The sequence below is a fragment of the Salvelinus fontinalis genome, chromosome 10 (assembly GCF_029448725.1).
Source record: "Salvelinus fontinalis isolate EN_2023a chromosome 10, ASM2944872v1, whole genome shotgun sequence".
Taxonomy (NCBI): domain Eukaryota; kingdom Metazoa; phylum Chordata; class Actinopteri; order Salmoniformes; family Salmonidae; genus Salvelinus; species Salvelinus fontinalis.
Genome location: NC_074674.1, coordinates 7289228 through 7530382, shown reverse-complemented (window position 1 = coordinate 7530382; position 241155 = coordinate 7289228). Strand labels below are relative to the sequence as shown.

General features: G+C 43.9%; 5 protein-coding genes, 2 long non-coding RNA genes and 1 pseudogene across 12 annotated transcripts; 3 read left to right on the top strand and 5 right to left on the bottom strand.

Annotated features, from left to right (window-relative positions):
* Window positions 1-23905: 23905 nt before the first annotated feature.
* On the bottom strand, window positions 23906-34731 carry sumf2 (sulfatase modifying factor 2). The gene is made up of 9 exons (XM_055935594.1): window positions 34487-34731; window positions 34245-34392; window positions 31134-31248; window positions 30945-30989; window positions 30711-30861; window positions 30417-30472; window positions 26966-27050; window positions 24455-24596; window positions 23906-24231 (listed from the first exon to the last, which is right to left on the bottom strand). The coding sequence occupies exons 1-9, from the start codon at window positions 34539-34541 to the stop codon at window positions 24153-24155; spliced, it is 876 nt and encodes a 291-aa protein (XP_055791569.1). The 5' UTR covers window positions 34542-34731; the 3' UTR covers window positions 23906-24152.
* Window positions 34732-34757: 26 nt separating this feature from the next.
* Window positions 34758-39419, top strand: LOC129863543 (uncharacterized). The gene is made up of 5 exons (XR_008760975.1): window positions 34758-35202; window positions 35336-35433; window positions 35741-37707; window positions 37873-38062; window positions 38289-39419. It is a non-coding gene; the product is annotated as an uncharacterized LOC129863543 (long non-coding RNA).
* LOC129863541 (CLOCK-interacting pacemaker-like) lies at window positions 39402-50450 on the bottom strand. Of its 3 annotated transcripts, XM_055935591.1 has the most exons (5): window positions 50222-50449; window positions 50044-50117; window positions 45415-45632; window positions 42692-42852; window positions 39402-42501 (listed from the first exon to the last, which is right to left on the bottom strand). In XM_055935591.1, exons 3-5 carry the CDS (start codon window positions 45623-45625, stop codon window positions 41269-41271), a joined length of 1605 nt encoding a protein of 534 aa, XP_055791566.1. In that variant the 5' UTR covers window positions 45626-45632; window positions 50044-50117; window positions 50222-50449; the 3' UTR covers window positions 39402-41268. The 3 variants fall into 3 exon arrangements, with proteins under 3 accessions (XP_055791566.1, XP_055791567.1, XP_055791565.1); XM_055935592.1 differs by lacking the exon at window positions 50044-50117 and having other exon boundaries at window positions 50222-50450; XM_055935590.1 differs by having other exon boundaries at window positions 50044-50449.
* Window positions 50451-58720: 8270 nt separating this feature from the next.
* Window positions 58721-75699, bottom strand: LOC129863537 (RAC-beta serine/threonine-protein kinase-like). 2 transcript variants are annotated; one of them, XR_008760972.1, is made up of 15 exons: window positions 75416-75699; window positions 70229-70396; window positions 69882-70010; window positions 69512-69623; window positions 69163-69310; window positions 68721-68852; window positions 68172-68237; window positions 67375-67443; window positions 66156-66278; window positions 65599-65727; window positions 64834-65048; window positions 62676-62763; window positions 62036-62138; window positions 60883-61939; window positions 58721-60819 (listed from the first exon to the last, which is right to left on the bottom strand). XR_008760972.1 is itself a non-coding variant. In XM_055935588.1 (14 exons), the coding sequence occupies exons 2-14, from the start codon at window positions 70272-70274 to the stop codon at window positions 61860-61862; spliced, it is 1440 nt and encodes a 479-aa protein (XP_055791563.1). In that variant the 5' UTR covers window positions 70275-70396; window positions 75416-75699; the 3' UTR covers window positions 58721-61859. The 2 variants fall into 2 exon arrangements, 1 of the variants encoding a protein (XP_055791563.1); XM_055935588.1 differs by having other exon boundaries at window positions 58721-61939.
* On the top strand, window positions 74206-89649 carry LOC129863540 (uncharacterized). Of its 2 annotated transcripts, XR_008760974.1 has the most exons (3): window positions 74220-74587; window positions 84709-84874; window positions 88600-89649. It is a non-coding gene; the product is annotated as an uncharacterized LOC129863540 (long non-coding RNA). The 2 variants fall into 2 exon arrangements; XR_008760973.1 differs by having other exon boundaries at window positions 74206-74587; window positions 84709-89649.
* On the bottom strand, window positions 89054-204687 carry LOC129863538 (collagen alpha-1(XXIII) chain-like). The gene is made up of 29 exons (XM_055935589.1): window positions 204161-204687; window positions 201830-201899; window positions 135959-136003; window positions 116344-116351; window positions 115279-115305; window positions 113612-113638; window positions 113392-113418; window positions 111430-111456; window positions 111186-111212; window positions 107046-107117; window positions 106242-106358; window positions 103248-103283; window positions 102964-102990; window positions 102663-102716; window positions 102081-102146; window positions 101830-101874; window positions 99790-99834; window positions 99596-99685; window positions 99423-99476; window positions 99246-99302; window positions 98053-98079; window positions 97764-97832; window positions 96976-97038; window positions 96710-96736; window positions 95888-95941; window positions 92842-92928; window positions 92485-92550; window positions 91666-91704; window positions 89054-90339 (listed from the first exon to the last, which is right to left on the bottom strand). The coding sequence occupies exons 1-29, from the start codon at window positions 204437-204439 to the stop codon at window positions 90337-90339; spliced, it is 1635 nt and encodes a 544-aa protein (XP_055791564.1). The 5' UTR covers window positions 204440-204687; the 3' UTR covers window positions 89054-90336.
* A 3282-nt stretch (window positions 204688-207969) lies between these two features.
* Window positions 207970-212051, bottom strand: LOC129863167 (dual specificity protein kinase CLK1-like; annotated as a pseudogene).
* Window positions 212052-219337: 7286 nt separating this feature from the next.
* LOC129863536 (rho GTPase-activating protein 24-like) lies at window positions 219338-238360 on the top strand. 2 transcript variants are annotated; one of them, XM_055935587.1, is made up of 8 exons: window positions 219338-219442; window positions 223884-224000; window positions 229184-229391; window positions 229603-229735; window positions 229913-229986; window positions 233808-233929; window positions 234399-235470; window positions 236214-238360. In XM_055935587.1, exons 1-8 carry the CDS (start codon window positions 219391-219393, stop codon window positions 236434-236436), a joined length of 2001 nt encoding a protein of 666 aa, XP_055791562.1. In that variant the 5' UTR covers window positions 219338-219390; the 3' UTR covers window positions 236437-238360. The 2 variants fall into 2 exon arrangements, with proteins under 2 accessions (XP_055791562.1, XP_055791561.1); XM_055935586.1 differs by lacking the exons at window positions 219338-219442; window positions 223884-224000 and adding an exon at window positions 228475-228938.
* Window positions 238361-241155: the final 2795 nt, after the last annotated feature.

The window sequence follows — 241155 nt, the reverse complement described above, 5'->3', positions numbered from 1 at the left end:
CGGTGAAAAACCTAGCGCCTCCTGGCAAACACATAGATGTTTGTCTTCCAATGGATGGCTGTTGTCCAATAAATGGTTGCCATCCAATTGATCCTGTAAGGAGCTACTTGCAATTTCAACTAAAGGCCCAGCACTCCACTGAGGAAACATTGGATCCTCTTGTGCTTCATAGTCCATGGGATGATGGTTGAACGCTTTCCATTCCAAAGGATGGCTGTTGTCGTCCAATGGATGGCTGTTGTCCAATGAATGGTTGCCGTCCAATTGACCTGGAGAGAAGCCACTCGCACTTTCAGCTGAAGACCCTGCACTCCACTGAGGAAACACTGGATCCTCTTGCGCTTCATAGTCCATGGGATGATTGTTGAAGGCTTTCCCTGAGACATGTTTCAAGGTACGTCGTCTTAAGATATCTGAGAAGAAGTGTGAGATCCCTTGAATAATACTCATATTTATACAGGTAAATCAGAAAATGTGGAGGATTCTGGGTAGGAAATTATGTAATAGTGGGACGTACCAAATACAGGGGAGGGCAAAATGAGTCATTATATGTCAGGGGGCGGGACTAAATGCAGAGTCATCAATCAAAAAGTTTGACATAAGCCGTAGGATACTTCTCTCTCACTGACTGTACTTTTGAGATTATCAAATCAAATCAAAGTTTATTTGTCACGTGCGCCAAATACAACGGCTGTAGACCTTACAGTGAAATCCTTACTTACAGGCTATTACCGACAGTGCAATTTCTAAATTTAAAAAAGTTATTAGGTGAACAAAAGCTAAGTAAAGAAATATAACAACAGTAAAAAAGACCATGAAAAATAACAGTTGCGAGGCTATATGCAGTAGTGAGGCTATAACAGTAGCGAGACTATATACAGGCACCGGTTAGTCGGGCTGATTGAGGTTGTATGTACATGTAGGTATGGTTAAAGTGACTATGCATATATGATAAACAGAGATTAGCAGTAGCGTAAAAGAGGGGTTGGCGGGTGGTGTGTGACGGGAAACAATGCCGATAGTCCGGTTAGCCAATGTGCGGGGGCATCGGTTGGTCAGGCTAATTGAGGTAGTATGTACGTGAATGTATAGTTTGTCCTGCTTCACGTTTACTCTCACACCTGTCTACTGTAGCTATTCTGTCCTAACTGACCTACTGCTATGCACTGCTTCCTCTGCTACCTGAATGTATACTCTCAGCTGGCAAAAGCTGTATCAAAAAGGGACAAACAAAAGCTCTGCTGGTGACACTATGTGTAACTTTTCCCTCCCATCACATAACTAGGGTATGACAAAAGCTGTATAAAAAAGAGACGAACAAGAGCTTTTTGATACATCATTCTTTTATTGATTAATGAAAATTAGACAAACAACAATTACATCTCGGCAAGTAGGGTGTCATATCCCTGGAAAGCTTCCCAGGCTGCAGCCCGGTGAAAAACCTAGCGCCTCCTGGCAAACACATAGATGTTTGTCTTCCAATGGATGGCTGTTGTCCAATAAATGGTTGCCATCCAATTGATCCTGTAAGGAGCTACTTGCAATTTCAACTGAAGGCCCAGCACTCCACTGAGGAAACATTGGATCCTCTTGTGCTTCATAGTCCATGGGATGATGGTTGAACGCTTTCCATTCCAAAGGATGGCTGTTGTCGTCCAATGGATGGCTGTTGTCCAATGAATGGTTGCCGTCCAATTGACCTGGAGAGAAGCCACTCGCACTTTCAGCTGAAGACCCTGCACTCCACTGAGGAAACACTGGATCCTCTTGCGCTTCATAGTCCATGGGATGATTGTTGAAGGCTTTCCCTGAGACATGTTTCAAGGTACGTCGTCTTAAGATATCTGAGAAGAAGTGTGAGATCCCTTGAATAATACTCATATTTATACAGGTAAATCAGAAAATGTGGAGGATTCTGGGTAGGAAATTATGTAATAGTGGGACGTACCAAATACAGGGGAGGGCAAAATGAGTCATTATATGTCAGGGGGCGGGACTAAATGCAGAGTCATCAATCAAAAAGTTTGACATAAGCCGTAGGATACTTCTCTCTCACTGACTGTACTTTTGAGATTATCAAATCAAATCAAAGTTTATTTGTCACGTGCGCCAAATACAACGGCTGTAGACCTTACAGTGAAATCCTTACTTACAGGCTATTACCGACAGTGCAATTTCTAAATTTAAAAAAGTTATTAGGTGAACAAAAGCTAAGTAAAGAAATATAACAACAGTAAAAAAGACCATGAAAAATAACAGTTGCGAGGCTATATGCAGTAGTGAGGCTATAACAGTAGCGAGACTATATACAGGCACCGGTTAGTCGGGCTGATTGAGGTTGTATGTACATGTAGGTATGGTTAAAGTGACTATGCATATATGATAAACAGAGATTAGCAGTAGCGTAAAAGAGGGGTTGGCGGGTGGTGTGTGACGGGAAACAATGCCGATAGTCCGGTTAGCCAATGTGCGGGGGCATCGGTTGGTCAGGCTAATTGAGGTAGTATGTACGTGAATGTATAGTTTGTCCTGCTTCACGTTTACTCTCACACCTGTCTACTGTAGCTATTCTGTCCTAACTGACCTACTGCTATGCACGGCTTCCTCTGCTACCTGAATGTATACTCTCAGCTGGCAAAAGCTGTATTAAAAAGAGACAAACAAAAGCTCTGCTGGTGACACTATGTGTAACTTTTCCCTCCCATCACATAACTAGGGTATGACAAAAGCTGTATAAAAAAGAAACAAACAAGAGCTTTTTGATACATCATTCTTTTATTGATTAATGAAAATTAGACAAACAACAATTACATCTCGGCAAGTAGGGTGTCATATCCCTGGAAAGCTTCCCAGGCTGCAGCCCGGTGAAAAACCTAGCGCCTCCTGGCAAACACATAGATGTTTGTCTTCCAATGGATGGCTGTTGTCCAATAAATGGTTGCCATCCAATTGATCCTGTAAGGAGCTACTTGCAATTTCAACGGAAGGCCCAGCACTCCACTGAGGAAACATTGGATCCTCTTGTGCTTCATAGTCCATGGGATGATGGTTGAACGCTTTCCATTCCAAAGGATGGCTGTTGTCGTCCAATGGATGGCTGTTGTCCAATGAATGGTTGCCGTCCAATTGACCTGGAGAGAAGCCACTCGCACTTTCAGCTGAAGACCCTGCACTCCACTGAGGAAACACTGGATCCTCTTGCGCTTCATAGTCCATGGGATGATTGTTGAAGGCTTTCCCTGAGACATGTTTCAAGGTATGTCGTCTTAAGATATCTGAGAAGAAGTGTGAGATCCCTTGAATAATACTCATATTTATACAGGTAAATCAGAAAATGTGGAGGATTCTGGGTAGGAAATTATGTAATAGTGGGACGTACCAAATACAGGGGAGGGCAAAATGAGTCATTATATGTCAGGGGGCGGGACTAAATGCAGAGTCATCAATCAAAAAGTTTGACATAAGCCGTAGGATACTTCTCTCTCACTGACTGTACTTTTGAGATTATCAAATCAAATCAAAGTTTATTTGTCACGTGCGCCAAATACAACGGCTGTAGACCTTACAGTGAAATCCTTACTTACAGGCTATTACCGACAGTGCAATTTCTAAATTTAAAAAAGTTATTAGGTGAACAAAAGCTAAGTAAAGAAATATAACAACAGTAAAAAAGACCATGAAAAATAACAGTTGCGAGGCTATATGCAGTAGTGAGGCTATAACAGTAGCGAGACTATATACAGGCACCGGTTAGTCGGGCTGATTGAGGTTGTATGTACATGTAGGTATGGTTAAAGTGACTATGCATATATGATAAACAGAGATTAGCAGTAGCGTAAAAGAGGGGTTGGCGGGTGGTGTGTGACGGGAAACAATGCCGATAGTCCGGTTAGCCAATGTGCGGGGGCATCGGTTGGTCAGGCTAATTGAGGTAGTATGTACGTGAATGTATAGTTTGTCCTGCTTCACGTTTACTCTCACACCTGTCTACTGTAGCTATTCTGTCCTAACTGACCTACTGCTATGCACGGCTTCCTCTGCTACCTGAATGTATACTCTCAGCTGGCAAAAGCTGTATTAAAAAGAGACAAACAAAAGCTCTGCTGGTGACACTATGTGTAACTTTTCCCTCCCATCACATAACTAGGGTATGACAAAAGCTGTATAAAAAAGAAACAAACAAGAGCTTTTTGATACATCATTCTTTTATTGATTAATGAAAATTAGACAAACAACAATTACATCTCGGCAAGTAGGGTGTCATATCCCTGGAAAGCTTCCCAGGCTGCAGCCCGGTGAAAAACCTAGCGCCTCCTGGCAAACACATAGATGTTTGTCTTCCAATGGATGGCTGTTGTCCAATAAATGGTTGCCATCCAATTGATCCTGTAAGGAGCTACTTGCAATTTCAACGGAAGGCCCAGCACTCCACTGAGGAAACATTGGATCCTCTTGTGCTTCATAGTCCATGGGATGATGGTTGAACGCTTTCCATTCCAAAGGATGGCTGTTGTCGTCCAATGGATGGCTGTTGTCCAATGAATGGTTGCCGTCCAATTGACCTGGAGAGAAGCCACTCGCACTTTCAGCTGAAGACCCTGCACTCCACTGAGGAAACACTGGATCCTCTTGCGCTTCATAGTCCATGGGATGATTGTTGAAGGCTTTCCCTGAGACATGTTTCAAGGTATGTCGTCTTAAGATATCTGAGAAGAAGTGTGAGATCCCTTGAATAATACTCATATTTATACAGGTAAATCAGAAAATGTGGAGGATTCTGGGTAGGAAATTATGTAATAGTGGGACGTACCAAATACAGGGGAGGGCAAAATGAGTCATTATATGTCAGGGGGCGGGACTAAATGCAGAGTCATCAATCAAAAAGTTTGACATAAGCCGTAGGATACTTCTCTCTCACTGACTGTACTTTTGAGATTATCAAATCAAATCAAAGTTTATTTGTCACGTGCGCCAAATACAACGGCTGTAGACCTTACAGTGAAATCCTTACCTACAGGCCTTTACCGACAGTGCAATTTCTAAATTTAAAAAAGTTATTAGGTGAACAAAAGCTAAGTAAAGAAATATAACAACAGTAAAAAAGACCATGAAAAATAACAGTTGCGAGGCTATATGCAGTAGTGAGGCTATAACAGTAGCGAGGCTATATACAGGCACCGGTTAGTCGGGTTGATTGAGGTTGTATGTACATGTAGGTATGGTTAAAGTGACTATGCATATATGATAAACAGAGATTTGCAGTAGCGTAAAAGAGGGGTTGGCGGGTGGTGTGTGACGGGAAACAATGCCGATAGTCCGGTTAGCCAATGTGCGGGGGCATCGGTTGGTCAGGCTAATTGAGGTAGTATGTACGTGAATGTATAGTTTGTCCTGCTTCACGTTTACTCTCACACCTGTCTACTGTAGCTATTCTGTCCTAACTGACCTACTGCTATGCACTGCTTCCTCTGCTACCTGAATGTATACTCTCAGCTGGCAAAAGCTGTATCAAAAAGGGACAAACAAAAGCTCTGCTGGTGACACTATGTGTAACTTTTCCCTCCCATCACATAACTAGGGTATGACAAAAGCTGTATAAAAAAGAGACGAACAAGAGCTTTTTGATACATCATTCTTTTATTGATTAATGAAAATTAGACAAACAACAATTACATCTCGGCAAGTAGGGTGTCATATCCCTGGAAAGCTTCCCAGGCTGCAGCCCGGTGAAAAACCTAGCGCCTCCTGGCAAACACATAGATGTTTGTCTTCCAATGGATGGCTGTTGTCCAATAAATGGTTGCCATCCAATTGATCCTGTAAGGAGCTACTTGCAATTTCAACTGAAAGCCCAGCACTCCACTGAGGAAACATTGGATCCTCTTGTGCTTCATAGTCCATGGGATGATGGTTGAACGCTTTCCATTCCAAAGGATGGCTGTTGTCGTCCAATGGATGGCTGTTGTCCAATGAATGGTTGCCGTCCAATTGACCTGGAGAGAAGCCACTCGCACTTTCAGCTGAAGACCCTGCACTCCACTGAGGAAACACTGGATCCTCTTGCGCTTCATAGTCCATGGGATGATTGTTGAAGGCTTTCCCTGAGACATGTTTCAAGGTACGTCGTCTTAAGATATCTGAGAAGAAGTGTGAGATCCCTTGAATAATACTCATATTTATACAGGTAAATCAGAAAATGTGGAGGATTCTGGGTAGGAAATTATGTAATAGTGGGACGTACCAAATACAGGGGAGGGCAAAATGAGTCATTATATGTCAGGGGGCGGGACTAAATGCAGAGTCATCAATCAAAAAGTTTGACATAAGCCGTAGGATACTTCTCTCTCACTGACTGTACTTTTGAGATTATCAAATCAAATCAAAGTTTATTTGTCACGTGCGCCAAATACAACGGCTGTAGACCTTACAGTGAAATCCTTACTTACAGGCTATTACCGACAGTGCAATTTCTAAATTTAAAAAAGTTATTAGGTGAACAAAAGCTAAGTAAAGAAATATAACAACAGTAAAAAAGACCATGAAAAATAACAGTTGCGAGGCTATATGCAGTAGTGAGGCTATAACAGTAGCGAGACTATATACAGGCACCGGTTAGTCGGGCTGATTGAGGTTGTATGTACATGTAGGTATGGTTAAAGTGACTATGCATATATGATAAACAGAGATTAGCAGTAGCGTAAAAGAGGGGTTGGCGGGTGGTGTGTGACGGGAAACAATGCCGATAGTCCGGTTAGCCAATGTGCGGGGGCATCGGTTGGTCAGGCTAATTGAGGTAGTATGTACGTGAATGTATAGTTTGTCCTGCTTCACGTTTACTCTCACACCTGTCTACTGTAGCTATTCTGTCCTAACTGACCTACTGCTATGCACGGCTTCCTCTGCTACCTGAATGTATACTCTCAGCTGGCAAAAGCTGTATTAAAAAGAGACAAACAAAAGCTCTGCTGGTGACACTATGTGTAACTTTTCCCTCCCATCACATAACTAGGGTATGACAAAAGCTGTATAAAAAAGAAACAAACAAGAGCTTTTTGATACATCATTCTTTTATTGATTAATGAAAATTAGACAAACAACAATTACATCTCGGCAAGTAGGGTGTCATATCCCTGGAAAGCTTCCCAGGCTGCAGCCCGGTGAAAAACCTAGCGCCTCCTGGCAAACACATAGATGTTTGTCTTCCAATGGATGGCTGTTGTCCAATAAATGGTTGCCATCCAATTGATCCTGTAAGGAGCTACTTGCAATTTCAACGGAAGGCCCAGCACTCCACTGAGGAAACATTGGATCCTCTTGTGCTTCATAGTCCATGGGATGATGGTTGAACGCTTTCCATTCCAAAGGATGGCTGTTGTCGTCCAATGGATGGCTGTTGTCCAATGAATGGTTGCCGTCCAATTGACCTGGAGAGAAGCCACTCGCACTTTCAGCTGAAGACCCTGCACTCCACTGAGGAAACACTGGATCCTCTTGCGCTTCATAGTCCATGGGATGATTGTTGAAGGCTTTCCCTGAGACATGTTTCAAGGTATGTCGTCTTAAGATATCTGAGAAGAAGTGTGAGATCCCTTGAATAATACTCATATTTATACAGGTAAATCAGAAAATGTGGAGGATTCTGGGTAGGAAATTATGTAATAGTGGGACGTACCAAATACAGGGGAGGGCAAAATGAGTCATTATATGTCAGGGGGCGGGACTAAATGCAGAGTCATCAATCAAAAAGTTTGACATAAGCCGTAGGATACTTCTCTCTCACTGACTGTACTTTTGAGATTATCAAATCAAATCAAAGTTTATTTGTCACGTGCGCCAAATACAACGGCTGTAGACCTTACAGTGAAATCCTTACTTACAGGCTATTACCGACAGTGCAATTTCTAAATTTAAAAAAGTTATTAGGTGAACAAAAGCTAAGTAAAGAAATATAACAACAGTAAAAAAGACCATGAAAAATAACAGTTGCGAGGCTATATGCAGTAGTGAGGCTATAACAGTAGCGAGACTATATACAGGCACCGGTTAGTCGGGCTGATTGAGGTTGTATGTACATGTAGGTATGGTTAAAGTGACTATGCATATATGATAAACAGAGATTAGCAGTAGCGTAAAAGAGGGGTTGGCGGGTGGTGTGTGACGGGAAACAATGCCGATAGTCCGGTTAGCCAATGTGCGGGGGCATCGGTTGGTCAGGCTAATTGAGGTAGTATGTACGTGAATGTATAGTTTGTCCTGCTTCACGTTTACTCTCACACCTGTCTACTGTAGCTATTCTGTCCTAACTGACCTACTGCTATGCACGGCTTCCTCTGCTACCTGAATGTATACTCTCAGCTGGCAAAAGCTGTATTAAAAAGAGACAAACAAAAGCTCTGCTGGTGACACTATGTGTAACTTTTCCCTCCCATCACATAACTAGGGTATGACAAAAGCTGTATAAAAAAGAAACAAACAAGAGCTTTTTGATACATCATTCTTTTATTGATTAATGAAAATTAGACAAACAACAATTACATCTCGGCAAGTAGGGTGTCATATCCCTGGAAAGCTTCCCAGGCTGCAGCCCGGTGAAAAACCTAGCGCCTCCTGGCAAACACATAGATGTTTGTCTTCCAATGGATGGCTGTTGTCCAATAAATGGTTGCCATCCAATTGATCCTGTAAGGAGCTACTTGCAATTTCAACGGAAGGCCCAGCACTCCACTGAGGAAACATTGGATCCTCTTGTGCTTCATAGTCCATGGGATGATGGTTGAACGCTTTCCATTCCAAAGGATGGCTGTTGTCGTCCAATGGATGGCTGTTGTCCAATGAATGGTTGCCGTCCAATTGACCTGGAGAGAAGCCACTCGCACTTTCAGCTGAAGACCCTGCACTCCACTGAGGAAACACTGGATCCTCTTGCGCTTCATAGTCCATGGGATGATTGTTGAAGGCTTTCCCTGAGACATGTTTCAAGGTATGTCGTCTTAAGATATCTGAGAAGAAGTGTGAGATCCCTTGAATAATACTCATATTTATACAGGTAAATCAGAAAATGTGGAGGATTCTGGGTAGGAAATTATGTAATAGTGGGACGTACCAAATACAGGGGAGGGCAAAATGAGTCATTATATGTCAGGGGGCGGGACTAAATGCAGAGTCATCAATCAAAAAGTTTGACATAAGCCGTAGGATACTTCTCTCTCACTGACTGTACTTTTGAGATTATCAAATCAAATCAAAGTTTATTTGTCACGTGCGCCAAATACAACGGCTGTAGACCTTACAGTGAAATCCTTACCTACAGGCCTTTACCGACAGTGCAATTTCTAAATTTAAAAAAGTTATTAGGTGAACAAAAGCTAAGTAAAGAAATATAACAACAGTAAAAAAGACCATGAAAAATAACAGTTGCGAGGCTATATGCAGTAGTGAGGCTATAACAGTAGCGAGGCTATATACAGGCACCGGTTAGTCGGGTTGATTGAGGTTGTATGTACATGTAGGTATGGTTAAAGTGACTATGCATATATGATAAACAGAGATTTGCAGTAGCGTAAAAGAGGGGTTGGCGGGTGGTGTGTGACGGGAAACAATGCCGATAGTCCGGTTAGCCAATGTGCGGGGGCATCGGTTGGTCAGGCTAATTGAGGTAGTATGTACGTGAATGTATAGTTTGTCCTGCTTCACGTTTACTCTCACACCTGTCTACTGTAGCTATTCTGTCCTAACTGACCTACTGCTATGCACTGCTTCCTCTGCTACCTGAATGTATACTCTCAGCTGGCAAAAGCTGTATCAAAAAGGGACAAACAAAAGCTCTGCTGGTGACACTATGTGTAACTTTTCCCTCCCATCACATAACTAGGGTATGACAAAAGCTGTATAAAAAAGAGACGAACAAGAGCTTTTTGATACATCATTCTTTTATTGATTAATGAAAATTAGACAAACAACAATTACATCTCGGCAAGTAGGGTGTCATATCCCTGGAAAGCTTCCCAGGCTGCAGCCCGGTGAAAAACCTAGCGCCTCCTGGCAAACACATAGATGTTTGTCTTCCAATGGATGGCTGTTGTCCAATAAATGGTTGCCATCCAATTGATCCTGTAAGGAGCTACTTGCAATTTCAACTGAAAGCCCAGCACTCCACTGAGGAAACATTGGATCCTCTTGTGCTTCATAGTCCATGGGATGATGGTTGAACGCTTTCCATTCCAAAGGATGGCTGTTGTCGTCCAATGGATGGCTGTTGTCCAATGAATGGTTGCCGTCCAATTGACCTGGAGAGAAGCCACTCGCACTTTCAGCTGAAGACCCTGCACTCCACTGAGGAAACACTGGATCCTCTTGCGCTTCATAGTCCATGGGATGATTGTTGAAGGCTTTCCCTGAGACATGTTTCAAGGTACGTCGTCTTAAGATATCTGAGAAGAAGTGTGAGATCCCTTGAATAATACTCATATTTATACAGGTAAATCAGAAAATGTGGAGGATTCTGGGTAGGAAATTATGTAATAGTGGGACGTACCAAATACAGGGGAGGGCAAAATGAGTCATTATATGTCAGGGGGCGGGACTAAATGCAGAGTCATCAATCAAAAAGTTTGACATAAGCCGTAGGATACTTCTCTCTCACTGACTGTACTTTTGAGATTATCAAATCAAATCAAAGTTTATTTGTCACGTGCGCCAAATACAACGGCTGTAGACCTTACAGTGAAATCCTTACTTACAGGCTATTACCGACAGTGCAATTTCTAAATTTAAAAAAGTTATTAGGTGAACAAAAGCTAAGTAAAGAAATATAACAACAGTAAAAAAGACCATGAAAAATAACAGTTGCGAGGCTATATGCAGTAGTGAGGCTATAACAGTAGCGAGACTATATACAGGCACCGGTTAGTCGGGCTGATTGAGGTTGTATGTACATGTAGGTATGGTTAAAGTGACTATGCATATATGATAAACAGAGATTAGCAGTAGCGTAAAAGAGGGGTTGGCGGGTGGTGTGTGACGGGAAACAATGCCGATAGTCCGGTTAGCCAATGTGCGGGGGCATCGGTTGGTCAGGCTAATTGAGGTAGTATGTACGTGAATGTATAGTTTGTCCTGCTTCACGTTTACTCTCACACCTGTCTACTGTAGCTATTCTGTCCTAACTGACCTACTGCTATGCACGGCTTCCTCTGCTACCTGAATGTATACTCTCAGCTGGCAAAAGCTGTATTAAAAAGAGACAAACAAAAGCTCTGCTGGTGACACTATGTGTAACTTTTCCCTCCCATCACATAACTAGGGTATGACAAAAGCTGTATAAAAAAGAAACAAACAAGAGCTTTTTGATACATCATTCTTTTATTGATTAATGAAAATTAGACAAACAACAATTACATCTCGGCAAGTAGGGTGTCATATCCCTGGAAAGCTTCCCAGGCTGCAGCCCGGTGAAAAACCTAGCGCCTCCTGGCAAACACATAGATGTTTGTCTTCCAATGGATGGCTGTTGTCCAATAAATGGTTGCCATCCAATTGATCCTGTAAGGAGCTACTTGCAATTTCAACGGAAGGCCCAGCACTCCACTGAGGAAACATTGGATCCTCTTGTGCTTCATAGTCCATGGGATGATGGTTGAACGCTTTCCATTCCAAAGGATGGCTGTTGTCGTCCAATGGATGGCTGTTGTCCAATGAATGGTTGCCGTCCAATTGACCTGGAGAGAAGCCACTCGCACTTTCAGCTGAAGACCCTGCACTCCACTGAGGAAACACTGGATCCTCTTGCGCTTCATAGTCCATGGGATGATTGTTGAAGGCTTTCCCTGAGACATGTTTCAAGGTATGTCGTCTTAAGATATCTGAGAAGAAGTGTGAGATCCCTTGAATAATACTCATATTTATACAGGTAAATCAGAAAATGTGGAGGATTCTGGGTAGGAAATTATGTAATAGTGGGACGTACCAAATACAGGGGAGGGCAAAATGAGTCATTATATGTCAGGGGGCGGGACTAAATGCAGAGTCATCAATCAAAAAGTTTGACATAAGCCGTAGGATACTTCTCTCTCACTGACTGTACTTTTGAGATTATCAAATCAAATCAAAGTTTATTTGTCACGTGCGCCAAATACAACGGCTGTAGACCTTACAGTGAAATCCTTACCTACAGGCCTTTACCGACAGTGCAATTTCTAAATTTAAAAAAGTTATTAGGTGAACAAAAGCTAAGTAAAGAAATATAACAACAGTAAAAAAGACCATGAAAAATAACAGTTGCGAGGCTATATGCAGTAGTGAGGCTATAACAGTAGCGAGGCTATATACAGGCACCGGTTAGTCGGGTTGATTGAGGTTGTATGTACATGTAGGTATGGTTAAAGTGACTATGCATATATGATAAACAGAGATTTGCAGTAGCGTAAAAGAGGGGTTGGCGGGTGGTGTGTGACGGGAAACAATGCCGATAGTCCGGTTAGCCAATGTGCGGGGGCATCGGTTGGTCAGGCTAATTGAGGTAGTATGTACGTGAATGTATAGTTTGTCCTGCTTCACGTTTACTCTCACACCTGTCTACTGTAGCTATTCTGTCCTAACTGACCTACTGCTATGCACTGCTTCCTCTGCTACCTGAATGTATACTCTCAGCTGGCAAAAGCTGTATCAAAAAGGGACAAACAAAAGCTCTGCTGGTGACACTATGTGTAACTTTTCCCTCCCATCACATAACTAGGGTATGACAAAAGCTGTATAAAAAAGAGACGAACAAGAGCTTTTTGATACATCATTCTTTTATTGATTAATGAAAATTAGACAAACAACAATTACATCTCGGCAAGTAGGGTGTCATATCCCTGGAAAGCTTCCCAGGCTGCAGCCCGGTGAAAAACCTAGCGCCTCCTGGCAAACACATAGATGTTTGTCTTCCAATGGATGGCTGTTGTCCAATAAATGGTTGCCATCCAATTGATCCTGTAAGGAGCTACTTGCAATTTCAACGGAAGGCCCAGCACTCCACTGAGGAAACATTGGATCCTCTTGTGCTTCATAGTCCATGGGATGATGGTTGAACGCTTTCCATTCCAAAGGATGGCTGTTGTCGTCCAATGGATGGCTGTTGTCCAATGAATGGTTGCCGTCCAATTGACCTGGAGAGAAGCCACTCGCACTTTCAGCTGAAGACCCTGCACTCCACTGAGGAAACACTGGATCCTCTTGCGCTTCATAGTCCATGGGATGATTGTTGAAGGCTTTCCCTGAGACATGTTTCAAGGTATGTCGTCTTAAGATATCTGAGAAGAAGTGTGAGATCCCTTGAATAATACTCATATTTATACAGGTAAATCAGAAAATGTGGAGGATTCTGGGTAGGAAATGATGTAATAGTGGGACGTACCAAATACAGGGGAGGGCAAAATGAGGCATTATATGTCAGGGGGCGGGACTAAATGCAGAGTCATCAATCAAAAAGTTTGACATAAGCCGTAGGATACTTCTCTCTCACTGACTGTACTTTTGAGATTATCAAATCAAATCAAAGTTTATTTGTCACGTGCGCCAAATACAACGGCTGTAGACCTTACAGTGAAATCCTTACTTACAGGCTATTACCGACAGTGCAATTTCTAAATTTAAAAAAGTTATTAGGTGAACAAAAGCTAAGTAAAGAAATATAACAACAGTAAAAAAGACCATGAAAAATAACAGTTGCGAGGCTATATGCAGTAGTGAGGCTATAACAGTAGCGAGGCTATATACAGGCACCGGTTAGTCGGGTTGATTGAGGTTGTATGTACATGTAGGTATGGTTAAAGTGACTATGCATATATGATAAACAGAGATTTGCAGTAGCGTAAAAGAGGGGTTGGCGGGTGGTGTGTGACGGGAAACAATGCCGATAGTCCGGTTAGCCAATGTGCGGGGGCATCGCTTGGTCAGGCTAATTGAGGTAGTATGTACGTGAATGTATAGTTTGTCCTGCTTCACGTTTACTCTCACACCTGTCTACTGTAGCTATTCTGTCCTAACTGACCTACTGCTATGCACTGCTTCCTCTGCTACCTGAATGTATACTCTCAGCTGGCAAAAGCTGTATCAAAAAGAGACAAACAAAAGCTCTGCTGGTGTCACTATGTGTAACTTTTCCCTCCCATCACATAACTAGGGTATGACAAAAGCTGTATAAAAAAGAGACGAACAAGAGCTTTTTGATACATCATTCTTTTATTGATTAATGAAAATTAGACAAACAACAATTACATCTCGGCAAGTAGGGTGTCATATCCCTGGAAAGCTTCCCAGGCTGCAGCCCGGTGAAAAACCTAGCGCCTCCTGGCAAACACATAGATGTTTGTCTTCCAATGGATGGCTGTTGTCCAATAAATGGTTGCCATCCAATTGATCCTGTAAGGAGCTACTTGCAATTTCAACTGAAGGCCCAGCACTCCACTGAGGAAACATTGGATCCTCTTGTGCTTCATAGTCCATGGGATGATGGTTGAACGCTTTCCATTCCAAAGGATGGCTGTTGTCGTCCAATGAATGGCTGTTGTCCAATGAATGGTTGCCGTCCAATTGACCTGGAGAGAAGCCACTCGCACTTTCAGCTGAAGACCCTGCACTCCACTGAGGAAACACTGGATCCTCTTGCGCTTCATAGTCCATGGGATGATTGTTGAAGGCTTTCCCTGAGACATGTTTCAAGGTATGTCGTCTTAAGATATCTGAGAAGAAGTGTGAGATCCCTTGAATAATACTCATATTTATACAGGTAAATCAGAAAATGTGGAGGATTCTGGGTAGGAAATTATGTAATAGTGGGACGTACCAAATACAGGGGAGGGCAAAATGAGTCATTATATGTCAGGGGGCGGGACTAAATGCAGAGTCATCAATCAAAAAGTTTGACATAAGCCGTAGGATACTTCTCTCTCACTGACTGTACTTTTGAGATTATCAAATCAAATCAAAGTTTATTTGTCACGTGCGCCAAATACAACGGCTGTAGACCTTACAGTGAAATCCTTACCTACAGGCCTTTACCGACAGTGCAATTTCTAAATTTAAAAAAGTTATTAGGTGAACAAAAGCTAAGTAAAGAAATATAACAACAGTAAAAAAGACCATGAAAAATAACAGTTGCGAGGCTATATGCAGTAGTGAGGCTATAACAGTAGCGAGGCTATATACAGGCACCGGTTAGTCGGGTTGATTGAGGTTGTATGTACATGTAGGTATGGTTAAAGTGACTATGCATATATGATAAACAGAGATTTGCAGTAGCGTAAAAGAGGGGTTGGCGGGTGGTGTGTGACGGGAAACAATGCCGATAGTCCGGTTAGCCAATGTGCGGGGGCATCGGTTGGTCAGGCTAATTGAGGTAGTATGTACGTGAATGTATAGTTTGTCCTGCTTCACGTTTACTCTCACACCTGTCTACTGTAGCTATTCTGTCCTAACTGACCTACTGCTATGCACTGCTTCCTCTGCTACCTGAATGTATACTCTCAGCTGGCAAAAGCTGTATCAAAAAGGGACAAACAAAAGCTCTGCTGGTGACACTATGTGTAACTTTTCCCTCCCATCACATAACTAGGGTATGACAAAAGCTGTATAAAAAAGAGACGAACAAGAGCTTTTTGATACATCATTCTTTTATTGATTAATGAAAATTAGACAAACAACAATTACATCTCGGCAAGTAGGGTGTCATATCCCTGGAAAGCTTCCCAGGCTGCAGCCCGGTGAAAAACCTAGCGCCTCCTGGCAAACACATAGATGTTTGTCTTCCAATGGATGGCTGTTGTCCAATAAATGGTTGCCATCCAATTTATCCTGTAAGGAGCTACTTGCAATTTCAACGGAAGGCCCAGCACTCCACTGAGGAAACATTGGATCCTCTTGTGCTTCATAGTCCATGGGATGATGGTTGAACGCTTTCCATTCCAAAGGATGGCTGTTGTCGTCCAATGGATGGCTGTTGTCCAATGAATGGTTGCCGTCCAATTGACCTGGAGAGAAGCCACTCGCACTTTCAGCTGAAGACCCTGCGCTCCACTGAGGAAACACTGGATCCTCTTGCGCTTCATAGTCCATGGGATGATTGTTGAAGGCTTTCCCTGAGACATGTTTCAAGGTACGTCGTCTTAAGATATCTGAGAAGAAGTGTGAGATCCCTTGAATAATACTCATATTTATACAGGTAAATCAGAAAATGTGGAGGATTCTGGGTAGGAAATTATGTAATAGTGGGACGTACCAAATACAGGGGAGGGCAAAATGAGTCATTATATGTCAGGGGGCGGGACTAAATGCAGAGTCATCAATCAAAAAGTTTGACATAAGCCGTAGGATACTTCTCTCTCACTGACTGTACTTTTGAGATTATCAAATCAAATCAAAGTTTATTTGTCACGTGCGCCAAATACAACGGCTGTAGACCTTACAGTGAAATCCTTACTTACAGGCTATTACCGACAGTGCAATTTCTAAATTTAAAAAAGTTATTAGGTGAACAAAAGCTAAGTAAAGAAATATAACAACAGTAAAAAAGACCATGAAAAATAACAGTTGCGAGGCTATATGCAGTAGTGAGGCTATAACAGTAGCGAGGCTATATACAGGCACCGGTTAGTCGGGCTGATTGAGGTTGTATGTACATGTAGGTATGGTTAAAGTGACTATGCATATATGATAAACAGAGATTAGCAGTAGCGTAAAAGAGGGGTTGTGCGGGGGTGGTGTGTGACGGGAAACAATGCCGATAGTCCGGTTAGCCAATGTGCGGGGGCATCGCTTGGTCAGGCTAATTGAGGTAGTATGTACGTGAATGTATAGTTTGTCCTGCTTCACGTTTACTCTCACACCTGTCTACTGTAGCTATTCTGTCCTAACTGACCTACTGCTATGCACTGCTTCCTCTGCTACCTGAATGTATACTCTCAGCTGGCAAAAGCTGTATCAAAAAGAGACAAACAAAAGCTCTGCTGGTGACACTATGTGTAACTTTTCCCTCCCATCACATAACTAGGGTATGACAAAAGCTGTATAAAAAAGAGACAAACAAGAGCTTTTTGATACATCATTCTTTTATTGATTAATGAAAATTAGACAAACAACAATTACATCTCGGTAAGTAAGATGTCGTCTCCCTTGAAGGCTTCCCAGGCTGCAGCCCATGTACTCCAGTGAGTTTATCAAGCACTTTCAGTTCCAAGAGTCATGTGTAACAGATGGCAGCTTGTGACAACTAGCTTCAGAGTGCAGATTTATGTTGGCGAAATGGTATTGAATCCAACATGCAGATGGCAGATGCTTCACAATCAAAATATCTTCAGCGTCTTTGTCATTGGGAAATCCACATCCTGAGACATCCACATCGTCTGGCTTCAACACTGGCTGCAAGAGGATCTGTTGGCCCCCAAACCCCTGTTGATTATGGAACATTGAAAAACCTAGCAAGCGTACGGACAATGTTAAATGTGATATAGCGAAGCACCTGAGTGAGTTGGGTGGGAAATTACACAGATACTTTCCCGGAGTGGACACAAACAACTGGATTCGTTATCCCTTTCATGCCCTGCATCCAGTCCTCTTACCTATATCTGAACAAGAGATTCTCATCGAAATTGCAACAAGCGGTTCTGTGAAAACTGAATTTCAGATATCTGGATTGGGCTGCGCTCAGAATATGGGTTGCGCTGTTAAGACACTGATTACCTTTGCAACCACGTACCTATGTGAGAGTGGATTCTCGGCCCTCACTAGCATGAAAACCAAATACAGGCACAGACTGTGTGTGGAAAATGATTTAAGACTGAGACTCTCCAATACAACCCAACATTGCAGAGTTATGTGCATCCTTTCAAGCACACCCTTCTCATTAACCTGTGGTGAGTTATTCACAATTTTCGATGAACAAATAAGGTTTTATATGTAAGACGGTTAAAAAAATAGCAAAATTATTGATTATTATATTATTATTTGTGCCCAAGTGCTATAAGAGCTCTTTGTCACTTCCCACGAGCCGGGTTGTGACAAACTCCCACTCATTCTTATGTTTAATAAATGTATCGTATAGTATCAAAAATCCAAGATGGCGTAGCAGTGCAGATGTGGTTTGTTGTCCTCTCGTTTACTCTTTGTATTTTTGTCTTTTTTGTAGATATTCCAAATAATTTTTCAATCTCTTTTTCCATTTTTAAATTAAATATACCTTCCGGTAACACGCCTCACTCAATGTGACACGGATCCGCAATTTTTTTAGACCCTATAGCCAAAACTTTCATCAGAAGGTAGCCAGTTAATTAGCTAAGTTACTAGCCATTTAATCATTGTTAGCCACTGTTAGCGGCCTTTACCCTCTGCTCAGGTCAGGCACCAGCCATTTTTTAGCCTCGATAATACCTGCCAGCATCGGACTGCTTTACTTCACTACAACGGCAGATTCCTGCCGACCATTGATCATCACAGCTAGCTATCTTCAACTGAGTGACCCAGCCCCGAAGCTAGCCCTGAGCCAGGCGCATCTCCCGGCTAGCAAACAAAATTTCCACAACCACAATACCTCTTTCGCCATCTGGCCCGGTCCCCTCGTCGACACGGCGCCCCGCCGTACCACCACGACTGGTCCGCAGACGTAATTCCATCAGCTGTGCCTTCAACCGGCCTTTGCCATAGGACGGAGCAGACACTTTTACTTACCCCGGACTGCTAACTTTAAACGCCGTGTCTCCCGCGTGCTAGCGTAGTAACAACTACCTAGCTGCTTCCCTGTTTCATCTATTCCTGTACACTGGACCCTATGATCACTTGGCTACATAGCTGATGCCTGCTGGACTGTTCATTTATCACGGTACTCCACTTTGTTCACCTTTGTTTATCTGTCGGCCCCGAACTCAGGCCCTGTGTGTAGTTAACCGACCCTCTCTGCCCATTCATCTCCATTTTTCCTGTTGTTGTTGACTTAGCTGATTAGCTGTTGTTGTCTTACCCGTTGTTGACTTAGCTAGCTCTCCCAATCAACACAGCTTTCTGACTCGCTTTATGTCTCTCTCAAATGTCAATATGCCTTGTATACTGTTGTTTAGGATAATTATCATTGTTTAAGTTTACTGCGGAGCCCCTAGTCCCACTGTACATCCCTTAGATACAGTGGGGCAAAAAAGTATTTAGTCAGCCACCAATTGTGCAAGTTCTCCCACTTAAAAAGATGAGAGAGGCCAGTAATTTTCATCGTAGGTACACTTCAACTATGACAGACAAAATGAGGGGAAAAAATCCAGAAAATCACATTGTAGGATTTTTTATGAATGTTTTTGCAAATTATGGTGGAAAATAAGTATTTGGTCAATAACAAAAGTTTATCTCAATACTTTGTTATATACCCTTTGTTGGCAATGACAGAGGTCAAACGTTTTCTGTAAGTCTTCACAAGGTTTTCACACACTGTTGCTGGTATTTTGGCCCATTCCTCCATGCAGATCTCCTCTAGAGCAGTGATGTTTTGGGGCTGTTGCTGGGCAACACGGACTTTCAACTCCCTCCAAAGATTTTCTATGGGGTTGAGATCTGGAGACTGGCTAGGCCACTCCAGGACCTTGAAATGCTTTTTACGAAGCCACTCCTTCGTTGCCCGGGCGGTGTGTTTGGGATCATTGTCATGCTGAAAGACCCAGCCACGTTCCATCTTCAATGGCCTTGCTGATGGTAGGCTTTGTTACTTTGGTCCCAGCTCTCTGCAGGTCATTTACTAGGTCCCCCCGTGTGGTTCTGGGATTTTTGCTCACCGTTCTTGTGATCATTTTGACCCCACGGGGTGAGATCTTGCGTGGAGCCCCAGATCGAGGGAGATTATCAGTGGTCTTGTATGTCTTCCATTTCCTAATAATTGCTCCCACAGTTGATTTCTTCAAACTAAGCTGCTTACCTATTGCAGATTCAGTCTTTCCAGCCTGGTGCAGGTCTACAATTTTGTTTCTGGTGTCCTTTGACAGCTCTTTGGTCTTGGCCATAGTGGAGTTTGGAGTGTGACTGTTTGAGGTTGTGGACAGGTGTCTTTTATACTGATAACAAGTTCAAACAGGTGCCATTAATACAGGTAACGAGTGGAGGACAGAGGAGCCTCTTAAAGAAGAAGTTACAGATCTGCGAGAGCCAGAAATCTTACTTGTTTGTAGGTGACCAAATACTTATTTTTCCACCACAATTTGCAAATAAATTCATTAAACATCCTACAATGTGATTTTCTGGATTTTTTTCCCTCATTTTGTCTGTCATAGTTGAAGTGTACCTATGATGAAAATTACAGGCCTCTCTCATCTTTTTAAGTGGGAGAACTTGCACAATTGGTGGCTGACTAAATACTTTTTTTGCCCCACTGTACCTCCTTTGTCCCACCTCCCACACATGCGGTGACCTCACCCAGTATAACTAGCATGTCCAGAGATGCAACCTCTCTTATCATCACTCAGTGCCTGGGCTTACCTCCGCTGTACCCGCATCCCACCATACCCCTGTCTGCACATTATGCCCTTAATCTATTCTACCATGCCCAGAAATCTGCTCCTTTTATTCTCTTTCCCCAACGCACCAGACGACCAGTTTTGCTAGCCTTTAGCCATACCCTCATCCTACTCCTCCTCTGTTCCTCGGGTGATGTGGAGGCTAACCCAGGGCCTGCGTGTCCCCAGGCACTCTCATTTGTTGACTTCTGTAATCAAAAAAGCCTTGGTTTCATGCATGTTAACATCAGAAGCCTCCTCCCTAAATTTGTTTTACTCACTGCTTTAGCAAACTCCGCCATCCCCGATGTCCTTGCCGTGTCTGAATCCTGGCTTAGGAAGGCCACCAAAAATTCTGAGATTTCCATACCCAACTACAACATTTTCCGTCAAGATTGAACTGCCAAAGGGGGAGGAGTTGCAATCTACTGCAGAGATAAACTGCAAAGTTCTGTCATACTTTCCAGGTCTATGCCCAAACAGTTCGAGCTTCTAATTTAAAAAATGTATCTCTCCAGAAATAAGCCTCTCACTGTTGCCGCCTGTTATAGCCCCCCCCCCCCCCCCCCCCTCAGCCCCCAGCTGTGCCCTGGACACCATATGTGAATTGATTGCCCCCCATCTATCTTCAGAGCTGGTTCTGTTAGGTGACCTAAACTGGGATATGCTTAACACCCCAGCAGTCCTACAATCTAAGCTTGATGCCCTCAATCTCACACAAATTATCAAGGAACCCACCAGGTACAACCCTAAATCCGTAAACATGGACACCCTTATAGATCCTGACCAACTTGCCCTCCAAATACACCTCTGCTGTTTTCAATCAGGATCTCAGCGATCACTGTCTCATTGCCTGCATCCGCTATGGGTCCGCGGTCAAACAACCACCCCTCATCACTGTCAAACACTCCCTAAAACACTTCTGTGAGCAGGCCTTTCTAATCGACCTGGCCCAGGTATCCTGGAAGGATATTGACCTCATCCCGTCAGTCGAGGATGCCTGGTCGTTCTTTAAAAGTAATTTCCTCACCATCTTAAATAAGCATGCCCCTTTCAAAAAATGTAGAACAAACCTTGGTTCACTCCAGACCTGCTGTTCTCTGCTGCCAGTGACTGGAACGAATTGCAAAAATCACTGAAGCTGGAGACTTACATTTCCCTCACTAACTTTAAACATCAGCTATCTGAGCAGCTAACCGATCGCTGCAGCTGTACATAGTCCATCTGTAAATAGCCCACCCAATCTACCTACCCTCATCCCCACATTGTTTTTATTTACTTTGCTGCTCTTTTGCACACCAGTATCACTACTTACACACCATCATCTGCTCATCTATCACTCCAGTGTTAATCTGCTAAACTGTAATTACTTTGCTACTATGGCCTATTTATTGCCTTACCTCCTCATGCCATTTGCACACACTGTATATAGATTTTCTTTTTTTTCCTATTGTGTTATTGACTGTACGCTTGTTTATTCCATGTAACTCTGTGTTGTTGTTTCTGTCGCACTGCTTTTCTTTATCTTGGCCAGGTAGCAGTTGTAAATGAGAACTTGTTCTCAACTAGCCTACCTGGTTAAATAAAGGTTAAATAAAAAAAATAAAAAAAATAGTGTGTGTGGCAGACTTACAATGATGGCAAAAAAACACATTTGAGAGTGCGCTGACCCTGGTGCTAGAGGGGGTACACAGCTGGAGGTTGAATGTTTGAAGGGGTACGAGACAATAAAAAGTTTGGGAACCACTGATGTAGACTAACCTACCCGCACAGCCTATCCACACTGTATCTGTGAGCTGTTGGTTAGTGTGCACATGCCAAGACTGGAGGACGCACAATTTCTATTTAACAGAACAGTTTGTGACAAAACTATTGGTAGAGTTGAAAATGCAATGGAAACACATTGAAAATGACATTTTTATCTCAGTACATGAAAACATAAGTGAAGAAGTAAATTTTGTGTGCACTACGTCAGTTTGGTGGAAACACCACTGGTGGGAAAATGTGCATATTTTCTTCATACGGATTTGAGAATATTCACATGAAAATCTGTTGCCAATCGGATTGGAAACCTAGCTACTGCGTAGTGTAGGTAAGTAGTGTAGGTAGGTAAGGGATGAAGTGAAAACCTATAGGATAGCTCTCCACGAGGTTGGTTGGGCATGAAATGACAGCAAGCTTTACAATACTGAGCCATGCTAACAGACAAGTGGGGTGGCAGGTAGCCTAGTAGTTAGAGCGTCGGGCCAGTAACAGTAAAGGTTGCTAGATTGAATCCCCGAGCTGACAAGGTAAAAATCTTCATCATCATTCTGCCCCTGAACAAGGCAGTTAACCCACTGTTCCTTGGCCGTCATTGTAAATATGAATTTGTTCTTAACTGACTTGCCTACTTATCACAGTTATACTTCAACTATATCTTTATTCACTTATTAATAAGGAAAGCATGTCACACCACACGCATAAGTGGATGATGTGAGTGCTCTGCAATAACGATGGCTGGTCGACGAACCACCCTTAGATGATTCGTTGAGAGCCCCGACACAAAGGATACAAAGATCTTTTATAGCGAAGATACACCCCCTTAGTCTACATGACAAACAACAGATGTGTGGATTGGGTCAAAAGGTTAGGATTTGTATGAAATAAATGAATAATTCACAGAAGACAGTATCTGCTATAAAGACTGTTCTCATTGTGTGGAAACCAGGGTCTGGCCCCCAAAACAAGGTTCCCCTCATCATTATCCATTCCCGAGACATCTCCACCCTGGTACCTCCCGGCACACAAACACCAACTCATGCTATGGAATGCGGTCTTTTAGGTTATCACCAAAGGCATGGTAAATCTACTGTCAGCATTAAATCTCCCAGAGGCCCAACTCAGAAGACCACGCACAGATGAGTGTTCTAAGAACCCTATGATCGCAAATGGTTAAAAGTAGTCCTTGTGCAGAGTTGTATAGTTTGTTTCAAACATTTTAAAATGAATAATCTTACTGTCGGCATCACTCTGTTACCATGGAATTGCCCTACAGCTCGGATCAGTCCTACATTCTGTGTTATCATTAACAGTGAGCTCCAAAAGTATTGGGACAGTGACACATTTTTGTTTTTTGGCTCTGTACTCCAGCACCTTAGATTTGAAATGACACATTGACTATGGAGGTTAAAGTGCAGACTGTCAGCTTTCATTTGAGGGTATTTTCATCCATATCGGGTGAACCGTTTAGAAATTATAGCATTTTTTACAAATAGTCCCCGCATTGTAGGGGACCAAAAGTATTGGGACAAATTCACTTATATGTATTTAAGTTGTCAAAAGTTTAGTATTTGGTTCCATATTCTTAGTGCACAATGACAAAGTGTGAAAAATGGTTGTAAGTAAGTACATTTTACAACATCTTGATGTAAAATCTTGTTTATTGCTCATTGTATTACAGTAGTTTGTAGAAAAAGACACATAGGTTAAGCAGATTGATTTGAGCCCAGGTCTCCACAGGAGAAAAATGTTCCTGCACATTATCAACATCATCACTATTGTCTGAGTCTTAACTTAACTAAATGCTATGGTCACTGCATAGTACCTATAACTGGTTTCTATCTTGCTCTCCCTTGTGGCATAACTTTTATCGTCTTCATTTATTGGTCCCTACAGCTCCGTTTTGTCCTTCCTGGCAGCACACCTGAAGCCCAGGTTATCAGAAGCCGAGTCCGGAGTGTTCCCCATCCTGTAGAAACACAGAAACAAAACACATTCCCATTTCAACACCCACACTTTCCAAGTAAAGTAACAGCAACTGATCCTCAAACCCTCATTCATATACATTGAAAGCCGAAAGGTTACTGGATCGATGGATCGAAGACGTCCCAACCAGATTTCAACCAGTAAAATACGTCTTTATCACGTCGTATGCCTACTGGGTAAGCTTTGCATCCTAAACGTTCACTTGCCTGGTCGTGATTCGAGCCTTGTGATTGGCTGATCCATCTTCCGTGTCGATCCAGGAACCACCACGCAGCACGAACATTGGTCGTCCTCCAGGGAAGGGTGTAGATGTCCACTCCCATGCATTTCCCATCATGTCATATAGTCCTGAGGGAGGGGACAGAGAGACAAACTGATGACCAATTCTAAATGGACCCCTGGCCCATTGTCCTATGTCAGTGGAGTCACTCCTACGTGACTTTTGTCCTTCAACCGGCAGTCCAGGCAGAATCATTGCGCTGTCCTTTACCTATACACTACTCTTATACACTACCCCATGCATTACTCCTGGCCACTACTCCCTATACACTACTCCTGGCCACTACCCCTATACACTACTCCTGGCCACTACTCCCTATACACTACTCCTGGCCACTACTCCCTATACACTACTCCCTATACACTACCCCTGGCCACTACTCCTATACACTACTCCCTATACACTACCCCTGGCCACTACTCCCTATACACTACCCCTGGCCACTACTCCCTATACACTACTCCTGTTCACTACTCCCTATACACTACCCCTGGCCACTACTCCCTATACACTACTCCTGTTCACTACTCCCTATACACTACCCTGGCCACTACTCCCTATACACTACCCCTGGCCACTACTCCCTATACACTACTCCGGTTCACTACTCCCTATACACTACCCCTGGCCACTACTCCCTATACACTACCCCTGGCCACTACTCCCTATACACTACTCCGGTTCACTACTCCCTATACAGTACTCCCTATACACTACCCCTTGCCACTACTCCTGGCCACTACTCTCTATACACTACCCCTGGCCACTACTCCCTATACACTACTCCTGGCCACTACCCCATACACTACTCCTGGCCACTACTCTCTATACACTACCCCTGGCCACTACTCTCTATACACTACTCCTGGCCACTACCCCATACACTACTCCTGGCCACTACTCTCTATACACTACCCCTGGCCACTACTCCCTATACACTACTCCTGGCCACTACCCCATTCACTACTCCTGGCCACTACTCCCTATACACTACCCCTGGCCACTACCCCATACACTACTCCTGGCCACTACTCTTTATACACTACTCCTGGCCACTACTCTCTATACACTACACCTGGCCACTACTCCTGGCCACTACTCTCTATACACTACTCTCTATACACTACTCCTGGCCACTACTCTCTATACACTACTCTCTATACACTACCCCTGGCCACTACTCCTGGCCACTACTCTCTATACACTACTCTCTATACACTACTCCTGGCCACTACTCTCTATACACTACTCCTGGCCACTACTCTCTATACACTACTCTCTATACACTACTCTCTATACACTACTCTCTATACACTACTCTCTATACACTACTCTCTATACACTACCCCTGGCCACTACTCCTGGCCACTACTCTCTATACACTACTCTCTATACACTACTCTCTATACACTACTCCTGGCCACTACTCTCTATACACTACCCCTGGCCACTACTCTCTATACACTACCCCTGGCCACTACTCCTGGCCACTACTCTCTATACACTACTCTCTATACACTACTCCTGGCCACTACTCTCTATACACTACTCCCTATACACTACTCTCTATACACTACTCCTGGCCACTACTCCCTATACACTACCCCTGGCCACTACTCCCTATACACTACCCCTGGCCACTACTCCCTATACACTACCCCTTGCCACTACTCCCTATACACTACTCCCTATACACTACCCCTGGCCACTACTCCCTATACACTACCCCTTGCCACTACTCCCTATACACTACCCCTGGCCACTACTCCCTATACACTACCCCTGGCCACTACTCCCTATACACTACCCCTGGCCACTACTCCCTATACACTACCCCTGGCCACTACTCCCTATACACTACCCCTGGCCACTACTCCCTATACACTACCCCTGGCCACTACTCCCTATACACTACCCCTGGCCACTACTCCCTATACACTACCCCTGGCCACTACTCCCTATACACTACCCCTGGCCACTACTCCCTATACACTACTCCTGGCCACTACTCCCTATACACTACCCCTGGCCACTACTCCCTATACACTACTCCTGGCCACTACTCCCTATACACTACCCCTGGCCACTACTCCCTATACACTACTCCAGGCCACTACTCCCTATACACTGCTCTCTATACACTACTCTCTATACACTACTCTCTATACACTACTCTCTATACACTACTCTCTATACACTACTCCTGGCCACTACTCCTGGCCACTACTCTCTATACACTACTCCCTATACACTACCCCTGGCCACTACTCCCTATACACTACTCCTGGCCACTACTCCCTATACAGTACTCTCTACACACTACTCCTGGCCACTACTCTCTATACACTACTCCTGGCCACTACTCTGTAGTGATGTAGTGATGCTCTGATTCTCCCGTTGCTAAGCTGGGTGGAAGGCTGTATAAAGGGAAATTTACCAAAACTGTTCTGAGGAGGGAAAGCAGTGACAGGGGCGATACCATGGTAACCGTCCTCTGCTGTGTCTCCATCAGGGAACAGGCCCTGAAACACAACAGGATAACAATGTAATGTCTCATTTATAACAGGTCGTAATCAATATAACGTCACAATAGTGTTCGATTTGGCTGCTGAGGGGCAAGGAGACGCCCTTGCTCCTCTAAAACCATTGACAACTACGTGCCGTTTTCAAGGGATTGTTAAATAAATGTTATAGTCTAACTATTTAGGTGGGAATTGTGAAGCAAAAGTCCCAACTTTAAATCTTCATCATACTTCTTCTTCTTATTATTATTCTGCACGCTACTCCTCTTACACCGTTTAAGATAGTAATGCCATTCAAACTTAAAAATGTGAAGACTGGAATAGTGTGGTTGCATACAACTTTTTGATATTATTTATACTTTTTAAACTACCTTTTTTTGTCATTATTTTTGTCCATCATCATTCACTTTAATTTTACTTTTGGAAAATAGCTCCTCATTGTGACATCATCACTTCCAACTTCCATTCACTGTAAATGCAACAAATCAGCAACTTTGACCACTTTGCTAAACACAAGTTACAGGGTATGACATCTTCCTCTACCTCTCTACTATTCAAATCTGAAATAATAACTGAATTATCTGGTTCCGATCAAACGTTACAGCTGTATAAGTGACCGCATCAACAAAATTTTCTGTAACTTTTTATAAACAACTGACATTTTGACCACTTTCTGAACAAGTTAGACAAAAAGTTAGAGGTTATGACATCTTTGTCTACTTTTCTGTTATTCAAATCTGGAACAGAAATATCTTGTGCAGATCTAACGACATAGCTGTTTTAGTAACCGCATCAACAACTTTGTCTTAATTTTCTCAAACAACTGCCATTTTGACCACTTTCCCAACACTTTAGACAAAAACTTAGGAGGGTATGACACCTTGGTCTACTTCTCTGCTCTTCAAATCTGAAATAAGAACATAAATATCTACTACCAATCTAGAGTTACAGCTGTTTTAGTAACCACATCAACTATTAACTGCTATGGAACTTTTCAGAACTTTCAATTTATAACAATGGGGGAGCACATTCTAAGCATGACACAATTACTTTTGACACCAATCCGCTACCTTGACCACTTTTCTCAACAACTCGTCCTAGACAACAACTTAAAAGGGTAACTTCAACAATGCCTCCTTGTCGTCTATACTCTATCACATGTTCCATATACTGTGGTATTCTAGTAGGAGACTGTAGAAAAGTGTAGTAGGCTAGTCTGAGTGTAGTTATTTGTGATGAAATATGTGATCTAACTGCCCCACAATCCAATATAATAAGGTTGATAGTGTAGTCTATCAAAGTAATCAGACCAATTATTTTACTACATTTTACTAGTTGGCTTAAGTAAAAGATTTGAAACTTCTTCCACTACTACAGAAATACTTGTAATGAGTTAAAGCAAGTCCCACCATTTTTTTTTCATTAACATTTTCATGGGCATAGTCAGAACTACACATTTCCGATTATTCCATATTTATCTCTATCAGAGTTCTACAGCAAACAGTAAACATCAATTGATCGTGTATTTTCAGATACGTGAGGGTTGTGAGATCCATTTGGCATGCTAGCTAAGCAAACAACATGGGTCATTTAGCTTGCTTCGTCAAAGATTAGGCTTTTGGAAGGAGCTTGACATGGGCAAGTCCTCATCCTGGTAAAGTTGTTAGTCGGACTGCTGTCACCACCACTATAGACGGCAAGCAAATCAAACAATATTTGGTTATATTTCACATGACTGGGAATACAGGTATGCATCTGTTGGTCACAGATAAAAAAATAAAATAAAAAGGTAGGGGCATGGAGCAGAAAACCAATCAGTATCTGAAGTGACCACCATTTACCTCATGCAGCGTGACACATCTCCTTCACATAGAGTTGATCAGTCCCTTGATTGTGGCCTGTGGAATGTTGTCCCTTTCAATGGCTGTGCGAAGTTCCTGGATATTGGCGCGAACTGGAACAAACTGTCGATCCAGAGCATCCCAAACATGCTCAATGGGTGACACGTCTGGTGAATATGCAGGCCATGGAAGAACTGGGACATTTTCAGCTTCCAGGAATGTGTACAGATCGTTGCGAAACATGAGATTGCTGAAACATGAGGTGATGGCGGTGGATGAATGGCACGACAATGGGCCTCAAGATCCATCACGGTCTATGCATTCAAATTGCCATCGATAAAAAGCAATTGTGTTCGCTGTCCTTAGCGTATGCCTGGCCATATCATATCCCCACCTGTCACAATGGGGCACTCTGTTTACAACGTTGACATTAGCAAACCGCTCGCCCACACAACGCCATACACGTGGTCTGCAGTTGTGAGGCCGGTTGGACGTACTGCCAAATTCTCTAAAACGACATTGAGTCAGGTGGCTTATGGTAGAGAAATGAACATGCAATTCTCTGGAAATAGCACTGGTGGACATTCCTGCTGTCAGCATTCCAATTGTACACTCCCTCAAAACTTGAGACATCTGTGGCTTTGTTGTCCCCAGCACAAGGTACACCTGTGTAATGATCGTGCAGTTTAATCAGCTTCTTGATATGCCACACTTGTCAGGTGGATGGATTATCTTGGCAAAGGAGAAATGCTCACTAACAGGGATGTAAACAAATCTGTGCACAAAGTTTGAGAGAAATCATATTTTTGTGCGCATGGAACATTTCTGGGATCTTTTATTTCAGCTCTGCTTGATAGGCAGAGCCCACAAATAATGGGAAATTAACCTAAACCACTCATACTTTTCAGGTATAGTTCCCTTTTTATATCACTCAAATATCCAATTAATGGTGGCCATGAAAGATATCGTGAGGCTACCCTCACGTATCTGAAATTACATGATGAATTTATTTTTACTGATGAAAAGCATCTAGTTACTTGATGTAGGCTATAACTCTAATGATAGATCTAAATGTGAGCAATTGTTTTGCATGGAATACCCTGACATTTGTAGTTCTGACTCTGCGCTTCAAGAGTTGATGATATTACAACCAAATAATTAACATTTATTTAACAATGAAAACGGCACACAGTTGTCAATGGTTTTTGCAGAGCTGCGAGTCTCCTTGTCCCCCAGCAGACAAATTGAACACTCACCTTATTGTGATATTTTATTGATAACGACCTATACTGCTATGTGATATAACCTTACTGATGATTTAAGTCAACAGTACAAGGGATACTAATTGTAAACACTTTATAAATCATGAATAAAATATTTCTGAGCAAATCCTGACATGGAAACTTGTGTAGGATGTAGGTTATGTAAGTTTTAACTTTTGCTTTAGAACACAAGAACCAAAATATATGAGAAGAACGTTAGAATGTTCATTTCAGGATGGTGAATGTGATGTCATTTGTCTGACCTGCCACAGGTTGGAGCGGTTGGCCTGGAATTTGTTTCCCCAGGGATACGTTCTACCTGGAGGGAAGAAGGAGTTCTGTTATCAACATGGAATGGAGGAGGGCTGTTATACATGAATGGCTATTAATTTGAAGCTTAATAAAAAACACTTAACAAGATTTAGAATTCTAATTCCATGGGTTCTTATTATATGGTGAGATATGTCTTATTCTTTGTGGAGATCCACCCCAGCCGGCATTGTAATAAAGACAATCCCACTACAATTTTTTATTTTATGTTAGCGAGCCCCACTCACCCTGTAGACCCCCACGCGCAGCCCACTCCCACTCCTCCTCGCTGGGCAGCCTTCTCCCCCTCCAGCTGCAGAAGGCCTGGGCATCGTTCCAGCTCACCTGGACCACTGGGGAGTCCAGACGCTCCCGGATTCCAGAACCAGGACCTGCAGGCTGAACAAACACATAAGGAGGAGTCAGGTAGTCCAGATATAGGTACAGGGGGGATGGGAAAAACTAAAAAATGACTTCATTACCTGCCTCCAAAACACCCGCTCGACTGGCATCCACCAAGGTGCTGACTTCAGGGGTGAAAGGAAATCATTATCACAGTTCGGAAGGAACCCCCCCCCCCCCCCTATCACCTATCAGTGTGAGAGATGTACCTATCACCTATCAGTGTGAGAGATGTTTGATATGAAATGCAGAAGTGACTTTCAACACACCTCTATTTTCTGTGTCACTTTGCTCTTCAGCTCTTCAGACACAAAGTCCTGGAACACAAAACTCCAGCCGAAGGTCTCCGCTTCAGTCTTGTATTTCTTTGCCCTGACAAACTCCCTGGGATGAAGACAATAAACCACTTCAATATTCTCAGTTTCCAGTGTCAACTAGTGTACCCACATACAAACCGACCAAGCATAGACTGATGCCAACGTCTTTTGGCCGTCTTGGTGCGGACATGCCCCAATTTCAACGTCCACGGACATAGATTTTTTGTCCGGACCAGACCAAATCTGAACCATTCATAGACGTCTATGTTTGGTTCAGATTTGGTCTGGTCCGGCCTCGATTTGGCCCAAACATAGACGTACATTATTTTTCACAAGTTTGGACAGCATAGTACTGTAGAACACAGAAGAGTGTAGTACAATACAGTACAGTCAAGAAAAGTAAAGTACAGCACAGTAAAGAAAAGTAAAGTTTACTCTGTTCTCTACTGAACTAAACCGTACTGTACTTTACTAAATTAAACTGTACCGTAGTGTACTCTGTGCTCTACTATGCCATACTTTACTGTGCTGTTCAAACTTGTGCAACACATCAAATCAAAGTTTGTCACATGCGCCGAATACAACAGGTGTAGGTAGACCTTACCGTGAAATACTACTTACAAGCCCTTAACCAACAATGCAGTTCAAGACATAGAGTTAAGAAAATATTTACTAAATAAACTAAAGTAATTTTTTACAATAAAAAGTAACACAATAAAATAAATGAGCCTATATACAGGGGGTACATGTATCAAGTCAATGTGCGGTGGTACAGATTAGGTAATTTGTACATGTAGATAGGTGTAAAGTGACTATGCATAGATAATAAACAGCGAGTAGCAGCAGTGTAAAAACAAAGAGGGGGGTGTCAATGTAAATAGTCCGGGTGGCCATTTGATTAATTGTTCAGCAGTCTTATGGCTTGGGGGTAGAAGCTGTTAAGGAGCCTTTTGGTCCTAGACTTGGCGCTCCAGTACCGCTTGCCGTGCGGTAGCAGAGAGAACAGTCTATGACATGGGTGACTGGAGTCTTTGACAATTTTTTGGGCCTTGGGCCTTCCTCTGACAAAGCCTAGTATAAAGGTACGTGGAGCGGAACAAGTGAACCCAAGAGCAGACTCAGACGAGAAGACTGGGATGAGGTAACCAAGGTATTTATTGAAACACGGGGGGAAGATTGTGCACAGGCCAGGGGAAGCTCGGGTAGGTTCCCGGAAACCAGGTGCGGAGGCTGAGGTCTAGAGGTGTTTGAACAGGGTAATCAGGTCCAAAGGGGAATCCAAGGGAGCGTAGAGTGGGGAATCCAGGACAGAGTAGCAGTAATGACAAGAAGTCGGACTGGAGACAGGGACCAGAGTCAGAGCGGGTAGAACTGTAGCGGAGAGGAAAACAGCGTCAGGGAAGGGAAAACAGGCACAACAGGACAACAGGAACAAACGGCTAGAAACATGGACTGACTGAGCAGAGATTACGATCTGGCAGTGTGGAAGTGGCAGGACTGAGTATTTGTAGAGGTCTTGATTATGGAACAGGTTGCAGCTGGTGGGGATCTGCTCTGACTCCAGCACACCTGTCTCTGCCCACACAATCACAAACACAGGGAGAGAGCACTGGGGGAGTGGCGGCAGGTCAAGGAGACACAGGATGAGCACTAGAGGGCGTGGCAAGAGCAGATTGTCACACTGGATAGTAGGAAGCTTGGCCCCAGTGAAGTACTGGGCCGTACGCACTACACTCTGTAGAGCCTTACGGTTGGAGGCCGAGCAGTTGCCATAACAGGCGGTGGTGCAACCGGTCAGCATGCTCTCAATGGTGCAGCTGTTGAACTTTTTGTGGTTCTGGGGAACCATACCAAATCTTTTTAGTCTCCTGAGGGAGAAAAGGTTTTGTCATGCCCTCTTTACGACTGTCTTGCTGTGTTTGACCATGATAGTTTGAGGGTGATGTGGACACCAAGGAACTTGAAACTCTCAAACCGCTCAACTACAGCCCTGTCAATGTGAATGGGAGCGTGTTCGGCCCACCTTTTCCTGTAGTCCACAATCAGCTCCTTTGTTCTGCTCACGTTGAGGGAGACGTTGTTGTCCTGACACAACACTGCCAGGTCTCTGACCTCCTCCCTATAGGCTGTCTCATTGTTGTCGGTGATCAGACCTACCACTGTTGTGTCGTCAGCAAACTTGATGATGGTGTTGGAATCGTGCTTGGCCATGCAGTGGGTGAACAGAGAGAACAGGAGGGGACTAAACACGCACCCCTAAGGGGCCCACGTGTTGAGGATCAGCGTGGCAGATTTGTTGTAGCCTACCCTTACCTCCTGGGGGCGGCCCATCAGGAAGTACAGTGAGATTGCGTCATCTGTGGATGTATGCGAATTGGAGTGGGTCTAGGGTTTCCGGGATGATGGTGTTGATGTTAGCCATGACCAGCCTTTCAAAGCACTTCATGGCTACCGACGTGAGTGCTACAGGGCGATAATAATTTAGGCAGGTTACTTGGGCTCAGGGACAATGGTGGTCTGCTTGAAACAATTAGGTATTACAGACTCAGTCAGGGAGAGGTTGAAAATGTCAGTGAAGACACTTGCCAGATGGTCTGTGTATGCTCTTAGTACACTGGTAATCCGTCGGGCCCCGCGGCCTTGTGAAGGTTTAAATTTACATTCTAGCAGACGCTCCTATCCAGAGCATTCAACAGCAACATACAGTATCACAGTCCTAACAAGAAAATAAAAAACATTACTGAGAATATTATTGTAGTTGAAGTAGTCTGTCGGTTTATTCTGTAGGTTGGACTACTTTGAACATCATCACTGCCCGTTTTAAAGCTTTTTTTAAAAGACTAATATAAGTCCATGTGACAGATGGGAGCAATAATATATATAAAAAAGACAGACCCGAAAATAAACCTGATTTCAATGTCCGGAAAAAACGTATTTTCACATTTTTTTCAATAATTAAAATGAACCCAACTTCAACGTCTGGAAAATAAGTATGTTATACATCCTTTCGACGTAATGTTGCTTATTGGGAAGAATCATCATCGCTGTATCAAAGTAAGTTACCTGAAGTCAGAATTAGTGACAGGATATTTATCGATACTGAATGGATCGACTGTCACTTCTTTCGTGGGTGATTCTCCATCCTTGCCGTCGGCTGAGTTCGTCCCCATCGTCATCTTTCCTCCTGGAATTTGCACCATTCCTTCATCGTCTGTAGAGTCAAAGATGTACAGTTGTGAAGCTGTATCTGTTGTATTATTTAATTGTGCCGAAAAAGTTGATTGGCATCGGTGAATGTTCCTTACCTGCGATGCAAGACAGAGCGAAGAGCCACAAAATAAGTACTATTCTGAGGTTCATGGTTCTAAATTGATAAGGCGATCGTGTTTTCAGAAACTACTGGAACGTCCAGGTCCAGGGTAAGTCCGTTCATGTACTTTGAGCACCATAGATCAACGCTCTCTAAGTAGCCATTATTTTATGTATATATACTTCTTCAGCTTTACACTGAACCCTGAAACAATTACAGTCGGACTATTTTCACTAACGGACAGGAAACTGTGGTCCGACTGAAAAAACAGTTCCCCTTGGAAACAACTTTGTTGAAACGTTGACTCACTTGTGCATCATTTCCATATATAGTTTGTTAGCGTTAAATTAATCAGGAATTTTGTGTAAATCTGACTTGCCTTTCTCGTCCCGCTCGGATAACTTTAGTCAACGTTTGGTATGGGTGTAATTTGGACAAATTCAGATAGATCCTTCTCGACTTTGTTCCGTGTATGTTTTGCAACATAATTGGCGTAATCTGTTGCAGTGTCTGATCTCAGGCTAACATCCTCCTGTCCTCGGCTGGATTTCCCAAAAGCATCATAGTACTAAAATAATCTTAATTCCATTGAAATTAAATGAACGAAAGATGATTGCAGTGCTACGATGCTTTTGGGATAACAAGCTCTGGTCTGGGCATCATTTCTGCCACCTGCAGGAGGAGGTTGAAGCTGCACGATCAAGTTAAACTGTAAGTGACAATAAGCTAAGTCTACACGTTTTATGATCGAAATTAATACTTGAAGGTTGACAGTTGGACTTTTGTAAACCTAACTTTAACTTTATTAATTTCAGGAAATTCTTTCTCTCTGTCACCCATGCAGTGCTCTTCTCCTCACCTGCCCCAACAACTGTACCAACAGCCAACATGCCCCGTTTCCTACTGTCGAAGCCAAGAGAAGACCATCATGACGACAGAAGAGTAAGTATATCTGAAGTTGGCATCATCATACACGAGATCAGGCCTACATGTTTGTTATTTATTTCCATTAGATGTCAGGCCTTTGATTATCTATGATTTCATAATACCAAAGACAAGAATGCAATGGAAAGTTATGGAATCATCGCTAGAGTGGAATATCCATGGGGTAACGATGGTATCAGTCTGATGTATTAGGCAACGCTAGTCTTTTCCCAGTGGGCTGTTACATTTCCCCAGCCTCTATCCTGTCTCCTCCAAACGATGTGTCTCCGTATCATGTCGTCATTTATTTCTGTTTTTATCGTAGGGTTCACCTACAGGTACTGCTGTCTCCCTTGGCCTCCCAGGTGTCCCATCCAGAGAACATGGAAGATTATTTATTTATTTAACGAAAGGACGTACTCCGCTCTGCCACCAAGGCATTCAGCTGGAAACGATTCAACCTCAGAGGTTCAATGTGAGGGGTCAGTCGACCAACATGGTCAAACACAGGAGTTCCTTCAGCTGTTGATGGCAGCCATCCGAGACTGTTGTTTGTTCCAGGGGCCAGACTACTGCAAAAGCCTAATATTGGACTAGTATTGTAAGATCGCACTGTTTATATGTTCAAATATGTTCAAATATGACACTTTCTATCTAGTCCTAGAACTCTGTCCTGTTGTATCACTTTCAGTGTAGTCCTAGCAGAGTGAACTATAAGGTCCTATATGCTATATTACTACATAGATAGGTGGCCTCTTATGCGCTGTCCATAGTAACCCCCCCCCCCAAAAAAAAACAAATGAATTAATATGGTGGTATTAACTTGTACCATGTTTTAGTTTTAGCGTGGGATAATGTACAGGCTGGTAGAGAACATGATCAGTGTCTGAGTGGTGAGATATGGCCCCACTCCCTGTCCAGGAGAACATTTGACATGATCTGTGGTCTTCCGTCTGCTCCTGTGGCCCTGGATGAGATTACACATCAGGAAATACGAGCCAGGCTGGAGAAGGCACGTGACATGTTCACGTGTTCTTTGCCGTATATATTGGTTTGTGTATGTAGCCTGAGCCCTGGGCTTGTACTCACATAGCTTCTCAGACTAGGAGTGTTGATCTTGGACCAGGTCCTTCCTGTACATACAGGCAACTGCAAAAATAAAGGAAACGCCAATAATAAGTGTCTTAATAGGGCGTTGGGGGCACCACGAGCCAGAACAGCTTCAGTGCACCGTGGCATAGATTCTACAAGTGTCTGGAACTCTGTTGGAGGGATACAACACCCTTCTTCCATGAGAAATTCCATAATTTGGTGTTTTGTTGATTGTGGTGGAAAATGCTGTCTCAGGCTCCGCTCCAGAATCTTCCATAAGTGTTCAATTGGGTTGAGATCTGGTGACTGAGACGGACACATCATATGGCTTACATTGTTTTCATGCTCATCAAACCATTCAGTGATCACTCGTGCCCTATGGATGGGGCATTGTCATCCTATGGGGGCAAAGCCATTGTAGCAAAAATAATGGCCTGCCCAGCATTGTTATACATGACACTAAGCATGATGGGATGTTAATTACTTAATTAACTCTGGAAGCACCTGCTCTCAATCTACTTTTTATCCCTCTTTTACTCAAGTGAGAGTATTTAAACTTTTTGTATTGTTTGTTGGTTTGGCAATGCCACTGCCTGAGAAATATGCTGAGAAGGATTATCACCACAGCAAGCAAGGTACTTGGAGTCAAACAGACAGGCCTTGATGAGATCTTTAAGGTCAGGGCCCTCCACAAGGCTCACAAAATAATTTTGGACCCAAGCCACCCCCTGTACCCGGACTTTGAACTACTCCCCTCTGGGCACAGGTATAGGGCACCCCTCAGCAGGAAAAACAGAACTAGACAATCATATGTGCCAGGTGTGATATCTCTCCTAAATAGCTCGGGCTAATGTTCCTATCGACTGACAATAAAGTCAGTAAGTAAGTAAGTGTTTCCTTTTTTTGTCAGTGACCTGTATACTCTTATTCATTATGATCTAAAATGGGAAACTGATCCTAGATAAGCACTCCTCTGAAATGCTTTGTGAGTACAGGCCTGGGGTTTTGATGTGCATTGTGATATCTCCTCATGTCATTCAACCCACAACCCTGGAGGCTGCTAGTGAGGTCATGGAGGAAGAGTCTTCAATCCTGCGTCCGCTGGGGGTCCTCGGCCCTGTCCAGACATGGGAGGAAAGGGAAGACATTGTGCGGTTTGCTGCGAGGGGCTATTTGGATGTTTGGTTGTCATGTGGACCAGTAAGTATGTTTTGTACAATAACTGCTGAGTTGGGCCTAGTCACTTTTGGCACAGCAGTGAGATAAAACCAGTTACAGTAATTACTTTTATGAGCTCAGTCTCTTGTGCACGTCCCTCACTCTGTTGCGTGTTGTCCTTTTTGTTGTGTTTAAACCAAATGAAAGGAGGACTGGCTACTCTGGACTTGCTAGAGGCATCCTGCTGTATTCAAGCAGATGTTACTAGCCAGACCTCTCTCTGCAGTAGACCTCCTCACGCTCTTCCACGTGAACTTCTCAGCCCCCGGTAGTGATGAGAGAATAGCTGAGGACATAACGTATGGCTACTGGAGGGACTGGCTTATTGGGGTGGAGTGTAAGGAAAATGTCATCAATCTTCAATGCAAATGATTCATCATGTTTCAGGGATGTTTTTTAGTCCAGGACCAGGCTTAATCTGGGTCCTGGAAGCAGGCCTGATAGAGGAGAACAAGGAGAGAATGTTTTTATATATGAATAGTGATTAATTATGTTTAGGAGAAGCACATCAGCCTCTCAAGATTCATCCTAGGTCATATTGTCTGTGTTTGTGTCCTCTTCAGGGATGTGAGTCTCTCACCGTCAAGAAGCTTCTGGTCTTCGTGTCTGGCCGGGGGGGGGGGGGGGGCACACTGGGCTTCCCCACACAGCCCACCATGGAGTTCCTGCACACTCGGGGGGGGGGGAGAGACAGGTGTTCTCCACGCTGTACCTTGCACTCTCGTCCTCCGTCTCCCAGTCCACTCCTCATATCAGCAGTTCAAGGAGTCCATGATCTCAGACATACTCCAGACTTAGGAGTCCATGACCTCAGACATACTCCAGACATAGGAGTCCATGACCTCAGACATACTCCAGACTTAGGAGTCCATGACCTCAGACATACTCCAGACTTAGGAGTCCATGACCTCAGACATACTCCAGACATAGGAGTCCATGACCTCAAACATACTCCAGGCGAAGGAGTCCATGACCTCAGAAAGTACTCCAGAGGAGTCCATGACCCCAGAAAGTACTCCAGATGTAGAGGAGTCCATGACCTCAGGCGTACTCCCAGACACTCATGTTGGCTTGAGAAGCCTCACTAGAGAAACCAGGTAGACTAAGACAGTGAGCAGGTCAATGCCTCAGACGTCTAAGAACAAGACGGCTGTTTGGTCCTTGCAACATGTGTCCCTCCAGTTAAAGATCAGGTGTCAGTCTGACTGTTTCTTCATTGTCTTCATTAACTCTGCATTATCTCTGGGCAGTTCCAGGTTCACTATCTACGGTATGTGAAGTTTATCCAGGGTGGTCCTCCTGAGAAACAAACTACAGACACAAAACAAGATGCTGTCACCTTCACCCTGACTCGGGGTTCCGTTCTGGAACACTTTGTTGTTGACACATCTGATGTGCTAAAGTTCTGTAGATAATAGCCCCTGTGCCAGAGGGCCAAAGAGGGATCCACATGTTCCAGCTTATTGATTACTGCTTTGGTGACTAACTTTTATTCCTGGCTGTGATTAGTACATTTGTTATAGTGCCTGTCTTTTATTCCTGGCTGTGTTTGTGTCGGTCAGAAGTACTCAGTGGCTTTTCCATGTCACTTACGTAATTCTGATTATGTAAATAGTTAAGCAACGATGTGAATATCACCATATTACCCACATTAAACCACAACACAGACCTCCAAATAAATGAACTTGAAGTCATTTGTATTTATTGAATGAATTGGAGCTCTTTATTACATCATCTTAATGCCTATGTGTTCAGGCGCCTGAAGCAGGAGGGAACAACACTTGGTTTGACACAACTGTATACATTTTATATAATCTTCAAATTCACTTCTAATTCTATCTACAATAACTGAAGTCCTATAGTTTTTGTGTTTTCATAGAACCAGTCAAATTTCACAACTGTACAAGCTGCAATTGCTACGTACATTTGACTTTCCAATGAATGATGCTATTGATTCTTGACTAATATAATATTCCATGACCGACTGACCAGGTGAATTCAAATGAAAGTGCAACTCAATATTAGGAAGTCGTTCTTAATGTTTTGTACACAGTGTAAATGCCTCATGAACTTCAACTCTAGTATCCCATCTGAACTGAAAATAACCTTTTTATAATCTGTTGTTTGTAAACCATATAATTGTAAAAGAAAAAAACACTTATAGCCTCAAAACATGGTTAAAACTATAATGTTAATCTCAATGATGTTCAGTCCTTGCATCCATAGCTATGTCTATTCATTTGAGAGTGGTTACATTTCTTTAGCCCCGTCCCTCAGCTTTTTACCAAACGAGCGACGGGGCAAAAACTTTGTTGTTTGAAATGCAGATTTCCCCTTTAATCCACCATAAAGCTGCAGACAAACATATATTACATGTCCGTGCCCATACCCACAATACCATAATCCAATCATACTGCATTTTAGGTGACACACTTACAAATAGGATCGAAGGAGCATACCAAATTATACAGAAATAGCCAGTGATATCCCAGTGCCATGCACATCAAAATAGTCTGACTACTGTATAGCCTAACTACCTTTCAATCAGGATATTATGACCAATGTGCTTCTAGTACAGTGTCTGTCTCCATGATATCTGACTCTAGTCATGTTGCACCAGAGAATCTCTTCCCATCCCATGTCCTTGGTATCAATGAAGCGTGCAAAATATGCACATCCAAAACTTTCTACAACAAGTGCTGGCTGATAATATGACTGAACAAAGAGAGAACATGACCCACAATATATAAAGCACTTCAGAGCTGCAATATACTAGGCTACATGCATGCCATTCTTTATTCTGAGAATGGCTTTAACCCTCAAAATGTCCAGAGAGCACAGTAGCACTGACCATGGCACGAGGGGGTTCATGGGAGACTACCCCTACGGTCGGTGGAGGTCAAAGTCCCCTTTCACACTGTCAGCGACACTGAAGAGGTGAAGGAGCATCTGAAAGCCTGAGCAAAAGGTTCATGGGATGGTCTGTGTTCATTTTCCCATTATGTTGAAAAGCTTGTCCGCCACGAGTATCCTAGTGTGCTGTTATCGTTTTACCAAGGGTTTTAAGCAAACTACAACCGAGGGAACCTTTCTATGTTTAAGAAGGGCCCGAGCAGAATAATTATATTCCATACATTTAATGATAGATGTGCTGGAACTTGATGTACAGAATTGGATAATCCATTCATGGACCCTCATGTTTGTTTACAACGTCCCCTAAGAAGCATATTTGTATTTTCTCATTATTGAAATACCCTGGCTAATTAGATCAATAAAATAAACAATATTGTGATAATTATTTAAGTGTGCTAGTAGAGTCAACAGTAAAAAAACAACAAAAAAAGAGTTCATCAGATGTAATACAGTTTAGACCGGGTATTAACAGTTTTGCACAGTTCGGTGCATTCCCCTCTCTCCTTAGCTTCTCCTCCTACATGCTCCTTTGTCAAAACGTCCCCCATGAAAGCCCCTCCCCATAAGAGTTAGAGTAAATAGGCCCGGTGGGTGGAGCTATCCGGGGGCATGGTGAGGTCACACAGGTGCTTAGCGCTGCCCCCATGTCTCTGGCCCCGCCCTTGGGAATGGGGAGATGGGAGAGATGGAGAGCAGGCTGGCGAGAACATCGGGACAGTCCTCTGGGTCAGGAGACAGGGCGAAAATTGGCGACGGAGGGGAAGTGACATCGTCATGGTTACTCAGGGGCGCCGCCGCCACCGGGTTCTGAGACGGGCTATGCTTGTCGTTATTATTACTGTCCCTGCTGTCTTTCTCAGCCTCGTCTCCTTTCTCAGGATGGTTGTTGCTGTTGGCATTGAAGTAGGTCCAGTCGAGGCTCGGGTAGCGTCTCGACTGGGACATGGCTTGGAACAGCTTGTCCATGGGGCTGGGATCTTCCTTAGGTCCTTGCTGGGTGGTCTCTTGGCCGGTCTGGGCCGCCAAGCAGAGTAGCTGTGCGTGCTGGCGGAGCTGGGCCAGCTCTTTCTCGGTGGCGGCATTCTGGCGCAGCAGCTCCTTGGTGCGCAGCGTGATGGCCAGCAGGCCTGATTGGCTCAGGATCTCTGCCGTGTTGAAGAAGCGCCGCTGACGCACCAACGAGCAGTCAGACAAGCAGTCGGACAGGTCTACCGAGGCCTGTGGGGCCCAGCTGTCGGCGGAGGACGAGGAGGACGAGGATGTTTGGGAGCTGATGACGGATGGGGAGCCAAAACTATTGGAGTGGGAGGGAGAGGGGCTGGGTTTGGCATGTTGGTGGCAGTAGTGAGATCCCTGCTGGGTGAAGGAGGCAGGGCCACCCATGGAATGGTGAGGGAGGTGGGATGAGGAGCTTCGGCTGCTGCTGACTTTGTAATGGGATTGGGTTCTGCTCTCTTGCTGGTGGTGTTGGTGCTGCTGTGGTCGAAGATGAGTGGCTGCTTCTCTCTTGTCCTCCGTACACACCCTCTTGCTCCGGCTCTGGCCCTCTATGCTTCTCTCCTTCACATCCCCTGCACCCTCTCTGCTCTGCTCTGAGCCTTCCTTCCTCGGGTGGGGGGCAATGCGGGGGTAGGAGTTGAGGATGGGGAGGTACGAGTTCTTGCTGTTATGGTTCTTGTTGCTTCTACTGCCCCCTTTCTTGGACTGGCCCTGTGGATCAGGCAGATTGTTGGGGGCAGGGACGGGGGAGGGTACCCCTGGTTTTTGGATGAGTAGGAGCTGGGTGGGGGCCTTGGAACCAGACAGACTGTCCCATCCTCCCCCCCATGCCAGGGTTCTGTGCAGTAGTTGCTCTGGTCCAAACTATACCATCAGGAGGTTATAACCAGGGGTGTATTGTGACAGAGAAGACATGGAGAGGTGGTTACATTCACAGATCAGATTAAACAAACAGGAGCAGGACGAGGTAGAGGAAAGGATGCTTTGAACAAACTATTGTCCCGAGGGTCACCAAACATTATGGTAATCTACAATGCTAACCAAAGTGTCTCACCGGTTTAACCACCAGGTTCTTGATGACGTAGATGGGGTTTTGCTCCTCAAACAGGGGCATGTTGTGGCCCAGGGAGCTGCTACTGCTGTGGGCTCGGTAGGCCTCACTTACGCTGCTACGCTGGTCATCCAGATCATTCTGCACCGAGTCCGAACCAGTCTCTGGGAAAGAGGAAGAGGGTTGGAGAGAGAGAGAGAAGGACAGAGAGAGAGAGAGAAAGGGGAAAGAGTAAGAGATAGAGATAAAGGGAGAGAAACGAAAGAGGGAGGAGATTCATCCTGTTGACACAGCCACTATATACATGGGTCATTTAACAGACGCTCCTATCCAGAGCGACTTAGTTGGTGCAATTCATCTTAAGGTAGCTGGGTGAATGTAAGATGCCAGTATGACTCCTCTGATTCAGATCGGTAGGGTTAAATGTGGAAGACGTTTCGGTTGAATGCATTCAGTTGTGCAACTCACTAGGTATCCCCCTTTTCTTCAGTACGTGCTGTACGCAAACCCAGCTGGTGCCAACGTTTTAATGATTCCATTTCCTGGTTGTAAACTGTTTTTATGTAGGGCCAAGACCATGAACTCATTTTGGTACACAAACGAGCCCAATAATGGCAGTTGATCGAAAAGGGTGCGCTTATTGCAGGCAAAGTGAGGGCTACCCTCACCAGATATGGGCTTCTCACACAGAGTGAGGGCTACCCTCACCAGATATGGGCTTCTCACACAGAGTGAGGGCTACCCTCACCAGATATGGGCTTCTCACACAGAGTGAGGGCTACCCTCACCAGATATGGGCTTCTCACACAGAGTGAGGGCTACCCTCACCAGATATGGGCTTCTCACACAGAGTGAGGGCTACCCTCACCAGATATGGGCTTCTCACACAGAGTGAGGGCTACCCTCACCAGATATGGGCTTCTCACACAGAGTGAGGGCTACCCTCACCAGATATGGGCTTCTCACACAGAGTGAGGGCTACCCTCACCAGATATGGGCTTCTCACACAGAGTGAGGGCTACCCTCACCAGATATGGGCTTCTCACACAGAGTGAGGGCTACCCTCACCAGATATGGGCTTCTCACACAGAGTGAGGGCTACCCTCACCAGATATGGGCTTCTCACACAGAGTGAGGGCTACCCTCACCAGATATGGGCTTCTCACACAGAGTGAGGGCTACCCTCACCAGATATGGGCTTCTCACACAGAGTGAGGGCTACCCTCACCAGATATGGGCTTCTCACACAGAGTGAGGGCTACCCTCACAAGATATGGGCTTCTCACACAGAGTGAGGGCTACCCTCACCAGATATGGGCTTCTCACACAGAGTGAGGGCTACCCTCACCAGATATGGGCTTCTCACACAGAGTGAGGGCTACCCTCACCAGATATGGGCTTCTCACACAGAGTGAGGGCTACCCTCACCAGATATGGGCTTCTCACACAGAGTGAGGGCTACCCTCACCAGATATGGGCTTCTCACACAGAGTGAGGGCATTAGGGCCAATGTAACGCTGATGAACAAAGTCGCATCGGCCCTATATGGCCATGCTACATGGGATCAATATTTGAGCCTGCATTGGACCCACATCAGGGTTGGAGATAATTCTTAATTGAGTTGCGAATTGCTCTTTGATTCCGATTAAATTCTTGAATTTGAATTGACCACGCCCTACAGGAAGCAGAATTTGAATTTAATTTAAGGAAGTATAATTTAATTTAATGAAATTCAAATGGCTTATTTATTCTACACAGCACCATAGTAATGTTTATTTTTTTACATAATGTATGGTTACCAATACCATAAGGTTGAAATATTACATTTTTACAACTCATTCTCCTAAAACTATTTTAAACAATTACAGTGGTCTGTAAATATGTTAAGATCATGTTGTAGGTTGTCTATAATAATTCCCTTAATGTAAAAAAATAAATAAAAATACATTCCCATAATGCAATAATCAAACACTGCAGTATGGAAGGGAACAATATAACATCTCATTACAAAGAAAATACTGTTTGACATCTGAGTTATAATCAAACTAATATTTTAAATGGTATGTGTATTCTTTGCATGAATTGGTGGCATATCATTTTAATAAAAGATTTGTCAAATGAATGAGACTTTCATGTTTTACGTCTCAGTTGAATTTGTTTGAAATGCTTTGAATTAAATTCTACTTCCTTCAATTCAAATTTAGCTTGTGTGGCCAATTCATAGAGATGTGTAGAGAACACAACGTTGTATCTGTGCCATTATGTTGTCTGTAACATCATGGGCAGCGCCATTGAGGCTATCTCCATTTTAAAGCAGTCCATTTTTGTATTCTTTTGACGTTTGAAAAAGTGTAAAGCTAATATTGGCGACTTACTGCCACCTGCAGTAAATCTTGTGTCATAACTTTTTTTGTGGCCACTAGATGGCGGTCATATAGCTTAAAGCCATTTACAAACCATACGCAACCCAATTTAAAGAAGACAATACTCTGATCATTGGCTAATGGTTGCCAACTCATAGGAATCCCCACACAGTTGACTACTTTAAAATGGCGGAAGCCCTCAATGGCAGTGTCCATGCAAAATTAGTTATTTCCATGTAATGATCTCTATACATCTCTATGGGCCAATTCAAATTGACCCCAACCCTGGGCCACATGGTGCCAATGTTTTCTGGGGGACAAAAAGAGAATATCTCTTGTGGCCAAAAGTAGAGAGTTACTCACCAGAGTATCCCGAGTCTTTCTCTGAGTCCTTCTCCGAGTCAGACCGGGACATCCTCCCGTTCATGCCAATTCTCCTACCCTCCTGGTCTCTGTGAGTGCCACACTGGGATGCCCGCAGAGTGGCACTGTTACTCTTATCCTTGGCATTCTTAGAGGTGCCCTGGGGTACGCGCTCGGGCCGCTCCCCAAAATGTGCCTGCTCCTTTGGCATCACGGACCTTCAGGGAGGAGAGCAGTGAGAAACATGTACACCGCAATGGCACCAGGTGTCCTCCTGATCAATTTGATGACTAATGCTGGGCTACGTGGCTGGTTCAGCTATAACTCAGTAGAGTAAAGATGCTTTCATAAATCCCTACTGTGATTTGGGCATGGATGGCTAGTGTGTACAAGGAGAAAAGTACATGGTTGTTGCCTCATAGTCTAAAAGAAGCATATGAACTGAAGAACAAACTGGATGCACAAGAGATATTAAGACACTCTTGGGGAGGACAAAAAAATGCTTCTTTATTGCTAAAAAAAAAAAGCTACGCATTTTGACATTACAGGCTTCACCAGCACATACATGACACCAGCTCCACTTTATATAACAGACCTGCGAACTAAATGATCCCCAGCTTATCACTATTAAAGCTCAACCTGAGGGTATTAGAATAGATATGTATGCTGGAATACCAACACGATAGAATAATGTCCCCAAGAGATTGATTGATTAAGGACATCAAATATAACTTTTTCATTAGCCTACATCTTACAGTTCTATCAGTTTATGGATCACGAATGTGGGGAGAAACATGGGACACCATTTCCTTACTTCCTAATGGTCTAAGCTATTTGCTGTTGCCACATTTTTTTAAAAGGCTATACAAACCTACATCACCACAATGCCCATCCAGCATGACTTGAATAGCGAGTAATTGGAGTAAGCAGCGCTGAGTAAAGGCTCACATGTTTGCTATAAGCCGCTGTAACGTGGCGTAGCCTATGAGTAAACACCCTAGGACCTGCACACGGATGAGGGAGGAGTAACTTGATAAGATCATCTGTGGCTAGACAGGCTCTGTGTAAAGTACCTCCTCCAACCGTGTTACGTAATTGCTGGCTGGCAGTGGCACTATAGCTGCTACATAGAAATAACAACCCCCATTGACACGTGTGCACTATGCACAGAATGATATTTATCATCATCTTAATCTGAAAGCATTGCCAAGTACACATAACAATTTAGTTTGTTTGTTTGTCATTATCATAATCTAGACGATTAAACTCCCGAGTGGCGCAGCGGGTCTAAGGCACTTCATCTCAGTGCTAGAGGCGTCACTACACACCCTGGTTCGATTCCAGGCTGTATCACAACCGGCCATGATTGGCCCAGAGTCGTCTGGGTTTGGCCAGGGTAGGCCGTCATTGTAAATAAGAATTTGTACTTAATAAACATCTCTACAGATCAGTGTCCCACCCTTGGAACGGTTGCACTAATGTTATTAGCATGATGTTGTAAGTCAGGGGTGTCAAACTCATTCCACGGAGGGCCTAGTGTCTGCAGGTTTTTGGTTTTTCCTTTCAATAAAGCCCTAGACAACCAGGTGTGGGGAGTTCCTAACTAATTAGTGATGTTAATTCATCAATCAAGTACAAGGGAGGAGCGAAAACCCGCAGACACTCGGCCCCCCGTGGAATGAGTTTGACACCTGTGTTGTAAGTTAAAAGAAAATGTCCCAAGACATAGACATATCTTATATGGGCAGAAAGCTTAAATGATTGTTAATCTAACTGCACTGTCCAATTTACAGTAGCTATTACAGTGAAAACATACCATGCTATTGTTTGAGAGTGCACAGTTATGTACTCGAAAATGTAAATATTGACCAATTAGGCACATTTGGGCAGACTTGACACAACATTTTAAACAGAAATGCAATGGTTCATTGGATCAGTTCGAAACTTTGCACATACACTGCTGCCATCTAGTGGCCAATATTTTAATTGTGCCTAGAGTCCTAAGTCAGATAATGGCCTTTCTCTTGCATTTCAAAGATGATGAAAAAAATATATATATATATTGTAATGACCCTGGGTTTATAAGTGCGGAAATCGACTCTGCCGCTTGAGCATGCTTTTGCGGCACAGTCGATAGCGTGCCGGACCTCGGGCTAGAAGGTTGAGGGTTCGAGACCTGCTCCCTGCCTGTTTCATTACAATACATATATTTTTTCTTTGTAATATCTTTTACCAGATCTAATGTGTTATATTCTCCTACATTAATTTCACATTTCCACAAACTTCAGTGTTTCCTTTCAAATGGTATGAAGAATATGCATATCCTTGCTTCAGGTCCTGAGCTACAGGCAGTTAGATTAAGGTATGGCATTTTGGGCGAAATTTGATCCTCCGATCCTTAAGAGGTTTTAACTGACTTGCCTAGTTAAATAAAGGTTAAAAACTCAACTCTGCGATTTATGATGGAGTTGAGCAGCGGCTATTAAGGGCAAACTTGACCTCTGACGTCACATAAAAATGAAGGTTTTATAAAAAAACGACTGATTTCAGCATTCAAAGAATACACAGAAATCAGGGTGCTAAAATCAGGGTGCTGAAATCAGGGAGCTGAAATCAGGGTGCTGAAATCAGTCGTTTTTGATAGAAACTTCATTTTTATGTGACGTCAGAGGTCAAGTTCGCCCATAATAGCCGCTGTTCAACTCCATCATAAATCGTGGAGTTGAGTTTAGTCACCTAGGCATAAGTGTAACGGATGTGAAATGGCTAGCTAGTTAGCGGGTACGCGCTAGTAGCATTTCAATCAGTTACGTCACTTGCTCTGAGACATTAAGTAGGGTTGCCCCTTGCTCTGCAAGGGCCGCGGCCTTTGTGGAGCGATGGGTAACGACCGTGCTTCGTGGGCGACCGTTGTTGATGTGTGCAGAGGGTCCCAGGTTCGCGCCCGTGTCGGGGCGAGGGGATGACGTAAAGTTATACTGTTACATTGATGCTGTTGACCCGGATCACTGGTTGCTGCGGAAAAAGAGGAGGTTGAAAGGGGGGTGAGTGTAACGGATGTGAAATGGCTAGCTAGTTAGCGGGTACGCGCTAGTAGCATTTCAATCAGTTACGTCACTTGCTCTGAGACATTAAGTAGGGTTGCCCCTTGCTCTGCAAGGGCCGCGGCTTTTGTGGAGCGATGGGTAACGACCGTGCTTCGTGGGCGACCGTTGTCGATGTGTGCAGAGGGTCCCTGGTTCGCGCCCGTGTCGGGGCGAGGGGACGGTTTAAAGTTATACTGTTACATAAGCAAATGACTAAAAGCCCTCACTAGGTTTTCATAAAGTAGTATTTGGGTCGTTCCACCAAAAGAGTGCCTTTTGCATCCCTTTGATATTTTTAGTAGAAGTTGTGCACCAATATTGAATTTTAAAAGCCTTTTATATTAAATGAAGTGCCCTATTAATATAGACCACATGGATAATTAAATAAATCAGACTTGCTAAAGTGCCAAAATTCAGCATTTTGACATGTCCCTCTGTGCACCCTCTGTGACCCACTGAACCCCAACATTTCTCCAAGTTTGTAACATCATTGTAAAACCCTAGTTATGCTCCTGCTTTGAAAAGTAATTTCTGAAGATTATTATTTATTTCATGTAATTCGTGATTTGTTTACCTGTTACGTGAACTGAACTCTCACATTAATATGGTGAAACTATTCCTTTTTAAAGAGACATTTAACTAATAGTCAAGCCATAGGGTAAAAGCTGGTGAGCTGGTTCTACTCTTTTTTGGACATTTTCTGGTGTTTTGTGGTGGAAAACTGAGCAGGTCGAGCAGGCACGTGCACAGACAGGGCTCTACCTGTACAGAGCACATGCCCCTTTTCCCTTCCAGTCTCTAAAGTGCCCTTTTGTTCTGGGTAAAATAAAACGTACAGTTTTTGTCATTGTTCTTCTGAATCCACTGCCTGCCTCATTAAATCTACATTAAATATGTGTTATTTAATGAATTAACCATTAGGATCAACCATCTATTGTTTTTACGTAACTAAATAATACAAGTCATAATTGCTCAACAAGTTTGTGACCACAGTTGTCGAATATATTTTTTTTTGTGTGCCCTTTTTACAGTTTCAGCACCTGCCCCCAAAAAGGTCTGTGCATGGCCCTGGGGTCGGGTATAACACGTTAACCCAGTTACCCATAGGTAGACATGCTAGAATGTTTTAACAATAAAATGTTCTTTGTGAAGCTTGCATTCAATTGCCACTCCCTGTTGCTCACAACAAGCTTCCAATACCCCGTCACAAGGGGATTTACGTTTGATTTTAGATGAAATCAAGACTGAGGTCAACCCTGTTACTTTAGTTGGTACTTAATTAATAGGTACTTACTGTAGAAGAAGAAAAAACTCATAAGATGGGAGAAAAAAAATTATGAGGTTGAACAAAGTTATTATTTGGAACCAAGTTACACTTCACAAAAGGCACCAATTTGGTAGCGTGACCTATTTAAACAGTAGTCTATAGAGTTGGGGATATTGGAACAAAATCCTTAAATTATTAAACTGTTGATATTTGGAGATATGCATGCAAAAGTATGAGGTATAATTATCATGAAGCCAATATTATCATTTGTCTTACCATTTATTCTGTCCTTGTCCTTAAACCTTCTGCCTTGTCAACCTCCCCGCCCTAGGACCTGACAAGCGTTCAGTCTATAGGCAGATACCAACCAAAGCATCTTTGAATCATGTAGATAACTATTTTCCTCAAGTTTCAAGTCCTAGCTAGGGTACCATCCTGTAGAAAAATGTTTTACCTCCTGCTCGGTAGGGCATCCTCATCCAGAATAACAATGTAAAAGTATTTCAAACACCCGTTAATGTTGTCGCTGAGTTCTCGAGTCGATACATTGTAACTAGCAATGTACCTATACGCCCTGTCTGTTCAATATTCCGTCCGAGCTGTACAAAAAGCGTCCATGATGATGTTCATTACGCATAGACCCTCCTCCTAATCTGAATAGTAATAGCCTAGTGGTGATGCCCCGGTCAGCAGTGACGTATCCATCATAGACAGCAGTGCTGTGGCCAATCCCGTGCGTAAACACGTGTGCGGGCGGCAACATGGTTTAATCCACGTGAGGAGGTATACTGATTGTAGGCGGGATTTAGGCTAAAATCAGAGCGAAGTGTAGGGGAGCGCATGTGTCTGCTACAGACGCACACACATACACACAGACACAACGCTATAACACACGTGGGCAGTAGGCTATTCATAGATACATTACCAAATGACAATGAGCAAGGCATATATTGTTTACGTGTCCATATAGCTCACACTAGGCTCAATAGCACTAATGTAGGGATGGCACCATGTTGCATTTGAGATTAAACTGGACTAAGAGTTTATGAATGAGACATCGTCATAATCCTGTCGGGTATTTTCTCAGGTGTGCTGTGAAGCAGCTACAGCGAGACCCACGTGGACGAGAGACCACAGATTTGAGTTTTGCTAGGGGACGAACGGTATGAACGTGTGCGGCAACATGTGAAAGCATTTCAGAGGCGTGGCCACGCTCCTCGAGCGCACATGTTCCACGCGATGAGTGCGTAAAAGCACCACGGTGGCTCGTGTGTCTCGGGGATGTGGTCATACACGTTCGCTGAAAACCACTCCAGAGACTGAGTACAATTTCATTACTCTGTTACATTATTCGTTAATGAACAACATATGCAAGGACATGGTAGTTATGTTTACACAATAAATACCACATATATTATGAGCAATTATAGCCAACTTGATATCATTCCTTCTGATTAATTAATTATTGATGTCATTAATTCTGATTCTTGCTCTGTGTGAATTAATGTGTGTGTGTGTGTGTGTTAGAAGATTGAATAATATGTTGACAGTAGTGATACAGTAAATCATTCTGTTTAATTTTGTTCACACAATCTTGGCAGGTCAGGAATATATCAGTATCCTAGTTGCCATCTACTACCGTTGTGCCCTATAGCAAGGCACTTAACCGTTTAAACAGATCCATTGGTGCCGTTCGCTTCCCTGCCCCGACGTTCGCTACATTGTGTCAGAAGTGGGATGGCGGAAGTGGGGCAATCGGAGTGCAGGGTCCGGACATTTGGGTGGACTGAGTAGTCAAAGCACAGGAGGTGACTTCCTGTTTGGAGGAGGCAGTGTAGCAATCCTCGCTATATGAGTCCTGTTACAATTCCCACCAAGTGAATTAACCCCATTTGCACTATGCATAGGGTGTTTGCATTTCACGCCTCACTCAGGGGAAAATAAAGCCTAGCCTATTTTTCAATAAATCCCTCTTGTGAAATTATTATCCATCTTTTGCAATTAATATGCTACATTTCTGTGTGTGAGTGGGGGGGGGGGGGGGGGGGGGCAATGAGGACACGGGGAGATCAGGGGACATTTCTCTGTAAAGTGTCCTCTCGCAGAAAAAAAACAGCAGCAAAATGCTTATGTTCCAAGTTCATATCAATCAATGCAGTGTGTCAATAAGCACACACTAATAAAAAATAAATGAAAAAAGAAAACATTTAGGACAGCAGTAGATATATAAATAGTATGGAAACATTATTAAAGTGACCAGTGACAATTACTATGTACATAGAGCTGCAGACCCTATGTTGCAGGGTAGAGTACCCGGTGGTAGCTGTCTGGTGACAGTGACAGGGGCAGAGTAGGGTACTGGGCTGATGGCAGGGCACTAGGCAGAGGCAGTCTAGTGGTGGCTGTTGAACAGTCTGATGGTCTGGTGATAGAAGCTGTTTATCAGTCTGCTTGTCCCAGCTTTGATGCACCTGTACTGTCTCCACCTTCTAGATGGTAGTGGGGTGAACAGACCATGGCTCCGGTGGCCAAGCCAAATTTCTTCAGCCTCCTGAGGTTGAAGAGGAGGTGCTGTTGCCCCTCCTTCACCACACTGTCGGTGTGAAGGGACTTTAATCATGTTTACATTATTACTCATCTCATATGTACAGCTGAAGTCAGAAGTTTACATACACCTTTGCCAAATACATTTAAACTCAGTTTTTCACAATACCTGACATTTAATCCTAGTAGAAATTCCCTGTTTTAGGAATTAGTTAGGATCACCACTTTATTTTAAGAATGTGAAATGTCAGAATAATAGCAGAGAAAGATTTCTTTCAGCTTTCATTTCTTTCATCACATTCCCAGTGGGTCACAAGTTTACATACACTTAATTAGTATTTGGTAGCATTGCCTTTAAATTGTTTAACTTGGGTCAAACGTTTCAGGTAACCTTCCACAAGCTTCCCACAATAAGTTGGGTGAATTTTGGCCCATTCTTCCTGACAGAGCTGGTGTAACTGAGTCAGGTTGGTAGGCCTCCTTGCTAGCACACGCTTTTTCAGTTCTGCCCGCAAATTTTCTATGGGATTGAGGTCAGGGCTATGTGATGGCCACTCCGATACCTTGACTTTGTTGTCCTTGAGCCATTTTGCCATAACTTTGGAAGTATGCTTGGGGTCATTGTCCATTTGGACGACCCATTTACGACTAAGCTTTACCTTCCTGACTGATGTCTTGAGATGCTGCTTCAATATATCCACATAATTTCCCTGCCTCATGATGCAATCTATTTTGTGAAGTGCACTAGTCCCTCCTGCAGCAAAGCACCCCCACAACATGATGCTGCCACCCCCGTGCTTCACGGTTAGGATGGTGTTCTTTGCCTTGCAAGCCTCCCCCTTTTTCCTCCAAACATAACGATGGTCATTATGGCCAAACAGTTCTATTTTTGTTTCATCAGACCAGAGGACATTGCTCCAAAAAGTATGATCTTTGTCCCCATGTTCAGCTGCAAACCGTAGTCTGGCTTTTTTAATGGTGGTTTTGGAGCAGTGGCTTCTTCCATGCTGAGCGGCCTTTCAGGTTATGTCGAAATAGGACTCGTTTTACTGTGGATATAGATACTTTTGTACCCGTTTCCTCCAGCATCTTCACAAGGTCCTTTGCTGTTGTTCTGGGATTGATTTGCACTTTTCGCACTAAAGTATGTTCATCTCTAGGTCATCTCCCATGACCATACAGTCATGGGAGATCATGGGAGATGTCATGGGAGATGTTCATCTCTAGGTCATCTCCCATGACCATACAGTCATGGGTGAACAGGGAGTACAGGAGGGGGCTAAGCACGTACCCCTGTTGGGCACCCATGTTGAGGATCAGCGTGGTAGCGATGTTGTTGCCTATCTTCAGCACCTGGGGTCGGCCTGTCAGGAAGTCCGGGAGCGTCATTTATCAATAGTGCATAAAAACTATTCTAAAATATAACTTTCGAACGGAATTTAGAATGTTCGTATGCTTAGAAAAAGTGTTATTTATCAAACAATCCTACTATCATTATACGCACACTGGTAGGGTATCACCATTGATATATACTAATTGTTCTCAGCCTTAGCACTCGTGCATGACCTTAACTATTTTAATTTGAAACCATATAGGGTCAAATTCATCCCTTTAAAACCCATGGGGAATATACAACTTCAAAAAGCAAGTGCTGCAGACTCTAGTTTGGTCTTATCTTGATTATTGTCCTGTGGTCATGTGGTCCAGTGCTGCAAACAAAGACCTAGTTAAGCTGCAGCTGTTCCAGGACAGAGCGGCACGTTTTGCTCTTCATTGTAATCAGAAGCCTAATATAAATTCTATCCATGCCAGTCTCTTTTGGCTAAGAGTTGAGGAGAGACTGACTGCATCACTTCTTCATTTTATAAGAAACATTGTGTTGAAAATTCAAAATTGTTTCCATAGTCAACTTACACAGCTCTGACACACACACTTACCCCAGCAGACATGGCACCAGGAATCTTTTCAAAGTCCCCAAATCCAGAACAAATTCAAGAAAGAGTACAGTATTATATAGAACCATTATTGCACGGAACTCCTTTCCCATCTCATATTGCTCAAATGAACAGCAAACCTGGTTTTGCTGTTCACAGATAAAGCAACAGCTCATGGCACAATGCCTCTCCCCTATTTGACCTAGATATTTTGGGTGTACAGTATGTGTTAATATGTAGGCTGTGTGTGCCATTTTAAAATGTATGTAGTTCTGCCCTTGAGCTGTTCTTGTCTATTACTGTTCTGTATTATGTCATGTTTTCTCCAGGAAGAAAAGCTGCCACTTTCGCAACAGCTAATGGGGTCCTAATAATATACCAAATACCAAAAGTGCCCTTTAACGAAAACCCAAGGGTGGATAGCACTTGGATGTGCACCTGAATGGCATGTGTTTGCCTTTTTAAAGTAGGGTATAAGTCATCGCAAAAATATTATGAGAATAGTTTTGAGAAACAATATCTGATGAGCCAATCTGTTCTTTCTGCAAAAAAAGTCCCACCTTTGAAAACCCACCTGTCTCTAAAACCACGCTCTCTGCGAAATGAAGCATGCCAAATCTTCCAATAGACCAAGATCAACCATCTCTCTTCCGATTTCCCATTATCTCAGTTTTTTATAGTATGTCTACAATGGTTTCACTTTCCTACGGGTCTCTAATTTAACAAATTACTGTCCTATATGTGGATTATTATTGTAACAAATGCACCGATGTGGTCAAATTATATGATATAGTCTGTCAAAATATGCTGCATGAATTCACAATGGAAATACAATGAAATCGAAAAAGTATTGAATTATTTATTTCACATTTTGTTACGTTACATCCTTATTCTAAAATGGATTAAATAGTTTTTTCCCATCAATCTACCCACAATATCCTATAATGACAAAGCAAAAACAGGATTGGAGATTTTTTTTAAATATAAAAACTGAAATATCACATTTACATAAGAATTCAGACCCTTTAGTCAGTACTTTGTTGAAGCACCTTTGGCAGTGATTACAGCCTCGAGTCTTCTTGGGTATGATGCTACAAGATTGGCACACCTGTATTTGGGGAGTTTCTCTCATTCTTCTCTGCAACTCTGTCAGGTTGGATGGAGCTATTTTCAGGTCTCTCCAGAGATACTTGATTGGGTTCAAGTCCGGGCTCTGGCTTGGCCACTCAAGGACATTCAGAGCCTTGTCCTAAAGTTACATCTGTGTTGTCTTGGCTATGTGCTTAGGGTCATTGTCGTGTTGGAAGGTGAACCTTCCCCCCAGTCTGAGGTCCTGAGAACTTTGGAGCAGGTTTTCATCAAGGATCTCTCTGTACTTTTCCACGTTCATCTTCCCCCGATCCTGACTAGTCTCCCAGTCCCTGCCGCTGAAAAACATGCCCACAGCATGATGCTGCCACCACGCTTCACCGTAGGGATGGTGCCAGGTTTCCTCAAGACATGACGCTTGGCATTCAGTCCAAAGAGTTCAATCTTGGTTTCATCAGACCAGAGAATCTTGGCCTAAGAGTCCTTTAGATGCCTTTTGGCAAACTCTAAGCAGGTGGTCATGTGCCTTTTACTGAGGAGTGGCTTCTGTCTGGCCACTCTACCATAAAGGCCTGATTGGTGGAGTGCTGCAGAGATGGTTGTCTTCTGGAAGTTTCTCCCATCTCCACAGAGGAACTGTGGAGCTCTGTCAGAATGACAATCGGGTTGGTAGTCACCTTCCTGACCAAGGCACTTCTCCCCCGATTGCTCAGTTTGGTCGGGCGGCCAGCTCTAGAAAGAGTCTTGTTTGTTCCAAACTTCTTTTATTTAACAATGATGGAGGCCACTGTAATCTTGGGGACCTTCAATGCTGCAGAAATGTTTTGGTACCCTTCCCCAGATCTGTACCTCGACACAATCCTGTCTCGGCACTCTACATACATTCCTTCGACATCATGACTTGGTTTTTGCTCTGACATGCACTGTCAACTGTAAGACCTTATATAGACGGGTGTGTGCCTTTTCAAATCATGTCCAATCAATTGAATTTGCCACAGGTGGACTCCAATCAAGTAGAAACATCTCAAGGATGATCAGTGGAAACAGGATGCACTTGAGTTCAATTTCGAGTCTCATAGCAAAGGGTCTGAATACTTGTAAATAAGGTATTTGTTTTTTATATGTTTAATAAATTAGCAAATATTTTTTTTTAAACTGTTTTCGCTTTGTGATTATGGGGTATTATGTGTAGATTAATGAGGGGGAAAAATATTTAATCTATTTTAGAATAAGGCTGTAATGTAACAAAATGTGAAAAAAGTCAAGGGGTATGAATGCTTTCCGAATGCACTGTATTTTCCCCGTTCACTAGACTGCACTTGACAAGCAGTTGCCTTGTTCCACCACTGCACCACACTCTCAAGAAAACATTCATATTGATAAATCTTACACTTTGTGTGGAAATGAAACTACTCATGATTTACGCACAGATTTGTGCCTACGCATGACTGCTAAAACGAAGCCCCTGGTCCCAGTTGCACAGGGAGGGATTCAGACCCAGGACCCTGAGCTTAGTGATGAGCTTGGAGGGCACTATGGTGGTTGAGCGTATGGTAGTCGATGAACAACATTCTTACAGACAGTACCAGTCAAAAGTTTGGGCACTTACTCATTCCAGGGTTCTACATTGTGAATAGTAGTGAAGACATCAAAACTATGAAATAACACATATGGAATCATGTAGTAACCAGAAAAGTGCTAAACAAATCAAAATATATTTCATGTGAAATGCTTCAAAGTAGCCACCCTTTGCCTTGACTACAGCTTTGCACACACTTTGCATTCTCTCAACCAGCTTCATGAGGTAGTCACCTGGAATGCATTTCAATTAACAGGTGTGCCTTGTTAAAAGTTCATTCGTGGAATTTCTTTCCTTAATACATTTGAGCCAATCAGTTGTGTTGTGACAAGGTAGGTGGTATACAGAAGATAGCCCTATTTGGTAAAATACCAAGCTCATATTATGGCAAGAACAGCTTAAATAAGCAAAGAGAAACAACAGTCCATCATTACTTTAAGACATGAAGGTCAGTCAACCCGGAAAATGTCAAGAACTTTGAACGTTTCTTCAAGTGCAGTCACAAAAACCATCAAGCGCTATGATTAAACTGGCTCTCATGAGGACCGCCACAGGAAAGGAAGACCCAGAGCTACCTCTGCTGCAGAGAATAAGTTCATTAGTTACCAGCCTCAGAAATTGCAGCAAAAATAAATGCTCCACATAGTTCAAGTAACAGAAATATCTCAACATCAACTGTTCAGAGGAGACTGCGTGAATCAGACCTTCATGGTCGATTTGCTACAATGAAAACACGACTAAAGGCCACCAATAAGAAGAAGAGACTTGCTTGTGCCAAGAAATATGAGCAATGGACATTAGACCAGTGGAAATCTGTCCTTTGGTCTGATGAGTCCAAATTAGAGATTTTTGGTTCCAACCGCCATGTCTTTGTGAGCCACAGAGTAGGTGAACAGATGCTCTCTGCATGTGTGATTCCCACCGTGAAGCATGGAGGAGGAGGTGTGATGTTGTGGGGGTGCTTTGCTGGTGACACTGTCAGTGATTTATTTAGAATTCAAGGCACACTTAACCAGCATTCTGCAGCGATACGCCATCCTATCTGGTTTCTGCTTAGTGGGACTATCATTTGTTTTCAACAGGACAATGACCCAACACACCTCCAGGTTGTGTAAGGGCTATTTGACCAAGAAGAAGAGTGATGAATTGCTGCATCAGATGACCTGACTTCCACAATCACCCAACCTCAACCCAATTGAGATGGTTTGGGATGAGTTGGACCGCAGAGTGTAGGAAAAAACACCAACAAGTGCTCAGCATATGTGGGAACTCCTTCAAGACTGTTGGAAAAGCATTCCAGGTGAAGCTGGTTGAGATAATGCCAAGTGTGCAAAGCTGTCATCAAGGCAAAGGGTGGGTCCTTTGAAGAATCTCAAATATATTTTGATTTGTTTAACACTTTTTTGAATACTACATGATTCCATGTGTTGTTTCATAGGTTTTGATGACTTCACTATTATTCTAAATGTAGTCAAATAAAGAAAAACACTTGAATGAGTAGGTTTGTCCAAACCTTTGACTGGTACTGTAGGTATTTCTCTTGTCCAGGTGGGATAGGGCAACGTGCATTGCAATGGCGATTCTGTCGTCCGTGGATCTGTTGGGATGGTATGCAAATTGTAGTGGGTCTAGGGTCAGTTAAGATGGAGGTGATAAAATCTTTGACTAGCCTATTAAAGCACTTCATGATTACCTTATGGCATGCATGTGTATATAGGCAATACAGTACAAATGCAAGCATGCACAGACATACAAGCACACAGCTGTCTCACAAAACACAGTCAGTCAGTCACAAAATACAAATACATACAATGGGATCCTTTTAATTGGAATAACTTTAGGGGAAACATACACTGTTTTCTTTCATTTAATTAAACATTTATGAATGTTAAATGAGTAGCAATGTCTTCAAAAGGGGTCAGGGAAACAGTGAGGTGGGAAAACAACAGAACTAGACAAAAAAACAAACAATAATAGTTAAGTCTCAGAAACAATTTCCAAACGGCACACAATGGACACAAGGCTCACATGACTACCAGGACATTAGAGAAAACCTGGATCTCGTTGACCAGTGACTGTCAGCAGTCAGACAGCAGACGAAGAGGAGCAGGCGTGATCACTACATTCAACACACACCCGGTGTTGTGACCAGAACGGAGCCCCGTCACTGATCCACTCAACATCACCTGTGTGGCCATTTCTGATAGTACAGCAGACGTTTATGACATTTGAAAGACGAAACGAAGCAACAAAATAACAAGAATAAAGCATACAAATCTCATAATTTGAGTAAAAAGAGGTCTGCTTAAGTAACTAAGTGCTAGTCGACCGCTGTAAATCACATGGCTGGTGCGTCTCGATCAAAGACCAGAGGTGTTGAGACAAGTCCTGAATTAAAAACAGGGTTTAAAAATACGTACCTACACACCTTGTACAGTGATTCATTCATACATTTTCTCTGTAGCAACTTTGTGTTCTGTTCACAACGATCCCAGTCAAAAAAGAAAAAGAAATAGAGCAATACTAGTTAATTTCACTGAATTACAGTTAAAAAGTAGTACTCCCTCCTGCATCGCTTTTTGTAAATCCAGAGTAGGTTTTTGAGCTCTGAGTCGGAAAAACTCTGTAGTGTGATGTCGCCAATCATTCTACTGATACCGATGCACGTCATGCTCGTTTACATTTGAGTGCTCACACACACACACACACACACGACTTCACTGACATACGCACACATACAAACACAAAATGCAGACATTCAGTTTTGGTTGTCCCACCTTTTCTCCAAGCACACAATCACATTGACAGAGAAACAGCTTCATTGTTTACCCCCCCCCCCCCAGTAGGACCACTTCAACACTATTGGTAACAGCTAGTTACAGAAAAGAGCACTTGAATAAATCAGACATATAACTCCTTATAAACTGTAACAATGCGTGAGAGAAAACTTTTGTTTCTCATTTGTGAAAACAATAATCACATCAGTGTTTTTTTCTTCTACCCAGCAGTGTGAGTGAGTGGGTTAGTGTGAGAAGGACGAGGGGGGACAGAGAGGGGAAAAGAGGGAGCGACAAACAAAGAACAAAAATGAGAGCGAGAAAGAAAGAAATTGAGTGTAAGAGATCAGTGTCTCAATTCCATCCAAATCAGAGGAGCAGTAGTGTCCTATAGGTCCTAGTCCTCTCTGTGAGGAGCAGTAGTGTCCTATAGGTCCTAGTCCTCCCTGTGAGGAGCAGTAGTGTCCTATAGGTCCTAGTCCTCTCTGTGAGGAGCAGTAATGTCCTATAGGTCCTAGTCCTCTCTGTGAGGAGCAGTAGTGTCCTATAGGCCCTAGTCCTCCCTGTGAGGAGCAGTAGTGTCCTATAGGTCCTAGTCCTCTCTGTGAGGAGCAGTAATGTCCTATAGGTCCTAGTCCTCCCTGTGAGGAGCAGTAGTGTCCTATAGGCCCTAGTCCTCTCTGTGAGGAGCAGTAATGTCCTATAGGTCCTAGTCCTCCCTGTGAGGAGCAGTAGTGTCCTATAGGTCCTAGTCCTCCCTGTGAGGAGCAGTAGTGTCCTATAGGTCCTAGTCCTCCCTGTGAGGAGCAGTAATGTCCTATAGGTCCTAGTCCTCTCTGTGAGGAGCAGTAGTGTCCTATAGGCCCTAGTCCTCCCTGTGAGGAGCAGTAGTGTCCTATAGGTCCTAGTCCTCTCTGTGAGGAGCAGTAATGTCCTATAGGTCCTAGTCCTCCCTGTGAGGAGCAGTAGTGTCCTATAGGCCCTAGTCCTCTCTGTGAGGAGCAGTAATGTCCTATAGGTCCTAGTCCTCCCTGTGAGGAGCAGTAGTGTCCTATAGATCCTAGTCCTCTCTGTGAGGAGCAGTAGTGTCCTATAGGTCCTGGTCCTCCCTGTGAGGAGCAGTAGTGTCCTATAGGACCACCTTTAGGTCCTAGTCCTCCCTGTGAGGAGCAGTAGTGTCCTATAGGACCACCTATAGGTCCTAGTCCTCCCTGTGAGGAGCAGTAGTGTCCTATAGGATCACCTATAGGTACTAGACCAGGGCTGCCCAACCCTCTTCCTGAAGATCTACCGTCCTGTGGGTTTTCAGTCCAACCCTCTTCCTGGAGATCTACTGCCCTGCAGGTTCAGAGTCCAACCCTAATTTACCAGTTCTGATTCAGCTAGTTAAGGTCCTGTTGAGAAGCTAATTAGTAGAATCAGGTGTGTTAAATTAGGGTTGGACTGAAAACCCACAGGACGGTAGATCTTCAGGAAGAGGGTTGGACTGAAAACCCACAGGACGGTAGATCTTCAGGAAGAGGGTTGGACTGAAAACCCACAGGACGGTAGATCTTCAGGAAGAGGGTTGGACTGAAAACCCACAGGACGGTAGATCTTCAGGAAGAGGGTTGGACTGAAAACCCACAGGACGGTAGATCTTCAGGAAGAGGGTTGGACTGAAAACCCACAGGGCGGTAGATCTTCAGGAAGAGGGTTGGACTGAAAACCCACAGGACGGTAGATCTTCAGGAAGAGGGTTGGACTGAAAACCCACAGGACGGTAGATCTTCAGGAAGAGGATTGGGCAGCCCTGTACTAGACCTTCCAGTGAGGAGCAGTAGTGTCCTTTAACACCACCTATAGATTATAGTTATCCCTGCGTGGATGATATGCTACTGCTGCTGATGTTGACGACGTGAGGTATTGACTGAGGTCCTGTGCAGTTCACAGGCTGCTGTTGTGCGTGACTGTAGTGTAGGCGGGGTTTGAGCAGACAAGATGGCTGCAAGACTAGGCACTTAAATCCCCGCTGTGACCAGAGATCCATTGGCCTATGTGGAGTCTCAAGCTTGCAGTCTTTTTTTTTACAAGAAAGTGTGTGTGTGTGTGTGTGTGTGTGTGTGTGTGTGTATGAGAGTGTGAGCTGATGCGCTATGCATATCTTCAGTGTGTATGGTAAAGACAGGGTCACTCTCGTATGCTGGCAGAGTAAGAGAACTGGGGGAAGTGTGCTGGCTGGTTGGGGATGCCACAGTCCAGGTTGGTATCTAGAACACGAAGAACACACTCTGTCAACATCACCTCTAACGACACGCTTGGTGACATATTGTGTCACACACAAACAGGCACACACATGAACTCACACTTGTCTGGAGGTGTGACGGTGATGGTCTGTGCCGTGAACTCGTCGTCGAAGTAACGTGTATCAGTCTCTGACGTCACCTGAGGCTTGAAGGGCGGAGTCAGCTGAGGAGGAAGAGAGCGAGCAGTGATTGATTGGCAAATGGTCTGCTTGGCACTCAGCATCAAGAAGGATTAGGGTGTAAGGCCCTGCGATAGACTAGTGTCCTGTCCAGGGGGCGTACTTGTATATCAAGCTGCCTCGCGCTACAGAAACAGGCTACTTACTTTACTTATTTCTGATGCAAGGTCATTCAGGGATCAGTCAGACGACAGTCGACGTGGAACTAGCCCATTGTAAAATCTGATCTGCACAGCATGACTGCAAAAACGGCGGCAGGTAGCCTAGTGGTTAGAGCGTTGGGCCAGTAACCAAAAGGTTGCTGGGATCGAATCCCCGAGCTGACAAGGTAAAAATCTGTCGTTCTGCCCCTGACAAGGCAGTTAACCCCCGGTAGGCCATCATTGTAAATAAGAATTTGTTCTTAACTGACATGCCTAGTTAAATAAAGGTCATATAATTTTTTTAATTAAAGACCTGGAATGCCACCATTTATTGACTGACTATCAGTAGCGCGAAGCTATCAGCCTCCAGTCACTCACCTTTCTATCTACCACGTCCTGCCAGTTGATGGCGCTGAAGAACTTGTGGGACATCACTTCTTTGGCATCATCCGGTCCTCCCCCTAACCTGTCAAGAACAAAAATCAGAGGTTGCTTCAAATGGTGCGCTCACGTTTGGTGCACTGCTTTTCTGAAGAAGAGCATCTCACATTTTTTTTGTCAGAAAGCTCAACAAAAAAAATCTTTTTGGTCACATATGCTACTGAATGTTTTGCTGCAAGACCTGGAACTTTGATTTGGGAGCACCAGTGTGCCGTGGAAAAGAGAACAAACCGAGCATAAACCGAGCGCTTGTTTCGAGCCCAAACCGTTCAAAAGTTATGACCCATATTATCTTGGCTACTTTTTTTTTTTTTTTGAGCAGTGACAGGCCTCATTTTTACATTCAAAACCCATCTAACAGGCAACTAAAACTAGTCGCGGGCCACTAACCATTTGTTAACACCTTGTTCAGTCATTTTACCTCATTAGTTAGCTAGCTAACATCCTGGTAACTTTACCAGTCTAAGCAACCATTTGGTGGCACAGGAAGAAAGGAAAATGAATAGCTTCTTCTGGAGATGTGCTTCAAAAGTAGCTTGAATTCATATAGGCCAAATGTAGACTATACACTGACTGTACAAAACATTAGGAACACCTAATATTGAGTTGAACCCCCCTTTTGCCCTCAGAACAGCCTCAATTCGTCGGGGCATGGACTTTACAAGGTGTCGAAAGCATTCCACAGGGATGCAGGCCCACATTGACTCCTTGTTTCCCCACAGTTGTGTCAGGTTGAGTTGAAGATACTACTTCAGTGCTATTTAATAAATATCCATGTTTTCTGAACGAACGAACAGTTTGAGTGTGTACTTTGGACATACAAAGTGTGTGCGCACACACACACACACTTGTTTAACTAAAAAATAAAAATTCTCACACTCAACGTCAACAAAACAAAGGAGATGATCGTGGACTTCAGGAAACAGCAGAGGGAGCAGCCTCTATCCACATCGACAGAACAGTAGTGGAGAGGGTAGAAAGTTTAAAGTTCCTCGGCGTACACATCACGGACAAACTGAATTGGTCCACCCACACAGACAGTGTGGTAAAGAAGGCGCAGCAGTGCCTCTTCAACCTCAGGAGGCTGAAAAAATTTGGCTTGTCACCAAAAGCACACAAACTTTTACAAATGCACAATCGAGAGCATCCTGTGGGCTGTATCACCGCCTGGTACGGCAACTGCTCCGCCCACAACCGTAAGGCTCTCCAGAGGGTAGTGAGGTCTGCACAACGCATCACCGGGGGCAAACTACCTGCCCTCCAGGACACCTACACCACCCGATGTCACAGGAAGGCCAAAAAGATCATCAAGGACAACAACCACCCGAGCCACTGCCTGTTCACCCCGCTATCATCCAGAAGGCGAGGTCAGTACAGGTGCATCAAAGCAGGGACCGAGAGACTGAAAAACAGCTTCTATCTCAAGGCCATCAGCCTGTTAAACAGCCATCACTAACATTGAGTGGCTGCTGCCAACATACTGACTCAACTCCAGCCACTTTAATAATGGAAACATTTAATACATGTATCACTAGCCACTTTAAACAATGCCACTTTTATATGTTTACATACCCTACATTACTCATCTCATATGTATATACTGTACTCTATACCATCTACTGAATCTTGCCTATGCCGTTCTATACCATCACGCATTCATATATTTTTTTTAATGTACATATTCTTCTTCATTCCTTTACACTTGTGTGTAGAAGGTAATTGTTGTGAAATATTTAGGTTAGATTACTCATTGGATATTACTGCATTGTCGGAACTAGAAGCACAAGCATCTCGCTACACTCGCATTAACATCTGCTAACCATGTGTATGTGACAAATAGAATGTGATTTGATCTAACCTTGTGGGGGGACACAATTGATTCCCATTCAAAATCTTATTTTCCCCAACCCCAACCTTTAACCCCTAATCCTAACCTTAACTCTAAACTCCCTAGAAATAGCCTTTTTCCCTTGTGAGAACTTAGTTTACACACTTACACTTAAGCAGATACCCAGCCAAACACAAACTGACTGGCCTCCCTGAGCAGGCCAGTCAGTCACACCTCCCACCCCTACCCCCCCCAAGCACCACATACCTTTGCTTGGGATCCTTTTTGAGCAGGCCGGTGAGCAGGGCCCTGCCCTCTGGAGCCAGGTTCTTGGGGAATCGGATCTCCTCCATGAGGATGAGCTCAAAAAGTCGCTCGTGGTCTTGGTTGTAGAAGGGCAGCCGACCGCACATCATCTCGTACATGACCACGCCCAGGCCCCACCAGTCCACCGCCCGGCCGTAGTCATTGTCCTCCAGCACCTGGACGGGCAGGGAGGGAGGGAGGGAGGGAGGCAGGGAGCGTTGTTCACAGTGCAGGCCTTAAATGCTCAAAATCAGACAGACAAAAAAACTGTCTAAACAACAATTTGCAAGTGACCAAATTGGATTTGAGTCACTTCAAACTGCCACTTTATGGGGTCTTCAAAATAAATGTTCCAGAGGCAATCTATTGCCAAAATTACCATACAGTATGAGGTATCTTTCTACCTAAATACTCACTGCATTAACATAAAACATGAAAACAATGGATTATCAATGGATAAGCCAATTCATCTTAAGGTAATAAATGGCCCCAATAAAAACAAGTGGTTCTTCCAGGAACAGTCTAAAATTACCTCTCTCCTTGTCTCACTTCCTGCATTTGTACTGTTACAAAAAGAGAAGACATTTTGCAACGGAAATGGAAAAAGTTACTCCCTATTAGTTTGTGTTTTCTTACGCTTTGTGCTTAATGAAAACAACTAAGGTTGTATGACAACTGTGTAGCATGTGCTTGTGTCACTAGCCATAACCAGCAGCGGGCCCTCACCTCCGGCGCCAGGTACTCCGGGGTGCCGCAGAAGGTCTTCATGGTGGCACCGTCCGTGATGCCCTCCTTACACAGCCCAAAGTCTGTGATTTTAACATGTCCGTCATTGTCCAGCATTAGATTCTCCAGCTGAGAAGATGCAGCGAGACAGATGAGACATTAGAACAGAGTTTCAAACATTATTGAGACAGTCACAACATTATAAAGAGAACGACAGACAGTTTGAATAGTTGGAGCGGGGAATTTAACACCAGCCTCCAGTGGGGAGAGGAATGTGTCTAAGCTGGGCCTGTGGCACCATTATTATCACCATTATTACCACCATTTAGGAAAATCACATGACTGAAGTATGAAGGAAAACCCAAATCCTTAGATGAATATGAAAGCAGGACGGATGACTATGAAAGCAGGACGGATGACTATGAAAGCAGGACGGATGACTATGAAAGCAGGACGGATGACTATGAAAGCAGGACGGATGACTATGAAAGCAGGACGGATGACTATGAAAGCAGGACAGATGACTATGAAAGCAGGACAGAATCTTCAGTGCCTACCTTCAGGTCCCTGTATACCACGTCACGAGAGTGGAGGTACTCCAACGCAGATACGATCTCAGCGCCATAGAAACGGGCCCGGTCTTCCGTGAACACACGATCCCGAGACAGGTGGAAGAAGAGCTAGAGGGAAGAAGAGAGCAAAAGAGAGTGAAAAAAGGAGGATTCATTTGAGATGTTTTGATATAACAGTTTCTCCATTGCTTGAACACATTTTTCTTACAGCCAACTAAAATGCATGTGTTTGCCAAAACACCACATCTCTTGCAAAATGCACTTATACCATCACAACTTTAAAAAAAAAATCACAAAATTAGCCAAATCCATTCAAACGGTATAGTATTTAATCGAATGAGAAGGTTCATGTCACCATATTGATTTGAGTCATTTAGCAGACGCTCTTATCCAGAGCAACTTACAGTTTAGTGCATTCATCTTAAATGGCCAAGTGTAGCCAAAAACATTATTTTACTGTGTTTTATATACATTTCCACACTGAGTTTGAAATAGTAATGTAATATTGTCAAAATGATGATAATGCCCTTTAAGTGTGAAAACCACCTGAAATTTCAGCCTGTATTTGGTGGGATGGAGTTTTGGCCTTCCATGGTGACATCACCAGGCAATAAATTAGTTAATAGACCAATTAGAAAGAGAGTTCCAAACTTCTCTGCCAATAACAACTAGTTTCCCCCTCCCTTCCCCACTCTGACCACTCCCAGACAGTCCTAGCTAAATCTGTGGTTCAGAAATTGCTCTGTTTCTTTTTGACCATTTTAATTGAAAACACAGTAAGATTCTTAATTGTTACCCAGAAATGATTTGATATTGAAATAAAAACAGCTGCATTGGCCCTTTAAGATAGCTAGATGAGACAACCACATATCACAGTCATAGTAACTACCAGCAAAGTCGGTGATAGTAAGAAAAGACAAGTGCAAAGTCTGATTCACCCTCGTCTTAATCCTGGTCCTGGGGACACAAAGGGGTGAACATTTTGTTTTTGGCCGTAGCACTGTTTTGCAAAAAGTGTCTTGTAATAGAGATTTGTGTCTACTGTTTTGCAAAAAAGTGTTTATCATTTGCATTTAGTGTGAAAACAATGTGAAATTACAATCTGTTAATTATTGTTTTGGTCATGTGGATCCCAGTGTTCAAGCAATCGAAAAAATTGTGTGTGTGTGCTCATGCATATCTGTGTGTACATTGGGACACCCACCTCTCCTCCGTTGGCATATTCCATCACAAAACATAATCGGTCATGAGTCTGGAAAGCGTATTTCAGTGTCTGGAAGGGTGGAAGAAGACAATTGATCAATGTCCTCCTATTAGATCAGATGTTTCTTAATCGTCTGATGTTCACAGATATTTCCATTAAGTACCAGAAAATATGCTGTGATAAGAAAAGATTAACAACAAAAATATAGAGACATGTCATAGGCTAGGCATGACAAATACAAATTCATGAAAAAAGGCAAGACAAAAATGACAGCTTTTACCACCAACAGCCCAACTTCAGTCCTCCAGTCCCCCCAACAGCCCAACTCCAGTCCTCCCAACAGCCCAACTCCAGTCCTCCGTTCCACCCAACAGCCCAACTCCAGTCCTCCGTTCCCCCCAACAGCCCAACTCCAGTCCCCCCAACAAACCAACTCCAGTCCCCCCAACAGCCCAACTCCATTCCTCCAGTACCCCAACAGCCCAACTCCAGTCCCACCAACAGCCCAACTCCAGTCCTCCGGTCCCACCAACAGCCCAACTCCAGTCCTCCGGTCCCACCAACAGTACACATTTCTGTAGTAAACCCGGGCAAGCACGCCTGATTCAACTTGTCAACTAATCATCAATGAGATGAATCAGGGGAGTTTGTCTGGGGCTACAACGACAAAGTGTGCCGTTAAGGGTACTGGAGGACTGGAGTTGGGAACCACTGCTACACAGGACTATACAGCACATGTGGGTGTTCTGTTCTGGACCAGCACATGTAGTGAGGTGAGAGGAACACGGAGCACTCACCGTGAGGAAGGGATGCCGGGTGTTCTGTAACACTCTGCTCTCTGTAACCGTGTGTGCTACCTCGTCCTGGACACACAGATCAGAGGGTCAGCCTTTCACAGCAACACATACATAAGAATACCATCATGGCTCAGTCATTGTGAAACAGATTCCCTCTTTCACAAATCACTGAAGTCAGGGTATGTTCAGAAGGTATTACTGGAAACACAAGACATTCCAAATTTGCGCATTGGCGGCTTCTCGTATGAGATGAAGCCCGGCGACGCAAGTGTTAAGACAACGTTAAGGTACACAACATAATAGAAACAATTAAAATATCCTTTGCTTATAACATATTATAACATAAATATACCACGGCTGTCAGCCAATCAGCATTCAGTGCTCGAACCACCCAGTTTATAAAACAAAATATACCACATACTATGCACAATAAAGAACAATTAAGACTACAGAACAGGCCTAATGCATATGGATCGTCATTCCCCAATAACAAACTGATGGCCAGCAGTCACCACTGTAAAGTGGTATAGGTTAGGCCTATTTCGTTACCTTAGCGATGATGACCTCCTTGCGCAGGATCTTCATGGCGTAGTACATCCCCGTGGCTTTCTCCTTGACCAGGATCACCTTGCCAAACGTGCCCTTCCCCAGCAGCTTCAGGTAGTCAAAGTCACTCATCGTCTGACAACACAGAGACAGGGTTGGACAATCAAATAGCTTATCTTGGGTGACCCAGCCCAGCCAAACACATTCACAATGGGCAGGATGGACAGTGGTAGTGATGATGAAGTGTGATACTTTACTAAACAGATCAATCACACACCTGCGCAGGAACAAACCAGGATTCAACCATTGTGGAAGAACAATGTGTGAGTGAGCATGTGGTTTATCATGTCATTCAATTAGCATGTATTTGTGTGACACTTACCTTTACCTTGTAAGCATTTGTATCTGTCATATGCACAGTATATGTTACTGCAAACACACTCACCACTTTGGAGTTGGTCTTGGACATGGCCACCTCCATCTCCTCCATGCTGCTGCTGTCGCTGGGAGAACCAAACAGGTCCATGGGCTCCTCCTCCTCTCGTACCTTCAACCCATTGGCCACTGCCTGGATGGCACGCATCCACCCCTCTCTGACACACAATGTCCAATTACTACACCATCGTGAGCTTGTAGGATTCCTTTGAACCACTAAGAGTTTGTCTATGACACAGACAGAAACATATCCCTCCCTCCACCTCTGTTGACTACTGTTATCCCTCTTCCCCACTGCCTACCTACCCTTTCCATTGGCCCCTTCTCACACCTCATAGTTACCCAAATCCCCTCCTCACCTCTCTGCATTGCTTTCTACGTGGAAGGTCCTCTCGATGACAGTGGTCCACTGCAGGCAGCGGATAACGAACGTGTTTGGCTTGGGCCGCTCCGTTTTCATCAGCTGGCATTCTGGGACGAAAGAGGAGACAAAGAAGAGGGATCAAGGTTTACAAATGTTTTAATGCCTCAATCCATTGTTTTTTCCTCTGTTGTTTCATTTACAAAGTGTGAACTGTGAAGACCCCTAAAGCACTCCATTTAAGTATTCTGTACAGCGGTGGTGAGAGGACAGCAGGTCCTGCTCTGTAAACCCTGCTACAGAACCAACACTGCACAGAGTCCCCTGTGACATCATCAACAATAGTTTTCACTTTGAGGGACCCTCACCTCCCACTGAGAAATTGTTGAGAGGGGGCAAGCTCTGGTCGGACAGCTCAGGCTTCTCTTTGTAGCCGATGAAGGAGCCGTCACTCTTCAGGATGAAGTAGCGCGGCCTCCAAGTCTTGATGTACTCACCTGCACAGAGAAACAAGTGGGCTTGAGTGCACAGCACCCGAAAACTCTCATAACCTAGTCTCTGAGGTTAGGCACAATGCACATTCTATGGCAGCTACATAGTTCGGATTAGAATGTGTCGAGACACGTATGGCTTTGTCAGACGATGTTATTGAAATTGTGTTTGAAAGTGATTTTATTACATTTGCTGTGAATAATAAGAAACGGAGGGTACTCACCTCTCTTGTGGAGCCATCCTTCCCTGACTACGCTGGCCTCATTCATAGTGAATGGTGGAAAGGTTGTGGAAGGGGGTAGAGGTGAGGAATGGGAGGGGTAAAGGGAGGGGGGCCTGGGTAACTGTTGGACTGGTCAGGAGGGTGTCAGTGTAAACATTGCCCCACCACCTAGACAAAAAATAAAACACAACATGAGAGAATATTAAATGACAGCTAGCCTACATGTGTTTGCAAGACATAACCTACACAGACTACGAAGAGATGAGCAGAGATTGACAGTGTTTTGCATCCAAGATGATTTTCCCGGCAAAAATATTATTGGCACCTAACCTGTCTGGCTGAATGACAAAAAACTCAAACTTAGCTTGTATTTGACAATGGGGCAAAACGAGGGGTGTAGTGCTGCCGGGGCGTGGAGGAGTGGCGTGCCCTCACTGTTTTCTATTGGAGAATACACGGAGCTGGTAAAACTATTTCCGGAAAATGTATTCTGATAAATTATACTAGCACAAAAATTCCAAGAAAAACAATCATGTTGGCTTCTTCCCTGTGCTCTCACTGTGGTGGCGACAATGAGTAAGAACTATAGGCTACATGTGCTCTCACTGTGGTGGCGACAATGAGTAAGAACTATAGGCTACATGTGCTCTCACTGTGGTGGCGACAATGAGTAAGAACTATAGGCTACATGTGCACGATGCGGAGGCCCGTCGGATGCTTGACCACTTTGGCCAATCAAAACTAAGAAAAATAAATCCTAATTCACAGTGGGTCTGCCTTGATGTTCATAAAACTCCACGGACCCCCTATTGCGCAGTGGAACCCAGAACGATTTGTGACCACTTGGTTATGGTGACACCGTTCTGCCGAGGACATCCAACCCAGTAACCACCGCAAAGCCCTCGCTGGAAGTTGCTGCAGCCCTGGTTGGGAAATCTAGCCTACATTGGATATTGGTTGAGACGCAGGGCCCATTCTACACTGAACAAGAATATAAACCCAGCATGTAAAAAGTGTTGGTCCCATGTTTCATGAGCTGAAATAAAAGATCCCAGTAATGTAACATATACACAAAAAGCGCATTTATCTCATTTTGCACAAATGTGTTTACATCCCTGTTACTGAGCATTTCTCCTTTGCCAAGATAATCCATCCACCTGACAAGTGTGGCATATCAAGAAGCTGATTAAACCGCACGGTCATTACACAGGTGCACCTTGTGCTGGGGACAATAAAAGGACACAAATGTGCAGTTGTCACACAGCACAATGCCACAGATGTCTCAAGTTGAGGGAGCATACAATTGGCATGCTAAATTCAGGAATGTCCACCAGAGCTGTTGCCAGACAATTTAATGTTAATTTCTTTACCATATGCCGCCTCCAACATCATTTTAGAGAATTTGGCAGTACGTCCAACCGGCCTCAAAACCACCTGTAAATATGTAAACATGCCAGCCCAGGACCTCCACATCTGGCTTCTTCACCTGCGGGATCCTCTGAGACGAGCCACCCGGACAGGTGATGAAACTGTGGGTTTGCACAACTGAAGATTTTCTGCACAAACTGTCAGAAACCAATTCCGGTAAGCTCATCTGCGTGCTCGTCATCCTCATAAGGATCTTGACCTGACTGCAGTTCAGCGTCTTAACCAACTTCAGTGGGCAAATGGCCACTGGCACGCTGGAAGTGTGCTCTTCATGGATTAATCCAGGTTTCAACTGTACTGGGCAGATGGCAGACCGCGTGTATGGCGTCATGTGGGTGAGCTAATGTCAACGTTGTGAACAGAGTGCCCCATGGTGACGGTGGGGTTAAGGCATGGGCAGGCATAAACTGTGAAGTGTGCTCTTCACGGATTAATCCAGGTTTCAACTGTACTGGGCAGATGGCAGACCGCGTGTAAGTCGTCATGTGGGTGAGCTGATGTCAACGTTGTGCCCCCCCCCCCCCCCCCCGGTTGTGAACAGAGTGCTCTGGATAAGAGCGTCTGCTAAATGACTTAAATGTAAATGGTGGCGGTGGGGTTATGGCATGGGCAGGCATAAGCTACAGACAACGAACACACTTGCATTTTATCGATGGCAATTTGAATGCACAGAGATGCTGTGACGGATCCTGTCATGCCAGTCATCCGCCGCAATAACCACATGTTTCAGCATGATAATGCACGGCGCCATGTCGCAAGGATCTGTACACAATTCCTGGAAGCAGAAAATGTCCCATTTCTTACATGGCCTGCATTCTCACCAGACATATCACCCATTGAGCATGTTTAGGATGCTCTGGATCAACGTGTACGACAGCGTGTTCCAGTTCCCGCCAATATCCAATAACTTCTCACAGCCATTGAAGAGTGGGGCAACATTCCACAGGCCACAATCAACAGCCTGATCAACTCTACGCGAAGGAGATGTGTCACACTGCATGAGGCAAATGGTGGTTACACTAGATACTGACAGGTTCTGATCCACTCCCCTACGTTTTTTTAAAACACCTGTGACCAACAGATACATATCTATATATTTCCAGTCATGTGAAATCCATAGATTAGAGCCTAATTTATTTATTTCAATGGACTGATTTCCTTATATGAACTGTAACTCTGTAAAATCAAATATTTTTGTTCAGTGTCAGGGTGGGCAATTGGAAGTTTGATTTGGGCCAAGTTGGAAGTAATACTGCATTTAGGTTATAGTTTATTGAGATGAATACACCACACCAAAAGCTTGATTTTTATGGCTGTTTTAAAACACATTTCCCACAATTCTAGGTAGTAATAAGTTATGTTCACAACTTGGTCAATTGATAACATGTTTAACATACGCAAATAAATTCAATGAATTGATAGTTCACCTCTGTTTTCTTTTATTCCGTAATAGGGTATACTGTAACCACGTGTTTAAGCTAATCAAATCAACGTGTATTTGATACAAAGATGCACAATACAATGAAATGCCTACTTGCAATGAAGCTCTCCTTGCAAACAGTGCAATGATATCAAGCTATATGTATTTACATTAGGATATAGCCTACAAATAGCTATACCATTAGGCTATAGGCCTACTGCAAATGATTGTTTGTTCCTGAACTGGGAGGATGGCAGAGCTATCCTTCAGCATCACGAGTTGATTCAACTTCTTTAACATCATTGCACGATCCAGGCGCTGTCCTTTCAGCACCATTGCAGGGCGCTCACCTCATCAAGATCGGTTGCCTATGGCTAATAATCATACTCATCACTTATTATTATTACTACAAATAGAAAATTCACTTCTCACAATGCTGCTCATTTAGTAAAGTTAGATCAAAGCCGAAGCAACGTCTATCAATATCACAATTCTGAATTTGCATTTGACATAACAGAACCAAATATAAAACCATAGCACAGTAGGCCTATAAAGTTACCGTTACACCAAAAACACCTACTGTAATTTATAACGATATTTTAGGATGGTTAGCTGAAGCTGAATAGTCAACAAAAAAATTGCATGAGCCAAAACAGAATCCACCACTTGGCAGGATATATGCATTGATTGAAACAAAATACAAGAAAGGCTAATAGTTTGTTAACACCATCTGCTCTAATTCTCTCCCGAAACAACAGTCATTCAAGAATATCTAAATGCATATTCCCGTGAAACTGATTGAGATCAATGAAATGATTGGCATGGAGATTAAGTTTGAACGTCTCAACGGTAAAACGTGAATAATTATAATTCAAGATTGACAGAGATGATGGCCTATTTGGAAATTAGGAGGCCTATGCCTAACTTGGTGTTTGAGGATATTAAAAAACTCAAATGTTTTTGAGACGATGTGTGTGGGCAGACGTTGCAATTGGAGGATACATTGTATATAACGATAGGCTATTCAATTGTTTACATCTGTCGGTACAAACTTTGATTGAGGAAAGTATGACGTATATTTTTTTAACGCGCTCCCTCATCAAAAAAAAAAAAAGCACTATACCACTGGGCAAGACTTGTGCTGCAAGAACAGATAACGCTCCTTTAAAAACAACTGGGAACTCGTTAATCTCCGACTTCAGTGCGTTCAAGACAACTGGAATCTCGGAAAAACGAGCCCCGAATGGGAAAAATATTTTTTAACGGTCATCCAACTCGGAATTCCAACTCGGAAAACTAGGGCCTCTTTCTATAACTCTGTCTTTCCGACCTGAAGATCAATGACTTCATGACTTGACCTCGTATTTTTTCGAGTTCCCAGTTGTCTTGAAAGCACCAATGGATCAGAGAAACGTGCCAGTGGGTACCAGCAAGCACACCAGCACAGCGGGATCAAGTGTTGCAATGCAATGGGTGTACAGAGCGCAAACGACATCGAATTGGCCAGCTAGGTAGGCGCCTAGCAGACACGCAAATCAGCTGTCAAACCTATAGCTAACTAAAACCTGTTTTGCTTGAGAGCTAGCTAGCTACTCAGGACAGGCTGAAACTTGATATCTGTATATAACGTTATATATATATATATGGAGCGCAATGACTAATCAATAACTGCTATTTTGTTGACAATCAATGTGTAATGGATCGACGATGGTGCATCTGACTGTAGCTAGCTGTAATAAGAATAGCAAATGAAATTCACTTAAATAGATATAGTTAAATTGAAATGGCAAGGCACAAACGGTCTGAATGTTGGATAGCCACTTCTATCTCGAACTAGCTAGATCAGCTAATCACGTTTTTGGTGAACAGCTCACACGACACTAACTTTAGTATCATCATAGCAGCTAGCTAACGTTAGCTAGTTGGCAATCTGTTAGCTGGCAAGCCCAGCTTCAACTCTGAACAGGGACTGACAACAACACCTGTCACTTTTCCACCCGCAACTTAAAACGTACACGTGTAACTTCTTACAACTTAACTTCACCATTTACTCTTTATCAAGGACCTAGTTAGCCTATATTGTAAACAAACAGAAGAAACCTCTTATAACCTTTGACGTTAGCTAGCTACGCTAGGTTCCATTTGCACCCCACCATGGTCATGGCCTCTTGAGAACAAGTAGACACCGATGAACCCTGTCTGTTTCTCGAGTACGATATGGGAATGGCCCACCGACTAACTATCTCTGCAACAAGGACGTCTCAGGATGGTTGTTTTCAGCAAGTTATCGATCCTGCACCTTTCATCCATGTGTAGCTAACGTTAGCTAGTTACGTTACCTGAGTTTCGCCTGCTTGCTGCAGTGGTGTTTGCGAAGAGGGTGCACTAGTATGAGCCGTAAATAGCATATACATGCGTATTTATACGCTGTTTTCAAAACTTAGCCCCACGTTGTTCTTGTTTATTTGATAGACTCAATCCAGTACAGATACAATCTTTGTTACAGGCCATCCAAGAAGGAATCCCAAACAGGCAACAACAACAAAACAAAAAAAATACGTAGTTGGGACACGTTGTGCGTCAGCCCGAGCAGATGTCCCCCTGTCTGGGCCCGTGGCGAAACGGCCGTGCTATACGGGATCCTTGGAACGTCCCTACCCCCCATTTAAATTTAAAATGGTTATCAAATCAAATGATATTTGTCACATACACATGGTTAGCAGATGTTAATGCGAGTGTAGCGAAATGCTTGTGCTTCTAGTTCCGGCCATGCAGTAATATCTAACAATTAATCTAACAATTTAACAACTACCTTAAACACACAAGTGTAAAGGAATGAATAAGAATATGTACATAAAAATATATGAATGAGCAATGGCCGAACGGCATAGGCAAGATGCAGTAGATGGTATAGAGTACAGTATATACATATGATATGAGTAATGTAGGGTATGTAAACATTATATAAAGTGGCATTGTTTAAAGTGGCTAGTGATACATTTATTACATACATTTTTCAATATTAAAGGGGCTACAGATGAGTCTGTTGGCAGCAGCCACTCAATGTTAGTGATGGCTGTTTAACAGTCTGATGGCCTTAAGATAGAAGCTGTTTTTCAGTCTCTTGGTCCCTGCTTTGATGCACCTGTACTGAACTCGCCTTCTGGATGATAGCAGGGTGAACAGGAAGTGGCTCGGGTGGTTGTCCTTGATTATCTTTTTGGCCTTCCTGTGACATCGGGTGGTGTAGGTGTTCTGGAGGGCAGGTAGATTGCCCTCGGTGATGCGTTGTGCAGACCTCACTACCCTCTGGAGAGCCTTATGGTTGTGGGCGAAGCAGTTGCCGTACCAGGCGGTGATACAGCCCGACAGGATGCTCTCGATTGTGCATCTGTAAAAGTTTGTGTGTTTTTGGTGACAAGCCGAATATCTTCAGCCTCCTGAGGTTGAAGAGGCGCTGCTGCGCCTTCTTCACCACGCCGTCTGTGCGGGTGGACCATTTCAGTTTGTCCGTGATGTGTACACCGAGGGACTTAACTTTCCACCTTTTCCATTACTGTCCCGTCGATGTGGATAGGGGGCTGCTCCCTCTGCTGTTTCCTGAAGTCCACGATCATCTCCTTTGTTTTGTTGACATTGATTGTGAGGTTATTTTCCTGACACCACACTCTGAGGGCCCTCACCTCATCCCTGTAGGCCGTCTCGTCGTTGTTGGTAATCAAGCCTACCACTGTAGTGTCGTCTGCAAACTTGATGATTGAGTTGGAGGCGTGCATGGCCACACAGTCATGGGTGAACAAGGTGTACAGGAGAGGACTGAGAACGCACCCTTGTGGGGCCCCAGTGTTGAGGATCAGCGGGGTGGAGATGTTGTTTCCTACCCTCACCACCTGGGGGTGGCCCGTCAGGAAGTCCAGGACCCAGTTGCACAGGTCGGGGTCGAGACCCAGGGTCTTGAGCTTAATGACGAGTTTGGAGGGTAATATTGTGTTAAATGCTGAGCTGAAGTCGATGAACAGCATTCTTACATAGGTTTTCCTCTTGTCCAGATGGGTTAGGGCAGTGTGATTGCGATTGCGTCGTCTGTGGACCTATTGGGGCGGTAAGCAAATTGCAGTGGGTCCAGGGTGTCAGGTAGGGTGGAGGTGATATGGTCCTTGACTAGTCTCTCAAAGCACTTCATGATGACGGAAGTGAATGTTACGGGGCGATAGTCATTTAGCTCAGTTACCTTAGCTTTCTTGGGAACAGGAACAATCGTGGCCCTCTTGAAGCATGTAGGAACAGCAGACTGGGATAAGGATTGATTGAATATGTCCGTAAACACACCAGCCAGCTGGTCTGCGCATGCTCTGAAGATGCGGCTGTGGATGCCGTCTGGGCTGGCAGCCTTGCGAGGGTTAACACGTTTAAATGTTTTACTCACGTTAGCTGCAGAGAAGGACAGCCCGTAGGTTTTGGTAGCGGGCTGTGTCGGTGGCACCGTATTGTCCTCAAAGCACAGAAGACAACAAAGAAGTTGTTTAGTTTGTCTGGGAGCAAGACATCGTGGTCCGCAACGGGGCTGGTTTTCCTTTTGTAGTCCGTGATTGACTGTAGACCCTGCCACATACCGCTCGTTTCTGAGCCGTTGAATTGTGACTACTTTGTCTCTATGCTGACGCTTAGCTTGTTTGATTGCCTTGCGGAGGGAATAGTTACACTGTTTGTATTCGGTCATGTTTCCGGTCACCTTGACCTGATTAAAAGCAGTGGTTCGTGCTTTCAGTTTTGCGCGAATGCTGCCATCAATCCACGGTGTCTGGTTGGGGAATGTTTTAATAGACGTTGTGGGTACAACATCACCGATGCACTTGCTAATAAACTCACTCACCCAATCAGCGTATTCATCAATGTTATTGTCCGACGCTATGCAGAACATATCCCAGTCCACGTGATCGAAGCAATCTTGAAGCGTGGAATCCGATTGGTCGGACCAGCGTTGAACAGACCTGAGCACGGGCGCTTCCTGTTTTAGTTTCTGTCTATAGGCTGGGAGCAACAAAATGGAGTCGTGGTCAAATTTTCCGAAAGGAGGGCGGGGGAGGGCTTTGTATGTGTCGCGGAAGTTCGAATAACAATGATCCAGGGTTTTGCCAGCCCGGGTCGCGCATTCGATATGCTGATAAAATTTAGGAAGTCTTGTTTTCAGATTAGCCTTGTTAAAATCCCCAGCTACAAATTGAAATTTAAAATGGTTAGGATAAGGGTTAAGGCAGTGTTTCCCAAACTCGGTCCTTGATTATTAGTGTTGATTGTTAGTGCTAGGGCAAAAAAACATGCTCCCCTTGGGGTCCTGAGGATCGAGTTTGGGAAACCCTGGGTTAAGGTTAGGGTTACGTAATGGTTAGGGTTAAGGGTAGAGGTTGAGTTTGGGAAACCCTGGGTTAAGGTTAGGGTTACGTAATGGTTAGGGTTAAGGGTAGAGGTTGAGTTTGGGAAACCCTGGGTTAAGGTTAGGGTTACGTAATGGTTAGGGTTAAGGGTAGAGGTTGAGTTTGGGAAACCCTGGGTTAAGGTTAGGGTTACGTAATGGTTAGGGTTAAGGGTAGAGGTTGAGTTTGGGAAACCCTGGGTTAAGGGTAGGGTTACGTAATGGTTAGGATTAAGGGTAGAGGTTGAGTTTGGGGTTAGGATAGGGACGTCCCAAGGATCTCGGATTGCCCGGGACCGTTTCGCCAGGGTCCAGACATATAGGGGGACAACTGCTCAGGCTGACGCAACTCGTTCACACACATCTCCACCCAGGGAGTCGTCCCATACTTCTACAATTTCGAGGAAGACACCGATCGCCCTCTGAAGCTACTACCAGAGTATGTCTCGTGGAGACACCCAACACTCTGAAGATGGTACCAGAGTACTTCTCTGTAGTCGTGGAGACACCCAACACTCTCTGAAGATGGTACCAGAGTACTTCTCTGTAGTCGTGGAGACACCCAACACTCTGAAGATGGTACGAGAGTACTTCTCTGTAGTCGTGGAGACACCGAACACTCTCTGAAGCTGCTACCAGAGTACTTCTTTGTAGTCGTGGAGACACTGACCACTCTCTGAAGCTGCTACCAGAGTACATCTTTGTAGTCGTGGAGACACTGACCACTCTCTGAAGCTGCTACCAGAGTACATCTTTGTAGTCGTGGAGACACTGACCACTCTCTGAAGCTGCTACCAGAGTACATCTTTGTAGTTGTGGAGACACTGACACACTCTCTGAAGCTGCTACCAGAGTACATCTTTGTAGTTGTGGAGACACTGACCATTCTCTGAAGCTGCTACCAGAGTACATCTTTGTAGTCATGGAGACTCTGACCACTCTCTGAAGCTGCTACCAGAGTACATCTTTGTAGTTGTGGAGACACTGACCACTCTCTGAAGCTGCTACCAGAGCACATCTTTGTAGTCATGGAGACACTGACCACTCTCTGAAGCTGCTACCAGAGTACATCTCTGTAGTCATGGAGACTCTGACCACTCTCTGAAGCTGCTACCAGAGTACATCTCTGTAGTCATGGAGACACTGACCACTCTCTGAAGCTGCTACCAGAGTACATCTTTACATCCCTTCTATATTGACCTCCAGAGCTGAATTCCATTAACATGATTTGGATTTAGATTTTTTTAATTTCTCAGTTGTGGTCATTCATATCAGCACCGTTTCCGTTCAGATAAACGTTTGCTACGTTTTATTCCGAATTTGTCATGCGTTTCAGAATAATATAACAACTTCCTGCCCGACTACATTGCAGACGCATGCCAGATCTTACAATGCCTGGATAGTTATAATTTATCCAACCCATTTATCCAAAATGTACATTAGCTGAATTTATTACAGTTGAGAGAAAATTACTTAATAGAGTTGTGTGTGTGTGTGTGTGTGTGTGTGTGTGTGTGTGTGTGTGTGTGTGTGTGTGTGTGTGTGTGTGTGTGTGTGTGTGTGTGTGTGTGTGTGTGTGTGTGTGTGTGTGTGTGTGTGTGTGTGTGTGTTCATTTGTGGAAGAGTGGGTGAAGTGATCAAATACATTTTTTTGTCCACTGTCACGTTTATCTGTGTCAAATAATGACAAATTAATAATCAAGCTGGAGAATCATTTCAAACAAATATGTAACATCACTTTATTCATATTTAAATGTTTTATTGACAATTGCCTGAACTGATACTCAAACAGATTGTTGTAGTGTTTTAAAACTTCAAGCTTTATGCCGACAGGTTTGGATCATTTATTTATTTAAACCTCACATAGACAGACCATCATCATTAGAGGATCATGTGGAAATAAATAGCATCATTTGGAAACTGGCTGCATTCCCAGTTAAGGCCAGTGGTTAGAAGACATGTACTGTTTCTACTCTGTCAAGATGTGTTTGATTTAGGAGCAGCTCTAACTCCTTAGGCCTTGATCACACACCAATAGTGTCATTGCATGTGTGATGGAAGAATGCACTGTTCATGCAGAGGGTTGCAATTCCATTGAATTGGGGATAGTTTAACCAAAATATGCCACAAGACCTAGAATTGCCGTATGTGTATCGCACAAAAAAAGGTTCACTGTTATAAGCTAACTTTTTTTGATGAATTTAAGCAAAATTTCCCAAATACCAGGGCTTAATTAACTTCCCATGGAAAAATTCCGGGAAAAATCTGGAAATTTACCGAAAAGTTTCCGACCCTTTGCAACCCTAGTTCCCTCAGAGATTTATTTTTTATATATATTTTATTTTACTTTTTATTTTGTACAACAACAAAAAACATATACAGACAAAAACAATAGACAACTTACCATTTACATGCATACATTTCCACAAACATTAATGACATCACACTTGCTCAGGCCCACATGTTCCCACCCAATCCACACCCAATGTTGTTTTTAAGACATGTAAGACTCTGCCCCATATGACTTCAAATTGTGTTATAATATTTCTGTCTGTAGCCAGATTCTTTCCAATATTTAAATAATAAAGCATTTGATTCTTACATTCTCTTAACGTTGGAGTATCATTTGACATCCAGTATTTAAGTAATAGCTGCTTCAATTTAAGTGACAAAAATAATATTGTCCAACCCATTGTGTATCTCAACACACACCCATATGCCATGTCTTGAAATATGTAGATAGACGGATTAAAAGTAAACTCACATTGTAGAACCTCTGACAGTCAGCTTTCTAACTCTGCCCATAATGTTTGGACTTAATAGAACTCCCAGAAGACATGAATTACAGTGCATTCGGAAAGTTTTCAAACCCCTTGACTAACATTTTGTTACGTTACAGCCTAATTCTAAAATGGATTAAATTGTTTCCCCCCCTTATCAATCAACACACAATACCCCATAATGACAAAGCAAAAACAGGTTTTTGTAATTTTTTTGCAAATGTATTATTAAAAAAAAAACAGGAAATATCAAATTACCTAAGTATTCACACCCTTTAATCTGGACTTTGTTATAGCGCCTTTGACTGTGATTACAGCCTTGAGTCTTCTTGGGTATGTCTCTACAAGCTTGGCACACCTGTATTTAGGGAGTTTCTCCCATTCTTCTCTGTAGATCCTCTCAAGCTCTGTCAGGTTGGAAGGGGAGTGTCGCTGCACAGATATTTCTCTCTAGAGATGTTCGATCAGGTTCAAGTTTGGGAGCTGGCTGGGCCACTCAAGGACATTCAGAGACTTGTCCCGAAGCCACTCCTGCGTTGTCTTGGCTGTGTGCTTAGGGTCGTTGTCCTGTTAGAAGGTGAACCTTCACCACAGTTTTTCATCAAGGATCTCTCTGTACTTTGCTCTGATTATCTTTCCCTTGATCCTGACTAGTCTCCAAGTCCCTGCCGCTGAAAAACATCCTCACAGCATGATGCTGCCACCACCATACTTCACCTTAGGGATGGTGCCAGGTTTCCTCCAGATGTGAAGCTTGGCATTCTGGCCAAAGAGTTCAATCTTAGTTTCATCAGGCAAGATAATCTTGTTTCTCATGGTCTGAGAGTCTTTAGGTGACTTTTGGCTAACTCCAAACTGGCCACTCTACCCTAAAGGCCTGATTGGTGGAGAGCTGCAGAGATGGTTGCCTTTCTGGAATATTCTCCCATCTCCACAGAGGAACTCTGCAGCTCTGTCAGAGTGACCATCGGGTTCTTGGTCACCTCCCTGACCAAGGCCCTTTTCCCCGGTTGCTCAGTTTGGCTGCTCGAACAGCTCTAGGAAGAGTCTTGGTGGTTCCAAACTTCTTCAATTTAAGAATGATGGAGGCCACTGTGTTCCTGGGGACCTTGAATGCTGCAGAATTTTTTTGGTACGCTTCCCCAAATCTGTCCCTGACACAATCCTGTCTCGGAGCTCTACGGAGAATTCCTTCGACCTCATGGCTTGGTTTTTGTTTTGACATGCACTTTCGACCATTTCCAAATCTTGTCCAATGCCTTTCCAAATCGTGTCCAATCAATTGAATTTACCACCGGTGGACTCCAATCAAGTTGTAGAAACATCTGAAGGATGATCAATGGGAACAGGATGCACCTGAGCTCAATTTCGATTCTCATAGCAAAGGGTCTGAATACTTATGTAAATAAGGTATTTCTTAAAACCTGTTTTCGCTTTGTCATTGTGGGGTATTGTGTGTAGATTGCTGAGGAACCTTTGGTATCTAATCCATTTTCGAATAAGACTGTAACGTAACAAAATGTGGAAAAAGTGAAGTGGTCTGAATACTTTCCCGAATGCACTATATTGAGTCATTGTTAGTTTTACACTGAAGACATGAGTCTGCCGTTGTGCTGTAGAATTTGTGAATTTTGTCTCTTGTGTAATAAATTCTATAGATTAGTTTATACTGGATTAAGCATACATTTTCATTAACTGTAATTTCGTTCGTTAAGTTCCAACACTACCTTAATCTTGTGCCAGTATCAGTTCTTTTTAAGTCTTGGTTCCAATAGTTTATATTTTTTTCTAAGATATTAGCAGTTGGACCGGCTCTCTGCAAGGTTTTGTATATCTTACCTATCATACGAGTATATTTTCCTAACTCAAATAGGATTACCTCAACATTGCTCTGATGTCCAAAAGCTTTCAGGTCACAATTTTGTGATATAAAACTATTACGTTTTGGTTAGTCCAAAATGGCTTTTTAATTTTGTCATGGAAATAATTGTATTTCCTATTACCGCAGCAGGTAGCGTAGTGGTAAGAGCATTGGGCCAGTAACCGAAAGGTTGCTAGATTGAATCCCCGAGCTGACAAGGTAAAAATCTGTCGTTCTGCCCCTGAACAAGGTAGGAATTTGTTCTTAACTGACTTGCCTAGTTAAATAAAATGTACCTTTTCAATGCCTTTTAGTTTTCCATGTGGGCCAATTTATCAGTGAATTCGGGAAAGTGTGTTTTCAGGGAGGGATATTGGTTCTTGTAGCGTCTGTTTAATTATCTTCTGTGATGTTCTATGATGTTCTATTGTTAACTATGAAGTTTTTAATGTTCTTAGCTCTATCCTTTGAAAACAGACACGTGAAAAGATTCTAATTTGTCCCAGAATATCAAATAAAATGACATGGGAAAGCCGTCCATCGCTGGTGCATTGCTCCGTACAAATGTTTTAAAAGTGTCTAATACTACTTTTTGGGTGATTTCAATTTTTATCTGCTGATAGTTGCATCAGGGTTATTGAGTCTAAGAAGTCTGTAGGATCAGTCCAACTATTATTTAATTAAGATTTATATAGAGTTTCATAGAAGCTTTAAAACATTTTATTAAGAAAGTTTTTTCTAATTAAAGCATTTTGTGTCCTTATCTTTTAAAAATTATAACTGGTTTGGCATGTATTTGTTTTGTGAGGGCTGCAAGGTGTTTACCAGGTTTATTTGTCATTAAATGGTATGCTTTATTTGAGTTTAACCTGTAGTCGTTGGCTCCCTTCAAAAGTAAAATATCATATTTCAGAACATTTATTTTCTTCTTTACCTTGTAAAGATTTTTATGGGCTTTGCTAAGATAGAAATTCAAATGAAAGAAAAATAAATCACCAACTCAGATTGAACTATTGTAGAGTATGAGATTATCATTCCCATAATGTACGCCTTAAAAGCATCCCAAATTATGTCGGGGGTCGGCTTTTCTCTGCCCTCAATGTCTCCGTTTGTAATGGTAAAGGTCTTTATTTTTTAGTTTACATATTTATTACATTTGTAAATAAATGTGTAAATTAAAATGTAGTCAATTCTTGAATAGCTTTTCTTACTTTGAGAAAAAAGGAGTAGTCTTTTGTAGTTGGGGATAATCATCTCCAGGTGTCCAGTAAATCATTTGTAGAGATTAACATTTTCAGCTTCCTTGGAGCCTCCTTGAATTAACTTTTTTTTTATTGCTATGTCTGTCTAACTGGCTGAATGCTTGATTGAGGTCACCTGCTAAAGTAATAGTTCCTGTCTGGATTTGATTTAATATACTGTATATGTGAGTGATACTTTTTGCATTAAATTATTATTTTTAATACTAAAAGAAAATACAGAAGAGATATTTTGAGAATATGTTTAATAAATTCTGAGCGAAGCTGTCCAAGAACCAGACACCTTATTTCCAGTCTTATAATTTCTCCTGTTTTACAGGATATTATCTGTTCAGGTGGTCCTAAGCTGTGACCTGTTACAGATTTTTAGTGAATCGTCCGGGATCGGCGCCAGCTGCTGGGTGGATGCTGATCCAGTGAACCTGATATCCGCGACAGTTTTTGACGTTCGTGAGGGATAGAGGAGGAGGTTGCCATGTTGAGCGGTGAGAGGAAGAGCCTGATTACGCTGTCGGATGAGGAACTCTTCAATATCGCCAAGACAGTCGGTCTGGTACCCTATAAAGATCAGTCGAAGTTAGTGGTGGAAGATGAGGGTTGTCTTGAGTACATCAATGCTTTTATGAGGAGTTTGCTTTGCTTGAGTCTGATGACCAGGGGATAGATGAACTGTTAGTTCTAAGAGATTCTATTGATACTTTTGTACAGGGTCGCAGTCAAGCTGTTACACCAGCTGTCGATACAAATGCTAATGCTGAGTCACATGACACACACCCCTCACCCACCAACACAACCAATGCAGCCACTCACACACTTCACACTGACTTCTAGCAGATTCTTGTTACCTATGAGGAGCTAGGCAGGAAGCTTCTCCTGTACAAATACACACTCCAGAGTCATACTCTACCTCCGGTACAGACACATACTGCAGTACGAACTAGCAACAATCTCACACCGTAGCCACCAGTCTGAGCAGGTCGTAGCACCTAGACATGAGAAGGTAGTCTCCCTAAGAGACCTTTCCTACCTCAATCACAGGGAGTTCAAGATCCATGGGGGTCAAATAGGGGACAACACATCACACGTGTGAGCTACAACCATGTGTGTAAACAGATAGATGAGAGGTTGAGAAAGGACTTTAGTGATACTGAGGTAGTCAGGGGAGTGTTGAGAATAATAAAACCGGCCATTTTTAAGGACATGTTAATGAACAAGGATGACATGACAGTAGCTGAACTCAAATGGTTTCTCCAGTCACACCTAGGGGACAAGAATAGCACTGAGTTATTCCAAGTGCTAATGTGTGCAAAACAAAGTAAGCAACAGACTGCAACAGCTTCTCTAAAGGATGATTGGGCTGCAACAGAACATCCGGTGTATTGCTGAACAAGCTAAGACGGACATTAAGTATAGAACAGAGACAGTCCAAGGTGTTTCTACACACTGTGCAATAGTACATAGGCCTCCGTAGAGAGCTGAGGTCTTTCCTGTCAGACAATGCCGTGACAGATGAGGTGATACTGAGACATATGGAAATCACCAGTGATGAGAATGAGAGGCAGCGCAGATTAGTCCCAACACTTCGCCACAAACTTACCCACGCTCATGGTGTTCAGTTGGACAAAGAACATGGTTATGACCCTAAGAGAGAGGCCACTGAATGTAAAAACAAAAGTAAGACCATACAACAGCTCAGTGACCAGGTTGAGGCTCTGACAAACATAATTGGCTTTCTGAAACAGGCAAAACAACCAGAGCACTGTACTACAGGCAGACCGTTTGTTCCCAGGTGAGAGAAACCGTATGGATGTCCCAAATGTGTCCAGCAGGGTTTATCCAACTGTAGTCGTTGCTTCTTCTGCGGTGAGGAAGGGCACAGGTCAGTAGGCTGTCTAAAGAAACTGGAGCGTTCAGGAAACGGGAGCCGGTCACTGTGGAGGGACCACTCCAACACTATATATACACAGAAGTATGTGGACACCCCTTCAAATTAGTGGATTTGGCTATTTAAGCCACATCCGTTGCTGACAGGTGTATAAAATTGGGCACACAGCCATGCAATCTCCATAGACAAAATTTGGCAATATAATGGCCTTATTGAAGAGCTCAGTGACTTTCAACGTGGCACCGTCAAAGGATATCACCTTTCCAACAAGTCAGTTTGTGACAATTGTGCCCTGCTAGAGCTGCCCTGGTCAACTGTAAGTGCTATAATTATGAAGTGGAAATGTCTAGGAGCAACAAGCCACACAAGCTCACAGAATGGAACCACCAAGCACTGAAGCGTGTAAAAATCGTCTGTCCTCGGTAGCAACACTCATAACCGAGTTCCAAACTGCCTCTGGAACGTCAGCACAAGAACTGTTCATCGGGAGCTTAATAAAATGGGTTTCCATGGCCGACCAGCCGTACACAAGCCTAAGATCACGGTGCGCAATCCCAAGAGTTGGCTGGAGTTGTGTAAAGCTCGCCGCTATTGGACTCTGGAGCAGTGGAAACGCATTCTCTGGAGTAATGAATCACACTTCACCATATGGCAGTCCGACAAATTAATTCTGGGTTTGACGAATGCTAGGAGAACTCCACATGCCCGAATGCATAGTGCCAGCTGTAAAGTTTGGCGAAGGAGTAATAATGGTCTGGGGATGTTTTTCATGGTTAGGGTCATGAACCTTAGTTCCAGTGAAGGGAAATCTTAACGCTACAGCATACAATGACATTCTAGACAATGCTGTGCTTCCATCTTTGTGGCAACAGTTTGGGGAAGGCTCTTTCCTGTTTCAGCATGACAATGCCCCCGTGCACAAAGCAAGGTCCGTACAGAAATGGTTTGTCGAGATCGGTGTGGAAGAACTTGACTGGCATGCACAGAGCCCTGACCTCCATCCCATCTAACACATTTGGGATGAATTGGAATGCCGACTGCGAGCCAGGCCTAATCGCCCAACATCAGTCCCCGACCTCGCTAATGCTCTTGTGGCTGAATGGAAGCAAGTCCCCGCAATGTTCCAACATCTAGTGGAAAGCCTTCCCAGAAGAGTAATATCTTTCATCTGAGCCTAGATGAAAGTCCTTGTCCTCAGTCACTGAGGGAAGCCAAAATCATTCCTCTACCCAAGAGTGGTAAAGTGGCCTTAACTGGTTCAAATGGAAAACCTATCAGCTTGCTGCCAGCTCTTAGCAAACTGTTTGAAAAAATGGTGTTTGACCAAATAGGGCGGCACACAATTGGCCCAGCGTCGTCTGGGTTAGGGGAGGGTTTGGCGGGGTAGGCCATCATTGTAAATAAGAATTTGTTCTTAACTGACTTGCCTGGTTAAATAAAGGTTAAATAAAAAAATGAAATACAAATAAATACATTGCTACTTCTCTGTAAACAAAATAACAACAGACTTTCAGCATGCTTATAGAGAGGGGCACTCAACATGTACTGTACTGACACAAATGACTGATGATTGGTTGAAAGAATATGATAATAACAAGATTGTGGGAGCTGTACTGTTAGATTTCAGTGCAGCCTTTGATAATATTGACCATAACCTGTTGTTGAGAAAACATATGTGTTATGTCGTTTCAACCTCTGTCATATCAAGGATTCAGAGCTATCTATGTAATAGAACCCAAAGATTTTCTTTAATGGAAGCTTCTCTAATGTCAAACGTAAAGTGTGGTGTACCGCAGGGCAGCTCTCTAGGCCCTCTACTCTTTTCTATTTTTACCAATGACCTTCCACTGGCATTAAACAATGCATGTGTGTCCATGTATGCTGATGATTCAACCATATATTCGCATCAGCAACCACAGCTAATGAAGTCACTGAAACCTTTAACAAAGAGTTGCAGTCTGTTTTGGAATGGGTGGCCAGTAATAAACTGATCCTGAACATCTATAAAACTAAGAGCATTGTATTTGGTACAAATCATTCCCTAAGCTCTAGACTTCAGCTAAATTTGGTAATGAATGGTGTGGCTGTCTAACATGTTGAGGAGACTAAATTACTTGGCGGTACCTTAGACTGTAAACTGTCATGGTCAAAACACATACAGTTGAAGTTGGAAGTTTACATACACTTAGGTTGGAGTCATTAAAACAAATTTTTCAACCACTCCCCAAACTTCTTGTAAACAAACTATAGTTTTGGCAAGTTGGTTAGGACATCTACTTTGTGCATGACGCAAGTCATTGTCCTCCCCCTCTCTCCCTCCCACAGTGGTTGTCCAGGTCCATCTCTCTCTGTGATCTCCAGGGCCAGAAGACTCCTGCACTGTTCCTGCACTGTGGACCCCACTGTCCTGAAGTACAGGAGCTACAGGCTATAGTTTGCGGTGGCTACAACCTACTTCAACACTGATCTCCTGCCCTACGGATTGAATCAAGCCCTTAGCTACGGATGTGTACCAGACACTTGTTTGACTAGTGCATGGTTGATATTTGACAAGGAAAGGGGTGATGTCTGAGGTGTGACTCTTTTTTAGTTAACCTTTATTTAACTAGGCAAGTCACTTAGGATGTTCCTGATATGTATTCCGTAGTTATATGTCGTAAACAAATTAGTTAGCTTCTTATAACATCAATTGAAGTAGGCCATGAATGCCTATGACCTTACCACCAACATTAAGATAATACAATACAACTCAAACTTCAGAATTAAAAAGACAACAATGTGCATTTGAAATAGTATTTAATATGACCGACAACTTAAATACTGCATGTTCCTAGAACAAACAATAATTAGACCAATAACCCCGTCTGGTAGGTTTGAAAATATGTATTTTCTTTCTAACTTGATGTCAGATGTAAAAAGTCCTTAACCTTTTTTAGGCTTGCTATCATTCAGTTTATCACTAACTTTTTTCAGGGGCAATGCAACTTGAATATAAGAAAGATCCAAGGAATTTCCACAAAACCTACACACAGGAATATCTCATAATATGTATCTACAAAGTTTTACAGTGTTCTGTGTCAATTAACTGGTTAGAGCACTCAGAGGAATGAGAAAGCATTTGATGCAACAACTTTGAAACCATTATAAACATTCTAAAACATTTTAAACCAATATTGATCTAAACATTAAACACATTTAAGAAAACGACTACAAAGGTTAAATCTAAAAAGCCATCGAAAGATCATGGTATTAAAACATTTGTTCATTTCAGATCTGATTAGTTTTTACACACATGACAAAAACACACAACCTCATGTAATGGATAACACACTGCTAAGGGATTTAGAACTACTTGAAATAAATCCATTAATCTAAGCTAGTGTGTGTCTGTAATTTGTTGTGAGGGATCTGGTGTTTAAGTCCCTCCAGTACCAGTTAGGATTGCAGCTGAAGAGTGAAAGCCATATTTCCTCCATGCTGGTCTAGCCATCTGTCTCTGTCCAGCGCAGTCAGTCTGTGTGGCTCCTATTCCACTGTGAGGGCCATCCTCTGAGCCTCCCCATACCTCTCTCCTAAGTTTGGGATAGGCACCTGGCATTGGGTCCCTGCCGTGAGGACTGGTCCTTTCAAAGCAAACAGCGATCACAGGAATGATGGGGTAGATTTGTTTGCAAGGTGCAGGCTGAGTTGTACACTCCAATAAGGGAACACTAGTGAGCCTGTTAGTCAGAATCAATTATTTATTTCTCCCCGTATAGATAAAAGCAGCAACATTTGTCCATTCGGTAGGTGTTGAGTGCATTTGCTGCTGCTTTCCGTTTGTCACCAGTCTCCCCTCTTTGTGTGCATGATATCCTTCTTCTAAGTAATCTCTAAACTAAAAAAACTAGTTTTCTTTTGATATGCAAAAAGTAAAAAATATTGATTGTGATAGACCCACAATCTAAATTCCAATACGAAAAACTCAATATATTAAATTAGAATTGGCAACAAAAAAACAACACTTGAGTTTTATTTGAAAAATATATATCGATATGTACAGATCCCATGTCCCAGGTGTCATCACTGAAAAAGAGCAAGAGCAGAGACACACATTCACTAGCAGACAAATAATACTGTACAATGACACTGTACACTATGTAAGATGAAATATAAGTTCTTAAACACCCCTAAAGGCATCTGAATGGTTCCCATCTGAAACAGTTTGTGCATAAATTATGACAACATTTTGTGCCATTTTTGTTCTTTATGGTATTCAGCAAGGGTTTTTTCGGCTGTTCCTGCACACACGTTTTCTCCAGGCAAGCCAGTCGGTAGCCGAAGTCTACGCCCCTTCGTCGGTCATTGGTCAACTGTAGGGATTCTTCAATTAAGTGTTTGTTGTCATTCAACGAGAGACGACTCGTTTTCATACAATCTTTTTTATAGAAAAATAGTGCACCAAACATCTTAGATGTAAAATTGGGCGACTAAGATCTCTTCGGCAAAAACGTCAAAATTAATGACAGATTTCTTGAGTTCTCAGATGAATTCTGACTATTTTGAGGAAGTGTATACTGACTACGGCTTCTCAAGATGGAAAAACAGTACTATTCCCGCTTTTTCTAGTTTTTCAAGAGAAGGCCTTTTAAGGGACTAAGCGAGGCACAGATGTTCACTTCACCTAGCCGAGTTCTGCTAGGAGCAAACCCAGCCTAGTATGTAGAGTTCTGCTAGGAGCAAACCCAACCTAGTATGTAGAGTTCTGCTAGGAGCAAACCCAACCTAGTATGTAGTGTTCTGCTAGGAGCAAACCCAACCTAGTATGTAGTGTTCTGCTAGGAGCAAACCCAGCCTAGTATGTAGAGTTCTGCTAGGAGCAAACCCAGCCTAGTATGTAGAGTTCTGCTAGGAGCAAACCCAACCTAGTATGTAGTGTTCTGCTAGGAGCAAACCCAACCTAGTATGTAGTGTTCTGCTAGGAGCAAACCCAACCTAGTATGTAGAGTTCTGCTAGGAGCAAACCCAGCCTAGTATGTAGAGTTCTGCTAGGAGCAAACCCAGCCTAGTATGTAGAGTTCTGCTAGGAGCAAACCCAGCCTAGTATGTAGTGTTCTGCTAGGAGCAAACCCAACCTAGTATGTAGTGTTCTGCTAGGAGCAAACCCAACCTAGTATGTAGTGTTCTGCTAGGAGCAAACCCAACCTAGTATGTAGTGTTCTGCTAGGAGCAAACCCAACCTAGTATGTAGAGTTCTGCTAGGAGCAGACCCAGCCTAGTATGCTGAGTTCTGCTAGGAGCAAACCCAGCCTAGTATGCTGAGTTCTGCTAGGAGCAAACCCAACCTAGTATGCAGATGCCTTAATACAGGCACCCAAAAGGGCTTCATAGAAGTAGTGTTGCTGTACAAACCTTATGCCAACATCCAGGTATGGGTAATCCATCCCGCCCCTGGTGACAGAAAAGAAACACATGCAGTATTGCATCGCCAACAGATGAATACAGATGGTCTGTAACAACAAAGGGCTTGGAGGGATATCTAACAGCACACAAGCAGTCATGCTGTCAAACCATCCATTAAACTAATACCATGTTACAGTGGTTAACAACAGTGACATCCCAGCTCATGACATGATTCAGTAGCTGACGTAACATCGTAAAACACTGACAACATTACTTCACATAGGAGGAGCACAACACCGATGTCACAACATTACACACTACACCCACCCACAGTGATAAGAGTTTAAACAGTTTCTGTTCAGCTAGACTACAGGCAGGGACGAGCACATTCAGCACAGTAAAGAACAGGTAGCCCCGCTGCAGTGGTAGACATGCTGGCCCAGGTTATCATGTTTTGAGGATCTGACTATTGTGTTATGCCGCTAACATAAGACGACCAATTAGGAGACCCAGTGTCTTGCTGGTTTGTTGCTGGCTAAGTATGTCTAACTATGTCTCAATTTTTTAAAAGCACTCACATATCTGAGTTCTTGTTGCAGGTGCCTTTAAAAACTCTGGCAAAGGCCAAGAGGCAAAGAGGCCAACACGTAAGCTTGAATAAAAAAAAGGTGAAACTAGCAAGAGCAGTGTGCGGGTTTCTTTTTTTTGTGTGTGGGGGGGGGCTAAGTATGACTACCACTGCATCACAGAAAGGAGGAAGACCGCCAGGGGATGGGGTTAATGAGGGGTGGGGGACAGAAAGACAGAAAGAAAGCAGAAATACTATACCAGGGGGCAAGGGGCGCCTGAGTGTTGCCCCGCCTCCCCAGGGTGTTCTTTACCCCCATTGGTGCCCTGTCAGCAAGAGCCATTCCGAAAATGTCACTCCTTTATTCAATTGATACAGTACTGTGTATACTGTCTGTCTATAGCCACTTACTCAAGTCCTGACCTCAGTCATACAAACATCTCAGTCATATATAAACATTTCCATTATGTAAACATCTCATATTACTATAAACATCTACACTCCAATGGAACCTAATAATTGTGTTATTTAGAGAAAGAAAGGTTTGCCCTTGAATGAAAAGGCAGTGTTAGAGTAAAGAGTGAGTGGAGAGGAGGAGACAGGAAGAAGTGTCATACCACAGGACAGGGCTGGTCCAGTCCAGGGGGGCCTTGTTCGCCCTTCTGTCCCTTCAGTCCCTTCTTTCCCAGCACCCCCCTGTCGCCCTGAGAGAGAAGAGAGACAAAACAATAATTAGGGCTATTAGAGTTATTCAGTTAACCTTTTATCATTTTAGTGCATAATAAAAAATACTGTATATATATTGCATTGTCTGAAAACATCCAAAATACACTGAAAACACCCAAAATACATAATGTATACAAATAAAAACAACAATGCGATGTCAAAACATGTTGACATTGATGTTAAAGAAATTGTGCTTCATCAATTTACCTGATTTTGCTAACCGTTACTTTGGAAAAAATCAAATGTCACTATTCTTGTAATGCTTTTTGTAATTTGAGCAAACTGAATTTGCGATTGTTTTAATCAAAGCAAATCCTGTGATTAACTCGATAAATTGTTTTTCATCATTTGGCAGCCCTAATAATATATGCAATTTAGCAGACGCTTTTATCCAATGCGATTTACAGTCAGGGCTGCATACATGTTTTACGTATGGGTGATCCAGGGAATCAAATCTACTATCCAAGGGTAGCATGAGCCATGCTCTACCAACTGAGTTACAGAGGCCCACAGAGGAGACAAGTCTCATCGAGCATTCATTTCTTCTCCAGATTACACTATAAATCCTGTTGAGGATAGAGGGCGCCATTTACACTTTGGGGGAAAATCGTGCCCAATTTAAACGGCCTCGTACTCTATTCTTGCTCGTACAATATGCATATTATTATTACTATTGGATAGAAAACACTCTAGTTTCTAAAACCGTTTGAATTTTGTCTGTGAGTAAAACAGAACTCATTTGGCAGCACACTTTCTGACCAGGAAGTGGAAAGTCTGAAAATGATTCTCTGTTCAAGGGCCTGCCTATAAATGGGCATGATACGTATGAGTATACATGCACGTCATACACCTTCCCCTAGATGTCAAGAGGAAGTGAGAGAAGAAATTAAGTGTTTATCTTGGTCTGAGGTGGAATATATCCTCTTGGCACGACGAGTCATCCATTTCCTGTTTTCTGGAAAGCGCGCAGATGGACATGGAATTGCCTTCTGAAAAGCCGTCGTTATAGGCGACTACTATCTCCGGCTTTGATTTTATTTGATACATGTCACAATATCACCGTAAAGTATGTTTTTTCAATATAGTTTTATTAGATTTTTTAAATTTATTCGGGACGTTAGGCGTGTTGCGTTGTGTGCCTTTGTTCAGAAAGGAGAGCTTCGCGCCACTTGGCCAGTGTGCTTGCTAATTCAAGAGGGAAAAACGATGTTCTAAATCCAAACAACGACTGTTCTGGACAAAGGACCCCTTGTCCAACATTCCGATGGAAGATCACCAAAAGTAAGAAACATTTTATGATGCTTTTTCATATATCTGTCGAACTGTATACTAGTAGTTTTGCACCCAGGTTTTGGCCACTCTCTCGCTATAACATAAGCCTTATGTCATAATGAAGATATTTTTAGAATTCTAACACTGCGATTGCATTAAGAACTAATGGATCTATCATTTCCTATACAACATGTATTTTTTTGTAATGTTTATGAATAGCTATTTGGTCAGAATAGGTGAGAGTCTAATAGAAATATCCACACATTCTGGGAAAAATAAGCTACGTTAGCATAATGGATAACCACGGATTTCAGCTCTAAATATGCACATTTTCGAACAAAACATAAGTGTGTGTATAACCTGATGTTATAGGACTGTCATCTGAGGAAGGTTTATGAAGGTTAGTGAAAATTAATATCTTTTGCTGGTTTATTCGCTAACGCTAACGTGCCTATTGCTATCGCTAACGTGCCTTGATGAATGAATGCGGTTGTGTGGTAGGCTATTGTAGTAAGCTAATATAATGCTATATTGTGTTTTTGCTGTAAAACACTTAAAAAATCTGAAATATTGGCTGGATTCACAAGATGCTTGTCTTTCATTTGCTGTACACGATGCATTTTTCAGAAATGTTTTATGATGAGTATTTAGGTATTCCACGTTGGTCTCTATAATTACTCTGGCTGCGTCGGTGCTATTTTTGACGGTAGCTGTGATGGTAGCTGCAATGTAAAACTGATTTATACCTCTAGTATGCACATTTTTCAAACAAAACATAGATTTATTGTGTAACATATTATAAGACTGTCATCTGATGAAGTTGTTTCTTGGTTAGTTGGGTTGGTTCTTGGTTAGTTAGGTTGGCTTTGTGCATGCTACCTGTGCTGTGAAAAATGTCTGTCCTTCTTTGTATTTGGTGGTGAGCTAACATAAATATACGTGCTGTTTTCGCTGTAAAACATTTAAAAAAATCGGACATGTTGACTGGATTCACAAGATGTGTATCTTTCATTTGCTGTATTGGACTTGTTAATGTGTGAAAGTAAAAATTTTCAAAAAAATATTTTTTGAATTTCGCGCTCTGCCTTTTCAGTGGAATGTGGGAGGAGTTCCGCTAGCGGAACACCTGGGCCAGACAGGATAACTAAATAATCCTCCTCCATCTGACCTCGACCCCCCCCCCCCCAAAAAAAAACTTAACCAGCACTTGCACTTGACCCCCCCCCTTCTAGCTCTGACTCTACTGATCAAATCAAATTGTATTTGTCACATGCACTGAATACAACAAGTGTAGGTAGACCTTACAGTGAAATGCTTACTTAAAAGCCCTAACCAAAAATGCAGTTAAAAAACAAAATATGAATAAGAAATAAAAGTAACTAATAATTAAAGAGCAGCAGTAAAATAACAATAGCGAGGCTATATACAGGGGGTACCGGTACAGAGTCAATGTGCGGGGGCACCGGTTGGCTACGTTATTGAGGAAAAATGCTCTTTGCTTGTGATATGTGGATGTCCCACCTAGATATCTTCAGATGAATGCACTAACTGTAGGGGCTCTGGATAAGAGCGTCTGCTAAATGACTCACATGTAAATGTCTAATGTTAGGTAATAGAAGATGAATAAACACAGCCACAGTAGCCACTGTTGTGCCTGATACCCACCTTGTCTCCTCTGCCCCCTCTCTCCCCCTTTTGTCCCATCAGCCCGGGGAAACCCTGACATGGAAAAAGGTGGTGGTTAATGAAGGGTCTTTAAAAGACTTAGTTGTTAGTGTCACAAAAAAATAAATTTTAGGCCCCCATAAGAATACAGTTGAATAGCCTTGTCATAGCTGTTCCACTCCGTATTTAATCTTGCTCTTGTGACTGACAGGGTTCAAACCAGCTATCCTGCATGTCATAAGACAGTGTCATAGAGGGGAACAGAAGGCACATCCCTTATAGCCAAAACTTGAGCCGTTTTGAACCGGCAAATTCATAGGGATAAAATAAATGAAACATGCCATGATGGTTTCAGAAACCGCCAGAAGCTTCTGTTATCCACAGAGACCATTTCATTCTATCTGTACTCCTCTACTTTTCCTGGCTGGCAAAGTACCAGGATGTTGTCTCTGGTTTTGAATCTGAATTTAGAGAACTGAATTTGGATGCATTTGAGCAGTTGAATATATGACATTTTGATCAACTTTAATTATACCGTAGTTTGTAAACTTGATACACAGAAAATGAATGCAATATCTACCATATTGAAACTGAATATTCAATTAAATGTAAGTTGAATGATTAAACTGAATGCAATTTTCACTCAATTCAGTTTCAAATCAAAGTTCATTTATGAATTAAATTATTTAATTTGTGCAATACAAATTGTAAAATATTAAATTCAATAGCCTAATACAAATTCTAAATTATGGAATTCAAATACAATTTAAGGTGGGCATGGAAATCCCTCCATAGAAATGTGACAGATTTATACATACTTACATCTAATCCCGGCAATCCTTGCTCTCCCTGTTGAAGAAATGAAATATGATCAAGTTCATTCAGAAGCAGCTTACTTTGGAAAATGTACCCATCTCTGAAGGGTCTCCGATACCCTGTCCACTCTGACTCAGAGGGGTTGGGTTAAATGCGGAAGACATATTTCAGTTGAATGCATTCAGCTGTACAACTGACTAGGTATCCCCCTTTCCCATTCTCTTTCCATTTCCATTTCCACAAAAACAAGGCATATGAAAAATGCTGCTAACCTTTCCCCCTTTGGTGCCAGGAAGACCAACCAATCCTGTAGAACCTGGAAGACCCTGGGTGCCCTGTGTGCAGAAATAGTGTCATCAGTTATGTTATCTGTAATATGATATGCAGCAGGGTTGGGGACAATTCTGAATTGAGTTGCGAATTGTTCTTTAATTCCTATTCAATTCTTGAATATGACTTTGGAATTTGGAAATTGATTTCAATTCAATAAAATTCAATGAAATTCAAATGACTATTTTTCTACATTCAACCATACATATGTTTATTTTGACATACTGTATGTGACCAATAATATGCAAAACATATCGATGAAACATTTGACTTAAAGATTAATTCTCTCTAAATTAATTACAAATAATTACATATTCGAAGATCTTTTATGTTTATAATTAATGTACACATTATAATTCAGTTACACCTTATTAAATATGAAATAAAATACATTTCCCAGATTGCGTCAAACACTACAGAATGGAAAGGATCAACCTAATCTCACACATATTAATAAATAATGTGTGACATGTTTCAGTTGTAATCAAATGGTGTCTGTAAAAGATGGTAAAAGATTAGTCAAAGGAATGATAATGTTATGCTTCATGTCTCAGAATTTATTTACATTCAGTTCTACTTCCTTTAACTCAAATTCAATTCTAATTATGCTTCCTGTGGGGTGTGTCCAATTCAAATTACTATTTCAAATTATGGATTGAATTGAATTAAATTACGAATTGACCCTGACCCTGATATGAAGTCTGAGTGAGACGGAATAGGAAATATTTACCCTTAACCCAGGAGGACCTTTGTCACCTGCATCCCCCTTATCTCCTTTCACTCCCTCACCTGGTTCCCCCTGTGAGACATTGACAAAAACACAATTTCAAGCTGGTGCTTACATTTATCCTTGTGAATTACAATCCATCTTGTCTCTGACTCACTATTCTCCACCCAGCATTTCATGATCTAGTAGGGCTAAAGTTTGAATAACAGGGCATTCTAGTACAGCTTCAGTAACCTAAAGAACCCTGTGTTGTTTTAGGGGCAGGAGGAAATCAGAGCCCTGACTATCTCACCTTGGGGCCAGGCCTTCCATCAAGTCCCTGAAAAAACACCATGTGTTATGTCATTCTCTTTGTAAACACTGTTCATCACAAGAGCCTATAACAGAACATATAGCATTCAAAAACATAAATAGCATTGGAGATGTACTAGGTTCCTCTGAGAACAAGTTGAGGTTATGGAGTGTTTGTCAAGGATCTAAGTTATTTGCAGAGAGAATATATACAGTGGGGAGAACAAGTATTTGATACACTGCCGATTTTGCAGGATTTTAATCCATGACGGCGTAGTGTGTTACTAATGGTTTTCTTTGAGACTGTGGTCCCAGCTCTCTTCAGGTCATTGACAAGGTCCTGCCGTGTAGTTCTGGGCTGATCCCTCACCTTCCTCATGATCATTGATGCCCCACGAGGTGAGATCTTGCATGGAGCCCCAGACCGAGGGTGATTGACCGTCATCTTGAACTTCTTCCATTTTCTAATAATTGCGCTAACAGTTGTTGCCTTCCCACCAAGCTGCTTGCCTATTGTCCTGTAGCCCATCCCAGCCTTGTGCAGGTCTACAATTTTATCCCTGATGTCCTTACACAGCTCTCTGGTCTTGGCCATTGTGGAGAGGTTGGAGTCTGTTTGATTGAGTGTGTGGACAGGTGTCTTTTATACAGGTAACGAGTTCAAACAGGTGCAGTTAATACAGGTAATGAGTGGAGAACAGGAGGGCTTCTTAAAGAAATACTAACAGGTCTGTGAGAGCCGGAATTCTTACTGGTTGATAGGTGATCAAATACTTACATATGTCATGCAATAAAATGCAAATTAATTACTTAAAAATCATACAATGTGATTTTCTGGATTTTTGTTTTAGATTCCGTCTCTCACAGTTGAAGTGTACCTATGATAAAAAATTACAGACCTCTACATGCTTTGTAAGTAGGAAAACCTGCAAAATCGGCAGTGTATCAAATACTTGTTCTACCCACTGTATATAGGGAACGTTTAAGCTTTGATATCCCAACTATAATATATAATATAAGCCATTTAACAGACGCTTTTATCCAAAGCAACCTACAATCACGAGTGTATACATTTTACGTAAGGTTGGTCCCAGGAATTTAACCAACTATCCTGGCGTTGCAAGCGCCATGCTCTACCAACTAGGCTACAGAGGACCCCCTATCATTAATTAGACAGAGGGACCAGTTACCCACCATGAAACCCTGGGGCCCGGGAGGCCCTGGAGGGCCTGGGATAGAGATCCTCTGGGCCTGGAGCAGAGAGCATTAGTGTTAAGATAACCAGACGTTACACAATCATATAACACAACTAGACCTTGGTGAGGTATCACACTTAACAGATACAAGTTTGGTATCTAAACCGTTACTGACCAGACTGTCCTCAAACCTTGAATCCCCTCCCTCTCCTTTTTTTCCGTCAGCTCCCTAAGAGAGAAGAAATACACCATATGGACAAAATCTACAAGGCAGGGGAATAGTAGACTTCTGTGCCATGCCCATAACCCATTGGGTATCCATCAGGACACAGCTTATATCACACTTACTGCAAGCCCAGTTTGGCCCATCAGGCCTCGCTCTCCCTTCTCCCCTGCCACTCCAGGCATCCCATCATCACCTTGATCCCCTTTGGCTCCCTATAGAGAGGAGGCGCAACATGACACCGATAGCACTGAGGAACACTGTTCATATTGATTTCATAGTACAAGAATAATTAGTCATTACAGGTCATGTCATTTACCTTATCCCCATCAGCTCCAGGTGCACCAGGTGAGCCTGACTCTCCCTGTTGGCATGAAGGAGACAGGTAAACATGAGAAGACAGGTAACATGAAGAGACAGGTAAACATGAAGGAGAAGGGGAAACATGAGGAGAAGGGGAAACATGAGGAGACAGGAAAACAGGAGGAGAAGGGGAAACATGAGGAGAAGGGGAAACAGGAGGAGACAGGTAAACATGAAGGAGAAGGGGAAACATGAGGAGAAGGGGGAACATGAGGAGACAGGGAAACAGGAGGAGAAGGGGAAATATGAGAAGAAGGGGAAACATGAGGAGAAGGGGAAACATGAGGAGACAGGGAAACAGGAGGAGACATGTAACATGAAGAGACAGGTAAACATGAAGAGACAGGTAAACATGAAGGAGACAGGTAAACATGAGACAGGTAAACATGAGGAGACAGATAACATGAAGGAGAGGTGTAATCATGAGGAGCCAGGTAATATGAAGGAGACGGGTAAACATGAAGCAGACAGGTCAACATGAAGGAGACAGGTAAATATGAGGAACCAGGTAAACATGGAAGAGTGAGGTAAACATGAGGAGACAGGTAAACATGAAGGAAACTGTTAAACCTGTATGCCTTTGTCAATCCATAAACCAAAGCCATACTGTAGATCACTGCTCCATTGCTGCCATATGCCAACATAATTTGAAACCCATTGACACTTTAAAACATTTAGCAGACACTCTTATCCAGAGCGAAATACACAGTGCATTTGGAAAGTATTCATACCCCTTGACTTTTTTTTGTTACATTACAGCCTTATTCAAAAATGTATATAAAAAAATTCCCCTCATTTCTCAACACACCATACCCCATAAACTGAGCAATCAGGGAAGAAGGGCCTTGGTCAGCGAGGTGACCAAGAACCCGATGGTCACTCTGGAAGAGCTCCAGAGTTCCTCTGTGGAGATGTGAGAACCTTCCAGAAGGACAACCATCTCTGCAGCACTCCACCAATCATTCCTTTATGGTAGAGTGGCCAGACGAAAGTCACTCCTCAGTAAAAGGCACATGACAGCCCGCTTGGAGTTTGCCAAAAGGCACCTAAAGACTCTCAGACCATGATAAACAAGATTCTCTGATCTGATGAAACCAAGATTGAACTCTTTAGCCTGAATGCCAAGCGTCACGTCTGGAGGCAACCTAGCACCATCCCTATGGTGAAGCATGGTGGTGGCAGCATCATAATGTGGGAGGTTTTTCAGCGGCAGGGACTGGGAGACTAGTCAGGATCAAGGGAAAGATGAACGGAGCAAAGTACAGAAAGATCCTTGATGAAAACCTGCTCCAGAGCACTCAGGACCTCAGACTGGGGTGAAGGTTCACCCTCCAAGAGGACTCTAAGCACACAGCCAAGACAACGCAGGAGTGGATTCGGAACAAGTGTCTGAATGTCCTTGAGTGGCCCAGCCAGAGCCCGGACTTGAACCCAATCTAACATCTCTGGAGAGACCTGAAAATAGCTGTGCAGCGACGCTCCCCATCCAACCTGACAGAGTTTGTGAGGATCTGCAGAGAAAAAAAAGGCGAAACTCCCAAAATACAGGTGTGCCAAGCTTGTAGCGTCACACCCAAGAAGACTCGAGGTTGCAATCACTGCCAAAGGTGCTTCAACAACGTACTGAGTAAAGTTCAGTTTTTTTTCTTTTCTACATTTGCAAAAATTTCTTCAAACCTGTTTTTGTTTTGTCATGATGGGGTATTGTGTGTAGATTAAAAACAATTTAATCCATTTTAGAATAAGGCTGTAACGTAACACAATGTGGAAGTCAAGGGGTCTGAATACTTTCCGAATGAACTGTAGTCAGATGTCATAACCAACACACTGCACAATGTGTATAATGGAATGATAAAATGGGGTACAATGACAAATCTCCAGAACAAAATCTCTTCCACCGACGACGGGATTGGAACCCTGGTTTGCTGAGCACAATGGATTAGCAGTACAGCGCCTTAACCACTCAGACACCTCTTCAAACACAACTAACTTTCACCTTTGACCCTTGACCTCCTGGGGGCCCTGGTGGCCCTGGGGGACCCTGCAGGAAAAGAAAAGTAGAAAAGGAAAGTGAGAATACACACTGCACAGGGGACTGTTACACAGAATGCATATCTAGAGAAATATTATGGCATCAGGGAAACTTTTAACAATAAATAAAATGGTATATTCTGAATTTGTGGGGTTGTAATGCAAAGCAGAATGTTGTTTTTGATCAACATAAAAAGGACCCAACATAGAACTCACCTGAATGACTTGGCCAAGGCCAATGTTGTCATAGGAGCCAGGAACAGCCTTCTCTCCTGGTAAGCCCTGCAGAGGGAGACAGAAACAAACACACAGAAAAAATGAATGAAGAAAGATAAATAAAGGTATTGGAAGGGGGTCTCCTGTCTCCCCCTTCTCCCCCTTTGTCTCCTCCCCCCATTCTTCCCCTGTGACTCCTCTCTCCCCCTGTGTCTTCTGTCTCCCCCTTCTCCCCCCATGTCTCCTCTCCCCCTTCTCCCCTGTCCCCCCCTGTGTCTCCTCTCTCCCTTCTCCCCCTGTGTCTCCTGTCCCCCCCTTCTCCCCCTGTGTCTCCTCTCCCCCTGTCTCCACTCCCCCTTCTCCCCCTGTGTCTCCTCTCCCCCTTCTCCCCCCTGTGTCTCCTCTCCCCCTTCTCCCCCCTGTGTCTCCTCTCCCCCTGTGTCTCACTGGCACAGACTTCAGTTCAAACGTAGTTTTAAATGAGTTGTCAACTAATGTGAATTCAAAGTGAAATCAACAAAGAACAATTGCAAATACAATCAAGGGAGAGGAGGAAGAGGAGGAAATAATACGATGTCACACCTTTAACCCCAGAGACCCCTGCGATCCAGGCATGCCCTGCTGTCCATCCTCACCCTGCAAGACATTACATTCATGGAACATATTCATTAACCTGCAAGACATTATATATATTATTTTATTTTCATTGGGGAGTTTACAGGTACAATATTCAGATTAATTTAAATTCAGAATTCCCTAATTAGTCTAAAGACATTAGATTATTGAAATGCATTAATTAATCACAGATGATATAGGTTACATATATATAATACATGTATACGGGTGTGGAAGTGTGTCTGCATGAGAAATGTAGATATTTTACCTTCTGTCCAGGAGGACCCATCAGTCCCTGTGTAAAGAGGACACGTTATCAGCATTTTTTTAAACCTTTATTTAACTAGTCAGTTAAGAACAAATTCTTATTTTCAGTGACGGCCTAGGAACTGTGGGTTAACTGCCTTGTTCAGGGACAGAACGGCAGATTTGTTACCTTGTCAGCTCAGGGATTTGATCTTGCAACCTTTATGGTTACGATTCCAACACTCTAACCACTAGGCTACCTGCCGCCAGTACATCTTATAATATCAGAAATAAACAAAGGCTTACCTCCAATCCATCGATTCCATCTTGACCAGGTGGACCCTGTGAAGAAAGCTCATGTTCAATCATCCATCCAAAAGTGAAGAAAGATCAAACTGAAGAGCAGAGCAATTCCATTGATCCTCCACAAGACGGCAGTATTTCATACAAATAAATCAAAAGTGTTGTATCCTCCAGTAAATTTTTACCTTTATTTAACTAGGCAAGTCAGTTAAGAACACATTCTAATTTCCAATGACGGTCTAGGAACAGTGGGTTAATTGCCTTGTTCAAGGGCAGAACGACAGATTTGTACCTTGTCAGCTCAGGGATTTGAATTTGCAACATTTCGGTTACTAGCCCAACACTCTAACCACTCGGCTACCGTTCCACCCCAAATAAGTTGATGTTTCTGTGTTTCTGTTTCTGCTGCACCTACTGGGATGGTAGAGCAATTTGCATTTATAAAAAACAAACAACAAAAGCAAAACGATCATTCTTAATCCTCATCCTTTCAGTAGAAGGCCTAAAGTACCCATACTCAAAAGGCAAACCGCAGGCCGAATCCTGACCCAGAATCCGGACCCAGAATCCGGACCCACAATTATTATTGCATTCTTTTGGATTTTGGTCGAGATTCAACTCCTTGTATCACATGAAAACACATAAGACATGAAAAATGTGTAGAATTGCAGGAAATTAGCTTTAAAACAGCAAACATTTCCCTTCGCTCCATGGCATAATGTGTAGAATTGCAGGAAATATGCTTTAGAACGTCTCTCTGCCAACAAGAGAGGTTTGAACATTTGGGGTTGCATGGGTTGTGAGTTGGGATTAATTACTATGCAGATAAATGACAATACCCATCCGGACATTTGCCACCTAGGAAATGTGTATGACCAAACCTTCTCAAATAGTATTTGAGTACCCCTGGCCTAAAGCTAAAACATCTTGTGTTTATAATGACATTGATTTGTGACATCTCCATCAACAATAAATAGCGCTCTGAAATCTTTAGTGGTCTGACAATGAATCACATTGGCATCCATGCCAAACTACTTATCAGGACAACTCTGTCTGTATGTCTGTCTGTCTGTCTTACCCTCCCTATCACATGACATGACAGACCCATCAGATGTGTGGACAGGATGACATGTCATGACAGACCCATCAGATGTGTGGACAGGATGACATGACATGACAGATCCATCAGATGTGTGGACAGGATGACATGACATGACAGACCCATCAGATGTGTGGACAGGATGACATGACATGACAGACCCATCAGATGTGTGGACAGGATGACATGCCATGACAGACCCATCAGATGTGTGGACAGGATGACATGACATGACAGACCCACCAGATGTGTGGACAGGATGACATGACATGACAGACCCATCAGATGTGTGGACAGGATGACATGTCATGACAGACCCATCAGATGTGTGGACAGGATGACATGCCATGACAGACCCATCAGATGTGTGGACAGGATGACATGTCATGACAGACCCATCAGATGTGTGGACAGGATGACATGACAGACCCATCAGATGTGTGGACAGGATGACATGACAGACCCATCAGATGTGTGGACAGGATGACATGTCATGACAGACCCATCAGATGTGTGGACAGGATGACATGACAGACCCACCAGCGGTCACGCTCCTCTCCTCTAGCTCCGAACGAGGTGATTTTAGTAAGCTAAGATACACATTTTTAGAAGGAAAACAACAGGAAATGGCCTCTGCATTGCTTGCTCTTTTGGGGTTTTAGGCTGAGTATCTCCAAAGCACTTTGTGACAACTGCTGATGTAAAAAAGGCTTTATGAAATAAAACAGATTGATTAGATTCTCTTTTATTCAATAGGACAGATGGAGAGAGTGAAAGGAAATGAACGGTTAGCTTTGGATACTATTCTACATTCGACTGATTAACAGTAATGTCCAAGATCCACTATATCTACATGAAACACCAAAACATTTTTATTTTATTATTATTCGTTTGTGGTTGCCATGGTGGCATGAGGTGGCCTAGGCAGAGAGCTCCTGTACATTTCTAAATATTTTATTATTTTAATGGTTTTCTTTCGCAATTTAAATATTTGTTAGCTTAGTAAGTTTTGATTATTTATATATCGATTCAACTGTGTCATAAGACTGGCAAGTCAGTTGTCTTGTCAAGATAGCCCAGAGGCTAGCGAGTTAGCTAGCTTTTGACTTGAAGAAAACTGGAGATAGCACAGGCTTGGACATCACAGAGGCTTGTTGAAGTTGAGGGGATCTCTCACTCCAAAGTGGACATTCCCAATAAGTGATGTGCAGTGAGCCTCTGGCACCCAAGCGAAATCTAGCGGACGCTGGCTTCACCCAGGTGGGTACTACATGTTGTTTGAGGAGTATCTACCCAAGGAGTCTGCAGAGAGGCTGGGAAAGGCAAGGGCTGGCCTGAAGATCGGGACCTGTCTTACTGACTTGTCCGTCCGTCGTCCCCCCCCGTACTGGATGTGACCCCCTACTCAAGTCTGCTTCAGGGCATCAGAGGAGCTGAGAACAGCGTGGCGGAGGAGAGTGCTGAGGGTGGGTGCGTGATAGTTCTTGACTGTCTTTCAGGAGACGATTGTAGGCTTGGCCTATGTGTGGGATGTGACCTGGACGCGCCAGACCAACAACTACATATACTTTTGTTTTTTAAGCGTCATTGAGATTATCTGTATAATGAAAAGCGCTATATAAAATACATATATTATTATTATCTCTCCTACCACTAAAAACGGAAGGGATCCCTGCCGCTACCTCGCTTTCCAACCAAGGTGCATGAACTGAGGAGCAAACTGAAGTAGAGAGGAGATTCAGTAACTCTTGGAGGACAATGGAAGTAAATAAAAAAGCTTATTTTTTGTTAAACCAACTAATTTTGTCTTTTGGCCTTTCCTTTCTCTCCTACCACCATATGTGGTATGAGACGACTGTAGTGACATGGATGAGAGGAGGAGAGCTGTCTTACTGTACCTGCTCTCCAGGGGGTCCTCTGGGCCCATCCTTCCCTGTGTTCCCAGGGGGTCCTCTGGGCCCTGGTGATCCAAGGGGGCCCGGGGGTCCAGGGGGGCCAGCCTGACCCTGGTCACCCTTTATGGACAGGGAGGGAGAAGTATGATATGAAGTAACAATCCCAATTCCCACAGTATTATCAATCAAACAAGTTGCAAAACAATTGTATTGTGACACCCCAGACAAGTTATTGAACCACTTTCAATATCTTCAGTTTGAGCAATGTTCTGTATAGTTAATTCAAAACTTTGTCTCTTTTCACAGTGTCTGGTGTTTGCCGCCATCCATCTTCACCAATGTGCAAAAGTAAGTCTAAAACTCTAAAACTCCTGCTTTGCATAACATTCACTCTATAAGACTGTTGAATGACTGATGTGGTTGTATTCAAAACAAGATGTTTAACAGTCATATTATCAGCCATTTATATTGTCAAGTAAACAACAAGCTATTCTTATTTCTCCAATTTGCATAGTTCTGACTGGCATTCTTTCCACCAATTATCATCCACAAACAATGTCATTTATTCAAACTCACTTTCCAAAGAGGCATAATTTACTTTCCCACTCATTTTCTCTCTAATTTGAAGCAGACATATGAAACAAAGTGGCAGAGCGGCAAACAGAGAAATGCTTGAGGCCAATAACATTGTACATGTGTGAGATGTAAAAGAGTGAGGAAAAGTCACAGAAGAAGAGAGGGTGAGCCAGCTTGAAGGAAGAGAAGAGATAAGAAAAAGAGGGCTGAGATGCGCCCATTGTACAGTACCTTCAGGAGGCGTTTGTGAAATGTGTGCTGGTCGCCAGAGAGAAAGCCGTGGGCAAAGCGAGTGAAGACCATCTGACTCCAGATAGATAGGGAGAAAGGGAAGAGAGGGAGAGAAGCCACCAGAGACACAGAGTAAAATTAAATGAGTTATATAGAGAGAGAGAGAGAGAGAGAGAGAGAGAGGTTAAACAGTCATTTACAACTGATGTCAGCAACTAGTTTTCTCTATAGGCTGAACAGAAGAAGAGAGATGGAGAAGGAAGCAAAGAGAAGGTACTGGCTGGATGGAGACAGAGGACCCGGTCAATGAGAGACGTGTGAGGAAGGTGGGACAAACCTTGACCGTGAGAATCTGATTACTGAGCAGACCTGCAGAGCCCGTTAGTGCAGGGAGTCCCTGGGTTGAGGTTTAGACAGCGTTGGAAAGAAGAGTTAGGGTGGAGGGAGGAGTGAGGGGTTGGGTAAGAAGGGGATAATGAAAGACGAGGGTGAGTAGAGTGAAAGACAACAGAGGGATGTTATTGAGGTTATTGATCCATCTGTGTTGGCACAGTTCCAGCATGTGTAAAGCTGCTCAACCATAACTGTAGACTAGAGTATACAAAGATAATAGCCCTTCTGTCTGGTTTCAAGCCTGAAACAATAACAGCCTAGTTGTCTCGCGACCCAAAGCTTTATGATTGACTTCATATAATTATCGACCATCCATGGAGAGATTCTGTCAGTCTGGTCCATGATGTTTGTGTCAGAGCTGTGGTCAATATGAATTGCTTTGGGTTTAGAGGCTTATTCTCCCTGGTGTCCAGGGTTGGAGTCAACTTTAGTCAATTCAGGAAGTACACTGAACTTTCAATTGCTTTTCAAAGAAGGACATTTGGAATTTGGTTTACTTTCTGAATTGACTGGAATTTAAATGGAATTGCCCCCCCCCCCCCCCCCCCCATAACATGGTAGTAGACTGTACGGACACCCTCCTGTGAATTCACACACTGAAGTGCTAAAAGAGCATAACAGTGCCCTCCTATGTCTAGTATTATGAACTCTAAAGTACTTATTCCTTAAGAATCCCTTTGGAGTGCCGATTAGGAAACAATGAACTCAAATGGAAACCAGGCCAGAATCAACTTTGAGACAGACTGAGAGGGCTCCAGATTGACAGGAATGCATATGCTCAGTGTTGTAGTATTCAAGACCACATAGAGTTTCTCGGTCTTGTCATTTTTACTCGGACTTGACTAGGTCTCAGACAATGAGAACTCACAATGTCTTCCCGAGACCAGCCGAGTAAAAATAATAATAATTATCAGCTCCCATTCATTCAGCTCATAAAACCACTTCGCCAGGCCAAATATCCACACTCCCTCATGACCCATTTATAACTTATTGCCTATTGAAACGTGGGCTTCCTACTTCACTAGTAACATTAATGTCCTTCACTTTCATTGAAAAATGTCCTCAAACTTCGTTGCGCTCGTCAGAATTCCCTTGATTCCCTAGTAGGGAAGAATGGGGGGGGAAGTGTTTGAAAGATGCACGCTCAGTATTATTATGGGAGACCGGGGGATGTTGTTACATACACTGAGTGTACAAAACATTAGGAACACCTTCCTAATATTGAGTTGCACCCCCTCAATTCGTCTGGGCATGGACTCTACAAGGTGTCGCAAGTGTTCCACAGGGATGCTGGCCCATGTTGACTCCAATGCTTCCCACAGTTGTGTCAAGTTGACTGGATGACCTTTGGGTGGTGGACCATTTTTGATACACACGGGAAACTGTTGAGCGTGAAAAACCCAGCAGCGTTGCAGTTCTTGACACAAACCGGTGCGCCTGGCACCTACTACCATACCCAGTTCAAAGGCACTTACATTTTTTTTCTTGCTCATTTACCCTCTCAATGGCACACATACACAATCCATGTCTCAATTGTCTCAAGGCTTAAAAATCATTCTTTAACTTGTCTCCTCCCCTTCATCTACACTGATTGAAGTGGATTTAACAAGTGACATCAATAAGGGATCATAGGTTTCACCTAGATTCACCTGGTCAGTCTATGTCTTGGAAAGAGCAGGTGTTCTTAAAGTTTTGTATTCTCAGTGTATATTGTCTTTTTTTAATCTAACATAGACCTGTTTGGGTCAGTGATCATTTATTAACCTGTTTGATTTGTGATCATTTATTTTCCTGTTTGGGTTAGGGATCATTTATTTTCCTGTTTGATTTGTGATCATTTATTTTCCTGTTTGGGTCAGTGATAATTTATTTTCCTGTTTGGGTCAGTGATCATTTATAAACCTGTTTGGGTCAGTGATCATTTATAAACCTGTTTGGGTCAGTGATCATTTATAGTGGCTCTCTATTTACCCTCAGTATGCATTCTGTTCACCATTCTAAAGAATTATTGTGAAATATGAACCCAGAAATACTGGACATGTTGAACTCTTATTATAGTTGCAATTTGAAGCAATTACAATCATGGTCTTGACTCGGTCTCAGACCCCTCGCCCCCCTCCCGGTTTCGGTCTTGACTCGGTCTCAGACCCCTCGCCCCCCTCCCGGTTTCGGTCTTGACTCGGTCTCAGACCCCTCGCCCCCCTCCCGGTTTCGGTCTTGACTCGGTCTCAGACCCCTCGCCCCCCTCCCGGTTTCGGTCTTGACTCGGTCTCAGACCCCTCGCCTCCTCCCGGTCTCGGTCTTGACTCGGTTTCAGACTCCTCGCCCCCTCCCGGTTTCGGTCTTGAATCGGTCTCAGACCCCTCGCCCCCCTCCCGGTCTCGGTCTTAACTCGGTCTCAGACCCCTTGCCCCCCTCCCGGTCTCGGTCTTGACTCGGTTTCAGACTCCTCGCCCCCTCCCGGTTTCGGTCTTGACTAGGTCTGACCCCTCGCCCCCCTCCCGGTTTCGGTCTTGACTCGGTCCCCCCCGTCCCCCCCCGTCTTCGGTCTTGGATCGGTCTCTTTAGGGGGTCTCGAACACATCATTGCATCTGCCTCAACAACACAATATAAAAATGAACTAACGTGTAAAGTATGTTAATAGCTAAGAGTAACTGATGGTAAACTAATTGCTTCTTAATAGAGATATATGAACATGACTAACCGCAGTGCTACTTGCCTTGACCCCGGCAGAGAGGACAACAGTAAGGAGCCCAGTGTCCGATGGGTCAGTCATCCACATGTGCTCTACGCTGGGCTCTGCCAGATGTTTACACTGCTCCAAGAGCTTTAATCCACTTCCAGGGTCAGGAGAGGCAACACAACACAGGCCTAAACAGCTGCTACAGTATAGTACAATTCCAGTGACATGAACTCCTGCCAAGCTGCTGTTAACTGGGACATTTACACATTCACACCCTTACTTCTTCACAGTCAGAGAGTTCAGTTTCGCGGGATATTGCAATGATAACTCAGGCAAGGAATTAAATAGACAGACAGTCTAAGACAGATGCTACAGTAAGACTTGACGCTAAAATAAGTGTGTGTGTGTGGGGAGGGAGGGGGGGGTAACAGTCAAGTGAATCTATATGTAATATAGTCAGGCATTGGTTCAATCAAAACAGATTGCCAGGTTACCAAGATACATCAAAGACAACAGCCTGAGCAGAGAGATGTGAAGCTCCTCTCTTTTTGTTTCTCACAGTACACATAGTTTTGTTGACTATATGAATCCAAAGGGCATTTTTGCTGTGGCAGAAAAACATGTTTTTTTTGTTGGTCTTATCACGGACAGCTGGTAATCGGGTCTTTCTTTAGAGATCTAGACTTATGTGCACAGTGAACAGCAGCATGTATTTTAGTTGGGGCTTAAATACAATAACAGGGCAATAGGACTTTAATAGTCTAGACCAGGACACCTGTTTCTAATAGAAGTGTGTTGGGTTGTGGGTTACAGGGGAATCCGTAGGGTTGCCCGATGGGGCTATATATATATAGCAAATGAAACACGATTTTCTTCAGGATTCCTGATTTGACATGGTCCATATCTCTCCCTGTGGTGGACAGAAAAAACTGTAGGCTAAAACAATGGGATGAGGGTATGCATCGTGTGCGTATTAGCATTGTATTTGACCTGAGAGAGTGGAGCTGGTAAAATGGGTTCTGGTGGTATTTGAATGATATTATGACATATTTAACTCTCTCACCCTGGGCCCCATATCTCCTTGGTCTCCCTAGAAAAAAACAGGACAATTAGAAAATGTTACATCAAATAGAAAGTGATCCAATAACTATCAGATAGGAACACTACGGGTGATCAAGGTATACCACAGGTATCAAAGGTACAAACCAAGTTACTATCATGCTTCCAGAATTTCTTTCCATTTCATGTTTCAAATTGTATCATAACTGAATGAATTGTAACAATAGAAAAGGGGTGTTTCGTCATACCTTTTCTCCTTTTGGCCCAGAAAGTCCCTGACGATAGAGGAGAAAAACAAAACATGAACAAGGAAATAACGGACTATAACGATCTCTGACACATCTCATTCCTTCCAAGATATTCACAGCGATTCTTTCCATTTCCATTTAACGCCCCCCCCCCCCCCCCAAAAAAAAGCCATGCCTTGACCTCTGACAGGGATCAGGGTTGTGTGGGTTTGAGGAACACAGCTTTTGTTCACTAATTAACTCTCTGTCTCTTACAACGGCTGGAGGACATATGAGTTTAGGCCTCAGTGCATTACACTCTACAATTCATTCTGTGATGAGGTCTTCTTGGAGTGTGTTTAGATTGAATGGGCTTTGTGAATGAATGGACGCAGGCGGTTTATAATCAACACACAGATTGAGTTTCTATCTGTAGTTTCTATCCGTATATATATTATACTGGTGTTGGAGCGTTGGGCTGCTGCATGTTCCTACACTGTAGAATAACAGGAGCCTCAAAGCCCAGACTGTCTCCACACGCAAGGCAACATCTTTACACAGGTCTTGCAACCATTTCCTCTGTATATAGTACACATCATTGAGTAATTACATGTGGGGATGGATGCCATATATTATGATGGTGTGTTTCTGTGTTCGGTGCCCTTCAAAAGAAATTGCACATTTTTAATGAGGTGCAGGGATAGTGTTGAAAAGCCAAGGCCTTCGGAACTATTTAATGAATCAGATCATCTTCTAAGAAAAGGGTACTTTAAAATAAACTCTGTCTAAATTATAAGTAGCCTCTATTTCACTTTACAAACTGTCTAACAGTTGACCAATAAGAAATGGCTTTTTAAAGAGGCTCACTTCAGTCAAGACACACCCCGTTTATCCCCTTGGATATAAACACAGGTCTGGCTTCAAGGCTGGCTTCAGGGAAGCCGTCAGGGCTGGCTTCAGGGAAGCCGTCAGGGCTGGCTTCAGGGCTGGCTTCAGCGCTGGCTTCAGGGAAGCCGTCAGGGCTGGCATCAGGGCTGGCTTCAGGGAAGCCTTCAGGGCTGGCTTCAGGGAAGCCTTCAGGGCTGGCTTCAGGGAAGCCGTCAGGGCTGGCTTCAGGGAAGCCTTCAGGGCTGGCTTCAGGGAAGCCTTCAGGGCTGGCTTCAGGGAAGCCGTCGGTGCTGGCTTCAGGGAAGCCGTCAGGGCTGGCTTCAGGGAAGCCGTCAGGGCTGGTGTCATGGAAGCCTTCAGGGCTGGCTTCAGGGAAGCCGTCGGTGCTGGCTTCAGGGAAGCCGTCGGTGCTGGCTTCAGCGCTGGCTTCAGGGAAGCCGTCAGGGCTGGCTTCAGGGAAGCCTTCAGGGCTGGCTTCAGGGCAGCCTTCAGGGCTGGCTTCAGGGCAGCCTTCAGGGCTGACTTCAGGGCTGGCTTCAGGGCTGGCTTCAGGGAAGCCTTCAGGGAAGCCTTCAGGGAAGCCGTCAGTGCTGGCTTCAGGGAAGCTTTCAGGGCTGGCTTCAGGGAAGCCGTCAGGGCTGGCTTCAGGGAAGCCTTCAGGGCTGGCTTCAGGGCTGGCTTCAGGGCTGGCTTCAGGGAAGCCTTCAGGGCTGGCTTCAGGGAAGCCTTCAGGGCTGGCTTCAGGGAAGCCTTCAGGACTGGCTTCAGGGAAGCCTTCAGAGCTGGCTTCAGGGAAGCCTTCAGAGCTGGCTTCAGGGCTGGCTTCAGGGAAGCCTTCAGGGCTGGCTTCAGGGAAGCCTTCAGAGACTCATATAGCACAGAGAAGAATGGATACACCTTTCCAGACTAGTAACACAGCTTTGGCATATATAATAACTATATATTCCATTTACCATGCTCTACCAACTGAGCCATACTAATGAGCTGACAGGTGGAGAACATTGGAGTGTTTTGCTACATCACATGTCCACATCTGGTGTTTGATCATCCAAAACATGGAGTTAAAGAGATATTTAAAAAGATCGTCATACATACCTGGCTTCCCACAGGACCAGGACCACCCTGTATATGGAAGACAACGTTTCATTCACAAAATGATCACATGACAAGTCGTTCATGGCAAGAGTAGAACACATACAATGTTTATGGTAATTAAATAAACACATCGTTAATTAGAGCTGTACTGTATGAAGTAGACTGAGCTGAATATCAACATCGTTATCACAACATTAGCATGATGAAGAAGGCTACTTACAGGCTTCCCATCCATCCCAAGTGGGCCCTAGAATACAACATCATGGATAGAGGATAAATATTATGTTTAAGATGAACACAGTTCTGTACAGCACATTAATGTTTTGGTAGCAAAAATATCATATCAATTGGGCGCGCTGCTGGCCAAATGATTTAGCAGGCCATAGACAAACATAGGTAAAAACTCAAGTCAGTCTAGAGTTCACATTTTCACTGTATAGCAAAGTCATTATGTAGGTCGCTGTCCAGTGCTGCACAAGTGCTGAAAAGCTCTTGAACTCTGTCCAAAGAACTATCATAATATTCCACAGCCATTGAAGTGAAAAAGACAGATGAATGAAGCAAGGATTCAAAACAAAAGAGACATACATCAACTGTTCTGTGAATACTGTGGGGGGACCTGTGAGTCCAACTGGGCCCACATGTGGTTCTGTCCTGAACACAGAGTTTGGGCTCACATCACTGTTATTATTGGAGCGACTTCACAGGCTAGTGCATTTCCCTGTTGATCCCAACTAAGCATGTGGGATGCCAACACACGCAACCCAATGCATCTGGACCTACTGCCAGAACAACTGGCTCAGACCTTTGTCTGAATACAATGAACCATTTGATGTTCACCAAATGTGTGACTGCTTGAGACCACAACATAACACCTTTTAAGTTCCCGAGAGATGGATAAGTTGCAGCAGCATCATAAAACATTATTTAATTGAGGAGAAACTGGTGCAGTCAGTAGACTTGTTTGAATTATTTATGTAGTACAAGATAGCTGTTCCTGATGTATTCAGTAGATGGGGCTGTCTTATCCTCCTGAGGTCCTGGCATGCCAAATAATGTCCCCCTCTACGTCGCAATGGGATTCGATAAACTATTAGCGTACGTTGCTATATTAATTTGGCCGGGGACATTATTTGGCATGACAGGCCCTCTTATGGTTCTAAAATGAATTTAGCCTTAAGATGGTTTTGGGAAAGCGGGTCGAGGAGAGGTGCAGGTGACATTACACACAATAGCTAAACCACTTAACTGGAGCAATGAAGGAACATCACTATAGTCTAGGACTGGAGGTTATGAGGGAGGATCACTATAGTCTATGACTGGAGGTTATGAGGGAGGATAACTATAGTCTAGGACTGGAGGTTATGAGGGATGATCACTATAGTCTAGGACTGGAGTTTATAAGGGAGGATCACTATAGTCTAGGACTGGAGGTTATGAGGGAGGATCACTATAGTCTATGACTGGAGGTTATGAGGGAGGATCACTATAGTCTAGGACTGGAGGTTATGAGGGAGGATCACTATAGTCTAGGACTGGAGTTTATAAGGGAGGATCACTATAGTCTAGGACTGGAGGTTATGAGGGAGGATCACTATAGTCTAGGACTGGAGGTTATGAGGGAAGATCACTATAGTCTAGGACTGTAGGTTATGAGGGAGGATCACTATAGTCTAGGACTGGAGGTTATGAGGGATGATCACTATAGTCTAGGACTGAAGGTTATGAGGGATGATCACTATAGTCTAGGACTGAAGGTTGAGGGAAGATCACTATAGTCTAGGACTGTAGGTTATGGAAGACCGTATTCTAGGTTAAATCGTGCTGGTTTAGAATATTAGAATAATAGAGCGCTTGCTCAGAAAAGAGATTAAGAGTGACATTTACCGGGTAACCATCCCGTCCAGGCGTTCCCTGTTAGGATTACACAGAGAAGAAAAGACAACTAAAGGCCAGGATTAGGATTAAAATCAGGATGCTTTTAAACAATCCTATTATGGCAGACTTTTCATTTTAATGCAGCAATTCTCAAATAGCATTGCCCTTTACACCTTGAAGTCAAATACTACAGCAAATACACTTGAGCTGAGCAGAAAATTATTATTTACCTGCTGTTGCCTCCCATGTGTCCATTCACTTACCTTATCTGAAGCACAGCCCACTAGGTTCATATATACTCATAAATCAACTAAAACCCCATTAACCATGGTGGAACGGTACTTACTGGAGATCCTGAAACATCTACTAAAACCCCATTAACCATGGTGGAACGGTACTTACTGGAGATCCTGAAACATCTACTAAAACCCCATTAACCATGGTGGAACGGTACTTACTGGAGATCCTGAAACATCTACTAAAACCCCATTAACCATGGTGGAACAGTACTTACTGGAGATCCTGAAACATCTACTAAAACCCCATTAACCATGGTGGAACAGTACTTACTGGAGATCCTGAAACATCTACTAAAACCCCATTAACCATGGTGGAAGGGTACTTACTGGAGATCCTGAAACATCTACTAAAACCCCATTAACCATGGTGGAACGGTACATACTGGAGATCCTGAAACATCTACTAAAACCCCATTAACCATGGTGGAACGGTACATACTGGAGATCCTGAAACATCTACTAAAAGCCCATTAATCATGGTGGAACGGTACTTACTGGAGATCCTGAAACATCTACTAAAACCCCATTAACCATGGTGGAACAGTACTTACTGAAGATCCTGAAACATCTACTAAAACCCCATTAACCATGGTGGAACAGTACTTACTGAAGATCCTGAAACATCTACTAAAACCCCATTAACCATGGTGGAACAGTACTTACTGAAGATCCTGAAACATCTACTAAAACCCCATTAACCATGGTGGAACAGTACTTACTGAAGATCCTGAAACATCTACTAAAACCCCATTAACCATGGTGGAACGGTACTTACTGGAGATCCTGAAACAGAAAACAAACAAGGACAGAAAAATACAGTTAGTGATGACGTGTGATCAGTTTCACACCGGTATGTTCTACGTCGGAGTTGGAATATAACTCAGTGGGAGGTTGATTATTAAAATACCCCCAACATGTTGATATGTCCTGTGTCACAACAAAAGGTACTATACATACAGTACCAGTCAAAAGTTTGTACATGTAACGGCTGTCGACGTCGTTCTCCTCCTCAGACGAGGAGGAGCATGGATCGGACCAACACACAGCGAGGTATGTAGACATAATGAATTGAATTATAATAACGAATACGAAAATACAAGACAAACTACAAAACAACAAACGACGTCAACAGACCTGAACATGCAAACTAACATAAAACGAAGAACGCACGAACAGACTAAACAAAACGAAACAGTACCGTGTGGTGCACAAACACAGACACAGCAACAATCACCCATAAACAAACAGTGAGAACAGCCTACCTTAATATGGTTCTCAATCAGAGGAAAAGTCAAACACCTGCCTCTAATTGAGAACCATATCAGGCAACACATTTAACCCAACATAGAAACACATAACATAGAATGCCCACCCCAACTCACGCCCTGACCAACTAAACACATACAAAAACAACATTAAACAGGTCAGGAACGTGACAGAACCCCCCCCCCCCTCAAGGTGCGAACTCCGGGCGCACCCCTAAAACTCAAGGGGAGGGTCTGGGTGGGCATCTGTCCGCGGTGGCGACTCCGGCGCAGGACGAGGACACCACTCCAGCATTGTCTTTGTCCCCCTCCTTAGCGTCCCTTGAGTGGCAACCCTCGCCCCCGACTATGGTCCATGAACCTTCACCAAGGCCCCTCCTAAATATAGACAACTCAGGACAGAGGTAGCTCAGGACAGAGAGGTAGCTCAGGACAGAGGGGTAGCTCAGGACAGAGGGGTAGCTCAGGACAGAGGGGTAGCTCATGACTGGAGGGCAGCTCATGACTGGAGGGCAGCTCATGACTGGAGGGCAGCTCATGACTGAAGGGCAGCTCATGACTGGAGGGCAGCTCTTGACTGGAGGGCAGCTCTTGACTGGAGGGCAGCTCATGACTGGAGGGCAGCTCATGACTGGCTGGTGGTACCTGCCAGCTGCTCTGGCAGCTCCTGACTGGCTGGCGGCTCTGGTGGCTCCTGACTGGCTGGCGGCTCTGGCGGCTCCTGACTGGCTGGCGGCTCTGGCGGCTCCTGACTGGCTGGTGGCTCTGGCGGCTCCTGACTGACGGGCGGCTCTGGCGGCTCCTGACTGACGGGCGGCTCTGGCGGCTCCTGACTGACGGGCGGCTCTGATGGCGCTGGGCAGACGGATGGCTCAGATGGCGCTGGGCAGACGGATGGCTCAGATGGCGCTGGGCAGACGGCTGGCTCAGACGGCGCTGGGCAGACGGATGGCTCAGACGGGGCTGGGCAGACGGATGGCTCAGACGGCGCTGGGCAGACGGATGGCTCAGACGGCGCTGGGCAGACGGATGGCTCAGACGGCTCTGGGCAGATGGATGGCTCAGACGGCGCTGGGCAGACGGATGGCTCAGACGGCGCTGGGCAGACGGAAGGCTCAGATGGCGCTGAGCAGACGGAAGGCTCAGATGGTGCTGGGCAGGCAGGCAGCTCAGACGGCGCTGGGCAGACGAGCTGTGCAGGCAGCTCAGACGGCGCTGGGCCGACGAGCAGTGCAGACCGCGTTGGGCAGACGGCCGACTCTGACCTGCTGAGGCGCACAGTAGGCCTGGTGCGTGGTGCCGGAACTGGTGGTACCGGACTGGAGACACGCACCTCAAGGCTAGTGCGGGGAGCAGGAACAGGGCACACTGGACTCTCGAAGCGCACTATAAGCCTGGTGCGTGGTGCAGGAACTGGTGGTACCGGACTGAGGGCACGCACCTCAGGGCGAATGCGGGGAGAAGGAACAGTGCGTACAGGGCTCTGGAGACGCACAGGAGGCTTGGTGCGTGGTGCCGGAACTGGAGGCACTGGGCTGGAGACACACACCATAGGGAGAGTGTGTGGAGGAGGAACTGGGCTCTGGAGACGCACTGGAAACATGGTGCGTGGTGTAGGCACTGGTGGTACTGGACAGACCGGACCGTGAAGACGCACTGGAGGTCTTGAGAGCAGGGCTGGCACCATCCGCCCTGGCTGGATCTTCACCCTAGCCCGGCAGATGTGGGGAGCTGAGATGTTGCGCACCGGGCTAAGCACACGCACCGGGGACACCGTGCGCTCCACCGCATCACACGGTGCCTGCCCGGGACGACGCCCTCTCTCTCCACTGGAAGCACGGCTGGGAGAGCTGTAGCGGCGAGCTGGCAGAGGACGTGCAGGGCTAGGAAGGCGCACAGGAGGCCTGGTGCGTGAGGCTGGCACAGTCTTAACCAGACGGCTAGCACGCACCTCAGGACGAGTATGGAGAGCTGTTCCCGGTGACATCAACTCCCCGACACGTTCAGTCGGGCGGATGTCGTGCCTTATGCACCAAACCAGCACCTCCCTCATAAATCTCTCCTCCAATTTCCCCATTAACTCCTTCACTGTCTCTACGTCGCTCACCTCCAATTCCGCCCTGACCGGCTCCTTACGGTAAGCAAGGGGAGTTGGCTCAAGTCTCCTACTTGACCCAGCTATACTCCCTTTTAGCCCCCCCCCCCAAGACATTTTTGGGTGAGCCTCTCGGGTTTCCAGCCGCTAGCACCTCATAATGCCGCCTCTCCGCTTTCGCTGCCTTCAGCTCCGCTTTGGGTCGGCGACACTCCTCTGGCTCTGCCCAGGGTCCTTCTCCGTCTAGGATTTCCTCCCATGTCCATTCCTCCTTGTACCGCTGCTGCTCTCGCTGCTGCCCGTTACCCCGCTGCTTGATCCTTTGTTGGTGGGTGATTCTGTAACGGCTGTCGAAGTCGTTCTCCTCCTCAGACGAGGAGGAGCATGGATCGGACCAACACACAGCGAGGTATGTAGACATAATGAATTGAATTATAATAACGAATACGAAAATACAAGACAAACTACAAAACAACAAACGACGTCAACAGACCTGAACATGCGAACTAACATAAAACGAAGAACGCACGAACAGACTAAACAAAACGAAACAGTACCGTGTGTTGCACAAACACAGACACAGCAACAATCACCCACAAACAAACAGTGAGAACAGCCTACCTTAATATGGTTCTCAATCAGAGGAAAAGTCAAACACCTGCCTCTAATTGAGAAGCATATCAGGCAACACATTTAACCCAACATAGAAACACATAACATAGAATGCCCACCCCAACTCACGCCCTGACCAACTAAACACATACAAAAACAACATTAAACAGGTCAGGAACGTGACAGTACACACCTACTCATTCAAGGGTTTTTCTATATTTTAACTTTTTTCTACATATTTTTACTATTTTCTGCAGAATAATAGTATACACAGAAATAACACATATGGAATCATGTAGTAAATAAAAAAGTGTTAAACAAATCAAAATATATGTTATATTTGAGATTCTTCAAAGTAGCCACCCTTTGCTTTGATGACAGCTTTGCACACTATTCTTTCAACCAGCTTCACCTGGAATTCTTTTCCAGCAGTCTTGAAGGAGTTCCCACATACGCTGAGCACTTGTTGGTTGCTTTTCCTTCACTCCGCAGTCCAACTCATCCCAAACCATCTCAATTGAGTTGAGGTTTGGTGATTTTGGAGGCTAGGTCATCTGATGCAGCACTCCATCACTCTCCTTCTTGGTCAAATAGCCCTTACACAGCCTGGAGGTGTGTTTTGGGTCATTTTCCTGTTGAAAAACAAATAGTCCCACTAACCAGATGGGATGGCGTATCGCTGCAGAACGCTGTGGTAGCCATGTTGGTTAAGTGTCCCTTGAATTCTAAATAAATCACAGACAGTGTCACCAGCAAAGCACCCCCACACCATCACACCTCCTCCTCCATGCTTCACGGTGGGAACCACGCATGCGGAGATCATCCGTTCACCTACTCTACATCTCACAAAGACACAGTGGTTGGAACCAACAATCTCAAATTTGGACTTATTGTCAGGATTTGGCCAGGATTGTTCCGGTTTTGGTCACTAGATGCCCCCATTGTGCTTTTTTGACCCTTTTGTTTTTCCCTTGTTTCCAGTTATTATTTGCACCTGTGCCTCGTTTCCCTTGAATGTATTTAAACCCTTAGTTTTCCTCAGTTCTTTGCTCTGTGTTTGAATGTTAGCACCCAGCCCCAGCCATGCTGTGATAATTTGTTACTCCAGTTGGATTCTCTTGAGGTACTCTGGTTTTGTTCTTGTTTATTTATTTTTTGTTTATTCTTTTGAGGTTGTTTCCCTGCTTTACACAGACATCTTCTTATTGGTGTCTTTTAGTAGTCGTTTCTTTGCAGCAATTCGACAGTGAAGGCCTGACTCAAGCAGTCTCCTCTGAACAGTTGATGTTGAGATGCGTCTGTTACTTGAACTCTGTGAAGCATTTATTTGGGCTGCAATTTCTGAGGATGGTAACTCTAATGAACGTATCCTCTGCAGCAGAGGTAACTCTGGGTCTTCCTTTCCTGTGGCGGACCTCATGAGAGCCAGTTTCATCATAGCGCTTGATGGTTTTTGCGACTGCACTTGAATAAACTTCCAAAGTTCTTGAAATGTTCCGCATTGACTGACCTTTGTCTCAAAGTAATGATGGACTGTCGTTTCTTTTTGCTTATTTGAGCTGTTCTTGCCATAATATGGACTTGGTCATTTACCAAATAGGGCTATCTTTTGTATACCACCCCTACCTTGTCACAACACATCTGATTGGCTCAAATGCATTAAGAAGGAAATAAATTCCACAAATTAACTTTTAACAAGGCACACCTGTTAATTGAAATGCATTCCAGTTGACTACCTCATGAAGCTGGTTGAGAGAATGCAAAGAGTGTGCTAAGCGGACATTGAGGCAAAGGGTGGCTACTTTGAAGTATCTCAAATATATTTTGATTTGTTTAACACTTTTTTGGGTTACTACATGATTCCATATATGTAATTTCATAGGTTTGATGTCATGGCTATTATTCTACAATGTAGAAAATAATACAAATAAAGAAAAACCCTTGAATGAGTAGGTGTGTCCAAACTTTTGACTGGTACTGTATCCTCTTTATCAGTCGTTGCCATAACAAAATCCCAGTTCCCATGATGCTCTGTTTGTTCGGTTGTCATTGCAATCAAGAGACACGATGAGTTTGATTACAGAAGGTTTTGCCCTCCTGCATTTGTTGTCTCCCTGTGTGTGTGTGTCTGTCCTGCATTACACGAAACAGACAAACATGTACACACACACCACAATGAGGATATCCAGGCCTATGTAATAGCATTGTTCCCCTACATTAATCACAGAGACTGGTTGGGCAATGACAATCCCTCTCTCTGTTTTCACCCGTGTGGTCTGAATGCCAGCCTGCCAGGAGTCATACCACCTAGAAAAAGGCTGCTGTTACAGCTATATGAGGACCAGAGATGGGGGTCAACTAGGGCTGCCAGGAATTGCCAGGGACCTCACGAAATTATATTATCATACCTTGGTGCCGATACGATATGTATTGCGATTCTCGCAATTCGCACGATTCTATATGTATTGCGATTCAACACTGTGATGTTATTGTGAAAACAAATTTTAAAAAAACAGATGTCCACCCCAACTTCTAAAACCAAAGTTACGCTCCTGTGTATACCCAATGATTATTGAATAATATACATTATTAATGCCTCATGAGCTTAGTTCAACTGTCAACCCCATCAGACTCCAACATTTTAGATTTTGTAAACAAACACTGCATAGCCTCAAAATGTGGTTCACTATAATTTTAATATCATGGTTAGTCAGTCCTTGCATCCATAGCTACAGTGCCTTCGGAAAGTATTCAGACCCCTTGACGTTTTCCACATTTTGTTACAGTACAGCCATATTCTAAAATCTACACATAATACCGCATAATGACAAAGCAAAAAACAGGTTTTTAGAAATGTTTGCTAATATATTAAAAAATAAAATACTGAAATGTTACATTTACATAAGTACTCAGACTCTTTACTCAGTACTTTGTTGAAGCACCTTTGGCAGCGATTAGAGCATCAAGTCTTCTTGGGTATGACACTACAAGCTTGGCGAACCTCTATTTGGGGAGTTTCTCCCATTCTTCTCTGCTGATCCTCTCAAGCTCTGTCAGGTTGGATAGGGAGTGTTGCTGCACAGCTATTTTCAGGTCTCTCCAGAGATGTTCGATCGGGTTCAAGTCCGGGCTCTGGCTGGGCAACTCAAGGACATTCAGAGACTTGTCCCGAAGCCACTCCTGCGTTGTCTTGGCTGTGTGCTTAGGGTGGTTGTCCTGTTGGAAGGTGAACCTTTACCCCAGTCTGAGGACCTGGGCGCTCTGGAGCAGGTTTTCATCAAGGATCAGTACTTTGCTTCGTTCATCTTTGCCTTAATCCTGACTAGTCTCCCAGTTCCTGCCGCTGAACTACATCCCCACAGCAGGATGCTGCCACCACCATACTTCACCGTAGGGATGGTGCCAGGTTTCCTTCAGACGTGACACTTGGCAATCAGACCAAAGAGTTCAATCTTGGTTTCATCAGACCAGAGAATCTTGTTTCTCATGGTCTGAGAGTCTTTAGGTGCCTTTTGGAAAACTCCAAGTGAGATGTCATGTGCCTTTTACTGAGGAGTGGCTTCCTCAGTTTCTGGCCATCTACTATAAATGCCCGATTGGTGGAGAGTGCTGCAGAGATGGTTCCCCCATCTCCACAGAGGAACTCTAGAGCTCTGTCAGAGTGACCATCAGGTTCTTGGTCACCTCCCTGACCAATGCCCTTCTCCCCCGATTGCTCAGTTTGGTCGGGCGGCCAGATCTAGGAAGAGTCTTGGTGGTTCCAAACTTCTTCCATTTTAACAATGATGGAGGCCACTGTGTTCTTGATGGACTTTCAATGCTGCAGAAATGTTTGGGTACCCTTCCCCAGATCTGTGCCTCGACACAATCCTGTCTCGGAGCTCTACGGACAATTCCTTCAACCTCATGGCTTGGTTTTTGCTCTGACATGCACTGTCAACTGTGGAACCTTATATAGACAGGTGTGTGCCTTTCCAAATCATGTCCAATCAATTGAATTTACCACAGGTGGAATCAAGTTGTAGATCAAGTTGTAGAAACATCTCAAGGATGATCAATGGAAACAGGATGCACCGGAGCTCAATTACAAAACTCATTGGAAAGGGTCTAAATACTAATGTAAATAAGGTATTTCTGCTTTTTTTTTTTTTTTAAATGTTCAAAAATTATTTTTGCTTTGTCATTATGGGGTATTGTGTGTAGATAACGTAACAAAATAGTGAAAAAGTCAAGGGGTCTGAATACTTTCCACAGGCACTGTATGTCTACAAATTCTAGTGGTTGAATTTCTCCATTCACAACCAGTGTAAAGCCAACAATGACTCAAGAATCCATGCTTTCTGGGAATGCTACAAAGTCCAAAAGTTATGGGCGGAGCTAGAAAGTTGACCATCAAAAGCACTATAATGTAAACCCACTCCTAATCCGTCTTTCTGTATATATCAAGACATGAAACACGGGATGCAGTGAGATACCCAATGCGCCGGAAGACTCATCACTCATCCTGAAAAAAAAACAATCTCAAAAACGAGGCAATAAATCATACCGCCACCACCAACACAATGGAAAAATCTAACAATTTGTCATTCAAACATTGAAATAACGACCGAGAAAAACAAACTGCCACGTTTTATTTTTTACTCCATTATTTGTAAACAATGTAATTGTAAACAAACACTGTATAGCCTCAACATATGGTTAAAACTATACATTTGTATATCATGGATGGTCAGTCCTTGCACCCATAGCTCCAGCCCCAACCCTCAGTATTCTGTCTGAAATGCAGATGACCCTTTTAAAATAGGAATAAATCAGTTCAGTTTAATGGAAATCTATTGAGGATTGAATCAAATTAAACTTTCTAGTGATAACAATTGTTTTTTCATGGCTAAAGCTTTTTTCCTTTGTCTTCTCAGTTAGCTCAAGCTTACACTCATAGGCGTATAAGAGTTGAAACTGGCAGACTTGCACACCGATAAGCACCTAAATTGGAACGCAGTGGCTGTACAGCAACATGCTACAAAAGACGTCAGAGCTCAGAGAAAAAGTTGCCCCCTGAATTGTTTGTTGTTGATTGAGTGAGGGAAATGCTTTAAAAGACTGTGTATTTTGAAAGATGAGACGTTGAGATTATATTAAATACCGCTTTGATGTCATACAAGCAAGCCAAATGTGCACTTCACATTTCAATATCATAAAACTCATGTCATATACAGTTCAATATTTATGATAACTATGTTTGATGTACAGTTAAAAGATGACATGGAGTCAAACTCTGTGTTTTTCTGAACATATTTGTCTATCGTGAAGGAGATTCCCTGTGGAACACGCACCTGAATGCACGCACGGCTCTTTTTTATGCGGACCAAAATGACGCTCTGTTTCTCTGAATTGCCATGTGAAAGCGTAAACAACAACAGTAATTGTGTGAGGGCGGGGATGCAGGGCTGAGTTCCAAACAAAACAACTGAAAGTGTGCTGCTCTAGTTCCTCAACAGCACAGCTAGGAGAACTTAAAAAAACACCTTATAGTTGAAGATTCTTCTTTGAGTCATAAAAGTGCATTGAAATGACTTAGGAACTGGGCACACTTGGGAGAGATGTGTGGCCACTTGGAGACACCAGTAAGTCTTCTCACTCAAACCCGTGTCATTTTTTTGTCTTAAGGTGTACCTAACCCATATTTTCCAGGAATATTCTTATCATGTTACTGATTGTATCCGCAGAGTTTAGAGATTCCGTTATCAACAAATGCGGCAAAAAGTACAGTAAATGTACAATGCACAAATGTGTCAAGGTTAACTGCCAGGTTAACTTTGGTCTAATAACTTTTCCATAATCTCCAAACTGTTTCCTTTCATTTGCTATCATGTTTATGCATAAACTTGTCATATTTCATTTGTAATAAACAGATCCATGTATTCCTATCCGTATAGGCCAGGGTTAATCTTATGGTTTGTACTGAATAGGACATTAGTACTTTAGTTACAGCTGAGTAGTTTCCCATGAGTACGACTTGGTCCTGCTTGATCCTGTCCATTAGAAACATTTAGAGGCATAGTACTGTATGTTCAGGTCAGTATATGTCACGTTCCTGACCTGTTTTCTGTTGTTTTTTATGTGTGTGATGGTCAGGGCGTGAGTTTTGGGTGGGCAGTCTATGTTTTCCGTTTCTATGTTGGTTTTGGGTTGCCTGGTATGGCTCTTGATTAGAGGCAGGTGTTTTGCGTTTTCCTCTAATTGAGAGTCATATTAAGGTAGGGTGTTCTCACTGTTTGTTTGTGGGTGATTGTCACTGTGTCTGTGTTTGTTGCACCACACGGTACTGTCTCGTCTCGGTCGTTCCTGTTTATGTGTTCCTCGTTTCATGTAAGTTCATAGTTTAGGTCTGTCTAGTTCGTTTTGTTGTTTTGTAAAATTATTCAAGTGTTCTTCGTGTGTTTAGTTTCGTCTTGTTAAATAAAGTTCATTATGTATTCACAACCCGCTGCGCCTTGGTCAACTCACTCACCGAAAGAGAGCCGTTACAGAATCACCCACCAAACCCAGATCAAGCAGCGGGTTAACGGACAGCAACGACAGCAGCAGCGCAAGAAGGAGGAATGGACTTGGGAGGATGTTTTGGACGGGAAAGGTTGCTACACATGGGAGGAGATCCTGGCTGGAAGGGATCGCCTCCCATGGGAACAGCTGCAGGCACTGAGGAGAGCAGAGGCAACCGGAGAAGGGAACCGGAGTTATGAGGGGACACGTCTAGCACGGAAGCCCGAAAAGCCCGTGAGTACCACCCAAACATTTCTTGGGGGGGGGCTAAGAGGTAGTGGGCCGAGGGCAGGTAGGAGACCTGCGCCCACTTCCCAGGCTAACCGTGGAGAGCGGGAGTACGGGCAGACACCATGTTACGCAGTAGAGCGCACGGTGTCTCCTGTACGGGTGCATAGCCCAGTGCGGGTTATTCCACCTCCCCGCACTGGTAGGGCTAGATTGGGCATTGAGCCAAATGTCATGAGGCCGGCCCTACATATCTGGCCACCAGTACGTCTCCTTGGGCCGGCTTACATGGCACCAGCCTTACGCATGGTGTCCCCGGTTCGCCAACACAGCCCAGTGCGGGTTATTCCACCTCCCCGCACTGGACGGGCTACGGGGAGCATGCAACCAGGTAAGGTTGGGCAGGCTCAGTGCTCAAGGGAGCCAGTACGCCTACACGGTCCGGTATTTCCGGCGCTACCTCCTCGCCCCAGCCCAGTACCACCAGTGCCTACACCACGCACCAGGCTTCCAGTGCGTTTTAAGAGCCCTGTTCCTCCTCCACGCACTCTCCCTATGGTGCGTGTCTCCAGCCCAGTGCCTCCAGTTCCGGCACCACGCACTAAGCCATCTGTGCTTCTCCGGGTCCCTGTACGCACTGTTCCTTCTCCCCGCACTCGCGTGAGGTGCGTGCCCTCAGCCCGGTACCTCCAGTTCCGGTACCACGCACCAGGCCTATAGTGCGCTTCGAGAGGTCAGTGTGCCCTGTCCCTGCTCCCCGCACTAGCCTTGAAGTGCGTGCCGTCATCCCGGTACCTCCAGTTCCGGCACCACGCACCAGGCCTACTGTGCGCCTCAGCAGGGCAGAGTCGGCCGTCTGCCCAACGCCTTCTGCACTGCCTGTCTGCCCAGCGCCGTCTGAGCCATCTGTCTGCCCAGCGCCGTCTGAGCCATCTGTCTGCCCAGCGCCGTCTGAGCCATCTGTCTGCCCAGCGCCGTCTGAGCCATCTGTCTGCCCAGCGCCGTCTGAGCCATCTGTCTGCCCAGCGCCGTCTGAGCCATCTGTCTGCCCAGCGCCGTCTGAGCCATCTGTCTGCCCAGCGCCGTCTGAGCCATCTGTCTGCCCAGCGCCGTCTGAGCCATCTGTCTGCCCAGCGCCGTCTGAGCCATCTGTCTGCCCAGCGCCTTCTGAGCCATCTTTCTGCCCAGCGCCTTCTGAGCCATCTGTCTGCCACGAGCCATTAGAGCCGCCTGTCTGTCCCGAGCCATTAGAGCCGTCCGTCAGTCAGGAGCCGCTAGAGCCATCCGTCAGTCAGGAGCCGCCAGAGCCGCCAGCCAGTCAGGAGCCGCCAGAGCCGCCAGCCAGTCAGGAGCCGCCAGAGCCGCCAGCCAGTCAGGAGCCGCCAGAGCCGCCAGCCAGTCAGGAGCCGCCAGAGCCGCCAGCCAGTCAGGAGCCGCCAGAGCCGCCAGCCAGTCAGGAGCCGCCAGAGCCGCCAGCTAGTCAGGAGCCGCCAGAGCCGCCAGCCAGTCAGGAGCCGCCAGAGCCGCCAGCCAGTCAGGAGCTGCCAGAGACGCCAGCCAGTCAGGAGCTGCCAGAGCTGCCCTCCGGTCATGAGCTGCCCTCCGGTCATGAGCTGCCCTCCAGTCATGAGCTGCCCTCCAGTCATGAGCTGCCCTCCAGTCATGAGCTGCCCTCCAGTCATGAGCTGCCCTCCAGTCATGAGCTGCCCTACAGTCATGAGCTGCCTTACAGTCATGAGCTGCCCTACAGTCATGAGCTGCCCTACAGTCATGAGCTGCCCTACAGTCATGAGCTGCCACTCAGCCCGGACCTGCCAGAGTCCCTCAGCCCGGACCTGCCAGAGTCCCTCAGCCCGGACCTGCCAGAGTCCCTCAGCCCGGACCTGCCAGAGTCCCTCAGCCCGGACCTGCCAGAGTCCCTCAGCCCGGACCTGCCAGAGTCCCTCAGCCCGGACCTGCCAGAGTCCCTCAGCCCGGTGCTGCCCCTTATCCCGGTGCTGCCCCTTATCCCGGTGCTGCCCCTTATCCCGGTGCTGCCCCTTCATTTAGGTGGTTTTAGTTGGAGGGTGGTCATTGGGAGGGGGATACAGAAGCGGGGAGTGACTATGGTGGTGTGGGGACAGCGTCCGGAGCCTGAGCCACCACCGTGGTCAGATGCCCACCCAGACCCTCCCCTGGACTTTGTGCTGGTGCGCCCGGCGTTCGCACCTTGAGGGGGGGGTTCTGTCACGTTCCTGACCTGTTTTCTGTTGTTTTTTATGTGTGTGATGGTCAGGGCGTGAGTTTTGGGTGGGCAGTCTATGTTTTCCGTTTCTATGTTGGTTTTGGGTTGCCTGGTATGGCTCTTGATTAGAGGCAGGTGTTTTGCGTTTTCCTCTAATTGAGAGTCATATTAAGGTAGGGTGTTCTCACTGTTTGTTTGTGGGTGATTGTCACTGTGTCTGTGTTTGTTGCACCACACGGTACTGTCTCGTCTCGTTCGTTCGGTCGTTCCTGTTTATGTGTTCCTCGTTTCATGTAAGTTCATAGTTTAGGTCTGTCTAGTTCGTTTTGTTGTTTTGTAAAATTATTCAAGTGTTCTTCGTGTGTTTAGTTTCGTCTTGTTAAATAAAGTTCATTATGTATTCACAACCCGCTGCGCCTTGGTCAACTCACTCACCGAAAGAGAGCCGTTACAGAATCACCCACCAAACCCAGATCAAGCAGCGGGTTAACGGACAGCAACGACAGCAGCAGCGCAAGAAGGAGGAATGGACTTGGGAGGATGTTTTGGACGGGAAAGGTTGCTACACATGGGAGGAGATCCTGGCTGGAAGGGATCGCCTCCCATGGGAACAGCTGCAGGCACTGAGGAGAGCAGAGGCAACCGGAGAAGGGAACCGGAGTTATGAGGGGACACGTCTAGCACGGAAGCCCGAAAAGCCCGTGAGTACCACCCAAACATTTCTTGGGGGGGGGGGCTAAGAGGTAGTGGGCCGAGGGCAGGTAGGAGACCTGCGCCCACTTCCCAGGCTAACCGTGGAGAGCGGGAGTACGGGCAGACACCATGTTACGCAGTAGAGCGCACGGTGTCTCCTGTACGGGTGCATAGCCCAGTGCGGGTTATTCCACCTCCCCGCACTGGTAGGGCTAGATTGGGCATTGAGACAAATGTCATGAGGCCGGCCCTACATATCTGGCCACCAGTACGTCTCCTTGGGCCGGCTTACATGGCACCAGCCTTACGCATGGTGTCCCCGGTTCGCCAACACAGCCCAGTGCGGGTTATTCCACCTCCCCGCACTGGACGGGCTACGGGGAGCATGCAACCAGGTAAGGTTGGGCAGGCTCAGTGCTCAAGGGAGCCAGTACGCCTACACGGTCCGGTATTTCCGGCGCTACCTCCTCGCCCCAGCCCAGTACCACCAGTGCCTACACCACGCACCAGGCTTCCAGTGCGTTTTAAGAGCCCTGTTCCTCCTCCACGCACTCTCCCTATGGTGCGTGTCTCCAGCCCAATGCCTCCAGTTCCGGCACCACGCACTAAGCCATCTGTGCGTCTCCAGAGCCCTGTACGCACTGTTCCTTCTCCCCGCACTCGCGTGAGGTGCGTGCCCTCAGCCCGGTACCTCCAGTTCCGGTACCACGCACCAGGCCTATAGTGCGCTTCGAGAGGTCAGTGTGCCCTGTCCCTGCTCCCCGCACTAGCCTTGAAGTGCGTGCCGTCATCCCGGTACCTCCAGTTCCGGCACCACGCACCAGGCCTACTGTGCGCCTCAGCAGGGCAGAGTCGGCCGTCTGCCCAACGCCTTCTGCACTGCCTGTCTGCCCAGCGCCGTCTGAGCCATCTGTCTGCCCAGCGCCGTCTGAGCCATCTGTCTGCCCAGCGCCGTCTGAGCCATCTGTCTGCCCAGCGCCGTCTGAGCCATCTGTCTGCCCAGCGCCGTCTGAGCCATCTGTCTGCCCAGCGCCGTCTGAGCCATCTGTCTGCCCAGCGCCGTCTGAGCCATCTGTCTGCCCAGCGCCGTCTGAGCCATCTGTCTGCCCAGCGCCGTCTGAGCCATCTGTCTGCCCAGCGCCGTCTGAGCCATCTGTCTGCCCAGCGCCTTCTGAGCCATCTTTCTGCCCAGCGCCTTCTGAGCCATCTGTCTGCCACGAGCCATTAGAGCCGCCCGTCTGTCCCGAGCCATTAGAGCCGTCCGTCAGTCAGGAGCCGCTAGAGCCATCCGTCAGTCAGGAGCCGCCAGAGCCGCCAGCCAGTCAGGAGCCGCCAGAGCCGCCAGCCAGTCAGGAGCCGCCAGAGCCGCCAGCCAGTCAGGAGCCGCCAGAGCCGCCAGCCAGTCAGGAGCCGCCAGAGCCGCCAGCCAGTCAGGAGCCGCCAGAGCCGCCAGCCAGTCAGGAGCCGCCAGAGCCGCCAGCCAGTCAGGAGCCGCCAGAGCCGCCAGCCAGTCAGGAGCCGCCAGAGCCGCCAGCCAGTCAGGAGCTGCCAGAGACGCCAGCCAGTCAGGAGCTGCCAGAGCTGCCCTCCGGTCATGAGCTGCCCTCCGGTCATGAGCTGCCCTCCGGTCATGAGCTGCCCTCCAGTCATGAGCTGCCCTCCAGTCATGAGCTGCCCTCCAGTCATGAGCTGCCCTACAGTCATGAGCTGCCTTACAGTCATGAGCTGCCCTACAGTCATGAGCTGCCCTACAGTCATGAGCTGCCCTACAGTCATGAGCTGCCACTCAGCCCGGACCTGCCAGAGTCCCTCAGCCCGGACCTGCCAGAGTCCCTCAGCCTGGACCTGCCAGAGTCCCTCAGCCCGGACCTGCCAGAGTCCCTCAGCCCGGACCTGCCAGAGTCCCTCAGCCCGGACCTGCCAGAGTCCCTCAGCCCGGACCTGCCAGAGTCCCTCAGCCCGGTGCTGCCCCTTATCCCGGTGCTGCCCCTTATCCCGGTGCTGCCCCTTATCCCGGTGCTGCCCCTTATCCCGGTGCTGCCCCTTCATTTAGGTGGTTTTAGTTGGAGGGTGGTCATTGGGAGGGGGATACAGAAGCGGGGAGTGACTATGGTGGTGTGGGGACAGCGTCCGGAGCCTGAGCCACCACCGTGGTCAGATGCCCACCCAGACCCTCCCCTGGACTTTGTGCTGGTGCGCCCGGCGTTCGCACCTTGAGGGGGGGGGTTCTGTCACGTTCCTGACCTGTTTTCTGTTGTTTTTTATGTGTGTGATGGTCAGGGCGTGAGTTTTGGGTGGGCAGTCTATGTTTTCCGTTTCTATGTTGGTTTTGGGTTGCCTGGTATGGCTCTTGATTAGAGGCAGGTGTTTTGCGTTTTCCTCTAATTGAGAGTCATATTAAGGTAGGGTGTTCTCACTGTTTGTGGGTGATTGTCACTGTGTCTGTGTTTGTTGCACCACACGGTACTGTCTCGTCTCGTTCGTTCGGTCGTTCCTGTTTATGTGTTCCTCGTTTCATGTAAGTTCATAGTTTAGGTCTGTCTAGTTCGTTTTGTTGTTTTGTAAAATTATTCAAGTGTTCTTCGTGTGTTTAGTTTCGTCTTCTTAAATAAAGTTCATTATGTATTCACAACCCGCTGCGCCTTGGTCAACTCACTCACCGAAAGAGAGCCGTTACAGTATAAGAAATTCTCTCTCTCTATCTCTCTCGCTCTCAATTCAATTCAATTCAATTAAAATGGCTATATTGGCATGGGAAACATGTTTACATTGCCAAAGCAAGTGAAATAGATAATAAACAAAAGTGGTATAAATAATAAAAAATTAACAGTAAACATTACACTCACAAAAGCTCCAAAGGAATAAAGACATTTCACATGTCATATTATGGCTATATACAGTGTTGTAACGATATGCAAATAGTTAAAGTAAATAAATAAACATAAATATGGGTTGTATTTACATTGGTGTTTGTTCTTCACCATCACAGCAGCAAGATTTGTGAGCTGTTGACACAAGTATAGGGCCTCCAGCCCACTGTGGTATTTCACCCAGTAGATATGGAAGTTTATCAAAATTGGATTTGTTTTCAAATTCTTTGTGGGTCTGTATGTGTCTCTAATATGGTCATATATTTGGCAGGAGGTTAGGAAGTTTTCCACCTCATTTTGTGGGCAGTGTGCACATAGCCTGTCTTCACTTGAGAGCCAGGACTGTCTATGGCGGCCCCTCTCAATAGCAAGACTATGCTCACTGAGTCTGTACATAGTCAAAGCTTTCCTTAAGTTTGGGTCAGTCACAGTGATCAGATATTCTGCCACTGTGTACTCTCAGTTTAGGGACAAATAGCGTTCTAGTTTTCATTTATTTTTGGTCAATTCTTTCCAATGTGTCAAGTAATTATATTACTTTTGTTTTTTCACGATTTAATTGGGTCTAATTGTGTTGCTGTGCTGGGGCTCTGTGGGGTATGTTTTTGTTTTTGAACAGAGCCCCAGGACCAGCTTGCTTAGGTGACTCTTCTCCAGGTTCATCGCTCTGTAGGTGATGGCTTTGTTATGGAAGGTTTGGGAATCGTTTCCTTTTAGTTGGTTGTAGAATTGAACGGCGCTTTCCTAGATTTTTATAATTAGCGGGTATTGGCCTAATTCTGCTCTGCATGCATTATTTGGTGTTTTACGTTGTACACAGAAGATTTTCTCAATTTAGTGTTTGTCCCATTTTGTGAATTCTTGGTTGGTGAGCTGACCCTAGACCGCACAACCATAAAGGACAATTGGTTCTATAACTGATTCAAGTATTTCTTGCCAGATCCTAATTGGGATGTCAAATTTTATGTTCCTTTTGATGGCGTAGAAGGCCCTTCTTGGCTTGTCTCTCAGGTCATTCACAGCTTTGTGGAAGTTACCTGGGGTCCTGATGTTTAGGCCGAGGTACGTATCGTTTGTTGTGTGCTGTTGTGTGCTCTTGGGCAATAGTGTCTAGATGGAATTTGTATTTATGGACCTGGCAACTGGACCTTTTTTGTAACACAATTATTTTTGTCTTCCAAAGATTTACTGTCAGGGCCCAGGTCTGACATAATCTGTGCAGAAGATCTAGGTGCTGCTATAGGCCCTCCTTGGTTGGGGACAGATGCATCAGATTAAAACTAGACAGTAGACATTTGACATCAGATTCTAGTAGGGTGAGGCCGTGTGCTGCAGACTGTTCTAGTGCACTCGCCAATTCGTTGATATAGATGTTGAAGAGGGTGGCGCTCAAGCTGCATCCCTGTCGCACCCCACGGCCCTGTGGAAAGAAACGTGTGTGTTTTTTGCCTATTTTAACCGCACACTTGTTGTTTGTGTACATGGATTTCACAATGTTGTATGTTTTTCCCCCAACACCACTTTCCATCAATTTGTATTGCAGACCCTCAAATTTAGTCAAAAGCTTTTTTGAAATCAACAAAGCATGAGAAGACTTTGCCTTTCTTTTGGTTTGTTTCTTTGTCAATTAGGGTGAGCAGGGTGAATACGTGGTCTGTCGTACGGTAATTTGGTAAAAAGCAAATTTGGCATTTGCTCAGTACATTATTTTCACTGAGGAAATGTACGAGTCTGCTGTTAATGATTCTTTGTGTTGTTGTTTGTTTAGTGTGTTACAATTTTCCCAGAAGTGGTTAAATTCTAATGATTATTCAATTACATTGAACTGATTTCTGACATGCTATTCCTTCTTTTTCGGTAGTGTATTTCTGTATTATTTTAGTTATTCACCATAGTGAAGGCGTAGGCTCTGGTTTTCTGGGTCTGTGTGTTTTTGGTTGGATAGGTTTCTCAATTTCTTTCTTAGGTGTTCGCATTCTCATTTTTAGATTTGATAGGGAAGCTGAAAGGTAAAATATACTGTTAAGGCTTTCTACTGCCAAGTTTACACCTTCACTATTACAGTGAAATGTTTTGTCCAGGAAGTTGTCTAAAAGGGATTTAATTTGTTGTCGCCTAATTGTTTTTTGGTAGGTTTATACACTACTTTCCTTCCAGCTATAGCTATTCTTAATATTGTTCAGATCCCTTGGCTTTGAAGCCTCATGATTGAATATTGTTTTGTTCAAGTAGACTGATTTTTCTGTGATCTGATAGGGGTGTCAGTGGGATGACTGTGAACGCTCTGAGAGACTCTGGGTTGAGGTCAGTGATAAAGTAATCCACAGTACAACTGCCAAGGGATGAGCTGTAGGTGTACCTACCATAGAAGTCTCCTTGAAGCCTATCATTAACTATGTACAGATCCTGCGTGCGACAGAGCTGTAAAAGTTGTGACCAGTTTTTGTTGGTTGTTTTGTCATAGTTGTGTCTAGGGGGGCATATTTGGGAGGGAATACTGTCACCTCCAGGTAGGTGTTTGTCCCCCTGTGTGCTGAGAGTGTCAGGTTCTTGTCCAGTTCTGGCATTTAGGTCCCCACAGACTAGTAATGATGCTCATAAGACATTTGGTATCGCTAATGGAATGTGACACTGTGGAACTATGCTGGTCCAGGAAGAACCTTTATGAGTCAGGAGTGGAGTGGAGTCAGCTCAGCAGACAGAAGCCAGAAGGCTTCTTTTTTCGGAGACGTATGTCGCTGGGCTGGGGACTTGGAGCCAGTGGAGTAACCCAACTCAATCCCCTGCACAGAGAAAAAGAGGCAACTATTCTCTCCATCCCCCTAGCTAATTTGCACGTGTGTTCTGCATTGTCAAGGGCCGAACTGACTAGTAGAAGCCACATATTTCAGATATAGGCAGACCTCTTGGGCCAGCCTTGACGTGAGAATGTAGTGATGAGATGAGATTGTGATTTACCCTTGTTATTTATTTACCCACCACTATACATTATGGATGAGATCTGTCTCTGGTCTCCACAAGGGGAGTTCAGGCTACTGTCCAGATTATTGGTCTCTGTATGTATCTGATGTAGTGTAGTTTAGTTTCTTCTCTCAAGGTCACACTCATCTTTATAATAGAGGAGTACACTCCTAGGGGGAAAGTTCAGACATCTGCACTAAAACCTTGATAAATCAACAAGGACATGTTGTAACACGAGCAAGGTGTTCTTTATTATTTGGGGATTTTTTCATCTGGCATTTTCAAATAAGGTGTTTCAATTATCATATCATGAATGACCTGTGAACTCTGGCTAAGGATGCTGTGATAGGGCTTGCATAGGGCCACCATGTTTCATATCCACAGAGAAGAAAAAAACAGGTCAGAATTGCCAAAATTCCTGATATGACAAATGTCAAAGAACATTCCAAGCAAATTGAACTACACACTAAGAATGCGATGAGAAAGTACACAATTATAGCAGTGGACATCCCCCTTTTTAATGGTGTACTTCCACAAGAGCTCTTTGCAGTCCGCTGTCCGTAGGCATCGCTGAAAGGATTTGAAGAATACAGAAGTCTGTGAATAATTATTCCTGAGAATGGATTGATTCCTTCAGATGAAAGAGAGAAAAGTGAGGCCACCAAGCAGGCAACACTGGCAGGGTGAAAGGTCATTAAGAAGCCTGCAGCAGCTGCACACTGTCAAATCTCCCCCCAACCAGGGCCTATAGGGAGGTACTGTACAGTTCATTCACATCTGTTGGTCACTTTGATACACTCTACCCTTTGGCTCACATAAACATACACATTGACACACTGCTCAGGACGATAAGCACTGAACACACTGAGGGAACATAGGAACTGACAGAGACTAGTTACCAGAGTCGCCTCGTCTTCCCATCCTTCCCCGTTTTCCTGGAGGCCCTAGAAGGATGACAGAGAAAGAGAGAAATGCAGGTTATTGATCACTTGTCTTTTGTTGTCACCATAGTAGGAGTTACAGCTTAATGAAAAACAACAACCAATATGTCATAGTGTGAAACTTGCACAGCTACCAATGAGGAATGATCTGTTTACTTCTCAGATATCTGAACTAGTCTGGACCATGTTTGTACAAGTCCGATAAGATTCTTCCATTACAGAGTATCAATTGTGTGTAGAGACAGGAGGAGATAGTACACATGACCTGCCAAAACTGATGTTATGACAATGGGTTAACAGATCACTAACTGACTGAGGGGTGATTTAATATAGGAAGCTGATAGACAGCGTGAGAACAATTGCCTTTCTGTTTCCCATTCCTGAAGACAGGCTCAGTGATCAGTGTGGAAGCTTCCCTTGGTGTGTCCACCCTGAAGATAAGAGGCCCGGCTGGGAAAAGGGCTATTCATGACAGCAGCGATCGGAACACACAGACACACGTCCCCCCAGCTTTCCCCTGGCTGCATCTGCAAGAAGGCCCCAGCCAACAGTGACATCACACACAAGCCAAACAAATAATTATGTCTGTCAGCGCTGAGCAACCTGCTCTAATTAGAGTCCAGGCACAGTGCAGCCTCTCATAAAGATACTGTTCACAGTCCTATCTGCAAACACACTGGTGAGTGGTGACCTGACCAGACATGATGAAGAGAAGGCTCTTCCACCAGTGTTTCAGTTTAGACACGTCAAAGTCAGGCGTCCATGCATGATGAGTAGGATTTGAGATACCATCAAAGCTTTGGAATTGCCTGTTTTTTTAAATCAACCTATTGCATGCATTTGATCAACCTATTCAAATGTGATACGGCTCAGAGAGGTATATTGTGAATCACAATATGAGCGTGATGAGGGTAGAGTTTCAACGTGCTGTACAACTCCCTGTTTTTCATTTGCTGGTGGCTGTGTGGACTTATCCCTCCAGTCTGAAGCCAGGCCATACGTAGCTGGATGCCTCATATCGATAACCCCCACATGGATCAGGGGCTACAGCTGCATTGTTGATTAAGGGCTTGTAAGTAAGCATTTCACAGTAAGGTCTAAACCGGTTCTATTCGGTGCATGTGACCAAGCAAATGTGATTTGATTTGATTACACAAGTCCACTGAGATCAAACAAGACCAACTGGCCCACATCCTCCACAGCACAGATAACATATTCAACATGCTTTCACCCTGACGCACTGGCCCAAGTCATAGTCAAACACATGCAAGGTATCAGATCTCAAGAACGGTTTATGGTTTTAATAAGAAAATACTGTAACACCATATTATTTTACCACAGTACTTGTTCCAAAGGCTAATTGCTTTAGCTCACATGCAGGGGGTGGGTAGCTACGTGTTCAGATGACGTCAGCTCAGTATAACGTTTACCAACGGGACAGCTCCTTGGACACAACACACCACTACGCAAAACTAAACAAAAGAGATTGAATTACCATTTAAATGTTAACGTGAAAGTCCTCTTTGTTTTATCCAACAGATCCAACATGTTCAATTTACATGCCTATTACATACAGGCCAAATAGTCAGTGTTCCAGGAGAAAAGGGAACTGTGTTCCTTCCCGCACTCTATTGTTAGTGTACGGTATACAGTACGTCTTTTAAAACTGGAGTCATACTTACACGTCTACGATGAATAAACTCCTTACGCCACCTTCTGACTGTCTGCTGAAAAATCACAACACTAAATTCCATCTAAATCCTATTAAAGGAGGAATATGTGACTTGTACACTAAACTTTGTGTGCGTGATGTTGCCCCTCTTCAGAACTAATCAAAATAAAACATGCAGCAAGATATTGGAATAATAATTTTAAGGCCAACTGGCTCTGTCCCAATGAATTGAGCTCACAGAAGAACAAAAAAAGATTTTTAGCAGACATTTTTATCCAAAGCTACTTGCAGTCATGCAGGCATTTCATGTACGGCTGGTCCAGGGAATTGAACACCTTTTATCCTGGCGTTGCAAGCACCATGCTCTGCCAACTGAGCTACAGAGGTCCACAACTCAGCTACAGATGTCCACAACTGAGCTACAGAGGTCCACAACTGAGCTACAGAGGTCCACAACTGAGCTACAGAGGTCCACAACTGAGCTACAGAGGTCCACAACTGAGCTACAGAGGTCCACAACTGAGCTACAGAGGTCCACAACTCAGCTACAGAGGTCCACAACTCAGCTACAGAGGTCCACAACTGAGCTACAGAGGTCCACAACTGAGCTACAGAGGTCCACAACTCAGCTACAGAGGTCCACAACTCAGCCACAGAGGTCATACCTGTACTTTTCTCTAAATGTACAGTACGAAAACGAGACTGGTATGGCTATAATCAGAGTTACTATAGTGAACTAAAAGTTATTTTGGGTAGCTGACTCTGTGATGATCTTTACTATGGATGGAAGAGATCCAGTAGAGAGAGGGACGAAATAACCATCTGGCCCAATACATATTCATCACCTGCCACCCAGACACTTTGGTAATAGGGATCTTCAATATGTATTTACTACCTGGCACTCAGACACTTTGTTAATAGGGATCTTCAATATGTATTTACTACCTGCCACTATGTTAATAGGGATCTTCAATATTTATTTACTACCTGGCACCCAGACACTTTGTTAATAGGGATCTTCAATATGTATTTACTACCTGGCTCCCAGACACTATGTTAATAGGGATCTTCAATATGTATTTACTACCTGCCACTATGTTAATAGGGATCTTCAATATTTACTACCTGGCACCCAGACACTATGTTAATAGGGATCTTCAATATGTATTTACTACCTGGCACCCAGACACTTTGTTAATAGGGATCTTCAATATGTATTTACTACCTGGCACCCAGACACTATGTTAATAGGGATCTTCAATATGTATTTACTACCTGGCACCCAGACACTATGTTAATAGGGATCTTCAATATGTATTTACTACCTGGCACCCAGACACTATGTTAATAGGGATTTTCAATATGTATTTACTACCTGCCACTTTGTTAATAGGGATCTTCAATATGTATTTACTACCTGGCACTCAGACACTTTGTTAATAGGGATCTTCAATATGTATTTACTACCTGCCACTTTGTTAATAGGGATCTTCAATATGTATTTACTACCTGGCACTCAGACACTTTGTTAATAGGGATCTTCAATATGTATTTACTACCTGGCACCCAGACACTTTGTTAATAGGGATCTTCAATATGTATTTACTACCTGGCTCCCAGACACTTTGTTAATAGGGATCTTCAATATGTATTTACTACCTGGCACTCAGACACTTTGTTAATAGGGATCTTCAATATGTATTTACTACCTGGCACCCAGACACTTTGTTAATAGGGATCTTCAATATGTATTTACTACCTGGCACCCAGACACTTTGTTAATAGGGATCTTCAATATGTATTTACTACCTGGCACCCAGACACTTTGTTAATAGGGATCTTCAATGTGTATTTACTACCTGGCACTCAGACACTTTGTTAATAGGGATCTTCAATATGTATTTACTACCTGGCACCCAGACACTATGTTAATAGGGATCTTCAATATGTATTTACTACCTGGCTCCCAGACACTATGTTAATAGGGATCTTCAATATGTATGTATCATCTGGCACTCAGACACTTTGTTAATAGGGATCTTCAATATGTATTTACTACCTGCCACTTTGTTAATAGGGATCTTCAATATGTATGTATCACCTGGCACCCAGACACTTTGTTAATAGGGATCTTCAATATGTATTTACTACCTGGCTCCCAGACACTTTGTTAATAGGGATCTTCAATATGTATGTATCACCTGGCACCCAGACACTTTGTTAATAGGGATCTTCAATATGTATTTACTACCTGGCTCCCAGACACTTTGTTAATAGGGATCTTCAATATGTATTTACTACCTGGCACTCAGACACTTTGTTAATAGGGATCTTCAATATGTATGTATCACCTGGCACTCAGACACTTTGTTAATAGGGATCTTCAATATGTATGTACCACCTGCCACTATGTTAATAGGGAACTTCAATATTTACTACCTGGCACCCAGACACTTTGTTAATAGGGATCTTCAATATGTATGTACCACCTGCCACTATGTTAATAGGGAACTTCAATATTTACTACCTGGCACCCAGACACTATGTTAATAGGGATCTTCAATATGTATTTACTACCTGGCACCCAGACACTTTGTTAATAGGGATCTTCAATATGTATTTACTACCTGGCTCCCAGACACTTTGTTAATAGGGATCTTCAATATGTATTTACTACCTGGCTCCCAGACACTTTGTTAATAGGGATCTTCAATATGTATTTACTACCTGGCACCCAGACACTATGTTAATAGGGATCTTCAATATGTATTTACTACCTGGCACCCAGACACTTTGTTAATAGGGATCTTCAATATGTATTTACTACCTGGCTCCCAGACACTTTGTTAATAGGGATCTTCAATATGTATTTACTACCTGGCACCCAGACACTATGTTAATAGGGATCTTCAATATGTATGTATCACCTGGCACTCAGACACTATGTTAATAGGGATCTTCAATATGTATTTACTACCTGCCACTTTGTTAATAGGGATCTTCAATATGTATTTACTACCTGGCACCCAGACACTTTGTTAATAGGGTTCTTCAATATGTATGTATCACCTGGCACCCAGACACTTTGTTAATAGGGATCTTCAATATGTATGTATCACCTGGCACCCAGACACTTTGTTAATAGGGATCTTCAATATGTATGTACCACCTGCCACTATGTTAATAGGGAACTTCAATATTTACTACCTGGCACCCAGACACTTTGTTAATAGGGATCTTCAATATGTATGTACCACCTGCCACTATGTTAATAGGGAACTTCAATATTTACTACCTGGCACTCAGACACTTTGTTAATAAGGATCTTCAATATGTATGTATCACCTGGCTCCCAGACACTTTGTTAATAGGGATCTTCAATATGTATGTACCACCTGCCACTATGTTAATAGGGAACTTCAATATTTACTACCTGGCACCCAGACACTATGTTAATAGGGATCTTCAATATGTATTTACTACCTGGCTCCCAGACACTATGTTAATAGGGATCTTCAATATGTATGTATCACCTGGCACTCAGACACTTTGTTAATAGGGATCTTCAATATGTATTTACTACCTGGCACCCAGACACTTTGTTAATAGGGATCTTCAATATGTATGTATCACCTGCCACTATGTTAATAGGGATCTTCAATATGTATGTATCACCTGCCACTATGTTAATAGGGATCTTCAATATGTATGTATCACCTGGCACCCAGACACTTTGTTAATAGGGACCTTCAAGGTACCATATAGGTGTTCCAAAAACCCACACCTCCACCAGTGTTGGATTAAGAGCCTTAGAGGTGCTGGAATATGCACATGAATAGAGGAAATTCATAATGAATTCCATGGACAGTAATTTAGCAGGTGGTACGTGTTAGCTTGTTTAATTTGTAACGCCACAAAAGAACCTATAGTGTGCTGAGGGTGTGAAAAGGAGGAGGAAAGAGCAATAACTGGGGTCGACGCCCCTCCACCCACCCACTTGGGATCCAATTCAGACCAGACGTAGATTAGTGGTGCTTATCCACATCTTAAGATACCACAGTGTCGCGGCAGGATGGAGCCAAAGAAAACTTAAAGCAGAAATGACCAACACAGGAAGGAGCTTTTTTTCCCCCTGGGTGAAGATTGTGTGTGTTTTATGGAACTGTCTAAATCCAGTAGCCCTCTTAGATTAAAAATACACGCTTATTAACTTTGGCAGATCAATCAACCTGGCAGAACATTCAAACTAAATATTATCTTTTGAAGCTTCATTTTAGATCGCTAAATTGCCCTAGAGTTAAAATATTAGGAACTTGTCTGATACAAAACATGTAAACTATTTTGAGACTTACTTATTTAGGGAGCATGTCTGATACACAAACTGAGTAATAGTGCAATATTATCTAGGGAGAATACTAGAGTTTTTGTGAGTTATATATTAAGGAATATTTTTTGTCTTTGATATTCTCTTGGGTCTGAAGAGACAACGAGGGAGCACACATTTCCAGCTATGTTTCCCTGGTACTAGTAGTGTTAATAGGAACTGCACATTAAAAAAAAAAACAATAATCCAAGTTTGAAGATGACAGACTGGAAATTGTTGTAAGAAGGTTTGAAGATGACAGACAGGAAACTGTTGTAAGAAGGTTTGAAGATGACGGACAGGAAACTGTTGTAAGAAGGTTTGAAGATGACGGACAGGAAAGGTTTGATTTAAATGTACTGCGACTGGCCCACGTGTTAGAGCGGCAGCAGTCGAGTGCTGGCTTCGTTAGACGAGGCATACTAAAACACCATTCATGGAAGAGAAAATATCACCTTGTCTAATATCATTATATTCTCCATTAGAACAAGAGAAACACTAGAGACACATCCAACTGCTGCTTCAAAATAGACTTCATATCTCAACAGACCATGTTGTCTTGCTCATTCTGGCTGGGAATTGCCAGGCACCTCACAATATGATATTATCCTGATACTTACGTATTGAGATTCTCACAATTCTATATTCGATACTGCGATTGTATTGCGATTTGATGTTCCAAACATATTGCTCACTATATGTCTGCTGCAGAGATACAAGAGAGAGCCATGAGAAAATTTGTGCTGAAAACAAGTTGGCTCACTATTTATACTGAACAGAAATATAAACGCAACATGTAAAGTGTTGGTCCCACGTTTCATGAGCTGAAATAAAAGATCCCAGAAATGTTCCATACACACAAAAAGCTTATTTCTCTCATATTTTGTACACACGTTTGTTTACATAAATTTTAGTAGGCATTTCTCCTTTGCCAAGATAATTCATTCACCTGACTGGTGTGGCATATCAAGAAGCCGATTAAACAGAATGATCATCACACAGGTGCACCTTGTGCTGGGGAAAATAAAAGGCCACTCTAAAATGTGCAGTTTTGTCACACAACACAATGCCACTTATGTCTCAATTTTTGAGGGAGCGTGCAATTGGCATGCTGATTGCAGGAATGTCCACCAGAGCGGTTACCAGATAATTGAATGTTAATTTCTCTACCATAAGCCACTTCCTGTGCAATCGTCTGAGACCAGCCACCCGGATAGCTGATGAAACTGTGGAGTATTTCTGTCTGTAATAAAGCCGTTTTGTGGGAAACACATTCTGATTGACTGGGCCTGGCTCCCCAGTGGGTGGGCCTGGCTCCCAACTTGGCAGGACCTAATGGGGATCCAAAATAAACCCTAGGAAGAGAGTAGCTCCTGCCTTGGCAGTTATTCATGGGGATCCTTAAAAAATACAAATACAAACACTATATAGCCTCAAAACATGCTTAAAACTATATTTCTGACCTCATGGATGGTCAGTCTTTGCATTTATACATATATGAGAGTGGTTACATTTCACCAACCCCATCTCTCAGCTGTGCATCAAAAACAGTGGAAGGGTGGCTGCTTTGTTGTTTAAATTACAGATTTACTTTTTAAAAAGTGAAATTGAGACAAAACCTTTAATTTTATGCTCGTTACAATCTTCCTTTTGAGGTGAATGGTGGATAGAAATGATCTACTTCCTCTGTGTCACCTTTCCTTCATCCCTAATACAGAAGAAGAGTGTTGGTATTGGTTATAAGCAACAACTGAACAGCTTCTTATGGTGCAGATCTGGTTTCAATGAAACATCCATGTTGTGGTTAGCACCTTTAGCTGATGACACCAGCCATAACTAATGATCACGCTCTCTGCCAGCCCCAAACTCAGACACGGGTCATACGAAGACAGCAGTGTTATACGTTTGGTCAATATTCCCCCAAGTGTTCTATGCACATCCTCTGCATTAAGCTACAACACTTTTCTTCTACAATGTGATGGAAGTTGAAGTCTAGACAGCAGGCAGCTCTACCAGTAGCAGGACTAATAGCACACGGCACTTCAATGCAGAACTCTCCAGGTAGCATATTATGGTGGAATGAACAGATCCTAGAGCAAATGTGATTAATCTAGTGACATAGGTCTGATGAGGATGAGCCCGTAAGTAGACATGGGCTATATGGACAACAAGTCCATCATCGCAATGACAATAATAATAACAATAAATAGAACGCTAACTTTATAACATTAATGTGCACCACAGTTTATAACATTAATGTGCACCACAGTTTATAACATTAATGTGCACCACAGTTTATAACATTAATGTGCACCACAGTTTATAACATTAATGTGCACCACAGTTTATAACATTAATGTGCACCACAGTTTATAACATTAATGTGCACCACAGTTTATAACATTAATATGCACCACAGTTTATAACATTAATGTGCACCACAGTTTATAATAATGTGCACCACAGTTTATAACATTAATGTGCACCACAGTTTATAATAATGTGCACCACAGTTTATAATAATGTGCACCACAGTTTATAACATTAATGTGCACCACAGTTTATAACATTAATGTGCACCACAGTTTATAACATTAATGTGCACCACAGTTTATAATAATGTGCACCACAGTTTATAATAATGTGCACCACAGTTTATAACATTAATGTGCACCACAGTTTATAACATTAATGTGCACCACAGTTTATAACATTAATATGCACCACAGTTTATAACATTAATGTGCACCACAGTTTATAATAATGTGCACCACAGTTTATAACATTAATGTGCACCACAGTTTATAATAATGTGCACCACAGTTTATAATAATGTGCACCACAGTTTATAACATTAATGTGCACCACAGTTTATAACATTAATGTGCACCACAGTTTATAACAATGTGCACCACAGTTTATAATAATGTTCACCACAGTTTATAATAATGTGCACCACAGTTTATAATAATGTTCACCACAGTTTATAACATTAATGTGCACCACAGTTTATAACATTAATGTGCACCACAGTTTATAACATTAATGTGCACCACAGTTTATAACATTAATGTGCACCACAGTTTATAATAATGTGCACCACAGTTTATAACAATGTGCACCACAGTTTATAATAATGTGCACCACAGTTTATAATAATGTGCACCACAGTTTATAACATTAATATGCACCACAGTTTATAACTTAATGTGCACCACAGTTTATAACATTAATATGCACCACAGTTTATAACTTAATGTGCACCACAGTTTATAACTTAATGTTCACCACAGTTTATAACATTAATGTGCACCACAGTTTATAACATTAATGTTCAGCACAGTTTATAACATTAATATGCACCACAGTTTATAACTTAATGTGCACCACAGTTTATAACATTAATGTTCACCACAGTTTATAACATTAATGTGCACCACAGTTTATAACATTAATGTGCACCACAGTTTATAACATTAATGTGCACCACAGTTTATAACATGAATGTGTACCACAGTTTATAACATTAATGTGCACCACAGTTTATAACATTAATGTGCACCACAGTTTATAACATTAATGTGCACCATAGTTGTTGTATTCTCCTTTAAACTACTACTAGTTATTTCATCTTAAACATTTCTCTAGTATAGAACAACAGTCTATTCCTAGAACAACAGTCTATTCCTAGAACAACAGTCTATTCCTAGAACAACAGTCTATTCCTAGAACAACAGTCTATTCCTAGAACAACAGTCTATTCCTAGAACAACAGTCTATTCCTAGAACAACAGTCTATTCCTAGAACAACAGTCTATCCCTAGAACAACAGTCTATTCCTAGAACAACAGTCTATTCCTAGAACAACAGTCTATTCCTAGAACAACAGTCTATTCCTAGAACAACAGTCTATTCCTAGAACAACAGTCTATTCCTAGAACAACAGTCTATTCCTAGAACACCAGCCTATTCCTTGAACACCAGCCTATCCCTAACCAAGCACTGCTTAACACTGATGGGAGGTACACTATCAAATAATTCACAGTGAAAAGACTGGGGTTAGGGTTTATCCATGAAATAGGATATACAGCACATATTTATGGATTCCAAACAATTGCATAATGTACAATGCCTTCGGAAAGTATTCAGACCCCTTTACATCTCCACATTGTGTTACGTTACAGCCTTATTCTAAAATGTATTAAATCGTTTTTTCCCTCATCAATCTACACACAGTACCCCATAATGACAAAGCAAAAACAGGGTTTTAGAAATCTTTGCTAATATATTAAATATAAAAAATGGAAATATTACATTTACATAAGTATTCAGACCCTTGACTCAGTATTTTGTTGAAGCACCTTTGGCAGTGTTACAGCCTCGAGTCTTCTTCGGTATTAGGCTACAAGCTTGGCACACCTGTATTTCTCCCATTCTTCTCTGCAGATCCTCTCAAGTTCTGTCAGGTTGCATGGGGAGAGTTGCTGCACAGATATTTTCAGGTGTCTCCAGAGATGTTCAATCGGATTTAAGTTCAGACTCTGGCTGGGCCACTCAAGGACATTCAGAGACTTGTCCCGAAGCCACTCCTGCATTGTCTTGGCTGTGTGCTTAGGGTCGTTGTCCTGTTGGAAGGTGAACTTTCGCCCCAGTCTGAGGTCCTGAGAGCTCTGGAGCAGGTTTTCATCAAGGATTTCTCTGTACTTGGCTCCGTTCGTCTTTGCCTCGATCCTGACTAGTCTTCCAGTCCCTGCCACTGAAAAACATCCCCACAGCATGATTCTGCCATGACCATGCTTCACCGTAAGAATGGTGCCAGGTTTCTTCCAGACGTGACACTTGGCATTCAAGACAAAGACTTCAATCTTGGTTTCATCAGACCAGAGAATCTTGTTTCTCATGGTCTGAGAGTCTTTAGGTGCCGTTTGGCAAACTCCAAGCGGGCTGTCATGTGCCTTTTACTGAGGAGTGTCTTCTGTCTGGCCACGCTACCATAAAGGCCTGATTGGTGGAGTGCTGCAGAGATTGTTGTCCTTCTGGAAGGTTCTCCCATCTCCACCGAGGAACTCTAGAGCTCTGTCAGAGTGACCATCGGGTTCTTGGTCACTTCCCTGACCAAGGTACTTCTCCCCCGATTGCTCAGTTTGGCCATGCGGCCAGCTGTAGAAAGAATCTTGGTGGTTCCAAACTTCTTCCATTTAAGAATGATGGAGGTCACTGTGTTTTTGGGGATCTTCAATGCTGCAGAAATGTTTGTGTTCCCTTCCCCAGATCTGCGCCTCCGTACAATCCTGTCTCAGCGCTCTACAGACAATTCCTTCGACCTCATGGCTTGATTTTTGCTCTGCCTTGCACTGTCAACTGTGGTACTTTATATAGTGTGTGCCTTTCCAAATCATGTCCATTAAATTGAATTTACCACAGGTGGACTCCAATCAAGTTGTAGAAACATCTCAAGGATGATCAACGGAAACAGGATGCACCTGAGCTCAATTTTGAGTCTCATAGCAAAGGGTATGAATATAAGGTATTTCTGTTTTATATTTTTTATACATTTGCTAAAATGTCTAAAAACTTGTTTTCACTTTGTCATTATGTGGTATTGTGTGTAGATAATGTAACAACATAGTGAAAAAATCAAGGTAACATGCTGTCAAATAAAGGACAGGAGATGTGGTCTGTAAGGTCGTGTTGTCTCTGTACTCTCTCTCTCTCCTAGTTAATGATATTGTAATAAAGTCAATGCCATGCATTGTGTTTGCCACAGAGAAAATCTCGAAAGGACTTTTAATATTGTTTTATTGAATGATTTGCGCCAAGCCCATCCTGCTACAATGAAGGGCTGGCCATATCATCAATATGTCAAACCAGAGACTACATACGTCTTTGATTTCCCATGGTTTCCATTTGAATTATGTAAGTTTCAGAACTTGGCTAAACAGACAGTAATTTGGGCTTTAAAACCTGCTCTGCACTATACGACAAATGACCTCCACACTCTCTTCAACCTCCCCTCAACCTTCTCCCAACCTCCCTCTCAACCCCCCCACCCCCACACCATCCAAACCCTCCTCAACCTCATAACCTTCCCCTCAAAATGACCCATCAACCTATTCAACCGCTTCAATCTCCACTCAACCTTCCCTCAACCTCCCTCTCAACCTCTTCAACCTCACTCTCATCCTCCCTCACACAGTACCTCAATAGAGCCTCAACCCTCCCTCTCAACCTCTCCCACACCCTCCTCAACCTCCTAACCTCCCCCTCAAAATGACCCCTCAACTTCTTCAACCGCCTCAACCTCCACTCAACCTACCCTCAACATCCACTCAACCTACCCTCAACATCCACTCAACCTACCCTCAACCTCCACTCAACCTACCCTCAACCTCCACTCAACCTACCCTCAACAGCCACTCAACCTACCCTCAACAGCCACTCAACCTACCCTCAACCTCCCTCTCAGCCTCCCTCAACAGCCACTCAACCTACCCTCAACAGCCACTCAACCTACCCTCAACAGCCACTCAACCTACCCTCAACAGCCACTCAACCTACCCTCAACAGCCACTCAACCTACCCTCAACCTCCCTCTCAGCCTTCCTCACACCCTCCTCAACAGCCCCTCAACGCTCCCTCTATATCTCCCCCACACCCTCCTCACCCTCCTCAACCCTCCCCTCAACCCTCCCTCTCAATCTCCCCCACACCCTCCTCAACCTCCCCTCTAAAATGTGGATTGAATTAGGGGGAAAAGTTATAATGCCCGAATAGATTTCCTTTCATATTTGATCTGTGGCTTTTTAATCAGTAACATTTTCCTGTTAGTTTCACAGGCCCGTAAGCCTTTTGAGCCCCAATGTAAGTCCACACTACTTCTCACACTAATGAAAAAGGACTGTGTTTTTTCACCCCTCATCAACAACTTTAAGGTTTAAAGGGCAATTCTGGCACTTTTCAAGCACTTATTCATCATCTAGAGTACCAAACTAGTGTACAAAACATTAGGAACACCTGCTCTTTCCAATAGACTTAACAGGTGAACCAAAGTGAAAGCTATGATCACTTATTGACTTCACTTGTTAAATTAAATTCAATCAGTGTAGATTGAGGAGACAGGATAAAGAAGGATTTTTAAGCCTTGAGACAATCAGAGGGTGAATGGTCAAGGCAAAATATTTAAGTGCCTTTGAACGGGGTATGGTAGTAGGTGCCAGGAGCACCGGTTTGAGTGTCAAGAACTGCAACGCTGCTGGGTTTTTCACTCTCAACAGTTTCCCGTGTGTATCAAGAATGGTCCACCACCCAAAGGACATCAAGCCAACTTGACACAACTATGGGAAGCATTGGAGTCAACATGATTCAACATGAGCCAACATGGTCATGGGCCTATGGAACGCTTTTGACACCTTGTAGAGTCCATTCCCTGAAAAATGGAGGCGTTTTCTGAGGGCAAAAGGGGGTGCAAATCAATATTAGCTAAGTGTTCCTAATGTTTTGTACACTCAGTGTGTGTGAAAATAGCGCATTTCTATGATCTGTGGTTAAAAGGATAAGAAGAAAGGTCCTAAAAAATGCTTCTCTGTGAATAGGATTAGTCACAATGCTTCTCAGGATTAAAAAAAAGGTGATTTTCAAAACCTGCAACAAGTTTGTAGCCCAAGGAAGAGTATTTTCTTGCTCCCCACATCACTGCAAACCTCATGGTTTTAAAATGCTTTAACTTTCGATGATGCCATTGGGTAGAACTTTTTTACTTTATACATTTTTTACACATATGTTGACACTGCTGGAGATTGTGAAAATGAGGTAGAAAAGTGGTGGAGTTTAAGGTTTAAAGCCCTCCTACCCACCTACAAGGGTGGTCTAATATATTCACTCAGCTCGTTGGCTCCATGACTACCTAAGCGATGGCTAGAGTTTTTTCTCACGACTGCCAAAGTGATGGCTAGAGTGTATTCTTTGGCATTGTCAGATAGAAAGGTTTGAAAACAAATGACAAAGTAGACATGAACACAGCAGGGGCTTTCTACTTGGCAAGCACAGACAACAGAGAAGAGACAATTATTCAGACTGGAAACGGGCACACTCAGAAAACAACCAAGCCGTAAACAAGTTCAGTACTGGGCACAGACAACAAGAACAACACCCACACATGTAGTTGTTTCAACTAATTATTATTAAGTAACTGGTTCCACAGCCTTTTTTTTGTTGACTCAACTTTTCAGTCAAAGTGTTACCTGAAACTAAAAAAAAATATTCTAAAAAGTTTTTAAAAAATCCCAAACTTGAGAAAACGTTGGCAAAAATTCAGTCAATTTAAAATGATCTGTTTGTCTCAACTTGTCTCATGTTTATTCAACTATAAATTATCATTAGGGCATCTTACTTAAAAATGTTTGTGCAACTGGTTACAAACAAAAACAATGTTTTAAACTGATATATTTGACACACGTTGAGATGCATGAATACATTGTGCATGTTCATTTATATAGTAATTATTATTCAACATGTCCTCACCTGGGATTTTATATTGAAATTATGCCTATGTAACAGTTTAACTTTAATCTTTCCCCTCGCCCCGGCCCGGGCGCGAACCAGGGACCATCTGCACACATCAACAACAGTCACCCACGAAGCATCATTACCCATCGCTCCACAAAAGCCACGGCCCTTGCAGGGCAAGGGGAACCACTACTTCAAGGTCTCAAAGCGAGTGACGTAACCGATTGAAACGCTATTAGCGCGCACCACCGCTAACTATCTATCCATTTCACATCCGTTACACCTAACACACTAAAAAAACCACAAGAGGCTACAGTAATATATTAGCAGACCACATTTGGATGGTGATGGTGTACAGACTTAGAGACAACAGTATCCAGAAACAACAACTGTTCCCCCCCAAGTGAGAGATGACAGACTTCATCATTCACCACTGCATATAGAACTTTCCATCAAACTAAACATGAGGATGTGTGTGTCTGTTAAATAAAACCAGTCATCAGAATCAAACACAAAGCCTGAGCCATAATTGAAGCCATGGATGATGACAGTTTCATCCTTTCTACTGACATATTTGTGTCTTTGACTCCGAACCAACTCAAATGCCACAGCAATGAGGCTTCAGAGGTATGTTTACCTTTCTTTACAACATAGTTTATATTCGTGAGAGACTATGATTTCTCAGTGTCTACTGTTTCCAGATTGAAGATTCAGAAGTCACGCATCAGGACGCGTCAATCCAGTGGACATAGACAGAGAGAGGGATGGAGAAAGAGTCGTAATGAGGATTTACATTGAAACATACAACATTATAATCAAAATTGACATTTGGAGGACTTTGCACACGTCCTCAAGACTGCACAAACTCGAATTGGGACTTCTGCTGTGCTAGGGCACAGAAACCTACTAAAAAATCAAATCACATACATATTTAGCAGATGTTATTGCGGGTGTAGCGAAATGCTTGTGTTCCTAGCTCCAACAGTGCAGTAGTATCTAACAATTCACAACAATTCACACACATCTAAAAGTAAAAGAATGGAATTAAGAAATATATAAATATTAGGACGAACAATGTTGGAGTGGCATTGACTAAAATACAGTCGAATAGAATACAGTATATACATATCAAATGAGTAAAGCAGTATGTAAGCATTATTCAAGTGACTAGTGTTCCATTTGCTGGTATTAAGGACACATTGGATGAGAATTAGAAAATTATATAGAGATTAGCACAAATATCTCTTCTAAGGCATGATGGGTAGAAGTGCTCTAATTCCTGTGGTGTGATCATGTGTAAAGGGGCATGGCATCCCAGAGCCCAATAGTTTAAAAGGCCTTCCATGGAGAGACCACTCTGTGCACCAGACGGGCTCTGTAAAGAAATCTGGACTGCATCTCGGTCTCTTTCATGTGGAACAGTACAGCAAATACAATAATAAACAGCATTTGTAGTTACTGGGGTTAGTGCAATCAATTTCCCAGTTTGTTGTTGTTTTTCGTTGAATTGCCAAATGGGTGAGCTAGGGTGTACCCTCCACTCAGACAGGCACGTGAACTCTTACTTCATCTGTCTTCATCCCTTACACATGTCAATTAAATCAATCAATAAATTAATCAAATCTATTTACAAAGCCCTTTTTACATCAGCTAATGTCACAAAGTGCTATACAGAAACCCAGCCAAAAACCCCAAACAGCAAGCAATGCAGATGTAGAAGCATGGTGGCTCAATGCAATTGTGGGCAGACAACTGGACCATAGTTATGGTGAAATAGACCTCCACAGAAGACTGTGGAAAGCCATGACTGTGTCACTGTGCCTGTGTGCCTGTGCGTGACTTACATTTGCCTAGTCATGCAAATCACGCCAGTCTGTTTTCTTTCACAGTGTATTTGCTGACCTAGCTAGAATAAACATTTAAATAGTGATCTAAGATCAAATATTTCTGAACAGGATATAGTTTGCTGCTGCCCTAAATTCCAGTATTCTAAGACAAAATGGATTCTCAGACGCCTCTCAAACATTAAAGACATTTTCAGGGACCAGGTTAAGACGGAGAAGTTCACTTTTTTACAACCAAATCTGTTATAGTTGTCCAGACACTTATTTTGTAATTTGACTGGTTTTTGAGAAACGTACCCCAAACAGCGATTTACTTGTTCATCCTCGTTCTGCAGCATGGGGACAAAAAATGTCAAAATGAACAAAAGCTCCAAAAACACCAAAATGCATCCTTTTAGAAACGGACACGTTCGGTATAGAGATTTAGATCTTTAGATGTTGTACACATGAAATTGTGTCACTCCGAACATGATCTGCCACATTATATTCCATTTTGTTCGACTCGAGCTGTTTTCTATACAGAGCTATGCCGGGGGTGATTGTATATACAGTTGAAGTCGGAAGTTTACATACACCTTTGCCAAATACATTTAAACTCAGTTTTTCACAATTCCTGACATTTAATCATAGTAATAATTCCCTGTCTTAGGTCAGTTAGGATCACCACTTTATTTTAAGAATGTGAAATGTCAGAATAATTAGTTGAGACAATGATTTCTTTCAGCTTTTATTTCTTTCATCACATTCCCAGGGGGTCAGAAGTTTATATACTCTCAATTAGTATTAGTATTTGGTAGAATTTCCTTTAAATTGTTTAACTTGGGTCAAACGTTTCGGGTAGCCTTCCACAAGCTTTCCACAATAAGTTGGGTGAATTTTGGCCCATTCCTCCTGACAGAGCTGGTGTAACTGAGTCAGGTTTGTAGGCCTCGCACACGCTTGCGCGCACACGCTTTTTCAGTTCTGCCCACAAATTTTCTATGGGATTGAGGTCAGGGCTTTGTGATGGTCACTCCAATACCTTGACTTTGTTGTCCTTAATGAAGCTATTTTGCCACAACTTTGGAAGAATGCTTGGGGTCATTGTCCATTTGGAAGACCCATTTGCAACCAAGCTTTAACTTCCTGACTGATGTCTTGAGATGTGGCTTCAATATATCTACATAATCTTCCTGCCTCATGATGCCATCTATTTTGTGAAGTGCACCAGTCCCTCCTGCAGCAAAGCACCCCCACAACATGATGCTGCCACCCCCGTGTTTCATGGTTGGGATGGTGTTCTTCAGCTTGTAAGCCTCCCCCTTTTTCCTCCAAGCATAACGATGGTCATTATGGCCAAACAATTCTATTTTTGTTTCATCAGACCAGAGGACATTTCTCTAAAAAATATGATCTTTGTCCCCATGTGCAGTTGCAAACCGTAGTCTGACTTTTTTATGGATGTTTTGGAGCAGTGGTTTCTTCCTTGCTGAGCGGCCTTTCAGGTTATGTCGATATAGGACTCATTTTACAGTGGATATAGATACTTTTGTACCTGTTTCCTCCAGCATCTTCACAAGGTCCTTTGCTGTTGTTCTGGGATTGATTTGCACTTTTCACACCAAAGTACATTCATCTCTAGGAGACAGAACGCATCTCCATCCTTAGTGGAATGACGGCCGCATGGTCCCATGGTGTTTATACTTGCGTACTATTGTTTGTACAGATGAACGTGGTACCTTCAGGTGTTTGTTTAGGTAGTACCTTCAGGCATTGGAAATTGCAAACCTTGTCGAGGTCTACCATTTTTTTCTGAGGTCTTGGCTGATTTCTTTTGATTTTCCCATGATGTCACGCAAAGTGTCACTGAGTTTTAAGGTAGGCCTTGAAATACATCCACATGTACACCTCCAATTGACTCAAATTATGTCAATTAGCCTACAGGAGCTTCTAAAGCCATGACATCATTTTCTGGAATTTTCCAAGCTGTTTAAAGGCACAGTCAACTGTGTGTATGTAAACTTCTGACCCACTGGAATTGTGATACAGTGAATTATTGTCACGTTCCTGACCTATTTCTGTTAGTTTGTTATATGTGTTAGTTGGTCAGGACGTGAGTTTGGGTGGGCATTCTATGTTTTCTGTTTCTGTGTTGGTTTTTTGGGTTGCCTGGTATGGCTCTTAATTAGAGGCAGGTGTTTGGCGTTCCTCTAATTAAGAGTCATATTTAGGTAGGCGTTTTCACAGTGTTCGTTGTGGGTGATTGTCTTCCGTGTCTGTGTATATGTTTGCACCATATGGGACTGTTTACGGTTTGTTCGGTTTGTGTAGCCTATGTTTCCTATTCGTGCGTTCTTCTTGTTTTATGTAAGTTCGTCGTCTAGGTCTGTCTACACCGTTTGTTGTTTTGTTAGTTTAGTCAAGTTCGTGTTTTCGTTAATAAATTATGTCATTTCACTACGCTGCGCCTTGGTTCCCTCAATACTCCTCCTCTTCAGATGAAGAGGAGGAGGACTGCCGTTACAATTATAAGTGAAATAATCTGTCTGTAAACAATTGTAGGAAAAAATACATGTGTCATGCACAAAGTAGATGTCCGAACCGACTTGCCAAAACTATAGTTTGTTAACAAGACATTTGTGGAGCGGTTGAAAAACGAGTTTTAATGACTCCAACCTAAGTGTATGTAAACTTCTGACTTCAACTGTATACATGTTTTATTTTTGCCTTCATACTGCAGAAAGTCAAATCGCAAAAAAAAAGTGTCAGTTCCATTCCATTTGTCATTGATACAGTTCCATTTATTCCATTCCAGCCATTACAATGAGCCGTCTTCCTATTGCTCCTCCGATCATCCTTCTCTGCTTCAGGAGTGTTTAGCTGATTCAGAAGTTCTCAACATGTTCTCTACAAGCTTGAGATCTCATGAGTTTGATATGTGAAGGATGGGGGCCCAATCAGTGAATACTGGAGACAATGTCTTAATGTACGTCAACGTCCATTCTTCTTATCAGTAGTTGTTATAATATACAGAAGTTAACCCCACAGTGGTCTCAGTAATCCTTCAGACTAGAGATGGATGAACTAAACCCCAGGTGAGATTACCCTGGCAGTGTGAAATACAGGTCACCTGACAGTCTGCTCTTGGTCCAATGATACTGGGAGGAAATAGCTAAAGTAGAGGGGCTGAGCGGAGGATTTCAATCCCACCCTGGTTTGAGTTTGGGAGTGGGTGAAGTTGCATAAAGAATATAGTGGACTTCCTTTATTCTAACTGAGAACAGGCATCATTTGAGTTTTTCTTACAAATGGTTCCCTAGCCAATAGGTCAGATGAAAGGAAGGTTCAGCTTTGATGGACATGGCCTTGGAATGGTAATAGTATCCAGAACCCAGTACCCCAAAACATTCTGGGACTATTTGCCTATGGTAAAAAAAAATAGAGCTATATTGCATAAATACAGCAATGTGAGTTCGATTGAACTGAACATTAGGAGTAGGCTTCATCTGTTTCCATACATTTAAAGGGTGACTGCACTTCCTGATTTGGCCTCGTTTTAGGTTTGATTCATTAGGAAATGCCACCGGCCATGAATTAAAACAGATTCAAATTCTAGTGGAATTCAAACGTGAGTTTGGTTTTGGGGTGTGGTTTGTTGTGGGTGTCTCTTGTGTGTGTTCGCAGGTGGGACGAGTTAGCCAAATTATTTCACAAATTTTGCCATGGCAAAATCGGTTTCACTTTGCATAGCTTTTTTTAACTACACCGTATTCAAAAGATTAGCCAGCTAGCTCTATGGCTCGTTATGGAGCTGGACTTGTCATAAGCATTGATTTAGAGAAAACTAAATCAGATATACAGATATGCATCGGTTGGTCACAGACACCTTAAAAAAAGGTAGGGGCGTGGATCAGAAAACCAGTCAGTATCTGGTGTAACCACCATTTGCCTCATGCAGTGCAACACATCTCCTTCACATAGAGTTGATCAGTGTGACACTGCATTCACACGGATTTGCACGAACTGGGCAGTTCAGATTTGTCACTTTAAGCCAAAATATATCATAATTTGACTAAATCGATTCCTTTAATTGACTTAAATTGTTGTGTAACATCATGGGTAAGCTCTGGCCGTCGTCTTTCAGCTTCAAAAAGTGGATTTCTACTTTTGCGGGCATTTAAGAATGAAATTATATTCTAATCAGCTTGGATTTGGGATGTTGACGTAGAGAAAAATGAATGGTGATATCCTCTTCACTTTCACAATCTGCCTTGTTACTATAAGTTCATCAGACCAGGTAACTGTCAAAATAAAGGAAACACTTGCGCAAATGAGGGATACAAATTACAGTATATTGAAAGCAAGTGCTTCCACACTGGTGTGGTTCCTGAGTTCATTAAGCAATTAACATCCCATCATACTTAGGGTCATGTATAAAAAGGCCCAGTTGCCGATTATTTTGGCTACCATGGCTAGAAGAAGAGATTTTAGTGACTTTGAAAGATGGGTCTCAAAGGAGCATAGGGGGTTTAAAGTGTGTGTGTGTGTGTGTGTGTGTGTGTGTGTGTGTGTGTGTGTGTGTGTGTGTGTGTGTGTGTGTGTGTGTGTGTGTGTGTGTGTGTGTGTGTGTGTGTGTGTGTGTGTGTGTGTGTGTGTGTGTGTGTGTGTGTGTGTGTGCGTCTCAGTCACCAGATCTCAACCCAATTGAACACGTATGGGAGATTCTGAATGGCGCCTGAGACAGTGTTTTCCACCACCATCAACAAAACACCAAATTATTAGATTTCTCGTGGAAGAATGGCATCCCAGCCCGCCAATAGAGTTCCAGACACTTGTAGAATCTATGCCAAGGAGCGTTGAAGTGGTTCTGGCGTCTCGTGGTCCCCCAATGCCTTATTAACACTAGAACCACTAATGATGGGTTAAGAATAAACATATTAGACCAGAGAGACGTAGAGCTGCAGCTCACGTTTCAAGTGGTTTGAACTCTGAATCTCAACACGAGGTAGAGACGATAAAGTCACCTCCCGGACAATCATTGGTACGGCTGATTAGCTGTCCTAAGTAAAGTATCCCGAAGCGAAGTTAAGTGGGACCATTCTACTACTCTTTACAAACCATCATATTACGCTACTCTCATCACCCCACTGGGAACCATCGACACGGCTGGCTGGCCTATCTTCAAAGAAGCATCTTCCAGAGCGAATGGAAGGAGAATAAACGTGTAGTTCTCTTCAGGACTACACGACAAGTCACCGGATACCAGAAAACTGTAGAGGAGAACAACAGAGAAACCCCTTTTGGACAATCAAAGCCTTACAAGCGTGCCGCGAAAAGGCCAATCCCCTTTCCAAGGTGGCCCAGTTCAGAGAGAGTTACACGGCGAACCAAGGCATTTTCATGTAAATACATTCATGATTTCTTATTCCAAGTGGGTGGCGGTTCGTGTGCAAAGTATAAGTGAGAGTAGTTTCTAAATGTACCAACGTCAAGTGTCTCTGTCCCTCTCTCTCTCTCTCGCCCTCGCCATGTCCTTTGTAACAAGCAGCCATATTGTTGTCAGTCCGCTAGGGACCTGTTTTTAATGTATTAAGTGTGTATATTTATCTTGTGTTACCATTTAGTTAGCTAGTAAATAAATAATTAAACTAATTTGTGTAGTACTGAATCATAAGTAAAGCCCGGGGTTTTGTAGATACAAGGAGGTTACGACTATTCAGAATGATGATATGATACGAGGTTATGACTAATAAGTTGACTGTTTATAGATTTAATAGATAAAGATGTTTAGAGTTTAATTCGGGAGATGGTAACTCTTTAAAGAACTGTTCTCGTGGTGCCCCAAATTAATTGTTGCAATAATTTAATCGAGTAACAATTAAACATAGTTAGTTGATTAGATAAATAACAGTCATCAGATTAATGTTAGAAGTCAAGTCACAACACTTTTTACAATTTTTTTCACACCTATTCATAACTTAATCCGCAAAGACAATGAGCTGTAGGACGTTGGTACCCAGCCAGGCGCTAATGAGTCTCTCTCTCTCCAGATAGCCTTTCCATTTGCCAAAAACAAAATATGTTATATATAGTATTATTGAACATGAATATTATTGTTATTGTTCTTAGTATTATTATTCTATATAATTCTAAACTTTTCTATTCTATTTGATTTTATGCAATAGGTTGATGTGGATGCACTCGACCAGGTGCCAAGACTGCACTGTAAAAGGAGGTACTCACCGCTGGCCTGTTGCAGTGTTCTACAACGTGCTCAACATGGCTGCTATCAACGCGCACATGTTGTACAAGCAATGCCTTGACAAGACAGTCAGCAGGAGAGGTTTCAACATGGATCTGGCATGTGAGCTTCGTGAGAAACACAAGGCAGCAGGTCCTGCTCTCCCTCTTCCCTACGCACCACAGCTCCCACTCGGGAAAAAGAAGACACAATGTCAAGTCCGCAGGTGCACACGAAACAAGGCCCATGAAAACTGTGTGCAGTGCAACCGATTAGCTTTGTGCTGAATGTGTCCGATACAATACAGTGTCCAATACAATCGAACTAACAACTGTTTTTATATCAAAACCATTCATCTTGGGGTGACAGGGGGAGCAGGGCTACAAAATGCAATCATATCACACAATTATACCATTTATAAAATGGTTATATACACTGAGTGTACAAAACATTAGGAACACCTTCCTAATATTGAGTTGCAACCTGCCTTTTCCTTCAGAACAGCCTATTATTCGTCTGTGCATGGACTCTACAAGATGTCGAAAGCGTTCCACAGGGATGCTGGCCCATGTTGACTCCAATGTTTCCCACAGTTGTGTCAAGTTGGCTGGATGTCCTTAGGGTGGTGGACCATCCTTGATACACACAGGAAACTGTTGAGCATGAAAAAACCAGCAGCGTTGCAGTTCTTAACACAAACCGGTGCACCTGGCATCTACTATCATACCCTGTTCAAAGGCACTGAAATATTTTGTTCTACCCATTCACCCTCTGAATGGCACACATACACAATCCATGTCTCAATTGTCTCAAGGCTTAAAAATCCTTCTTTAACTTGTCTCCTCCCCTTCATCTACACTGATTGAAGTGATATCAATAAGGGATTACAGCTTTCACATATATATATAATTTGTATTTCTATATATTTTTTAATTAAGCTAAAAAAATAAGTGAAAATGTAGTAATTATCCAATGGAGGTGCAAAGAAAATGTGTTTGAATCCGCAGTTTTAATTTGCTCAGGTGATCAGGTGATCAGGTGTAGGCTACGGCCAAATATGTTTGGATCAGTCGCGACTCAAAGAGGAAGAACTTTGGAGTGTTTCTGATTAATAAACAATGCCATGCTGGTGGGTGGTAACATTCAAATTAAACCCAGGCCAGAAAATACAGGTAGACTGATACGTACTAGCACGTCATCTCATAGGGGAAACACGGCACTGGAATGAAGATATCCTATGTTACCACATCACATTTCCCAACATCACGCCCAAATATATCCTACTTTGACTAAAATGGTGACTTATTGACTTCAATCGTTGTGCAACATCATGGGTAAGCTGTGGGCATCATTTTTAAGTTGAAAAATGTTAACTTCCGCTCTTGTGCACCTCTAACCGGATACTGTACAGCCAAGTGAAAACATATAGCCTACATTCCAACTTAATCCCAAACTGCTAACCACAACACTGAAAACCACAAGAGAAAATAAATAACTTTGAACAATAGTTGATATTCTCTTTATACAACCCAGCCGAGGTCAGTGAAGACAAGTTCCCTTAGCTTCAACCTTGACATGAGCAGCGTGCTATTAACTAGCAGTGGTTCTGGCTTAAATCAACACACAAAAGTCACAGAATATTCTGTAGCACACAGATTGATGACTTAACTTTATAAGATCAGATGACAAAAAAAGACACTGAGACAATGAAAGCTGATGGATTCAATCTTCCTCACAGGATCAAAATAATGTAGAAGACCATACCCAACTCTGTCACATCAAGCCCAGTCAGAAACCTGGAGTGACAGCTCTGGCATTCCCTGCACATTTCTACCACGCATGAGTGTCGTCATCAGACAATAACAATGGAGTGGATTCACAGTGTTCCTCATTCCTGAACCCCCACAATTCCCACTACAAGGAGAGACTTGGACCAGAATCAGAGTTGAGACCACATGGTAGCCTAAGTCAGTGGATCATCCACTCCAGGAATAGTTCAGAAACGTGTCTGAAATCCCCCTGTGTGAAACCCTAAGAAGCTCACCTGCTACTATTCATATAGTATTATACTGTATCTAAGTAGAGAGGATATACGTTTGTGTAGTAATTACGTAAAATTCAAATTGCAGGTGATACCTGTGTCAGTGGCCAGGGTACTGTGTTTAGAGGCATGCATTTGTACACCCATAACTTTCAACACAAGAGGGAACCTTCCCTCAGTTCACGCCAAAGCAACAGATATTGGCCTGCTACTGCAGCATGGCACTCACAGAGCCTGCTGTTCTAAATATGGACATGTGGGTGTAATAAAATAAACTGAATTGAAAATATATGTAATTTAAAACAAACTGTGGACATTTGAGAGTTTCCGTACTGAAATGATATACTCTGGACTCCATAAACTGCAGCTGAAAAGGACCTCCCGTCTGGTTTTCAGAGGTTCCCTCTCCTGGCCGACCACAGTTGAGCGAGACCAGTAGTCACCCGGTCATGTGTATGGACTGAAACTCCAGCCTTTCAGCTGCAATGCTAAAGCAATGGCATGTATCACACATTACCCCGTGTACCCCAACGTTTTATAAAATAACACAACTTCTTCACTGAAATAGAATATGAGTTTCGATGTGTCTGTTGGAATCAAAACAACATGTGTATCTGCTTAGGACATAACATCATAAAAAACATTGCTATGGGAATCAGACATGTAAGCTAACGATGGCCTAAGTCTGTCATTCCAAACCAGAGCCCTACACTACGAATCAGGTTACAGTAGCGAGGTAACTCTGGTCAACTCTGAGTTCAACTCGGGAAAACTGTTCATACGAACGTGGCTCACCTTTTAGCCAGGTACATTTCTCTGTCAATGAATCCTTCAAAACGAACCAACTCCGGGGCAGGCTAACTTGCGTCATCATCCCCTTCATTTGACTGATATTATATATATTTTATAACTCAAAACGTTGTGTGTGTTAAAAATAGTAAAATACCTATCACGTTACACATGTAGTAATGACAGGATGCATTTGAATGTTCATGCAAAGTGAATCTTTTGTATGACTTTAATACAATCATTTAATTGACAGGAGTGGGAAAGAAATAAGGTCCTTGTGCATTGATAAACACACTGAAGCACATCAACGACGGCATTAACGAAGCAGTTCTAATAGCCTATTTCACAGTTCTAATAGCCTATTTCACAGTTCTAATAGCCTATTTCACAGTTCTAATAGCCTATTTCACAGTTTTAATAGCATATTTCACAGTTCTAATAACTTATTTCACAGTTTTAATAATCTATTTCACAGTTCTAATAACTTATTTCACAGTTCTAATAACTTATTTCACAGTTCTAATAACTTATTTCACAGTTCTAATAACTTATTTCACAGTTCTAATAACTTATTTCACAGTTCTAATAACTTATTTCACAGTTCTAATAACTTATTTCACAGTTCTAATAACTTATTTCACAGTTCTAATAACTTATTTCACAGTTCTAATAACTTATTTCACAGTTCTAATAGCCTATTTCACAGTTCTAATAACTTATTTCACAGTTCTAATAACTTAATAACAGTTATTAATAACAGTTCTTATTTCACAGTTCTAATAACTTATTTCACAGTTCTAATAACTTATTTCACAGTTCTAATAGCCTATTTCAGAGTTCTAATAGCCTATTTCACACCACAGCCTGCTGAATTTCTAAGATTACTTTTCTTCTGCGTTGATTTTGGCAAAATTGTAAAATGCGGCATTGACTCATCCGTGTACTGTTATTGTTTCTGTGGGGCGTTGCGCAGCATGGCAGAAAAATCATCTTCTATGGCGTGTGCAGTGATGTCAGAGGGGGAAAACAGCATTGTTTTCAGTAACCTCTTTGTTGTTGTAATATCGCAAACGGACGTGGCAGTTTCACCGTTAAGGATTCCAGTTTTAAAGCTAATTTCCTGCAATTCTACACCTTTTGCCATGGCTTATGTCGTGTTGTTATGCTGAGTGACTTAAACATTATAACAAAATCAGTGGGAGTCCCCTGGTGGTCGGGGCACCTGGGCAAGTGGTAATCCGGCCCTGCTCTTAGGGAAACCCCATGCAGCAGTTATCAGACATATGTGACTATCACAACGTGGGTTTTGTCTCACTCTCCACCCAAGAGGAACATCTAACACAGGGCTGTCCTGACTGACAGGCAGAGATACTCCCTAACCCTGTTGTCAAACACAGAACCTCCCCAGCAGATACACACAAACAGTTTGCTTAGCCTACGGGTCACATTTGACCCCTGAGGTAGTGACGTTGATGTATATTTGACCTACAGAAAGGAGTCTGCAATTAGCCATAATTAGCCACGGAAAACAGCATTACCTATTCAAACAACTTTAGCACTTCTGGATAGATGTCCTGAATGAATTGCAATATACATTTACACATGACTGAGAGCCAGTTATCAGGTTATCAGATGCTAAGGGCACTTAAATCTTTAATGAACCACTTGCTTTTTAATAAAACTAATACTGGCATTTCATCTGGTCTTAATTCCATTCAAATTTGGAATATAAAGCCATTTGGCCTTTTTCTTGTTTGCGGAGCCCTTTGAAGTTTGTTAATGAATGAAACCTGTTCAGGAATAGGCGCTGTTCATCCAAAGGGAACAAACGATGTAGAAATGAGAGTGAGAAACGAAGGGAAACCACTTCCGCGCCTTGTTAAGCATTGTTGGGTGGCATCAGGCCACTCTGGGGGACAGACCCTCACTGATCTGAACCACATGTATGTGGGAACATGAATCTCACATGTATGTCCTTACAGACAATGGCATAATTATGTTGCCACTAACCATTGTATAATGCTATCCTACCATATTGAAACAAATCATCTTTAATGTATTTGACAAGACATATAGTATGGGCCACCTAAGGCTACTAGTGATGTGGGGAACAATCGCTACAGTAGAGTATCCCAATATTATTTTTGACGATTTTATATCGATATTGTGACTCCATGTATCGAATTGTACAAATAAAATAGTAGTTGCTAGGTAGTTAACGTTAGCTATTGCTAGTCAGCCGTACCTGCGCCAAAACTTTAAAAAAAAATACACAATGGTGTGCCAACATGTTTTAAGCACTTTTATCTCCCAAAACATTTTTTCTCGTGGCTCTCTCTTGTTCCTCTGCAGCAGACATATAGTGAGAAATATGTTTGGAACATCAAATCACAATAAAATTGCAGTAACGAATTGCAATTACAAATAAAATCATGACATATTGTATCGGCACCTAAGTATCATGATAATATCGTATTGTCCCTGGCAATTCCCTGGCAATTCCCAGCCCTTAAGGCCACCCACAGTCCACTGAAAGAAGAATCACCTCACTGCTAACTTGAAGACAACCTGATTCATCTCTGAAGTCACACACATTGAACAGTTCACCCAGCGTCTCCCTCACCTTTACTGTAGTTCTCTCTCTCTCTGTCTCTCTCTGTCTCTCTGTCTCTCTGTCTCTCTCTCTCTCTCTCTCTCTCTCTCTCTCTCTCTCTCTCTCTCTCTCTCTCTCTCTCTCTCTCTGTCTCTCTCTCTCTCTGTCTCTCTGTCTCTCTGTCTCTCTGTCTCTCTGTCTCTCTGTCTCTCTGTCTCTGTGTGTGTGTGACTGGCGGGGTCTACGAAGGCCCAGTTGAGAAAGCAGACCTCTGCAGCATTGAGCACTAAGGAGACACTGAGTGTGTGCCTGTATTGTCTACACATATATTGGCTCTTGTCTTGCATAAAACGAGAAAAGCAAGACACCGCAAGATGAAGGAACACAACCAGAACAGTAAGAACAACTGAGGATATGAGACATTTTTATGAAAGGCAGTATCCATTCCATTCCTCTTCCATTCGTCATGTCACGCGTGTCATGACGTTCACTGAAACAAACAGTAAATAGCTAACTACAACAGACACAGATCTTTTGGATAATAAAATCTCATAATATAATCTCATAATGATGTGTCAAACCCAACATGAGGTCCTCCTAAGGCTTGTTGGCCTCTGATCAGACAAACACTAATCTGGAACAAAGCTAGCCACTTGGCTACATATTAAACCATATATTTATCTAGTAGCATCCTGTGGAGTTCGATACACTCCACACACTCAGAGCTAGGGGTAAGACAGTAAACATTTTGGAGTAGCCATAATATTAGCATCTTTATTTATTATTCTGCTGCATGAGCAGTCCAAAGAAAGGGTCAAGGAAATGAACTTCTTGGAGAGAGTGGATACAGGCTCTCAATATCATGTCAATGCAGAATGTAGTCCAACAGATTGAACTCAGAATATCGTTCCTCTATGATCTCAGGGGGATGACCAAACTCATACTAAACCGACCAACACTTACGTTTCAAGTTGAATATTGAATAGTTGATCACTTAATTAAGCTTGTGCATGCTTGCACACCCAGACACAATGGCTCCCTTCTCAAAACCACCAAAACCTCTTCCCGTTCTCTATACCTTTGGGGTTCAGTTCCTCTTCTTCACAGCAGCTCACTCTGAATAAACCTGGATTTCTGAAGTGATAAAAACCACAACAGGAGTGATTAATAGCCCCCTGCGTCTCCAGACTAGTAATATAAACCAGTTAGCCAGTCACAACCCATTCCAACTGCTATCTCTCACTGGTGACAGGTCTGACCACAGGGCGAGCCCCACAGACAGACAGTGTAGGAGATAGAACAGTATCACACCCCTGGTTCCCATTAGAGCCAGGGACAGGAGTGAGAGAGTGACGCCTGCCCCCTACACCACAGACAGAGGAAATGACTGGGAATCACAGAGCGCTCATTTCCTGTGACCGCAAGGCCAAGGGCAGACAACAGTGTCAGAGCAAGCAATGCAGGTCGCCATGCAAGCTGTTCACAATATGTTAGCAATGGCATCAGCAGCAAGGATGTAGCTTTGGCAGGAAACAAATGATCCTCACTGAATCAACTTCTGTATAATCATCACTCGTCTTGTCTAAAGAGTCGAGACTGGGGCTAATGGAACCCAAAAACGTTGCATTCTTAAGTTTCTTTTTTTCTCTACTACACATTTTCCCCCAAATAATGTATTTACTCACTAAACGGGTACACAATCACTAGCAGAAAAGTGAAGACATAGCCTATCCCATGTGAGAAATGGAATGTGTAGCGAGATTGATTCTAGCTCATTCCCAGGAGTCTGGTCCGTTGCGTGGCCTGGTGCTGAGGCCAGAGTGGAGCCAGACTGAAGTCTCACACACCACACATACTGACACAGCAGCCCCCCGAGACCCCCCCCCCCCCCCCTCCCCTAGACGCCAGCCCCCTGCAGACGGGAGGTCAGCTATACCTGGCTTGGTGAATTCCTGCACCCTCAGCAGACTAAAGAGCAACGTTTACAGTGAATTTACACAAACCATAACCACAAGCTCTCTTGACTAAAGCTCCCCTCCTGGACCTAATTGAGAAAACAAAGCGGACAAATTTAAATGGCGTACGTACTTTGGGTGCTCGAGAAAATAAAAGGAGTAACCGGTGAGTCAAAAAACAGATGTTGAACACACATCAGCAGAAGCAGCACTCCTTTCTGTTCTGCCCCAATCCACCCTACAAGGTTCTCTTCCACTCAGGTCAAGTTACAGTTTGCAAACAAGGAGGTGACAGTTGAGGAGAGGTTTATCAGTTTTAGGCATTAGCTGCTCACTTGTTGATGCAGTACAGAGAAAAACAATAAGTGCATATCATATCCACTTGAAGCTGAGCTAAACCATGGTTTACACTACACTACATGTAGTGTCTATGAGTCTATGAGTCAGGCACCTGGAGATGTGATAAACCATGGTTTACACTACATGTATACAGTCTATGAGTCAGGCACCTGGAGATGTGCTCATTCAGAATCCTTGTGAGACAGAATCCTGGGGTGGATAACTCTCCCCTCTCAGCCTCCTACCTAACAGTGAGACAGAATCCTGTGGTGGATAACTCTCCCCTCTCAGCCTCCTACCTAACAGTGAGACAGAATCCTGCGGTGGATAACTCTCCCCTCTCTGCCTCCTACCTAACAGTGAGACAGAATCCTGTGGTGGATAACTCTCCCCTCTCTGCCTCCTACCTAACAGTGAGACAGAATCCTGTGGTGGATAACTGTCCCCTCTCAGCCTCCTACCTAACAGTGAGACAGAATCCTGTGGTGGATAACTCTCCCCTCTCTGCCTCCTACCTAACAGTGAGACAGAATCCTGTGGTGGATAACTCTCCCCTCTCTGCCTCCTACCTAACAGTGAGACAGAATCCTGCTGTGGATAACTCTCCCCTCTCAGCCTCCTACCTAACAGTGAGACAGAATCCTGCTGTGGATAACTCTCCCCTCTCAGCCTCCTACCTAACAGTGAGACAGAATCCTGTGGTGGATAACTCTCCCCTCTCAGCCTCCTACCTAACAGTGAGACAGAATCCTGTGGTGGATAACTCTCCCCTCTCTGCCTCCTACCTAACAGTGAGACAGAATCCTGTGGTGGATAACTCTCCCCTCTCTGCCTCCTACCTAACAGTGAGACAGAATCCTGCTGTGGATAACTCTCCCCTCTCTGCCTCCTACCTAACAGTGAGACAGAATCCTGTGGTGGATAACTCTCCCCTCTCTGCCTCCTACCTAACAGTGAGACAGAATCCTGTGATGGACAACTCTCCCCTCTCTGCCTCCTACCTAACAGTGAGACAGAATCCTGTGATGGACAACTCTCCCCTCTCTGCCTCCAACCTAACAGTGAGACAGAATCCTGTGGTGGACAACTCTCCCCTCTCAGCCTCCTACCTAACAGTGAGACAGAATCCTGGGGTGGACAACTCTCCCCTCTCAGCCTCCTACCTAACAGTGAGACAGAATCCTGTGATGGACAACTCTCCCCTCTCAGCCTCCTACCTAACAGTGAGACAGAATCCTGTGATGGACAACTCTCCCCTCTCAGCCTCCTACCTAACAGTGAGACAGAATCCTGGGGTGGACAACTCTCCCCTCTCAGCCTCCTACCTAACAGTGAGACAGAATCCTGGGGTGGACAACTCTCCCCTCTCAGCCTCCTACCTAACAGTGAGACAGAATCCTGCGGTGGATAACTCTCCCCTCTCTGCCTCCTACCTAACAGTGAGACAGAATCCTGTGGTGGATAACTCTCCCCTCTCTGCCTCCTACCTAACAGTGAGACAGAATCCTGCTGTGGATAACTCTCCCCTCTCTGCCTCCTACCTAACAGTGAGACAGAATCCTGTGGTGGATAACTCTCCCCTCTCTGCCTCCTACCTAACAGTGAGACAGAATCCTGTGATGGACAACTCTCCCCTCTCTGCCTCCTACCTAACAGTGAGACAGAATCCTGTGATGGACAACTCTCCCCTCTCTGCCTCCAACCTAACAGTGAGACAGAATCCTGTGGTGGACAACTCTCCCCTCTCAGCCTCCTACCTAACAGTGAGACAGAATCCTGGGGTGGACAACTCTCCCCTCTCAGCCTCCTACCTAACAGTGAGACAGAATCCTGTGATGGACAACTCTCCCCTCTCAGCCTCCTACCTAACAGTGAGACAGAATCCTGGGGTGGACAACTCTCCCCTCTCAGCCTCCTACCTAACAGTGAGACAGAATCCTGGGGTGGACAACTCTCCCCTCTCAGCCTCCTACCTAACAGTGAGACAGAATCCTGTGATGGACAACTCTCCCCTCTCAGCCTCCTACCTAACAGTGAGACAGAATCCTGGGGTGGACAACTCTCCCCTCTCAGCCTCCTACCTAACAGTGAGACAGAATCCTGCGGTGGATAACTCTCCCCTCTCTGCCTCCTACCTAACAGTGGCAGGTGTGCAGGGACTCCATTAAAATCATGATGAAGATGTAGATTAAGACTACTCAGGACTATTAGAACGTGACAGAAACTTGTGAGAGTTCTTGTGTCCTATTTTATGGACATTTAAAAACCAACGCATATAAACATTTACAATAAAACATGCAATTATAAAGCAGAGTTCATGGCACTAAGAAAGTGTGTCTAGGCAACTGTCTGTCCATGTTCAGCCAGGCAGACCTGATGAGACATATCCTGCTTAGATGTGAGTCAAACATCACACATATAATATCATCTTACTACTCAACTAAATATATGTCACAAAAATAGTTTAAATACAAAGAGACTTTGCTCGCTATTTTACTCCCTGGTGAGTCATCTATTGTTTTTGTCTGACAGACATGAAGTAACAAAAATGCCAGGAAACGATTTCTTGTGCACACATTTTCTCAATATGTCACATAACACTGCTGCTACTCTCTGTTTATAGATTGTCATGGTCTTAAATCACTGCGTATTATCCCCAACACTGTGAGATAATACCCATGCTGCACTGAGACAAATCCCTCCTCAATAAACTAGTTCCACACACTGTCAACCTAAACCGGAACCCAACTAGGATTTTGAAGACCAAGGAGAATCTGGAGGAATAATAATAATAATAATACATGATATTAACGTAAAGAATCATTCTTGGTTCTTCCTGTCTGATATGTCCTCCTTATTGGCCACCTGTTACTGTGATGTTTTGTCTACTGTTTTAGGATCAATGAGTTAGCCAGGTAACTTGCTTAATGTTCTTAAATAATGTAGCTTATTATATATATATATATATATAAAAATTGCATGGTCTCATTGACTCAATAACCAAAAACACATATCTAAGTTTAGCTTTCTGTCACGCCCTGATCTGTTTGACCTGTCCTTGTGATTGTCTCCACCCCCTCCAGGTGTCGCTTATTTTCCCCAGTGTATTTATCCCTGTGTTTCCTGTCTCTGTGCCAGTTCGTCTTGTATGTTTCCAAGTCAACCAGCATTTTTCCAGTTCTCCTGCTTTTTGCATTCTCCTTTTTCTAGTCGTCCCGGTTTTGACCCTTGCCTGTTTCTGGACTTTGTGCCCGCCAGCCTGACCATTCTGCCTGCCTTGACCACGAGCCTGTCTGCCACTCTGTACCTCCTGGACTCTGATCTGGTTTAGACCTTTTTGCCTGTCCATGACCATTCTCTTGCCTTACTCCTTTGGATTAATAAACATTGTAAGACTCCAACCATCTGCATCCTGTGTCTGCATTTGGGTCTCGCCTTGTGCCTTGATACTTTCTTAATGACCCAGAAAATATATGGTTATTGCTGGTTGTTCTTCAAAGTAAGCTAGTTAACGCATTGATCCTGCTTTGAGGTATACCTCCCAGGTTCAAAACAACAATATCAAGTTCAGAACAACCTTCACAGTCTAATATCAGGTTCAGAACAACCTTCACAGTCTAATATCAGGTTCAGAACAACCTTCACAGTGTGATATCAGGTTCAGAACAACCTTCACAGTCTAATATCAGGTTCAGAACAACCTTCACAGTGTGATATCAGGTTCAGAACAACCTTCACAGTCTAATATCAGGTTCAGAACAACCTTCACAGTCTAATATCAGGTTCAGAACAAACTTCACAGTCTAATATCAGGTTCAGAACAAACTTCACAGTGTGATGTCAGGTTCAGAACAACCTTCACAGTCTAATATCAGGTTCAGAACAACCTTCACAGTCTAATATCAGGTTCAGAACAAACTTCACAGTCTAATATCAGGTTCAGAACAAACTTCACAGTGTGATGTCAGGTTCAGAACAACCTTCACAGTGTGATATCAGGTTCAGAACAACCTTCAGAGTGTGATATCAGGTTCAGAACAAACTTCACAGTGTGATGTCAGGTTCAGAACAACTTTCACAGTGAGATATCAGGTTCAGAACAAACTTCACAGTGTGATATTAGGTTCAGAACAAACTTCACAGTGTGATATCAGGTTCAGAACAAACTTCACAGTGAGATATCAGGTTCAGAACAACCTTCAGAGTGTGATATCAGGTTCAGAACAACCTTCAGAGTGTGATATCAGGTTCAGAACAAACTTCACAGTGTGATATCAGGTTCAGAACAAACTTCACAGTGTGATATCAGGTTCAGAATAACCTTCACAGTGTAATATCCGTTTCAAAACAACCTTCACAGTGTGATATCAGTCTGGTACCAAAATACATACAAAGGAGAGAGACATTGAAAGTCAATCAAAGTGTCAAGCCTAAACCAAATGTTACACCTTCCAGAAATGTAAAATATATATGAAAATTATAACAATAGTTATGAAACTGATATAATAAATCATTGCTCCACACCGGTCACGCCACCTCCCCCACACTGTGACCCGTCTCCTCAGTGAACCGTCTATCCGAGAGGTCCAGATGTGAGGTCACTTGTATTAACAAAGACAAACCGCCTCCATCTGTTCTCAGGGTGCAACATCTCACCGTCTCAACTCTCATCATGATATATGAGGAGGATGTGCCATCACACCTGGCAGGTCACACCATCCCAGGAAAGTCAATGCTAACAGAATGCTTCCAGCCAGACGGCAGCTAATGGGAGGGATGGTGAGGTCAGGGAGGAGTGCAGGGTAAAGGCTGAGACTTTCTGGTACTCACGATGGGACGGCAGGCTTTGATCAAACTTCTTCACCAATCAAACCTCTGCTATGGTGCACACATACGCATGGGCGTACACGGGTACACGGACCAACATGCACACACACGCACGCGCACACACACGCACACGCACACACACACACACACCATAGAGAGAGATCACGTTGCTCTGAAGTGGTTTTATGCTGAACCACATGCTTTCTGGAGTTCAAGGGTCAAGTCCACAGTAATCCTTGATCAGTCCTAAACCCCTCCCCCTTGTTGTAAAGCCTCAGTCCTCCATGCTTGTGTTTGGTCATTTCCTTATGGCCTCTGAGCCAGCTCTTCCCTAAGCTCTTGACCTGAGCTCTCCATGGAGCCATCAGAGCAGCTATCACCATTAGACCTGAGGGCTCTAGTCTACACGTTACACAACCACTAAGTAAAACCTTGCTAACAGGATGCCTGTTTGTGTCTATTAGTATGCAGCTGCCTGTTATTGCCATGTGACTTTATAAAGCAGCTACAGCAGTAGGAACAATGGAGAATGGCAGGGAAGGGAACAGGGAAGGGAACAGGGAAGGGAACAGGGAAGGAAGGACACATGGCGCTGGTTATTTGTTCCTTTTTTCTTGGACGGCAGAGAAACCATGATTGGTGTTAATGTTTATTCTGCCTCAGTTCTCTTAACTACACGCAAGCAGTTCCTCTGTGGCTGAGCATAGTGATAATAGGATACAGACAGCGAGAGAGAGAGAGAGAGAGAGGGACACAGAGGGAGAGAAAGAGACACAGAGAGAGAGAGAGAGACAGAGAAAGAGAGAGACAGAGAGAGAGACAAAGAGACAGAGAGAGATAGGCAGAGAGAGAGAGAGAGAGAGAGAGAGAGACAGAGAGAGAGAGATAGAGAGAGAGAGAGAGGAGAGAGAGAGAGAGAGAGGAGAGAGAGAGGAGAGAGAGAGAGAGAGGAGAGAGAGAGAGAGAGAGAGAGAGAGAGAGAGAGAGAGAGAGAGAGAGAGAGGGACACAGAGGGAGAGAGAGAGACACAGAGAGAGAGAGAGAGACAGAGAAAGAGAGAGACAGAGAGAGAGACAAAGAGACAGAGAGAGATAGGCAGAGAGAGAGAGAGAGAGAGAGAGAGAGACAGAGAGAGAGAGATAGAGAGAGAGAGAGAGAGAGAGAGAGAGAGAGAGAGAGAGAGAGAGAGAGAGAGAGAGAGAGAGAGAGAGAGAGAGAGAGAGAGAGAGAGAGAGAGAGAGAGAGAGAGAGAGAGAGAGAGAGAGAGAGAGAGAGAGAGAGAGAGAGAGAGAGAGAGAGACCGAGGGAGATCAGTGCTCATAAATTTTCCGAAAGGATCTTAAAGGCTTTGAAGGTTAATTTCCTTACAGTGAAAGACAAATGAATACAGACTATTAAGGTTAAAACATAGTAGTTATATGTAAACAGCGCAGGATATGAGAGGAAAGACCATGGGTCCACCCTGAGAATCAGCATAGTGATCAGAATGGGACCATATTGTGTTGAGTTTATTTGAAATTCCTGGGCCTCCACCAACACGCTGAAGCGGTGTGGTGGCGTTAACTCACCACAATCTCCTGCAGAGAGCCAAATAAACAGCATGAGGAACAACAACAGCGGGACCGGGTTCCAGTCAATACAGGAACCCCAACCATAGAGGAGACAAAGGGTCCATAGCCCCAGCAGAACCAGCAGACCACTCTCAGAGAGAACTTACAACACCAACAACCGATTCCACAAACCACCCCGCAGCAATCCCCAACCATTAAAACCCTATTAGACATGGAGGAAATGCTTTGACTAATTCTATCCTCTCTTTAGCAGTAACCTAGCACTACAGGTCCACTCTACCCTAATCAGGAAGAATGCAGCTGCAGTGATTACACCAAAGTAATACAATTCTGCTGCAGCTGTTGTATTGAAATGATCATAATGAAACAACATTTAATCTCTCTTTACAGGGTTTTCTTTTCAAGAGAGGTACTGCGTACGATACCTAAACTCTCACGAATCACCTGACGCTGTAATCAGCCTGCTGAGTATGGTCACAGGTGGCTGGTGGCGCCTTAATTGTAGGAGGATGGCTCATAGTAACGGCTGGAAAGGAGTTAATGGAATGGTATCAAATACATCAAACACATGGTTTCCAAGTGCTTGATACCATTCCATTCAATCAATTCCATTCAATCCATTCCATTCATTCCATCCCATTCACTTCATTCCATTCACTCCATTCCATTGAATCCATTCCATTCACTCCATTCCATTCACTCCATTCCATTTAATCCATTACATTCAATCCATTACATTCCATTCACTCCATTCTATTCACTCCATTACATTCAATCCATTACATTCAACCCATTACATTCCATTCACTCCATTCTATTCACTCCATTCCATTCAATCCATTCAATTCACTCCATTCTATTCACTCCATTCCATTTAATCCATTACATTCACTCCATTCTATTCACTCCATTACATTCAATTCATTGCATTCAATCGATTCCATTCACTCCATTCTATTCAATCCATTCCATTCATTCCATCCCATTCACTTCATTCCATTCACTCCATTCCATTTAATCCATTCCATTCACTCCATTCCATTAACTCCATTCCATTCACTCCATTCCATTAACTCCATTCCATTCACTCCATTCTATTCACTCCATTCCATACAATCCATTCCATTCACTCCATTCCATTCAATCCATTCAATTCAATCCATTCAATTCAATCCATTCAATTCACTCCATTCCATTCACTCCATTACATTCAATCCATTACATTCAAACCATTCCATTCCATTCACTTCATTCCATTCACTCCATTCCATTCACTCCTTTAAAGCCATTATTATTATATGTACATTTGAGTAATTTAGTAGATGCTCTTTTCCCTTCAACAGCCTCCTGTGAGTACAGTGGTGGTGAAACTGTGTTTGTGAAGGAGATATATGGACCCCAGGCATGGAGGAGTCCTGCACTCCCCTTCTCTTACATTGTGGGCTGGGATCCAAATAAGACTCAGCAAGGTGATCTCTCCACTGCACTGTCTCCCCCATCTCCCTCCCTCCACATACTATAAGAGAAAGTCTCATTGCACAATGCCCCTACTGCGGTGTGCCTCTGGGCTGTTGTGGGGCCAACTCTTAACATGGTCGAGCTAAAGAGAGCTGGGGGAGTTACTTGTAGTGAGGGACCACACATACTGCACAGGGTTCTGGCCCAGTTGTACTGTACTGTACCACCTTACGCGTTGCTCGTCCCTCTACCCACATTGCAGATGGAATTGTTGCACTATCTGACGTCAGACAATGCTGTACCACTGCATTCAACACATTGTAAGACACACGAACCAAACAGGCACTGCTCTAGCAATGTTGGAATATGACTGGTGCCTGAGAATGATTGTATTGGGAGTTAGGGCATTGTGCTAGAGGACAAAAAGTGTACAGTATGAGTACGTTCTAATAAAATTATTTTCTCTGGAAGCTCCACAGAAATGACCAGTCCAGAATTACAGGACATCTCATTGGTGCATATAGATTTCCCAAAAGCATGCAGCAATCTAATAAAGGCCTTCGTGATATTTACTCGTGAAAAGTTTCTAGGACAATGAAAAGCAGGTGCTCGTTTGCTCAGCATTCAGTCTGAAATTCTCTACCTGCCTGAGGCTGTGGCATGGTTCACACAAACTAGCCATTCAAAATATGATATCTTTCTCATTAACAGCATGTAACCACCATTCTACATCCAAAGCGGAAAAACCAAGTTACCAATAGTAACAATTTATATAGTTTTAAAGGTTATTCATAACTCTTAAACACATTCAATAATCAAGTAAAATACATGTAACTTTTTATGCAGGAGGCAACAACCTACTATAGTTTATATTCCAAGGCAAACTGCGGGAAAAAATACATATTGATGTTTTACTTAATGGACAGCAGGTGCCTCCTATCTTAAACATGTGCACCTCTGAAAAAAACACACCAATGTTCATTGTCAGGAAATGAGAAACAAATAGCTTTTTAAAATCACTTATAATGGCAGAGTCATGTTTGAAGGTTTATTTAAAGCTATAACTGCTCCTAAATTGTATTTTCTGTTTGCTTAATTGGGGCAGTTAAAGTTCTCCTCAGAGATTAAAGCACTTAAGAATGTGGATCAGTGGAACACACTGACATAACCATATCCTGACAGTCCAACGGTGGGGCTTGGTGCTGAAAAGTCTGTCTGCTCTGTCCCTGTTCCCATGCCATGACAGCACAGTCAATTTATGTGCTCTGCTCTGAGCCCCTCCGGTTACTGCTGCAGATATCTCTAATGGCAACGAGGCATTCCATGCATAGTGTGGCGGCCTGGCCATCTCAGAACCACCCTGGCTTTCATCATCAAGGTAGAAACCCACATTCATTACATTTGATATTTTAGTCATTTAGCAGATGCTCTTATCCAGAGCGACATACAAGTTAGTGCATTCATCTTAAGATAACTAGGTGATACAACCACATTCCACTGCTGCCAGTCCATCTCATCTGGCCCAGAGTAGAGATTAAACTGGGATTTGTTCCTTATCCTTAACACTCCCACCCCATCCACCCTAATCTCAGTTAAAGATGCAATCAGGATCTTAAACACTTACAAATTCGTAACATATTGTAAGAATTGGAATTTGTAACATATCATATAATTTTAGCAATTTTTTACATGAATGAAATAGATAACGTAGTACACAATTTGATGACGTAGTACACAATCGTGCAGAATTTTCGGTGACCCATTTCGGCTCATGAGCACAACTTTCAAAACTACTGGCTGAAATGATACAAAACGTTTGGAGCGTCACTTTAACAAAAATCTGTTAAGCCATTTAGCAGACGCTTTTTTCCACAACGGCTTACAGTCATGCATGCATACATTTAACATATGGGTGGTCCCGGTTCAGATGCTCGATACCATCTGGCAAAGCATGGTCCGATGCTCGATACCATTTATGTTTACGTAGTCTGTCCAAGAGAGATTACACCCACCCCAGCAAACTTTATACATAAGGGGATGTGTGAGGACTTGGTGGGTTAAGTGTTGGCACCACATGCACAACAAACCACAGGAGGTTGGTGACACCTTGATTGGGGAGGATGGGCTCATGGTAATGGTTGGAGTGGAATAAGTCGAACGGTATCAAATACATCAAACGCATGGTTTCCATGGTTTCCAGGGGTTGGATTCCTTTACCTCCGTTCCGGCCCTTATTATGAGCCTCCCCTCACCAGCCTCCTGTGCAACAAAGCAATACGGTAAGCAATTTCTTAGGTCTAAAGTGGAATGGATTAATAAAGGAAGAGCTTTCTTGTCAATAACACATAAACTTGTGACCCAGCAAGTGTTGATTCCTAATTTAACTGTCCCCTCTCTCCGTACAGCCCACCTGTCCTTCAGGAGGCTGTGTCACTTGGGAGGAATCTAGCTCAGGAAGACATGCGTCACTCATGTGAAGTGAGAGTTACATGGTGACATTCGTACGGTTACCTCTGGCCTCTGTAACTAATCCATACATCTGTGGCTGCGCGCCCCAGCACAGTGAGAATTCCTCTAGTCTCACACGACACCCAAGCAGGTCCGGAATCAGTTTATACATTGTCATATCGTATGACCCCCGACATAATGGGAAATGTGTGGAAGTGGAAGTAGTCGGAACACATTGTGATGTCACTGTTGGTCTTTATGAGATGAGTTCAGGGATGGGACGAGGTGATGATAAAGGTGACCAGTAAAAGGTCAGGGTTGACTCTAATATGCTCCAGAGGCCATTGATGAGCCACAGAAAAAAATTATACGTTTTTTTCAGTTGGCTAGTTTCTGACATTTACTGTTTCCTTTATTTCCAACACTTTGTTCCTCATGAAAAAAAGCTCTGCAGTGATGTTCTTACTATCTGGCCAGCTCGCTAGCAGTACTGTCTGTCAGTCGGGCCACCCGAGCCTGCTTGTCTGTACAGCCCATAGATATGGAACCCTAGATAGGCTGATGTCTTATAGTCCCTATGCATCAGAATGACACAGTTTGTCTGACATTTTAGCTGATTGATATGTCAAATACCAGATTAAGGTCCGACTGATTAAATATATGGTCCAGCCCCTGATCCACTGATCCAGGACAAGCAGAGATACCAGGAGCCATTAAACACACTGACGCTATGATGAGGAACACAGCTTTAGACCACACTGCAAGTAGCAGGGGATGAGTATCATGTAAACGTATTAAATACGCAGTCCGGGATCTTAAGTACAACAAATTCATAACATATTATAGAAATGTATATCTTATAACATAACATACGATATACAAACATTTGCAGAATGTAAAATATCATACAAAATGGATAACATAGTAGACAATTTTATGACGTAGTACACAAAAAATGGAGACCTGTTCTGGCTCGTGAGCACCATTTTCAAAACTACTGGCTGAAACTATACAAAAGTTCTGGAGCATCACTTTAAACCACAGTAAGAACTTTGAGATAAGAGCTTTAACAGGAATCAAACTAGCAAAAGGAGTCTGTCATGCTAAAGGTTGGTCACTGAGGACATACTTTACTGGTCACATACTTTACGATTTTCACTTTCAATCTAACTCTTACATCTGCAACCCCCTTTGTCGCTGTGACTTCTAACCTCTTACAAAACGGTCTGACCTCGAGGCTGGCAGTATGTCCTCAGTCTGGAGAGAAGCCAGATCCCCCAGGGGTCAGCCCCTACTGGGGGAGGAGAGGAGGAGGAGGAGGAGGAGGGGGTGGTGACAGATATGGTGCTGATGGAGAGGAAAGGCCTGCTGTCCCAAGCTGAGCAGACAGATGCCCAACAGGTCACACATACTCCCCCACAGTCCCCCATACGCACTCACACAGATTGTAGAGTAGATCCATACACAGACTGACAGACACACTGAAAAACCTGCCTGGTCTCATAGACTAGATGTAACTTAGTAAATGTAAATCCGGGATACTCAAATTAGTATTATATGTTACATTTGGTGTGGTTACATGAGACTTTTGGTGTGGTTACATGAGGTTTTTTAAGGCAAAAACAAAAGTATAATGTGAATGTCTAGCAACCCAAAAGTTATGAGTTCGAATCTCATCATAGACAACTTTAATATTTTCGCTAATTAGCAAATGTTCAACTACTTACTACTTTTTAGCTACTTTTAAACTACTTAGCATGTAAGCTAAACCTTCCACTAACCCTTTTAGTTAATCCTTCTCCTATCCCTAACTCTAACCTTTTATTCTAACTCCTAAACTTAACCTTAACTTTAACCCTAACCCCTAGCCTAACTAATGTTAGCCAGCTAGCTAACGTTTGCCACCAAGATAGAATTCGTAACATATCATAAGTTTTGCCAATTCATAACATATAGACATTTAGAAAATTCATAACATATTGCACGTTTAGCAAATTCGCAACATATAATACAAATTGTAATTTGTAAAATATCATATGGAATGGATTATGGACATCCACAAATGAATACATACCATACGGAGCGTAACATATCATACTAAATAGAGTGTCTCGGATCTACGTACAAAATACGAAATGCTGTGAGACCAGGTTGGAAAAACACACATCACCCGGTATGTAGCATAAACACATCTAAACTATCAGAATCCAAATCCCTACAACTCCACTGTGGTGATAAAACAACCCTTCCCTAAATCCCAGTAGTTTGTTCAACTATTTACAGGAAAAACATGAATCAGTCAGGTCATAAATTCTATGTAATTGGCCAAAAGCCATTGTGGGACGAGGTTGACTTGTTTACTAAACCTGACCTGCCAATGACCCTTCATGGTGTTCCTCCAAACTGAGAGGGAGGGGACTGGTCAGTTGACATAACCATTTGATCTTGCGGGTCTGGTTAGACCATAGAGATATATAGAGGACTCTAGACATTGGACATTGCCTTTGAGGGCTTCCACCTTTAAAGTAGTTAACTATGTGGGGATTCCTATGGGTTGGCAGCAATCAGCCAATGATCAGAGCATTGTCTTCTTCTTCAAATTGGGATGCCTACAGATGTAGGCTTTTAAAAGGAGCCAGTTTGCTTCAGCAGGAAAATAATCCTGCAGCAACAGGACATGTCAATTATTTAATTGGTAATAATTAATGGACAATTTTTGTTTGGTAAATGTCTGAATTTTAAAGTGAAAATTACAAACTCTAGAATGCTTTTCAAATTCAAATACACTACACGTTTGCATTTCCTTTCTGAAAATTCTCAGAAACAAAAGAGCAATCAAATTACAATCCTACATCTGTAAGGTTTGTAATGGCTTTAAGCTATTTGGTAAATCCGGTGGTAAATCAACAAAGTAAGTTGCATGCTATTTACATTTTTTTTAAATGTAAATAGCATGCAACTTACTTTGAAATGGAGACGTCACAGATGCCATGACCGCAGATACAAAGATGAGAACTCTATCTATCTCTATGGGTTTGACATATCACTATAAAGGAGGCTGTCCAGTCAGTGTGATGTTCCTAATCCATTGTTATCGATCTCTCTCTAAAGGTGTCACAAGTATTTCCTCAGGGTACTCAAGTGATAACACAACATACTCACAGGGCTGTCTAACCTCATCAATTTGGACCCTCATAACATGTTTTTGTTCAATGGTTGTTTAACTGTGTGATGTGGTGGAAAAACAGAGCAAAACTCTCAGGGATAACACACACACTTCCTTCACACAGTTGTGACGTTCTGACATAGAATGACATGCTGGTTAGGGTGTTTGGATAGGGTCACAACTAACACCCTGGGGTTGCCAATACGTCCCTGTCAGGCCACGGGCCCTGCCATGTCAATATTGTGATTGTCTGAGTCACCAGTACTACAGAAACCTACAAACCACAAGTAGAATGACCATTCATGTAGATACTAGACACAGTATTTGGTAATACGTTGGTTGTTGATGGTAATGCAAAGTGGGACTAAGTGCTTCGAAATGTCACACCTTTCTTTCACACCTGAGCAATTTTTTCCCCCCAGAGTCAAAAATATGATCAAATTGCACCACCATTTCACATTTGGCTCAGGTCCCAGTTGGTATGAGTTTTGCATATCTGCAATGTGATCGTAATGTAATACAATCTGTGATAAAAACTCAAATTCACCCACAACATTGCCCCATGAGATATCACATAAAAGGGCTTTACCGTGACACTTTCTGTCACTATCGCTGGAATAATTATCGGACCAAACTGCAGCGCGATATGGTTTCCACATAATATTTATTTGAAAACGAACAAAAAAACGAAGAAAGAACAAAACAAACAACAAACTGTGACTACAGAGGTGCTATATGCACTAACTCAAAACAATATCCCATAAAACACAGGTGGGAAAAATGCTACTTAAATATGATCCCCAATTATAGACAACGATAGCCAGCTGCCTCTAATTGGGAATAATACCAAAACACCAACATAGAAAAACTAAACTAGAACCCCACATAGAAAAGAATAACTAGAAAACCCCCCAGTCACGCCCTGACCTACTATACCATAGAAAAACAAAGGCTCTCTATGGTCAGGGCGTGACACTTCCTTGAACAAGCAAGTGGGAGTGGGAGGGAAAGTACTTTGAACATCTAAGAAATGGCAAACAGACACATTTATTTTCACTCAACCAAAAACCATGATGTTATTAATGTCGATGTGACAACAGAGTTTGTACACACTCTATCAGGTGTTAGTATCCCCGACAAGGCTAAACTAACCCGATTCTGTCAGCACTTCATTATGCGATCAGACATCAAACCATGTGTTTTTCTCTGGGGAGGGTGGTACAAATAAACAGCAGTGAAAACATCCTAGTGAAGCGCTCAGTGTCAACAATGTCTGAAGTGCCTCTTCAATGGAGATGGGAGAGTGGGAAGGGGATTAGTCCAACTATCTCCCCAACCAATCACAGACCTCCACTGCGTACACGTTATTAGGAGATTGTCATCAGAAAACAAACTCAGCACGCAAACTATCCAAAATAGTCCCCAACAACAGTCAGGCTTATTTATAAAGACTTTGCCAGTTTCGGCAACAAACAAAAAAATACAGTGCATTCGGAAGGTATTCAGACCCCTTGACTTTTTAAAATTTTTGTTACGTTACAGACTTACTCTAAAATGTATCAAATCGTTTTTTTCCTCATCAATCTACACACAATACCACATAAGGACAAAGCAAAAACAGGTATTTAGAATTGTTTGTAAATCTACTAAAAATTAAAAACAGAAATATCACATTAACATAAGTATTCAGACCCTTTACTCAGTACTTTGTTGAAGCACCTTTGGCAACAATTAAAGCCTAGAGTCTTCATGGGTATGACGCTACTAGCTTGGCACACCTGTAATTGGGGAGTTCCTCCCATTCTTCTCTGTCAATCCTCTCAAGCCCTGTCAGGTTGGATGGGGAGCATCGCAGCATAGCTATTTTCAGGTCTCTCCAGAGATGTTCGATCGGGTTCAAGTCCGGGATCTGGCTGGGTCACTCCTGCGTTGTCTTGGCTGTGTGCTTAGGGTCATTGTCCTTTTGGAAGTTGAAGGTCCTGAGCGCTTTGGAGCAGGTTTTCATCAAGGATCTCTCTGTACATTGCTACATTCATCTTGCCTTTGATCCTAACTAGTCTCCCAGTCCCTGCTGCTGAAAAACATCCCTACAGCATGATGCTGCCATCACCGTCCTTCACCATAGGGATGGCATTGGCCAGGTGATGAGTGGTACCTGGTTTCCTCCAGACGTGACACTTGGAATTCAGGCCAAAGAGTTAAATCTTGGTTTCATCAGACAAGAGAATCTTGTTTCTCATGGTCTAACAGTCGTTTAGGTGGCTTTTGGAAAACTCCAAGTGGGCTGTCATGTGCCTTTTACTGAGGAGTGGCTTCCGTCTGGCCCCTCTACCATGAAGGCCTGATTGGTGAAGTGCTGCAGAGATGGTTGTTCTTCTGGAAGGTTCTCCCATCTCCACAGAGGAACTCTGGAGCTCTGTGAGAGTGACCATTGGGTTCTTGGTCACCTCCCCTTCTCCCCCGGCCAGCTCTAGGAAGAGTCTTGGTGGTTCCAAACTTCTTCCATTCAAGTCCTTCAATGCTGCATACATTTTTTGGTACCCTTCCCCAGATATGTGCCTCGACACAATCCTGTCTTGGAGCTCTATGGACAATTCCTTCGACCTCATGGCTTGGTTTTTGCTCTGACATGCATTGTCAAGTGTGGGATCTTATATCGTCAGGTGTGTGCCTTTCCAAATCATGTCCAATCAATTGAATTTACCACAGGTCAAGTTGTAGAAACATCTCAAGGATGATCAATGGAAACAGGATACACCTGAGCTCAGAAAACAGTCTGAATACCATTCTAAATAAGGTATTTCTTTTTTCGCTTTGTCATTATGGGGTATTGTGTGTAGATTGATGAGGGAAAAAATATTTAATCCATTTTAGAATAAGGATGTAACGTAACAAAAATGTGGAAAAAGTGAAGGGGTCTGAATACTTTCCGAATGCACTGTACATCCACTATCAGGAGCCATTATTCTGCACAAAGACTTCCATTGACAGGTATTGTAGATCACAACATTGCCTCACAAACATAGGACTGACTGATAATAATAATCTGGAACAATTTTCTAGTTATAATATAGTAAAATAAATGCCAAATGCCCATCTAAAGGATACTTGTCATGCAAAAGAGAATTTAGATATTTTTTATTAAATCCAAATACGGTTGCTATGGTTACTGTACAGTGGCATGCGAAAGTATTCACCCCCGTGGCATTTTTACTATTTTGTTGCCTTACAACCTGGAATTAAAATAGATTTTTGGGGTGTTCATATCATTAGATTTACACAACGTGCCTACCACTTTGAAGATGCAAAATATTTTTTATTGTGAAACAAACAAGAAAAACTTGAGCGTGCATAACTATTCACCCCCCCCCCCTCCCCCCAAAGTCAATACTTTGTAGAGCCACCTTTTGCAGCAATTACAGCTGCAAGTCTCTTGGGGTATGTCTCTATAAGCTTGCCACATCTAGCCACTGGCATTTTTGCCCATTCTTCAAGGCAAAACTGCTCCAGCTCCTTCAAGTTGGAAGGGTTCCGCTGATGTACAGCAATCTTTAAGTCATTCCACAGATTCTCAAATGGATTGAGGTCTAGGCTTTGACTAGGCCATTCCAAGACAATTAAATGGTTCCCCTTAAACCCCCAGAGTGTTGCTTTAGCAGTAAGCTTACGGTCACTGTCCTGATGGAAGATGAACCTCCGTCCCAGTCTGAAATCTCTGGAACACTGAAACAAGTTTCCCTCGAGAATTTCCCTGTATTTAGCGCCGTCCATCATTCCTTCAATTCTAACCAGTTTCCCAGTCCCTGCTGATGAAAAACATCCCCACAGCATGATGCTGCCACCACCATGCTTCACTGTGGGGATGGTATTCTCAAGGTGATGAGAGGTGTTGGGTTTGCGCCAGACAGCATTTTCCTTGATGGCCAAAAAGCTCCATTTTAGACTCATCTGACCAGAGTACCTTCTTCCATATGTTTGGGGAGTCTCCCACATGCCTTTAAGCGAACACCAAACATGTTTGCTTATTTTTTTTGGCCACTCTTCCGTAAAGCCCAGCTCTGTGGAGTGTACGGCTTAAAGTGGTCCTATGGACAGATACTCCAATCTCCGCTGTGTAGCTTTGCAGCTCCTTCAGGGTTAACTTTGGTCTCTTCATTGCCTCTCTGATTAATGCCCTCCTTACCTGGTCTGTGAGTTTTGGTGGGCGGCCCTCTCTTGGTAGGTTTGTTGTGGTGCCATATTCTTTCATTTTTTAATAATGGATTTAATGGTGCTCCGTGGGATGTTCAAAGTTTCTGATATTTTTTATAACCCAACACTGATCTGTACTTCTCCAGAACTTTGTCCCTGACCTGTTTGGAGAGCTCCTTGGTCTTCATAGTGCTGCTTGCTTGGTGGTGCCCCTTGCTTAGTGGTGTTGCAGACTCTGGGGCCTTTCAGAACAGGTGTGTATATACTGAGATCATGTGACAGATCATGTGACACTTAGATTGCACACAGGTGGACTTTATTTAACTAATGATGTGACTTCTGAAGGTAATTGGATGCACCAGATCTTATTTAGGGGCTTCATAGCAAAGGGGGTGAATACATATGCACGCAACACTTTTCCGTTTTTAATTTTTTCAATTTTTTTGTGTATGTCCATTACATGAAATCCAAATAAAAACCTATTTAAATTACAGGTTGTAATGCAACAAAATAGGAAAAACGCCAAGAGGCATGAATAATTTTTCAAGGCACTGTACACACTCTGAATAACCTTAACCTTTTAAATTGTGTTTAATTTTGCGATACACTAAATGATATCAACATGGTGAGATTTGGCAATGGAACACTATGAAACAGGTGAAAAAAGTAAACAGAGAGAGGAGCTAAATAAACTGTCCGTGTGTGTACGAATAGTCCAGGCTAAGAGACAGGGCTCTGGCAGGCCAAACACAAACCTTTATGCTTCCACTTTATACAACAACAACAACACAATAATAAACGCATTCAAGTCCCCAGGCAGGAAACAGCAGTCCACAGTCTACAGGTCTCCAGCCCGGCTACAAAAACATCTCAGTGGTAACATCAGGGGTCACGCAGAGCTTGATGTTAAACTGTGAAGAAACATGGCATGCTGCCACACAGATGGAGGAAAACTAAAAAACCTGAATTCTCTGGCTGACTGGAGGTATTTGAGAGATTTGCATTTAAGATTAAAGCTGGCGGCGCTGAAACTGATCAGGCTCTTACACACAGCAGCAGGCTCACACAAGCTGACAGCATGCCGGGTGACATCTGCAATCACACCCTCTTTCAGATTTCTTCTGGGGGAGCCACTTGGAGATCCAGGGATCCTTCTTTGAAACTTAGACTCCCTGGCCAAGGAGGAGCCTCTTGGAGATCCAGGGATCCTTCTTTGAAACTTAGACTCCCTGGCCAAGGAGGAGCCTCTTGGAGATCCAGGGATCCTTCTTTGAAACTTAGACTCCCTGGCCAAGGAGGAGGGTGTGGGAATACCTGAGACCGTGTCAGGGGTAAATACAGTATCTTAAGAGTGGTAGATGATGCAACACAACGGAAAAAGAGAGCTCTGATAGTGAACTGTTTCTTTTGGACACTGTTGAGTGACATCCCCACTCATTTAAAGCCACGCTGTCACCCTAAATTACTTTTCAAATCTGTTTGAACAACTTGTTGCTGGGAGGGAGGTCTACAGTACCTGTGTTCATGGATGAGAACAAGTCAAGATGATTTTTAAAAGGGAAAAGACTTAAAGATATCAATCTGGCCTGCATAGGCAGGGACAAACAAATATAGACAGGGACAAACCGATATAGACAGGGACAAACCGATATAGACAGGGACAAACCGATATAGACAGGGACAAACCGATATAGACAGGGACAAACCGATATAGACAGGGACAAACCGATATAGACAGGGACAAACCGATATAGACAGGGACAAACCGATATAGACAGGGACAAACCGATATAGACAGGGACAAACCGATATAGACAGAGACAAACCGATATAGACAGAGACAAACCGATATAGACAGAGACAAACCGATATAGACAGGGACAAACCGATATAGACAGGGACAAACAGATATAGACAGGGACAAACATATATAGACAGGGACAAACAGATATAGACAGGGACAAACCGATATAGACAGTTGCTGGGACAAACCGATATAGACAGGGACAAACCGATATAGACAGGGACAAACCGATATAGACAGAGACAAACCGATATAGACAGGGACAAACCGATATAGACAGGGACAAACCGATATAGACAGAGACAAACCGATATAGACAGAGACAAACCGATATAGACAGGGACAAACCGATATAGACAGGGACAAACCGATATAGACAGGGACAAACCGATATAGACAGAGACAAACCGATATAGACAGAGACAAACAGATATAGACAGTTGCTGGGACAAACCGATATAGACAGGGACAAAGAGATATAGACAGGGACAAACCGATAGAGACAGGGACAAATATATATAGACAGGGACAAACAGATATAGACAGGGACAAAGACATATAGACAGGGACAAACCGATAGAGACAAATATATAGAGACAGGGACAAATATATAGAGACAGGGACAAAGAGATATAGACAGGGACAAAGAGATATAGACAGGGACAAAGACATATAGACAGGGACAAACCGATAGAGACAAATATATAGAGACAGGGACAAATATATAGAGACAGGGACAAAGAGATATAGACAGGGACAAAGAGATATAGACAGGGACAAACCGATAGAGACAGGGACAAATATATATAGACAGGGACAAACAGATATAGACAGGGACAAACCGATATAGACAGGGACAAACAGATATAGACAGGGACAAACAGATAGACAGGAACAAACAGATATAGACAGGGACAAACAGATTTAGACAGGGACAAACAGATATAGACAGGGACAAACAGATATAGACAGGGACAAACAGATATAGACAGGGACAAACAGATATAGACAGGAACAAACCGATATAGACAGAGACAAACCGATATAGACAGAGACAAACCGATATAGACAGGGACAAACAGATATAGACAGGAACAAAACGATAGACAGGAACAAACCGATATAGACAGAGACAAACCGATATAGACAGAGACAAACCGATATAGACAGGGACAAACCGATATAGACAGGGACAAACCGATATAGACAGGGACAAACAGATATAGACAGGGACAAACAGATATAGACAGGGACAAACAGATATAGACAGGGACAAACAGATATAGACAGTTGCTGGGACAAACCGATATAGACAGTTGCTGGGACAAACCGATATAGACAGGGACAAACCGATAGAGACAGGAACAAACAGATAGAGACAGGAACAAACAGATATAGACAGGGACAAACCGATAGAGACAGGGACAAACCGATATAGACAAGGACAAACAGATATAGACAGGGACAAACAGATATAGACAGGGACAAACCGATAGAGACAGGGACAAACCGATATAGACAGGGACAAACAGATAGAGACAGGGACAAACAGATATAGACAGGGACAAACAGATATAGACAGGGACAAACAGATATAGACAGGGACAAACAGATATAGACAGGGACAAACCGATATAGACAGGGACAAACCGATATAGACAGGGACAAACCGATATAGACAGGGACAAACCGATATAGACAGGGACAAACCGATATAGACAGGGACAAACCGATATAGACAGGGACAAACAGATATAGACAGGGACAAACAGATATAGACAGGGACAAACAGATATAGACAGGGACAAACAGATATAGACAGGGACAAACAGATATAGACAGGGACAAAGAGATATAGACAGGGACAAAGAGATATAGACAGGGACAAAGAGATATAGACAGGGACAAACCGATAGAGACAGGGACAAACCGATAGAGACAGGGACAAACCGATAGAGACAGGGACAAACATATATAGACAGGGACAAACAGATATAGACAGGGACAAACAGATATAGACAGGGACAAACAGATATAGACAGGGACAAACAGATATAGACAGGGACAAACAGACTCAGTTGCACGCATGAACACACACACACTTCCATACATACACACACACACACACTTCCATACATACACACACACACACACACTTCCATACATACACACACACACACACACTTCCATACATACACACACACACAATCTCTCTCGCTCTCTCTGACACACACACACACACACACACTCTCTCTGAAAAACACATACAAACACACACAAACCACAAACATAAAATGACACATCTAACTTTATCAGACTACAAAGCAGTCAATGTCGTGTAAACAACTTTGCTGATGATGACTGGTGTGTAGAACTGGTGTGTATGGCAGGAATACCTATAGTGTAGGACCAGCCTGTGAACCGTGAGGACACGTTTCCCCCAGACCTTTCTGAGGCCACAGGACACGTTTCCCCCAACCTTTTGTGAGGCCACAGCACGTTTCCCCCAGACCTTTGTGAGGCCACAGCACATGCTTAACAAGCACTTTAACGGTTGTTTAACAAATTATGATAGCAACAGTACTGCCAAATCCAATCCGAAGCCAATATTTTTGGGAGACAAAATATATGTAGGACAGAATGAAATGTTTAGAAAGCAAAGAGCAATGAAAGCTATGCAAAGCGTGTACCACACATAAAAATAAAACATGGATTTAAGTGACAAGGACTGTGTCTATTTCAGTACCACCATAAAAGCTATGTTGTAATGAATGATAAGGCTTCCCTTGCAAAACTCTGAAGGGACAGAGCAGCTGTAACGGGTGACGCTCTCCTCATCCTCGGATGAGGTGAGGAGAGAAGGATCCTCAGACCAAAACGCAGGCTTTGGGAAATAAGCCATCTTTATTATACAATATGATGGCAAACACGAAACGAAACAAAACACTTTCAAACTACAAAATAACAAAACGACGTTGACGAAACCTGAACATAAACTTACATAACTAAACATAAACTTACGTACAGGAAACAGACGACATCGAAACGAAAACGAAACAAACAAACGCTACAGTCCAGTGTGGTACGAACAAACATACTGACACAGGAGACAATCACCCACAAACAAACAGTGAGAATGCCCTACCTAAATATGACTCTTGATTAGAGGAAAACGCAAACCACCTGCCTCTAATCAAGAGCCATACCAGGCAAACCAAAACCAACATAGAAACAGATAACATAGAATGCCCACCCAACCTCACGTCCTGACCAACTAACACACAAAACTAACATAAATAGGTCAGGAACGTGACAGTACCCCCCCCACAAGGTGCGAACTCCGGACGCACCAGCACAAAGTCTAGGGGAGGGTCTGGGTGGGCATCTAACCACGGTGGTGGCTCAGGCTCCGGGCGCGGTTCCCACCCCACCATAATCCATCCTAACTTCCTCCCTCCAAGAATGTCCACCCTCTTTTTTCCCCCACACAATTCTCTTAATAATATACCTAATAAGGATAACACCGGGACAGAGAGATAAATCAAGATAGAGGGATAGATAAGAATATAGAGGTAGATGAAGATAGAGAAGGAGATCAGGATAGAGGGGCAACTCCGGACTGAAAGGCAGCTCCGGACAGAGAGACAGCTCTGGACTGATGGGCAGTTCTGGGTATTTAGCCTTTTCAGGCTGAAGGGCAGCTCATGGCTGACTGACGAATCTCGACGCTCATGGCTGGCTGACGGCTCTCGACGCTCATGGCAGGCTGACGGCTCTCGACGCTCATGGCAGGCTGACGGCTCTCGACGCTCATGGCAGGCTGACGGCTCATGGCGCTCTGACGGCTCTGGCTGCTCATGGCTCTCTGACGGCTCTGGCTGCTCATGGCTCTCTGACGGCTCTGGCTGCTCATGGCTCTCTGACGGCTCTGGCTGCTCATGGCTCTCTGACGGCTCTGGCTGCTCATGGCTCTCTGACGGCTCTGGCTGCTCATGGCTCTCTGACGGCTCTGGCTGCTCATGGCTCTCTGACGGCTCTGGCTGCTCATGGCTCTCTGGCGGCTCTGGCAGATCCTGTCTGGTTGGCGGCTCTGGCAGATCCTGTCTGGTTGGCGGCTCTGGCAGATCCTGTCTGGTTGGCGGCTCTGGCAGATCCTGTCTGGTTGGCGGCTCTGGCGGATCCTGTCTGGTTGGCGGCTCTGGCGGATCCTGTCTGGTTGGCGGCTCTGGCGGATCCTGTCTGGTTGGCGGCTCTGGCGGATCCTGTCTGGCTGACGGCTCTAGCGGCTCCTGTCTGGCTGACGGCTCTGTAGGCTCATGGCAGACGGGCGGCTTTGCAGGCTCATGGCAGACGGGCGGCTTTGCAGGCTCCTGGCAGACGGATGGCTCAGACGGCGCTGGGGAGACGGATGGCTCAGATGGCGCTGGGGAGACGGATCGCTCAGATGGTGCTGGGGAGACGGATGGCTCAGATGGCGCTGGGGAGACGGATGGCTCAGATGGCGCTGGTGAGACGGATGGCTCTGGCCGGATATGGCGCACTGTAGACCTGGTGCGTGGTGCCGGAACTGGAGGCACCGTGCTAATGATAAGCACCTTCCTACTAGTGCGGGGAGCAGGGACAGGGCACACTGTATTCTCAAAGCCTACTCTATCCCTGATGCGTGGTACCGGCACTGTTGACACCGGGCTGAGGACAAGCACATCAGGATTAGTAGGGGGAGAAGATACAGTGGGTTCAGGGCTCTGGAGACGCACAGGTAGCTTAGTGCGTGGGCCCGGAACTGGAGGCACCGGGCTAGATACACGCACTACAGGGAGAGTGCGTGGAGGAGGAACAGGGCTCAGGATACGCACTGGTAGCCTAGTGCGTAGTGTATACACTGTAGGTACTAGGCTGGGGCGGGGAGGTGGTGCCGGAAATACCGGACCGTGGAGGCGTACTGGCACTCTTGAGCATTGAGCTTGCCCAACCTTACCTGGTTGAATACTCCCGGTTGCCCGACCAGTGCGGGGAGGTGGAATAACCCGCACCGGCCTATGTAGGCGAACCGGGGAAACCATGCGTAAGGCAGGTGCCATGTATGCCGGCCCGAGGAGACGCACTGGAGACCAGACGCGTTGAGCCGGCCTCATGACACCTGGCTCAATACTCAATCTAGCCCTACCAGTGCGGGGAGGTGGAATAACCCGCACTGGGCTATGCACTCGTACAGGAGACACCGTGCGCTCTACTGCGTAACACGGCGCCTGCCCGTACTCCCGCTCTCCACGGTAAGCCTGGGAAGTGGGCGCAGGTCTCCTACCTGCCCTTGGCCCACCACCTCCTAGCCCCCCCCCAAGAAATTTTTGGGAATTACTTACGGGCTTTTTCGGCTTCCGTGCCAGACACGTTCCCTCATAGCTCCGGTTCCTCTCTCTGGTAGCCTCCGCTCTCCTCAGTGCCTCCAGCTGTTCCCATGGGAGGCGATCTCTACCAGCTAGGATCTCCTCCCATGTGTAGACACCCTTTCCATCCAAAACATCGTCCCATGTCCATTGTTCCTTTCTCTCCTGTCCCTTACTCCGTTTAGTTTCCCTTTGCCGCTTGGTCTTAGCGTGTTGGTGGGTGATTCTGTAACGGGTGACGCTCTCCTCATCCTCGGATGAGGTGAGGAGAGAAGGATCCTCAGACCAAAACGCAGGCTTTGGGAAATAAGCCATCTTTATTATACAATATGATGGCAAACACGAAACGAAACAAAACACTTTCAAACTACAAAATAACAAAACGACGTTGACGAAACCTGAACATAAACTTACATAACTAAACATAAACTTACGTACAGGAAACAGACGACATCGAAACGAAAACGAAACAAACAAACGCTACAGTCCAGTGTGGTACGAACAAACATACTGACACAGGAGACAATCACCCACAAACAAACAGTGAGAATGCCCTACCTAAATATGACTCTTGATTAGAGGAAAACGCAAACCACCTGCCTCTAATCAAGAGCCATACCAGGCAAACCAAAACCAACATAGAAACAGATAACATAGAATGCCCACCCAACCTCACGTCCTGACCAACTAACACACAAAACTAACATAAATAGGTCAGGAACGTGACAGCAGCTTAATGGAGGGGTAAAAAACATCCACCTAAAACGAATGAGCGGGCATATCCTGATTTGAGGATTTATCACCCCTAGAGACACCCAGTGAGAGGGTTTTTTTTCTCTCAATCTGCCACACGATTAACAATTCAAACAATCACCTAGGATTCTGGATAATTAAACGTACCATGCCATAATTGTTCCCATACCCCTTCCATCTTAGAGAATAAAAGCCCCCACGTTGTATTCAATGAAATTGTGAAATGTTGAGGAGAAAAGAGGGCTAGATTTTACAGCGGGGCTGAAAGCCAGCCAAAATGCCGTAACAGCCCATTGGACAGATGCTTTCAATAAGGGACGTTACAGGACCACGCTTTTATTGCTTCTTTTACCCATATTTTGAGACAAATATGTACAGACTGGTTATTTCAATAAACCCCCTGACTCAAGACTCCATTTCCTTTTTAAAACATGGACATTTGTAGGCACGCAGGCATATTTGTCCACACTGATAGCCAACATGTAGATTGCATTTTTGAGCCCCCTAAGAAATCATGTGGCCCATTATATTTTTTTATAAGGATTACCTTGTCAAGTAACTAAGCTGTTTAAAAAAAAAAAAAATCACTCCCCTCTCTAGTTATCTATGTTTTCATTCCAATTTAGGGAGTTTTCTATGAGGTTGTATTTATCACGTTTTGGTTAAAAGCATGAGGGGTCGAGGAGAAGTAACAAACCCCTGTAGTGTGGAGGAGGGATACTACAACACATACAAACCGTGCATCGCACAAACATATACAAAGAGTCCGACACATATACACATTCACAGCAGCTTCTGGAGGAAGTTTTACAGCTTACAGGCCTCTCCCAGGGAAGTCCTATAAAATGGGTATTACAATGTTAAGAGGCAAGTTATCCGGGCTGATTCGCCTGTTCTGAGCGCTGCTCTCTGACCCGCTCAGCGGACGTGTGCCGGTAACTGGTTTTACATCCCTTGAAGCCTTGATGCACAGGTCACAGAACAGTTACGCTAAACACTTCTCCCTCCTGCCATCTCTCTCTCTCGTCCCCTCTCTCAGCATCGCTCCCCTTCTCCCTCCTGCCATCTCTCTCTCTCGTCCCCTCTCTCAGCATCGCTCCCCTTCTCCCTCCTGCCATCTCTCTCTCTCGTCCCCTCTCTCAGCATCGCTCCCCTTCTCCCTCCTGCCATCTCTCTCTCTCGTCCCCTCTCTCAGCATCGCTCCCCTTCTCCCTCCTGCCATCTCTCTCTCTCGTCCCCTCTCTCTCTCGTCCCCTCTCTCAGCATCGCTCCCCTTCTCCCTCCTGCCATCTCTCTCTCTCGTCCCCTCTCTCAGCATCGCTCCCCTTCTCCCTCCTGCCATCTCTCTCTCTCGTCCCCTCTCTCAGCATCGCTCCCCTTCTCCCTCCTGCCATCTCTCTCTCTCGTCCCCTCTCTCAGCATTGCTCCCCTTCTCTCTTCTCCATCTTCAGAATGTAATATCAAGCTCTAGTTATGAAAAACAATAGGTTTATAAAAGATTACATGGACCTACAATATTAAAAGTTTTTTTCAGTACACACTCAAGTTCTTAATGTCTATTATGACCACAGGCTTAGCAGTGAAACAGTCCCATGCTACAGCATCAGACTTCTCTGAGTTGGCTTCCATTCTGTAAATAAAGATTACGATAGAGTATTCTGTAAATAAAGGTTACGATAGAGTACTCTGTAAATAAAGATTACGATAGAGTATTCTGTAAATAAATATTACGATAGAGTATTCTGTAAATAAAGGTTACGATAGAGTATTCTGTAAATAAAGATTACGATAGAGTATTCTGTAAATAAAGGTTACGATAGAGTATTCTGTAAATAAAGATTACGATAGAGTATTCTGTAAATAAAGGTTACGATACAGTATTCTGTAAATAAAGATTACGATAGAGTATTCTGTAAATAAAGATTACGATAGAGTATTCTGTAAATAAAGATTACGATAGAGTATTCTGTAAATAAAGATTATGATAGAGTATTCTGTAAATAAAGGTTACGATAGAGTATTCTGTAAATAAAGGTTACGATAGAGTATTCTGTAAATAAAGATTATGATAGAGTATTCTGTAAATAAAGATTACGATAGAGTATTCTGTAAATAAAGATTACGATAGTGTCACGTTCCTGACCTGTTGTCTGTTATTTTTGTATGTGTTTAGTTGGTCAGGGCATGAGTTGGGGTGGGCATTCTATGTTTTGTGTTTCTATGTTTAGGCCATTGGTAATTAGCCTTATATGGTTCTCAATCAGAGACAGGTGTTTGTCGTTTCCTCTGATTGGGAACCATATAAAGGTAGGGTGTTCACACTGTTTGTTTGTGGGTGGTTGTCTTCCGTGTCTGTATGTATGTTCGTACCACACGGGACTGTAGCGTTTTTGTTTGTAGTCTATACCTGTTCGTGCGTTCTTCGTGTTATTTGTAAGTTCTATAGTTCAGGTCTGTCTTCGTTCGTTTTGTTATTTTGTAATTATTCCAAGTGTTGTTTCGTGTTCGTCTTTGTCGTTTAATAAATTCATTATGTTTTCTAAACCCGCTGCATGTTGGTCTGATCCCTACTCCTCCTCTTCGGACGAAGAGGAGGAGAACAAGCGTTACAGATACAGTATTCTGCAAATAAAGATTATGATAGAGTATTCTGTAAATAAAGATCATGATAGAGTATTCTGTAAATAAAGATTACGATAGAGTATTCTGTAAATAAAGATTATGATAGAGTATTCTGTAAATAAAGATTATGATAGAGTATTCTGTAAATAAAGATCATGATAGAGTATTCTGTAAATAAAGATTACGATAGAGTATTTTGTAAATAAATATTATGATAGAGTAATAAACACATTGAATACTGTACATGTACTGCCTAGGTGATATGTGAAGCATTATAGGCAATAAACCATCCAAAGAAAAAGGCTTTGTTTTTTGTTTAGTTCTAGCAGTACACAAGTGGCATTTGACATAGTGGTCTGAGGTTTGAGTACATCAAACCAAATTCCTTTAAGCACTAGCTGTCACGGTCGTGTGGAGGATTGACGGACCAAAACGCAGCAGTAGGAAAATAAGCCATCTCTTTTATTGATGACGACGGCAAAACGAAAACAAAACACTTACAAAACTAACAAAACAAACAAACGACGTGAAGCTAATAACGTAGTGCACATACAGGCTACAAACGTATAACATAGACAATTACCCACGTCACATGAAAGCCCATGGCTACCCTAAATATGGCTCCCAATTAGAGACAACAGAAATCAGCTGTCTCTAATTGGGAACTCATTCAGGCAACCATAGACTCTCCTAGACAACTAAACCAACATAGACAACGCTAGACACATGCACTCAACACAAACCCATACACTACACCCAACACCCCCTTTACCATATAATCACCCAAAACCAACAAAACACAAACATTCCCCATGTCACACCCTGACCTAACTAAAATAATAAAGAAAACAAATAATACTAAGGCCAGGGCGTGACATAACCCCCCCCCCCTTAAGGTGCGAACTCCGGGCGCACCATTACACAGTCTAGGGGAGGGTCTGGGTGGGCTTCCTTCCGCGGTGGCGGCTCCGGCACTGGTCGTGGTCCCCACCCCACCATAGTCACTAACCGCCTCCTTAGCTTCCTCCAAATGACCCCCCTCCACATTAACCCCACTGAATTAAGGGGCAGTTCCGGACTAAGGGGCAGCTCCGGACTAAGGGGCAGCTCCGGACTAAGGGGCAGTACTAGGGTAAGGGGCAGCACCAGGATAAGGGAGAGCACCAGGATAAAGGGCAGCTCCGGACTGAGGAACGGCAGCTCCGGACTGAGGGACTGCAGCTCCGGACTGAGGGACGGCCCATGGCTGGCTGACAGATCTGGCTGCTCATGGCTGGCTGACGGATCTGGCTGCTCATGGCTGGCTGACGGATCTGGCTGCTCATGGCTGGCTGACGGATCTGGCTGCTCATGGCTGGCTGACGGATCTGGCTGCTCATGGCTGGCTGACGGATCTGGCTGCTCATGGCTAGCTGACGGATCTGGCTGCTCATGGCTAGCTGACGGATCTGGCTGCTCATGGCTAGCTGACGGATCTGGCTGCTCATGGCTAACTGACGGATCTGGCTGCTCATGGCTGGCTGACGGATCTGGCTGCTCATGGCTGGCTGACGGATCTGGCTGCTCATGGCTGGCTGACTGATCTGGCTGCTCAGCCATGAGCCGTCCAACCAGGATCCGCCGGAGCCGTCATCCAGCCAGGATCTGCCCATTATCCTGGTGTTGCCCCTTATCCTGGTGCTGCCCCTTATCCTGGTGCTGCCCCTTATCCCGGTGCTGCCCCTTATCCCGGTGCTGCCCCTTATCCCGGTGCTGCCCCTTATCCCGGTGCTGTCCCTTATCCCGGTGCTGCCCCTTATCCCGGTGCTGCCCCTTATGACTATGGTGGGGTGGGGACCACGACCAGTGCCAGAGCCGCCGCCGTTGAAGGAAGCCCACCCAGACCCTCCCCTAGACTATGTGCTGGTGCGTCCGGAGTTCGCACCTTAAGGGGGGAGTTATGTCACGCCCTGGCCTTAGTATTATTTGTTTTATTTATTATTTTAGTTAGGTCAGGGTGTGACATGGGGTATGTGTGTATTTTGGGGGTATTATATGGTAGAGGGGGTGTTTGTTGTAGTTTATGGTTTTAGCTGTGTCTAGCTGTGTCTATGTTGGGTGTAGTTCTAGGAAAGTCTATGGTGGCCGGAATGGGTTCTCAATTAGAGACAGCTGATTTCTGTTGTCTCTAATTGGGAGCCATATTTAAGGCTGCCATAGGCTTTAGCTGTTTGTGGGTCATTGTTTGTGTATATGTATAGTTCGACGTAAGTAGTTTGTGTGTGCACTTACGTTTGAAGTTTTCACGATCGTTTGTTGTTTTTCGTTAGTGTTGTATAAGTGTGTCGTGTTCATCTTCGTCGTTGTTATTAAAAAGAAGATGTATTCCAATCATGTTGCGCCTTGGTCCTCTCGTTCATGTCAACGCGATCGTGACACTAGCTAGATAATACACACACTTATTATGCACAAATGACATGATCTACCCAAAGGTATATCAGTAAGAGTTAGACAGTCTTGTTCCAGAGCCATTTGCCTTTTTACTCCGTCACAAACCAGCACCAAAGAAAACAGCATTTAAAGTGAGGCCTCCACTTCAAGCCCCTCCAGAAGTTGTCTATTGAAGTATTCTAATGTCTCTTTGAGAGATGCACAATGTCAACATTTGTACAGAGACTAGCTTTTCCCACAGTTCCATAGGTGAAACAATTCAGAGATGAAGAGTAAAGGACCACCTGCATCGTGGACCGGAGTTAAATATGCTCTGTGGTACTGAAAGAAAGGAGAAGGTTCAGCTGATAGATGAAAAAGGCTTCAGCAAGGGACCCACACAAGGGCTTGTTCCATAGTGAGATGTCTCCCTCATCTCCTTCAGAGAACTGGGTTTACATACTGTAAAGCATGAAACACAGCGAGAATCTCATTGCCAATAGACTGCCTGTAGGTACTTACCACAGTGGGAGGCCGTTCCTTTTCTTGCTAGAACAAAAGCGGTACCTGCTGTGTGTCGACCTGGTAGCAACGAACATACCAATTCTACTTGTGGAATTGCAATGTTCGTCAGTGGCCAACAACTTAACTTTGAGCCCGAATCCCCACGTGGGGGAGCTAGTATTGACAATATAATTAAATCACAATGGATTAGCTTGTTTCCATGAAACAGCTGGCTGTGTTAGCTGCCGAGTGCAGTGTCCTTAGCTAGCTAGCTATGTTGTGCTAGCTAGTAAATATGCTAACGTTAGCTAGCTAGCTAAATATTTGGCTATGGGCTGGCACTGGCAGTATGGGATTATAGAGAGGGAATTAAATAGTTTCTTCGTCATCTTGCTAGGTAATTATCTAGCTGTGGCCACCTGGATAGTATCAACAAGGGCTTTCTACAAAATAGAAACATTAGCACAGATAGTGTGGGATCTAGACCATAAGCAATATGCACGGCTATGCATTGCTAAATAAAGCTACTGCCACCTTCTGGTTTGGAGTGTTTTAACAAGGCTGAGTGGCTGATGACTTCCAAGGTCTTTGCTGTGTGAACACACTAGAGATTGACTGCCGACACTCTGTTCAGAGGTGCTAAGTACTGCCGGCAGGCAAGCGTTTGACAATCCCACCGGTGTGTTGAGCTTTAACCAAAGGTTATCATAAACCAGAACAAACTTTAATCTGAACGGACGCAAGGTAACCAGTGTCCCTCTCTCAGGATGGAGGGTTACAAAGCCTGTCTGTTATACCAACAATGGAGCCTTCCTTCCTTCACAACAAAGTGCTAATTCCTTGAGATGCAAAGAACCAATGCACAAGCACCGCCTGTCAATGAAAATCGAACCAATTGACATTTGAGTGTGCAGCTAGCATAGACAGGAGGCCATTAACATGCTTTGTTAGCGTCATTAGTTCATGTTCCCTCGCCATCTCCATCCTTTGTCTACCCTTTAAAGTGTTTTCCTGAGGCAAACCTAGCTATGGCCAAATAGATCCTTTTGTGAGTCCTAAGACCTCCGGCCTCTCAGTCCAGAATTCAGTCTTCCATTTGGGTCTAACCTCTTAATTGGGAGGCCAATGCTCTTCAAACCAATGGTCATGTGGTTTCACAAGCATTATCCTTTCAGTTCCCGATGAGGGGTTGAACTTAGGTCATCTACCTTCAGGCAGGTCCCACTGAAATGAAACCATTCCATCTCTGAATGTTGGCAATGCCAATGAACTAAACATTCCCCATGTTACAGAGGCTGTACAATGGAGGAATTATTATTATATTTTTTTATTTTACCTTTATTTAACTAGCCAAATTAGTTAAGAAAAAATACTTATTTCCAATTATGGTCTAGGAACAGTGGGTTAACTGCCTTGTTCAGAGGCAGAATGACCGATTTTTATCTTGTCAGCTCAGGGATTTGATCTAACAACCTTTTGGTTACTAGTTCAACACTCTAACCACTAGGCTACCTGCGGCCCCACAAATGAAAGGTGAGCTATGATGCTGTGAAATCACATAGAGACAGACATTATGCTTCAAAGCAATGGTGAGACACGTACTGTACTTCCAATTATTCTGTAGGATACCCGTCATTCTCGTTTCAAGCGAAACACGACATTTCGGGAAAATAAATGAAAGATGAGAGAAAAGTGTGTACTTATTCATACAAGGTTAAGAATACCCTGTCTTCTCCGCTGTCATTCAACAGACGGTTATAAATCTTAATGTTCTATGGCCGAGCTTACTCAATAAATCCAGGCTGTCAAACAGTCTCTGTGGATCTGAAAACCACATTTTCCTTTTTATAACTTCCACATGTGAGGGCTTCTTGCTGTATAAAATCTATGAAATTATTTAACTTGTGGCCTTGACCACAGTGTCAGTTGGCCTATAATGTCACTGTTCTACTATTCTCAACACATGATGAGTAGTGAGCACTGATCGCAAGACTTCACTGCTTCTCCAAATATAGGATTCACCAAATATACAGTAGGTAATGGGGCAGGACTGTTAGAGAGAATGATGGCATACAGTACGTTACCAGGGAGACCAAAACATTGAGATGAGACTGAACAAATAGGGCTGCAGCAAGAGTGCTGTAGTGAGAACCAGAGACAGACAGTTAGACCAACTTTTTGAATTTTCAATATTGTTCTAATTCTCGAAATTCAGTTACATTGCATAATCAAATAAACGTTCACACCTGCAATACATGCAACAGCGTACACATTTGTTACTGTCTGTCTGTCCTTGAGATTTTCTATAAACCTTCTTATAGGCTGTATGTAGGCAGTTTTTTACGAATGTCATTGTAAGGAGGGAAACTACGTAGGTACAACAGATAACTATGGGGAGAACTCCCCATTGTTAGCCTATGTGGGACTGTGTCTATGTTCCCTAAACATAGGTTGCCAGGGCCCCATGTTCCGTTAGCCCCATGTTTCCTCAGCCCTATGTTCTCTCAGCCCCATGTTCCCTTAGCACCATGTTCCCTTAGCCCCATGTTCCCTTAGCCCCATGTTCCCTTAGCCCCATGTTCCCTTAGCCCCATGTTCCCTTAGCCCCATGTTTCCTCAGCCCCATGTTTCCTTAGCCCCATGTTCCCTTAGCCCCATGTTCCCTTAGCCACATGTTTCCTCAGCCCCATGTTCCCTTAGCACCATGTTCCCTTAGCACCATGTTCCCTCAGCCACATGTTCCCTCAGCCACATGTTCCCTAAGCCACATGTTTCTTCAGCCCCATGTTCCCTTAGCCCCATGTTCCCTTAGCCACATGTTTCCTCAGCCCCATGTTCCCTTAGCACCATGTTCCCTTAGCCACATGTTTCTTCAGCCCCATGTTCCCTTAGCACCATGTTCCCTTAGCCACATGTTCCCTCAGCCACATATTCCCTAAGCCACATGTTTCTTCAGCCCCATGTTCCCTAAGCCACATGTTTCTTCAGCCCCATGTTCCCTTAGCCCCATGTTCCCTTAGCCACATGTTTCTTCAGCCCCATGTTTCCTCAGCCCCATGTTCCCTTAGCACCATGTTCCCTTAGCCACATGTTTCCTCAGCCCCATGTTCCCTTAGCCCCATGTTCCCTTAGCACCATGTTCCTTCAGCCCCATGTTCCCTCTCAGCCCCATGTTCCCTTAGCACCATGTTCCCTTAGCCACATGTTCCCTTAGCCCCATGTTCCCTTAGCCACATGTTCCCTTAGCCCCATGTTCCCTTAGCCACATGTTCCCTCAGCCCCATGTTCCCTCAGCCCCATGTTCCCTCAGCCCCATGTTCTCTCAGCCCCATGTTCCTTTAGCCCCATGTTCCCTTAGCCCCATGTCCCCTCTCAGCCCCATGTTCCCTCAGCCCAATTTTCCCTCAGCCCCATGTTCCCTCAGCCCCATGTTCCCTTAGACCCATGTTCCCTCAGCCCCATGTTCCCTCAGCCCCATTTTCCCTTAGACCCATGTTCCTCAGCCCCATGTTCCCTCAGCCCCATGTTCCCTCAGCCCCATGTTCCCTTAGCCCCATGTTCCCTCTCAGCCCCATGTTCCCTTAGCCCCATGTTCCCTTAGCCCCATGTTCCCTCTCAGCCCCATGTTCCCTCAGCCCCATGTTCCCTTAGCCCCATGGTCCCTCTCAGCCCCATGTTCCCTCTCAGCCCCATGTTCCCTCAGCCCAATGTTCCCTCAGCCCCATGTTCTCTCAGCCCCCAGATGCTCTAAAAGTTCTACAGCTGCACCATTAAGAGCATCTTGACTGGCTGCATTACCGCTTGGTATGGCAACTACTCGGCATCTGACCGCATGGTACAACAGACCGTAGTGCGTACGGCCCTGTACATCACTGGGGCTGAACTCCCTGCCATCCAGAACCTCTATACCAGGCGGTGTTAGAGGAAGGTTCAGTGGGTACTGAGGGAACATAAGGCTGAGGGAAAATGGGACTGAGGGAACATAGGGCTGAGGGAACATGGAACTGAGGGAACATAGGGCTGAGGGAACATGGGACTGAGGGAACATAGGGCTGAGGGAACATAGGGCTGAGGGAACATGGGGCTGAGAGGGAACATAGGGCTGAGGGAACATGGGACTGAGGGAACATAGGGCTGAGAGAACATAGGGCTGAGGGAACATGGGACTGAGGGAACATAGGGCTGAGGGACCATAGGGCTGAGGGAACATAGGGCTGAGGGACCATAGGGCTGAGGGAACATAGGGCTGAGGGACCATAGGGCTGAGGGAACATAGGACCATGGGAACATAGGGCCCTGGATATTGAATATTCTCAATTCCTTCCATAAACCTGGGCATAGAAGCCTTTCATAGGGCAGGGGACATACCTGGAGGACAGGAGCACTCTTGAATGACATCCCTGGCAGTGCGAAGTTTGGGCAGTGCTTTGGTCAGTCTCTGAAAGGGGACAACAAGAGCCACAGTGAATAATGTGAGATGTTAGATGTACAGTAGGGCCTGAAATTATTGACACCCTTGATAAAGATGAGCAAAAATGACTGTTTAAAATAAATAACTAAAATACTAAGCTATATTGTATGCAACAAAGAAAATTGAAAATATATTATTTTATACTAATAGAATTGTTCAGAGAAAGAGATTTTGTTCAACAAGTAGTATGTTTTTTTATCAATTTAAAGGTAGGTGTCAAAATTATTGACACTGCTGTTTTCAATATCTTTCAACATCACCTTGTGAGGATAAAGGCACTGAGCTTTTTCCTCAAATGTTTTATGAGTTGTACAACCCATTGGGAGGAATCGTAGACCATTCCTCCATACAGAATCCTTCCAGGTCCTTGATATCCTTCGTCTGCACTGCTGCTCTACACTCTTCACTTCAAACCACATGTTTTCAATGGGTTTCAAGTCCAGAGACTGAGATGACCATTACAAAATGATGATTTTGTGTCCAATTAACCATTTCTTTGTAGATTTTGACGTGTGCTTGGGGTTATTGTCTTGCTGGAAGATCCACCTGCGGCCAAGTTTCAATCTCCCTGCAGAGACAACCAGATTTTGGGCTAAAATGTCCTGGTACTGGGTAAAGTTCATGATGCCGTTGACCTTAACAAGGGCCCCAGGACCAGTGGAAGCAAAACAGCCCCATAACATCATAGATCCACCAACATATTTTACAGTAAGTATAGGGTTCTGTTCTGCTCATGCATTCTCATTTGGACGTCAAACCCACCACTGGTGTGCGTGGCCAAAGAGCTCTATTTTAATTTCATCACAAAAATGTAAACGCCCTACAGGACTCCCAATCCCAGCCGGTTGTGATACAACCTGGAATTGAACCAGGGTCTGTAGTGACACTTCTAGCACTGAGATGCAGTGCCTTAGAGTGCTGTGCCACTTGGAAGCCCCTAGAGATGAATGTAAATAACTGGAGTTTGCTAAACAGCATTAGCACTTGGATTTGAACTGGTGCTTCGGTCAGACGACATGAAAATGGAGTTCTACAACAGATGAAGGGTGTGAAAAGAATCTGGAGGGATTCTGTATGGAGGAATGGTCTAAGATCCCTCCCAATGTGTTCTCCAACTCATAAAACATTTTAGAAAAAGGCTCCCAACTTCAATGTTGTTTCCACTTCATTTCAACCCCCCCAAAACCAATATGATGACGTCGAATCAAAGTGGGAAACTAATTGGATTTGAAAAGTCCTCAATGTAAGGACGTTTAGTATTTTTTCACCCAACCGTTCACCTAAATCCAATAACATGGTGAAATACTTGGTTGATTTCACGTTGAATTCACATTAGTTGAGGACTCAACCAAATGGAAATCAAAAGTACATGTTGAACTGAAGTCTGTGCCATGTGAGTCAGTGCCATTATCCTCCTAAGGTGAGGTATTGAAAGGTATTGAAAACAGGGGTGTCAATCATTTTGACCCCTACCTTTCTGAGAAAAATATATATTACTTGTTAAACAAAATCTATTTCACTGAGCAATTGTATTAGTAGAAATATTATATGAAAAACAGCAAGGAAAACGCAGCACATTGCTGCTCATGCTCCCAGGTGATTTTATTTGTAACAACCTTTCCACCCTTAGGTGTTAGTTCCTCAGGCATCCATGACCTAAGGGTCGAAACGTTGTTATTAATAACGTTGACACCTGGGAGCATGCGCAGCAGTGTGCGGTTTTCTATGCGTTTGCTAACAACTCTCGCACCGGCGGAAAGTACCTGGATGTGCGAATGTTCTGCAGCTTTTGTATAAAATATAATTTACCAATTTTTTGGAGCATACAATACAGTTCAGGACATTTGTATAATTTTTTTTTATACAATCTGTTTTGCTCATTTTTATCAAGGGTGTCAATCCCACTGTAAGTGTAACCACCCATCGTGCATGCTAATTGTTCTTTAGTGGTAGTACACGACAATCATTTTTTTAACGGATGTCAAATTGGACTCCAATTTACCGAATCAGTCTGAATTGAGGTGTCAAATGAGTAGTTAAACTAGATTAATTAGGCCATGTTCCTACATGATTATGGTGATCGGCTACAATGTTGTGATGAAATAGGCAACCTTAACGTAGGCTCATTCTAACGTGAGAGATAATCCTTTCAAAATATTGCATCTGATCTTGCATCACTGTCTGAAAGAGGTTCATTAAATCCTATTACACTTTAACGTCAACCTCACCTCGTGCACTAGTTTTTCAATGATATCCTGAAGACCAGGTACTGTTCCATTCTCATCGGAAGGGATCAGGGACATTCTCTCCATCTCCAAAGTCTGCACTCTGTACTCCAGGTGAGATGTCCTGAAGTTTACCAAAAAACAAAACGCCATAGAACACACCGACAACATGACGCAAAATACGGTTGGCAGCCCGCCTAAACAATGTGAAAAATTGGATTTGTGGCTGTTGTTGTTGATTGATTCCATGGTCTTTTCGTCAGATTTTGCGGGGGATCCCATCCTGGAATCTGCAGTAAAATTATTTGTGCAAACTGCAAAAAAATCCGTTAATGAATTATAGGCTATTTTCCTCTATGTCAAATTTCCTATTAGAAATATTTCGATTGTTGTAATCCCAGTTTGTTACTGTAGCGGAGCCGTCACAAGAACTAATGTTTAATCTCTGCGCAACTGTGGATACATGAAGCGACGCAACAGCGTGCAACAACAGCTGCACGAGGACTTGTGTAGACTACGGTTGCGCTCACGCGATTTGGACCAGTCACAGACATGATGCCAAATACCCTTTAAATCGTTCTTTATCACTTCCTGAAGTCCACTCAATAAAAGGAGTCTGCCTAAGAATACATCTCTCTGGTGAATACATGGATTGAAAACCAGAGTAATTAAACTCTTATTCTTACCCAATGAATGTGCCATAAAGAAAAAAACAATTGTCTAGTGAAAACATGAATTGATTTTAGACATAAACATTTGACATAATACACGATACATTTCAGTGTTGTGTACTTTGAGAAAATAATTGAAATATGAAATTCTTATCACTTCATAACCTTGAAAGAGGACGTAGCACTCAATGTTATTTATTCAAAGGTTGTTAAAACAAAAAATACATATCCTATTTCAAGATCTACAGAAAGCCAGAGGACATATAAATAAAACAATTATTCCCTCCTTATGTGGAGATCATGATTTATTTATCTCGTGATCACAACATAACAAAAGGTGTTTTTGTCGAGATCACGAGATAAACTCTAGAAATAAGAGTGGAGGTATTGGTGATACATTGACAGCAGTGTCATAGTGGACCAAAGGCAGCAAGACTCCACACAGATCTAAGACTTTTGATTAGTGCACATCTGTGTGTACATGTGCCAATGTACAGGCCGGGGCCTTCTTATCCAAACTCCAGCAACAAAAGGCAAATTATGACAAAATAAGGAAATACAAATTCCAAATAAACTGTACATGATACAGTGTGTCTAGTCAGTGAGATGAATGGCGGAGCTGTCCTCCTACAACATTTTGCCCACCATTTGTGGGTAAAATCACTAAATAGTCTGTAGCCTTTATGAAATGTTGGAGTATTTAGAAATCACAACATTTCACCTGATTTACTAGTTTCCTTTTCCTGTACTACTTGTTAATTGTTGTTTGTGACTGTGTTTTTGCTGCTATTCACAAGCCAACATCCTGTTAAAACTATTAAAGAGATTACAATCAACTTTTATTGGTAGTTTGGTAGACTTTGGTAAACTTTAATTGGTAGTCTGCAACCTCAGTGTTAACATTCCACATTCAATCAATTTAAAATAGTAGTTCAACCACACTTTAACACGTCTTTAAAATTGGATTGTATTGGAGCCAAAACTGGAAGCCATCTATAGCTGACAGATATAATGCAATTTCTGTCTGGGTTAATCCCTTGTCAAAATCAAAACGGATGCGTTGATCCACCGTGGGCTCCTCAGCCATACCGCCTCAACCATGCTGTCAATCTATCACCAATACATCCAATATCGTCAATACATTTGTTTGTGTTACAGCCTGAATTCAAAATGGATTAAATAGATGTTATTCTCATGCATCTACACACAATACCCCATAATGACAAAGTGAAAATGTGTTTATGGACATTTTTTCAAATTTAATGACAATGAAATACAGAAATGTCTCATTTACATAAGTATTCACATCCCTGAGTCAAGACATTGTAGAAGCACCTTTGGCAGCGATTACAGCTGTGAGAATTTCTGGGTAAGTATCTAAGGCTGTGTTTACACATGCAGCCCAGTTCTTTTGACCAATCACATCAGATCTTTTTACATCAGAACTTTTTCAGAGCTGATCTGATTAATCAAAACCCCAATGATTGAAAAAAATATCAGAAATTGGTCTGCCTGTCTAAACGCAGCCAAAGACACGTGTCAAACTCATTCCATGGAGAGCCGAGTGTCTGCTGGTTTTCGCACCTCCTTTGTAACTCAATGATGAATTAAGGTCACTAATTAGTAAAGAACTCCCCTCACCTGTCTAGGTCTTAATTAAAAGGAAACAGCAAAAGGCCCTCCATGGAATGAGTTTGACACCCCTGCTCTAAGAGCTTTCCAGCACAGGAGGTTGGTTGGACCTTAATTGGGGAGAATGGGCTTGTGGTAATGACTGGAGTGGAATAGGTGAAATGGTATCAAATACCATTCCGTCAGTTACATTCCGGCAGCCTCCTGTGCTGGATTGTGCAACATTTGTCCATTATTCTTTAAAAAAATCTTCAAGCTCTGTCAAATTGTTTGCTGATCATTGCTTGACAACCATTTTCAAGTAGATTTAATTTCAAGTAGATTTAAGTCAAAACTGTAACTCGGCCACTCAGGAACGTTCACCGGCTTCTTAGTAAGCAACCCCAGTGTAGATTTGGCCTTGTATTTTAGGTTATTGTCATGCTGCAAGGTGAATTAATCTCCTGGTGTCTGGTGGAAAGCAGACTGAACCAGGATTTCCTCTAGGGTTTTGCATTTGTTTAACTCCATTCTGTTTCTTTTTTATCCTGAAAACTCCACGGTCCTTAACAATTACAAGTATACAGATACCACTGTGCTTGAACATATGGAGAGTGGTACTCAGTAATGTGTTTTATTGGATTTGCCCCAAATGTAACACTTTGTATTATGGATAAATCTAAATGTAATACATGTTAAATTCAGGCTGTAACACAACACATGAGGAAAAAGTCAAGGGGTGTGAATACTTTCTGAAGGCAATGTATTCATGGGGCGTTGTATTGCCATCAACTGGATGACTAGGACTACTACAAGCAGTCCAACAGAACACATTCCCATCACTGTTTATCCTACTGACTTTAAACTACCAACAAATAATGTCTATCAATCAGTAACAAAAACTTTTATGAGCAATATTTTTTTCCCCATTAACGTCAATGTGGCTGACAATATTCTGAAAGCTAATCCATTAACCCCGAAGTAAAGAAAGTGTTAATTTGTTGTGAAGAAACACATTGAAAAGGGACAAAACATGCTAAATAATTGTATTCACAAATCAACAAGGATCAACCGGAGTCAAGTTGTCTTCAACTTAGCTCAGTTGGTAGAGCATGGCACTTGCAATGCCGGGGTTGTTGGCTTGATTCCCACAGGGGACCAGTATGAACATGTATGGTCTCACTACTGTAAGTTCCTCTGGATAAGAGTGTCTGCTAAATGACTAAAATGTAAAATAAATGCTTAGGAAACGGGCAGGTGAACTCAATGTGTATGTAAATTAGGCAGATGTAATAATATGAGGCAGCAGACTGATGCAGTCTATAGGAATCTCCCTTGCAGTAGAGAAATGTAGAGTTGTGGGCAGGGTTAGGAAGTATTCTGCTTTTTCAATGAAGAACATTTGAAATTGGGGGTACTTTCTGAATTGACTGGAATTGAAATGGTATTGACCCCCAACCCTGCTAGTGTGTGCTGTGATCTTCAGGGTCACTTTTTCCCCTCGTTCCTTATGGAATGGAAGAATGGGTGTCAGATGGTCTCCTCCAGGGTGAGCCTCCTGGACACGTCATACTCCATCATACTGTGAATCAGATACAACAGCTAATCATGGTCTGAGTTCTTGGAGGACATGTATTGCTACGGGGACAACAGAAACATAGTGGTACACATTAGAACTAGAATGTATTGCTACGGGAACAACAGACACATAGTGGTACACATTAGAACTAGAATGTATTGCTACGGGGACAACAGACACATAGTGGTACACATTAGAACTAGAATGTATTGCTACGGGGACAACAGACACATAGTGGTACACATTAGAACTAGAATGTATTGCTACGGGGACAACAGACACATAGTGGTACACATTAGAACTAGAATGTATTGCTACGGGGACAACCGACACATAGTGGTACACATTAGAACTAGAATGTATTGCTACGGGAACAACAGACACATAGTGGTACACATTAGAACTAGAATGTATTGCTACGGGAACAACAGACACATAGTGGTACACATTAGAACTAGAATGTATTGCTACGGGGACAACAGACACGTTTTAGTGTAAACAGCATCTAGTTGTATAGTATGTAATTTGACATGTGCAGATCAATTGTGAGGGTATTCCAGTGATTGTATTGTATTATTTCTGATTCGCAAAATGGCTGCTAGTTGCTATTGAACTAACTGATTGAAAAAAAATACATAAACACAGTAAATATATATTTTAACACATTTTAAGGATACCACAATAAAGTCAGTGACTTATTTCTATCGTGGTCTCTAAACTGCATGGTACATGTCATATACAGTGCATTTGGAAAGTACTCAGACCCCTGGACTTTTTCCACATTTTTTCAAAAATTCAAAAAACATTTGTTCAAAAATTGATAAAAATATTTTTTCACTCAACAATCTCAACACAATGCCCCATAATGACAAAGCGAAAAAACTGTTTTTTATACATTTTTGCTAATTTATTAAAAACAAAAACCAGAAATACCTTATTTACATACAGTACCAGTCAAAAGTTTGGACACACTTACTCATTTAAAGGTTTTTCTTTATTTTTTACTATTTTCTAAATTGTAGAATAATAGTGAAGACAACAAAACTATGAAATAGCACATATGGAATCATGTAGTAACCAAAAAAGTGTTGGACAAATTAAAATATATTTTATATTTAGATTCTTCAAAGTAGCCACCCTTTGCCTTGATGACACCTTTGCACACTCTTGGCATTCTCTCAACCAGCTTCATGAGGTAGTCACCTGGAATGCATTTCAATTAACAGATGTGCCTTGTTAAAAGTTAATTTATGGAAATTCTTTCCTTCTTAAATGCATTTGAGCCAATCAGTTGTGTTGTGACAAGGTAGGGGTGGTATACAGAAGATAGCCCTGAAAAGAAACCACTACTAAAGGACTCCAATAAGAAGAAGACTTGCTTGGGCCAAGAAACATGAGCAATGGACATTAGACCGGTGGAAATCTGTCCTTTGGTCTGATGAGTCCAAATTTGAAATGTTTGGTTCCAACCACCGTGTCTTTGTGAGGCGCAGAGTAGGTGAACGGATGATCTCTGCATGTGTAGTTCCCACCGTGAAGCATGGAGAAGGAGATGTGATGGTGTGGGGGTGCTTTGCTGGTGACACTGTCAGTGATGTATTTAAAATTCAAGGCACACTTAACCAGCATGGCTCCCACAGCATTCTGCAGCGATATGCAATCCCATCTGGTTTGCGCTTAGTGTGATTATCATTTGTTTTTCAACAGTACAATGACCCAAAACCTCCAGACTGTGTAAGGGCTATTTGACCAGGAAGAAGAGTAATGGACTGCTGCATCAGATGATCTGGCATCCACAATCACCCGACCTCAACCCAATTGAGATGGTTTGGGATGAGTTGGACCGCAAAGTGAAAGAAAAGTAGCCAACAAGTGCTCAGGATATGTGGGAACTCCTTCAAGACTGTTAGAAAAGTATTCCAGGTGAAGCTAGTTGAGAGAATGTCAAGAGTGTGCAAAGCTGTCATTATGGCAAAGGGTGGCTATTTTGAAGAATCTACAATATAATTTGTTTAACACTTTTTTGGATACAACATGATTCCATATGTGTAATTTTATAGCTAAACTTCTCCGCTGTTTTGGTCCTGGGAGCTACCAGGTTGAAGCAGCATGAACGGGGTGCTAAGCTAACATATGGAATTGTTAAGATGATCATACCATGGATCCTTTAGCTATTTGATTTTGAATTTTAGGACCCCTTGAGGTATTCCCCCCAAAAAATAATAAAATTATTTAATAAAATATTGCATTTGGCCTTTGTTACTATTGCCCATAGAAACACAATGAATAACACATTCATTAATGGACAAAAAAAAAAAATAGCAAAAAATCCATCATAAGGAATAAGGTTTGGAAGTGTCTGTCCTATTTGTAGGACAATTAAGAAAGCTCAGGAAATATTTTTTTTTGATTTCCACATTTAAACCCATATTTTGTTGGGCACAAAATTACCTCCATACTTCCATTTGTTTGTATGGGTTACCTTCAGACGAGAGCAAAATGAAGAACATCATCATGTTTGTGAGCGTCTCTTCTTTCCATAGAGTGGCCATAATAGTTTGTAGGCCAAACCGTTCGGACGCTACAGACATTTCCGTGAGAAGACCGATGGGCAACTTTGATTGGGTTGGGGGCCACAAAAAAAAACAGAACTCATCATGAGAGGCCGCAGTGGCTTATGGGTCTGCAAAACCTTTTAGCGGCCCACCTCATGACGGCAAAACATTTACGTTTTAATGTTCATTTACTACAGTTCTACACGTTTTGCCATGGGGGGAAGGCAAATGTTTGCAGTTTTTGATATAACATGATGATCAATGGGCCCCACCCGAGTTGGTAATTCGACAATGCTTACTACAAGTTTAGATAGCTGGCCGCTAGACTAACTTACCAGTCTAAAAAAAAATGCTGACATGGTCTAATTAAGTGACTGCTGATGCACAAACACATTTTGAAATTGCGCCTTCTGTATTCTATTAAATTGAGACCCTCACTCAGTGACCCCCCCCCCCCCCCCCCCCCCGGGGCCTGCAAAAGGTTGGACCGTGGGCCGGGCCACCAGTTGCCCATCCGTGATCTAGCCATATCGACTGAGTAGGGGTTTCCTGATCTTTCTACAGTCGTATTCATTATCATATTTGAATATTGACAGTTCATAGTCAGATTGGATGATACTCGTGATCGGAAACACAGAACTGTTTTAAAATACCTGAATAGAGGATGATAATATACCTAATCGTCTCCCTGTTCGTTTCTAGCCCAGGAAAGCTATCGTTCAGCAGCAGCAGACTGTGTGGAGCACACAGTATGTGTGTCTTCTCAAAACTTGCAGTGGCCAGATGATTAACCATTTTGGCATTGTGCTCCATGTCATAGCGGGAACTGACAAAGAGAATGTTCTCCGGCTTCAGGTCAGTGTTGGTCAGTTTATTTCCACTGAGAACAATAAAACAAAAATGAGTGTAGGTGTTAACATACTTACTTTGTTCCTACATTCCAATTTACATAAAAGAAAACAACTAGCTATCATCCAATGGTATAGTGCACATATTGCAAGTTACAATGGTGTTACAATTAAGATCATTACTATTAGGCTATTCAAATTCCAAGACACTTGATGTTCAATGTTCAACTAAATAAACAAGAATACAACTTCACATTTCCATGCTGCTTTTTCTAACACATCAAGCTGTATATTTTATTTATTTAACCTTTATTTAACCAGGAAAGTCCCATTGAGACAGGGAGTCTCTTTTACAAGGGCGACCTGACCAGAAAGGCAGCAGTAGTCACTACAACATACGGTACAATCAACACAACACGTCATCGTGAGCCAATCCGGCCTACAGGAAACAGACTTTTGCACCAGAGTTTAACTCCCAGAACACAGCTCTGAAGATCTGGTAGGCCACGTGTCTGATCTGGCCCAGATGAAGGTCATGAAGCCCATTTCCTTCAGGAAGTCAAAGGTGCTGAGACCCAGAAGCTCAAACACAATCCAGGTGTGGCCATGGTGATGGAACCAGTCCAGCATGCACACACTGTAGACGACACATCAGAAGACACATCACAAGACACATAGAAGACACATCACCAGTAGTTTGTCTATCACCTCCGAGCAGCTCGACCGAGGTTAAGAAAATATGTAAATAACAACATTGTAGGTTAAAATGTGTTCCTTTAGTCCCTGAAAATGACATTTTCTCATCTTCCAGGAAGTTCATCTGTTCTCCGGCGCCACTCTCTGGTCATCTCTACAATAGCAGACATTAGAGAGAGAGAGATAGAAAAGCATTGACATGGCCCAGTTAACCCACCAGGTTGAACAAGAAATAAAGACTCCTATTACTTGGAAACTACTATAATACTAGTTCTCTCTAGTTTTACTGCAAATAGACGGATGGAGGGGAAAAAATCATCCAAATATCAAAAGTTGAAAAATATTTCTTAAAATATTCCAATGCTCCCAAGCTATACCCTACCTACATTGACACCAGTGAACACACATCAGACAGAAAGAAAGTTTTGTTCTATACATATTTTAATACGAGTCTATTGTGATAGATCAGGTGACCTTCCTCATCATCTTCATCACCTTTTCCTGCAGTGATTCCTCTGGAAGGGGGGGCACCAGCATCACTAACATCATAAACCCGACAGAACCACCCCAGAATGCATCAATCATTCATTCGGTGGGGGGGAAGTTGATGAGGGGGAGGATATTCGGCCCATTCAGAAACCCAGGCCAGGCCACAGCGGCAACCATTTTAAATGCATCCCCGAGAAACTTACAGGTGCCACCATTTTTATTTATTTTATTTTACCTTTATTTAACTAGGCAAGTCAGTTAAGAACAAATTGTTATTTTCAAACGGCCTAGGAACAGTGGGTTAACTGCCTTGTTCAGGGGCAGAACGACATATTTTTTTTTATCTTGTCAGCTCGGGGGATTCAATCTTGCAACCTTTCAGTTACTAGTCCAACAGTCTAACCACCAGGCTACCTGCCGCACCAACTAGGGCTAAAAGCCGTAACCATAATGTGTGTTACAGAAGAAAAACATGGCAGCACATGACTCTCACAACAGAAGTTCTTTCAAGAAATTAGAAGCGCAGTAGGACAGCATCCACAATTTAAATGGCTGAGTTTTATGGAGCACAGCATCTAATATTTGTGCTGAAATTAATACCTCAATCTTATCTTTCACTGATTGTTTAAAAATATATATAATAATAATACAATAAATAAAATAATAATAATAAAAATGATAATAATAAATATATATATACATACTCATAATAAAATAAAATAAATAATAATAATACTAATAACAATAATAATAAAGCATAGCACTGTTTTGGCTAACTAGACCAGTTCCAAATAACTATGCAAGTTCAAATAACCCCAATAACAAAATGATCAATCGTACATGATTACTGTTCTACTATACTATCAAACAAATCCACAGACAGAGTTAGAGAGGGAGTGATGAGAGTATCATAGCAAGTCAGAGCACCACCTGGATGTGGGAGCGGTGTGGTATGCAACTGCTCTGGTGGCTGCGGAGGATTTGCTGTAGTGGTGCAGGTCTCTGTTCCTCCGCTCCTTGCACAGCTCACCCTTGGCACCATCTCTGACTGTCTTGTTCCACACTGGGCTCGCCGGTCCTCCGCTTCCTGTACTCCAGCCAATTAGAGTCAAGGTGACAACTGTAGCCGAGGAGGCAGACTACAATTAAAACACACACAACCTGGAAACTACAAGGGCCTGTTCATTGTCAAGTAAGAGACGTTGCTTCAAAAAAGTTTCCATGCTGTGTAATTTAATGGACAATAAAGTTTTCTAATCGAATTCTAATCTTGAGAAATGAGAAAACTCACTATTTCCAGATAGTCATTTAGTCTTGACCCACAAACATATTGACCTGACCTGACCTGGCTGATGCCAAAGACAGTTTATGGACATGGGGAAGTAAATGTGCAGGGTTTCATGTTTTGACCATCACCTCAGCCCTCTATTTTATAAAAATGGTTACAGCTCTACTCAGAGGTCTGCTTTTCAACAGAGCCGGTTCAAGTGTAAACAGAGATGTACATTTGAATGCTGGTAATATACACTATATACATATACTATATGTGGACACTCCTTCAAATTAGCATATTCGGCTATTTCAGCCACACCCGTTGCTGACAGGTGTGTAAAATTGAGCAAAATGCCATTACATTTCCATAGACAAACATTGGCAGTAGAATGGCATTACTGAAGAGCTCAGTAGTTTTCAACATGGCACTGTCTTAGGATCCCAACTCGGTTTGTCAGATGTCTGCCCTGTTAGAGCTGTCCTGGTTAACTGTAAGTGCTGTTATTGTGAAGTGAAAACATCTAGGAACAACAACAGCTCAGCAGCCAAGTGGTAGGCGAAACAAGCTCACAGAACTGGACCGCCGAGTGCTGAAGCACATAGCGCCTAAAAATCATCTGTCTTCGGTTGCAACACTCACTGTTCCAAACTGCCTCTGGAAGCAATGCAGCACAATAACTATTCGCCGGGAGCTTCATGAAATGGGATTCCATGGCCGAGCAGCCACACAGAAGCCTAAGATCGCCATGCGCAATGCCAAGCGTCGGCTGGAGTGGTGTAAAGCTTGCCGCCATTGCACTCTGGAGCAGTGGAAAGACGTTCTCTGAAGTGATGAATCACGCTTCATCATCTGGCAGTCCGACAGACAAATCTGGGTTTGGCAGATGCCAGGAGAACACTACCTGCCCCAATGCATAGTGTCAACTGTAAAGTTTGGTGGAGGAGGAATAATGGTCTGGGGCTGTTTTTCATGGTTCGGGCTAGGCCCCTTAGTTCCAGTGAAGGGAAATCTTACCGCTACAGCATACAATGCCATTCTAGACGATTATGTGCTTCCAAATTTGTGTCAATTGTTTGGGGAAGGCACTTTCCTGTTTCAGCATGGCAATGCCCCTGTGCACAAAGCGTCAATACAGAAATGGTTTGTTGAGATTGGTGTGGAAGAACTTGACCGGCCTGCACAGAGCCCTGACCTCAACCTCATCAAACACCTTTGGTATGAATTGGAACACCGACTGCGAGTAGTGCCCGACCTCACTAATGCTCTTGTATCTGAATGGAAGCAAGTCCTGCAGCAATGTTCCAACATCTAGTTGAAAACATTCCCAGAAGAGTGGAGGCTGTTATAGCAGCAAAGGGGGGACAAACTCCATATTAATGCCCATGATTTTGGAATGAGATGTTTGACATGCAGGTGTCCACATACTTTTGGCCATGTAGTGTACCTTTAGACTGTTTTACATATCTGTGAATTGCTCTGGTAAATGCTCAGCTTCTGATCTATACTGAACAAAAATATAAATGCAACATGCAACAATTTCAATGATTTTACTGAGTTACAGTTCATATAAAGAATTCAGTCAATTGAAATAAATTCATCAGGCCCTAATCTATGAATTTCACCTGACTGGGCAAAGGCGCAGCCAAAGGCCCACCCACTTGGGAGCCAGGCCCAGCCAATCAGAATGAGTTTTTCCCCACAAAGGGGCTTTATTATAGACAGAAATACTCCTCAGTTTAATCAGCTGTCCGCTTGGCTGGTCTCAGACGATACCGCATCTGAAGAAGCTGGATGTGGAGGTCCTGGGGTGGTGTGGTTACACTGCGGTTGTGAGGCCGGTTGGACGTACTGCTAAATTCTCTAAAATGACATTGGAGGCGGCTTGTGGTAGACAAATTAACATTAAACTCTCTGGCAACAACTCTGGTGAACATTCCTGCAGTCAACATTCCAATTGCACACTCCCTCAAAACTTGAGACATCTGTGGCGTTTTGTTGTGTGCCAAAACTGTACAATTAAGAGTGGCCTTTTATTGTCCGCAGCACAAGGTGCAGCTATGTAATGACCATGCTGTTTAATCAGCTTCTTGATATGCCACACCTGTCAGGTGGATGGATTATCTTGGAAAAGGAGCAATTCTCACTAACAGGGATGTAAGTAAATTTGTGCACAAAGACAATTCTGTTTGTCAATGTCGTGCAGTTATGTTTTGGTTCATTTGGAATACCCTGAGTATGATTCAAACTCTAACATCAGGAAATATAGCTGAACTATTGGAGCAAATTGCTTAATGCATTTCAATGCGAGGTCAATTTCAGTTTGACCACTTAGCCTACACTTCATCACTTGGTGAGACTGACCTCTTGACCCCAAAGAAATGTAAGGGAAGAGAGCTAAAGGCATGTGTGGTAAGGAAAACGGAAACCACTAGCAGCACCTCTTAAACCAACAGTTCCATGTCAGTAAAGAGTAGAATATGCGGTGAAAACGAGAAGTGGTGGAGTGGGGTGGGATGGGGTGGGATGGGATGGGAGGAGTGACTGCTTTAATCTTCTGAAGAGCATCCGCTGACCCCTCTCGCATAAAGAGTGTGAGTCCCGTGTATTAACACAAAGGTAATTGAATTCTCTCAGTGGTAATTGCAACTCTCCCTCTTGTGGCCACACCAGGGGACTTGATCAGTTTTTTGTCACACAGTAGCCAACATGGCCAATACCAGAAGTCTATATGCCAGCAGTACAGTTAAGACTGGAGCGGCAGGTAGCCTAGGGGTTAGAGCGTTGGACTAGTGACTGTAAAGGTTGCAAGATCGAATCCCCAAGCTGACAAGGTAAAAATCTGTCGTTCTGAACGAGGTAGTTAACCCACTGTTCCTAGGCCGTCATTGAAAATAAGAATTTGTTCTTAACTGACTTGCCTAGTAAAATAAAGGTTAAAACAAAAGACCTGCATTAAACGGGTTTCACTTTCTGAATTCATATCCTAACAAGAGAAGCAAACATCAAAAAGATAATTCTATTGTGATCTCCTCGTCTTCTATCTATAATAATATATGCCATATAGCAGACACTTTTACACGAAGCTACATATGTGCATACATTCTACATATGGATGTTCGTGGAAATCGAACCCACTACCCTGGCGTTAGAAGCGTCATGAGCTACCAACGGACTACAGAGGACCACTACTAGCTCGCATAATAGGAGTAAGACGATGGACAACAACTTTAAAGCAGTAGCTAGACAGGTGTGTAATGGTCTCATGGTACCCCTATCATTGTGTCATTCATAGACTGGCACCTGGCCACATAACTCCACTCTAGCCAAGCCACACAGATTCAGTCATCAAGTCTACTGGCATCAGTAAAGTCTGCTGAGGAGGAGGAGGAATCTTCCCGCCAAATTAAGTGGTTCTCTGTCAGGATCAATATATTCCTGAGCATCTGTCAGGCTAGGATCATAAATCCAAGACTCTATGGGAGAGAGCCAAAGGGATGGAGGGGAGAGGAGGAGGGAGAGGGGGGGAGAGAGAGGAGAGAGAGAGGCTCCTCTTAGCGTAATGGACGACGGTTCAAAAGTTGAAAGTGCCGGGCACCCGCTTGCGTCTTGATAAACCCTTGAGTCATTGTGTGTGGGTGAGGGCGGCGCACGTCGAGAGCTGGAGGGGTAGGGTGTAGTGGGGTGGGCTGTGCATTAGGGAAATTGCCTCCGCCTGTGACACGGCACTGAAATAATTACAGTTGGTTGAGGAATGCTGAGGCCATGCTTTGCCTCTGCGTGTGCGGCCAGTGTAGGTTGGTCTGCTGCAGAGGGCCCCGCCCAACCCCACCCTCCGCTGTAGGTCCCCGCCAACCCAACACGGCACAGCAGGGCCGGCTCTAGCCTTTTAGGGGCCCTAAGCGAGATTTGGTTGGGGGGCCCCCCCTACCTCGCGGGCAAAACATTTTAGTGTCCCTCCCTCTTGACGGTGGAGAGAAACGTTTGACTTTTAAAGTTCGTTTCTTGCATTTCATTTTAGATTTATTTTTTTTTTAGAACATTTTAGATTTTACAATACATTTCATGTAATTCTACTCATTTTGCCATGGAGCAGAGATACTTTTTTGGATGTTTTACAGCTAATTTCCTTCTACAAATTTTGCCATGGGGTGGAGAGATTTGTGCAGTTGTATCCTTTTCCTGCAGTCAAATGACCTACTGGCCTCATGGGTGGACTGCTAGTCATATTTTTCATAATTTCATAATCAATAAACATAAAATAATTAATAAAATAAAAATGCTGAAAATCCATTGTTTTTATGTCAAGCAGTTTTGTTATATCTCAGTCTTCTGTGATATATATCAAGTGTAATATTGGGATGCAAACTCAAGATTTAATACTTTTCAACTCTGTATCTGACATGGTAAAGGTGTCTTCTTTTTTTAAAGCCCATAACCACGTGTGTGATATTTGTTTAAGACTACCCAGAAACACTCTCTGTAACCCTGAATTAGCCCACTGCAGTAGAAGGTTAAAGCACGTTTTCTGCAATTCTACACATTTTGCTGTGGGGCAGAGAAAATGTTGCATTTTTATAACAAATTACATGCAATTCTACAAATTTTGCCATGGGGAGGAGAAAAAATTGTAACATTTTATAACAAATTTCATGCAATTTTACCCAATTTGCCATGGAGCAGAGATAAACAAATTATACCCATTTTGCCACGACTTATGCCATGTTAATGACATCTGAGTGAGAGTGCATAACAAACTCAACAGAGGCCCCCTGGAGCTCAGGGCCCCTGGGCACGTTCCCTGCGTGCCTTGTTAGTGTTCAGCAATGATTACTACAAGTTTAGATAGCCGGCTAGTGGCTAGACTAACTTACCAATCTAAAAATTGTTATATGACATGGCTAATTGAGTGACTATCAGTGATTGACATAACAAGAGAGAAACTGCTGATGCACAACCACATTTGAAAATTGCACCTTGTGTATTCTGCTATTCTAACTCTCAACAGTAAATTGAGATTTTAATTAATTAAAAAAATTGGGGGGGGGGGGGGGGCTAAGTGACCGCTTATGTCGCTTATGCCTGGAACCGGCCCTGCAGCGCGGCTAAAGGGATGGGGCTGCTTGGTTAATCGATGAGGTGGATGAGGAGGGACACAGAAGGAAAGCGGTAGAAAGAGAAAGAGTCAGACAGAGACAGAGAGAGATAGATAGAGAGAGAGAGAGAGAGAGAGAGAGAGAGAGAGAGAGAGAGAGAGAGAGAGAGAGAGAGAGAGAGAGAGAGAGAGAGAGAGAGAGAGAGAGAGAGAGAGAGAGAGAGAGAGAGTGAGAGAGAGAGGGAGGAATGTACGGGGATCCAGGCCATGGCAGTACTAGGGAGCCTTCCCTGATGGATGTTGGGTCGGTAGGGAGTGCTGTCAGTGGAAGGTAAACGTGTGTTACATTATTACATGTGCTTAGAGGACTGGGATGTTGGCTAGGATAGGTGATTACTAGAGCTGGACAGACCTTCAGTATGGGACTCACCTGCTTCAAGTCTTGGAAGTACGACAGTGCCGCTCAGAAAGGTGAGTGAGGTGTCAAACCTCGCCTCACATACTCATCCTGTCAGACTACTCATCATCATGAGACAGATCTGGTTCACTTTAACCTGGCTTGGACGGCTCTACTATGTGACTGTTTCCTCATATTCCGCAGAAAGTAAGCATGCTTCCCTACTCTCCAACCATTTGAAATCCATCAGTGTACCATTCATATAGCTTCTTCCATTCTGTGCATCAATAAATCTAAACTCAAGGCAAACGTGTAAGTGATGAAGAATCTTTCACCTACTGTTTCTACTTGTTGAAAAGGAAATGCTTGCACTGATGTCCTTAGTGTGGCCAAATCATCACAGTTCTGTTCGTGTGTATGACAGATGTTTCAGCGTGTACAGGCCATGCTTAAACAGTTCTAATTTGACTATATCCCTATGGAATGCTGATGGTAAGAGGAGGGCAACACAGAGGGGGTTAATTAAATCCCAGTCGGAGTCTTGATGTACCGAGCCCTATCTCACACTCACAGGCAGATAACATGGGGGTCCCAGGGGACCCAGAGAGTGATATAGTGATGTAGTGTCTTGCAGCCCTTGAGTGACATCAGTGCATGTTCATTGGGGTTCAGCGGGGAGAGGGGAAGGAGGGGCAGGAGGCAGGAGAGGAAGAGTACAGCGACGCTGTATTAACCAGACCACTGATTTACAGCAGCAACCTGACAGATAGGGGAGGGGGAGGAAGGGGAGAGTGGGGGTACTCAAAATAATGAGCTGAGAGTGGGTAGAGGATGACGAGATGAGACACAGAGAATGAGATAGACAGTCGTCTGACAAAGGACTAGAGGATTGAGCATCATTCTAGAGGAATGTGGAGCAACCAGGCTACAGCAGAGTTACTCAACTACAATCCGGTGGCAAAGGTCCTGAGGGATATTGTCAATTATCGGTGTTATAAAAAAAACTACAATTCGCAACCCATGCGACCCTAAGATGTTCAAACTGTTCACACCCCTCTTATTGGAGAAGAGAAAGATTTGCAGTTTTAAACCTAATTTCCTGCAATTCTACACATTTTGCCATGTCTTATGTGTGTTCATATGATACCTGAGTGAAGCAACAAAATCAATTGGGGCCCCTGGGGGTCGAGAACCCTTTCTTTGGGGCACGTAATCTCACCATGATAACTACAGTATTTAGATAGACAGGTAAGTTAGGCTAACCATCTGACCTGGGCTAGTAGTATATCAACTGGACATTTCTGGTTATAAATAGCTCTATAAGGTCAGTCAGTGAATGACATAGCAAAAGGAAAAGTGCTCATTTTGGGGGGGAAATGAACCTTGTGCATTCTACTATTACAACTCTCAACAGCAGTAAGTTGAAAACCTGACTGAGTTCGTCAATTATTAGTTGTTTTTTTAAAGTCGGGACCCATGGTCTGTATTAACTCTGGGTCCGGATCCGGACTGTGGTCCGTCAGTTGAGTATGGCTGGGCTAGAGAGTAACTTTTGTTAGAAAATGCTTGTTCTAGCCCATACTGTGTTGCATTACACTAAATAGTATTGGAATTAAATCACTGAAGTTTCCTGAATAGATTTAAATGATTTAGTGCCTGATAGAGATCACATACTGTGCACCCAGATCACATGTAGATCTGCTCAGATCTGTTATCACAGAGTAGGCTGAGGAATGCATTTACATCATTTAGCAGACACTCTTATCCAGAGCAATTAGATGAAGTGCCTTGTTCAAGGTGACATCGGCTCAGGGATTCAAACCAACAACCTTTCGGTTACTGGCCCAAGGTCTCTTAACCGCTAGGCTACCTGCAGCACAGTCAGAGTTACTACCTGCCTTGTAGTCAGAGTCACTCAGCCCCACAGTGCCTGCCTGGGCCCTTACAGTTGAACTGTAGGTATTGACAAGATCCTTAGATGGGCTTATTTTACATCGCTGGCCTTGTGAAGAATTTCATGGTTCCTCCTGACACCAGAGGGCGGCAGAGGCCGCCCTAGAGACTTTTATTGTACTCAGGTGTGTCTTATTATTTCCTGATTGTTTTTAAGAGAGGTGTGTTTTCTGTTTCCCTTTGTTAGTTCTTGATTTCAGTTACCTGTATGTTTCCCCCGTGTGAGTTTCAAGTGCAAGTGTTTGTGGTTTAAAGTTTTCTGTATCGTTACGTTCTCAATTATTCAGAAAAGTATTTATGTTTTTCCCAAGTAACTGATTCCTGGTCTGATTCATTCTCAGTAGTGCATGAGCGGGTTCAATGAGCGGGTTCAACTCTACCACGTCAAAAAGAAAAGTGGCTTCCCTGAAATTAATCACCAAATTCTTTTCCAGAAAGAATGTGAGCAGGATTGAGAGCACAGTTTAATTGTTTCCAGAACCCCATAATGTGATTAATATCTCTGGAGAAAAATGTATTTATAAAAAGGCAACAAGCATATTAATTAAATTATGAAAATCATTGAGCTCTTCTTCCCTTGTTGAATCCGAGAAGTGCTTAAAGATAAAGAATAGCCATTTGATTCTGCCAGGCCATTGTCCAGCGATCACTCCACCTGGAAGGACACAGTGACCGTGAGGAGCCAGAATCACATGTCCTGCACTATTATAGAAAAATTGCCCCTTTAATTGACTGGAATAAATCCCAACAGCTCACAGTCGGCAAGCATAAATCACACGTGGTACCTGAAAACCATTCTTCTGAGGCTGGCAGATAAAGATCATTAAACATTACAACACCCCCACTTGCTATTTCAAAGAAAGCCCCCTTCCTTTGTGTACATAGGGATCCTACACTGCTTTTCCCAGCACCTACACTCTTCAAAGATTAACAAAAAGATTTCAAAAAGAGGTGGAGACGGGTGAGATTGTGAAATGCATGGAATGTAAAACAGTGTTATCTGTATTGGCCTTTGGGGATTAGTCATGTTTGACTGGTGCTGTGGTATGACTATATGAGAGGATGTCAGTCTCTGGGCCTGTGGAGACGGGCAAAGAGGACAGACACTGACTGCGTATACCAGTTCATGCACGCACAGTCTGTCCCTCTCTCTGTATGAGTGAAGGAGAGATGAAATGCCCCTGATCTGCACTATCAGCAGTCAATTCATTAGCACAAGCGTTAATGTGATGTAGCTTAAGATTTTATTGGCTACATGTATTCAATGACCTCTACATCTATGTACAGTGTGTAAAAGTATCCTCGTTACACTACTCGTCCTATCTCGTATTCACAGTGTAAAGGGGCCAATCGGTGTCTGTGTTGATTACTAGAGAAAATACACTGATCAAACTGGTCAGGTAGTTTTGATGACTTAGTTTACTTCAGGGGTTTCTAATCCAGAGGCCTGCAGTACATGGAGATGGGGTTGGTTGGGGCATATCTAAACCATGCTTAAAATACATGGCAATCAGAGAAGACTAAACGTCCAATCAATCCCAGTCAGAAAAAGAGGACATCATTTTTGCTGATTTACTGAGGACACAGCACAACCATATATAGGGCACTACTGTTGACCAGAGCCCTATATAGTGCACTACTGTTGACCAGAGCCCTAAATAGTGCACTACGGTTGACCAGAGCCCTATATAGTACACTACTGTTGACCAGAGCCCTATATAGTGCACTACGGTTGACCACAGCCCTATATAATGCACTACAGTTGACCAGAGCCTTATATTCCCTTTATAGTGCACTACAGTTGACCAGAGCTCTATATTTCCTATATAGTACACTACTGTTGACCAGAGCCCTATATTCCCTTTATAGTGCACTACAGTTGACCAGAGCTCTATATCCCTGGTCAAAAGTAGTGCACCACAGAGCCCTATCCCTGGTCAAAAGTAGTGCACTACAAAGCCCTTTTCCTGGTCAAAAGTAGTGCACTACAGAGCCATATCCCTGGTCAAAAGTAGTGCTCTACAGAGCCCTTTTCCTGGTCAAAAGTAGTGCTCTACAGAGCACTATCCCTGGTCAAAAGTAGTGCTCTACAGAGCCCTATCCCTGGTCAAAAGTAGTGCTCTACAGAGCCATATCCCTGGTCAAAAGTAGTGCTCTACAGAGCCTTATCCCTGGTCAAAAGTAGTGCACTACAGAGCCCTATCCCTGGTCAAAAGTAGTGCTCTACAGAGCCCTATCCCTGGTCAAAAGTAGTGCTCTACAGAACCCTATCCCTGGTCAAAAGTAGTGCTCTACAGAGCCCTATCCCTGGTCAAAAGTAGTGTACTAGATATGTGTATGTGACCAATAACATTTGATTTGAAGTAGAGGTCATCAGTGGCCTGCAGTCACAGTCTACTCAAACTAAACACACTCATAACCCTGGTGCGTCACGTCTTTGCTATCTGTCTGTCTGTCTGTCTGTGACTCTCTCCCTCCTTCCTTCCTTTTTTCCTTCCTTTTTTTCCCTCCCTCCCTCCCTCCCTCCCTCCCTCCCTCCCTCCCTCCCTCCCTCCACCACAGGTGGGAACAGAGATGTACTGGTCAGCCCTGGCTCATACTTCTTCCTCTCCAACAGCTGTGGTCAGGGAGAGGAGTGGCTCAAGACCCTCAACAAGGGTGCCTGGATACCCTTTACAGGTAACTTCACTAGAACACTACTGCTACACTGTTACACACTCATTAGCCTACATCACTCTAATGCATACACTTGACGCCCTCACTGTCTCTCACTGGAAACGGTCGACTGTTTACAAATCCAGCTGGACTCAGGTTTGCTTTGCCAGAAATAGAACACGTGCTCTCCAGCAAGATTCAAACAATCAATTCACTCTCTACCGTATAATTTGGTCACGTTACATTGTTTAATGCATTTTAGTTCAACAGACTTCCTGAACTGACCAGTGTCTGACTTCCAGTCAGCCCTGTGTGTGTGTGTGTGTGTGTGTGTGTGTGTGTGTGTGTGTGTGTGTGTGTGTGTGTGTGTGTGTGTGTGTGTGTGTGTGTGTGTGTGTGTGTGTGTGTGTGTGTGTGTGTGTGTGTGTGTGTGTGTGCTCATCAGCCTCAGCTCCTCTTCCCCCTTGGTGGGCACAGCTGTGTGTCTGCCTTAGCTGGGTGCCTGCCTGGGCTTCACACCATAGTTACCCAGAGAAGGGCCAGCTCCCCTTCAAGCCCCATCAGTCTCAAGGCCCAGGGACGAAACATAGGGGGCTCCACCTAGAGGTCTGCAAATAGAGCACAGGAGTACACACACACACACACACACACACACACACACACACACACACACACACACACACACACACACACACACACACACACACACACACACACACACACACACACACACACACACACACACTTCACAGGTTAAGCTGAACTAGCCCATGTGACGTGCAGGCCTAGTGCTGAATCTCCTTGTGTGGAGAAATATTGATTGTTATCCAGACCTGAGGAATAATGACATAGTAATCCTGTAATATTTGAGCATGAGGCCACCATGTAGGGAATTCACTGGGTCAAAATACACTTTACATCCTGTAAAGACCTTAAGCTCTTAAATGTCCTTAGACTACTTGTGTTGTGTGCCTACCATATAAATCTGACCCCTGAGCCTGATCAATGCCCAGCAACACAGATGAACCTTCACAATGGATTCCTCACACCGCCCCGGAGCAGTTAGTCGCTCCCTCCCTGAGCCTACTGCCTTTCTCTGACACACGTCGTCCAGGAGACGTCGTCCAGGAGAGAGATATTCAGAGATTAAAGGCTCACTGAGGCCACACAACCACCTAATTAACATCTTTCTAATGTCCAACAAGAGAGCAAAGAGCCAGACTCAGCTGGGGCTGCATGGGGCTCATCAGGGGCCGGCGTCGCTCCACAGAGGCTTGTACTACATGGGGAGAGGGGTAGTTCATCAGGGGCCAGCGTCGCTCCACAGAGGCTTGTACTACAAGGAGAGGGGGTAGTTCAACAGAGGCCAGCGTCGCTCCACAGAGGCTTGTACTACATGGGGAGAGAGGTAGTTCATCAGGGGCCAGCGTCGCTCCACAGAGGCTTGTACTACAAGGGGAGAGGGGTAGTTCATCAGGGGCCAGCGTCGCTCCACAGAGGCTTGTACTACAAGGGGAGAGGGGTAGTTCAACAGAGGCCAGCGTCGCTCCACAGAGGCTTGTACTACAAGGGGAGAGGGGTAGTTCATCAGGGGCCAGCGTCGCTCCACAGAGGCTTGTACTACAAGGGGAGAGGGGTAGTTCAACAGAGGCCAGCGTCGCTCCACAGAGGCTTGTACTACATGGGGAGAGGGGTAGTTCATCAGAGGCCAGCGTCGCTCCACAGAGGCTTGTACTACATGGGGAGAGGGGTAGTTCATCAGAGGCCAGCGTCGCTCCACAGAGGCTTGTACTACATGGGGAGAGGGGTAGTTCATCAGGGGCTCAGCGGAAAGTTATTTTGAGGGGGCTGGCAGCCTGCAGGCAAAGTAGTATGCTACGACAGAAGAGAGTGGGGGGACACAGGGGAGTGGGGGGGACAGAAATCATTCTAACTCATTTATTTTTTGTCAATCTCTGACACTGTTCTCCCTTGTTAATGATTCTCGGGTGGGGAGAGATAGGAGCGACAGAGGGATGATTCCCGGCGATGCTCCTGTGAGTATGGTGGGGAATAGTTTGATACGGGGGCTGGGGAGTGTGCTGAAGAGGAAACTGGGGAGGGGGCTGAGGAGTCGGCTGAGGAGTGGGCTGAGGAGTCGGCTGAGGAGTGGGCTGAGGAGGGGGCTGAGGAGTGGGCTGAGGAGGGGACTGGGGAGGGGGCTGAGGAGTCGGCTGGGGAGTGGGCTGAGGAGTGGGCTGAGGAGTGGGCTGAGAAGGGGGCTGAGGAGGGGGCTAGGGAGGGGACTGGGGAGTGGGCTGAGGAGTGGGCTGAGGAGGGGGCTGAGGAGGGGGCTGAGGAGTGGGCTGAGGAGGGGGCTAGGGAGGGGACTAGGGAGGGGACTGGGGAGTCGGCTGGTGAGTGGGCTGAGGGGGCTGAGGAGTGGGCTGAGGAGGGGGCTAGGGAGGGGACTGAGGAGGGGACTGGGGAGTGGGCTGAGGAGGGGGCTAGGGAGGGGACTGAGGAGGGGACTGGGGAGGGGGCTGGGGAGTGGGCTGAGGAGGGGGCTAGGGAGGGGACTGGGGAGGGGGCTGAGGAGAGGGCTGAGGAGGGGGCTAGGGAGGGGACTGGGGAGTCGGCTGGGGAGTGAGCTGAGGGGGCTGAGGAGTGGGCTGAGGAGGGGGCTAGGGAGGGGACTGAGGAGGGGACTGGGGAGGGGGCTGAGGAGTCGGCTGGGGAGTGGGCTGAGGAGTGGGCTGAGGAGGGGGCTGAGGAGTGGGCTGAGGAGGGGGCTGAGGAGGGGGCTAGGGAGGGGACTGGGGAGTGGGCTGAGGAGTGGGCTGAGGAGGGGGCTGAGGAGGGGGCTGAGGAGGGGGCTAGGGAGGGGACTGGGGAGTCGACTGGGGAGTCGGCTGGGGAGTGGGCTGAGGGGGCTGAGGAGTGGGCTGAGGAGGGGGCTAGGGAGGGGACTGAGGAGGGGACTGGGGAGTGGGCTGAGGAGGGGACTGAGGAGGGGACTGGGGAGTGGGCTGAGGAGGGGGCCAGGGAGGGGACTGGGGAGGGGGCTGAGGAGAGGGCTGAGGAGGGGGCTAGGGAGGGGACTGGGGAGTCGGCTGGGGAGTGGGCTGAGGGGGCTGAGGAGTGGGCTGAGGAGGGGGCTAGGGAGGGGACTGAGGAGGGGACTGGGGAGTGGGCTGAGGAGGGGGCTAGGGAGGGGACTGAGGAGGGGACTGGGGAGTGGGCTGAAAAGTGGGCTGAGGAGGGGGCTGAGGAGTGGGCTGAGGAGGGGGCTGAGGAGTGGGCTGAGGAGGGGGCTGAGGAGGGGGCTGAGGAGGGGGCTGGGGTGGGGGCTAGGGAGGGTGCTGTCAGGCTAAATAAAGAGAAAGGGTCAAAGACAAAACACTGTGAATATTGTACTCGGTGGGAAAGTGGGGGTCATTGATGGAACACTGAAGAGTACGACCTGAGGGAACCAACATAATCTAATTGGTGAAAAAGAGAGTGGCTCAAGGGGAGACTGGGAGTGTATTGGAAAGGGAGGGAGGTATGGCACTGGCTGAGTGAAAACACATTCCTGAAGCATGTGGAGGAATGGATAGGACAAGGAGGGAGAGGCACGTGCAGCAAGGCCACAGCTTACTCCTCTGGACAAACTAAGTAGTGCTAAACCCAATTACTGCTGGAAAACGCAGGAACACTGACTTCCATCTCCTCTGAGACGGAATGGAGGGAATAATACACTACTATAATAACACCTTCTAGGAGAGATGGCAGCTAAGTGGATTATTTTGTCAACATAATCCAGCCTGAAAGTAGTTCCTCTGCATTTTTCAATGCTAACCAAATTGAGTTAAGTTTAGCAGCCTAAAAAAGGACTTGAGCCCTGGGAAGCAAGGCTGAGGTGAGCATGAGAGGAGCCGAGCCACAAGTGCACTCTTTATCTGGATTCAGCAACGACGTGTGGAGGAACTTTTCTGCCATTCCAATGTTCAGTGGTGATAAAAGGGACCTCTGTTATCAGTAGAACATGTAGTATTACTGGACTCTCAAATCTCCTGTCAAATCATTTTACTTAAGACTCTGAAGAGGAGACATTAACCACCAAAAATGAAGAGGAGATTTTACTTTCCAAAGTTCAACATTCCATATTACTTTGACATTGCTCATATTCCTGTGGCTGTTCAATTGATTGGGATGTTTGCTCCACTCCACTCATTGATTGTGAGTGTTTGATGTGTCCGGCACTTTACAATGCCTCTTCTTGTAGAATGAAATTCTTTCCATTGGAATGCTCATTTATCTGATTAGGTCACATAGTTGAGCTCAGGGACCACTGTTGAGCATTGACAGGGAAAGTCTGCCCCCTCATTTCTTGAGTCATCAGAGAAAGGAGCCTTATCTGTTTACCTAAAGAGAAGGAGAGGAGGAGGGAGGGAGCGAGAGAATAGACAAAACACGGAGTACTAGCCAGGAGTGAGTTTACAAAACAAAAAGAGGTAGATAAAAGTGGGCGAGGACACGCACTGGTCTCCACAGCGCCGAGCTGTCACAAGCCATCTGGGTCCTCTCATAATCCCCATCAAACAGCCCGACTGGCCAGAAAGAAAAGAGGGGAGGAAAAGAGGGGAAAATGAGAGAAAGATCTGGACGGTGAGAGAGACGGAGATCTGGAAGGAGAAAGAGAGAGAAATATCTGGGTGGGGAAAAAGAGCGAGATATCTGGACAGTGAGAGAGAGAGAGATCTGGACAGTGAGAGAGAGAGAGAGATCTGGACAGTGAGAGAGAGAGAGAGATCTGGACAGTGAGAGAGAGAGAGATCTGGACGGTGAGAGAGAGAGCTGGACGGTGAGAGAGAGAGAGAGAGATCTGGACAGAGAAATAATACAAGATGCCGGAGAACAAGGCGACAGTGTACAGGACCAGCAGCTACCTGTCCCACTCTGCCTACAGGAAGATCAAGCGGGTTCTGAGCTTCAGGAGGCGTGAGTTTCTCAGACCACACAGAGACCCACACAGAGCTGCAATGTGAGGCAGGCTGTGTAGATAGGTGGTTTGGGGGTATAGAGGGTTTGAGTTCACTTGTCTGAGGAAAGGAAAGAAAATCCCTGAACCATCAAACTTGCACTCTATAATCATCTGTTTATTAAATTAGCCTGGGTGATCTTAAATCCCCTCTCTCTGTCTCTCTCTCCTCTGTCTTTCTCTCTCTCCTCTCTGTCTCTCTCAGGCGTGTTTGGCCAGCGGCTGGAGGAGACGGTTCTGTATGAGCGGCGTTACGGGGTACACATGGCACCGCTGGTGGTGGAGCAGTGTGTGGACTTCATCCGGGAGCGAGGTCTTCTGGAGGTGGGGTTGTTCCGCCAGCCAGGCCAGGCCACGCTGGTTAAAGAGTTGCAGGATGCCTTCGACGCTGGGGAGAAGCCCTCCTTTGACAGGTAAGAGCTCTCCAGTCAACACAAACAGGTTCTGCTTGATTGCAAACACTGCCATTCCCAAGCAAACAGATCAAGTTCATGAAGTTATACCTATGCTCCAGGTATGTCTGGATGTCATTATATGTAGTTGCTCACCCACATAAACTGGTAGTGATGTGCTGTATTTTAAGTGTGTGTGTGTGTGTGCGTGCGTGTGTGTTTGTCATCCTAGCAGTACAGACGTGCACACCGTGGCGTCTCTCCTGAAGCTGTATCTGCGGGAGCTGCCAGAGCCACTGGTGCCCTTCTCCAGATACCAGGACTTCCTGGTGTGTGGCAAGAACATCTCCTCTGAGAGGAAGCAGGTAAGTCTCCATCCAGCCGCATCATGCTGAGATGCATCGGATAAACAGATGAAGACAGAACACAACCGCTGATCTACAAGACCAAGGGAGAAATCTAATTGATAAACTCCACCAGTGGTTAGTATTGTGATAGGAGCAGCGTAGCACACTACCTACAACAATACCTTTGTCTCCAAGAGTTTGACAGAACTACGGCATCTTCTGCATCAACTTCCAGTGGCTAACTTCAACCTGCTCAACTACATCTGCCAGTAAGTCTACCGTTTACCTGTCATTTACAACAATTATCACAAATCAAGATAACGTCAAATCTGCATACAACATACCTCACGATTAATGCATTTCCAAAGCAATGAATGGAAATTGATTGAATCACAATAGCAGGGTTCCCCAACTGGCGGGCCGCGGGGGATTTTATTTGGCACCTCAACTTTCTGAGCAATATAAAAAAATATTTGATTTTTTATTTGTTTCTTTATTGTTGGACATCCAAGTGATTTTAATGTTGGAAATCTGTTCCAAAGTATTCCCACGCATAATAGAGAGATATACAGTGCCTTCGGAAAGTATTCATACCTCTTAGATTTTTCCCCACATTTTATTACGTTACAGCCTTATTCTAAAATGTATTAAATAAATACACACAATACCCCACAATGACAAAGCGAAAACAGTATTTTCTTTTTATAGCAAATTTATAAAAAATTAAAACACATACCTTATTCAGACCCTTTGCTATGACACTTGAAATTGAGATCAGGTGCATCCTATTTCCATTGATCCTCCTTGAGATGTTTCTACAACTTGATTGGAGTCTGCCTGTGGTAAATTCAATTGATTGGACATGACTTGAAAAGGCATTCACCAGTCTATATAAGGTCCCACAGTTGACAGTGCATGTCAGAGCAAAAACCAAGCCGTGAGGTTGAAGGAATTGTCCGTAGAGCTCTGAGACAGGATTGTGTCGAGGCACAGATCTGGGGAAGGGTACAAAATATTTCTGCAGCATTGAAGGTCCCAAGAACACAGTGGCCTCCATCATTCTTAAATGGAAGTTTGGAACCACTAAGATTTTTCCAAGTGCTGGCTGCCTGGCCAAACTGAGCAATTGGGGGAGAAGGGTCTTGGTCAGGGAGTTGACCAAGAACCCAATGGTCACTCTGACAGAACTCTAGAGTTCCTCCGGGGAGATGGGAGAACCTTCCAGAAGGACAACCATCTCTGCACCACTACACCAATCAGGCCTTTATGGTAGAGTGGCCAGACAGAAGCCACTCCTCAGTAAAAGGCACATGACAGCCTGCTTGGAGTTTGCCAAAAGGCACCTAAAGAACTCTCAGACCATGAGAAACAAGATTATCTGGTCTGATGAAACCAAGATTCAACTCTTTGGCCTGAATACCAAGTGACACGTCTGGAGAAAACCTAGCACCATCCCTACGGTGAAGCATGGTGGGGGTTTTCAGCAGCAGGGACTGGGAGACTAGTCAGGATCGAGGCAAAGATGAACTGAGCAAAGTACAGAGAGATCCTTGATGAAAACCTGCTCCAGAGATCTCAGGACCTCAAACTGGGGCGAAGGTTCACCTTTCAACAAGACAACGACCCTAAGCACACAGCCAAGACAACGCAGGTGTGGCTTCGGGACAAGTCTCTGAATGTCCTTGAGAGGCCCAGCCAGAGCCCGGACTTGAATCCGATTGAAATTCTCTGGAGAGACCTGAAAATAGCTGTGCAGCAACGCTCCCCATCCAACCTGACAGAGCTGGAGAGGATCTGCAGAGAAGAATGGCAGAAACTCCCCAAATAGAGGTGTGCCAAGCTTGTAGCATTTTACCCAAATTTTTTAATTTTTAATTTTTCCATTATTTTACCAGGTAAGTTGACTGAGAACACGTTCTCATTTGCAGCAACGACCTGGGGAATAGTTACAGGGGAGAGGAGGGGGATGAATGAGCCAATTGTAAACTGGGGATTATTAGGTGACCATGATGGTTTGAGGGCCAGATTGGGAATTTAGCCAGGACACCGGGGTTAATGGCACCTACTCTTACGATAAGTGCCATGGGATCTTTAATGACCTCAGAGAGTCAGGACACCCGCTTAACGTCCCATCCGAAAGACGGCACCCTACTCAGGGCAGTGTCCCCAATCACTGCTCTGGGGCATTGGGATATTTTTTAGACCAGAGGAAAGAGTGCCTCCTACTGGCCCTCCAACACCACTTCCAGCAGCATCTGGTCTCCCATCCAGGGACTGACCAGGACCAACCCTGCTTAGCTTCAGAAGCAAGCCAGCTGTGGTATGCAGGGTGGTATGCTGCTGGCATACCACCCTAGTTCACAATAAGACTGGAGGCTGTAATTTCTGCCTAAGGTGCTTCAACAAGTACTGAGTAAAGGGTCTGAATACTTATGTAAATGTGATAAATGTTTTTCATTTTTTATAAATGAGAAAAAAACATTTTTTAACTGTTTTTGCTTTATCATTATGGGGTCTTGTGTGTAGATTGATTAGAAAAAGCACACAATACACTTAGAAAATAAGGCTGTAATGTAACAAAATGTGGAAAAGGTCAAGGAGTCTGAATACTTTCCGAAGGCACTGTATGTGATCGTATACAAACGTAAGCAAGGTTTGAAATGATTCTATTTGAGTCAAATATTATATCTGTTTTTGTTTCTCGCGGTCAATTTCTCGCGGTCAAATTATTTTTAATTATGTTCTGGCCATCTAGCTAAAGAAGAATCAGCCTGCAGTTGAATCTAGTTGATGATTCCTGCACTATAGGGTCGTTTTATGTCATTTCAACAAACCATGACACCCACCATCTCAGATAGTTCTGAAATCATTTCTGTAGTTAGAAACAGATAAGATTACAATTCCTGCAACATAATTTTGATGAAATATAATTATATGAGAAATTAAGCTAATTGATTGCATTTTAAGTTATAGAACTCATAATATTCAATAAATATAGTACCCAACATCCGATTGGGACCAAACTTTTTTTCTAACAACAAGTAAGATGTGGAATCCAAATAGATTGTCAAAAGCCACCCAGAATCCTATCCACCCAGAATCCTATCCACCCTATCCACTATCCTTACATGAAGTATACAGTATCAGTTCTCTATGTCTGACTAGTAGTATGGAGCTGCGGCATGGAGTTTCTTCATCATATGTAATATATTCTCAGTGAATTTAGTGATGTTTTTTCCCCCCTGTTCATTGAAGTTGTTAGGTTTATGTCCCATCCTACATCCCAATATTACCAGGTTATGTCCACTAGATGGTGCTGTTCCTGCTATTGTTATTATTTATTTTTTAAAGAATTTCCCCCTCAATGTTAAAGGGATAAATAGTTCACCCATTTTGCCAAATTACATATTGGTTTCCTTACCCTGTAAGTAGTTTATGGACAAGGTATGACAGCAATCCATGCTTTGGTCTTATTTACCTGGCCACTGTTTCAAATGCAAACTTTTTTTCATTTGTGGCAGAAATCCAATGCAGAAATTCAATGGTACCTATACTAGCATTTTCCCGTTTCATATCCAAGTAACATCATTGAGTTACACAATCAATTTTTAGCTACTTCAGGATGATTTGGACATGAAGCATGGCTTTTGACCATTTTTGTGTGTTCCTCATGTCTAACTCATTGTTAAAAAAAGGTTGATCCAAATCAGATGTCAGTTACTATATATTTTTTAAATATTATATGAATCCTATAAATTAAAATGACAAATTTGGGTGAAATCAATGAGCTTAATTTCTCAGCGATCAAATGATATGTATCCCCCCAAAAATAATGGTGCAAAAATGCTAATCATATCTGTTTCTAACAACAGAAACAATTTCAGAACAATCTGAGATAGGTGATGTCAAAATCCTCTTTCTTGGACTTTTTGAGGTGGAACGACCCAATAGAATTGGCCCGTGGACCAGTCACAACATACGTCATACAGCCTCATCTGTTCAACCATGATACATTTCTGTATGTTATGTAGCAGATGTGACAAAATCGACTCTGCCCAAGTCTCACACAGATAAATCACTGCCAATACAGGTTTTTGAATGAAGTCCAGTCCTATTCTAGCAGCAACAAGATGAGCACCCAGAACCTGGCTACTGTTTTTGGCCCAAACATCCTACGACCCAAAGCTGAAGATCCAGAGAGTATCATTGGAGGTGTGTGAGAGTCAGTGGAGGCTGGTGGGAGGAGCTATAGGAGGATGGGCTCATTGTAATGGCTGGAATTGAAATTAAGGAATGGAGTCAAACGTGGTTTCCATATATTTGATAGCATTCCATTTATTCCATTCCAGCCAGTACAATGAGCCCGTCCTCCTGTAGCTCCTCCCACCAGCCTCCACTGGTGAGAGTGTTATTCAGAGAAAGAGACATGGATCAGAGCTAGACAGAACTAGCCTACAGATACAGAGCCAGTGAAGACAGACTGAGACAGATATAGACAGATAAAGATAGTATCTGTCTGTCTGCCCGTGTGTCCTTGACAGTGTTTATATCAACACATTGTTGTGTAACATGCTATGTGCCATGTGATGCTGTTTGTACTCTATGTGTCCAGCTGTTACTCAGTGTGTCTGTGTCTGTCTGTCTGTCTGTCTGTCTGTCTGTCTGTCCGTCCGTCTCCCAGGGGCAGCCGTGGTGCAGCAGCTTATGTCCGAGCTGATCAGGGAGCACCAGTGCCTTTTCTCCAGGGAGGGGGGAGACATAGAGGCCCCTGGCTCTTCACGTCCTGACTCTTACCCATGTCAGAGATGGAAAGGAGACCCATTCGAGGGGGCGCACATCCAGCCAACTGCCCAGACCCAGTCGCATGATTACAGGCCGGGCATAACAGCCGAGCACCTCCCCCAACAACAGATAAATCACCATCCTTCCCCTTGCTCCCGCCAGCTCTCCCTGCCTCTGATCCCTAAGAGGAGAGGGTCGGCCCAAAACCCAGATGAAACCAGCTTAGCCACACGGCTGTCCATCACAGACCACCAGCAGCAGCCAGCTGAGGTGTTCTCTCCAGTGAGTCTTTCTTCTGGGCCTCTGTACCACAGATACACTCTGTCCCAGTCAGAGTCCCAGCCCACTGAGACCGCAGACAGCCCCCACACTACCCCCCAACTCACAGCCTCTGCCTCCACAGTGACGCTACAGGCTGCCCCAGAACCCAGCAGCATGCTGCCCATTGTCTGGAGGGGCCCAGAGGATCCCAGCTGGGCTGCAGAACAGGGGACTACTGGCACCAGTGGAAGCAGTGAGGCTCAGGACAGTACTCTGTCTGTCTATGACAACCTGGACACACTACAACGCATGGAGGAGCTGGCTGCGGATGGTGGTGGGGGCAGCCCTGCTGGCCCGGTGGAGGTGGGCACGGCCAGCATGGTAGACACCAGAAGCTCCTGGTCTTCCTGTGAGATTCTGTCCCTGGAAGACAGTGGGAGTGGTGTGGTCAGAACCAGCCCAGGAGGGGGGTCCACTAGGTTCCCCTCCTTCAGGACTGACCCAGGAGACGAGGACCATCCTAACTCCCCAGCCTCCTCCTCTGCCCTCACTGACGCCCCCCTGAGCACGGGCAGCTCGGAGGTCTTCCTGCCCTCTGCTCCTCCGGACCTCCGCGTCCCCCCGGCCTCCCAGGCCATGCACTGGCTCTTGACTGGCCTCAGACAACAGATGGCCAGGCAGAGGGCTGAGTTCGAAGCCAAGATCCAGAGGTAATAGAACTGTGAATAAACCATGCCAATGCAACAGCAGTCCTTGTCAACAGTCTATATACATGCTACACGGAGTGTACAAAACATTAGGAACACCTGCTCTTTCCATGACATAGACTGACCAGGTGAAATCTATGATCCCTTATTGATGTCACTTGTTAAATCCACTTCAAATCAGTGTAAATGAAGGGGAGGAGACAGGTTAAAGAAGGATTCCTAAGCCTCAAGACAATTGAGACATTGATTGTGTGTGTGTGTGCAATTCAGAGGGTGAATGGGCAAGATAAAAGATTAAGATGCCTTTGAACGGGGTATGGTAGTAGGTGCCAGGTGCCCCGGTTTGTGTGTGTCAAGAACTGCAACGCTGCTGGGTTTTCAAGCAACAGTTTCCTGTGTTTATCAAGAATGGTCCATCACCATCCAAAGGACATCCAGCCAACTTGACACAACTGTGGGAAGCATTGGAGTCCACATGGGCCAGCATCCCTGTGAAACGCTTTTGACACCTTATAGAGTCCATGCTCTGACGAATTAAGGCTGTTCTGATGGTAAAAGGTGGTGCAACTCAAGAATAGGAAGGTGATCCTAATGTTTAGTACACTCAGTGTACAGTCCATATAGAGTCTTCAACAATAACATGATATTAGTCCTACATGTTACATGTTACACCACAGTCCTGTAGTACCAGCAGAGTGAAACCTCTGTGTGTGACTCCTTGTCCTTCTCTGTCCTGTCTCTCCCAGGTTGGAGAAGCGTAACGAGGCCCTCCAGGGGGAGGTGGTGGGACTGCGGACCAGCCTGGAGCAGCAGCGCCGCTGGTACAGTGTGGCCGAGATCAAGATCCGCAACGTGGAGCGTGCCCGGGCCGATGCCGACCGCCGCAACACCACTCTACAGAGAGAGATGGAGCAGTTCTTTGATACCTTCGGAGAGCTGAATGCTGAGAACCAGAAGAGCGAAGGTTAGGGTTAGCACCCCTGAAGAGCGAAGGTTAGGGTTAGCACCCCTGAAGAGCGAAGGTTAGGGTTAGCATCCCTGGAGAGCTGAGCGCTGAGGCCAGGAAGAGCAAGCATATCTTACAGAGCTTCTGATGGCCAGTCAGATTAGAGAAAGATGCTATTACCAGAGCACTACAAGAGCAGTATCAGGAGAAAACACCATCCATCTGAATGGAATATAGAGAGAACTGTCTGTTGCCATGATTAATCCATATTGGATTTGTCTCATAATGAGTTGTACATGTTTGAGGATGGTTCTAAGACAGTTTTGAGATGGAACCTGCTGAGATGGACAACTCTGCTCTGATGCCTTGGACATTGTTCAACCAGACATATTGACCACCAGACTAGACCAGACCAGAATGAGGTGGACTGGAGACGATGGAGACAGACAAGAAACATAAGCTACTGAGCTCACTAAATGTGTCAATGACTGAAATGAGCCCTATAATATACAGAATCAAAACTTGGAGACTTAATGGATGGCTGACAGCTGGCCTGGCCGTTGATATAATAGACAGGCCCAGACCCAGCCAGTCTGTCCTGAGCCACACAGGAAAAGTTGTGAAAGAGATCTGGGAAGTAACATAACAGTCTCATAGAATCGGACCCTACGAGATCCGGAGTGCTGCTGGTTTTCAGTTCTACCTGATAATTCATTACACCCACCTGGTGCCCCAGGTCTAAATATGTCCCTGCTTAGAAGGGAAGAATGGGGGGGGGGGGGCATTGTAACTAGCTTCAAGGTCCAGATGTGAATGTGAGGCCCAACCAAGGTGTTGAAACGCAGAGAAGATGTACTATTCCCAGTCTCTGACAAGATCCCACAGCCATTTAGACACCGTGTGAAAGCTGATCTTAAATAGGATTTGATTTAGTGCTTCCAAGTATTGAGGTCATGTTCTGAGTTTGTCTATGAGGGTGTCTAAGAACAGACTCATATTACTGATGCAGGTATTTCACACTGCTATAAATATGAAGGATTATAATTTGGGACCCATCTGAACACTATTTCACTTCGTTATGACAGGGCAGGGTGAGTCACAGCTTTTAACAGTACACCACTTGAAAATGCCCATGTAGCTTTTCCACGAAAACCAATATGTATAGTGCAATATTAACGTCCCGAATAATAAAACATACTTTTACTAAATCATTTTGCAGAGGAACGTGCGCGCGCACACACACACACACTGAAACACGCATGCAAGCACGCAAACACACACACTTGTATGAAATAAAATAACCAAAGACGTAAGCAATAGATCCTGTCTATAGCAATAGCATTTTATTTAGCAGAATTAATTTTGTCCTCCTTTGATGTCAAATGATAATCATCTCTTGAGTTTTTGCATATTTTTCAGACAGGGCGAATATAGTGGAACATATTAAAGGTGCTACACGTAGGATTTCTTTTTGCATTGTAATTTCAGAAAAATGTCCATAATATATCCGGTACTAATAGTGGAATGATGGTGTTTCGCCGTATTAATGACCCGCCAGTGTTGTGATTGGCTGTGATGTTCACCTATTGATTTCTCCTGCCGGTGCTGTATCTGTTGTCAAACTGGGAAAGCTGTTCTGACTTTGTAGCTGTGTTATCTAGTGGAAATAGTTCTGTTATTTTCTGGTTGCTAAAATTCGACACTGTTTGCTCAATTTCAGCTTATGTGAGAAAACAAGCACTGCATAGTGTAGGGAATCAATGTACCATCTAAATTGCTATGAAATATCTTTTCAATAACAAACAATATATATATTTTTTTTTACAGCTGTTTGAAGCTGGTGGACCAAACCAAAAGCTACTTTTGGTTTTGGTCCACCAGCATCAAACAGCGGTTTTGGTCGAATTTTCTCAACCAGGAAAATAATGATTTCCACTAGATATCCCAGCCACAAAGTCAGAACAGCTTCCCTAGTTTGACCACAGATGCCGCTGTGGCGGAAGAAATCAATAGGCGAATACACCAGCCAATCACAACACTGGCGGGTCAGTAATATTGCGACACACTATCATTTCACTATTACCGGCAGATATATTATGGACATTTTTTTTAAATTACAATGCAAAAATTTGAGGAAAAAAAATCTTATGTGTAGCACCTTTAAGGAGTCATCAGTGATGCATCTCTGAATAAGACCACCAGTGGGCGCCCATACATGGCATTGCACAGCAGAGAACACAAGCAGTAGAGACAGGCCAATCTAACAGATTCTACCTCCAGTTTATAGACTTGACTATGTATCTATGTCTTGAAGAAATGTGTAATAAACAAGTTTGATTGCATTAAACAGCAAACCAGACAAAGTGTCTGTATTGATTGTTTGATAACAAAATGAGTGATAGAGATAAAGACATAAGGTAACATAGACCAGTAGGGTTTGGTCAGTATGATTGGGACCAGTGGACTGTAAACACAGGGTTTGGTCAATATGATTGGGACCAGTGGACTGTAAACACAAGTCAACACAGTTTACCCACCTTTTTATTTTGCCCGACACTTTACCCACCTTTTGCGGAAAAAATGTATTGAAAGGGAGCGTGACTTTCTTCACGGCGGCCTGGCGATCAGAGTTTACCCACATCTTTCTCTTACCACTACATCACTGATTGAGACCTTACAATGATGATTTAAGAGTCGACCTGCCCCATATCTTAGTAATAGCTTACAGGAGCAAGATTGTCACTCATATTCAGATTTTCAGCCTTGTATATTACTACACTGCACAAACCAGAGACACACACACCACTCTCACACATTAGATTGACTCAGTGAAAAACAATAACCCAGAGAAAATAGCCCCTGGGAGGTTGTGTTGTGTGCTCCATGGACTTGATCTAGATATCTTTCTCTCACGTCACCCCGCTCCTCCGCTCTCTCCACTGGCTTCCAGTTGAAGCTCGCATCCGCTACAAGACCATGGTGCTTGCCTACGGAGCTGTGAGGGGAACGGCACCTCAGTACCTTCAGGCTCTGATCAGGCCCTACACCCAAACAAGGGCACTGCGTTCATCCACCTCTGGCCTGCTCGCCTCCCTACCACTGAGGAAGTACAGTTCCCGCTCAGCCCAATCAAAACTGTTCGCTGCTCTGGCACCCCAATGGTGGAACAAACTCCCTCACGACGCCAGGACAGCGGAGTCAATCACCACCTTCCGGAGACACCTGAAACCCCACCTCTTCAAGGAATACCTAGGATAGGATAAAGCAATCCTTCTGCCCCCCCCCCCCCCCCTTAAAAGATGTAGATGCACTATTGTAAAGTGGCTGTTCCACTGGATGTCATTAGGTGAATGCACCAATTTGTAAGTCGCTCTGGATAAGAGCGTCTGCTAAATGACTTAAATGTAAATGTAATATCTTTCTCAGATAGATTTATTTATTTCATTAAAAAAATAAACTGTTTTCGCTTTGTCATTATGGGATATTGTGTGTAGATTGATGAGAAAAAAATGTATTTAATCCATTTTAGAATAAGACTGTAACAATTTCATCTTATTTTAGAGGCTGTAACAAAACATGTGGAAAAGGAAAGGGGTCTGAATACTTTCTGAATGCACTGTATCTTTCTCAGGGCCACCATGAACACATCTCCACTCCAGCTGGTTCCCAGCAGACTGCCAACATGAACACATCTCCACTCCAGCTGGTTCCCAGCAGACTGCCAACATGAACACATCTCCACTCCAGCTGGTTCCCAGCAGACTGCCAACATGAACACATCTCCACTCCAGCTGGTTCCCAGCAGACTGCCAACATGAACACATCTCCACTCCAGCTGGTTCCCAGCAGACTGCCACCATGAACACAGCTCCAGTCCAGCTGGTTCCCAGCAGACTGCCAACATGAACACATCTCCACTCCAGCTGGTTCCCAGCAGACTGCCAACATGAACACATCTCCACTCCAGCTGGTTCCCAGCAGACTGCCACCATGAACACAGCTCCAGTCCAGCTGGTTCCCAGCAGACTGCCAACATGAACACATCTCCACTCCAGCTGGTTCCCAGCAGACTGCCAACATGAACACAGCTCCACTCCAGCTGGTTCCCAGCAGACTGCCAACATGAACACATCTCCACTCCAGCTGGTTCCCAGCAGACTGCCACCATGAACACAACTCCTGTCCAGCTGGTTCCCAGCAGACTGCCAACATGAACACAGCTCCAGTCCAGTTTGTTCCCAGCAGACTGCCAACATGAACACAGCTCCGGTCCAGCTGGTTCCCAGCAGACTGCCACCATGAACACAACTCCAGTCCAGCTGGTTCCCAGCAGACTGCCAACATGAACACAGCTCCAGTCCAGCTGGTTCCCAGCAGACTGCCACCATGAACACAGCTCCAGTCCAGTTTGTTCCCAGCAGACTGCCAACATGAACACAGCTCCAGTCCAGCTGGTTCCCAGCAGGACTGAGGCAAAGACATTAGCATGGATCTGTCGGTCAGGTATCACAAGGCTCTTTCTCAGGATATCAAGGTCCAGAATTATCAAGATTCCTAAGTCAATTTGGGTCTCGCCAGTGTTGATGTTCAAGTCCCAAGGAGAATGTCCACTGTACTCTCAAACATACATGACACACTGTATCAAACATGTCAGTTAATGGTCCAGCATTGAGACTGCTCTGGACACCAGTAATGTGGTGGAAAAGAACACCATGAAAGAAAGCTACCTATCAGTGGTGAGA

What these genes read in the sequence shown, in the direction of transcription:
- sumf2 (XM_055935594.1), bottom strand. Translation starts at nt 34,541, where the DNA reads ATGAACCTCAGAATAGTACTTATTTTGTGGCTCTTCGCTCTGTCTTGC. An exon ending in TGCGCGTGGGGGTCTACAGG is followed by an intron (nt 30,473 to 30,710) that starts GTGAGTGGGGCT and finishes TCTTCCCTCCAG; the next exon opens with GTAGAACGTATCCCTGGGGA. An exon ending in CCCTCCTCAGAACAGTTTTG is followed by an intron (nt 24,597 to 26,965) that starts GTAAATTTCCCT and finishes CCCCTCCCTCAG; the next exon opens with GACTATATGACATGATGGGA.
- LOC129863541 (XM_055935592.1), bottom strand. Translation starts at nt 45,625, where the DNA reads ATGCCAAAGGAGCAGGCACATTTTGGGGAGCGGCCCGAGCGCGTACCC. An exon ending in GAAAGACTCGGGATACTCTG is followed by an intron (nt 42,853 to 45,414) that starts GTGAGTAACTCT and finishes CCTCTTTCCCAG; the next exon opens with AGACTGGTTCGGACTCGGTG. An exon ending in AGAACCTGGTGGTTAAACCG is followed by an intron (nt 42,502 to 42,691) that starts GTGAGACACTTT and finishes CTGATGGTATAG; the next exon opens with TTTGGACCAGAGCAACTACT.
- LOC129863537 (XM_055935588.1), bottom strand. Translation starts at nt 70,274, where the DNA reads ATGAATGAGGCCAGCGTAGTCAGGGAAGGATGGCTCCACAAGAGAG. An exon ending in GTAGAAAGCAATGCAGAGAG is followed by an intron (nt 69,311 to 69,511) that starts GTGAGGAGGGGA and finishes ATTGTGTGTCAG; the next exon opens with AGAGGGGTGGATGCGTGCCA. An exon ending in CCAAGACCAACTCCAAAGTG is followed by an intron (nt 68,853 to 69,162) that starts GTGAGTGTGTTT and finishes CTGTGTTGTCAG; the next exon opens with ACGATGAGTGACTTTGACTA.
- LOC129863538 (XM_055935589.1), bottom strand. Translation starts at nt 204,439, where the DNA reads ATGGGATCCCCCGCAAAATCTGACGAAAAGACCATGGAATCAATCAAC. An exon ending in CTGGAGCTGATGGGGATAAG is followed by an intron (nt 99,686 to 99,789) that starts GTAAATGACATG and finishes TCCTCTCTATAG; the next exon opens with GGAGCCAAAGGGGATCAAGG. An exon ending in ATGGAAGGCCTGGCCCCAAG is followed by an intron (nt 97,833 to 98,052) that starts GTGAGATAGTCA and finishes AATGTCTCACAG; the next exon opens with GGGGAACCAGGTGAGGGAGT.
- LOC129863536 (XM_055935587.1), top strand. Translation starts at nt 219,391, where the DNA reads ATGGGACTCACCTGCTTCAAGTCTTGGAAGTACGACAGTGCCGCTCAG. An exon ending in TCTCCTCTGAGAGGAAGCAG is followed by an intron (nt 229,736 to 229,912) that starts GTAAGTCTCCAT and finishes TTTGTCTCCAAG; the next exon opens with AGTTTGACAGAACTACGGCA. An exon ending in TTCGAAGCCAAGATCCAGAG is followed by an intron (nt 235,471 to 236,213) that starts GTAATAGAACTG and finishes TGTCTCTCCCAG; the next exon opens with GTTGGAGAAGCGTAACGAGG.